This window comes from Takifugu flavidus, chromosome 6 (genome assembly GCF_003711565.1).
Source record: "Takifugu flavidus isolate HTHZ2018 chromosome 6, ASM371156v2, whole genome shotgun sequence".
Classification (NCBI taxonomy): domain Eukaryota; kingdom Metazoa; phylum Chordata; class Actinopteri; order Tetraodontiformes; family Tetraodontidae; genus Takifugu; species Takifugu flavidus.
The window spans coordinates 3,986,184-4,201,795 of record NC_079525.1 but is presented as its reverse complement, the minus strand read 5'-3'; the positions used below and the strand labels follow the sequence as shown (position 1 = coordinate 4,201,795).

At 46.0% G+C, this 215,612-nt stretch overlaps 8 protein-coding genes and 2 long non-coding RNA genes across 22 annotated transcripts; 3 read left to right on the top strand and 7 right to left on the bottom strand.

The window, feature by feature from the left end:
* Positions 1–31,434: 31,434 nt before the first annotated feature.
* On the bottom strand, positions 31,435–32,579 carry dctpp1 (dCTP pyrophosphatase 1). The gene has a single exon (XM_057036419.1). The coding sequence runs from the start codon at positions 32,468–32,470 to the stop codon at positions 31,937–31,939; it is 534 nt and encodes a 177-aa protein (XP_056892399.1). The 5' UTR covers positions 32,471–32,579; the 3' UTR covers positions 31,435–31,936.
* A 113-nt stretch (positions 32,580–32,692) lies between these two features.
* gatb (glutamyl-tRNA(Gln) amidotransferase, subunit B) lies at positions 32,693–41,805 on the top strand. Its single transcript, XM_057036415.1, has 13 exons — positions 32,693–32,867; positions 33,883–34,036; positions 34,128–34,241; positions 37,438–37,636; positions 37,720–37,842; positions 37,923–38,036; positions 38,837–38,921; positions 39,708–39,752; positions 40,074–40,266; positions 40,345–40,478; positions 41,164–41,242; positions 41,352–41,486; positions 41,565–41,805. The coding sequence occupies exons 1-13, from the start codon at positions 32,719–32,721 to the stop codon at positions 41,688–41,690; spliced, it is 1,650 nt and encodes a 549-aa protein (XP_056892395.1). The 5' UTR covers positions 32,693–32,718; the 3' UTR covers positions 41,691–41,805.
* Positions 41,806–42,471: 666 nt separating this feature from the next.
* fhip1aa (FHF complex subunit HOOK interacting protein 1Aa) lies at positions 42,472–55,502 on the bottom strand. Of its 2 annotated transcripts, none has more exons than XM_057036408.1 (13): positions 55,249–55,502; positions 51,377–51,432; positions 50,043–50,260; positions 47,550–48,230; positions 47,062–47,220; positions 46,893–46,979; positions 46,573–46,740; positions 46,047–46,126; positions 45,611–45,813; positions 44,489–45,451; positions 44,236–44,414; positions 44,038–44,158; positions 42,472–43,759 (listed from the first exon to the last, which is right to left on the bottom strand). In XM_057036408.1, the coding sequence occupies exons 3-13, from the start codon at positions 50,145–50,147 to the stop codon at positions 43,578–43,580; spliced, it is 2,928 nt and encodes a 975-aa protein (XP_056892388.1). In that variant the 5' UTR covers positions 50,148–50,260; positions 51,377–51,432; positions 55,249–55,502; the 3' UTR covers positions 42,472–43,577. The 2 variants fall into 2 exon arrangements, with proteins under 2 accessions (XP_056892388.1, XP_056892387.1); XM_057036407.1 differs by lacking the exon at positions 51,377–51,432 and adding an exon at positions 50,944–50,999 and having other exon boundaries at positions 55,249–55,500.
* A 1,128-nt stretch (positions 55,503–56,630) lies between these two features.
* sh3d19 (SH3 domain containing 19) lies at positions 56,631–65,590 on the top strand. Its single transcript, XM_057036409.1, has 17 exons — positions 56,631–56,785; positions 59,723–59,762; positions 60,725–60,851; positions 61,250–61,433; positions 61,513–62,490; positions 62,673–62,747; positions 62,840–62,909; positions 62,980–63,184; positions 63,268–63,336; positions 63,416–63,559; positions 63,631–63,679; positions 64,158–64,288; positions 64,393–64,451; positions 64,526–64,769; positions 64,862–65,036; positions 65,198–65,298; positions 65,364–65,590. The coding sequence occupies exons 1-17, from the start codon at positions 56,704–56,706 to the stop codon at positions 65,469–65,471; spliced, it is 2,841 nt and encodes a 946-aa protein (XP_056892389.1). The 5' UTR covers positions 56,631–56,703; the 3' UTR covers positions 65,472–65,590.
* Positions 65,591–65,768: 178 nt separating this feature from the next.
* rps3a (ribosomal protein S3A) lies at positions 65,769–68,434 on the bottom strand. Its single transcript, XM_057036418.1, has 6 exons — positions 68,282–68,434; positions 67,616–67,719; positions 67,210–67,397; positions 66,669–66,877; positions 66,071–66,180; positions 65,769–65,929 (listed from the first exon to the last, which is right to left on the bottom strand). The coding sequence occupies exons 1-6, from the start codon at positions 68,341–68,343 to the stop codon at positions 65,802–65,804; spliced, it is 801 nt and encodes a 266-aa protein (XP_056892398.1). The 5' UTR covers positions 68,344–68,434; the 3' UTR covers positions 65,769–65,801.
* A 493-nt stretch (positions 68,435–68,927) lies between these two features.
* On the bottom strand, positions 68,928–70,974 carry LOC130527710 (uncharacterized). 3 transcript variants are annotated; one of them, XR_008951109.1, is made up of 3 exons: positions 70,852–70,974; positions 69,772–69,956; positions 68,928–69,200 (listed from the first exon to the last, which is right to left on the bottom strand). It is a non-coding gene; the product is annotated as an uncharacterized LOC130527710 (long non-coding RNA). The 3 variants fall into 3 exon arrangements; XR_008951107.1 differs by having other exon boundaries at positions 70,806–70,900; XR_008951108.1 differs by lacking the exons at positions 69,772–69,956; positions 70,852–70,974 and adding an exon at positions 69,271–69,763.
* On the top strand, positions 70,928–197,180 carry lrba (LPS responsive beige-like anchor protein). Of its 7 annotated transcripts, none has more exons than XM_057036402.1 (57): positions 70,928–71,744; positions 82,471–82,702; positions 83,515–83,615; positions 84,334–84,429; positions 84,950–85,071; positions 85,448–85,574; positions 86,207–86,326; positions 86,783–86,929; positions 87,026–87,223; positions 87,748–87,881; positions 88,373–88,481; positions 88,663–88,815; positions 88,982–89,150; positions 89,242–89,321; positions 89,602–89,664; positions 90,092–90,189; positions 90,397–90,489; positions 91,195–91,303; positions 91,520–91,601; positions 93,299–93,422; positions 93,517–93,709; positions 98,452–99,597; positions 99,670–99,848; positions 99,960–100,113; positions 100,257–100,437; positions 101,776–101,909; positions 102,425–102,532; positions 102,644–102,782; positions 102,911–103,253; positions 107,742–107,917; positions 109,202–109,286; positions 109,516–109,649; positions 110,372–110,433; positions 118,694–118,758; positions 120,380–120,488; positions 128,101–128,267; positions 138,253–138,380; positions 138,641–138,655; positions 141,976–142,119; positions 143,485–143,621; positions 159,531–159,648; positions 159,744–159,846; positions 160,728–160,843; positions 160,945–161,057; positions 165,476–165,616; positions 166,556–166,675; positions 169,177–169,329; positions 179,052–179,219; positions 183,521–183,610; positions 185,138–185,330; positions 186,044–186,109; positions 187,633–187,788; positions 189,877–190,044; positions 192,377–192,478; positions 192,554–192,750; positions 195,692–195,843; positions 196,030–197,180. In XM_057036402.1, exons 1-57 carry the CDS (start codon positions 71,583–71,585, stop codon positions 196,118–196,120), a joined length of 8,565 nt encoding a protein of 2,854 aa, XP_056892382.1. In that variant the 5' UTR covers positions 70,928–71,582; the 3' UTR covers positions 196,121–197,180. The 7 variants fall into 7 exon arrangements, with proteins under 7 accessions (XP_056892382.1, XP_056892381.1, XP_056892383.1 ...); XM_057036401.1 differs by having other exon boundaries at positions 102,641–102,782; positions 138,256–138,380; XM_057036403.1 differs by having other exon boundaries at positions 102,641–102,782; positions 185,153–185,330.
* LOC130527709 (uncharacterized) lies at positions 87,307–93,367 on the bottom strand. Its single transcript, XR_008951106.1, has 4 exons — positions 92,285–93,367; positions 91,169–91,333; positions 87,728–87,878; positions 87,307–87,489 (listed from the first exon to the last, which is right to left on the bottom strand). It is a non-coding gene; the product is annotated as an uncharacterized LOC130527709 (long non-coding RNA).
* mab21l2 (mab-21-like 2) lies at positions 144,606–146,510 on the bottom strand. Its single transcript, XM_057036416.1, has one exon. It carries the CDS (start codon positions 146,061–146,063, stop codon positions 144,984–144,986), a length of 1,080 nt encoding a protein of 359 aa, XP_056892396.1. The 5' UTR covers positions 146,064–146,510; the 3' UTR covers positions 144,606–144,983.
* Positions 197,181–197,267: 87 nt separating the features above from the next.
* On the bottom strand, positions 197,268–215,383 carry dclk2a (doublecortin-like kinase 2a). Of its 4 annotated transcripts, XM_057036414.1 has the most exons (18): positions 214,626–215,383; positions 211,835–212,172; positions 205,208–205,337; positions 204,309–204,407; positions 204,045–204,104; positions 203,107–203,189; positions 202,558–202,639; positions 202,364–202,469; positions 202,010–202,067; positions 201,821–201,940; positions 201,595–201,741; positions 201,387–201,520; positions 201,229–201,306; positions 201,018–201,114; positions 200,731–200,811; positions 200,531–200,644; positions 199,916–200,059; positions 198,328–198,675 (listed from the first exon to the last, which is right to left on the bottom strand). In XM_057036414.1, exons 1-17 carry the CDS (start codon positions 215,023–215,025, stop codon positions 200,048–200,050), a joined length of 2,139 nt encoding a protein of 712 aa, XP_056892394.1. In that variant the 5' UTR covers positions 215,026–215,383; the 3' UTR covers positions 198,328–198,675; positions 199,916–200,047. The 4 variants fall into 4 exon arrangements, with proteins under 4 accessions (XP_056892390.1, XP_056892391.1, XP_056892392.1 ...); XM_057036410.1 differs by lacking the exon at positions 199,916–200,059 and having other exon boundaries at positions 197,268–198,675; XM_057036411.1 differs by lacking the exon at positions 199,916–200,059 and having other exon boundaries at positions 197,268–198,675; positions 205,235–205,337.
* Between the last annotated feature and the right edge of the window lie 229 nt (positions 215,384–215,612).

The following is a 215,612-nucleotide window of genomic DNA, read 5'->3' as shown; positions in this document are numbered from 1 at the left end:
GGGAAGGCCTGTGCTGCTGACTGAATCCACAAATTAGATCCTCTCTTCATGTTTCATGCATGAGAATTAATGACGAGTGCCGAGCAGCTAATACCTGCTAAAATGGCGACAGCCTGCCAAACCGCACCAACGCAAATGAATGAGCAATTAACAGGCACGGGCAGAATGTTTCAGCAGATATGTTCAGATTAAAGTCGGGAAAAGCCAAATGTGGCCAAATTAGACAGCATTCCAGACTGGGAATGACTTTTTCTTCTGTCCGTTTGAGTTTGATATTTCCGACTGAGGTGTTTAACACCATAACGCCGCGTAACGTCTTCATTATCTCTGCTCGCTGTCTTCATCACGTAACGCTCGCCATCATTAGCCTCGTCAGTCAGATCGCCATTGTGCCACAGCCCAGACACCGACAACACGGGTCACCTTTAACAAGTCAAGGTGAAATGTGTGTGAGGACAGACCAAAGATCAGCAGAACGTGCTGCAGCCTCGTCTCACCCCTTAATCCCGCGTCCCCTGGGTGAAGATGTGTGCTGCTGCCGGAGCAAAACAAGATCCAAGGGCTCTCCACCGTGGCTTCTGTTTTTCAGTTGCCGCTCTGTCGTGTTCTATTATTAGTTCCACTTTGCCCCTGCTGGCTGCAGACAGGAGAGCAGACGTCCGTGAAAACCTGGTCACAGTTCCAGGATTCCTTCACCAACACAGTTCAAGTAAAATAACAATAAAATTCCATTCTCAAATTGGAAGGGAACATATATCTGGATGCCTCACTATGAGCTTATTGTGCACATGATAGAATAATTAAAATCTGAAAACCTCAGCTGGGAATCTCATCCCCTCTATTTTGAATATACTGGACAATAGATTTATTATAGAGGGGAATAAAAAGGCCAGAAGTAGGAAGCACCGGTGTAAGAGTGGTCCCAGGATGAGCCGGTCCATGAGAGAAGAAGAAGGAATAAATGGATGAAGGTCGGCCACCGTACGCCTCTTAAATCAAATGTCTCCATCCTGATTTTCTGTGGTGTTATTTCATTTCCTTCAGGTTTTTAGATGTACATTAGTGGAAATAAATGAGATTGTGACAAAGGGAAACCTTATTATAATTATTAGATCTGCCGAGGCTGCGTCGACGCGAACAGGTTGGGAAAGACGCCTTCATCAGATTACTGTAATAAGCTCCCGTAATGAAATTCATTTATTAAATGGAGTGATATGATTTCATGTAGATTGATATCAGGGAAATGTCTTTTTTGAGCTGGCAGGAGAGGAGAACGAAGGCAGACAGAAGGAGTGAAGAGGATGTCTGGATTATTATTGGATTAAAATTCTACAAATCAGTGAGTAAATGAGAAGAATTGTCCAGAGTTTGTGCAGAAAATACTGTAAAAGCTAGAAAGACCAGCCTGTGCCTGTGTGGCACGTTTATTAGTCCTGAATCGCTGTTGTGCAGCTGGATTGACCTTGACTTTACGCGGCGCAAATGCCCACGAAGGTCTCCTCATGCGAGCGGGCGGGTGGGCGTAATCCTGGATTACAGCCTCCAAAGATGTGGGTTAATACCCCAATCTTTGCATCTAACCTCACATCATTAATTTCCTCTCTCTTGATATCAGTCAGGGGCGTAATAACGTCCTCTCCAGGCTTCTCTGTCAGCACCGTTAAAACAAGACCTCTGAATATTAAATTCTAATGAGCCTTCCTGGCGGCCCCTGAATTGCATTTGGATTGTGATTCACCTGTGCAGCTGTGAGTCAGCCATGAAGGAGCAGGAGGAGAGACAAACGACAAGACTGATGACGCCACAGGCTAGATGCCGATTAGACACACGCGGGCGCGTCTTTACCGGTGCACGATGCTGGTTCATTTATTGTATGTTGTTGAGCTCATCCTGGCATTACCGTGTGACCCCCCTGCTGGCCTGAGAACAATGACTGGAGCCAGTCCACCAACGGGGGAATAAGTAATAGCCTCACTATGGCCGCCGGCCTGTACAATCATCTGCACCATCGCCGCCAATGATTTATGGAGGGAAAACAACCGTCGGTTCCGCCAAGGGGACCGCCTGGCCGCATTCCCGATGCATCTATTGTGTTCCATTTTAGGAGGTCACACAGTTCCGCCATGGGAAGATGCCGCGGGCCCACAGAAGGACCTGTGGGGGCTAATAAAGTGGTAACAATAATGATTTTTATGACCTCCTTCCAGTCCAGCTAATTGGAATATTAATGAGGCACAGGGGGTGGGGCTTGTTAAAATTCCTGATGTGTTATTTATAACACAATTTACTAAAGGACATTCGTCCACCACACTTGTAATTCATTCAAGTTGTTTGTCAGAATTCTTTTGATTGATGGGGAAAGTTTTAATTAAAGCACATTTCATTTATTCCAGCTGATGGAGAACAGATATGGTGCTGTGGTAAATCACACAGGCGGTGAACTGGGCTGTTTTAGGGTGAAATAAATCACCTCCCGGACATATTTTGCATCTTAACGCGTTTGTTAATTTATATTTGACGCGTTTCATATCGCTTTTTCACGGGAAGCTAATTATTTCTACCTGCGCTAAAGGTTCCTTCCTCTGCATGTGCGCCTTCATCAGCTGTGTCATGGCGAGGGAAAGTGCTGCCGGGAGCATGGCTGATAAAGTAACGCCGCTTCGGGCATCTCACGGCAGTTCTGCAGCAGAAAATGAGAGTCCGCCGTACATGTGTTAAATAATGGATGTGGGAATTGTGGAAAAACAAGAACCGCTCCCGGTTGGAGCACATTTAATGACAAGACCTTGTCAACAACATGAATTCAAAAGGAGGCAAGAACATATAGAACGAGGAATTGAGTGGGTGGTGATGATATACCAGGAAATTTACATTTCAATATGTATTGAATCATCAAATCCAACAATATCCAGGTTTTACATTGTGGTTTTTAGCCCTATCTCTATGAATATGAATCCAGTCTACGCGAAAAGGAATAAAATAAAATATATTAATTGAAGGTCACTGTGAGACGTCCCCTGTCAAACCAATTTTATTAATAATAATCTTGTTTTCAGCCTTTCAGCGAGCCATCCGGTGACATTTTCATTGTTTTCTGACGCCAGGGTTGACCACTTGGTGGCGTTTTCAGGGTAAAGACACAAACACGAGGGTAGCTTAGCAAATATTCCGTGATAAGGTGTTTGGGTTGCCTAAAAGGCTCCATCCTGAACCGACTTACTGGACTGACTACACAGAGAAGTAAAGTAAAAAGAATAGTTATCCCAGGATGATGAGCTTGTAAGTTGTTTGAGGTGAATTTGGGGTAAAATGAACTAAACTGAACTCATTTAGGAGGTGTACCTTTCCCAGTCTGGTGAGCAGCGATGAGTATTTCATGTACCTCCAAAAGCGCTGGGCCCCTCTTTGCCGCTCTAAGTGAATTATTTAAGGTGTTCTGGCTCACCACACAGGTGAAGGGCTGAGAAATGGAGAGAATATCAAAAAGTTGGGTGAAGTGAGAGGGACAGTTTTCCGTCGGCTAACATATCCGGGTTATGTTCTCCATCACTGGGTTTTAGGACGGAGAGGGTTTCAGTCTACTGAGCACAGAAACCTGGCAGGAACATGCGCACACGCTGGCTTTTATCTGCCATTATCGACTCGCACCTGCCTTCCTTTCCCTGCTGCATCCCTTCTCACTTTTACGCTTCGCTTCTGACTAATTGAACTCACTGGTTCCGGTTCCGGAGTGATTCCCTACTTGACGCTTTTTTCTAATTCACTCTCCTGTCCTCATCACTCAGTTACACTGTCTTAGCGTTGACAGTGTTGCCGTTGCACGTGGATGTGTTTGTGTTTTCTGTTGCTCTCTGGGGCCGGGGAGGTGCGACCCAGACAGGCAGTTCCCGGGTTCATTAGCGGCTGAGGACTGGAGCGATCCAAGGAAAAGCCTCAGGCTTCCTCATCAACATCCTGTCACTTCTGTTTTCATACTCTCAAGCTGGTGTCGCGGCTGACCTGGCCCTCTCCCCCAGGAAAACCTGTTTTCCTCAACAACGAGTCAGCACCTGGAACAGCAGGAAAGAAGACTTTATTTTTTTTTAGCTAGCTGGGATATAAAAACGTGACACCTGCTGTCTGCTACCCGGCGGCAGGGACCTAAAAATGGATTTCTATGCAATCCGAATCCAATTGTCAGTTAGATTACATGAGGCTGAGAAGCGGAGGTCTGGACAAAACATGGAAGGTGTTCTGGTAGCAGGCAGAGGTGCCAGGACACCTTCAGAGCACAACCAAGTTACCATAGAAGTACCAAGCGCTCGGCCCTGTGATGACTTGGCGACTCCTTCATGGGTGCCCTGCCTTCACCCCTGTGCAGTGGTGGAAAGGCTCTAGCCCCCTCAACGTGATCCTAAAGGGGATAAAGCAGTGAAGAAAAAAGGAAGAAAGTGTGCAGCATTCCTCTTAGGCTGCTCCCTCCTGCAGACGTCAGGTAGGTCCTCATCGGGACATGATATATGTCAGAAACCCCTCTGTACACAAGAGCCAGGCCACCTCTTTCAGTCACTTATTACCCATTTATGTTTCTATTTGCACATTGACCTCAATCTTTGTGCGTTTGTTCATGAACCCTTTTCACCTCACATCACTGACCATCACACAATCGCTCTCAGACTCCAGACGAGAAAGAAGTTCTGCTGGGGTGATGTGAAGCTGCGAGAACTCCCAGAACTCCCATCTCATTCTCACAACCGGGATCATTCTGTTCCAACAGCCCCGGAAGGGAGAACTAATTTCTGGCGTCTAGAGGGGTATGTAATAGCCTTTAGGGTTTCGGTATTGTGGTGTCGTCCGAGTGATCGTTAAGCCGAGCTTGATATTTTGTGTTTCCTCCAAGACAATTAATTTTTGCTCTGTTTCGCTGCCCTTTCAGATTTTGCTATTTACAAGGGGCTGTCTGGAGGTACCGTGGGTAGCAAGGCCTCCTCAGGGGGTTCTGGGTTCGATTGTAAGTGGGGATTTCCGTTTTCCCCTGCACGGTCCAAAAACACAAACATTAGCTTGAACAGATTTTAAATTGCTCCTAACTGCGGGTGTGTGTCCTGTGATGGACTGGGGCCAGGGGTGTAGTCCTGCCTCTTGCCCGGTGACTGATGGGATTAGATAGTGATTTGGAATAAGTAGAGGAAAATGGATGGATGAATGAATGGATGGCTGGATTAGCATTACTGCTAATGGGGGGACGAGTGTAGGACAGAAATATCACCGTGTCGGCTCTTCTTCATCCTCTCACAGGATTCTGACTAAGTGTTTCTGCAAAAGCTTTAAAATTTAAACACGCAGAACAGTTGAACTCCAGGGATCCTTTTAAAACCACGATAACATAGAAATGTAACACCCCATTTAAGTAATAAACTGTGATTAAAGGCTATTCTAATTACTGCAGCCATCCCTTTCCCATTAACCAGCACGCTCCAATTTGCCCTTATTGTGCGCTGACTTTGTTTCAGGCTGCGATCGCGGAGAGGTTTTAAAAAGGCTTCACTTCAGAGGAAAAGTCTTTGGAAAGTTCCCCTTAGACAATTCCTCTGCAGTCTGAGTGTACTTTTCACTGTTATCTGCAGGTAGAAGAGGCAGGAGAGGCAACTCATGCAATATCATCCCGCCGTATGTTTAGCTGAGAGTGAGAAATGGCTGCACTTGTAATTGCTTTGGGACGAGCCAGGGTGGATCCTCCTTTGGTCGTGAGGCCGCCGCAGCCGATAAGGCTGGAGCCCAGACCGGAGCCAGAACGGAGGCAGGTTTTCTGATCTCCTCCGATGAATTTGACGCGTTCTTGTCCCGAAGCCGTGTTCCGGCTGACCTTTCGCCAGAGGAAAACACACGGCTGATAAAGAGGAGTTGTGATATCTGAGCGTCTCCCGCACCCCCTCCCTCTAATGGCCCTCAGAGGAAGTCCGGGCGCCTTCCCTCCTGTTTCATTAGCGCTCATCTACAAGATAAAAGCTGCAGAAACGAGCAGGACGAAGCGAAGCACCTGCAACCGCTGATGTGCTGGAACGTCTCCTGCAGCCGGGAACGCTCTGTGCATCACCTGTACTGTCAGGCCCGAGCTTGTTTACCGTCTCTGAGGTGCGCTCTTTAATTAATAGCCCTCGGCCAGCTCCCTGTGTCTGCAGAAGCAATGAGTTTATTAAAGAGGAGCCGTCTAAACTCCTGCAGCAGAGAATTATTTGATTACCTGACAGACAGTAAATGAACCGCCGACTGTTTTGATCATCGATTAAAGAGCGGCAAAGAAACACCCGCGCTGGCGCCACCTCAGGAAGCAGAATCTTCGGGCATTTTTAAAGACGTCAAAGCAACAAACCCATGACTCAGGTGTTGTGTATAAAGAGCTTCTCCCCCTCGCACATCTTGGGGAAGTGGAAATATGAATAATTGCCTTCATTTTCAAGGTTTTGCAAGCAGAAATTCAATAGCTGATACTTTGACAGTGTCTAGGCCTTTTGAGTTTATAAAGTTTAAAGATAATTCAATAAATCTTGAGTCTTTCTAGTGAGAGTACTTGTGATTTCTTACCTTTTAACTTTATTCAGTTATTAAAGTGGTGCGGTGTGAAAGAAAAGCTGGAACTTTCAAATGAATCAAGGAAATGGTGTGAATTTACAACACGTTCCATGAGTCGGGAGGAAAGTCTCCTCGGATTTTAGTGGAAGTTTATCATATTTACGGGGGGAATGTTTCAGTTTGGCCCTCCTGATGTCCTCCAGCTGTTCATCCAGAGCTCTGAATGATTTATGACGACTTTTCTGAGGAGCAGATGGCTTTACCTGTTGCTCCAGTTAATGTTAAACTGGGGCCAACTGAGCAGGGCCCAAGGTCACAGTTCCAGGCAGAGATTCCAAACCCAAAGACGTTTTGAAGGCGGAAAGGTGATGGGATGCTTCACAAATGGGTGAGTAAACCTTCTGTTTGATCATAACATCACTCTGTGTTGATGGCCCGGTGCTGCAGGGATTTGCATGTGTTTGGATTATTTCCTGCCGCAGCTTTTTACCTGAGCAGTTAATATTTACCCTATTTTTATTCAACACCGGATTTGCATTTTCCATAAAATAAGCATTAAAATGCAAATGTTGTGTTTCTCGGTTAATTGAACTGGTTCGACCGTGCATCAGAAATGAACGAAACGCCTGTTTTAACATGATAATAAGGCGTGGGGTCACTGCAGGGGATCGCCTCAGCCTGACTTTGTTTAGTCCGGTTGCTGATGTTCCATGATGATGGAAAATTTTCCACTCTCCCATCTCTCTGCCATGCTGCTCTGTTGATTTTCCCATTAAGACCCGGAACTCCTCCTGTCTCTAAACATTTCCCCTGCTGGTGCGCTTCGCTCTGGCAAATCATAACGACACATGCGCGACAACAGGATCGGGGGTAATCCCTCACTTGTGTTGCGTCTTTGTGTGGCTTCGTGTCCCCATGTGCTCGTTTTCCAGTCGAGCAGTTAATTGAACTGGGTGGTGGCTGAAATAAAGCCTGTGTTTGTGTATTTGATGCAGGATATGGTTGTTAGGAGTCAATCGATTGTGATTATCTTCACTCTGGACTCTCCTTCTGTCTGTGGTCAAGCATAAAGATCTGTTGGCCTAAACTGGTTCTGGAGCGCCCTCAACAAATGTTACTTGTTTCGTGGCACCTTAAAGAGAGCAGATCTGCGGCTGCGTTGCAGTCGGTCTACTCCTCTCCCCTGAGCACCACTTCTCATCTTTCAAACATTCATCTACTCGTTCCTCCCTTTTATTTTCACCCTGCACGTCCTCCAGTGAAGCTGCGGCGGTGGAAAAATGAAATAATGAAATCTTAAGAGCCCTAGAAGTCAGCAGGCGCGCGGCATAATGCAGCATCTGAGCCAACCTCGGCGATGACTCTCATAGTGGCTTTAAAAATAGCCCTGGCAGCCTGCCCCCCTCTCCTCACCCCTCGCAGCACGCCACCGTCAGTGTGTGTCCCACCTGCTGCGGAGGGGACGTTGCGTAACCATCCTCACTCATGCAGAAGATCACACAGAACACCAGTGACACTGCAAACGTGCGTGAGAGAGCAGGACAGGCGAAGGTCGGCAGAATATGACTGAATTTGTGAAACAGTTAGTATGAAGAGCGTGTTCCAGGAGGAGGTGCAGTGGTTAGCACGGCGGCTTCATAGCGAGGTTATTTATAAAACCTGTAATTACTTTATGCACAGACTTTATTGCTGTGCGATAACATGGAGGCCTTCCTCCTCATGCATACTAAATGACACCTGTTTGTGTTGGAGCGTCTGACACCAAAGAGAACCTCCGAGGGGATTGGTTTTCATGCTGAAAGTACAAACACGACGCACTCAGAAGCTCTGATGTGCCACTGAAGCGAGGTGGGTTTGAGGCCGTGTCAGCTCCCGGCTGTGAGCCGTGTTTGTTGCGAGGTGGAGCCACGCGGTTCTGGGCGGGGGTGCGAGCACTCGATTTCAATCACTCTTATCAGCCGCCTCCGAAGATGGCGCATGAAGAGGCGCCGCGGCCTTCAGCCATACGGGATGTCTTCACGGGCCGTGACGCTCGCGGAGGAAACCGTACGACTCTGACAGCGAAGAATAAAGATGGGAGCAAAAATCGGCTTAATCCTTTGAGCACTTTGATCGGAATTATTAGTTAAACGGTTCCATTTGATTGGTGTAATAATGAATTTTAGTGACACGATCGGAGTGGCATTGATGAATGTTGCTGGTCAGGAGCTCAGGCTGAGGGGGAGAAGGTCAGCTGCTATTAACAGGCTTTTATTCCTAATTTAATCAGTTAACTCAGCCTAATTATCCTGTTTTGACAGCAGAAGGAAACTGGAATAACTGTGAGTAAAAACCCTGCACCAACGCGGTGTGTTTTTATAGTAAAGGCTGCTAACGAACGCAGAGTCGATTTTGGTGGATTTCTGGGACCACCTGCGGCCCCGGGCCCTGCTGATGTGTGGAAAACCTTGTCCCGTGTAAACCCTCACTTAATCACAAGTGTTTCTGAGGAAACAACCACAAGGTCACTGCTCATGTCAAGGCAAACAAGATGATCCGTCTCCGCCTGACAGCTCTGGCTGTAACCTGTCATATCAGACACGCTTAGGGAAAAAATCTCCCAAAGCCGTCTCCCCATCTGCACTAATATTCCAAAAAAAGTGGAAGAAAAGGAAATATCTGACATTAGGAGCACGTAGAATCAGAACCACATCCAATCAATCTCTGTCAATTAACAAGTATTAACTCGGTGGTTTATTCCACATCCGGCCGGATCTGTTGGCGCCCGACATGATGACAGGAAACAGAAGCACGGCGTCGGAATCTTTCTGCAGAATTCCAGGAGACAGCTGCCACATTTGAGGCGATCGGATCTACAGAACGTATCTTCTAAACCAGGTTTTGAGGAAGAGAATCTTGTGGGAACACCAAAAAAAAACCGCAGAGGTATTATTAATTTTGTCTGACAGCAGCACTGAAAGGCGCCGGAAGGGATCAATAATATGATCAATTATCATAAAATGAAGAATAAGAAAACAGATCTGACTGGATTTGTGAGGTTTAATAATTATTCAGTTGATGTTGGAGTCCTGAAATAACATCGAAACGCAGGTGAGAGCATAAGATGTACGATGTTTTTCTGTCGTATTAGACGTGTTTGTTTTTATTTCTGTTTCATGCACAAGAGGACGAGGGGGAGTCTGATCATTAAGCCAAATGTTGCAACTTGATTTATAATGAGGTGAAACAGCTTCAGTGAGGATTTAGAGCCGGAGAAGCTCTTCAGGCTTGATTGCTGCCTTCCTCCCCTGGTAACGGTGCAAGCTCATGATTTAAACGTGCACCTGCAGAACACACGCACTCGTCTAGGATGCAAATCAGTTTCACGGTTGTGCTCAAGCGTCTCTCCTAACTCCACACATGCTCTTCTAGGCCTAATGTGTGGGATCTGGCGCCGCCCAGTGGCGGTGAAGTGATCTGCAGGAACTACAACACCATCACTGACCCCAGTGGCTGGATGCAGCAGTAGTTCTGTTTGTCTGCTCCTGCCACTGAGGCTGACCTACCTGAATATTTTAGAAGTATTTATATTCTAATTCAACAAATACAAAGAAAAGCATGCATGCATTATAAACACTATAAAAAAGACATTACACACTACAAAAAATGCCAACTTTCTCATGATCATGTTGCCAATCACAACGTTTCCTGTCATCAGCTGACTTCCTGTGTCCTGTTAACCTTCAGGATGTCTTATTCATTGATAAACCTCTCCAACACTGACTGAGGGATGGAGCTCATGATGGTTGACCCGTGCACTATTGGCTCCTGATCAGATCTCAATAGTCTGAACTGGGCTTTGATTGAGTGCCTGTCAATCACCACCGGGTTTGCCAGAATTAAAGGGATGAAGCGCCTTTAGAGCCCTTATGGATGCAGGTGCTGGTGCAGGAATGTTGGTCAGGGTCACCGCAGCCGAATGCTGACTCAGCAGATTCCACAATAGCTTCACAGCCGGCTCATTAAGGTTAACGGTCCATTTTTATCGTCAGGAAACCTATAATACTTGTTCATTCCAGGCCCAAATGAACATTAGCAGCGATTTTAATAAGGCAATTACATTATATAGTTAGCAGCATGTAAATAAATGACCCTGAGGAGGTGATGATATGACCTCGACGTTTCTTCAACCCAATCCTGCTCCCTCAGAAAGCCTCCATGGGCCGTCTCTTGTCTCTCGCTCTCAAACATTCCTAACGTGCAGCCAGAGGTGCAGATATTCTCCGCGACAGCTCTGGAGTGGCAGCCATCCGGGGGCACTGCCGGGAACTTCCATATCTGGGCTACAGTCAGGAAGCTGCTGCAGATAAGATCCCTTCAGCTTCTTTGAGGAACGCTCAGCACGATTATGAAGCCGTGCGTTCTTTCAGGACTCGAGGGTCTGCGAGGGAAAACATTTTCACAGGTGAACTCACTCGAACTCGAGCAGCCGCGCGTATTTCATGCTTCCTGGCGGCGGTGAGATTGTGAGGGCACGGGAACGCTCTCTGGAACTTTGACTTTGTGATCGGTAAAATAATACCTGACAGGCAATGTTAATGTTGGAGCAATGCTGGGGGACGGTCGGCTGCTTCTCCCGCTTCACACTCCACCATCTGTAATTTTGTCTGGGAAAACGATGTGCTGTTTCATTAGCTCTGTCCGACCATTATCTGGATTTAACTCGCATTTATCGGGGTAAATGGATCTTGATTAGATCGTGACTTTTTATGACCCTGTGTATTAAAATAATGAGCAGCTGGAAAATCAGCCACAATTTCTCTCAATGCCCTCTGATGTCTGACGATTAATTTTGTTAGGAGTGGATCCAGTGAATCCCCCCCACTTATGGGCTCCCCTCGCGATGATCGTGGGGGCTGTCGGGATCAGAACCAGATGGATTGGAAGCAGAACTATTGTTGGGTTGGATGACAATGAGAAGAAAAAAGATGGAGTGAAGACGAAACAGGGAAGGGGTGGAGCCAATTAGGTAAAGTGAGTTACGCAGTCTCACCTGTCAAACCCACTGATGTATTTCTGCACTGAAGCTGGCGTTTCTGCAGGTTTCTTCACGTCTCGGCTCTGATTTCATTAATCTCTTTCTGCAGGACCTACAGGTGAAAAGGTTGTTTGAATGACCTTCACCTCTGCCTGTCACACAGCGCCGCATTCGTTGAACACAGAGCGAGTGTGCTAATGCCTTACCCTCCAAAGGTCGTCCTTCTATGTACTGAAGTTGCGACACCGGAAGTGATGTCAGCAACTTTAGGACGTGCACGATTGTGCGCTCATGGTAGACGTCCGGATGTTCAAGGTAAAATGATTATTCTCTCTCTGTAGACTTGTATAAATTAGGTTGTTTGACACCAGTAAGTAATTAAGATTGTTCACTCATAAGCCTGCAAAAGAAATGTTCAGACCTCGATGTTATATTGTGGTTTCCAAGGCAACTGTGGCCAATTGATTCCTTCCTCTTCACTGAATCCAGCCTCTTCCAAACTATGATTATTTTCTTCATAGTATTAGCAAGTGATGGAGCATTTCAATGGGAAAAAACCCACCAAATGACTGGAAAAAGGAAAATAGCAGGAAATAACAAAGCACCCGGGTCTCCTGGGATCGTTTGTGACGAGAGTCCGAGCTGAGACAGAGGTACTTCTGGGTGTTTTTGTCCCGATGGTTGATGATTTGATCTACTGCTGCGTCATTTCCCTCTTGAAATCTGTTAAAATGCTCCTTCTTTTACCCTTAACTGAGGAACAAAAGGCTGCCAGTTTAGTGGAAGACGGGAGCGGCTCTCCAGGCTCTCCCGACAATGGAGCCGAACAGCAGCGGCTCACTCTGTAATATGTGGAAAATTAAAGTCACAGAGGTTATTTGACTTTTTATTTAATTTCAAACCTCTTCTGCTAATTAGCGATTTTACCAGCGCACAAAGTCTGCTCAGGCTAGCGTGCACTTTCCTGACAGGGAGTTTGGATCTCAATTCCAGGAAGTAATAAAGACCCCCCCCACCCTTTTTATATCAATCCCCTGTCTGGAGTGACGATGAGAGATTGAAGCTGTGATCACCTGCAGCTCTGTGGGGAAACTGCGATGCTCTTCTCAGCAGGAATAGGTGAGTAGTTTGGGAGAGAGAGAAGTTGTTGGGGGGTAATAAACGACGTTAAGGGTTTAAAATGAGCAATTTCTCCTGCGTCGGAGCCACTGCGACAGAGAGCCGGGCACAACATGGTGAGAAAGTTTTCTTTTTATCCGTTAATGAGATAAAGAGGGACTTTAATCCAGACACGCAGATCCCATGCAGAGATTAAGCGTGCATTATTGAAAAGGGAACAATTTAGCATCACAGACGATTCTGATCACAGAGGACCTGGAGAGATTGATGCGGAGCTACGGTCCACCGACGCTCAGCAACTTTTACCATTTCATCAGCTTCTTTGGTGAATTTGCAGCAGTTCCATTGTTTATTTCTCTCCCAACCTCTCAAATTGGACGAGCAACGTCGAAGTTTCACAGCAAAGCGGCGAGAGATCTCAACATCCTTCATTTTTTGAGAACTTTTTCTTTTTATCCCGGGTGGAAAACCTGTATCCGATCTTTCCCGAACAGACGGTAATGATGACTGTTAACGTCCATGAAAGGACGCCACATCTTTTGCAAATGTACTCCTGTGATGGCGAGAAGCACAGATCCAAAGTCGACGTGTCCTTGAAAGCATATCTGACTCTCAGGAGCTTCCCATTATGCTAGCTTCAGCTTTTTAGCATTAATCATTATATTTATGGTTAAATAATGTATAAACGACACACGGATATGTCCCATCTGAGCATGGAGGCTGTGGCACATTCAGGACGCTCTCATCATCCACGTTTGCTCATTACTGGAAAAGGAAACAGCAGCTGTGACGGGATTTTAATTAAATCCACGGCTGCATCGGCTCCTCATCCTCGAGCACACGGAATGAACGAAGACGACAAACAAGGAAGAGTAAAAGAAAAGTGTAACCAGCGACTCGACGGCCCATCCTAAAGCTCTTCTTTCCCTTGAGGACAGGGTCAAATCCTGCAGATATATTAGCTTATGTGTCTTATATGCTGAGGTGAGCTCCACAGTGAAGGTCTGTCCCAACATCCGCGCTGCCGTCGCATAAATAAGGACACCCGCACTTCCTGGAATGCTAAGAGCCTCCAGTCAACCTGCTGTTCCTGTTTTTGGACTGCAGGAGGAAATATATATATATTAAATATATATTTCCATCCACTGGGCTTGTTCTTAATGATGAGGAGATGAACTCAGGGCTGCATTTGGTCAAATATGTCATCAGGAGACGCCACTGCGAACGACATCTTGCAGGTTTTAACATTGAGGACGAGCTCGGGGGACATTTCCGTACAGTATCTCGTCCATGTGCTGCTTTGTTTGATGTACTTATGCAGTGATTCCCTCTGTCAGCTCCACATCCCTGCAAGTAATGGATGTGTAATCAGATTACAGCCCATCTGTGTTGTATCCAGACAGATTCAGACATGTCCACTGAAATGCACTGTCCCCTGGCCTGGAGCCCTCTTGGCTCACCGTCTGATGAAATTCACATCTTCAAAGGCCGAGTGTTTTCTGATCAGCGGGGAACGTCTGCTTCAAGGGAGAGAAAAGAAAGTTCTGTATTGTTCTGTCTGCCGTGAGCCTCAGTTCAACCAGACACACCCCAGTTAACCAGTGGCACCAGTTCCTCCCCTCATCCAGAGGTCCTCTGGCCAGGAGTCCAGCATCACGATGTCCATTTCACATCTTAACACATGTCTGACACTAATCAGGTCACAAAGCAGGTCACCAGCTGAGTGTTTCCAGGCCTACGAAGCAGGTCAGACCCAGAAAGATGGAGGCTGCTCTTCTCTCAGGAACCATCAATGCAGCAGAACCTGCAGCCTCCCCGTGTGCCTCGACAAACCCGTCTTTGAGTTCTGGAGGTGGTTTATGTGTGAACTTAGCTGACGTGTACAAATGGCAACACTGGCTCATTCCACAGAGCCGCGGCGACAGCGAAGGCAAAGAAGTGGTAAAGTGTATTACACACACGCGCGACTGCAAACGGGATCAAAACAATCACAGGTGGAACAAAAAAAAGAGTTATTTGTTTGCTCCACACATACAGAATTATTTGTTGATAGGATGTGGCTGCGCGGAACTGAGGATTTTCCAGCAATCACTCTTTTTGAAGCCAAGTGTGAAATGGGCTTTAAATCACTTTCAGCCCGGGCAGTCACATTATTGATGGAAGCCTGGGAATCCCATGGAAGGGAGAATCTTATCAGGTTAACACAAATGCTGCAAATTAGTCCAGTCATTATGATGGCGTTAGCTTTCTAAATGAAGCTAACGACCCCCTGAAATTAAGCTACAGAGCTGATGACGTCTGATTCCTGTGTTTGTGGTAGTTTCTATAGTAACAGAAAAAGACGAAGAGGGTTCCAAACTTGACCAAACGAGCAGCAGAATGTTGGTTATGCCTGTACTCAGATATGGAGCAGTCCTCCTGGGATGCAGCGACCTGCTCAGATCCGTCAAATCTGGAAGCTTCACTGACCTTTCGTTAATCCAGAGCGGGATACGCCAACGGAGCGTCGCCTCTGTAAATACAGATGCCGCGGCCTCGTATGGCACCTTTGTCTCTTACAGTCGGTGCTCGGCACCGGCGGCGCGGCGTTTCGCTTTGCAGCGAATGCGATTTATCTTCAGCGTGTGTGTGTCTCTGGGAGATATAAAACGACACCGTTCCCGCTTCTCATCTCATCTCATCCTCCGGAAGCTGTCTCGCCCCGTGATGAATCATTTCATCTTCTTCTCTGGGTGGTGGAGACAGGCTTTTCCGAGCCAAACGCATTGTGTGCCGGTTTTAAAAGGGCCTCAGACGGTAATTCAAAACATCCGATATTACATTTTCCCGTCGGCTGGAAGGATAATTACGGGGCCATCAGTGGCCCTGTTTGCCCGTGAGCCGCGGCCTTTGTGTTGTTTTTGCTTTCTTTTGAAAACAATCTGTAATGTAAGAAAAAGAAAAAAAGGGAGCCACGTTTTGATGACTGAATGCTGTTTGTCCAAGGAAAATGAAAGGCAGTTTCCCAAAGCTGCCGATGGCTAAACCGTTAGCATCCTTAAGATGCTGCAGCAAGACCGATGGCTGCTTGAGCTGGGGGGGATCATTAAGACTACGTCAGGACCAGGAAAAATCACCATCACTCAGCTGAATCCTGTATTTTCTGCTGCAGCAGCATTTGTTGTTGCAGGTGAGAGTGATATCTCGTAGATGGCTTGAAGCGCAGCGTTGTTATTATGGGATGAGAGCAGCCGTTCTGACTGCAGACTCTTCCACGCTCAACAGAAATTACTCCTCAATGAGGATAAACTGGGTCTACGGTGGACATCTCTTCCTCTGCGGAGGGGCCAAAGGTTTCCTGAAGAACGTAAATTGGAACTGAGAGCTGGAGTCGCCGCGTTTAGCCGATGGGATACGATATTGTGACTTGGAATCTGCTGGATTGTTCTGGACAGAGGAGGAGTGTGTGTGTGTGTGTGTGTGTGTGTGTGTGTGTGTGTGTGTGTGTGGGCCCCACAGGCAGGTGCTCAGGCACTCGGGTTCATTCTAAAGGCTTCCCCTGCTTTTAAGAGACGGTGTAAATTTGAGACGATAAAGTAAATTAATGGTGACACACCTTTACTCTGACTTTTAGAGCGCGGAGGAAACCACCACTTTACGGGCCAGTCGTCGATTTGTCACTGTCCTTAAACTTGTTACATCTTTTTCTAGCGGATCTCTGCAGCGCCGCCAAGGCTGCGCCGGCTCCGGTTGCAGTGAATCAAATTCATTCAGTTTATTGGACTGTGTTTTACAGCCCAGATGCTGAAGCTTATTTAGGAAACGATGGAGACGTCAGCGCGATACAAAGAGCGCCGCCACTGCAGGGGAACTAATGGATCCACCATTATCTGTCGCTGGTGGACAGTCGGGTTCGGTTGAGGAAAGAATCCACTAACGCGAAGACCACATCATAGCAGGAAGGTTATTGGTTCAGTTCTGAGTCTGGGGCCTTTCTGTGCATGTTCACTCTCTGTCTGTGTGGGCTGATATGCACTATCGCCATCTAGCCTGAGATTATATATTCAGGTGTTGACATAGTCAACAAAAAGCTCCAAATGTTGCTCCTGTTTCATGGTTTCACTGATGTTTCTCGTAAAGGACAAACAGATTTGACAGTGAGTAACCTGAAACTCAGTTGTGTTAAAAATGTTTATACTGGAGTTCTTCTTTACTGGTATAAATCAGCAACTCCAAATCATAAGGTGGTCCAAACGGTGTGTTTTATGATCCGTTGCATCCGCCCCCACTGTGCCCGATCGTTTTATGGAGCCGTGTTGCAACTTGCAGTTCAGCGTCTTGCTCTTTTTATCTGATTGTCAGTCGAGGCGGTAAAGTGCAGCCGAGCGGCTCCTTTCCTGTAAAGGGAGGGAACACGACCGAACAGATGCTCGCTGGATTTTAATTGAATTTTTCAGCTGCAAATGTATGAGAAATACAACCGAGAAATATTAAACATGTAGATAAGAAACAAGTGCGCAAAAGTGCCCGCCCTTTTGTCCTGCACGGTCCTGCTCAAGGTTTCACCCTGGTAAAAGAGAGATTAAGTGGCTCCGCGGCAAATGAAATACTTCAGTTCTCATTGGAAGGTTGTCATTTAGAAAAATAGCAGGCAAAGATTCCAGCAAGCGTGGAGGGGGACCTGTGTCAATATTTAAACTGTGATACAAGTATTGTTTTTGCTAATTAATTGCCAATTGTCCACCCTGGACATTTAAAGTGTCCTATTGCAGTTGGGCTTCAAACCACTGAAAAAGAAAAATGGAGACAATATAGAGAATTAAAAAACTCTTTTTATGGGTCATCCAGTAGATATAAAAGGTCCATTAATCATTTATGACTGTTTACCGAACACAGAAATAGAACAAAATCTTTTGATGAGATGGGAACTAGTTTCTCCTCAGTGGACCCACTGTGTCTCCGATGGAGAGAAATTTAAATACCAGTTTGCGACACGCTTCATATCTGGAGGGCTTTTTAAACTGGCGCACGCCCACGAGGCTGAAATTAGCCAAAGCTGCAGTGGCGGCATTATTGCACCCAGATTTCTTTCTCGTTCGCTCTGAATGGAAGAACAATCCCCATCTTGGCATCCTCTCTGTCCCTCGGCTAATGAATTGAACATGCATATGTGGTAATTCCAGCCCACTCCGGGGTCTTTGTGGCAGGCGGGCCTGGATGTCTCAGCCATGGCGTCCGTCCATGACAGTAGATTTCTCAATGCCTCCGCTGATGGGAGCCAGTGCAGAGCCAGACGAGGGGGAAATATCATCTGCTGTCAACATCCAGAGATTTAGCCATAAAAAAACCGGTACAACCTTCACAGACGGGGGTTCGTTACCGGTAATGTTTCGATGAGCCGAGTAAACAAGTAGAGAGCCTAATAATGATGTCAGGAAGTCAGTGAGGGGCTTTCGGTAACGCTGAACTATGATGTCCCTCAAAACGACAGGAGGAGGCAGAGAAACTGCCGCAGATATCCTAAAAATTGATTTAGGCTGCGACGTTTCCTCATCCAGGAAAAAAGAAACCTGAAGTGAGTCTGCGGAGACAGTCGAATACTAATAAGTGCGGCGCGATGAAGTTCAACTCCGTGGTAAAATAATGCGAAAACAAAAGGAGCCGAGCTCCCCGCACCCCCGTTCACCCACGACCACGATGATGAGGATGAAGACGCGCTTGATCACATATGCTCTCTCTCGTCAAGCGCGGCACAATCAGAGGATCCGTCTGTGGATTAACCCGGCCCTCGAGGAGGTTAAAACTCCTCAAATTAAAAGAGGAAGAAAAAACTTTGATCCTCCCTAAGAAGAGTTGTACAAAAGTGTTTCCAAGAATAATTGTGTTTGCCTAACTCCGCTCCTCCCGCCGCAGGAAAGTAAGTGCAAAACTTCTCCCACCTGTCCTCTGGGAGGAAGTTAAGAAGCGGAAGTTTGCCAAAGGTAATCTTGTTTTAGGAGACAGTGGAGATATGCATTATTCATCGCGTCTGGTCAACTTCAAAAGGCTCCATGTAAGCAACTGTAAGGTAGAAGTTCCTGGGTGTTAGCAGCAGCAGCGCAGAGACGCGCTAAGCTTGTGTTCCCCAGAGCAGATTAGCTCGACATTATTTCGCAGAGTACGCGTCGGATCAAAGCAAGAGGGAGAGAGATGACAAGGGATTTTAATATTTGTGTCTTTTATGGAGAGGTTTGGCTGCGGCTCGCTTCAGAACCTCTGGCCTTCACATCGATGGGAGCAGAAGACAAGGATCTGTTGTCCGTGATAATAATCGGGAAGGACACTGCAAGCGTGAAGATCCGCCGATTAAAGTTCGTCTTCACGCCCTGCTCATTATCCTCCAAAAACACGACCGTGACGCCGCGTGCGATCATCGTCCTAATGGGTTCGGACCGGGGCAGATACAATTTGTCCGCTGTGTGCGTCAACTTGTGCGGGAAAACAGGCCTCAGATGCTGCAGTGTTGTTCTAAAACGAGCATCTTGACCCGGAAAGGAGCAGAGATCAGAACAACAACTATCCCTGCTCCCCAATGTCAGAACCAGAAAGAACTGCAGCGGACTGCTGGTCACACTTTGTCAGACGGCCCTAATATTACTCTGGTCCGAAGCCAACAACAGCGCTCGCACCAGCAGACACCCGACCAATATCTTACAGCCGCCGCACGTCTGCAAACATCTTATGGGCAACCATAACTAAAAAAAAATCAGGAAGAAGGGGCTGTGACATTTACAGCTCTGGGGTGAGCCAGTGAACGCATCATGCAGTAAAACATACAGATGCGCTTTATCTAAAGGTGGGACGTGCTTCTTATACAGGTATAACAAAATATCACGTTAATTTAATTTCACACAAGATAAAGTCGGCCTTTACGCTGGTGTTTGGTTTCCCCGATTCTGAGATGTGCTGGAACTTTGGAGGAGAAATCTAATTCTCAACAGCTCGTTCTTCCAGATTACAGGAGCCTCTCCAGATTTGGAATGAATCATTCTCATGACTCGATGTCACGCCGCTGCCGCGCCGTCGCCTCTTACCAACACGGTTCTGATTCCACTCGGGGGCCTCTTACATGTTCTCCACCTGCTGCTCACGCCAACAGCAGCTGCTTCCCCTAACAAGAATGGATTAATGCAAAAAGTAGCACAGAAGAAAGAACTTTTTTAGTTCCTTAAAAATCTGCAGCGTAATATGTGTGCGAAAAACTCTCACTAATGAGCAAAATTATGGGGACGGGGAAGTTAAAATTAGAGTCAGCTTGAATATAATGAAAACGGACAACTCTAAGTAAAAGCAGAGTCATAAATGGCGTAAAAACCTGCACTTCAGTCTCAGCTTGATTGCTTTATTTTAAATAAATCCATGCAGCCTCGCAGAGACGAGACGAAAGAAGAAAAACTCAAGTACATCTGTGCCCTTGGTAAATGTACATCTAAGTGTCTCCGTCTCATGGTCATCACACCGTGATTAACCGCCAACGAAGTGGAGTTTAAACGGCTCTAATTTATAATTCAGACTCTTTGCGGGACGCGTGATTGATTACATGCAATGAGCAGCACAATAGGTTGCTGATGCAGGATGACTGTGGGCAACGGCGCATCCCTCATTGGCTGTGTACACAGGGATACAAATCACTCCTTCAACCGCCTCCCCACATCCGTCTTGCCTGTCTTGTTGAGTTCCACAGAGGAGGGGGGATGGGGAAAGTTTTATGAAGCAGGTGAAAGATATATCGCCACTCCAGAAACTTTAGGACTGAGAGAGAGCTGGTGAAGATGAGGTTCAGGGGGAAAATGGAGGCTCAGACCGGAGAGTTCTATTTCCAGCAGGACTTGACAGATGAAGGACAGCACATGTTCCCGGAGCCTCTGCTTCCTGTAATGAATCCGCTCTTCGCTGAGCTACGTCTGGGTTGCCGCGCTTTCATTAAGAACGGGGCTGTTAATTAAGATCTCTTCGGGAGTGACATTTGTGTTCTCCCGAAGGTTCGCCAAACATCATCTCCTCTGCTCGCCAAGGAGGCTGAAGGTGATGAGAGATGGCACACGGAAAAGGCTCGGTGGTCCTAAAGTGGGAACCAACACGTTTACCAAATATGGGGAGCTGAATATTTACATTGGGAATCCGGCTGGCTTAAAGTCTGCCTGTAGCATCAAGCATCTGCTTTATTATCTACAGAAGCTGAATCCCAAAGTCTCAGATGTCGACAATCATGGTTCAGTTAGTTCTGTGTAGTAAAAATAGCTACAAATGGATTTACTGGATATTCCTCAGTACGATAGTGGATGGATGGATGGATGGATGGATGGATGGATGGATGGATGGATGGATGGATGGATGGATGGATGGATGGATGGATGGATGGATGATGGATGGATGGATGGATGATGGATGATGGATGGATGGATGGATGGATGATGGATGGATGATGGATGGATGGATGGATGGATGATGGATGGATGATAGATGGCTGATGGATGGATGATGGATGGATGGATGGGTGCATGTATGGATGATGGATGGATGATGGATGGATGGATGATGGATGATGGACCCACTCTCCGTGTAATCTGTGTTACTGAGCAGGGAGAACGGGCAGGAGCACCAAGCTAGCTGTGATATCCAGCAGATGTCCCTCCTGGGCTGACACATTGGGAGCGCCACGTTAAATGGTCATTATCAAACAACGTTATGTGCTGAGTAGACATCTGCATTATGAAGCATGGCGGCAAGAAAGCTGTTGGACATAATGTCAGCGTTGCAGCTCAGAATTAACGGTCAGACGTAATGAGGTCTCTATCGAGGGGACAAACCAGGAGACGGCTGCCATTAGGACGAGAGGGCAGGGAGACCCGTCCTCGCTCATTTGTCCCCCACCAGAATATGGGCTGACAGGTTTATTGCTTCGTCCCTTCCTTAAACGGGTGGCAATTACCGCCGGTCAGAACATGCCAGGGGAAGTTCATCACATGCAGAAAGAAAGATTTGTAAGAATGATTGAAGGACTTTGTCCGGGATGTCTGGCCGAGTTGAAGAAATATGGTCTTTTTAAGATAATGACCACAGTTAGAATCTCAAACACACCGCGTCAGTGTGGTTTGACTACATTCATCTGCTTTGATATGTGAATATTGCAGATTAAACTCTTTAAATATTCATTTACATCGCTAAACAAAGTGGACACGGCTGAATGCAACGGAACCGGGCTGAACTGACTTTGAACTGGGGGAGAACGAGTGAAGGACGAGACGTGCAGCAAACACGGGCGTCCCTCTTATCCAGTCTGGTCACACCTTCCTGCAAATTATACTGCTTATTATCCCTGAGCGCTTGATCGCGGCCCTAAATCAGGCTGAATTATGGGCGCGCAGCCTCTGCATGTGACGCAGAAACACTTCCAGGCCGTGTGACAGCCGGGGAGGACATAATCACGCCCCGTTGTCTTTTTCATTATCTTTGTTTCTTATGTTCTCGGCGCTGCGCATCTCATTCAAAAACCTGCTCCCTCCTGCGATTCTTTCAGCCTGTACATTCAATTAATCGTAACTTTGGGCTTATCCTTTCTCTCTCCCCCTTTTTTAAAGTCAATTAACTTCAGATTACGGCGCTCAAATGTTATCTCCCCCGTCTTCTGTGGAATGAAAACTGTCAAACGCTGGAAGAATTTGCGAGTAAGTTTTCAGGTTTGGTCCAGTGAAGCAAATATCGAGCTCTTTGGATGCTAAAGGAGTCGATTATCTGTCTGCCGCCGGTGCACAACAGCAGGCCGGTGTGAGATAAGCTGTTATGAATCATGATTCAAAGCCAATGTAAAGACCCATCAGTCTAACAGAAGCAAACAACCTGTTGGCTCCTGACTCTCTGTTATGCTTCACCGGGGTGGATAAAGGTTATGGAGACAGTGGATGTCGCGCCATCTCTGAACCTGTAACAGCACTCGGTGGAGTTTTCTGTAACACAGGAGTGAGCTGGTGAGGGGGGGCTGTGGGAATGGGCTGTGGGAATTTCTCCACTTTAGCTTCACGCTAACACACGTCCAAATGTCTGCATGGCTGAAAGAGGCAGAATCCGAATCTGTAACCATCTGGACAGTTGTAGCATTACGCTGATTTAACTCATCCACAAACGGGCACAAAAAAGTCTGGAAAAGCTTTTAAATTCTCCTTTTTTGTTGTACGTCCTCTCTCCATATCAGTTCATCAAAGTGTAATTTCGCTTCTGCCCCATTTCCCCTCTCAGTCATCGGATAACGCCGCAGGAAGTCTGGCTGTAGCGAATCAGCGTCGGAGGGGTCTGTTTGAGGCCGAGCGTCGCCGTCTCACTTTAATATACGCAGATTATAGCCTCAAATTAAAGTTTTTGCCAATTAGTTAAATAAAGGCTCCTCTAAAGATGGCGTAAATGAGCGATGTGATGCGTCGTTTTTGAAAAAATACGATGGATTTCCCGAGAGGCCAAACAAACCAACAACCACTGTAACAGAGCTGTGATTTATAATATTTACAATAATTGTCGATTGTGAGTCACCTTGTATGACATATTTAAGAAAGAGCGATATCAGCAGTCTGCTCTGGCAATATGGCTGCCCTCCCGGGGAATCTGCAACAGCACATCGCAGCAACCAACCAAACTAATAATCCAGCAGACGACGTTCAACAGAGATAAAGACCCTCCGGGGTCTGAGGAGGCGGGGGCTTGTCAGCGGCGGCAGCATATGCAAGCGCAGCGCAGCACCTGCCACGCTTTGGTGACAGTGTCCCCGTCATGGAAATGTTTTTGCTCGTTAGCATAAACCCGAGGTCATGCGCAGCATTAACAGAGCGTTTCCCCATTCGAAAGTGAGGATAAACGCGGTTTTGTTTCGCGTTTATGTGAAAAACATGTCTCAACGACATGAAAGGGAAGTGGAAATAGATGGAATTAATGGCGCAGTCTCGACGGACCGCGTGCTTCCTCGCAGTTTGTGCATATTTTTGCAGCTTTGGGGAACATTTGACTTGCAGAAATGCTGCAGCGTATTACCCAGTCCCTTGAAACCTGTTACATCAGGACAAACGCATGATTAGAAGCTCGGCGCTCGGCGGAGGTCCCAAAAGATGCACTTTAATTTTTACTGATGATTTACTGATTGGATTAGCGGCGCAGCGGTGCTGCAACCTTAGTAGCCGCAACTAAATTTACCAGGCAGGTAAATTGTCGTTATTAGCAGGAGGTGGAAAACATGCAAAAGAACGTTGTTGGTAGGAGGCAACGGCGCTGCAGCAGAGTGACATCTGTCATGAAAATGATTCATTCCAAGGCAACAGGCTGGGATCCTTCAAAGGGATCGTTAGATGATCATGTTGATTGGTTCGGAGCTGCAGCGCTAAACAGAGCTGCCGCCAAAACCAATTTAACGGACACAAAACAACATAAATTCCATCTCGGTTCCATTAATGCAAGACAAATTCACCCTGAAAAGGTGTGAATTTGTTAACCTACAACAGTAGAAGAAAAGGTTTGAAAACAGAAGAGATCCTCCTGGGGCAATATGGTGATGAAAGGGTTCCCAGGACAACACGGAGGTCATAATGCAACTCGTCTCTGACCTTATTGCAGAATAATTTCTGATATTACGCTTCGGTCTGAGTAAAGGAGGTCACGGATGGATGGATACGGTGCAGCGTGGGGGGGGGCAAAGTGACAACAATGGACAAATAATGGAAGGCAGGAGGTGTGGACAAAAGAAGAAGACACGCATCCACCCTGACGCTGTTGCTCCCCCTGGCCGATTGTGCGATTTATTATCTGTTTTTCAGCTCATTACAATAAATCACTCGTGCTGATTTTTTCTCCTCGCTCCTTTCCATCACAGCCTGGAGTCGGTTTAGTACGAAACAGCAGAATAATGAAGCTCTGCGGGGCTTTAAGGATGACCGGGAAAGATCTTAGCAACTGTGAGGAAACACGTTTGTTACAAGCAAGAACGGAGGAACATCCCCGCTTAAATAATCATGAATCATCCTAAAGCTGCTACTACAACATGGAAACATGGAAGTAAACAAGAGGCGGGTGCAACTATGACACAATAGTGTCAAAATCCTTTTAATCATTTAACGAAAATCTCAACGAAGGCTCCTCTCGACACCATCTTTTAAGTCCCTGAGTGTCAGAGCTGCTGAGGTCCCAGATAATAAGAGACAGAGTTTGGCTTCAGTAAATCTTTTTAGCTCCTTTAAAACCTAAAGCAGGTTTTCAATAAGTCTATTCAGAAAACAAGGAAGCTGACTTGCTTATTTCTAACCAAATAATCTAACACAAGGACCCATGATGAAGGGCCAGAGATGAACCCAACAATTATTATCCTAAATATTGGCAGATAAGATTCAGTCTTGTCGAATCTACAATAATGAATGTAAAACTAAGATGGAGGCTGCGTTTATGAACATCCCTGCTAATAAATAAACCTCTGTGTGTGTGTGTGTGTGTGTGTGTGTGTGTGTGCGTGCGTGTGTGTGTGTGTGTGTTTACCTTCATCAGACCCAGATTTTGACTAAAATGCCATCCTATAAATAAACACAGGTAGTTAATGTCATGCACATAAACACGAGCTAAATCTGAGGAGAGACGAGTCAGATGGCTGGTAGCTGCTGGTGGGTGGTTGTGTGTGTGTGTGTGGGGGGGGGGGGGGGGTGGGGGGTGGAGGAGAGTCACAGACAGGATCAATCCCCAAATTGGTGTGCTGCATTCCAAAAAGGGTGCCTGCCATATGTGTGCCGATGGAGAAGCAGCTGCCCCGAAAAGCCTCATTTTCTGTTTATTTTAATCCTTTTTTTAATTGTTATTCTGAAACAATAAGTAAAGGGGACCTGCAATTGTTCATACTGAAGTACTAAAAACAATCTCCATATGGAGAGATTTTCTTTTCAACGTTGGGTGGTACCTGCTCACCTCGCTACCGGGCCACATCTGGGTTCTGTGGGGGAGGTTTTGGTCGACGGTCCTGGCCCACATCACTCTCTCTCCCTCTGGAGAGGTGCACGAAGGTCCAAAACGTTTAGCACAGTGATTTACGGTCAGGATGAGGGCTGATTTATCTTCACCTTTACAGATTTGGAGAAAGCGTGGCCCTGTCTGCGACGGCTGAAGGATGGTGAAGGGGGGGGGGGGCGTGGCCTGGGCAGAGCAGAAGAACCCGCAGAGATGGACGGCATGAAAGAATGTGAGGAAAATTTATTTGCAAGTGGAATAACAGCACAAGCATTCCCACGCTGCTTTCCAAAGACAAGCCCAGGAAAGAGAGTTTCAAATTAACTGCAAAGTACAGATTGAAAAGAGTAAAAAAAAAGGATGTTTGAGTCCTGTCAGTGTACATGAACGCTGCAAACATGCACAAGATATTTATTACATCTTTACTGACTTTAATGCCCACCTTTCAAAAACAGTCATGTGATAATGATAAAGATAATAATCTAATTTCGGTGCTGTCGTCATATAAAATACAGCCTGTCAGCACCTGTAATCAGGTCCCCTCTGAACACAGCAGGAGTGACGTCCCACAGCTACATAAATCACAGGCATTCATAACAACCGCAGTCTATATATTTGAAGTGTTTTGAGTATTCTGCCTCCTCGGGATCTGTGGGAGGACACGGCCTGGTACCGCATGAACCGCACATAATATATGAGCCGGCGTGCTGGAATTGAGATGTGAGCGGCTGCAGGCGTTCAGCTGCACCGATGGCCACCGCTTCGGGACAGCCGAGCTGATGTAGAATTACACAGGAGGGGGAGACGAGCTCTGCTGGGCCCAGCCAGATTAAATGTCCATTAAATATGAGCCGAGTCCACGCATTTGACATTTAAAGAGCCCACACGCTAAACGGGTGTAATCAGTTAACTAATGCAGGAGCACAACAAAATGGCGGTTTTATGTCCACACATTCACAAGAATTGTGTTGAAGTTACATTTTTACAGCGTTTTTTTATATGCAGCCAGATGCATAATAGTTGTTTTCAAATTTGGATGTGCCAGACATATAGTTTGGAGCACCACAGGGCAGGGTTCTTGGCCCTCTTAGTTTTGTGCACGTCATCTGACTTAAATTCTTCAGACGAGATTGTTTTCCATTTAAACATGCGTTGTCGATTTAATTGTCCCGATGTCCTCTCGTACCCTCCTACTTTATGAGGGGGTGATTGTGTTGGCGTGAGGTATTGGGAGTCCCTCCTGGCAGTGGTGCTGAGTGATGGCCTGCCAGCGGAGGAGCGGAACGAGAGCTGATGACCCTTGTTATGGGCCAAAGTGAAAAAAGCTCCTCGAGAGGTCCTCCGTGTGGCAGGATGAGTAACTGGGAGCTGCTGAACAATGAAGGGGAAAGCGGCTGGAAATGGAGGCGTAACTGGGAAGAGATATAAGTCTCAAAGACTGATTGAGCTGGGAGCAGAACACCCAAACTGGAAGAACACAATAGGCACCAATGGGATATGAGCTGAATTGTGGCTTTGTTTGGTAAAACACGGGGGTGGTGCTCTCACCCGTATCAGGACATCTGCTGCAGCAGAAACTCTTCAATAAAGGTAAACTCATTGTTTACCTTTATTGAAGAGCTCTAAGGGACCAGGGAGACTTTAGTCAGTAGTTTCTTGAAAGGCCAGAGCATCAGAGTCACAAGACAAATACAGCACGACATTGTTTTTTGATTCACTTTTTTTAAAGACAGGTTGGCCTTTGACTGGTTGTCGACTCTAAAGCTTGTGCAAAAAGTTTGGAAGACAGATGCGGTCGAAACTCAGCATGTCTGAGTGTGCTTGGGTAGCTCTTGGTCTCTACCCCCCCCCCCCCCCAATCCCCGCCCCAAACAAGTGAGTCGCTGCTTTATTTTTTGTGACGGGGGAGGCAGGAACCCCCGCAGGTTGGAGGAAAAGAGAGAAAGGGCTCCTCCCTGTGGCGAGGCTACATCTGTCTGCCTCAAAAACAATGTGAGGCTCCTCCATAGCAACAGACCTACATGGCAACAGTCTCTTTGAATAAAGGTAGCCTTGGACGTGCACTCAGAGAGCACCGCGTATCTTGGAAACGGAGGATACGGATGCGTAGTGTCATCCAGCACCATCACGTATCACGTTGCACATGTTTATTGATTCACTTGATTTGATGTACAGCATGGCTGCCTGCCATTATGCTCTAATAGGGATCGAATCCAAACTGTAAAACGAAAGGAAATCAGCCACTGATGTCCAATTTATGTGAGGAGGGGAGAAAGAAAATGAAGTGGGAGATCTACGCAGAGCACAAATGGGCAGCAGAGCCGCGTTGAAAGACATAAGAGCTGCATTTGAATAACACCACCTTTTCGGCACTTTCCGGCAGAATGATCTGAACCAAGAATTTGTCACTCTCCATTTGAACTTTTCCTCTGTCATTTCCACAGCCCCTATGATGAATCATTCAAAAACGGGGAGCTTGAAATGAGACCAGACGGGATGGTGGCCTGCTCCGCATTGAACATGCAGCAGTCAGTCCGAGTCCAATTTCAGCCCAACAAAGGAGGACTTTGATCAGGCTGCACGGCTGATTTAGGATGTCGCCACTAACCGTCTATCACTCCTTGGCAGCCCCTCCAGGAGCTGTCGGGCCAAGCACTCTGGGATTGGGACATGCCAGGAAGTCAGGAGGAGGAAGTGGATACCAGGAGGTTAGTGGGAGCAAAGATGTGGAGCCAGAAACATAATATAGCAATATAGTGATGGAAAATTGTAAATGCAACAGGGGAATTGACTTGTGGAGGGATTAGAGTTATCCTGCCAGGGTTAGTGATGGAGGAAGCTACAGCGGCTACATCCACAAGTTGTGGACCTATGAAGTCTCATAAGATTAGGAACGTATTTTCATACTGTGACAGATCCCAGCTGACAAGTAATGAAAGTATAAAGTTCCTGTTTAGACTGTTTGTCCACCCTGGGCTGCTGTAGGAACACAACAGAGCTACAGTGTTACACTCATGGATGGGGACCCGCACCAATGTTTCTACTGTAAGGAATTAGCAACAATTAGCATGCACAGACATATACACCAGAAGAAATACAATCAACATTATATAAATGAGTGGATTAAGTGTAGGTTCTGGTAGAAGAAATGTAAAATGTAAAAATACATAGCAATATATTAGTATAATTACAAGGCATTCAAACGATGGACTCAACAACAACAACAACAACAACAACAACAACTTAGAAACTTTTCTGTTCCACTTAATCAATGCAGATATTCCAACACAACCCTGTGGATTGTGAAGCTAGTTCTTATTGATACTTTATCACTTCATGCTTCTGATTGAGTAATAAAACATAATAAGAATCGAGTGCGACTGCCTGCGTCTCCTCTAGACTCAGGTCTCACCGACGCTCAGGTCTGATGATGTTGAGGGAGATCTGAGTGCTTTTGTCAGCTGAAATATAGTTTCCCCACCTCGGTGAGCAGCTTGGGAATTCTTGGCTGATAGAAAATGTCTGTTCTGATCTACAATAGATTTTCTTTTCAGTCTTCCCAATGTGAAGCTGCTGTTGGAAGGTGTTCTTGCCTCATAAGGTGTAGTTTGACCTCAAACTGCTTTGGGACGGGGCACTAAATGTGCACCAAAAGATGTTGAAACGTTGCATTTTTCCATCTTCGCACGAGGGATCCAAACGCACCGTTCATTCCTCGGGAACGGCACAATCTGAAGCTCTTTCAGTCCCTGTCATTGGAGGAGACCGTATCGCTCCACAGGGTGCTCATATCTGTCAGTTAAGGAAACAAAGAAGGTGGCATCGAGCACAGAAGCAATGACCTTGAGAGTTATTGAGCTACTCTGTTTGGTCCAATTCACCTGAAAACTAAAAAGAAACAAAAGCATGTTGGTTGTTACTGACTGCTGCTAATAGGCAAAGCTAAAAGCTAATGAAGCCATGTCCTTGGCATGTCCTTGAAACCCCAGCGGGGGACACGCCTCACTATTACATTAGCGTAATCGTGTGATTAGACACTTGCCTGTGAAATTTTATTGCATTTCAAACAGCAGGATAATTAAATGTTACACACAGGAATTTTAAACACGAAGCTGAACAGAGCTCAGCTAATTTCTACAGGTGATTTTTGGCCGGTATCCTCATTTATTGGCTGATATGAGAAATGAACATCTTTAAATGTTGATTGGCTTATTTCCTCTTGCTGTTGTTTGGGGTTTATCGTATTAGCTGGTGTCATTTACAGAGACCTGTGCCTGTAACAGCAGCCAACATTTTGAAGGTGAAAGTTGAAAGAAAGAAAACATTTTTTGGGTTTGTGTGTGAAATGACAGGATTTGATTTGATACCGAACCCCCGCTGCCGTGGTAACCCCACTGTGAAAGAGAGCCGACACATCTCTGCACTGTCTAAAGCTGTGTATCACAAGGTGAGAAAAACAGACTAAGAATTCCTTTGGAGAACCACAAAACAGCAACAGCAGCTGTGGTTGTACTATCGACTGGGTTAATGTTAATACCGTAGAAATGATCCCATTTCAAAACAGCAAAAGCCCAAATCTATCTTAAAAGTTTTAATTTAAATTCCTCAAGTGTTTTAGTTTAAGAAAACAAACACGCGGGGCATGAGTCTGCACTTGAAGATAACGGGTTCAATTTTGCCCACTTTTAGCAAAATGCCACAAATATAAAGGCATCCTTCACAATCAGCACTTTGCATTGCCGGGATGTGTCTTGTTTTGTTCGGAACAGGCCGAGCGGAAAGACTCTGCCTGCAAACACAGAAACCTGCAAACCATGACATTTGTTTAGCGAGTCTATTCTCAGGAGCTGAGCTTTGAGGTCTTTGTACCACTTCTGTGCCAATGGCAAACCCTGGCTGTATAAAGAGAAAATAACATTCATCAAAGAGAGAAGACCACATGGAGAGACTCCTGTCGGCAGTAAATGGGATTCAGTCTTCTCTACTTTCTGCTAGGAAAAACTAGATTACTTTAATAATTTGTTTTCAGTTCTAGTGTTCTGTAACTTATGTGCATATTTGGGGGTTAATCATGAATCTGTAAGTAAATAAATGCCATGATGGGTTGCATGCTCTATGTTGTAGATATTCCTGGGGGGGGCGGATTAGCAGTCAATCCACCATTAATTACAGTAGTTGCATGAGGACTTCTACGCCTGCTTTATTATGTGTAGTTCACTGCAGTCCTGTCACTGCTGGCGCCCCCTACAGGTACACCTGACACCTACTTTGCTAGTGTTGTATGTGTTCTTGAGTGAAGAGTTTAGGGGCTCCAGCTGCTTCCCGTGAGCACAATTTCTCAAGTTATTAATCATCTTAAATGTATAGAACTCTGATGATTGGATGAGCCTTTCTTAGTGTTAGTCTGAAAAATTCAATTGAAGCTCCAACTCTGGCGTCGCTGATTATATATCAAGAGAAACTTGTTCCAAAGGTGATTTCAAAGTACATTTTAGTGTTTCTGATACAGCTTCCAAAATGGCAGTAGAAAATTGATTCAAGCCCTCATAGTAAATTTCTAAATAAGAGAATATTATAACCTTGAAATTGGGTTTTAAGATGGGGTTGTTGCGTTATTAGACCATTAGGCCCAGTTGAGTGTGTCTAATGACCCAGTAATTGAGTCGAAATGGCTTTCTGAGACCCCATGTTCCCTTCTGTTGGTAATGTGCATGTAGAACAGATTCCACTCATTTTATGAGACAAATCACAGAAAATATGAATCAGAATTAAACACATTCGTTTACTCCAGTGGCAAAACTTGTGCCAGTAAAGCTGATCCAATCATGATGACAAAAAAAATTAAAATCAGCAACAACTTCTAAAACATTCCATGAGAATATAAATCTAACAGTCTCAAGAAGTGCAATGCACAAGTTTTTTTTTCCACCTTTAGAAAGTACAACTCCACCTCAAACAGACACTAATGATCAGAAAAGACGGGATTTAAAAATCCTCAGTTTTAAAAGAAAAAAAAAGAGCAACCAAAACCACAACAGCAGCTTCAAGGATCACGATATCTGCTTTCTGTCATGGATATTTGCATCATTAGGTCGCAGGAAAATCAGAAAAACTAAGACCTGTGACATTTTTGCAACCAACACCTCAAGCAAAAAGGTTTTCTGAACTTGTAGCAGCTTCCACAATAACCATCAGAGCGTAAGAAAATAAAATAAAGAGGACATAAGGACAAAAGTCAGCAGCTCTCGGTGGTTGTCGTCCATCTCAGTCCTTGTACTCCGTGTACTTTTTGGCCGATCCGTGCACTTTGCTGGCGGGGTATTTCAGTCGGTTCAGGGCCATTTTGCGAAGCACTGCTTGCGGAAGGTCGACGTGACACTTCTCGGCGAGCTCCACCAGGTAGATCAACACATCGCTCAGTTCGTGCGCCAGATGCTCGCGTTCTGACTCGGTCCAGCCCGGCAGGCCCTCGGCCACATCTCCCCGCCACTGGAAGAGCTCCGCCACCTCGCCCACCTCCCCGACCATAGCAAGAAGCAGGTTACGCGGTTGGTGGAACTGGTTCCAGTCCCGTTCGTCTGTGAACTGCGCTTGCATCCGCCTTATATCCTCAATGTTGGGCTCCGAGCTGAAGGTGAACCTCCCGGGCCGCTCTGCTCCTCCGTTCTGCAGCTTGGACTGTGACGAGGTCCCGTTCAACACGACCGAGTGCGCCTTACTGGGTCCGCTGCCATTTGAAGTCACTGAAGGAGCTTCACCGGCGATTCCACACTTGTCGTCTTCGTTGGTGGCCATCATATTGGACGACTTTTTACAGCGACGTCTTTAAAAGCAACTTCTTTGCGGCTGTCAACAAGCTCTACCGCAACACATGTACAACTCCCGCCAGACGCCAAAACGGAAATTATGTAGTAGGTTACGTCACAACACGGAACCTCGCTAATGCTGGGATTTGTAGTTTTATCCTAGCACTACTGCCTCAGACTAAAATATTAAATATCACTTTAAAAAACTACATCTCCCTTTGTTCAGTAGACGTGAGCAACATGGCTCCCTCCTATAGAGCAGCAGGTGAACTTCTGCACAGCATTAATAAACAAATGTCAATATTTTATCCAAAATGTTCGTTTTTGGTAAGACGAATTAATACAGCAAGCTCGCAATACGCCAGTCAGCTACAGCCCAAAATAAAACGGTGAGTACGTTAATCTGTAGCAGTGCTTTTGACCCGCCTATTGAATAATGTGAATGTAAGATGAGTAACTGTGAACGAGGAAATACTTAGCACTTTAGATAATTACCAAAATACACGAGAGATTCACTTTGCTCCTCGGATGAAAATGACAATTTGTGTGCTGAGTATGACTTATTTTGTTCACGCATCTGCAACTTCCGGTATATGACTTTATTGAACGCATCGAATGATGTAATTGACTTTGCAACTGAATTTCTGGTTGTTTTAGCCATCAACCACCTAGCAAAACTGGACACTTTTAGCTTAATATATGCACAGTTATTCATTTTAGGACTATGGCTTGAAATGCTTATGCTTTTTTTAATATGGTTAAATTGTTGGATGTATTTCAGGCTGCAGAAACTTCTACATCTACGTTAGTAAAATACCATCAATGTCCTGCCCTATCTACCCCTTGCCACAAAAATGACACAAAAATTTAAATCAATAAAGTCACAGTTGTGTCCATTGTTAAGTGGAAATACAGAGAAATTGCTAATTTGTTCAGATAACACACTCTAAAACAATCCTTCACTCTAAGCTGCTGGTCTGTTGTGGAACATGTATGTGTTGGGAAGAATATGGTTTTATTTTAACATAGTTAAATATTTTTTCTTTTTTATATGACCCACGCATTCATATTTTCCTCCATTTGCTAAATTCACCTTAAGATACACAAAACAAACACATTTCATCATTTTATGTGCAGATATTACAGATTCTTATGACATGAAGCTTGTCTTTTATTTTTCATTTTCCTTCCTGGTCTAAATTTATAAGTCCGCAGCCACTATTGAGACAACCAGCAGATAATAAAATGTATTATCACTGAGGCAGTGCTGCAGTTTGAGATGCCTGCTATTGAGACTGAAATCTGTCATTTCTTTAACTGTGTCTTATATTTATTTTTCTCTTCTTGTCCTCAGTCCACCTGTGTGCATCTGCTGATGGATGTCCTGTCTTTTCTTCTCCATAGTGATCCCCAGCGCCTGGTTGGGGTGGTGGGCTTGGAAATCCACGCACAAATTAACTCCAAGACCAAGCTGTTCTCTGGCTCCCCTGTGGGTTTCTCAGCACCTCCAAACTCCCTGGTGTCATTCTTTGATGCGTCCCTGCCTGGAACGCTACCCGTGAGTGATGTTTAATGTGGATCCAACAAAGAAAATCACTTGTTTGTGGGTTGCTTTCTTATCAGGTAAATGTCTCTGTGTTTGCCCTGAGGTGCTGAATAAGCGATGTGTGGAGGCAGCAGTCATGACAGGATTGGCTCTGAAGTGCACCATAAACAAGAAGTCATTTTTTGACAGGAAACACTACTTCTACGCCGACCTCCCGGTAAGGGGTTCTCCCATCTTTTCCTCATTTTCTGTGTCATCTAGATTTTCTTGCCTGGAAGAGCACTTGCAGGGGCATTAGTGGGAGGCCCTTACCCGACAAACGACTCGGCAGACGTGTCATTGTCCCGAACGTCCTGCTGCTTCATTGAATCTGCTTCCAACCGCTTCATCACGGCACTCCCAGTAAACTCTCCCTGCCGTGAGCTCTATTTGAAATAGTGCTTACGCCTCTCTGAAGCAGCAGCGGTGCTATTTGCCACAGACAGACAAATGACACATAAAGCTGCCGAAGAGAAGACGTAGTGTTTGTGTAGTCACCATGATTTCTTCAAAGCCTGAAATGAAGCCGGGAATCAGCACTTGTGAATGTTTGACATAATAGTAGCGTCTTGTTGTGCATTATGATCTCTTGGACAGCAGCAATTTTAACATTATGAGACAACATTATGGCATGCTGTGCATTATTGGCCCGGCCTCAAGGGAATTTGAAATGGATAAAAAGGAGTTCTGTTTTTCCTCTGCCAAGAGCGTTCTGGTCTGTCAATGTTGAGCTCCAACATTTGACAGCTAGATTTGTTCACATTATACAATTTGTGAGGTTAGCAGAGGAATAATAGCTGGATCCGAGAATATCTGCAATAAAAGAGATATTTGTTGCAATTATGTTTGTGGACTCTGACATGGGCAACTCTAAATGTTGGACCTAAATTTACAAACAGAAATGATGATGTAGCTGGATGTTCGAGTAGACTGGCCAATAATTCATCCACAAAAATAAAGCCATGTAACCTGTTCAGAAATATTTGCCAAGCTTATTTGAGCAAAGGCGTGTCAGCCTTTAATGTTTCCTTTTCCCAAGCGATGTCTGGAATGAAGTGCTCACAAAGCAAAGTTCCGCCATCTCGTGGGAGCGCCTGGGTGATTTCTTTTTACTGTCGTTATGAGTGACGTGGAAGATGGAAGCGTCATGGAAGCTCAGCAGTGAGTTGGCCCATAGAGACGTCTGCTCATAATTCCTCAAAGTGAGGAGTCGTAGAACTTAGGAAGTTTGCTAACCAGCCGCTACACAGGCAGGTATTGCGCCAACATGGCTTTGGATGAGGTGATGCAGAGGTTAATTAGGAATCAGTGATGTCTTATTTCTGTCTGGAGTGGTCTGAAGTCACAGGTCCGTCTTAAACGACCAGAGTAGAAGGAACTTTCCGTCAGATCTCCCGACTCTTTGTCTGACAGACTCGGATATCGCACCATTGCAGCAGGACGCGTTTCTAATCGCCGTGGCAGCGCTACATCATCCTGCCTTAAATCCCCCAGAAGCTGCGAGATTAGCGTTCTTTTCGCTGTTCTCGTGTGTTTACCAGAGATTGCATCACCTCTTTTGGAATATTTTCATTCCAGCAGAGGCAGAAACAGCAGTTGTGATTTCTTTAGTTCTTTCTGACACACTGACACTGGTTGAGCCCATATGTGTGGTTTTAATTAAAGATAACGAACCCACCTAAATAAAACCGTCCATGCTAATTGTTCATATTAGCATCTTCTGCTGCTACAGTGCTCTCCTCCAGTGTCGTGTGAAACAGAAAATTCGAAATCACGACACTTTGATTATGCAGACGACGCCGCGCTTTTCTCGTCCAACCTCAAGATCGACCACAATCTCTCTTCATGCACCCAAACCGGCAGCAGCACCGAGGGAGACGCCATCCCACCCCCTGCAAAACACAGTTGTAAATTGCATCGTGCATTATTGATAAGTTCTGCCAGAAATCTCTGATTGCGCTTCATAAAACAGCACAGTTGCTCATTAAACGATGACTCTGCATCTTAACGAGCGTTCGCTCCTTGAGCGAGACAATCGCTGTCGTATGGAAATTTTATTAACATGCATCGGCAGCTCCACGCCAACATACTGGGAACGTAATTATGATTTCCCTGAGACATTAAAGCGGCAGATTAACAGACTCGATTCAGCGACAGGAGGAGTGGGTTTGTCGGGTGTAACGGGATAACCGACGTGATCGTTTGGGGACTTTGACATCAGTCTGAAAGCGAGTGAGTGTGTGTTTGCGCGTCCCTGCTGGGGATTACCTGCCACTGTCAGACTTCAGCTTGGTTTTGCTGAGACAGGAGGGTTGGAGGGACTTCTCTGCGGCTGCGAGGACGTTGACAGTGATCTTGCCTTATTGTTTCCTGCGCAACAGCGGCGGTTGTTGATTTATTTAGGCCCAAATAAATAAAGTCAGTCCGTCCGCCCGTCTGTCAGTCAGTCACGTTGCACCAAACTCCATTGACTCCCCTCTTCTCTTATTCACCCACTTCACTTCCTTTAGCCTTCATCTGATTAATGGTTACATCCTCTGAGGCGGTTGCCATAGTAATGTGGGAAAATTGATACTTGGGGCTGCAGATTATTTAAGTAGGAAGTAAAATATTTATTCTCACTCTTCTGTAAGTAGAGACTTTTACAAGGACAGCCCAGCTTGTTAGCCAGCGACGTCTTTACACGTGATCACACATCTCTTAAACAAAATAGTGACTTTTCTCCTTTCCTCTACACGGATGGTTGTTACCAACAGGGTTTTTGTGTAAACATCTGGTCCCAATCGCTGCACCTCCAGATTTAATCATCTGATGTCGTAAAACAGGAGGACAAAGAACATTTGTAGACAAAGAGTTGTTGTCAGAGAGAATCTGGGCCCGTATTCACAAAGAAGCCAAAGACTGAAATCGAATATTAAGATTTTTCTTTGAATTTCTTCTTGGAATGGAATGGGATGTTGCGAGAGGAGGTCAACCACGTCTCCTCACTAGAACAAAATGTTCTTTCCGCTCCTCGCTCAGAGTTACATCGCTCTAAGATTCCTAGCTCGCAATTTTTGGACTAAGTCAGGAGCTCTGTGACGAATAGGAGGTTTCTAGTTATTTAAGAATTTGTGTCTCATCAGAGAGGTTTAGGATGCTGAAGCAGTGCTTTTAATTTGTTTGCCAGTGCAGCAAAATATTATCTTTAACGTCACAGAGTTGTTTTTCCTGTCTTCCTTCCCGTCTTCCTGGGATTAAGTGAAGTTAGCGCAGTGCTAATCCCTTCTCTGTCTATGACTGGCCGTGTGCTGCCTCAACATAATTGGCAAACATTCGTATTTTGAGGCAGCTCTGAATTTTCCCACTTTTTTCCACATTTTCTACATTTTCAGGCCGGATTCCAGATCACTCAACAGCGGCAGCCCATCGCGGTCGACGGCGCGCTGCTGTACAGCCTCCTCGGAGGAAAGAAGAGGAATCAGGTGATCCAGAAAACGGTCAGGATCAAACAGATCCAGCTTGAGCAGGACAGCGGCAAGAGCCTTCACGACGACCTCCGCAGCCAGACGTTCATCGACCTCAACAGAGCAGGTCGCGTCACAAAACAAGCTCAGGCTGGAGGAGGCCGCGGGCCTGTCGGAGACGTAATGCGTGTCCGTCTCCACCCGTGTCAGGTGTCGGTCTCATGGAGCTGGTGATGGAGCCGGACATGAGCTGCGGAGAGGAGGCGGCCGCGGCCGTCAGGGAGCTGCAGCTCATCCTGCAGGCGCTGGGCACCTGTCAGGGCAACATGTCTGGTACCGACCGTCTCCGCTGTCACTTCTGAGCCCACCCACCTCCGCCCACGCGCTCAGTCCGCCTCTCCTTTCCTCCGCAGAGGGCCAGATGAGAGTCGACGCCAACGTGTCGGTGCACGAGCCCGGCGAGCCGCTGGGCGTCAGGGCCGAGGTGAAGAACATCAACAGCATCAGATACCTGGCAAAGGCGATCGGTGAGGATCGGGAACTGGGAGGGGAGGATAAGGAGGTGGTTTAAGAGTACAGCGGGTATTTATGGAGCTACTGGGCCACAGGTGGAGCGAGGGCACCCACAGAACCACAAATGGGAGGCACCGTTCCTTTTAGACGTTATCACAGGAGCAGGTTAGCTTCAATTGAAACAACAAGCTGAGGTTTTCCAATGTTATTACCGTGTTAATAGCATCCAAATTGCTACCTCTGTATCGCGTTCATCACCAAAGCTCTTACTGTTAAAGTCTGAAGTGGAGCCACCGCTGGAAACTCGCTCTACTCTATATTATTTTCTGTTTGAGCTGATTCTAATGAAAACAAACCAGCGGAGTTGATGAGGAGACGTCCTGTCAGGAAGTTAACGTTGGCAGCCACTCGTCAGGCGGCGTTTTGCTCTGGCAGCCTGTCACGAACACTTTGCTCCGCGGTCGAAGCTGATTTAGCTCCTCTCAGCCACTCATTTAAAAATAATCAGGATTTTTCTGTCAACGCTGGTCTGAGCCGCCGTTGATTGAGGCTCGCGAAGGAGAACTGATGAAGAATTTTAAATGTTTAAAACCTCTTTGTTCCTCTGTGGCGCCTGGGATGGATGATTTATCAAATTTACGCTACCTCTGAATCGGTTTTTAAAAGTCCTGGAGAAAAACATCATTCATCACAGTTCTAACGTGGCAGCCAGCACATAACAGCGACGCTTTCAGTATTTACTGTGAAATTATGTTTGTGCGGAGCGTGTTATTGAATAAAATGTTTGTGTTCGTGCTCCCCCTCCCGTCAACAGACTTTGAGATCCAGAGACAGATCGATATCCTTCAGAGAGGAGGGGTGGTGCTGAAGGAGACCCGAGCCTACGATTCCAAATCAGGGTAGGAGGATGAAGGGTCAGGACGCACCCGTTGACCAGGGGGCTGCGTCTGGCTCATTAGTCCTGCGCTCAGAAACAAACCGTCACGCTAAATCATGATGAAGGGAGTCATTTGGATGCTACCGTTAACGTCAGGTGGGTGAGGCGCCGCTGCAGCCGCGTGATTTCACAGAATCAACCGGCTGGCACGCACACCTGAGGCCCCGCTCTTCTCCTGCTACAGTGGTTCTTTTCCCATGAGGCTTTGGAAGTCCAGAAAGTGTGTTAAATGGAGCGTGATGACCGTGACCCTTTCCTTCTCTCCCGTCTCTGAGCCTGGAGCTGCAGATTTGACCACATTGTTTACCAGACAAAAGCAAAAAAATGAAATTCACAAACCGTTCGATTTATTTTTCAGTGTTTTTTAATTAGCTGTTTTTAAAAAAGAAAAAAAAGATTTGTTCAACCCAGGTGTAATTGATTATGGATCATTCTGCATCGTTAATTGTTTTCTGTTTCTTGCAACTAGTGAGCATCGTCTTGTTGATACCATCTTTTCACAATTTCCAATTTAAAAAAATTATAGTTATTAAATTGTTTCAAACTTAATCGTTTAATTTCTGTGGACCCACAAACTGATAATTATAGTAACTAATTGACCCGACACCTGGACAAAGTTAATTTTTTCCCTACAATTCATCCAGTTTAATTGCTTGACTTCAAAATTTCCCCAGCATTTCGGATGTTGGGCCTTGTGCCTGTGCCAATTAAAATTTTGCTGATTCACGATTGCTTTTTCAATCTGCAGGGAGACCATTTCCATGAGGGACAAAGAGGGTCTTCAGGATTACAGGCGAGTGTGAGCTTCTTCATCTTCCATCCACGGCGCCGTGTTTAGCGTCCTTGGTGACACTGATGCAGTAATGATATCCGATCTCGCTCTCTGCGGTGGCTGGAGGAGCGTGAGTGGCAGCTCCACGGGGAGAAGTAAATACTCCGGGAGAGAGGGGGGCTAGATGGACAAGTTTAAAGCTGATGGAGTCAGATGATTGAGGCCAGAAGTGAAATGTGGCGAGCCTGCTGTCGAGAGGAGTGTTAGCAAAGATCAGCCTTCTCCGCTCCGAGCTTATCGCTGACAAGATCCTTCTCCCCAACCTTCAAACCCTCCATTCAGGTTCATGCCAGAGCCCAACCTGCCCCCTCTGATCGTCTACACGGATAACGCGTCGCTTCCCCCCGGAATAGACGTGCGCCAGGCGGTGGTGGTGGAAGCGATAAGGAAAAGGCTGCCGGAGCTGCCCGGCGTGAAGAGGGACAGACTGGTGAGGAGCTACGGCATCCTTCCAGAGCACAGCTTCACTCTGGTGGTAAGATTAGAAGCCAATCGCACATTCCATTCTTTATTTTTGGTATTACGCTAAAACTAACGTGCCTGTGTGCTGCAGAATGAGGACGGACTTGTGGAATACTTTGAGGAAGTGCTGAAGGCGACCGCGAAGGAGCCGAGGAAGGTGATTGGCTGGGTGACCAACGATCTCCTGGGTCACCTCAAAGAGCAGAATATACCCGTGAGCCAGAGGTGAGACGTCTTTCAGTACGGCGCTTTGAGTAAAGCAAAGAGCTCCTCCGTGTTTTTTTTTTTTTTTTTAAGAATTACGGGTAGATGGAGCGAAGCCAGCAGGCAAGGAAACCAAATGTTCATCAAATAACTGATAGTTGATGCTTAAATAGGGAAAAAAGTGAGGATAAACTCGTGTTTTTGACTATTTCTGCTCCCTGTGAAGTTAGCTAACACCTCTTTTCACCTCTGGCTTCAAACTGAATTAAATTGATTGAAGAAACAAGGAGGCGCAGGGATGGGGAAGGTCGCTCCCGGCTGCCTCTGCTGGCAGATCTGAGGCGTCGCAACAGTGACATGATGAGATTCACAAGCCTGGTCGGAGTAGGAATCATTACTGTATCCGACAAATAAACAGTCAAGATGGATACTTTTCATTTTCCTGTGTCTTTGGGGGAGGTTTAGCCGTGATGGATGGGCTGGCCGTTACTCTGAATGCAACCGCCTCTGGTTAATGTATTCCAACAGGCATTCTGATCCAGTGTCAGGTACCCCGAGGAGAAGACAAATCACACCGCTATGATGCTGATAGACTGTTGACCACTCAGGCTCCGCCCCCTCATTTTTCATCCTTCTCCTGTTTAATATCGGCTATTTTTCAGTCCGCGTGTGAAAATCCGATTACATCGGCTTCATTTAATTTCAGCCCCATCTCTCCTCCCGCCCTGGCCGAGCTGCTGGAGCTCCAGGAAACGGGCCAGATCTCCTCCTCGGTTGCCAAGCAGGTCAGTCAGCCGCACGGGCAACGCAATTATCCCCTCCTGCCTGTCACCCCGGCTCCTGCTTCTTTACGTTCCGGCTGTCACTCACACCTCTCACGTGGGTCTGACTCAGGTGTTCCAGGAGATGTGGAGGTCACCAGGTAAAGCGGCTCAGCAGCTGATTCAGGAGAAGGACCTGGGCCTCGTGGCCGACACCAATCAGCTGCACAGCATCTGCCAGAAGGTGGTCGACTCGCACCCCCATGAGGTGAGGACGGTTCACCCAGAAATGACTGCTTCTGTCCATTTTTTGGAAGAAAAAAAAAATGCTTCTCTGCCTGCACAGGTTGATGCCATCAGAAATGGAAATAAGAAGGTTCTGAACAAGCTGATGGGGCTGGTTCAGAAAGAGACCAAAGGCAGAGCTGATCCTGTCCTGGTCAGAGCAATTTTACAAGACAAGACGTCATGACGCTTCAGAATCATAAAGAACGGGTTGAATTACATTGTAAATAAGCTAATATCTATATTTGTGTACAGTATTTATGGGCGCGAAAGGAATAAAACTTTTTTTATGGAGACCCTCAGCAGCAATAAACGTCTCACTGCTTGGACAGGGAAAAATGAGCATTCTTTTCAACACAATTTAAAAACCATTGCAGAATTTAACATTCTGAATTCAACATTGTGAGTTATAAACTACTAGACTGCGTCTATCTTCATCTTTGTGTTAAGCTGGAAGTTAAATCTCCATCTGGTTTCGGGCAGGAGAAAACAGCGGGCGCCCTCTTGTGGTTATAACAGGTAATGTACCTATCGGTAACAAGCAATGTTTATTTCTGATACAAAATGATAACTTTTAAGTGAGATTTTAGTCTATACACTGCTTCCAGTTGGGAGATATTTGAGCATTAATGATTCCTTCTACTTTGCTCTCAGATCTGTTTGTTTTGCCTCTTGTGAATATTTTGTTTTTCCCACTTTAATTACTTCCCCGAGACGTCTGCTTTTTAACAAAATAACTAGTTTGCATGCAAATAGGCTCCACAGTGCAGCTCGCTGCACAGCAAAGGGCTGCTTGGGTAGAAGCGTCTCTGCGGGGGAGGCACTTCCAATGGAAATGTGTGTTAAACGAGGGTGTTGGTGTCTGCAGAACAAACAGGCAGGTCCCAGGAGGACAGACCGACTCAGGCAGAAAGAGGTTCGAAATCTTTTAAGTTGAACTTAAAGCAGGAAATGTGCACTTTAATAAGTGAGATTCACCAGAAATAGCATTTATTGAACAGGGAACTCGGACACAAACAAACACAGATATGATCGGAACCTGAAGCCGAGTAGATTACAGTTGATCACCAAGAAACAGGTTCATCTTTTTCCTTTTTAAAAACGGTACTTTAAATCTCTTCAGGGCCTTTAAAGTACACATGTGCTGTGCAGAACCGGTTCTCTCTGCAGAACACCCAGATGATTCCTGGTTCTCCCCTCTCCTAGAACATTCCCTCCCGTACCGTTTGCAGCGTCACCTGAGTGGATCATTGAATAAGAAACCGTGCACAAGGGAGCAGCTCCGAAGTGTTCGGTTCCAGGCTTTTATTCCGTAATAGTGAAGAGTAATTCACTAAAAAGAAAACAGGCACTGTGTGTTTGAGTCCTGGTCATTTTCACTTCAGCGATGTAAGAAAATATTCATCTGGTGTCGTCTTAATCCAATATCGTCTGCAAACTGCCCTCGTTAGAGGCGGCGTTCAAACCGTGAGATGATGATTTATTACAAATTCAGAAGAAAAACCCCTCAATAAAACAGCCCCCAGAAAAAACCTCACTGAAAAAGATGCAATACTAAAACCCTTCCCAGTTAAAAATATCCCATAGTACCCAGAGTGTTCAGGGTTTGCATAGCTTTCTACATTATTAAGGTATTTTGTCTGACGTTGCTGGTCAGTGAAGGCACCATTCTGGAGAATATGGAGCTCATTACTGAGAGGAACCGGAGCACTGTGGCAGAACTCTCCTGAGGTGCCGTCACATTCCCTGGGCAGGCAAAGATGTGACAGAATTCCACTTTGTGAAGTTGGGAGACCAACTGCTCTGCCCCAGATACAGAAAAGCAGCGCGGAATTCCACAGTTCCGAGGCACCGCGCGGAGGCAAGCTGCTGATTACTACCAGACCTGGTCGGAGACATTCAGAGAGGTCGTGACCCCTTCAGGCGCTTAAATAAAGGTTATTGTCTGCAGTCTTTGGTTGGCGGATCAACAACTGCCGAAGATTCCTGCTTGGAAAAATAAATAATATCTGATTTGGACTTCCCCAACACGTAAAGTCTGAAATGATGAGAGAGCGCCCAGTTCAACCGGAGCCTAACTGGGACGCAGTCCCTCTTCCGTGGGAATGTACGACAGGATGGAGTGCTCTTGCGCAATGGCTGCTAGCTCTTTGAGGAACTCGGCGAAGAGGACGGTGGCGAAGACTTCGGTCTGATCCACGGAGATGGCTTTGGGTCTGGGCTTCTGAGGCGGAGGCTTCCAGCTCCTGCTTCTGTCTGCAAACACCACCACAGTCCGTTATATTAATATACGTATGAGGAGGAAAACCGCAGGAAAGAAATTCCCGTTCGGGAGCAAAACATCCCCCCGACAACATTTCTGCCGCTGTGACTCCGCAGGGGGTCTCGATCCAACACGGCTTAACCGTGGCCGCGCCTCAAAGGCTGGAATTTATTCCGATCCCTCGACTACAGCTACAGAGCGCGGCTCCTGCTGTGACCTCTGACCTAAAGAGAGACCTAAAGGTTCTCGCGGCGTTCTCCGGCTAACGTACCCGCTTCTGGGAACGAGGTCTCCCGGGCCAGCAGCCAGTGTTGGGCGCCGGTGATGAGCTCAGGGAAGTCCGCTCTGCTGGCGGCGAGCTCTTCGATCTGCTGTTTGACGGTGGCCAGAACCTGAGGAGGAACACGGAGAAGAGAACGTTTTTACGCTCCCGACAGAAGCGGCCGAAGACCCGGAAATCTGCTCCTACCTGGAAGAGGGAGCGGACAGACGGCTGGAATACCAAGTTGGTGTTGAGCAGGAAGGAGCGCAGGAGGGGCTGCGGGAACGCCGCCAGCTGGGCCAGGATTCCCGTCAGCAGCAGGTTGACCTGGAGCGAGTTGCTCAGCATGTTCTCCATGCGGGACAGGAGCACGCTGACGAACGGACCTGCGGGCGCACAAATGGCCGTTTTGCTCTGGGTTCTGTCACTCGTGGCGGGAACGCCGAGACACCGGACTGACCTGTGAAAGGCACCGACTGGCCCCGACCCGCGGTCCCGCCGAAGAACTTCCCGAAGGACGGATGCAGCTTCTCCGGTTCCGGGGTCTCTGGAATGAAGGAGAAGTCCATCTCCTCCTCTTCCTCCTCCTCCTCTGCAGGTGTGGCGTCCTTCCTGGACCCCCCCTCGTCTCTAACGGGTTTCCCCCCCGGACCGGGGTCCAGTGCGCGGAGCAGGTCCTCATACTGAGCTAAAAGGTCGTCCCGGAGCTCTGCAGCGGCGCCGTTCTGGAGGTTGGAATTACAGCCTGTCGGACTTCTGGCCTTGGAGTCCGATCCGATGGTGTTCTGGGGAGGCGCTGGTCTCCCTTTATCCGGGGAGGCCTCGGCCGGGCCCGGCTGGGCCCCTTTGGGTGCAGACTTGTTGGACTTGGGCTCGCCGCGCTCCGAGTCCCTGCTGTCCTTCTTGGCGACGAGGTCGTACACCATGACGTCATCCTGGAAGTCGTTTTCCTCGTTGTACGAGCCTTTTACCAGCATGGTGGCCGTTTTCCTCATCTCCTGAATGTGTTTCGGGGGCTCGGCGGACGGCGCCGGCTTGCTCTCCTCGCCGCCGTCCGCCGTCTGCACCAGGCACGCGTCATAGCTGTCGTCCCACTCCAGCTCCAACGGGTTTCCGGACGCCGGTTCTTTATTCTTGCCGGGTCGAGCCTGTGCAAGTGGTTGCGGGACTTTCCTCGGCATTCCCTGAGGCGGGTGACCCTTCAGCACCGGCTCCTTGATGACGCCGGGGTGGTATTTGTCGGGGGGCGGGTCCTTCCCATCGTACGGCGCCGACCACACCCGGCAGGCCTGTAAGCAGCTGCCGATGCTGCGGCGGGCGTCGTAGAGGTAATGCAGGTAACTGACATCCAGGTAGATTTCCGAGCCGATGGTGCAGGAATGACCCGAGTCGTCGGCTCCTTCCGGGAGGCTCCTCTTCTCCTCTGTGGGAAAACCATTCCGATGTTAGCAACAGAACATTTATTCATCTCGCCGCACGAATGTTCCCCTTTAAAACTTGGATCATCTGAGCCTAGAACCGGAATCGGCACGGGAATGATGCCACCGTAATCCACGTTCCTTCCTTGCTCGGCCGCTCTTACCCCCGGTGGCGCCGCTATCGGGAGTCTCCGCACCCTTGGAGAAGACGATGGAGTCCAGCTGCCGCAGGGGAGGCGGGCTGCGATCCGGGGAGCAGCAGGACGGCGTCAGCGCCAGGATTTTGGACGCCGACACGGAGTAGCAGTCCCTCTCCCTCACCACGCACCTCTGACTCAGCATGATGTGATTACAGGGGATCAGGTACCTGAGGAGGCACACGGGAGCAGATCCTGTTAGGAAAATCCGACGGGCGGATGCGGCGGGAAAAGGTGAGCGTCAGAAAGCAAAAGCTAAAGCGATTACACGCGTCACACTGCAGAAAGAGCGTCGGGATGAGGCTCAAAGCCGGGACATTCCGGTCGCAACACCTGGTTTTGGGTTAAGGAGTCCCCACAATGATAGGAGTACCGAGGTGTGTGTGTGTGGGGGGGGGCTCACCTCAATATGAGCTGCAGCATCACGTCTTCACAGTAGAGTCCGATGAGAGTGCGGAAAAGTGCCAGGGAGACGGTGCCTAACTGAGGAGACACCGGGGAACCAGAGTGGGTGATAAACAAGCCTTTAAATCCAGATTCAAATGATCAATACGCAGATATTTCTCTTCTCTCCGAGTCCTCTTCAGTCTATCAATGTTTCCGACGTTCCAAACATTTCTTGAATCATTCCCGAATAACCTGAAGCTGCTTTTTTTCCACATTAGCCAGTCAAATTTGCCCGAAACTCAAATATTTACAGAGCAGCACCAGTTTCTTGCTATGCTAACTCACCTGTATGTGAGTTAGCATAGCGAGTGATCCGGTGCATCACTTGCTTTCTTAACAGGATCTGCAACTGGAACTGCAAGAGTCACCATGGCAACAATCTGCCAACTTCCTGCCAGCTTTCCTGCTGATGTTTCTCGCCGTTCCAGAACGCCTCTGGTGCATTTATTAAGCCCGAGTCGTGCTGCAGAGAACGTCCGTACCTGGAAGGGAGTGTTGATCCGGCTGACGAGCGTGTCCAAAATGTGCACGCCTTCGTGCTGGTGGAGCAGGACGAAGGAGAGGAGGGTCTGCAGCAGCGCCGGCTCGGTGACGCTCCTCAGAAACAGGTCGAGGTATGCGGTGGTGGTCATCACCTCCTCCAGGGTCAGCTGCACACACACACACGCGCGCACACACACGTGGCCATCGTCTAGTTAGCTTAGTTTAGCACTCAGAGCTAAAACTGCTCTGGAATCATTCTAAACTAGAACTAACTGCCTTTTAGGCCAAGCTAAAAGGGGGAACAAACAAACAAACAAACCTTGTGGAGAGCTGGTGCCAGCACGGGCACCAGGAAGCCGTTATAGATGTAGCCGAGCAGCTGCTCTCTGATATCAGGATGGGCGACCTGTGAACGGTCAACAGGTCAGACAGGCGGCGGCCCAGCAGGGCGTCTGGACGGACCCACCCCAGGGTGCTGCAGCCCCCACCTGAATGACGGCGTTGCAGAACTCCAGCGAGTTGAGGAACTGGACCAGGGACGGCATCTGGAGCCAGTCCTCCCTGTGGAGGCAGTGCCAGTCCTCGCTGGGGACGTCCAGCTTGGTGGGCAGGGAGGAGTACAGGCCGCTGAGGCCCGTGGCCAGAACCTGAGCACCAGAAACGGAGCGGCTCCGTTAGACAAACAAACAAAACAAACAACCCATAAACAATGTGGCAGCCGCCTGCACCTGCACCTCGGACCTGCTTCCAGGTTTCTCCCTCCTACACACCAGCAGATCACATCCCAGCATTCAGACCAGGGCGGGATTCAAACCTGCTCCCCGCGCTACCCAGCTAGCCTCTACTGCGTCAACATTAGCATTTTCGGGGTGTATTTTAGCGTAAGATCAGAGATCCAGAACGGGGGAACGAGATCCTAAACCCGAGACGAGCCGTGCTTTTGAACCACGCCTCCCGGACGTGCGGCGGGACTGACCGGACAGAAGTAGGTGTTCTCGGCGACGTGTTTGGCCACGCGCTCGTTCTCCGCCGACAGCGACATGATGAGCAGCAGCGCGTCCCTGGCCTGCTGGCCCACCGAGCCCTCCCGGTGGATGAAGGGGATGAGCAGGGAGAAGATGAGGAAGTTGGTGGCGCCCTGATCCTCGCTGGTGTGGAAGAACAGCTCCAGGATGGACGGGTCCTTGGCCAGGACGCAGCACAGCTGGTTGAGCAGCAGCACCAGCTCCGCCTCCACCCGCGGCGCCGCCGTCACCGAGCAGGACGAGAGCAGCATCATGAGCGGCCGCAGGACGGGCTTGTGGTGCAGCAGCGGCTGGCGGGCTTGGACCACCAGCATCTCGTACATCTTCAGCTGCTCCATCTTCATGTCGTCGGTGAACTCCCGGCGGAGGCTCCACACGAAGAGGCGCTCCATCACGTTCTCCATCACCACGAACTCCAGGATGGGCCCCATGGCGCCGGCCTGGCCGCTCTCCTCCTCCATCAGCAGGAACAGCATGTGCTCCACGTAGTTCTGGACGGCGCTGGCCTCGTCTCCCGGGACGGGGTGGAAACGGGGGCCGCCGCCGGAGCCGAGGCTCAGGTTGACCACGCTCAGGGGGTGCGGCGCGGCGTTGCCACGCAGGGGGTCGTGCTTTTCCAGGATCTTCACCACCTGCAGGAGCGGAGAGGAGGAACACAGCAGCTGAGCTCTCGGAGAAGATCGGCCTACTTAAAGGTAATGGAGGCCATTTTTAAATTTGGCCGGAAAATAACCCGGAATGTCAAGACATGCAGCCATGGAATGGATCATTTGACCTTTACCCTCACGCTATCAGACCTGGTTTATTCATCAGAGACCTTTGTCCCACACTGAGGAGCCGGTTAAATATCAACAATGGGAGCGTCAACGGGCACCAGGGCCCAGGGACCAGGTCACAGTCCCTCCTTCCTTCCTTCCCTCGCTCCTTCCTTCCTTCCCTCACTCCCTCCCTCCCTCCCTCTGCCTCCTTCCCTCGTTCCTTCCTTCCCTCACTCCCTCCCTCCCTCCTTCCCTCCCTCCCTCCCTCCCTTCCTCCCTCCCTCCCTCCCTCCCTCCCTCCCTCCTCCCTCCCTCCCTCCCTCCCTCCCTCCCTCTCCCTCCCTCCCTCCCTCTCCCTTCCTCCCAGTCCCAATAATGGATCCAGTGTCTCCAGCCTCCCACTTCTGCCCGACAATAATTGGCTCCACACAGGAGATCAGGAACACGCTGGAAACAAGAGGACGCCGTTTGTGATTCCCGTCTGGAACAGCCAGAGAGGCTGAATCGGACCGGGCCCGCCAGCTGGAGGCCGCCGGGCCCGGTCCGATTCAGCCTCTCTGGCTGTTCCAGCAGCCATGAAAAGGCACATTTAATGCTCGTGACATCATGGAATGAAAACGAGCCGTATTAGATGATCCGGCAGAATAATTCCGTGTTTCCGTGAATCAGCGGACGAATTTTACGCAATGTAGTTTTTATCAGGGTGAACTTTGACCTTTCAGGAGGCCCCATCACTCAACGGTGTTCACAAATTTACCTTTGATACACATTCAAGGAAATACGTCAGTGTAGCTCAATAAGATCCTGAATAAAACTCCAGAGAATCCTGAGAAAATGATCCCAGTCTTCATTTTACGGTAAAGAATTCGCTAACATCAACGTAAAGGGGAGATTTAGCTCAGCGTGTTCGTTTCCTATTGATCTGCTGGGCTTTTAGTTTTAATTAGCACCCAAAAAGCTCATTTTCAGGGTCCATTTTGGATCGGACAGTACTTTGGAGGACTTTTCCCTGTTGTAAAAACCAAACCGAGACTTTAGGAGCCGTCTGCGTTGAAAACCACATCTGCCTCCTCTCAAGGAAAAATAATCCAGCTTCTGTGGACGAAGTTCATCCCAGTCCAAAGGTGTCGGGTTTCTGGATCAGGGATTATAAATAGGACTGGATCTCCGGTCCGGGCTACACCCGCAGCTTTAAATCCCTACGGTGGTCAAAGGCGTGCGGAGCCACGAGGACGTTAGCTAGTGCTGCCCCTCGGACACCGGCCGGTCTCACAGTCCAGCCAGTGTGGGAGCAGAAGCCCTCGCAGGTCCCGTGAGGCTGAAACGGGACACCGGAGTCCGCTTCATGCCGCCAGGACTCCATTAGTCCACTGCAGTCGAGTGGTGGTCTGGTTAAACCGGAGAACAGGTTCCCACTGTCAGCGGTGCATTTTTTGTTTGAATGCTAATTGCTGATAAAGACCATTCAAAGGACTCCGATCCCAAAGGAACCGAAGGATCTAGTGGGAAACTACTGATACCAAAGAGAACCCGTTGACCTGAGTGTAAATCAAGCAGATTATTAATAGATGATGTCGTCAACGTGTGTTACAGTAAACTCCAGTTGCATCGCGCTGTGCTAGCCTGCCTTCTCTTGAATGCTAATTAGCATCAGCATCAGATCCAGCTGAACAGGTGGACGTTTACCTGAGCCCAGTGGTTCTTGAACACGATCATGCAGGTCTCTGGATCCACCCCCTGTAAGACCAAGGACTGCCCATCCCGGGTTCCACTGGCAACCATGGAGGTCATCGCGGTGACCGGATCAGCGGAGGGTTAAACCATGTCACAGGCAGGAGGAGGAGGCGTCTGACTGCCTGCTGGGCACAACCAGAACCGCCGGTCGGTGGATAATGACGGAGGACCTGAGGACGCAAAGAAAAGTAAATAGCCCAAAATAGCCGGCAGCGAAGCTGAACGCGGCCCATTTCTAAAGAGAACAATCCCAAAAGGAAGACGGCTGCTTTAACTTTAGCTCAGTGTTGCTGGTTGCAGCCTGGACCTCAGACGGAGCTGCCAGATGGCTTCCAGAACCTCTAAAGTGGATTCTCACTGGATCGCTGACGTCACTCACGTGACAGGCACATTTTTTTGACACGAGGGTCGCAAACGGCAACCGGGTGTGAACAAATCGGACTTGGGAAGCTGTGAAGAACCAGTGCTTTGGCAGATTAGATTGTGATCGATTACGCCTGGATGTCCTGCTATGACCGTTTTAGCCAACATTTGTAGCATAGCGCGCTAATCATTGCCGCTGAGCACGCACAGCAGAAAATGCTATCTTTGGCCCGCTTTCACAGCAGGGGGTCCACCGTGGGCCGTGCACGGCTGAGTGCCACGAGCCTCCTCCCCCTGTGTGAGCCTCCCACTTTGCCCCAGTGCCACAGAAACATCCCACCAACCGCAGAGTTCAGGCACAACAACGCAGATTCAGACTTTCCCCATCTGCTTCCAGTTAGGAGGATTCGGATTCTTCAGAAGGAATGTAACAGCAACGTGTGTGTGGGTGTGTGTGGGTGTGTGTTCGTGTGTGTGTGTGTGTTCATACCTTAGCAGCACCATCTTTAATAAGCACGGATCTGGGAAATGGAGCGCATTCTTATCCTGTTGGGAGAGACACAAATAAAAAAAAGGATAAGCCAACACGTAACGACACGCTGCAGGACGCCGGGCTCAGGGTGGGACGTGAGGCGTGGCGGGAAGTAAGAGGACATGAACGTGCTGCTCCGACGCCACTTGGATGGAGACGCAGGGAGGAGGCCACTGAGGGCGAGCGAGGGAGGAGGGAGCGTGAGAGTCGGATCGGGAAGATTTGCATTCATACGGAAGCGTTCTTTTAGCTTAGTTAGCTCCCAGAAGATCTGGGGGAAGAGGAACTGTGCTCCATCATGTGTCATGTAAACAGTCTGAAGGCGGTGTGTGTGTGTGTGTGTGGTGTGTGTGTGTGTGTGTGTGTGTGGTGTGTGTGTGTGTGTTCATACCTTAGCAGCACCATCTTTAATAAGCACGGATCTGGGAAATGGAGCGCATTCTTATCCTGTTGGGAGAGACACAAATAAAAAAAAGGGTAAGCCGACACGTAACGACACGCTGCAGGACGCCGGGCTCAGGGTGGGACGTGAGGCGTGGCGGGAAGTAAGAGGACATGAACATGCTGCTCCAACGCCACTTGGATGGAGACGCAGGGAGGAGGCCACTGAGGGCGAGCGAGGGAGGAGTGAGTGAGAGAGTCAGATCGGGAAGATTTGCATTCATACGGAAGCGTTCTTTTAGCTTAGTTAGCTCCCAGAAGATCTGGGGGAAGAGGAACCGTGCTCCATCATGTGTCATGTAAACAGTCTGAAGGCGGTGTGTGTGTGTGTGTGTGTGTGTGTGTGGGGGGGGGGGGTACTCTGGCCCACCCATGGAGGTGTGTTAATCTGTGCAGTTTTCTTGTTGTGGTTTCTACTCCGAGTTTCAGCCGCGGTTCCGTCCCCATGGAAATCATTCCTGTTTCCGCAGCCTCGGAACTGTTTCTTATTTCCCTGTTGTGATTTTTCAGTGGTGCAACCAAACAGCCAGATTAGCCTGGAGCCCCTCCAGGGGCTCATGATGGCAATCCACAAATATGTTCCGTCGGGCTACGAAACACGCGGCGCCGCCAACGATGTCACGCAGCAGGAGTTAGCAAAGGTGCGAGGAACCCTGACAAACGCGGGTCCGAGTGCAACGGGACATGAATGAAGTCCAGGCCAGCGGGACGGACAGACCACAGATTAAACTGTCCTCAGGTGCTTAAAATAACCTGAGTTGCAGGAGAAACGTGCCTGTCTGTGTCTGCGTTAGCTAGTTCAGTAGCTTATCTGGGGCTGTTGATAGTGTTCAGGCCAAATGATCTCCTTCTTTAAACGTCGGAAGCGGAATTCACCCGGAAAAACAAATGCAACACGAATAAGTAACTTAATATGTCCCAGTTACCACTTTGGTGCAACCAGCCAACATGAGAGCAGAGCTCAGAGATCATATTATATTATTATTCCAAATATTATTGCACAGGTTGGAATAATCCTGGATTTGTAGTGAACGTGGTTAAAAATAGTTCAGTACATTAGTTTAGTACAGCATAAAGTTCTCAAGCTCATCAAAACCATGTTTAATAATATAATAAATAATTGGATTGGAGATTTGGTAAACCTTAAACAACAATTAGCTCAGCATGAAGAACTTTGGGTTCCTTCTTCACCTGAACTCGGCTATCAAGTTACATGTTTGGCGTTTTTGACGATGCGGCGTCTGATAAAACCAGCTAAAGCCTGAGGCTGACAGCAGTAAACAGAGAGTAAACACAAGCAAATGTTTGCCTCTGGGGGGGGTTGACGCTTTTCTCTCATTTGTGCCTCCCCTTTGTGCCGTCCTGCAGGTTTCCGCTCACACAGGCGCGGCCTGGATAAATACCCCCGGGGCAGGACGCGCCCTGACACAAGATACGGCTCATCTTTCTGGCTAATGCAGGTTAGCTAGGCTAAAGCAGAATTCAAATTAGGTTGATCATTTAACACAGGAAAAGTGAGGAATTATACTCTGTAGTCATGGCAACGCTGCTAGCCTTTTAAATGGATAGCAGCTGCTAAAATCTACAGGTGAAGGTTTTGAGGACCCGTTTTGATGTCGCCCGTCAGCACAGACGCTGAGCAACGCCAAGCTAACAAAGGTCAACTGTGGAAGACGAGAGCGGATTCATGTCAAACTGGTTCCACAAACTAGCATGTAGCATGTTGAAACACACAGGGGCGTCCTGTCAGGGGACAAGTTGTCCAACTGTGGCCCTCAAAGGTTTAATGAGCACATTGTACGTGCACACTATGGGCTGGTGACGTCACCCCTTTAATCTGGCGTTGTTATGACCCTGGGAACACACCACAATAGGCTTCTGTTGGTGATAAGAGCATGTCTACGTGCGGGTAAATCCCATCTCTGCACCCGCCGCTTCCTCCCATTTTGCATGAGGCTCCCGTGCACGGGCCCAACCAGAGGAAGTGGCTGTGTTTGCATGTGGAGCGGAGGCAGGAGGACGCCACAAGGCGAGCATGAGATGTACATCAGGGAGCCGTGAGAAGCCTGAAACGATTCCAACATGCTAGCTGAGGGTGAAAACTCCCCGTAGTTCATTTCATTTCTGGCGTTCTTTGGTGACAGAAGCGGTCCGACCTGATTCTCCCTCTTTTGAAGTTTCTTTTTCTGTCGAGAAGCGCAGAGATCCTACATCATGGCGGAAAAAACGGCGTTTGTTAGCGCGTCATTAGCCGACGCGAGCCAAAGCTAATGAGCGCCGCATGACCCAGGTCCTGCTCAAGGTTTCTTCCTGTTAAAAACAGGTTTTTCTTTGGCGCTGGTGCACGAAACTGCTTGTTCAGCGGTCCGATTCTGGGTTTCTGCAAACAGTGTTGATTGGAACGTTGATATTTGGCCCCCCGCTGAAAAGAGATTGTTTATACTGATGGATTTTTTTCCCGCTCAAGAAGAATTCAAGGCGTGACGGCGCAGCTCAGAGCGACACCAGAGGGATGTTATATGTACCGATCTGCTTACTGGCTAATTAGCAAGCTTAGGACATGTTAGCTGAACGAATACAGCTGGTGGCTTCATGCTAAGCTAGGCTAATCGCCCCTCTGGCCTGTTGTCTCTCAGTTCATGGGGGTCAACGTGGGGACGTGAAGATAATCCTGAACAAATCCTGAACACGAGACAAAGCTGAGCTAGCTCTCTCTCTGGAAACAGGTTATTACGCCTACACACACACACACACAAACACACACACACTACTGACGACTGCAAGATCTGCCACCCTGATCCCGCATTTGAAGTCTGAGTATTTCCGAATCCTCCGGCCAGGTGAAGTAAATCTGACTCTAATCGGCTGAAATGTGGAACTTGTGACCCAAAACCTTTCGGATTAATCACATCAGCATGACTGTCGCTCACATTCCAGCCCGAGAACCTGCGCGTTGGGATCTTTGGGGCCCGACGGCTGCTGTGGCGCCCGAGGCCCCTCTGGCGAACGCCACTGATCCACTGACTCAGCCAGCTCACATTCCTCTCATTCCCCTCATTCCTCGTTAACGTCTTCCTCCTGCGAGCGAATCCGCTTTATTGCTGTTTGACAGTTTGACAGCAGCTCAGCGGAAACAGAACCGAGCCTGAAAACTTTGGAAAAGCTGCTTTTGGGCGGTGGGCGGGGCTTCTTTCTTCACTTTGGCAGGTGTGTGTGTGTGTGGGGGGGGGAACCCCCTGTGGAGGAATGGCAGCCATGAAACATTAACAAGGTCGGTTGGTTCCCTGGTTGGTAACCAAACACCAGCTGCACAACAAATCCCAGAGCAAAGGGGAGGCAGGAGAATCAGGAGCAGGTAGAGCTCACCTGCCTGGAGAAGAGCTTCATTTGACCAGTGTGTGTGCGCGTGTGTGTGTGGAGGGGGGGCTGGGGGGGTCAACAAAAGCACGTGGACGTGTTAAAGGATTGTTAAACGGTGACGCGTTTATTGGCCGACGGTGCGGACTTGAACGAAAACAGGGCGGGTCGTCACTGGGATGGATTTAGTGAAGGTTTTTTTTTAATTATTACGAGTTAAAATGAACAAAAGTAAAAGAGCCGGATGTTGATTCCCTCTGGAAATACTGTGGGCTGCCCAGACCTTTCCACCCACCCGCACATGTCAATCACAGACCCCGCAACTGTCACCGAAAACGCGCACATGCGGTCCAAAAGCAGCAGCAGCTGTGACGCCTTCAACACTGACAGAGGAGTTAAAGATCAGCCCGGGAACAACAGGAAAATGTCGCCCGTCGACTTTTCCTTCTGTCTGTCCCGTCTTACCGTCGAGGAGGATCCTTCGGCCGGACGGCGGAGCGGGGAGCGCGCAGGACGTCAGCGGGTCTCAGCCCAAACTGTGCCGGACTCTTCTGTCTCCTCTCGGGGCGAAAATAACCGAGCTAATCCCCCCGTCACAGCTCCATATTTCGGCCCACTTTCGCAACAGTGCGCGGGGATTATGTGCGTAACCGAGCTCCTGAACCTGCAGCGCAGCGCGCACGCAGAAGGTGAAACTGCTCCGCTCCCCGTCTCGGTGCTCCTCCCCTCTCCAGTAGCCGGGCCCACTGTTGACTCATGACCCCCCCCCCGAAGACTTAATTAATAATTCTAATCAAACAGGCTGCTTCGTATCCACCTTCCCCGGTGGAATCTACTTTTTATGTATGTTCAGGCTTCCCAAAAACCTTTATTGGGAGGAGATATTTGAATCTCACACACACACACACACACGCACACACACACGCACACGCGAAAATAATAGCTCGTTCATATTAAACAAACTTGCGTATTTGACATCTGACGCCACCTGTCGTCATAAATGGGTACTGTACCATATATAGCGTAAGATTGTCTTTCCTATTTAATATACATTTTCTGTCACCATTTTGTTTCGCACAGAGATTGTCAGAGTATACAGCCCCTCACCCAGGACCACCTGCTGTTGCCATGCAAGTTTCAACAAAGTTTAATAATCCTCCTCAAGGTGAAAATCCTGTTTACGGGAGCAGAGTTTCTGGTTGCGTTTCCACAGTGACCAAAGGTCTGCAGCGACCTCTGGTGGCGGAACCGGAAACTCACAATGCGACCTGATTACACAAGACACTAATGAGGATAATATTAGACTATATTGTTGATCAGCTTTATATATTTTGAGTTATAGCCCGGATTCATGCATATATTATTAACCGTTTAACGTTTTATTTGGTGTTGATTTCAACACATTAAATGCTTGTGACACCGCTGAGGCAAACAAATAAACTTAAATGAAATAAAACATTAAATCTTCACTTTATTTGCTTGTGTCTCACTTTCTTCCAACTTTACATCACAAATTTATTTTTACAAGGAATCAAATAAGGACCATTCAACAAACCTTTTTCTTGTTTGTTTTTGGATGTTTTATTTATTTATTTATTTATCTGTCTGTTTTAGAGTTTTGGTTCTTGTGAGCTGGAAAAAATGCAACAAAACATCTGCACTGGCTCCAAACCCTAATGTGTGTGTGTGTGTGTGTGTGTGTGTGTGTGTGTGTGTGTGTGTGTGTGTGTGTGTGTGTGTGTGTGTGTGTGTGTGTGTGTGTGTGGGAGAGAGAGAGCGAGAGAGAGAGAGAGACTGTGGGCCGGACCAACAGTCACCCCGGACGGGATCCTCCGTTTCATCCACCGCTTTGCAGATGGAATCCCCGCATTTGTAATCAAGGACTGTTTTTATTTGATTTCTTGGCTCCTTTGAGTCTCGATGGCCGAGGCCCGAAGCGTGGAGGAGGCGAAGGGGCGCGGAGATGTGCGGGATGTCCGGATCAGGAACCACAGAGCGGCAGGTACGTGCGGGAATTCAGCGGGCTGACCCGGAACAGCTGACGTGAGTCAGATAACGGTTTGGAGAAAAGTGACGTGGTTTGATGGTTTAACTCACAGGAATAAGTTGAAATCTGTCTGTGGAAAGTTGGATGGAAGTTTCGGCTTTTTCTCAATCAATCATTAAATATTGGCTTAATTGAAGAAATGAAAAACTTCACATTATTTGTTAGTCTAGTTGGATCAAGTTAGTTCTCCTGCATTTTCATAAACTATCCCATTAATATTTTTAAACTGCAGTCAGGTTTTAAGTGACAATGCCAGATCGTTATAAGTTTGCAGCTTTAAAACATGCTGAATATTAACAAGTAAAGAAAAGCTTCATCTTCAGTCTGGCTTTGTGGCTCAGGTTTACATTTCAAAATGATTTAAATGAGCCCATTTCTTGCACCTCACCGTGTCACCTGCTGCAGAACAGGAAACTTTTCAGCCGGTGGGTTTGTTGGATCTGTGTTACCTCTGTGGTTTTAGCTGAACTCAGTTTCACTCAGCTGTCTCTCACAGCCGGTAGCTGTGACCCAGGAAGAGCCCCTCCTCTACACAGTTGTCTTTGTCCCGTGTTTGTCCAATAGGCACCTGGTGTGCAAACACTATCTGGTACCAGTGAGTCGGGCCTCACCCCCACCAGGCCTCAACCACACCCGGACCGCAGCTGTCAGGACGGCTGACAGGCTGCATGGAGAACAAGCGGCTCAGTGCAGATTTCCCTTCAGAATGGTTGTCTGATATGAGCCTTTGCTTTGACAGTTTATTCCAGTCAAGGATTTGTGGTGATAGCCATACCTGGCAGTTTAGGATGGCTGCAACCTTTAGATTTCACGATTGTCTCGCGTCCGTTGAGGTCGCCATCCGCTCCGGCAGCTGCTGGTTCAACGCTGACCAACCTCAGCATGTGTTCAAGTCAGAGTGTGACTGCGAGGTGAAAGTTTCCTGCTGACTCAACAGCTTTTCCCGTGCGTTTGTAGGCCCTTTTCACATGTCAGTGGCCAACGGCGACCAAGAGACACACTGTGTGGGGGATTAATTTCACAGTATAAGATTGGAATGCTAATTCCAGGCTCAAATCAGAGAGTCAGGTCAAGCAGTGATTGTGAACATCAAACTACTCAGGCTTATGTAAAGGCAGTAGTCACCACATAGACATCAGTATTCAGAAAACTGGACAAATCTGAAGCTATCATTTTAGATGGGACTCTGACTTCCATTTATTTACTCTTAACTTCTGCCAAGTAGAGGTCACAAAGGGTCACACTTTATTAACTCTCACATGTTCAGATCAATTGGAAAGTTAAAGTTTCCAGTCTATCAAATATGTATGTTTGGACTAGGAGCAAACTGGGGAAACTGGAGAGAACCCGCATAGACTAAGTCTCTAAGTCCTAAAATGGAACTTTCCCCATCAATCTTTACACATTTAAACACATAGAGCACAGAAACATTATGCTCCTAGTTGGTATCATGACTTTCAATTAAAAAGAAAAGTAAATTTACATGGGTAAAAATAAAATAACCACACACAAAAATTGAGCCAAATGATGCATTGGAGCTAATTTAGCACCCAAGCAGGTGCAGCACAGAAAACAGGATACAGGTGAAACATAGAGAGGAAGCAAGAGGGGAAATACCTTCAAAATAAGAATAATTAAAATTTCAGCTAGACACGATAATACATATAAATAGATATGTATAAATAGTATAATAAATACTATAATAAATGGAGAACAGCACAGAAATCCTGGCTTAAACTACAACATAAATTTAAAAAACAATAGCAGTTTAATGTCATGCTAACACTATAGTACGGGAAATTCTCTAGAACTTGCATTACGTCACTTAAACGGTTCCACTTTAATTAAGTTCCCGGTGTTTATTTAGTAAAGCATAAAAGTATGAGCAGGTATTTGCCCCATTTATCTTGGTTAAAAACACACAAATGCGTTAAATATATAGTCTGCTGTCAATATGTATATTAACAAAGGTCGGATTTGTGTAAATATGAATGTGTAAATAGAAGTTAAGTGGAACTACATTGCAATATCTCGCGTCACGGCCCGTATTTCCTGATGGACCACATTCCAGTCGTAAACACTCGAGCTGAGGTGTCGTGGACCCTCCCATCTGCTCTGTCCTTAAAAACAGTCACTCCTGGATCAGGAGCCACTTTCCTGTTGGAATTACCCCGTCAGCCTGAGGATTTGGTGGGTTTATTTCACCCAATTCCATACAGGTAGGGGGATCATTTCTGCCTTAATGTCCGCTGAGTTACCTGCACGGTAACGTCAGGTGGGACATTTCCACAGATCACAGATTATTTTTTCCTCATTTAAATCCACCGACTGGAAAGTTTCCGCATTGATAAAGTGTAACTGAAAGCAGCTAATAGATAACAAGGAACAGGTGCGACAGGTGGTTACCTGCTGACGTCACGACTTCGTGCTGGTTTTACTAGTGTTGACTTCAAATACAGTCGTTTTAATTGACGCTGTCAAACAAATTAGTAAAAGTATTTGTTAAGTATTTTGCTTCCTCGCTGCGTTTGGCTGCTATGGAATTCATTTTACAAATGTTTGGATGGGGTCACTTCCTGTTGGTATGTGTGTGTGTGTGCGTGTCTGGGACACTTAATTTCACGTTTTCTTACACATTTTCTGCAGAGATTTGCTGTCACCCTTGTGTTCTGCGAAGCTCCTGTTGCACTTGTCATAACCTTGAATAGATTTAATCACTTGGGGGGACGATGACGATTGGGTCTGGCTTTAAACTTGCTTCAGAAACAAAGTTGGGCTGAATTGCATTACCTTAATATCATTACTATTCAAACATATCCATTCCATTTTTGTTAGATTTAAATGCTAAATTATGTCATGATGCTGAAAACCCGAATCTGCTTTACTTTCCAGATCCTCCTGAAAGTCCCAAATCAGATTATCTACCGCTGAGGTAAATTTTTCCCTTTAATTCTGGATTTAAATTACTGTGATGTCGGTACTGTGATCCACGCCTGCTGCTGGGAAAAGGCCACTGTCCCTTTAACGTCAGATCTGCTGATGTTGAGGCCACGAAAGAACCTAACAAAGCAGCGATCCGTTCACGTGCGATTGAAGGTCAACACGAGCATGAATGTGTTGTGCTATGTTTGTGATTGAGGGACACGAGGGAGAGGAAAACCTCGTTAAAACGTGTTGTAGTGGGCAGATTTTGGCCATTAAATGTGATTTACAGCTTAGCTAGTGGACCGTGTGGCATCATAGATGATGCCAGGGAGGTTCTTCTGCTGGATGACGATGCAAAAAAATCCCCACCATCACTTTGGCCTCAGAAGAAGTCAGAACTTATAAAATCAATTCAATTTCTGTCATTTTTACATTTTTAAATTCTGTTTCTTTTATCCCCATCTCCATATGTGCATCATTACTTCAGCTAAATCTTTCTAAATCTTAATTGTTTTGGAGAAGCTGAGAGCCGCTGAGCCCGTGCATGGAGCCTTCTTGACATCGTCAACTGTTGTAACTCATTAAACTTAGTAAATTTAATAATTCCTTTGATGGAAAGCAGATGCTTCGATGGAGATTATTTGTGCAGAAAGTCCATGGGCAGGAATTTCTTCTGACAATAGTCATTGCTGAAGTATGAGCTCTTGTCTGTGTGAGTTCCACGCCTAGTTCTGTTCTCTCTTCAGCCAGAGACCTCAGTCTTCTCAACAAGCTGCTGTCAAATGCAGAATGTTCCCTTGGACAATTGTTGACCTAAATAACTGAAATTAAGACAAATTAATCCAGTTTTTCTTCTTTACCAAACTGACCACACCAGAAGGTCGTGGAATAAACTTTTCCAAAGAAAAGACCTCCTGTTGTGTTTCATTTGTGTGTTGGTTCTCTAGCTCTGTCCTGTTTGTCTTTCAGACGGCCGCAGATCACCGTCATCTCGGCAGAACCTCTGGACAGGGACGTTTGGTTCTCTGGAACCACTGTGGTTTTCCCACCTTCTCCTCCTCCACTTTGGTCTGTGGACATAGAGCCCGTTCCTCAGGTAGTTCCCATCTGATGGAAGGTGTCATTAGAAACAATTACATAAAAAATCAAATGACTATAAGAGCTATGATGTATGCGTCTCTTCCTCTCCTCTTTCTGTCCTCCTCCATTACACAACCGACCATCTGCAGGAAGGTTCCCCTATATAAGTCTGGTCCTGCTCAAGGTTTCTTCCTGTTTCTTGCCACTGTTGCTCGCTTGACGTCAGGCCCTGGGATTCTATAAACAGTGTTGAATATAACAAACACTTAAATAAAGTTTAATTGAATAGAGGAAAAAAAAACATAATCCTCAGTCAAACATCTGAAGTTAAAATGTGCAAAATTCTGCCAAAAGTAATGACGGTATACGAAAATATTCAGCTGGACGATTGCATCTTTTTTTTCCACGCCTTAGCCCCCACCATCCTATGATCAGGCGGTTCAAGGAAAGACCTGGGAAGAACACGGAGAGAGGCCCACTGCAGCCCCCCGTCGGGCCTCTGGCGCCACAGCAAGTGCTACCCAGGCTAACCTGGTGAAGGGGACCACCTCCGCCAGTGTCCCAGAGGGCAGTGCTGCTCCAAAGGAAAGACCAGCTGGTGAGGGGCACGGTCAGATGAGATGTAGCGCACCCTGTGACCCGCTGTCGGTTCTAAGGTTCAGTCGTCATTTTTCCAGGTAAACCGCCGCAGAAACCCCCGAGACCGTCGCTGCCGAAGTCAGGGGTCAGAAAAGCAAGTCCTAAAAATGCTGCCCCCACGGATGAAGAGTTAGAGGCAACTCTTGCATCATCTGCAGGAACGTCCAAAAAGCCGATTGATGGCGGATTGTCTGTAAATCACCATCATCCATCAGAGTCTCCAGCGTGCACCAGATCGGTCACAGTGCACTGGAACAGTACTGAGGAGCCTTTGACTGTTGCTCCTCCACCTCCGGAACACAGTCAAGCACCTGTTCCACTTCCACGTTCCAAACAACGGAAACAGCCCCCAGCAGAGGAGAACCAGGGTCAGATTTTAGTCCAGCTCGGCGAGGATTGTGATACCCTTCGATCGGATCCAGGAGAAACCGCCTCAAATAAGTATTTAAATGAGCTGCTGGAGGTGTTTAGCCTGAGCAACGAGCGCGAGGAGAACAGCCACTCTGCAGACGGCGTAAGGGAAGGTGAGGATGCTGGTGGCGACATGAGCCACAATCATCGCAACATCCGGGACCGGATCCAGGCCTTTGAGAGCTCAGCGGAGGCCAGTGAGCCGGCTAAACCAGATCCTGAACCCAGGAAGGTTACAACCAGACCCCCAGTTGCTACTAAACCTTCGGTAGCAATCAGACCTCTGTTCAACCACAGTGTGGATGACGACAGTCAAAATGTGTCGCATGTCAACAACCCCCCTGCACCAGCCCCCAAACCCCAGCCCCCTAAGAAACCCGTGGGCCTGGCCATTAAAGGAGAACTAGAGACTTTACACAGCAAAGGCTCCATCTCGAACAGATCACATCCTCCTAAACTGACCAGATCCAGCTGCGTGTTTGATGAGGACCCTTTGCCGGTACCTCCGCTCAAGCTTGCCAAAGAACCGCTAAAACCTAACCTTAACATAAACAACCACAACTCCACCACTGTGCTCCAGAATCAGAATGAGGACAGTCCGTCAAGTGAGTCATAGAATTTTCCTCGCATGGTGTTTTATTTGGGTTGGAATTTTAGCTTTGACTGTTGACGGTTACCGGTACTAGCTATTAGATTTGTGCATGCTGCACTCACATTTATAGGTAAAGGAGGTTTGTGTTGCACCAGTGTTCTTTGCCTTGTCTAAACTCTGGACGCGTGTGTCCAGATAACGTCCCAGTCAACAGAAGCTCTTTTGCCAAACAGAGTGGAACACGGAGACCGACGACTATCCGGATCCCCAGTAAGTCCGATGCACGTTAGTGCGTCCTCTGTGACCCACTGTCTGCATCATGTGACTGTTGGTTGACTGAAGCTAGACCTCCTCTTTGTCAGACATGAGTCAGGACAACCCCCCTCCTCTTCCTGCTCGGAAACCAGTCGGGGAGTTAGTGCTGCCACCCCGGTAAGACTCTAACATTCTGGTCTGGTCCTGCTCGCTTCCTAACCTAACCCAGTGATGGTTTTCCACTCAGGAGACTGAATAAAACCAAATCCCTTCCTCCCCGCCCGCCTCCAGCCAAATCAGGCCCGGGAGGACCGCCCCCGCCCAGCATTCAGAGCACAGGGCGATCCAAATCGGCGTCATGGGACACTCCAGCAAAAAACCAGTCCCATAGGAAAGGCCCGGTCCTGCCTCCCAGGCCCAACCCGGGCCACCGTCTCTACAACAAATACACTGTGAGAACCCCCTATCCCCCCCAGCCTGTATCCCTCCATTATTGAGCAGATGTTTTTAATGGCTGCGGCTTTACTCTCACCAGCTTCAACTCCCACATGGGATCGCTGCCATCAACTACGGTGGCAGTCAGTCAGAAGAGCTGTCATTCCAGGTCTGTCAACACATTTTCTTTTTTAACACTTTTGGAAATGACCCACCACCATCTAGAACGCTCTTGTCCCCGCCAACAGAAAAACGAGGTGCTGGTGCTGATAGAGGAGATTGACCTCGACACGTACGAGTGTCAGATCGGCGACGAGAGAGGAAGAGTCCACAAGTCACACATGAAGATCATTACCCCCCTCAACTCTGTGGGGGATTCGCCACCACCACAGGTATTCAGCTTCATCTTTCAGAACACGTTTGACCTTTGGTGTTGTCCTGACCTCTGTTTTCCCCTCTGTAGTACACTGACTGTGGGCTCACTGTACAGGCTGTATATGATTTCAGTCCAGGTAAGACCTATGGAAACATAACCTGGTTATGAATTCATCCTTTTACCTGCCATCGCTGCCACGTTCAGAAGTAGAACTGGTGCAAAGTAGAAAGCTAATTTTATACCTTTCGCACATCATTGTGAGGTTCTATGGAGATATGTGGAACCTCTTCATCCCATGTTAAGAAAAACATGTTTGAGAGCAGCTGAGTTTACTCAAATTTTAAAAAAAGCAAAAGTTGGCTCTGTCTCGCTCTCTGAGTGATGTCATCGCCACACAGATGAAGCTTAAAACTATGGAGAGAACCAAACAAGCTGTTGGCTAACACGTGTACACATCACAGGACCTGAAGCAGGAGAGAAATGGTTCTGTTGCGGCAGCATCAATCAATGACGGACTTCCTCTTCTGGCAAAAACAAAATTTCCAACAAGCCCTGCAATTAATTTGGGAACTTTCGCGGTTGTGTTGCAATGAGCAGTTCATGCGTGTCCACAGAAGGTCCAGGAGAGCTGAGTCTGAGAGCAGGAGATGTTGTGACCATGGTGGAGCAGGTGGACACAGAGTGGTACACAGGAACCTGCAGAGGGACGACTGGGTTCTTCCCCATCACTTATGTCAAAATCCTGGTGAGATCCATTCATAATTTAACCACACGATTACAAAATAAACCTTTGTTTGAAAGTTAGAGTGAAACATTTCACTAAAAATGGGATTTTGATTTTAAAAACAGTCAAATTCACCCCGAACTCTTCCTGCACGGAAAACAAAGCCACCAGCAGCAACAGTCAGGTACTGGTTTGAATGGTTTGGGTTTTTGAATCAAAGAAATCAGCCTGAATTTTTAAACGTTGCATCTCCCAAAGCGGTCCCAGATGTGTGGCGAGGTTCGACTTTGAGGGGGAGCATGGGGATGAGCTGACGTTCTCTGAAGGGGACGTGATCCAGCTGAAGGCCTACGTGGGACAGGACTGGGCCCGGGGACAGTTGGGCACCTTAATCGGCATTTTCCCTCTTAACTTTGTCGAGGTCATTGAAGATCTGCCTCCACCTCCAAGCCAGCAGCATTTGCAGCCCAACAAAGCGTCCGAGGCCGCCAAACCTGCTCAGGTGTGATATTTATATAAACGGCGAGGGCGGCCGCTCCACACGTCGTGCCGGTTCTCCTGTTTGTTTTACCAGCAGCTCTGTCATGTCCGCAGGCTGGAGCCGAATGGGTGGTGGCTCTGTATGACTTTGCTGGAAATTCAGAAGGAGACCTGTCCTTTCAGCAGGGAGATCGCATTCAGATCAGCCGGCACATGGATGGTGGGTGGAGCTGCGGTCGCCTGGATGGCAGGGAGGGGATTTTCCCCACAGCCTTTGTTGAGAGCGCAGGTACGACGCTGGTGAGGTGACAAATGCCTGAAATACTGCAAATATTTGATATAAAGACACTTTTGTGTCATTTAATATTTACTCTCTGCATCATTTTAGAATGTCTCCCTTTATAACTGGATTTAGAATCCATGTTTTACGGCAGTTTGTCTTTCGATCAGGCCCCCAGCCTCCTGAAGACAGGACTGAAGCCACTGCTGCTCTAAGAGGCAGAGCTTTGTATGACTTTTCCTCAGACAGTGATGAGGAACTCTCCCTGCAGGTATGGAGGTGTTTTGGTTTTCCAGTCTAGTTTTGGGAGTGTTTTTATGATTGCCTCTCTCTCAGGTTGGGGATATAATAACCAATCTGGAGTCCATCGACGAAGAATGGTTCGTGGGCGACTTGAGAGGGAAACGGGCGCTGGTTCCCAAGAATTACATCCAAGTACTTTAAATCTCTTGACTGGAAAGCCTGAAGATGTGTCTTCAGCAGCTGATGTGGTATTTTAACAATTCATAATTATATCTGCCTATTTTCGTCCAAATAAACTTGAAGCTGTCTGATCAATTGTCCACTTGCGCCATCTAGTGGTTGAATTACTGCTGGCAGACAAGTTCTAAAGAAAAACATTTACCAAGTTATTCAACTCCCAGTTATTTACCCGGAAGTACAGTTCAGGCCGATTTCTCAATTCTGGAAAAAAACTACTGCACAATAACAAGTAGCACTTTAGTAAACACAGGCAGTCCAGTCATTTACATTTTTTATTAAATCTGTTGGTGTCTAAACTGACTCCTGGATTGGGGGCTCATAGCCATCAGCCCTCTCCACCTTGGCTCCAGTGTCATCACCAGGTGCCTTTGCAGCACTGCCTGCACCACCTTCACCGTGGAGCTCCATCAGTTTGCCCACTGCAAAAGAACAAAACTTGTTTGGGCATTTGTTCCATTTTCACATGTCACATTTCCTCGAGGGAGTTAGGTGATCAAAATGTCATCGGCTTGGACTAAAATATGCTCCCCCAAAGAGTTTCATCATTTTTGATCACTTACATTCAAACTTGGGCTTCTTGAGCATCTTGACCTTGCGGACGTAAACGTCGTGTAGGGGGTAGATGGACTGGCAGGCCTTCTCGATGTCCTTGCCAATACTGTCGGGGATCCTGAAATGCACAAATGCACCGATCAGATAAAAATCAAGTTGTTCCTTCTGAGGTCAACTTCTCAAATCTGCCCATTGGTATAGTTTATGCCAATGCAATGCTTTCATCAAATGAGGTGTGATATGAAACAGCAACAATCATCCAATGTTTATAGCAAGGCTGGACGACAGTTCCAGGAAGTGTCGCTGCAGCGCGTGTATTCCACATTAGAGACCCTACAAGCAATGTGGCACAATCTGATGCACAGGTGACATCTCATCACCAATTTACAGCCTTCTTTGAAAGTTTAACATTACACCAAATCTCATGAGTTTCAGTGAAATCTTCAGTTTGAAACCAGCAATTCAAGTTTCCTTAAATACTGGCCTCTCCTCCAGTAACTTTAAATGCTTTGAGAAACTAAAATTTCACCGTAGAAAGTCTCTGCGCAAGAGACGTTCAAGCAGAGAAGATTCTGAATAACCAACCCAGAGAAAAGGGCAACTTACAGCTTGTTGACAACTTCCTTCAAGTCATTGGTCTGAACTTCGCGGGTCATGATCTCCATCATCTTCTTGCGGATCTGGCGGACCTGCTGGTGCTGGGCGTAGGATGTTTTTCTGATCTGGTTGTTGCGCCTCTTTGTGAAGCCAACACAGAACAGACGCAGAAGGTAGCCATCGGTGGTCTTTACATCCACATGGGCTTCGATCATGGTCTGAATGAAAACAAAATCATTAGTTTTAGTCTTTTTGAGTTCCATATCTCAATGTGGACAGAATTGTTCCCCAGGAACACTCATGAGCGCATCTTTAAAATTAACTCAATCTTGACACAAAACAGCAACAGCCATCTTGAATTTTATAGCGAAACCTTCAGCGATAATGATTTGATCACTGGGTGCTTTCAATTTTATGCTTTTTGAAAATTCCAAGATGAGAAAACAACGGTGGAGACTGCACACCAGTAAGGCAGCAGATCGCTAACAGCTGAGAAGTTGAACTGTAACCCTGCATCATACCAAGCAGGTCTCTGCAGAACACGACCCACCTGCCACTTCTTCACCATGGAGCACATCTTGTCACGAGTCAGGTCCATGCCGTGGAAGTTGGTGAGACAGTTCTTGCCCTGAACATCCTCGGCGATGAGTTTGAACTTACGGAAAGCCACCTCATCGTTCTGCAGGTCAGCAAGGCTCACCTCATACACGCGCCCCTTGAGACCATCTGAGGCGATTCCTAAAAGATGGCAGAAGACGCAGAGGTCAGATGACAGCAATGATGAGTAGCCATCGCTGGACACACAAACTACACGTGTTCCATCAACACAAATTTATTTACCACACAAAACCTAACTATATCTAAATTTATTGTTGTACTGCTAGAAACAGCTTTATGAATCAAGACATGTCCAACAACTACCTGGCGTATAAGGAATTCATTTTATGTTAACTTACTGGTTCCCTGAGTCCTAGTGACCAAGGTCTTGCCCAGATTGCGGATGTTGAACATGGCTGGTGCCTTGACATCATACCAGTCCTTCTTGGAGAAAGGGTCCACACTGGAAAATGAAGAGGAGTTCATTTATCTGTACAAATTAATAGACAAGACTGGCTTGCATGAGCATTTGCTACCTTAGCATGCCGGCAAGAAACGCTTCAGCAGTGATAATACGTCTTGCACGCCAGTTTCGGTGAATTCTTTCAGATTTGCTGCGTAACTTAATTCAGAAATTTGTTCGAGAACCAGCTTCTCTGCTATATTGACAGCTAGCTAAGGTTACGCTCAGCTAAACACATGCTAGCTTATAACAGGCAGCCAAATGATAGCAGCCGTGCACATTTAACACTTGTACAAATATTCCAGCGTTCTTGCTTTGAAATAAGGTAAAATATAAGCTACAAGTAACTTTTACTATTTGTGCGAGTTCAAGACAAATTCTAACAGGAACGAAGCTCTTTAGAAACCCATCTACCGATAGAGGCCGGCGATGCGGGCATTAGCAGTGGCCTCGTAACATCTACTTAAAATCTTGTTCATCTTACACAAATAATTAAAAACAATCCCACCGATGGCAAAGACAAAGACTGTCTCATACATCGATGAGCAAATTTCATACTTACATCTTCTTTTTGGCACCTTTTTTGCCGCCTTTGGTCAGCCTCTTATTCTTGCCGACTGCCATGTTGGCTACAGGGAGTGAAAGAGGAGGAAATAGGAACTCTCGCGAGACATAAAGAGAAAAACCGGGGATTTGAGATTTGTTTAATCTCGCGAGATTATGTAGTTACATTAGTGCCCTCTGTTGGCAACTGTCTAAATAACAAAATACTATACTATACTATACTATACTATACTATACTATGCTATGCTATGCTATGCTATGCTATAACTAAAAAACGTGCATTTTAAATTCAGACTGAAATTGAAGAAAATTCATATATCACACAGTTAACAGTTAACATATATCACACAGCATTTTTAAGACAATTTTTCAATGTCACCAAAATTGACCATCATACAAATTTGGTTAATATCAGGGCTCTTTAATGTTGTCTTTCAATTCAGTACTAGAAAAAATATATAAATTTTGTTCAAATTACAATGGAAAAATATTTAAATTTGGAAAATAAAGCCTTTTTGATATATTCAAAATCCTCATGACAGAGTTTAATGAAGAAAAACATTAAATCCCTGAACAGGTAAAACCTGTATGTGTTCATTCGTTATATGGGTGTGTAGCATGTCAACAACAATAAATAGAAGCCGTAGTGTAATGTGCCCGTTTATTTATTTATTTTTATAATGAAAAATCATCTACTGAAACTTCGGTTCATCTTTGTTTTAATGTTTTGGGTTTTTCCCCCTTTTTTAATCCATAAAAAGATAAGTTGAGGTCTACTGGTTTCTTTTTCCTTGGAGATGCTGGATCTTCTGCTTGCTGGCCTCCTGTAGTTCCTGTCTGGTCTTTTCCTTCTCCTCCAGCAGCTCCTCCATCTGTTGTCATTACTGGCTTCTCTGTTGCACCCTGACCTCCCATTGCTGGGAAAAAAAAGTCATCAGTGACTCACCAACTTTAGAAACAGTTGTTTTCTTTTTATGAGAGCCCCACCTTCATCTGCTCTTCCTGTCTGAGCTTTTATTGAACCTTTCTTGCGCTGACAGCTGGAGTTTGCCTCTGTTTCCCCAACCCTCCAAACCTTTTTGCACATGCTCAGTGCTGTCTCATTTGAATTGCAGGTTTATGCCAAACAGCTGTCTCTTCCAAGTCTCTTGTGTGTGTTCCAGGATAGTTTTGTTTAGTCTCCTTCAGAGATTCCTTTGTGCTGCTCAGCAATTTGCAAAAGACAATGTGACAATGCTCTTGGGTTTCATAATGACCCCCTTAATGAGTTGGAAACATTAAATAATTGTATTTGATATTTGGGATTTATTTTTTTGTTTGCATTCTTTGAAGAAAGGCTTGATAGAAATGACATAATACTACATGGATATTAAGCTGATTGTAATAAAATACTATGTCACAGTCTCTGTGTAGAGAAAAAGAGCAATGCTCCCTATTTGATTCAAAGGTCAGTAAAAGCGTTTCAGAGCCTTAGTTTGGAAGCTCTACCTTTAGGCTGCAGTGAACAACTGATGATTTCAGGTCATTACTTCAGAGATGAGGCCTGTGTCTTGTGGGTTGTGCTGCTGGCTTCCATGACTCCCAGGTTCCCTGAGGGCACAGCTACACTTTATTGGGAGGTCATCAGTAACGGTGACGCCAGCTGCCTCTCTGGCAACAGTGCACAAGCCCTCCTACAAAACACGTGTGCTGATGAATGCATATAATCTGCTGGTGAAGACTGCATGATGTTCTCCTGTTGTAACATGAGGGAGGAACCTTCATCTATGTAAATATCTCACATGGCGTGAGTTGTTCATGCTTATTTGAAAAGGCAAGCAAAGCAGAGCTGTCACTTTGCTTTAACGTTTGGGTGCTAGAGCCGCAGGATGCAGACATCTGTCAGGGTGATGCTATACTGCAGTGAAGCAAACTTCCCAATGCATTTTAACCACCTTTCTCCAGCTTGAATTTTAATAAAAACAGGACACCTTTTAAAATGTTATTGCATATTATATTTTCTTTATGGGTTGAATGCATCATTTTGTAGATCAATGTTCATGTGGTGCACAGCTAAATGTTCGATATTTGTACTAATATTATTTAATATGTTGTATCTGAAGACAGTTTTCTGCCAGTTTAAATTCCTTTTAAAAATGGGAGATGTGTTTCACCACTGTAATACATTCTCCTGCCACAGCTCAGATTCTGTGGCTGAAACAACCAAAGTGGTGAAGAAATACCGCCACCTGATTGTTGCTTTACGTGGTTAAACACTGTCAAATGCAATAGCCGAGAGAGGTCATTATTCATGCTTTTAAGAGAGAACACAAAAGATGGCAGCAAAAGAATGCATCCATTATGATTGTTAGATTTGCATCATTGCCCAAATAAACGATTCTTAATATATGGCACACCACTCTCCTTCTTATATTATAATATATGTCATTAACCCCCCCGTCCGTTTCAAATCTCAAATGGTTAAAGACCTTATGGAAGAACACAAACACTTATTTTATTGTGAAATCCAAGTTAGTAAATACCAGAATCCCAGCACATCCTCCTGGAAAGGCCACCTGAACGCCTCACCTGCCTGCCAGCCGCGCAGACCCTGCTCTCCACGGCGCATGCGCGACGCACTCAAGGGCTCCACTGTCATGGCGCTGGCGAGCTGAAGCTACCGGGGTAAATCAGGAAGAGAATGCAGCGCAGCTGGCTCAACTGACAACGTGCGAGTCTGCTGAAGTGGCCGGCGGTCACCGAGAGGACGTCAGTCCTTCGTCGACTTTTCCCGAGGCTGGTGGCGGAGCTATCCCCCCTCCAGTTTGTGAGTTTTCGCCGCTGCCAGGCGCGCTACCTGTCAAGTGCCTGGACTCAGTAGCAACTTCCACGGCTGTGCGGAGATAACAAAGTCACAGGGTCCCAGTTTTCCATTTGACCGACTGGAGGAGAACCCAGGATACTTCCAAGTTCTCGCCTTTTCTGTCCTTTTGAGCCCCAACTACTGTCCCGGCGGCTTTTAATGGTGTTACCCCGGGCGCCTGTTATCAAGTTACGGAGCCGGGACGGAGTTCTTCGGTGACATTTCCAGACCGTCAGCGGCTACAGAATATTCTTTACCCACTTTCCAGGCTCGATCATCAAACTGCCTTGGATGGGGAGAAAGACCTTTAATTTGCGTGTCTGTAGACTGTCAACGATTCGGAAGGTGAGATAGATCCCACTTTATCCTCCGATTTGGGCTCCTCTGCGACCGTTCGTGAACAGGTGCTTTACCTGTGAACGCCACCTGCCCCGACCTTCCTGCCTTCGCCCCAGCAATGGAGGCTCCAGGAGAGGGAAAGGACGGGGGATCGGGCGCCATGGCGCTCAACCCCGGAATACCCATCAGGGGAATCAGGATGAAATTCGCCGTTCTTGCTGGTCTGGTGGAAGTTGGGGAAGTTTCCAACAGGGACATCGTGGAGACGGCGTTCAACCTGGTAAGCTGATTATGAAAGCTCGGAATAGGCCTTGGATGGATGGATGGATGGATGGATGGATGGATGGCACCGTCACGCTGCGTTACTGAATGCCAGATTAGATCTGACACACGGAGGAAGGGGACAGGCTAAACCTAAATGCTTATTAACATCCCCTCGTCCTTAATTACTTTCATTAGTTTCTTAGTCTTTGGTCCTACGTATGAAATGGATCTGCAGCTTTAAGCATTGTAATGTCTCAGTAATTTCTGTCATTTGTTTTTACTCATATTAAAAAAAAAACACCCCAAGATAATCTAGTTAAACATGTCACACTAACAAGTGGAAAGGATCATCGTGTTTGAAAAGATGTGTGTGTGTGGGGGGGGGGGAGGATTTTAGTGGTAGATCCAGGTTAAGCTGAGTGTTAATGGGTTTCTAGTTTAGTACCTGTTGGCCATTTGGAAGTCCTGATCCAGCTCTGTCTGTCTGCAGCACTGATATCTCTTCAGCCACAGCGACTTTTGAGCCGTTGCCGCCTCAATGAATCAAACTGACTGAACCAGGAAGTTGAACGTGCAAGGTGCAACCTGCAACCTGCAACCTGCAAAACAGCTTTGTCACTGTGGCAACACGGCCGAGGCTTTTGGAGACATAAGGGAGGCTCATCCTCCATGTCTGTAGTCAGAGTTCTCCAACACCAACCCCCACATTCCAGCCAAACGAAACTGGAGACACCAGCGTTTATCCTCGAGAGGCTGCAGATCTGCATAGCCCAAAGAACTCCCATCATCCACCAGTAAACCAGTCACTGGTTAATATAGTGACCCATTTTTGTCCATTTAAAATGAAATCTACACTCTTAATTTTCATGCCTCCTTGGTTACAAATGCTTTATTCTTCAGAAAGTCGTGCTAATACGATCGCCTCCTGATCAGTATTTCATTTAGAGGCGATATCAGTGCTAGTTTGGTTATGTGATGTCAGTTTCTAAGAAATCATCAAGGCAGAGCTGTGGACTGTTGGTTGTCCAGGGTGTAGTCCTGCCTCAGCGGGGATAAGATCCAACAAGCAATGTGGAAGAACCAGTCGCTGAAAATGTTGCATTGATTTAACAAAAATCTAACTTTAGAAACAGAAAAAAGACCAAAAATTGTGGGCAGAGCAAGTAAAATGCAGGCGCTGGTGGGCATGACCACAAATCCTGGCTTTGATAAGATCTTGTTGTCATGTAAATACAGTTCTTCTCCCTGGGGTGTTTGTGTTTTTCCACTTAAGATTCAGCCATCCGTGCATCCATTCGCAGTTGTTTGCGGTCACATTTCAGGTCAGAGGTATGCGAAGAATTAGAATCAGTCTGGTTAAAGTAACAAACGAAACTATTTTATCACTTAAATTCATGGGCATTTCAATGTTACGCAGCAACCCGCAGCATTTCGCTCTGACATTTCCAAGGTTAAACATTTAAATTGCAAAAGACGGACAGAAGACGGGTCAGCAGAGGTGCCAGTTCCTCGATTTATATGCATTCGCTGCTTGGTTGTGGTACCAGATGCAGAACATCAGACAAAGCGGAACGCTCCTGGCTGCATGTCGCACAGAAGTCCAACGGTCACCAGTGTTTCAGCACTAATTGGGTCCAGCAGGTCTTGAGAAACCACGCTGGGAAAATGGGCCTGGTAAATGTTTGACTTTCTTCAACAACTGCGTGTCGTCCGTGCATTTCAAAGCAAGAACGCTCAGACTGAGACTCGGTGCTGTAGGCGGAAGCGTACAGCTGCACCGGAAGTGTGTATTCAGTGCCATTCCAGCAAGGGTCCTTTGATGACGTGGTAAGGTGGGGTTGGTTTAGGGAGGGTAAAGGTCGGAGTTTATCAGCACATGACTGGAAGTGATTTATTTTAGTTGAAAACAGCGGTAACAGTAAATGAAACGATACCCTGTTATAAACCCTAATACAATTGCGCGCTCATCAATAACATACTGATAATGGGCACGGAAAGTAAAAAACCCACATTTTTATTAGCATAGAGCCGAGGTTGAGTCTGTAAACCATTGACTAATGTAAAGCTGCATTACTTCCAGATTCATGGCCGCTCCTCATTCATAGGTGACACAGGATACAGTGGAATGTGACTTTGGCTTTACTTCCAATCCCAGTCGTGCGTTTGGCTGCTAGCTTTACCAACAAATGTGTCTTTGTGGCACATTGTTGGGTTCATGTAACATTTCCCTGCAAAATATGACGTAAAGTAACGGGTGATACATTTTTAATCAGAGGAATAAAAGAATAAGCTACGCTGCAGAGTCTCATTCTAAATAATTCTACTATTTAACTTGGTTATTTATAAAACGGCAGCCTGCTTAATTATTAATATTTGCCTACTTGTGAAGGAAATGCCTTAGAAATCCTAATCAGAAATGTTTGGCAAATATGTAGTATATCAGATTGTAGCAGTAGCGTTAAAGTCACCTGATACAGGTCTGTAAATATTTAATCCTAAATGGGTTCATGTCTTTGTTTCAAGCGGCAGCTGCAGAGAAAATAGGCGTATTAGTTTGGCCTCCTCCTCTATCTGCTAGCATCTGTTTGACGACGAGTTTTCGCCCGCTACAATTTGATGGCATTGATGTCGACGCCGAGCGTCCTCCTCCGAGATCGTCCGCAGATAAAATGAATCGTTGCAAACTGCATCTTTGTTGCGATGCTTTAAATAGTCCCTTCTGTACCTCTTTCACACTCTTTTCTACACAACCCCAGGGAGGATCTTGCAGAAATGCTGTGTTTATTATATCACGCATCAGGTTTTAAAGCAGTTAAATTGATTTTACATGCTTCACTTGTGGTATTAGGAGCTGGGCGTAACATTTGCTTTCAGACTCATTAAACCTTCTGCTTCTTGCGTCAATTTTTTCTTTAATTTTTTCGGCCAAACACCTAAAAATTGCACCGTTCTTGTTTAGCAATGTTGTTCTGCTTATTACCAGCATTAAAATGGAATTTCCACGTCTTTTTTCTTGTGGCTTTAATTACAAGCGGTTGCTTTTCTACTTCAGCAGCACCTCTTAATTGCAGCTAATTACAGTTACGGTGGGAATACAACCCTGACGCAAGACTCGCACTGAGCACGCATGACGTCACACGCGAGTAGTGCACGCTGTGTTTTTCATTGTTCCTGTGTGGCTCTCTTGTCACAATGCGACGACATTTTAATTGGAAGCAAAAGGCTGAAGGCGATTCACGGTTGTATATGTAGGCTTGGTACAGAACCCTGCATCATTGCTATGCATGTAACGTGCACTCTGCTGACCATTCATGTTTGGTAGTGCAGGTTCCAATGCTTCTTGACCTCGGTGTCTTTATTTGTGGGGGTGCAGAGGTCACATCGGACGCATGACCCTAATGAGTAAGACGGCACTTCGCTGCCAGCGTCTCGAAGAGCCACAAACGGAGGAAAGAAATGGCAAAGTAACTGCCCTCAGTTGCCCACATAACAAAAGCTGCAGGGTATGAGGGCAGTCCTTGTCCATCCTCTGGGCTCTGCCCTCTGTGGCCATAACAAAGGCTCCTCTAATCTGACACATGAATGACACACTATCGCCACCCCTCAGCTATCTGGAACATCAGTTCCATCGTCACCCATTTGCTCTCTGGTTCATAACAGGTTGAAGCTTTCATGGTTGATTTTGTATTGCCAAATAATCTGGATTATTTTCAGTTGAATCTCATTTTCATTTCAAATAAAAAACGGCCTTTTTAAAAAAAAAAATAAATTGGGAGATGACAACCATCTCCTAAACGGCGTTAACAGTCAACTCTGACCGTCCTTGAGGTGGGGCGTTCAGGTTTGACTAGCTTGGATACTGCCCAAACCAGTTCCCAATAACTATATTTAACAGAACACATTAGGCGTTGTGGGATCTTCATTATTCTGCTGTCCCAATCTTACACAAACTGCGATTATATTGATTTTTTTTCCTTATTATTATATCAGAAAGAGGTGACCAACCTCCAAAATTAGACATACTGTTATAACAATTGAATAAGGCGCCTGAGGCAGCTGTAGAGTCATGCACAAATGCTTGGCTGCTCCAAAGAGGGGATGGCATGGTGTCACACAAAGTTCTGAGGGAGCTTTCTTTAGTCACTGGGATCTTTGTGACGGGTCTTTGTCTGCGAGCATCGCCAGCGTTGGCGCTGTGGGCCTGCAAATATTTACACTGTCCTGCATCGGTTCTCTCTTGTGTGTTCACTTTTGCTACCACTTCTAGTTTTTACTGTTACCACATAGTTGAACATCAGTCCTGAGAAAACCTTTTTTTAAAAGTGATTTTCTGGTTAAACTGAATCTGCTGTCTAATAAAATGTTTGCATATGGAAATCATTTCAACTGTATTTTTTTGTGAAACTATTTCAACATATCTTTAATTGACTGCCACAAAAATGTCAAACACAGGAAACGTATGACATTTTTGATTGAACATTAGGATTTCTGCTGTTTTCAGGAATTCACATGGAAAGTATATGCACCGTGTGTATAGATATATAGCCAGTGATGGCATGGAGAGCCTGAGGGGACACAGAAACACTGGGCATGCCAGTTAAACACCAACACGACTCCTTCAGCCTCGTGCGCATCACACTCCCTCTGCAACAATAGCTGCAGTGAATTCATTCTTCTTTGTCAGGAAACCGGACCGTAATGTATTCTCCGTCTTGGCCTACATCACCCCCCCTTGTTTCTTCTGTAAGCAGCGCCGCTGCCAGCGCGCTAAAGCATTTTCACACAGCAATGCTGGTTGTTTGAGGAAGTTCTGAGCAGCAACTCTTGGCCCTGGCTGCCTGCAACAACAGTGGATTTAGATCACCTTTCATTTAACCAACCACTGTTTTGTCCTTGTGATACAGTTACTGCTGTGATGTTAACTCTGACCTGGCAGATATATATAGTAATGGGGATAGGATGATTATTTCCTCTCAGCTCTGCTCTGTTTGGTGCACGTTAAGCAGCTGGTTTAAGTGCTTTTTGCGTTCTCGGCCGTCTCATTTAATCAATGAGGGAAAACTACGTGTTGCCACAGACACAAGACCGTTATTGTAAAAGTAGTGTTGAGATGGACACAATTGGGACCATTTAGCGTATCTCCTCACCCTTCCTGCCCAAAAGCCTGTGGCAGCTTCCTCTGTTTATTGTGGGGTCACATGACATAATTTAGCTTTCCAATCCCTTTAAAATGGCTTTTTAGATTCTAAAAGCTTTGGTCATCTTTATCTACTGCGCCGACGGGAATTTAGAGCCATTTTTGATCCATTGATGACAGAGCTTAGCAGAAATATAGTCTCCATTATGTCAATATAAAATCAAGTGCTAAAAACAACTGCTATTGCTGGCGACTGATTTCTTTTAGGGATATTATTTTATATCTGGATTCCGCTCAAGCCGTCTCTTGATTTTGATGTTACTTCTTTATTCCTACAATATTAATAGTCTGACAAACGGACAAGAATAAGTCCCAGATGATTCACTGCATAAATGAGCCAGTTTCCTGTCAAGGTGAGGTGACTCTTGGCAGGTGATCTCGTGATGCTTAGACATGGCGTGTTTGCAGACAAAAAATGATAAAAAGGATGATAAAAGGCATTCATATCCAATCCCTGTCTCCGTCCAAAGGTCAACCAGTTGAACACTCACCATAGCTGTCATGTGATCCCTCCAGAATGCTGTCTACCTATTTAAGCATTGGGAGGAGGAGGAGGAGGAGGAGGAGGGTTGGTGAAGATTATTGAGAGCAGAGCAGTGTGTGCAACTGAAAATGATTCAATGATTTTTTTCAAAAAACATTTCATCCGAGGCTGATGTTTTAAGATGGACGCAGTAACCTGTAAACGTTACCTGTCGCAGCATCGGGCGATGTCAACATCAGACAGGAAGCACCTGCTCACAAACCCACTGCACACAAATGTCCAAAGGTCACGTCTGTTCACATGGACACGGATATCATTTTGGCATTTTGCGTCCCGAATGTTCAGTTGAATTAAGTCATCAAGGTTCATCGGAAAAGGTTTGCTTTCCCCGGGGAGTTGTCTATTTCCATGACATCCATAAATATGACACTACGTTTCTTTCTTTTTTTTAAAAGAACACATCATTGGAACAGATGCACATTTATATAAGCGCAACTTTTCAAGAACTTAAGAGCCCATTTTTCTTTTTTTTGAAGAAATAATTTGATCTCTCAGAATAGCTCTTTAATGGGTCCACCGTGTTGAAGTGTTTCTCCTTATCATACTCTGGAACTCAATCTTCCTTAAGCTCTGTCCCTGTTTACCTTCCCGATCCAGCTATTTTTATCATTTGTCCCTGAGCCAGACTGAACCGCCGTGTCAGACGCTGAAGCGGTTTCCCTCATGATCAAACCCTCTTTCCACGACAGATATCCGGTAGCGGCCTCGCTCTAACTTTTCAAAGTCATTCTTCCACACAAACCTCGTAAATAGTCGACATTTGATTCCAGACGGAGGCGACATAAAGATTTCCTGAAGTAGAAAGTCGATGGATCGCCGTCATGCATATATTTTATTTGAATATCTTATTCCAGAAGCAGCTGATTTTGTCTGTCAACATCGTCCCAAAGCTTCCCAGAGGCCCGTTGTCTAATCAGGACCGTTTCCTGACGGGTCATTTCCTTTTGTTGACATAAGCGGCTGTGCTGGAATTTAAATTGCAATCTCTGTAAATTCCAGACAGTGTCCTAATCTCAACATTATTGTTCTAAATTCATTTCAGGAGACGTCATTAGAGGATTCATTAACCAGCCCCAAATCAACTCCTTCATAAATGAACTACTCTCATTTCTCATTAAATCCAACATAATCAGAATCCATATGCTGTTGTTTCCTGCATAATACGCCCAATAATCTGAGCTGTTACACAGACAAAAGTCAAAAATACACTCGTCACATTTAGCACGGTGTGGAAATGAATAGTGCTCTTTTCAACAAAAGGCTGGCAAATTGCCGACTTGGAGATATTCTTAGAAACCCAGTTATTAAAATATCCGTCCTGCTGCTGGTCGTCTGTCTGCACCAGTATAAAGACGGCACAAGATGCAGATGGTCCTTTTTCATATCTGAAATGCCACCAGTAGTAAATAAAAGCTCCAAATGATTTTGCAAGCCGATTTAAAAAATAACAGACGTTATCAAAATCACCGCTTCAGAGGAAATCTAATAAAATCCAATGAAACGGTGTTCTGGTTTGACAGTCCTCGGTTTTGAAGAGGGTGGATTTATGAAAGGGCCGGAGTAATTTGCATGCACGAGGGCCCAGATTAACATCATTCAATGCGATGAACTCCAGTGCCACTCCACCCACGCTGACCTCGAACAACAACCGTGGTCCATCACTGCCAGCACACACTCTGAACTTTGGACAAGCAGTGCTCATTTGCAGAGTGTTTTTACATAATTGGATGACATGTACAACTATACGGGCTGCTGAGTGAACCACTTATTTTTCATGGTCAATGAGTGTATAATTGTGGCCACTTTTGTTTCCATCCATGGTTTTCCAAGGTAGAGTAGTAACATGGGCCGATGTGCAATTGTTTTAATTGAGTGGTGTTAGAGGCTCCATGAAGAGCACATTTTGTGCAGTTTATTAGTGTGTCTCTTTCAGATTTTCTGAACTTTTGTGCTTTATTTCTGTTAGGATGGCCCCCATTTAGAATCTGTTCAAGTTGTTTTTCTCAAAGTTTCTTCCATTTTTCATACCCTGCTGTGAGTTTATTTGCTTTGGAAGTTGCTGGTCTCCCACTTCCTGCTGGATAATTGGCCAGGATGCAGACATTCCACTGGCCAAGTGTGTGTTATTTTTCTTAACACGTGAACAGATAATGGGAAATATCTTCTCGCTTACCACATATATAAGAAAACCCAAATGTATGCAGTTCTTTGGAAGGGTTTTGTAATATCTTCTGCTTTTATGTAAGCGTGAAGCAAATGTCCTGATGTAAATCATCTTGCTTCATGATTTTCTGGCATTTGAAGCCCGTAAGCGTGTGAGCTGGAGCCCTCCAGTGATTTGTGGAGGACAGATTATCTGGTTCACCTCCCCGTCTGCTGCTGCTGGCGTTCCGCAGGGCCCGGTATCAGCGGAGAGGAGTGCAGGATCATAAGAGGTTGTCATCAGTAATGGTACTGTGGCTCTCTGAGATGGGGGGGCGTTCGGCATGGTGAGGTCATGGGCGGACCAGTTGGGTGGGGGTGGGGGGGGTACAGGCGAAGTGTCATTGGTTGGCAGCAGCTGTTGAAGGTGCTGCTGCTGGATGATGACGCGAGCTCACAGCACATTTGTGGCCATTTAACGCTCGTATTTTCGGATGAACTGAAATCAAAGCCAGACGTTTACATTTCTTTCTTTTACTGTAGGACTTTATCAAGCAGCTGATTGTTTTTAATTTCATTTCTTCTTATTGATGTCCTATCGTTACATCCGATACCGGTTTTATCAGTCTTTTGATGCAGTCGACTCGACACGCGCACACATTTGTTTGTGACCTTGTTTATTGCAGGAAAACGACTTCAATATTCAATTTCACCCACTAAATGAATCGCAGTTTCATTAGGGGGAGAACATTAGGCTGAGGGACGGGGACACACACACACACACACACACGCACACACACAGCCCGCCGAGAATGTTTTTTTTAATTTTTTAATTTTATTTACTACAGTATGAGTATAAATGCCTGCTTTTGGTATTAAAGGAGTGTCCAGGTTTAATATGCCTGTTCCCTGGTAACCTGGCCTAAACTTACCATCCCCATTTCTTTCTTTCTAATCAGTAATAAGGAATAAACCTGGCCTGAAACCTATTTTTAGACAAATTAATTAACTCTGTACAAAAATGGAATTAACACATTCTTGCCCTGAAGACTGATTGAACTATTGGTCGAGCGGCATTTGAACCGAGATGCAAGCTTTGTTCGGATCTTTGAAATTCTGGTGCCGGTATTAGCGTTTGACCCTGCCATCCTTGACTGTTGTTATTCATGGAGCCCACAGAAGACTGTTTGTGCTTTGTGTTACGGCCCAGTGGCTGCTCGGCCGCTCAGCCATGATTAATTCAGGTGGGCCTCAGGGGAGAGCAGCCAGGCCGGGTTACTCCACCAGGGATCTGGTGTCTGGCTGCAATAAAGCCAGTGGAGCTGTGCCGAGCCGGGAGCCGAGGCTGGAACTGGCAACCTTTGGACACCTGTTCCAAAAATAGAACAACGCTAGCGATCGACGTTAAAGCGAAGACAGAACATATTGTTGTTTTAATTTCTTCTCCTCCCCCTGTTTACAGAATGTCAAAATATTTAGGAGGTCATTTCTTTACATATTGGCGCTACTGTCATTTCTGTGTTGGACACACATCAGTCGCTGTTCCTCGCTGTAGCCTAGCGCTCACTCCTCATCTTTGCCCCATCAGTCAGGCTGCTATGATGAATCGGCAACTCACCCAAAGTGTCAGCCTAATTAATCAAATCTTACTGGGCCAAATAGCACCTAAAGTCTATTGAGAGCATTTTGTGCTGTAGAGATGTGGATGATGACTTGACAATAGCTGGTAAACCATCCAAGGTGACTGTTTTCCAGCAGGGTCATAATTGATGCATGTGTTGGTGTTAAACACTTGGTTTCTAACACCTGCTGAGATATCTTTGATTTGTAAAAACCTATTTATAGTCTGTTGTATGAACTGGGTTTCTTTTGGTCTGTGATGCATTCGTAAATTCCCGATTAGTGGGCATCACCTCACATCAAGAGCTGTCACAGTTTTCACTTGGAAAACGCTGATATGATGTTTGCCCAGAATTCAGACATGAGGAAATGTTCTCAGCCTGAAGGCTAAACCAAATTGGTCTCATCAGTGAGGTGATTTCCACTGTTATTGTTCTGTTATTTGGCATCTCCGAGCGAAGGTTAAAGGGACAAAAGGTGATATGTGTGTTGGCGTTATCACTTTACACACCAGTAAAGGAAAGGATGTGGTCGCAGTCGCATTAGAGGACCTCATTTCCCACCCACACACATCCAGACTAAACCCAGCTCGCTCATCTTGATGGGACAGGCTCCATTCCCAGCATCAAATCAGATTGTTTTCACATCCCGTGCGGCCACGTACGACCATCTTACATTCATTAACCACACACGACAGCCTCAGCCGTGATATTAATTTGACACCAGTGTTGTTATTTTCCTTATCTTTTTCTATTAGGCAGGGTTCAATAATAAAAATGTCAGCACAACTATTAAAAAGAGACAAATTATGACATTTATGGCTCTGACAATTTATTGCCTGACACAAAAAGCATCAGTCCTGTTCTATGAGACAAGCGTCCCAGAACCCTGCTTCCTCTTTGCTGCTGTGCATCTCACATCAGTCAGTGCATCAGTGCCTCTCAGACTTTTTAATTTCCACCCCCCCATTGTGCCTCTAATCCAGCTAAAATGTGGCGAATGCAGCATCAGCCAAGTGGTACAGAGTGACGCAGAGCCGTGTTTTTTTCCTGACCTTTAATCCTCCTGGCGTGCAGTGTGTCTAATGCACGATCAAAGACGTGTTTAAGAATGAGCATCCTGCATGGTAATGAGCGCTTCTTTGTCGCGTTTTGAAATTGATAAGAAGAATTGGCTGCGGCTTTATCTTTCTAACGTGGACTGAGATTAAACTCTTCTATCTTTTCTGATGTATCTCAGCTGGTTGGAGGCCAGTTTGACCTGGAGATGAACTTCATCATCCAGGAGCCAGAGAGCATCGGGTGCATGGTGGAGCTGCTGGACAAGTGCGAGTCCACCTGTCAGGCGGAAGTCTGGAGCATCTTCACCGCCATCCTCAAGAAGAGCGTCCGCAACCTGCAGGCGTGCACCGAAGTGGGGCTCATCCAGCAAGTGCTGGACCGCATCTCCACAACTGACAGCATGATTGCAGGTGGAAATCATCACTTTTGTTTTAACCTTTGTCTTGAGTGAGGAGGCGGAGCAATGCAGACCTGAGACATCCTTTAGAAAATCAACCTCACCCCCCGTTTGGGTCCACACTGGGATGGGATGTTCATCACAGCCTCCCTCGTTTCTCAGTCTGTTGCCCATCTGCAAATTAGTGCGAATTAATCCTAATGCGTTTGGATCAGTGAACCCCCGCCAGAACACTGCTGGCCTGGAGGGTTTATGCAGGCGGGCAGGGGTGATGTCAGCCAGCAGTAACCGCTGGGCGACAAGAGTCTTTTCCTCCAAATTCCCTCATAGGTTTTAAAGAGCCACTCACGTATTCAGAGTCACCTTTTCAGACGACCTTTCCAGGCTGAAATGCTTCACAGACAGTATTACGCTCTTTTTTTTACTCCTGCAGCTTAATCCAATACATTTCTTAACTTCCAGACGTTCCCATCCCCGTTAACCGGTATTTGCGTCAGTCAGAATCAAATGGCTCGGCTTTAATATTTAAGAGGGGGAAAAAAGACCAGCTTCATGTAACTGCCACTCATCCTCCGCCTGGTAGGATTAGACCAAGGGTAATGTGTGTGTGTTCGTGTACGCACGAGTCAGTGATCTGTCATAATATGCCATCATCACCATTAGTAGGAAATACAGCAGGGGGTCTGCAGCAGGGAAGGTCTTATCTTTGATGCCTGCTCGGACGTCATAGTATCATTCTTGTGTCAATAAGGATTGTAGTAATTGGGTACTTTTGTTCCCCTGAACGATTCTGACATGTTTCTATTTTTGACTCTGATTTTACAGACCTGCTGGTGGACATGTTGGGTGTGCTGGCCAGCTACAGCATCACTGTAAAAGAGCTGAAGATCTTCTTCAGCAAGCTGCAGGGGGAGAAGGGCCAATGGGTGAGTCAGAACCCCTCCAACGGTCGTCCAGGACCAGGAATGCGTTCCACACACTTGCACCCTGCAGCCCAACAGAACAATGCTCTCGTCACGCAGACCTCATAGATCAGCGTTAAGGCTTCACTGCAGTCCCGGGCGCCGAGCTCCTCGCCATTACTGATAACAGGAACTATAATAGACAATTTGCTATATCTAAGCAGAAACAGTGGAGACACAAGGGGAGAGAGATGAGGCAAGAAGGAAAAGTCCTCATCGATCACCGACGCTAATCAAGTTGGCGGGAAATGGGTCAAGTTGATTTCACGCTCCTAACTTTCACCTCTTTCCATTTATTCTGGGCAGTTTTTAGAGCGAGGCATTCAGGAGAGGCTGGATGTGTGCGGGACTTTAAACTCTCACAAAATCATCAAATGGGACTTTTTATTTCGTTAGTAGTCGTAATATCGCCAGGATCTGAAATATGTGGACGCAGCCCTTAAACACGCTAATCAGTCCAACAGGAACAGTTCTCACTGCGCTGCTGAGCAAATAAATCTCTTTGGATGTGTGATATGTCTGAGAGGTAATTTTAGAACAAACAGAATACAGACCCTGCTCACTTTTGGAAGCCAGAACTGTGAGTTTGAAGTCGGGTTCTTGAACGTTTGCTTGTTCTGACACCAACATCAGTCGTCTAAAATCCTCCACGTGTGTTTTTTTTGTTTTTTTTTGTTCCAAGCCCCGTCACGCCGTGAAGCTGCTGTCAGTTCTGAAGTACATGGCTCACAGGACCGGCCCCGACTCCTTTTTCAGCTTCACAGGGAAAAACGCAGCCGTGAGTATACATAAAATCTATCGCTGCCCCTCCAGTATGTTTACACAGATTTTGAGCTTGCAGTCAGACGGCTCCATCAAGTTTTCACACTTTCACACTCAAAGCGCTACGGCACAATTTATAATTCATGTCTCGTTTTTGCAACCTTTTAATCCGAGGACAGTCCCAGTCGGGTGACGTGAAATGGCCTAAATGGGGACGTCTACGTAGACGGGGTTAATGTTGTGAGATTGTGGGCACCAGGGTTAATGTTGCGGTGCATTTTGGAATTTTGATATGGGTGGCTGCTTCAGAACATTAGTGTTTTTTAACCACTGGTGTCAGACCTGTGGGGGTGGCTTAAACAGATTTTCTGATTTGAAAAGGAAAAAAATGCAAATATGACATCCATTTCAAGGTCATGCCTTTTTATTCATGCGTGACCTGTTTAGAAATTTGAGGGATGGATGAGTTCTGGAGTTCTGTTGGTCGATGGTGATGGACAGAAATGTGTAAAAACCTTTTTTCATTCCCTTCTCAGGCTATAGCTTTGCCCCCCATTGCTAAATGGCCGTACCAGAATGGGTTTACATTCCACACATGGCTTCGGATGGATCCTCTCAACAATATCAACGTAGACAAAGACAAGCCTTATCTCTACTGGTAGGAAACAACAACGTTATGTTTGCTAGTACATTTAAAACCCTATATCGAGCGAATCTTGGACCTGTGTGGGGAAGATGTGCCATAAATGCATCATCAGTGAGTTAGTGTCTGGTTTAATATACACAACAAGCATCATTTTCAACACGTGTGAGGATAATGAGAGGCTGAATACGCTAGGGAATTTTAAATAAAGGCTCCTGTTCATCTCTGTGTTCTTCTGAAAAGAGATTAATTCACTAAATCGCTTGAAGGGGCCCCTGTTGAGACACAGGACTTTTTAGGAATGGTATTTAAGTTGATAAATAATCACCATTTAAGAGGCTTTTTTAGGAGAAATTGGAGACGCTATAAAAATGTGTTCCTTTCTTTCCAGCTTCCGCACCAGTAAAGGCCTGGGTTATTCTGCTCACTTCGTGGGCGGCTGTTTGATAGTGACCTCATTAAAATCGAAGGCGAAAGGATTCCAGCACTGTGTGAAGTACGACTTCAAACCCCAGAAGGTAGGAGAGGAAGAGGAAAACAGGCCGTGTAGCCCAAGCAAACGAAACATTCCTGCACTTCAGAACACAAACCGCGAAACGTCTCTGCAGCCGATCAAAGAAATCGGATCCTAACGCATCCGGATCCAGACACATGGGTGCACACAGACGTGCTCACGCGATTAATCTAGACAGATCCGTCACATCTTACCTGACTCTGGGGAAAAGCAAAGCTGGAGGGATGAGAAACGAGGGCGAGGGAGAGAAGGATTATCCGAAACGCTCCGTCCCTTCCAGGCACTGCTCATGCTGAAGACCACTGCAGTCAGAACGATGTATGACAGTGGACACTTCAGCATCATCTTCCTCCACATAAGAGCTCATGAAGCTTCACCTCTCACTTTTGTTGCTATTAACCTTAAATTTATATCAGAAGAACACATTTTTTTTACTGTGGTGATATTAACCTATATGAGTGGGTACAAGACCTGGAAAATCCAAAAATGAAGGAGGTGGGATTTTAGCTCGAGGGCTCTGAATGCTAAAATAAGCTAATCGGAATAAAGATCTGTAGGTGTTGTGTGTCTGTGTGATCAGAACTTTAGATTTCTTACACCAGATTTCCTGATTCTGTCGCTGTTTTGTTGTTGCAGTGGTACATGGTGACTCTCGTGCACGTCTACAACCGCTGGAAAAACAGTGAAATTAGCTGCTATGTAAATGGTGAACTGGCTTCTTTTGGAGACATCGCCTGGTTTGTCAACACCAGTGACGTAAGTAGCAGCACTTTAATTATATTTCGGTCCTCATTGACATGAATAAGTTAATGAAAAGAACCACTTTACCAGTAATAATACTCCAAAACACTTCCTGTTCCTGCTCTGATACATGGCAGGTTGAAACCACTATCATTAAATTTAGTGAGGCTGGAGTGGAAAATGTCTGCTTTTACACTGTTGTCTGATCCTCTGATGTATCACTGTGTGCACTCGGTCCTCAGGGTGGCTTTTTCATATGCTGAGATACCAGATTCTTTGATGTAAGAGTGAAAGAAAACTTCCCCGGAGTTGTATTTATTCCCGCTGTTCACGTCAGAAAACATGCGTCAGAATGTTTGGCCTCCTCTTGCTAAGACACGTGTTCACATGTCTTATTAATTGGACCTTTATCATTAGCTCTGTGCAGATATTTCACATCCCCCCATTTCTTGTTTTACTTGTACCCTCCAGACGTTTGACAAGTGTTTCCTGGGATCGTCGGAGACGGCGGACACCAACCGGGTGTTCTGCGGACAGATGGGGGCAGTTTACCTGTTCGGGGAGGCTCTCAGCGCCGCTCAGATCTTGGCTATCTACCAGCTGGGTCCAGGCTACCAGGTTGGAAGGCGTCAAGCCAGCAATGTCTTTGTAACAGTTGGATAAATGCAAATTTAAAACCCTGTGTCTTTCTGTGATCCGTTCTCTGCACCTCAGGGCACGTTCAAGTACAAGGCAGAGAGTGACCTGCTGTTTGCAGAGCATCACAAGACCTTACTTTACGATGGCAAACTGTCCTCCAGCATCGCCTTCACTTACAACCCTCGTGCTACAGACGCCCAGCTCTGCCTTGAGTCCTCCCCAAAGGACAACGCCTCCATTTTCGTCCACTCGCCTCATGCACTCATGCTGCAGGTAACTGTGCCCTTTGCTTTAAAGGTAGGACTTCATGGCATCTAGTAGCAGTTCCCACTGACGACAATTATATAGCCTTATTCACTGCCTGGATCTTCCACGTGCATGGCCATGTCTTTTTGCCCGTGTGGTAATTATGGCAGCTCAGTATGTGTCTTCATTTTTAATCGCCTCATTAGAGCTGAGGCGTGAATCTGTTGAGCTACACAGACTGTTTGCAGCTGCTGAAAATGGCATCACGGAGCTCCAATGATGCAATTAGCCTTCTGTTGAAAAATACATTTAAGTGAATCATTTCCCTGTTGCTTAAGAGGACAAGAGAGCCTTTTACACATTCATTCTCAGGTTTGCATCATTCTTTAAGCCATTGATATACAAAAGAAAATTGTCTTCAACCTGAAATCAAAGCTTTATACATGTTTCCAAGCACTGAAGGAATAGGTGCCACAGTTGTTCTACCTGGTCACCACAGTAATAACAACAGGCCATGTTGAATAAAGCCACCTCTGTGTGTGTTTCCGTAGGACGTGAAGGCCGTGGTGACTCACTCAGTCCAGAGCGGCATACACTCCATCGGAGGCGTGCAGGTTCTCTTTCCTCTGTTTGCACAGCTGGATTATCGCCAGCCTTCCAGTCAGGAGCTGGACACCTCTGTCTGGTAACCACACACACACACACACACACACACACACACACACACACACACACACACACACACACACACACTTGCCATGAGGATTTTGTAAAATTGTACAAACTGATTGTGCCCAGTTTATTTAGGAACATTTGCTACAGTATTAATGGAAATTGGTGATATAAAACGGGTGATAACACAGCATCTGTCAACAAAAGGCCTACGTTAGGACTGTAATAACAGGTCGTTTTGCAGTACACGACCTTTCCTGTAACGCTCAGATTGAAAGCTGAGACAGCTACCTCGCTTCCATCGTGCAGAGTCGTAATATCTTCTGCCCTCAAGGTGATCTTAACTGCAGCCTTAACACAACAGGAGCACGACACCCTCATTCAATCACATTCCATTTGGGATGTTCATGTCACAGCCAGGGCTTTGTCAGCAGCATACATAGATTATTGTCACTGTCTCTTCACTTTGCATCTCTCTGCACTTGCCGTCTGTCTGTTTGTTAGCTGCACTTTGCTCTCGTTTGTGATGGAGCTCTTGAAGAACTCGGTGGCTATGCAAGAGCAGGTCCTGGCCTGCAAAGGATTTCTGGTCATTGGCCACACTTTGGAGAAGGTGAGGCAACACCAGCTTCCTTCTACAACAGCTTCACATCATGATCACAGAAATAAAGCTCACTTTCCCCTGTTAGCATGTTATTATTGTGTTTCCTTTAGTCATGAGAGGCAACTAACATCATCTGACTCTGACATCATCACCCCTTGTTTCTAACTCTTTGTCTCTGCCTTGTTTTCAGTCTTCCAAGGTACACGTGACACGGTCTGTCCTGGACATTGTGCTGACCTTTTCCAGATACCTTAGCAACTTACAGAACGGTATCATGCTGCTCAAACAGCTGTGTGACCACATCCTGTTCAACCCTGCCATTTGGATCCATGCACCAGCCAAGGTCATTTTAGTGCACACGTTTAAACAGTGTTTGTATTTCATTGAATTAGAAAACAAATTAAAGTCTAAATACAGCCACACTTGCAGTCTTCTGACCTGGTTGGCTGAGATTTGGCTCGTCACCCAGTCATTAGTCACACAAACGTCTGGTGTGTTTTTATATCCAGGTGCAGCTGACGCTGTACACATACCTGGCAACAGAGTTCATTGGCTCAGTGACCATCTACAACACAATTCGGAGGGTGAGCACCGTCCTGCAGGTCATGCACACGCTCAAGTTCTACTACTGGGTGGTTAACCCCCAGGACCGCAGTGGAGTCCTGCCCAAAGGCCTCGGTAAGCTTCCACAGGGCCACACAAAATGCTGAACTTCGATAGCAAGTGAGCTAAATGAAGCAAAATTTCTTCTTTCTTGTGATATTTTCAGATGGTCCCAGGCCAAACCAGAAGGAGATACTTTCTTTGCGAGCATTTCTGTTGTTGTTTGTCAAACAGCTCATAATGAAGGTAATTATAGAATCATTCAGCGGAGTTGTCGTGTCCTGTACTGATGGCCTATTTTATGGGAGAAGACTCAAATTTTTATGTTTATCTGAAGTGAACCAGTGCACAAATACAGAAATATGTAAAAGGCTTCATCTACTTGTCATATATGCATTACAAGTCTCATCTTGACACAAAGAGCATCTGATTTTGTTTGAGTTCTAAGTCTGCACGGTTCTTAAATAATTTTGAAGACTCATTTGTTGAGACGTCGATGTAGTTGATCTGTGCTCTTGTATTCTAGGATCACGGTGTGAAGGATGATGAGCTACAGAGCATCCTCAACTACCTCCTAACCATGCATGAGGTAGGCCGATAGTCGCCACTAGGTGGCAGCACAACCCAACTGGACTGCAGCTCTGATATCCAGAAGAGAGCAATCTTTTGTTCAAAGAAACATCTTTTACTTGTTATTTCTCCACGTGTGCCAGTTGGCAGTACAGACAGAAGTGGTTTTTTGTTTACAGTAAAATAAGGCATAACAACTAAATCACTCAGCAATCAGTAATTCAGTGAGCCTTTTAAGCATTAAAGGTGATTACAGTATTTCCTGCCGATCATGTTATGCAGAAACATATTTTATTTTTGTTCAACGCTGTTATGCCCTATTGTTTCCTATTACAGCAGCTATAAATCACCAAGAGCAGCAGAATATGTTTGTATTTATCTGTTATTGACAAGGAAGTCTCTATTATTAAAGAATATCCTCACATTGAGCTGGTTCTGGCCCACAGGATGACAACCTCATGGATGTGCTGCAGTTGTTGGTGGCTCTGATGTCTGAACATCCTGGTTCCATGATCCAGGCTTTTGACCAGCGCAATGGGATTCGGTAAGCATGGCTGTTTAATGTCCACGCGAGTATCCGTAGTTTTCTTCTCCAGATTTTACAGTATTATTTCACAATTTAGTTATTTACACTTATGTAAAGATACAAATATACATCCCGGACAGTTTGTTCATATGTTTTTGGGGCTTAACTCTAGTAGATAAAGCTATTTATTTCCCTAATTATGCCATCTTTAATCTTTTTTCCCAGTGTAATTTTCAAGCTTTTGGCCTCAAAAAGTGAAGGAATACGAGTGCAAGCGCTGAAAGTAATGGGATATTTTCTGAAACACATGCCAGCAAAGTAAGTAAAGTCAGAAACCTCAAATCCAGAGTATTGAACTGTAGTTTGAACACATTCAGACTGTGTTAATGCTCAAATGCTGCTTATAGTGATTAATAAAACTGGAGCTGAATTGTTCACTCATCTAGTTAAGTAATAAAGCAAGTAAATTTATTCATGCGGTTGTTGAAATACTTTAAAAGGCAATGTTTAATCCATACAGTTATGTCATGATTGCAGTACAATTTACGATGCTAACGTGTGTATATATATTTAAAAAAAAAAAAAAGATTAAATGAAACTAACAAAGGACTACAAACAAGTTGACCTGGCAGTTTCTGGATCCAGATGGAAGAAGAAGAAGAAGAAGAAGAATGGCAGCGAAAGGCTCTCTGGTTCTCTGCTGAGCTACAGTGCTGAAATTGAAGTTGATCTACGATCAGAGATGAAAGAAAAGAAAACTTGTCTGGGAAGAACGCTCCCACTTTGTCAGCGGGGATTCTCTTTTTCATTTCCTGCCAGTCAAAGTCAGCTGGAGCTCAGCTGATTTACACCGTTAAACATTTCAGCCGCTGCTGTGACTCAATTCATCAGGAGCTGCTGATTTTGTACTCGTCACCTCAGCGCCCATTTGGCTTTGTGTATATTGCGTGCACTCGCTGCGTGTTGCCTGAGAGCAGCCCTGGCCAGATGTTCTCACCTTTGACCTGCCGATGTCTCGTTCAGGAGGAAATCTGAGGTCATGTTGAGTTTTGGACTCTTCTCCCTGCTGACTGAACGCCTGATGCTCCACAACAGCCAGTGCACCATGACCACATACAACGTGCTCTTCGAGGTCAGTGACCTGCACATAAACAGGGCGGTCCTATAGGATAGAAATAAAGAAACCTTATTTATTAAAGCATTTTATCTGTTTATAGCATTGTTTTTATTTATACAGCCTTTAAACTATAAACAATGTCCTAGCGACGCAGATTTTAATATTCTTCTGTTTCTCTGTTGTTGCTAAAATCATATTTATGGCTCTAATCCCGTTTCGGTCCCCTGGTAGATCCTCACGGAGCAGATCTGCACTCAAGTGATCCATAAACAGCATCCGGACCCCGACTCCACCGTGAAGATTCTCAACCCACGTGAGTACCTCCTCTGCACCTCGCGGCTCCTCTAAATCACCCTCTGCAGTACCCTCTCTGCATTCCTTCGGCTCCTCTCTGCAGGAGGGGAGGAAGAATTCCCCGTGGAGCCGGGCGATCGCTGTATTCAGTCAAACAAACGCGTGGCATAAATTTTGCAGCCAGAGGTTATTTTCATAAAAGCCAACGCCTGTTGTAAACTTGGCACGAGCAGGGTGCAAACACTCGACGTGACAGATGTACACACATCTGCTGTTTTTATTAGAAGTCTGTGTACATTTTGTCAGGTTAATTTAACTATATATGAATGATAAATGTCATGTCCTTTCTATTAATTCAAGTTTCATCTCATCTCATGTGTAAATAACAATGACTTCTTTATCTTGTCAATAATTTCTATTTTTCTTTTTCAATATTTGCACACTTTATTTTCAGTGAATTGCTTTTGCGGTGTAGCTTGACTGTAAATAATTGATAAAGCTGAATATGTTTAGATTATAAACAATCAGTTTTAGATGCATTTTCAAAAATATTGGAATATATTGTCCCAATTTTTTAAAAACCTATTAGTTTTAACAACTTAAGAAGCTTCTTTTATCCTTATTTGTCTCGGCACACTTGCAGCGCAGCTTTGATGGATTTGAAAATCCTCGCAAATACGCTATAATCACCCTTAATCTTACCTGCTGTTGTCACACTTTGGTGATCTTCAGTCTTTATTGTGTTAAAAAAAATGCTGGCGTGCAACCGTGCCAGACAGGCGGTACACATCATAAAAACCTGGTGCTGGCGCTCCTACAAGTGAGCGCGTCCTGCGGAACACAGCACGGCCGTCTGTTTCTCCTTTGCTGTACAATCTCTTGATTTAATCTGTGACAAACTTCCAAAATGGCCTCCTGATTGCAGTCTTTAGTAACGTCAGAGCCAATCAAACAAACCAAGGAAGTACCGTTTCCCCCAAATTAACCCGAAGGAAAAGAACCAGGAGTAAATGGAAAAAAGACAGGGACACGCCATCCCTGCAGCCTCGGTTGCAGAGCGCGCCGGGGTAATTTTCTGGCGGTAAAGGTTCAGCGACTCATAATTTGAGCAACTAAGGCGTAGAAACAACACGAGCGTCTACTGGAGCAAGGGGGCATCGGTTAGCGCCAAAGTCTAGAGAGACGAGTGAAATCCAAGCCCCACTGTCTCTCTACTCAGAGCAAATGGATGCCGACGTTGTCTCGATAATTCATCTGAGCAGTCAGGCTCTGTGCCTTCGCCAAAGCTGAGCCCTCCACAAAGGCCTTTGACTCTGGCGTTCTCATTTGGAACAATCCTGAAACAATTACAGTACGATAAAGATCATTGGCCCGGACTTTTCTTTTTCTTACCACATGCATAGATCTCAGGTACGTTCAGCCGAGAGTCTGCATCATAATCATCTGCACGTGTTGAGACCGACGCACGATTCAGCTGTTGATTTCTTCAAATTCTCCCATCTGCTCCAGAGATGAAGTAAAACGGCTTCAAATCCAGCCCGTTTTAACATTCTAATCCTTTAAACCCGGGGACACAAACACAAAATCCCTCAAACACAAAATCCCCCCAACAAGAGTATTTTCATATTTTCGGGTACAGTAATTTCTGCTGTACTGTCGACTCTTTTTTTTAAATTTTACTTCAGCCTTCAAACAAGATGTGTTTATTATATCCAGAAATCCTGAAGGTCATAGCTATTCTGCTGAAGAACTCCGCCCAGTCGCCAGAGACCATGGAGGTGCGCAGGGTCTTCCTGTCAGACATGATCAAACTGTTCAACAACAGCAAAGAGAACCGCAGGTAACAACTCCCAAGATTAAGATCCACGTCTCACACGAACCCGCGTGGTGTTTATGCAGTGTGTCTGTGTGTGTGTGTGTGTGTGTGCGTGCAGGAGCTTGCTGCAGTGCTCCGTGTGGCAGGAGTGGATGCTCTCTCTGTGCTTCATCAACCCACGAAACAGCGAGGAGCAGAAAATCACAGAGATGGTGTACGCCGTCTTCCGCATCCTGCTCTACCACGCTATCAAATATGAGTGGGGCGGCTGGCGCGTCTGGGTGGACACCTTGTCCATCACGCACTCCAAGGTCAGGGCGCTCATTATATCCAACCACTACACACACACTGGGCTCACCTCATCTGCTTCATTTCCTTCTTTTTTTGCATTATTACTGTTCTCCTTAGTTATCTGCTGTAAACAGACAGGCCGAATTTACATTTTTTGCTCACATCCAGCCCTGTGATTGAAACCGTTACCGTCCTCCTCCTCACATTGATTCCAGCCAAAAAGGATAGCAGGAGTCAAAGCCGTCCGCTGCGTCACCCATACGTTTAAATCTGACATAATGCAGTTCCCCAAATGAGAAATTAGTGCGCATTATCATCTGACCCTCTAACTTGCAGCCTAGCCGAGCTGGGTAATTGAATCCTGCCTCTCGGTGTCCGTCAGATTAGGCTTTGCAAGATGTATAATGATTACAATTTAAGAGCAAGTTGCAGTATAAACCAAAGGGAACGAGTCCACCTTCCCTTCCACTCTTAATTTCTGCGCAGGGTCGATTTCATTCACGCTGCACAGATAAAAATAAACTTCTGGCACTTCTTGTTTCCACAGGCAGAACTCAGAACACTGCTTTAGAAATTCACTGTTTATATCATATTACCCTGCACTGTTCCATCGCAGTGAAGTAATTGAGGTTGGTGTCAGATTGTGGTCTGGGGGGCTTTTTAAGTCTGGCAGATTGAAGGTTGAGTTAAAGAAGTGCTTGTGATATGAGACTGCAGTGTGGAGGTGCTGTGTGTGAGGGCGTCCAGTAGGGGGCAGAGGCAGACTGGCTGGCTGCTGAACAGCATGTTAGCAGTAGGGTGAGTGGGCTATATGTGTGATATCCTAAACCCCCCCAGAGCACCCCTTGGAAACCTCTAAAGACTGTGGAATTAACCTGCAGTGAATACAACAGAGGTAGATGGAAGAGAAAGAAAGTGCCTTGTGTTTTTTGTGTAAAGATAAAGCCCAGTGTGAGTTTCATTGACGCATGCCTCCATCAGATCAAGTCTTTCTCTGCTCCTGTCTTTCTTTTTTAACCATTTATCAACCAACCTCGCCTCAGTGTAGCACTTGGATAAAGGCGGGTTGAGCTTTTTGTTGTACAGTACGTTATTATTAGAGGCCATCGCATAAATTTTGTCTGTGAATCAACCAATGCAGTTTAAAGGTGTAAGAAATGTGTAAGTTGCAGAGATGCTGAGTGGGAATCTCTGAAGGTAGGGTGGGTGCTAGCCAGTCAGATCCGTGCATCTGCTATAAAAAAAGCTAAAGAAACTCAATTGCAATTTTATTGTCCCGTTTGATAGATTTCCTGCCACCTTTGTAGCAGCAAAGCTGTTTGTCACTGTTGCTCTCTCCTCCCACTGCTGCAGGGCTACGCACATGATTGCACACACACACACACACACACACACACACACACACACACACACAGAAACCTGTTTTTGTGTGAATCTGAGTTAGCAGGCACATTCTCACTGTGGCCTCTCTCCTCCTGAGCTCCAGAAGTCATTCTCTCAGAGTCCAATGAATATTCATCAGAACTGTGCAGGAACCACCAGAGAAACAAACCCCGTAAATGTAGCCGACCCACTGGGAGCTTCTTGATCAGTGCACAAATGCTTTCAGAGACATTTTTGCACAATTTCTCTACAGATTTTAGAATTGATTTCATTCGGTTCCATCCATATGTTGCGATTTGACAAGTTTACCCCCATTAACATATTACCTGAGTTTTTTTTAAGCCCCTTTAAATCTGTTTTGACTTATAGTGTTTGGCACAGGTTTGCTATTTTATTCAGCAAGATGTCAAATTTTTCCAAGAAAAAAGTTTTGTTTTTATTGGCCCACTAATATAATACAGTTATTGCTTCAGCAGATCATGCTTGGAATGTCCAAATAGTTGCATTGAACTTATAGTAAATTATTTTCATTTATTTCATTTCTGTGCCAGTCAAGCACATATTTCGCTCTCCTCGACCTGCACAGTCTTTGCTCGGTGTGTCTGCCTGTGTTTCCAGGCACAGACAGCTGTTCCTGCAGGTGGGCGCGCTGACACAACAGCCCTCACACCCTGAGCCCACGCACCTACCCAAGGTGCCCCTCGTCCATCTCTGCGCACAAATCAGATTGAAAAGTAGATCGCCAAAAGAAAAAGATTGGAGCATGAAGGTGCCTTCGTCCTTCAGCCTCCCACCGTCGGCTAACTTCATTACACCTGCCAGACATTTTACCACAGAGATAAATGCAAGAAGAAATGAGCCAACAGCTCTTTTTGTGGAAATATAATATGTGGTAAATCTAGCCTTTTTACAGTGATGCTGAAAATTGGAGCAGTTTTCAAAGAATTTTAATTGCAGCTAATTTTCTCTTTCACGCTGACATTCTCAATAGTATACCCAAACAGTTTTGTCCCCACCCCTGGGGTAATTGAGACCTTATACACTTGAGAGTGAAGCTGTGGTTCTTGGCAAACAGTGTCAGGTGGATGCATTGACAGCTGGACAAAGGAAAGAGGAAGACAAGGAAAAGCCAATGCTAGATAATAGCCAAGCATCAGGGGTTGTCTATACACGGAAACCAGTTGCCTTCAAGATCCATGTCAAGCATTTTATGCATGTCGCACTGGTTATACGGATCAAAAAACATGAAACTGTCATGAAATTAGGAGCAGTCAGCTGATAAAACACAGAAAAAAACATTTCCATGTACAGTAGAGTGAAGGATCCCCACACAGCCTTCTTTTTGTGATAGAAATTCCAGATAAGGACTCCAGCATATTATTGGGTCGGAAAGCTGCACACTAAAATATTTTCACAAGCAGCATGGAAGAAAGATAATGCAGCAGGAGTGTAACCGGCAGCAGATGACATTGATTTTAGGAGGAGGAGGAGGAGGAATTGCATTTAGTTAATCGGATTAGGGCCATGCTGCCCTCCCTGTCCCCCCCCTCCCCTTTGTTTTGTGGTTGGTCCCTATCTATTTATCTAAATGGGGGCTCCCAGGCTCCTACTGTGTGGGTCTCCCAAGATCAGCACTACTACCCTGACCTGCAACTAGTAGCACACAGCCCAAAAGCAGAAACACTGCTAGATTAGGGTTCTAGTGATGTATTTTTTATGAATAGAGTCATTTTTAGAAAAAGCCTTTGTGTAATGAAACTTAAAATATTGCAGTAAACATTATTTTTGTGCCCGCGTGGCCTCTTCCTGTCATCTGTATGATCCGGCCATGCTGTGTGCAGTTAATACCATGTTACCTGTCACATTAGTAAAACCCACCATGTTTTTGAACATTACCATAACATTTTTCCATACCCCACTGAGGCCAGGCCAAGTCATGGAGGAGAGTGAAATTAGATTAGATCAGCCCTGATGTCTTAGCCACCCAAGGCAGTTTCTATATATTGTTGCAAGGCTAAATGCTCTTTCAAAAACCACAGAGACATATACTACCTCTGTCTAGTGGTAACTGGATCCGTTGCAGAGCCCCATTTAAGGCCAACATATATCATCTTAATGTACAAACTGCATCCTGAATCTATGACGTGATGTTCTTCGGCGAGCTCCAACATCATTTCCATAGCAGCACTCTGAATGCAGCCTTTTAATTGCTAAAAATGCTAAATGTCAAATTAAGCTCAAACTAATGGGGTAGAAGGTCTTGTGGTGTGATCACTGGGAAGAAGGGGGAGGGGGGTGGACTACTGGTGCATTTAGAACAGGCTGTGCACTCAGAAAGCAGTTATAGATTACCGATCACTGCTTCCTGCTAGAGAAGATTAATGAGCACCCGTGTTGCAGGCTAATTTAGAACAATAACGCCTAATTAATTACAAATAATCAGCCTCTCCCTCCTTTCCTTTCGTCTTTTCCCCATTGCTCACTTTCTTCCCAGTCCTTCCCCACCATTTCTCATATTTCCTCCTCCCTTTTGATCTCTCGTCTGTTCTCATGCTCATTTCGCTCTTTCTCTCCTGTCCAAATAGCCCCAGGTGAAAAGGCAGCAGAGTAGGCCTCATTTCATGCCCCTCCAGCACCAGACCATCTTTGACTTTCTGTCCTCTAAGCCAAGTGATTAATGCAGGGTCTTAAATTAGGCGTGGGAGGATTTGCCAATGCTGGACATGCACTCGGCACAGCTAACAGACACACTCTAATAGTATCTACTGCTAATCTATGACTGCTTACATGGATGGGCTCTTCCTCGAATGCCACTGCAGGCCGTTGTTGCTATAGACTAGCAGTCTGCTCGACCCATATCAGATGTAAGAAGACTGATAGAGGTTAATAGGCTGTGAGCAGCTCGCACATAAGTGAATGGAAATGTTTTAAATATGGTCCAATTGACCACAAATGATCCCACAGGGCATCAGTAAACAACAGAAGAACCTTTTTAACTGTATGTCCGTGTCTCCAGATCAAATAGGAAGTGTGGGCCTTGAGCAGGAGCAAAGATACCACTATTCTACTAAAAAGAACCTGGCGCTAGTTCGGTGCAGGTGCTTAACTGGTTCCAAAATGGTGCCTCCAAAGAACCAGTTTGCTATTCCATAGGCCAAGAGCCAAGTCTGACCCACTTCATTACATCAGTGTAAAATGTGATCAACTGACTGGACACATGCTGCAACCTGCTGGTTGTAGTTTTAGAAATGGTGGTTGATAGCTTTCGGTATTCATGGTTGTGGTCTGTTACCCCCCCACCACATGGTCACATTCATATATGCATATATTCGCTGATATATACAAACAGGAAAATTTGACCCACGGTGTTTATTTGCAGGTAACCTTTGAGCAACACAAAGAGAATCTGTCCCGCATGTTCCGTCAGTACCAGCGACAGGAATCTGCAGGCTCGGTCCGAACTATTTCTGGTGCCAGCCAAAGCATGGAGACCATGGAAAGTGTAAGCAGTTCCCCGGCCGAGGAGTCGGCTCCTTCTACTGTCATTGAACTGACGGTGGACTCGCCGTCCAGTCCAACCGGCGCCTCCAGCCCAACGGAACCTTCTGATGAAGCCAAGCCTGCATCCGTCACCGTGTCCAACATCCTGGAAGGCGCGGGAGATTACGAGCAAAAGCTGGATGAGAATAATGAACCTACTGTGACCCAAGAGAAAGAGGAGCAGATTAAAGAGCCCAAGGGGTCTACTGAAGAGAGGAGAGATCATCCACAAACACCGGTTCGTGATGGGGAGGTAACGGAGGATGGCGGTGCAGTGAAAATGGCTGATGTGTCTACAATGGAGGTACCGGTTACGGACAAGAGAGATGAGAGTGAACCAAGCAATTCTGAACCGAACTCCATGAATGAAGCTGATATTGAAGCTCCTCCGAGTTCAGAACAAGAAGGGAGGTCAGAAATGTCTTCCGAGGCCACGCCGTGCCTGGAAAACAGCATGCTGGGAGGGGCCTCCGTCTTCAACGAAGACTTGGTAGATGTCTCGTCCGTTAGTGACCAGGTCCAGCCCAGTGACAATGATGATAGCCAAGAGGAGTCATCTGACGTGACCGGTCCAGCCGGAGAAGAAGAGCCAGTGAAGGAGGAGGAAGCCCAAAACGAACACGATGTAGGTGAAGAGGTGAAAGATGAAAAGGTTGGAACAGATGGAAATACCGAGGGGACGACTCCAGCTGGTGTGACGGAAACATCCAAGGATGAAGAAACACTGGAGCAATCTTGCACCACCCCGGCAACCCAGACCTCAGAAACCACCACACCCCCTGCAGTCCAGGAGGTAGAGCCAACATCAGCCTCCGACTCCGACAAACAGCCTTCAGAGGTCGCCGCTGAGGAGCCAACCACATCGGCGCATGTGGACAGTAGCACTGCCGCCTCCAGCTCTGGCAAAACCAAGGAGATCAAAATCGCCAGATTGGACGTGTCCAATGTGGCCTCAGATACGGAGAGACTTGAATTAAAGGAGACGGTACGTATCATTCATTTAGATTTGTGTACAACACTATTGATATGGAATTAAACCGCTCATCTGGCTCTGCAGGAAACTAACCAAACAGCAGGAGGTGGAGGAGGAACATCAGGTCCAAGGAGAGATGGGAGCATGTCAGGCCCTCGATCCACCATGTTTCGCATCCCAGAGTTCCGTTGGTCCCACATGCACCAGCGCCTCCTCACTGACCTGCTCTTCTCTGTCGAAACAGAAATCCAGATGTGGAGGAGGTGGGGCAACAACCTGCCTTTTACTGAAGCGTGAGCTTAGCATCACGTTACTTCTTAAACATCATAGAAAACGTTATATCTTCCCTTCCCTTTGTTTTTCACACTTTTCAGTCACTCCACAAAGACCATTCTGGACTTTGTGAACAGCAGCGAGAACGTTGTGTTTGTCCACAACAGCATACACCTCATCTCTCAGGTGGTGGATAACCTCATCATGGCCTGTGGAGGCATTTTACCCCTGCTCTCTGCTGCCACCTCTTCTACGGTGAGTGTCATGACACCCTCCGTGGGTGTTTTGGTTCCATCTGCTGCCTGCAGGCCTTTTTTAACTGACCGCATATTAACATAGCAAGAAATGATAAGATCAACACGCACATCCTTATTACTGTCCTTATTTTCATCCACCAGCATGAACTGGAGAACATCGAACCCTCTCAAGGTTTGACAGTGGAAGCCTCCGTCACCTTCTTACAGCGCCTCATCAACCTGGTGGACGTTCTCATTTTTGCCAGCTCCCTCAACTTCACGGAGATAGAAGCAGAGAAAAACATGTCGTCTGGTGGCGTCCTTCGGCAGTGTCTTCGTCTTGGTATGTTCAACCCTCATTTTCTTCAGCAAAAAACCCTGGCCAGTTAAATGCCCCAGTTCAGCTGGATTGCTGGTCCCCTTCCTCCCCTCTCTGGTTTTGCATCTTTTTCTACTGCTTTAACGGGGCGCTCCATCCTCCCGATGATTGATCTATCTCATATCAGCAGGCAGTATCCTCCAGTATTAGCTTCAGTCATGGCTCCCTGTTGCCTTTTCTTCCTCTCCAGCTGCTGAGCTTCCTCGTCTCTTGTACTCCCCTCGTATCAGCTCACTCTTATCTTGTTATTATAACCCCACTGCATGGCAATACTCTAAAAAGGCTTCTATCATGATGTAGTGACTCTCCCATAAGTGCAGCGTAGCCTCAGGCCCTTTTCTGAGGCATGTTTCAGGTTACATTACAGTTTCCTCTGACTGCGTCAGAAGCCGAGCCTCGCTCGAGATGAATAAAAGATACAAAATTCTTTCATTATTCATTTTATTTGATGCTTTTTCTTTTTCAAAGAGATATACTGTACATTGTGTGCACACATTGCTCTGCTCTGTGTGAGCAATGACCAATATGCAGGTATCAGTTTCCCCCTAAGTTGTTTATTACAGCAAAGGTGTGCCGACCAAAAAAAAGCACTTCTCCCTCATATTACGGCCCTCGCTACTGCCGGGGTTTTGATGCTAGCATAATACAGGTCCTATTTTAGAACACAGCCGTTATAGAATGAATATTTGATGAGGTATACGCTCCCCATTGCTGGCACCTAATCTGATTTTGTAAGACTGTAACAAGGTTTTAGCATCTTTACCCCTCCCTTCCCTCTCTTTTTATAAATGGCCGTATGAAAGAGTAGTCCTAATGGAAAAACCGAGCCCGTTTCCAGACGGAATAAGTCCCGCCTTAGTAATCTAAATGGCTCAGAGTTAACATTTGTCAGTTGTCAAGTGCATAGCAAAGGGGGTTGGGAGGGTCCCCGCCCGAGGAGCATTACAGAGCGTGCCAGTTTTGAACCCAACTCGAATTGTTGAACCATATTTTTTGTAATGTGACAAAAGAATGTGTCTTCCTGCCACCTCAGCACATGCCCAAGCTAGCAGTGTCATTTGTTATGGGAGCTCCACTCTGGATTTGATTCAAGAGCACACCCACACGCTGCGACCTTGGGAGGAGAGGTGGAGCAGGGAAGAGTGAACGATGCTGCCACAGCTGGTCAGGGTGCTGACCTTGCCGCAGCCTCACTTCATCCCTTTGCTTTTGTCTCTCGATTCTTCTTAAGGATGTTCCTCTGAGAATTGCTGTAGTTACATGTTACCATGCTGTGTGTCTCTCTCCCTCACCCCTCCTCAGTCTGTGCTATGGCAGTGAGAAACTGTCTGGAGTGTCAGCAAGCCCAGTTCAAGCAGGGCAAAGATGGGACAGCACACACTTGCACAGCTCTGCCCGGAAATGTACTCGGAGCATCCAAATCTGCATCCGCACAGGCGAGTCAGGCACCATCTCCATCTCCTCGTTTCAACATAAACACATTCACTTCCTGGTCTGGTTTAACTATTTGAATGAAAATATAAAGCTGAATTCCCTCGTATTCTGCTGCATAATTAATGAGACTGGTATTCCCAGACTCAGAAGGAGTCTTGTGTCTGTCCAGCGGTAGCAGCCAAGTGTTACCGCCTTAGCTCATATGTTATTGTATTACCACACTGGCTGCTATTTGTAACACCACACAAGACCTTTTGTCATTGGCCCTTTGATTTGATACAGTTGCTTCCAGTAATGGCATGCTGTTTTTCCCTGAACTGGGTGTTAAAGCTCATTTATAATGCATTCGCTCCATAGAAAAGCTATTATGTTAAGGACACGCTCCCATGAGGGATGTCTTCCCTAAGCTGTGAAACCTTACTCTCGTCCACAAAGTGCGCATGGATTAATAGGCATCCCGGTAGGTGTAAAACTAGCCCCGCACCATTTAGCTGATTGTTGATTTTCATACATGCAGAGTCCAGTTGACGCAGTGACAGGTGGAATGTCTCCAGTGAGGGATTTGGACAGGCTTCTTCAGGATATGGACATCAACCGCCTCAGGGCTGTTGTCTTCAGAGATATTGTGAGTGGAACATAAAAGTCACCCAAGAGCCGCATTCAGCAGCTTAACTCAACGCCCATAACGAAGCCATAAAGGCCCAGGTCGTTTAGTGGATTTTGTTTGTTTCAGGAGGACAGTAAGCAGGCCCAGTTTCTGGCTCTTGCTGTCGTTTACTTCATCTCTGTCCTCATGGTGTCCAAGTACCGCGACATCCTGGAGCCCCACAATGACAAGAAGCATCCTCAGCGCTCACAGTCAGCCAGGAGCACAGGTATCCCTCCGCAAATAAAAAGAGAGCATCTTCTCCGAAATATATCCCTATCGGGAATGTTTGCAATTGCTCCTATTCCATTCCCACCTTACAGAGTTGATCAACATTTTCCCTTCCCTGTATCTTAGATAGCAGCACCATTTCCGGTGAGGTAGAGAACGGCGTGTCCATCCGACGGTATGACTCTGGCATCGGCGATGATCACACCTCAACCGCCGCCAGCGAAGGAGATCTGTCATCCACCGGCGTGACTCACGGCCCAGACGCCATCTCGGAAGCCCTGTCCACTTTATCTTCTGAGGTCAGACCTTCTCTACCTGCTGACTCAAAGGGGAAGAATGTGAAGGACATCCTTCGCAGCCTCGTGAGCCCTCCGTCCGATGACGTAACGGTGGATCCGAATCTGCTGCCACCGTCTTTTCTGGGGAGTATGGGAGACAGGACCAGGGAATCCTTCCGCTCATTCGACAGGTGAGCGCTCCGGTTTTACACATGCGCCTAAAACGTGGTCTAAAATTAATTCAGTGTTGCAGACCTGCGAACCTCAACAGTGTCTCTCCAGCACATATGGTGCATATTTTCCTGTGATTCTTCAAACTTCACATTTGATCGTTTTGTTCATTTATCTCAACATATCTGCGGGGGACCTCGAACCCATCCCCGTGGTATTGTCAGAGAAGGCTTTGGTGAATTTTTGAAAAAGTCTGCAACAGAATTCCTTTTGAAATGTGGTTCATAGGTTTTTTTTCCTCCATCTTTTACGCTTTCTTGCTTCCTTTCTTCTTTCTTTAAAATACACACACACGGCCTTACAGTGAATGTCTCTCAAGGAAAACAGGAGTCCTGTCTTGGACGACGTTGACGGAAAACTGTTTCTTTTCAGCATCTCGCTGATATTCAGCGACACTCTTTTATCGTCTCCCCTGCTGCTGATCTAATGGTTGAGGCATTAGCTGCCGTCTTTTTGTCTGGCACAAAAGCTGTTTAGTCTGGAGGTGCAGGGATGAGCAGTCAGGACTAAGACCTCAAAAGCTGAGCCTTGTGCTGCAGCCACAGACGGGTGCAGGTGAGAGAAGATGGTCACAGGTCTGGTTTGCATTTAGACATGTTCACAAGTGCAGAGGGGGGCAAGGGTGGTCGAGAGTTGGGAGTTGGGAGGGGGGGTTAACCAAGTCTCCAAGGGGGTTATGTCAAGTCACGGTTTTCATGTACTGTAAAAAAACCATTTCTTTGTTTCCCTGACTCTCTGAAACACTCAACTTGCTTACCCCCAGCTGTGGGAATTCCACGGCATGTCTGTGATCGTGCGTCTTTATCTGAGGAATGCTTTGTCAGGTCTCAGGACTCTCCTCATATCAGGGGGATTAGACTGGCTCCTGTCCGCTGAGCACTCGGTATGACGAGAGGACGTCAGGAGAACTGGAGAACATAGGCTAACAGCTCCCTTGAAGCCTATGGGAGCCCAGGCGCACATGGCGGACATTAAGCTAGCTCTTTTTTAAGAGAAAATGTGTTGTAGAACTGTGCACATGTCAGCCTAAAATGATGAGCTGACAATATTCACTTTGTTGTCACTAACTTTTTATTTTGAATGTATGAACCCAGCATTGCTGCTCTAATACCAGTACGGTTTCAGCACTAGGATCCTAAAACCTTTCTGGCCATCCAGTGACTGTGCCTAAAAATATACAGTACATATAAGGTCACACATACCAGCAAATGTATTTAATGATATCACCACAGTGATCAGGAAGAAATTGCTTCTGCATGATACTCTGTACTTGATTATTCATCATATTATCATTTTTCAAGATCAGAGGCACAAGTGTATTTGTTGGATCAGTAACACGGACAATAGCTTTTCCTCCTGACCCGACTCTGAGTGCCACATGCACAGATATCATCCGGCAAACATGCATTATTTGTGAAACTTTGGAGTTCTTTCTTATTCAGCTGTTTAAAATGGAGAACAAATCCAGCCAATCATCACAGCAGAGGCTAACTCATTCATTCATATATTCACGTGGAAGAAATAGTTTTCTTTTATTCTCAGCTGCCAGTTGGATAGTGTCTTCTATATTTATTCCATTACCTCCTCCTTTTACTAGTATATCAGTCTATGTCTAATCCTTGGCTTCGCTGACTAGCTACCATGCATGCAGGCATGTTCTGTGTTTATTATTTTGTTTTAATGACCCTATCACTGCTCAACATCTCCCACGTACCAGTAAGCCTCCCAGTGACACCAGTTCAAGCCAGAGCTGACATTCTGCACTGACATCTCCTGCCAAAACATGGCAACCTTCCACTTACCAAGGGGGCTCGGATTTACGAGAGTAAATGCACGAACAAAGCCGGGATCTCCCAGATAAAAACTGCGGCGGGTTGGTCAGGGGGCAAAGTATCACCGCTGATTTATGTACTAGTAGAAACCTGCTGGATTTCTCCCATCCATTTCTCAGCCATGCCCCTGTTATGACAGCCAGTCTGCAAATATTTGCTGACACTAACCAGAACTAAACAGTGTCATTGTACAAGCCGGTGATTTAGTCTGCATGTTTAAGCAGAATATGCGTGTGTTAGACACTGGAGTATACATACTGCAGTTGTTTGCATTCCTGGCAATAGCCTGTTCACGCATGTGAGAGTTTATGTACAGATGAGTCTTGTAGATGTTGATGTGTTGCTAGTGGACTTTTTTTTGGGAATACGGTTAGTACGTGGGGCACAAACACAGCTGAGTTCTCCCTGTTTGGTTTTCTGCATCGTATTTAAAGAAAAGAAAGAATCAAATGTGTTGATCTCTAGTGATGCAAAGGAACGAGTCTAGCAAACGCCATCGTCCATTTTAAATTCCTAAAAGCTTTTATAGCTTGCTTTGAGTCCAATTTAATTAGTCTATTCAACTTTAACAGTATGAACACTGCTAAAATGATGCTGTTTGCACTAATAGTTTTACTACATGACATTTGATTACTGTGCCAACAATGTGATTCAATTACTCGTACTGTAGTAGGTGAAGTTTAAGAATTAGGAAGTTTGTCATTTCTTTCCTTTACTCTTGAGTGTAGATGGAGAGTAACTAATTATATTCTGCATTTATATTTATACCAAATCATGCCTGTATAATTCACAGACGTCGTCAGGTAAATGCCCCTCCCACACCTGCCCACAGGGTCCAGTCTGAGAACAATTCTATCACCAAGTGGATTCAAAACACATGTTTAAATACAAAATCATGATGAATTAAAGAATGATTATTCACCTGTGTGAGATTTCCGTAAAGTTAAAGGTACGATTCTAGAGAGAGGCAATTGACAATACAAATGCACACACAAACACTCTTACTTGTTCTGTTTTACCTGAAAAAGCAAAGATTACTGGAATCATAGTATTTACTGCATGCATTTGTTGGGGAGCCTTTAAATAATTCAACTACAGTAAAACACACACACACCCTGGGCTCCTCTTTGTGGCTTGAGCGGAGCCGCTGACGGCTGATTAATCGACTGGGGCGGCCCACTCATGATAAGTGTGGCTAATGACCTGCTGAATAATTCACTGGGTCTTTGCTACGGAACAGATGGAAGGCCAAACTCATACATGGATGTGTTTGCTGACAGACCTATGCACAAATGCATATATTTGTAGTCTCAGTGTGCATATATTCAAATACACGTGGACACGCGCTCCTTTGTCTCTTCTTCTCCGCCCGCTGTTGACACCTGTGGTGTGCCTTGTCAGCTCCACCCTTGTTGCTTGATACCCCCGTCTGGTCTGCTTACTGTCGGGACAGCAGAAAAGTTAGCAGAAACTCTTATCTTCTACCTCCCTGGCCGTCAGTACTGATTTCACTCATTTCTGTCAGTGCTTTTCTGCGTCACTCTGGACATTTTCAGTACTTGTTTCTATTTAAAAACCCGTCATGTCACCCGTTTCCTTATACAGCTTTGTTATTCTTGGAAATGCGGAATCGTGCTCCATTTGACACAAAAGTCAACTATTAATAGATCTGCCTTAAATCAAGCAAGGAAATTATTGGATGCTGAAGCCACGAATCTGTCTGCTTCTGCTTCGGAGCTAGGCCCGTCAGCGGGTCCCAGGCTCATTCTGGGACCATGCAGGAATGTCTGCATACTTCTGCTACTTTGTTTTTGTATTTAAATCTCCTGGATTTGGGTTTTATTCTTTACGTGTCCTGGTGAGTTTGCCCTGCTTTGTGTTTCTGAGTGGGACCAGTAGCCAGTGATTATACCCTGCTTTCCCCTGTGTCAGCACTGATAAGTGGGGGCCAGGCTCTCTTTGATATGGCCAGTGGTCTGTCAGAGCCCTGGCCTAAACTGACAGCTTATCTGCATGCTGCTCTCCTCCCATCTGGTGTTCGTCCGATGGGAATTGAACTCCTCTCAGTTCTACCACGGCAGCATGAGAAAACACTTCCTGTTACTTTGCAGGAGTCATATCTAAAGAATGGTGTTATGGTTTTATAGGTACTGTAGCTGGCTTACTTATTCCATCTGTAGGTGCGCAGGCATCATCCTGAAAGTAGCCATGATTTATGTGGACGTAAAACTTTGTTCTCAGATCTTTTGAAAAGCTGCAGAAAATAAAAATGTCTAGAATTAAACACAGTATTCTGTTTTCTTACTTCTTTCTTAGAACAATTAATCATTTTTCTGCTTTGAAATTTGGACATTCTCCTGAAATAGCATAGAGTAAATAACTATGATTGAGTTTTTATCCTTACCCATTGACCAATTTAGTTTTCAAAGCCTGAAGTGAGTTTTTGCATACTTTGTTTCTCCAATTAAAGAATAAAAGGTCTATTAGTTGTACTGTAATTGCAGCAGGCAGCTGTATGGTTTATGGTTAGGAAAAAAAAACCTTAATGAGGTTTAGCATTAAACTGGGCCAAGGTTTCAATGTTTCTGTTATCTGATTCATGCGGTCTTTCAACAGAAGCGTCATTGTTGCACCAAAGAAAAGCGCCCTCGCGCCATCCATCAGCGCCTCCCCTGCGGCCCCAGCAGCCACCGCCACCGCCGCCTCCGTGTCGAGTGGAACGCCGATGGACAGCGTGGCTGTGGTATCCTCTGGCGACGCTGCCCAGAGCACCTCAGCAGAAGCTGCAGCTGGTGAGGACACGCTTAGGTGTGACGTTAGCACCTGGTTGAACCTGCCCCCAAAAGGCTGTTTTGTTTAGAACTCAGTGTCGGCAAAAACTATTAATATTTCTATCTGCATAAATAATGCATCTGTAATTTCCATTGTTGGGTTTATAGATAAGATTAGATGACATTTTGATCGGATTATGTACATGTTAATTTTCCTTGGTGTATAAAATAACATACTAATAACTTTCTTACTGTAAATATTGGTCTGTATTCTTTATTAATCCCCCCTCTACCTTTACTGTGATGTTAGCTTAGGGATCATCCCTTGATTTGTATTCTAAGTGGGTGAATGATGTGTCGTGAATGTGTGCGTTTAGGGTGCTTTTGTCAGTGAGCTGTGCTGAGTAAATATGCTTTGTGTGCTCGTGTGTTTGAATGGGGGGCCGGAGGACTAATGGAGACGTTCATTTACTCCTCTTTGTTTGAAGGGGCTACTTCAGCTTGAGAGGGATACTCTCACCACAGGCCCACATGGTGCTGCTTAACACCTTGCACACACACATTCCAGCCTACATTACACTGTCTGTCATTCCTCAAGAGTTATCCCCGCTCAGAGACTGTCCTGCCTGAAAAAACATGTCTGCTGGAGTACCCGTGGAATCCCACTCCTCCATATTCAACTGGGCATTAGCTTATTTATGAGCCACAGGGAGGTGAATTTACTGCAAGATCAATCAAACACAGACTTTGTTGCTCCGTCTCCAGAATAGAGCCGTAAAGCACAGTTCAGCTGCACAATGAAACAGTCAGGGAAACTGTTAAAATTGGTATGTGATGATTAAATGAATGGAAACAATAAGATAAAAAGAAAGATTGGGATTTTAAGTCGGCTCCCTTGTTAGTGGCTCGTCGTCTACCAGTTATATCAAGCGCTTGATTTTGTGTTTAAGTGTTTAGCTGAAATATTTCAATCTGAAAGTCTTTCAAAGTGTGAAATATGACAGCTGACACGGAAATGTCTCTGAATTGTTGCTTGATAAGGAAGACGTATTGTGCTTGAAATACATCATCTGCTATCTAATCATAAAATTAGACTTGTAGCCTCACTATTTGTCCATAAATCCTTCTACTCCATTCATCTGAATGGATGCCACTATATTAATTCATAACAGGCACCTTTCCACGCTGGTTTATGGTGCTTCTAGTGTGTGTTTGTGTGTGTGTGCGCGCATGTGAGAGCGCATGGCATCCATTTCTTGTCGAGCATCCAGACTAATAACAGAGATCTTTGGTTTCTCCCTGCAGCAGGCTGCCAGGTTCCAGCCAGTGCGAGCCTGCCATCTGTCCCCCCACTCTCCCCTGTGACCCAGAACACAGCCCCCAATATGAGGTGATTCATCTTCTCTCCTCTCGCACACACACAAGCACGCACCCCTGTCTGCTCTTTATGCACGCAAGCACACACAGTCGACTTTAAACGCGCCTCCGAGGATTGTTGATTTGTCCGGTCTCCGCATTAAAATAAATAATATTTTACACATGTGTTTGGTTTGGATTTTGTCCGTTTCGTTTTATTTACCATTGTTTGTAAGTGTGTGTTCTTTGGATTCCATCCCCAGCATCTCGGAACGCCTGGAGCATGCTCTGGAGAAGGCAGCGCCTCTACTTAGAGAGATCTTTGTGGATTTTGCCCCCTTCCTCTCTCGTACCCTGCTGGGCAGCCATGGACAAGAGCTCCTTATTGAGGGCACCAGTAAGTGCTGAAACACAGCAACTATCAAGCGCACATACTTTCAATCAGTGCTTTTATATAGGTGGTCTGTTGGTCATTACGTAGACCTCACTAATCTAAACGCATTAACATCTATGGCCGTTAGTGGAAGAGTGTAATGATTTTTGTTTTTTCTCGTAGCTGTGCTGAATGTTTGTTGGGGGGGCAGGTCAGAGGCCAGGCCACTAATAGCAGTGTTTGGGATGTCTGCTGCCTCCAAACAAAATGGAAAGTTGATTGATAGCTGGGCTAGGGGGGGTGGGAGGCCTGCGTGTTTGTGTGCCTGTGTATGGACGCGCATGTGTCATATAAAGAAAGACCAAAGGGTGTTCTTGAACCATCTCAGCCACTGGACACTTTTAGTGCCCCTTAGCCCCTCCTGAAAGTCCTGACCGTCCCATTAGGGATCAATCGGACATATGCTGGTCTTGTCAGACCTGTAATACAAGGACCAAATGTATTAGTTTACAGTAATATCATGTTGGCTCATTAGGGCCATCAATACTATCTGCTCCCTTGCAGATGGCACAAGGTTAAATCTACTCAGAAAAAAACCAGTGATTTTTAGCAGCATGGTGCAAGAGCATAAATAAGACCTGATAACATGATGCGGAACGTAATAAAAGTCTTGAATAATGAAGCGGCTTGAATATTTAGTAAAGTTCAATAGTATCCCTCTGATGCCTTTGTCTTTGCTTCTCCAGGCCTGGTGTGTATGAAGTCCAGCAGCTCAGTGGTGGAGCTCGTCATGCTGCTGTGTTCACAGGCAAGTCTCTGCCTCCACCCGCCGCCCCTCCGCTGATCTGATTTATCAGGTTCACCTTGAGTGCAGTAAATCTGAGCGGATAGCGAGTCGGCCAACACCTTATCTCCCCAGCGCATTACCCTGTCTACGTTTCCACATTCGCTTCGTCCCGTGGAGAGCGGAGGGAAACCAGAGAGAAGGCATCTCTGGCAGCAAATATTGGTTTGAGGGTCAAGGGTGGTCGACCTGTCTGCATCACCTCTGACCCAAACGCTGGCCCTTGTGGCCTGGCCAAAACTGATGAGAAGGGATAATGTAGATTTGATGGTGCTTTGCATTGATTATCCTTCTCCTTTCTCTTGTCTTGTGGGTGTTTGTTGCCAAGTTTATTTAGCCGCTGTCGGATTCATGAATACTAATCCAGGGATCATAAGCAGGTGTGGGCAGATCAATGATCCAGCCATCAATGGATCACTGCAGGAAGTCTGATTAGGATTTACAAACAGGGAAGCTGCAGAGTTGTTTAGTGAGTGCGCTCATTCCTGCGTGTCGTCCAGTTGATTGTAGAGGGAGGTGGCTGGAGATGAGACACACAGGCTGCAGTTGTGTTGCGAAATAAATATGATGGGTTTGCAGACAAGCTCGAAAAGTGGAAAAGGGATACAATTTTGCAATATTTAGTATCAAAATTACAAAGGCAATTAAACATTGACTGCAAAAGAATGAAATTTCATTCATCACCTGTCACCATTGCATTACTCTGGGTGTGGTTTTAGAGATAAATAGTGTTGTTGGGGGTTTATTGTTGGTGTAGTGTCCTTTTAAGTGTACTGATAGTGTGTAGTATTAAATTATTTTATATAAATAGTCTCATGAGCAGTATCTCTTCCCTGTAGAAGCTCATTATCATATTGTATACTAGAAACACTTACTGTACCCTCACACACACGCACACGCAGGCATTGACAAGGACAGGAGATGATAACACCCCCCGTGTCCCCCATTTATAAAAAAAAACCCAAAGTCTTTTTGATTAATGACACACTCAACGCGGTACGCGCCTTTTTTGTTATCAGCTTTATTTCTTAAAGAAGTAGCACCTGTCGGCTGGCTTCCTGTCTTCTAACTTCTCCCTTTAACCTATTTGTAATTTACTTCCCGTTTTTCACCTCACTTCATCCCCACATAGGTAATATAGTCAGATTACACATCTGTTTGGATGTCGGTGACCATGAATGTGTGCGAGTGGGACACTTGAAGGGAAAATGTTCAAAAGGAGCGAACAGAGTGAGTGAAAAGCTAGATAGGAAAGAAATGAGGAAAGAATGACGGGCTCTAATGCACCTATTTGTCATATCTGTCAGGGTGTTGTTTAATGCTAATCTAATCAAAGGCAGGATCTCAGTGATTGCTCTGCTGCACAGCTCAAACCTCGCTTTTCCTTTTGGTTCCCAGCCCAAGATATGTCTTCCTCTCTCTATGCTCCAAGCTACGCCATGCAATCCCCACACACACACACACACATGCACACATTTTTCTCTCTCTCCGTCTGAAAGGACCAGGCATTGGCCAGCATAGTGTTGATTGCTTCAATAAATCATCCAACCAAATTCTCTCAGAGCTAATGCAAATGTAATTTTATTGTTGTGTGAAGGGAAAGAGGAAGGTGGGGTCGGGGTGGGGTGGGGTGGGGTGGGGGCTGCTGCCACCAGGGAGAAGGGGAAAACAGGGGCAGACTTTCCTCCAGGCGAAATTACAATGCATAATTATTTGTGTTTGTTCCTCTTGTGGATGGTGAGAGTGAGCCAGCGCTGTGATTGATGATGTTACTTTAAAAAAGAAAAAAGTTTGCCGGGCCCTTTGGCACAGGAACCTGCTCAGCTCTTTCACAGGAAGTGCCATTGTTTCCGCTGTGCAACTTCCTGCCTTCGAGCGCCAACCCTCAGACGGACTAGATGGAGATGATTTTGATTGATTTTGCTCACCCCTCCCCTGCGCCCCCACACCTTCGTCCAGGATGCGATGGCGTCGCTGTGAAATTTTAATTAATTTCACGAGCTTTGTGATGGAGTGGAGCCCGGGTGAAGGGTCAGGAGGCTGGGGACCACAGAGCAGTTTTTAATCAGGGATCCTATGAAAGTTGCATTGGCGGCCACAACAGCCTGGCTTTGAGGATGGGATTGTAAAACACCGTTTGATAGCGCCCAGGTTCTAATAACTACACAGGGACTCCCAATTAAAGAACCATTTTGACAAGACATTAAGTGTTAAGGTGGCGTCCTGCCTTGTTCTCTGCAGGAATATTGATCCTTGATGACTGATGATGAATATACAAAATGAGGATTAATGATCATACACTGTTGCCACAACAGATTATTTCTCTAAATAATAGAAGGAGCTGCCACATACAGTTTGTGCCACTGGCGACGTGCTCAGTTCAAGGCTGTGGTCGGTCTAAAAATTAGAAACGTTGCAGATTTTGTCAAGGGTTAATTGATCTATCAGATTGTAGCTTTGGTGATGGTATACACATTCCTAAAATCTGAAATATTATAGTTTGTGGTGCCAGATTTTTTAGATTTTTTTTTTCAAATCCCTTGTGCATAATTTCTGAAAATAGGTTTTCTTCAGTAACAAAGTCATTCACTGTTAAGAACCATTCTCCCCCAATTCCCTTGTGCCTGATGGGGTTTAACAGTTTAGGCCTGTCCTTCTCAGTCTGGTCTTTTCCTTGTTTTCACATCTAAAGCATTTATTTCTGTATTCTTTCATAGACTCTGTGGCTAAAATAGTTCTGAATGCCGTAGGTGTATAAGAGTTTTGCCTCAAACTGCTCCTCCAGTGCTTTGAGAAATCATCTCATCGGTAACTGGACAGTCTACGATGAGCAGAGGCCAATAAATCTTCTCAGTAGCTGCATTTGTGTCCTGTAGATCAGCCATTATTGTCCGGCCCCTCTGTCAGCCCATCCATCTTTCTGCCATTTATCAAAAATGCATCCGGTTCGTGGAGCAGTAGGAGAGAAGAGACTTGCGAGGCTCCATTTTCGTGATTGTCAACCTCCCACAAAAAGAAATCAGTATCTTGTAATTATAGTACAAGTAAGAAATTCATAATTCTTCTTATTTTATCACCCACCTACTGAAGACTTTTCCCCAGATCCCATTTGGAGTCACAACAACATGAGTTTTATGTGCTAATCATGAGTGATAGAAAAATATCACTTCTGAGCTCCACTTTACTAGGAGCAAATTAATCCCAACTAACCTTTTGAGTGTAGTTTTACAAATGGTTAACAGTGTTTGTGAACTATTGATACTCTGGACTGGCGGACGTTGTAGTTGTGTACTGCTACAACAGTAATGTGCATTGTTTACTCGTGTGGTTAATCTAATAGCAAACTAATAACCCTTCCGTTAATTTGTTAATCCAATAGTCACACCTTATTACAGATCCCCATCCAGTGTCTCCACAGTTAACCTGTTTAACAGATGGCTACCATCCCTCTCCCAGTTGAGGGAGAAAGACATTGACTTCCCCAAACACTTGGCTCATCCTGACCTTTGACCCTCTGACCCCCAGGTTAGAAGAAAGAGTGGCAGTTTAAACCCCTGCAGTCGTGAAGCAGGCGGGTCATGAGTGCACGGTCATCCTGTTCTGTGCAGCAGCACAATCTTGGTTAGAGATGGATTCGAAACTTGGAGACCCTGAATGTGTGAACCCACCTCTGGTGTGTCGTAACACATGCCTGGTTGTTTAGGGGCTAACAAAATTAGCTTTGTTAGACGCTTGAATGTCAAGTTGTGTTGGAAACCGTATCGGTCATTTCCCTGAAAATGCTGAATCCGTTTACACATGAATGATGCTTTGATGGCTCAAGCACAGGCTGTGTTGTATATGAACCACATGGGAAGGTGAGAGAAGCGGCGAGGAATGCACTGAAGCCGAGGGACAAAACGACTTTCCTCATCATTTTACTCACAGCCAGACACGCTCCCCACCGAGGAGTCAAACAGGCCGGCTAGGTTCAAGATCAGTGCAACTCAAAGTGTTATTCTTCCTCCCTCCCTGCTCGCCCTCGCCCCAGTATTCTGCTCCGCCGATGTGCCACGCGGCTCGTAGTTCAGAGCACTATCTCATGCTGTTTATTCTTTGAAACGGCGTTCTCCTGCGAGACGTAGAGAAAACACGCTAACACCAACTGGCACTTAATTCCGCAGGCTCCCCATCGGTGCCAACTATGCAGCTACGGAGGGGGCAACAGCAGGGTGTGTTGTGTTGGGGGACCCGGGGGTCGGGGGAAAGCTTCCGGACAGGAAGTGAAGTCTGACAGAGAGAGGGGAACAGTGAGGCTCCTTTAAGCAAAATAAGAATATTAAGTTATTCTTTAAAGCGGTTACAAATCAGATGCTTTAATTATTTAGTTGGTTGTTTATGAGCAGAGGCTAAACACATTTAAAAGTGTTTAAAAAAGGGTTTTGACAAGTCAAGCTGAGCTCCCACTGAGTGGCAATATTCATGTAACGTTTATCTAACCTGACAGGTTTCTTGTTATTAGACCGTCTAAAGTTTCTCCTTCTCTCCTGCCGACAGCGTCGAAATGACTTTTAACCTTTTGTTAAATGTTTGGCCCAAAATATAATTCAATAACCATTGATAAGATGCCACAAAGGTATATTATGTCATACATTTTATTTTTTAATTTACTGGTAACATCTCAAAGCGGGTGTTTCAAACACGAGGCCATGCTGAATTAAACTCATATTAAGAAACCAAATAATTTCTACCTATTTTATATTCCACATGGTGACAAGAAATATATTCAATGTTGCACGTGGACTGTGAAAGGAATGCCACACGCTTTCCTATATTGAATGCAAATCACAAATCAAGTAACAGTGCCCGTAGAGCTGCAGCCTGCATTAATGCTCTATATTAAGTAGAGTTTTCTCTATACAGTTGCCTTTTAGTGTGGCGAAAACTCAGTCTCATCAATCAACCCCCCCACCACCATCTGCCTGGTTATTATGCTTCTGTCGGCCTATTTCAGAAGTTCTGAGTATTCATGAAGAATTCTCTAGTCTGTGTCGAGTTTGTGTGGTCGATGCCGACTTTTTTTAAACTTTGCTGTTGGAACGAGTGTCAGGAAGCTGTTTGAGACCCCGCGGCGTAAATATTTTAACATCAGTAAGTTTCCCTGTAGTTGTGAACACGATCGCACGTGTCTGTTTTTCTTTAGCCGTATATTATCTCAACGTGCACATGTGGAGGGCAGAGAGGGAGACGCCAGTGTTAAGTTATTCACACACACGCGTTTGTCAGACACAGACCCACCATGAATAAGCAACTACCTCCTTGACTTCTACTTTAATCAGTCAAAGGAATAATGTTTCTCTTCTTACTCATCCCCACATGTGGGTTCTTCTCTTGGCCCAAAAAAAGAAGAGAAACTCACATTTGATTGAGATTTCTGCTTTTAATTGCTTGTGTCAGCAGCACCTGTTTTGTTTAGAACAGTTTTTTTTGTGTAATCAGAGGAAAAAAAGAGGTCTTGGCCCCTTTAATTTTGCTCCTTTTTACCCGAGGATTTATGTCTTAGCGGTCCCTTCTATAGCTGTTTTCCCACAGCCTTTTCAAATCAACAAATACATGTGATTATGAGTGATGCCACCAAAAAGCAAAACTGAAATATTTATTATTTCTGGAGAGTCGGGACATTCGCCCCCCCCAGTGTCAGAGAATGTTTTCCTTGTGTTGTGGCGAGCCTGACGTTTGAAAGGCCATTTTGCCGAGGAGGTCTGTGTTTTCTCACCAGCGGTAGTGGTATATTTAGATGTTGATTATGGATAATCAGCTGTAATGACGGAAGTGCATGGCATGTGTGTTTAGACTCAACGCCATCATCATTGAGCACAGACCAAACAGAGCTGTCTTATTGCCTTCAGATTGAGATGGACAGTTCCTTAAATAGGTTTAAACTTTTATTCATACATACTCCCATCACACAAAGGAGGAGGCAGCCCTACGTGGCTCCCTTTACCCTACCTCCAGACAGTGGCCAAATTTCTGATCGGGATCAGAGGGCGTCTCTCTCTCCCTCTCTCCCTCGTCCCCCTATCATCGGCGGGGAGGTCAGGTTAAAGGTGAGGGGGTCACAAATAGCTGCTTGTATCTACTCATCAGGAGTTCTGTGGTCACGGCCCCTATTGTGGCCATAAAAGCTGCTGCACTGCTGACCAGGGCAGCTAAAATCCAATATCCTATCACTGAACTGTCCTCGTTTCCTTTTTGTCACTGGGAGATGTCCCTCAGATCAGGGTCATTGCTTTTTTAATTCAACTAGAAGAGCCATTTCTTAGCCTGTAATGACACCATTAGTCTTGCTATCACCTTTGTCTGCGTCCACCAAATGCCAATGGCCTCTGCGTCGTTCGTCAAACCTACCGGACCCCCTTTCCGAGCTGCAGGTCTACGATAACCTATTCTTGCTTTAGCTCCGCACCGAATTCCTCGTCTCTGGTTTCAAAGCCCAGAGAATTTTAAAGAAATCACATAAAGAAAATTTAATGTCACCGGTTTCCCGGCTCTCCGCAGAGTGCGTCTCTATTTACGGTCCCACTTCCTGCGGTGTTTATTTGAAATCCAACTCACACAGTCTGGCCTGGTCTGGAATATCCCCACGGCCACAGACTAACACTCATGTTTAATGTCCGTCAACTACAGTCTCGGCTCAAACCAGAGGCCCCCAAGGCTACGCTCACACACTTCCTCTAAAGCGAACCTCGGCTGCAGAAGCCCTCTGCCAGCACTCGACTCCAAACCCTCTGTTTCCACTCGCGAGCCCAGACTTTTATTCCCGCTGTGCCCTCTTTTATTTGGAGCGTACTGTAAACACGGTCATTGCCAATATGCTCCTTCAGGACAGAAAGCAGTCCTGAGCTGAGGTTAAGCCTCAGTTTGTTGTCTCTGCGATGTGCAGTTGGTTATGGTGTGACGGTGTGCAGGCTGTTCGGAGATTAGTTTCTTTTGGCACGCTCGCCGCTAATGGTTTTACATTTGTTGTGTTGAAAGAAGAGAACTGCGTGATTTTTCTCAAAGGTTTGCGTTTTTAATCTATATTAGAGATTCCTGTAAATTGATCTTTTCCTTCCTCGATGGAGCGCTGATATCCTGGTCCCCGGTGGGCTCTCCAGGTTTACTGAAAGGCCAGCCTCTACATAAACACACAGTTTCCGCTATCAGCTCAAGAGACGATGACAGCAGTTTATAAAGTTCACGTTACATCTCCTCGTGTGCTGTTTGATTTCCCCGACCCTGCGCACTTTTTGCTGTTTCGGCCTCGGTAGTGAAATCCACGTGATGCGGGACGTCACGGTTTTCCGGAGTCACATTTGTACAACATTTAATCAGAAGTTAAAACGCAGAACGTCTGCGACTTTCTTTGCTCTCTGAGCTTTGTTCATGCATATTTTCTCCTCGTCCCCTGAGAGGAAGAAGGGGGCGAAATGCGGCGACGCTCCGACAGGCCCCTTGACCTTGTTGCTTTATTATTCTTTTGACGGTTGTGTTGAAGGCGTTGAAATATTGAACAGAACATGAGAGATGAGGCCCGCCGAGTTTACCTTCACTTGTTGTCCTTTTCAAAGTCGAGGATTCTGAGTCGCACGCGTCCACGGCCGGATTGTTTAGACTGACACCTGGAACCATAACCTTGGTCAAAGAGGAGGAAATTTGCGTGTTTACGTGTGATAAATGCGCTCCCCACACAGCTCTCTCAGTCCTCTCCACCAGCTTGTCGCGCGTTATGTAGGTTACGACCGTAAGGAGCAGGATGTTTGTACAGGATCAGTAAAAGAACGTTTCCTTCTGAAGTTTCCACATTTCTTCACTGTCCAGAAAAAAATTTGCCTTTCAGTTGTCTTTAGATTGTTGATTTTGAAGGATAGAATTTGGATTTGGAATCATTTTGTAGATTAAATGAATCCCTGACTATATTTCCTCTAAACACACAAGATCCTGTGGATAAATGCTTCGATAAAATCTGAAGGCTCCTTTATGGGTTTGAGATTAAGATGTGATGTTGTGTGTTCCATTTGTTGGCTCACAGCTCCGTGATGTAATCTTAGAGACAGCCACAAAGTGTTGGTATAATGTCCTATATCCACGTGGCTAATTTCTTTGGGTTTATGAATACAAATATTTAATAGGATAAAATGTACCTTCTTTATCTCTGCTATAAAGTGTCGGTCCGATCATTGATATTGTTTCTATTCACTTGCAGGAATGGCAGAACTCCATCCAGAAGAATGCAGGTCTAGCCTTTATCGAGCTGGTCAACGAAGGCAGGTGGGTGACACCACTTTGCTATCGGCCGCTTTCCAGTTTCCCCAGTCCTCCATCACTTTGCGGACGCCCTCCTTAAATTGCTCTTGTGATCGGGAGCTCTTTATGATTCTGGGCTAAAAAAGAATCAATGATTTCTGGGGGGAGGTTGAAGTGGAGCTTGGGAGCATGAGGATGGACTATCTGTGAGTTCAAGTCTCCGTTCAATATCTGCCCATCCCAATGGGATATGGGAAGAGGGGAGAGGTCAGGTAGGAGGTGAGAGGGCTTCTGATCATTGGTTCCTTTGTGACACATTGGAAATGACTCTTGATTTCCCCCATCCTTCTGTCACCGTTTGTCTTTCTGGTTCACAGAAATGGTATTAAAATATTACTTGTAGGCATCATTGCTGCTTTTTTGCCCATTTCTCCATTATCCCCACAAGCCTTTACTTTCCTACCTAATAAGATTCTCTCCTTCCCTCATCACTTTCACTTACACGCCACCCATTTCACATTATTGATCTTTAGCATTAACAATTACCAGACCCTAATCCATAGTAACTCCAATAAGGCTGGCGTTGTAGACCTCTGAGCTTCCCGGGGAGAATTGGATTTAAAATCCATTTAGCTAAGATTGTAAAAGGTCAGACTTAAACAGCTATAACTGGAGATCTGGTCACTAGTGACAGTTCAAACCTGCATGTTTACGTTTAAATGTTAACTCTAATGGCCACTGGCAAACGTGTTGAGCCAGAAATGGAGTTGGCAGCTCAGAAATGGTATTAAAATATTACTTCTTACACAATAAAATCTCTAAGGCCAAACAAGGACAGCTATTTGGGTCAGTCTGGCAGAAATTTTATTCCGTTTTATTAACACCTACTGGTGGAAAAACTGCAGTTAAAGGCAAAACTTTTTCCTAAGAGCGCTGAGCTCCATAAAGACGTGCAGTAACTTGGTTATTGATAGCAGGGCCTCGATGGGGCCGTAGAGGCTGCAGAGGCCCCAGCACCTCCGCTCCCCTGCTGCCCTGTGCTGAAACAGCGGGCTTAGGTTACAGTCACCCCTCCTCCTCCCCCCCTCCCCCTTCAACAGTCAGTCCCAGCCTGCCCCATCCCTCTTCTCTGGCCCCTGGTCTGTTGTTGTTCCACTTTGCACAGTCCTGACCTTTAGTGCTGCAGAGAGCTTTCTTCAAACTACACAGACACGCGCGCGCACACACACACTATGTTGTTTCATTAACACTGATAAGAAGAGGGAGTTAAACTACATATGTAGCAACACAGGCAGAGATCCTTCCTACTGTCAGATTCATATCATTAACAGATTAATGGTACAAGCATCCCAGTTTGGAAAGCCATCAGCATGCGCACGGTTTTGCTCCTAAATTAGATTTCCTGGCTATTTTATGCGGTGCTTCTTCAGGATTTTATGGATATTACACGGCTGTTCCACCTTCAGGTCACAGGGTTTCACACAGTCGCCCAGCTGTTTTGAATACAACGAAGCTTAAGATTTTATGATATTGCTAAACATCTGCGTGACATTTTTATCTCGAGGTGAAATGATACACACGCAGGCTTAATAAAACATTATTGTCCGCATGCACCTCTGCATTATTCCACCCGTCCTCTGCCCAGGCTGCTGAGTCACACCATGAAGGACCACCTGGTCCGTGTCGCTAATGAAGCCGAGTTCATCCTGAGTCGACAGAGGACCGAAGACATCCATAAACATGCAGAGTTTGAGGTAAGATATGGAACATAACTGCCCAATCGAATGGAAAATAAATGCGGCTGGAGTAAATTTGTTAGATTTTAGCTGATGAAAAAGGATGTTTAGATGGTTTAAAAACTAGTTCAGAAGGTAATATTGAATAATAACTGATACAATTCTACCTTTGCATAATAATATGTCAGGAACAATTATGGAAGAGTGGAATTCCATCTACCGGTAAGTTATTGGTCAGATTCTCTCCTATGCGATGACCAGGAAGTTGATGACCAGACAGCTCTTTGTAGCTGTTGGTTCATTACAGAGAGATTCTTTTAACAACTGTTTAATAGCTTTATATTTCAGTCAGTGGCAGCATAAAACAGTTGATTCAACTGCTCCCAAAGCTGCGTCAGTCAAGTTTGAGGAGCTGTCAGAACAAACCTGGTGGATAAATGTTGATTTATCAAGCAATCCAGGAAAACATACTGAAGTCGTTGAAGCAGTGTTTTTGCATTTATGACGAAACAAATATTTTTTTAGTGTTAATTTATCCTCTAAAATGGAACCCCCCCCATCCCTTCTACCAGTTCTCAGCACAGATGTTGCCATTCATATGTTGCTGACTGGTCAACTCAGTCCTGACCCACGGGCATCCTTCGTTGTCCTTTTCCCTGCCCAGCTCAGCTCGAGTCCCGTCTGATCTGTTTTCGAGATCTCATCAAATCATTTCCTGTCCTGCTGAGATGCTGTCATTATCCCCCACCGGGAATGTATTTCGCCAGTGACAGGAATATGGCATTTTCCCCTCTCCTCCCTCTCTCCCAGCCTCATTTCTCAGGAACCTGCCAGCACTAAAAGCTGCAGACAGACCTGAGAGGTGCAGACCTTAAGGCCTGGCTGTGTGTAAACCCCACACCTCCTACTCTCAGCCCCCACTCCGCAGTAAAATGTGATGCTTTTTAGGGTCAAAGAAGGTTCTTTTTTACATTTGTGTAAAGCCAACTCTCAAAGGGGTGTTAAAAGCCCTTCAGGAAGGAGGCAGGACAGTTCCAAATCAAAGTTTGCCTTTGATGTCTAAATTTCTGCCCTCCTTTCTTTACTGGTGAACAACAGAATCTGGTAGGAGCCTGGATGGGACAGTGGCGCAATGGTTAGCAGATAAGCCTCATATAAAAAAGGTTCTAGGTTACGTTTATTGGTTCTATGTTGACTCTTAGTATTCCTTCCATGCTTGGATGGATTTGTATGGGGTGTATGTCCTCTAATGGACAGGTGTCTTTTCCAGGGTCCAGCCAGGCCTATTGCTCGATGCCTTCCGTGTCCCGTCTCTAATGAGGCTGCCTCGTGAATGCCTGATCTAAAAGTGTACATGCCTTTTTAGAAGCAAGGAAATAGTGCGTCCATAGTGAGGGCTGTCCTCATCAGGGGAGCTCATGGGAAATTTCCTCTTCATATGGAGCCTGACCGACAGACAGAATGACTTGGCGGCTGATCTGCACAAGGGAGCCCTCAAATGTTCCTGTTCCACCTCAGTCTCTAGATTAATTCATTCCTGAATTAGTCTTATGTGTGTTTTGGTCCATTTGCTCTCTGCTCTACCATATTTCTGGATCTTCACTATAGATGTTACTAAAATAAATTGCTATAAAACTATTAGAATGAGTAGAGTATTAATGTTTAACAATGAAAATAAGCTTTGAAATAAGCATGGCAGGGTCAGGTTAAAAAACACGACAAATTCAGAAGTATACCTTGTTATTAGGTTCATTCTCTTGCTGTCATTATAAGCTTATCTTTGTGGTCTCTGGACCGACTTTAATCAGACTCACTGCAGCTCGTCCCCAACTATGTCTCACAATTGAATTGCCCACTTAAATGCAGTTGCTCCTCAGTGACCCCTGAGAAGAAGAAAAACCCTTGATAAGTCTCGCTCTGATATTGCCCTATTGATTTTTGCCTCTATACAAGCTCTGCCTGAGCCCGCTGGAATCGTGGGTTTCATTTTGCTCTGCCACAATAAAAATAACAGGCCAATGAAACATCCCCCTGAGGGCGTGGGTGGCGGATTTTGAAATAATTTTCAGCTCTGTTCCAGTTTTTTACGGCATTGTTCTATTGTGTTGGGTTGATGGGACTTTATAGGTTTTTGTTGTGTGGAAACCCATGAAATGATGTGTCTAGAATGACTAATTCCAGCCACGATGGACTCAAAATGAGGTTTGCTTTATTGTGCAGCACCAGTAGCTTAAACCTCCTTCACTGAAATGTTTTACAAAGCTGTAAATTAATTAAAACGTATCCATATAGTTAAAATGATCGGAAATAAAAATAGCAGATACTTGACAACAGCCACAACACAAAAAAGCAAAATTATGACCAACCTGGTCACCTGTGTTTAATGCTTTTAGTATCCTTATTTTTCCTCTAGTGGTTTTAATAATATCAGAAATGACCCAGGTGGCGATGTGTTTTCATACTTTCATAGAAGTCCAGCTCAGACTTTACACAAACAGCAAGTTAACATTTAATCAGGGCACCACTTTAGAAGGCTCCTCCATGGCTCTGTGTGAATTGAAGGAGCTGAAAACCAGTGAGTCGAATCCCGATTGCCCCCGAAATATATTACCTCCAAGCTTGTGCAGTGTAGAAAAAAAACCAAAACAAAGATTTCCAACAATCATTTGATTTCACAGTAATATTTTTCAGGTGCTTACAGACCAGTACTGATGTAATAGATCCTCCACCTTAAGCCCAGGTCCTAAAATCAGTCACAAAAGGAGTTTTGTTTAAACCTATCTTGATTTTTAGGGTCTTTTGTCTATAGTTACATATGTTTGTAACCCCGGAATCCTCTCAAAATGTGATTCTGTTGAGTAATATCAGTTTATGTAACACATCCTGCTTTTTCAGAGATCTTATCTTTGTGAAAGCATGCAGAGGATTTAGAGAGCCATTTGCCTTGGACGTGTAACACATGCTGTCTCTGTTTCTCACTCACACCAACACTTGCTCTCTGTTGGACAGAATTGAGTTATCTTTGCCTCTGAGAGTAAGTTATTACAGTGAGCTCAGGGTGAAACAGATGAAGATAACTGGGGGAAATTCAATTACCTCTTAGGGTACTCTATCTAAAAGGATCCTTAATGTAAAAGGAGATCTGCAGATCGGATACAGCTGCCCTGCCCAGCAAATGATAGACTCTGATATCTTCTAGAGGAGCAAGCGATAGAAGGGAGAAGAGAGAAATCGAACTGGCTCTTTTTATGGGCTTGTTCATTAGCGATGAAATGTGGCGGGCTGAAGGGCGCAAGGGCAGATAAGAAAGTCCAGATAGGGAAGTGTGAGCAAGACCCAGCCACTTTTCTTCTTTCTTTCTCTTCTCTCACTTTTTTTTAATGCCCAGTTGATTCAGCTTCTGCTGTCATGTGGAGTAAATGAATCAAATCCAGTGAAAGGCAGGCCGATGCTAATTAACGCTTTGCATCTTTGTGCTTCCTTGGCTGAACATGTCAGATCATCCGGTCTGTTTTGCTTCATTTTTGCATGAGATTTTTGTGAAATTTGTAAGAAACAAACAAAAAAATAATTGGCATATATATTGTGTCATTTACAATCAAGATAAGCACTTTACAGACTTCTGCTCCAGCAACGATGGCAAAGAAAAGCTCCCTTTAATAGGAAGAAACCTTGAAAAGGACCAGACTCATCTGGGGGGACTCCGATTGGGGAGCGGAGAAATGGCAGGGGGGGAGGAACAGCAGGAAAAGAACAGACACATACATCATAAATGCAAATATATTTCACATTTGTAATAATAGCGATGTGCTTTATAGTGCAGTTGGAGTGTTTGAATTCCAAGAAGTAACAAATCGTTGGTTGTGGGTAATATTTTTTTCCAAACCTTCATTATGATGGAAGACAGCAAATTTACATCTCCCATCAGTAATGTTATTTTGTTTTTTTTACTGTACGACATGGAAGGTGGCAGGAGTGGGTACACGCGCTTGTTGAAACGGTCCTCTTGGTTCTGCCGGCTTTTCCGTATAATGAAGTCCCCAGGTAGTTCCTGTGCAGCTGCCATCGTTATGTTTGACCACTTCACCTCAAAGGTCAGAGCAAGAATATTCCCTTTTGTTTTTCCCTCGAGGAGCTTTAAAGCTGGAATAAAAAGCCTGCCAAAGAACTGCAGCAGTGGGCTGTGTTATGTTATATTTAAATTCTTTCAGTTACGTTTCCCCAACACTTCACAGCACAGTTCTAATCCGGGGTGGACGTGTGCTTTTTCTATTCATCTGGTTGAGTTCGTACTTAATTTGACTATTTTTCACCAACACTCGACGGTTTAGCAGGTACGATTTTTCACTCGGCGTGACCTTGAAGCCGAGCTGTAGACACGGCCAAAAAGAATGCGGTAGACGCAGACAAGTGTGGCGAGGGGAGGGCCGTGTTTTCACAGAGGGAAGAGGTTTGTGGGTAGAGATGAAGAGGCTGCCAGCTGAGCACGCTGACCAGTCCGTTATGGACCAGCCACAGACGTGGTGATAAGTGTGGTGCCTGCGTTAACCTTGATGGTCAGTAGCCAGGCTCTGGTGCCAGCAGCAGCAGCAGGATTAATTTGGTTTCCCTCCGTGTCCCAAAAGGAGGAGGAAAAAATCAATACTTGGGAGCGCGGCATGACAGAGGGGGATCATTCCAGAATTGAAGTGGCTGTCAGGCATTGTCATTTGGTGACTTTTGTTCGCCATTGTACTTTTAAGCCCTCATTTTTCTCCCCCTCCTCTTCCCTTCACCCGTTTCTTCCCCGGCCCATTGTCTGAATTCCCCTGGTGGCGTTTTATGTTCAAATTGGAAAACTCGAGGGCAAGAGATCAAGTGTAAGAGATTCTCTGTGAAGCCATAACGGCGGACTGGTTCAGCATCTACTTTTGTTTAGCAGCCCCCCCCATCCTCCTCTCTCATTTCATCCTCTTGTCTCCCCAGACCACCATTGTGTTCCAGAAGGAATTTACTTGTAGTGAATTTGCATTCTTTGATACCAGACAAGGACAAGCCCGATGTGTCGCCTTCCTTGGGACAGTTTCTCTGCCCGTTTGTAAATGAAACCCTCTGGGAGTGCTTGTCGACGGATGTGAGAAATTGGAGATTCGTGCCGCGCGATAGCCCAGCCGCGGAGAGTGGGAAGCTCTGACGTGCCACCGGTGTCAAGACATTGCAAATGAAGGGCTTTAATAGCATCGATGCTGCTTTTTTGATTCTCTCCCATTCTTCTCCAACAGCACCCCGAGACCCTGTTTTTGTCAGCCTGCGTGCTGAAAGCTCCAGGCCCCACTGCTAGACCTCTCTGTCACTCTAATTGATAAACACGGGGCTGATATCTTCTAATGAGACTCCATTCTCCAGCCTATTACACTGGTTAACCCTCTCAACCCAGTGAGTAAGGAAGAGGGGAGCCGAGGAATCATCTGACAACAACTACAGCATTTAGATAAGGCTGACATAGCCTATCTGACTGTTCCCCCTGCTTATTATCTCTAGATTCAGCAAGGCCATTTTGTAATAAATACCTTAGTTTTAGAAAGAAAACGACATGTTTTCAGCCTCCCGGTTCCTTCCCCAAACTCCGATACACATCCATACTTATTTATTTGAACTGTTGATGAATTGCGGGTGACACGGCTCAGTGTAATTGACTCGATTAATGCCAGCCATTATCATTTCATCTTCGCCAAGCTGTCTCCTCTGGCAGAGCAGACTCTCGAGCCGAGGCCGACCCTGTCAGCCAGACCATATAATGGAAGGTGCAGCCTGTGATTACAGTGTCGCAAGTCATAACAGTCTCACTTGCGCCTCGGTGATGAGATGGTGGAAAGCTAACTTCAGAGAGTTCAGTGTCCCTTTTACCTCAGCTGCACTCGTTTAGCCGTATGAATGGAATTGTTGGTCTTTTTCTGGTGGTTTTGAATCCACTGCCATCATTCTGGATACAAATGTTAAATATTGGGAAATTTTAATAATACCCAGATAAAGTAGGCTGGAACACATGGAATTTTTTTTTTTAGCCATGAATCAAGAAAAGGTTTTACTTTTTAAAAGGCGCATGGATTGGAGTGCATTTATTTGCTTTAATACTGCACAAAAACACAGATTTTATCATACTTCTGCGAGACGTGAATACAAAATGTTGCCGACATTGAAGCATTTTGCTCTAACTACCAAATTACCATAAACTCCACAGTGATGGACTTATTTCTAGAATTACCAGTGTGTTCTTTATCTCACTGAAAACTATCCCAAGTTGGGTATTTAGTGATGCTACATTGGGGTTCAGCATTTCTGGGGTTCATGGGTGAATTTGGACTTGAGACAGGAGGAAAGCCCGTTTCATGGAGGGCTTCAATGCTGAACACACAGGTGATGAAGTGCTTGTTTATGGCTATGAGGGTAAACCCAGTGCTGCTAATTAGCCCTGCAGACTTGACGTGTCTCTCACAGGCAGATGGAAATTGACTTTCTCAAACATGCTAATTATAGATGTTAAATGGATGGACAATCATGAAATAATTCATCTGGCGAAAATGGACCTCTTGGTAGTCTGATTGATTTGATGGACCCAGCGTCTAACATCTTGGACAGTCCTCTTGCTCCTGTTCCGTGATCCAGCTCCTCTTTTTCCTCAGATCAAGATTCATGGCCGGCCAACAAACAGCACAGTCTCTGCTGGTGAATTTAATAAATTTATTGAAAAAGAAAAAGATCACTGCTATTCTTGTTTTCATGTTACTAGCCATCACACTGCGAGGTCAAGCCCCACTCTAATGCCACACAAAGAGACATAGATTGATAATTTAGGCCCAGCGGCTCACCAGAAGCCACTGTAATGTGATTTATACGTATGGATTTTCTGTCAGATGTGAAATGTTGCCGTTGAAATTGAAGAGGAGGGCCCATTATGAAGCGTTTACTGGTAACTTTTCAAAAACAGGTTGCATCTGTCCCCCTATTAGAGCGAATTCTGGCTGGTATGACTCCCGTAGCAATGGGTTTGTTTAAGGTTAATCAGATTAGGAGCGTAATATTGAACCCCGACTGCATTTATAATCAAATGAGCCCTTCTTACTGCAGCCATTTGCTAAACTAAAAACAAAGACACACAAAGACGTCCATTCCAAAGCTGTTTATCTACACAGCCCCCCCCACCCCCCACCCCCGATGTTCTCACCTTTAATAAAAATCTAAGTGAAATGGCCGTTTCAAAGAAAACTGCAGGTTTGCAGAAGAAATTGAGTCTGATATCGAGATGGAATCAAAACACTGTTTTGAATTATAGTTGTTTTTTTTGCAGGCGGCACGATACTTTTAGCATCACTGCCGAGTTCAAAGGCCCATTGTGATAACAAATTCCGACAGAGAAAAATGTCCTCGCTGTGCATTATGGGTGCGGTGTGATTTGCCGGAGGGCATTAGTGAATATGTGTCCACTGTTATTAATCAACGTGACACGAGGGCAGAAATGACCCTTTTCATTTGGTTTTACTCACAGAAGAGTTTCCATGTATGAAAACATTGCACATTTTCTCGGTTTGTAGCGGAAAGTACATTTTCTTGGCCCGGTGGCCTCATGTTTTTGTTTCTTTTTCCACGCCAGTCCGCATGTGCACAGTATACGGCGGACAAACGAGACGAGGAGAGAATGTGCGACCACCTGATCCGGGCAGCCAAGTACCGCGACCATGTGACGGCCATGCAGCTCATCCAGAAGATCGTCAACATCCTGACGGACAAACATGGCGCCTGGGGAAGCTCCCCCACAAGGTAAAAAAGAACCTGCACCTGGCATATTAAAGACAGCTGAAAATATGATGTCATTGTTTCTCTAATGCATTGTTGTCATTTCACACACTGATTTCCATTTAGTTAAGTTGGAAATAATAAACATACTACAAACATGAATAATTATGCTGTTCCATGTTTAAGTGTCGTCAAAGTATTGTAATGAAAAGCACGTTTTCTACTAATGACTCCAGTTGCTGTGATGCTCTGCTCATATTTTCTCGTTCTGACTAATGAATCTGATTGAGTGAGATTTTCAAAAGTGAAACCATCATCTGTGGGTTGAATCGTGCAGCGACTCGGGAGGGCGACCAAAGCCATTTTAACGGCTCTGCTGCCATTAGGAACAGAGGCAACCACATCCTGAGCGTTACACCAAATAGGCAGCAGAATCCGCTGTAGCTATTCCCTAATGATGGCTGTTTGTGCAGGTAGTGTGTAATGGTGAGCTGCAGACGGCCGTCGGCTCACGCTTGTTAGGCTGAACCGACTCCCCCGGGACTCGTCTGGTGAGGGTTAGTTTCTGTTGGTTCAAGAGTCTGTCTCTGCCTTTGTCTTCCTTTTCTATTTTGTCAGGATGCAGCTTTATTTGCTCTCCATATGTAATCAGACTACTCTCAGCTATTGACCAAGGAGATTATGTTCTATGAGCCCTGGCTTGAAAAGTCCCCTATTACTGGCCCTTTATGCCGTTGAGCTATTGATGGTTTTCCTAATGGCTGCCGATGGGAACAGGGAGCGATTGGCATCGGGCCTTGGAGTGCAGCGCTCTTTTAATAAATCACAATCAGTCCAGTGCCATTACATCAATATTTTTTGGTCAATTACTGCGAAGGTCAGGTGGTGCAGCTTTGCACAGGAGCCTGTGGTATGTGGGCACGGCAGAAACATCTGGCGCTGCAACGCAGGGGAGAGAAAACAAAAACAAGATGGACGCAGGGAGAAAAAAAAGCCAAGTGCACCTGAATCCCTGCAGGCATCCACTATAAGAGATGGGGTTTCTCTAATTATTTACAGGCTGTATTGTGTGATGCCTATAAGTACAAACAGGAGGGGGAGTACGGCTACACACGGTGAAACCTGCAACCTTTTGCCATCCGTGGAAATGAAATCCAGGTACACAAAGAAGATACACAGCTATGATTACAGCCTGCTTCGGTGTAAAACCCGAGCCCGCCCGGTCAGGCCATGAGAATGTATTCCCCAAGTTTCCATTCAATAAAGAGACTGAAAATGAAAATATTATTTTCTCACAAGCTGATGGGGATTGTTGTTTCCTCATGGCGGACATCTAATATCTCCTGACATGGTGTGACCCGCCTGAATGCAATTTGTGTCTTAATATCCAGCTTACAGCACCTCTGGCCTCGGGAGAACGGAGGCGTTAGGTGATTTTCTTTTTTCCATTCTCTTGCCTTGTTCCCCGGCTGCGCTTGTCTCCTTATTTGCTGCATTATTCCCCTCCCTGTGTTCTCACACTCCAATTTTTGTGTCCTTTTCTGCTTCGCTCGTGTGGCCAGATTTCCAGGGAGGATTCCCCCAGCATGCAGGGGCTGCATGCATCACTTTTGTACCCTTGTCTGTCATCTTGTGTCACGCCAGGGGACAGATCTGCAGTCACACATCTGGGTCAGCTACCTGTTCCTCCGCCCATTTCTGTCCAGGCGCCTTGAGACTCAGGTGTACCACATGCCAGCCTGCTGTCTCAAGTGTCTGGTAACAATGGCACAAATGAAACTTGTCATTTTTCTCTCCACATCTTTTCATTTTTCCTTCTCCTTTCTCTGAGCTCAGGTCCGCTGAGCATCCAGACTGTTTATTTGGGTCAGGCATCATCTTTCATGTGTACGACACCTAGACAAAGTGAATGGACGTTGAGGCGAGGCGAGGGCAGATGATTGAGAGGGCCAACTCTGTCTCGGAGGACACACACTATTCTTTATTCCCCCCTCTCATATCTTCTATTGCATTCTAATAGGCAGACTAATGTACCATGGAAATTCACTCTGGGTGTAAAAGGAAGGTGGCAGCAGCTGAGAGATGGTGGGAGCGGTGTGAAGGCACGGCGCGCTTTCCTTTTTTCATCCCGAGTTGTTGTTGACAGTCTAGCGGCTCAGCCTGTGCGAGATGAAGTGAAACATTACTCAAGATGTGGCGCTTTAGGTGTCGGCCTTGGCACCGGCCGTTCACCTACTTTGTCTTCCTCTTTGCTTTTTAAAGCTGCGCAAGCATCCTTTTTATTCTCGGTGTACTCCCACAGTCCTTTGCTACAGCTGGTCCCCTTAACCCCCCCCCCCCCCCACACACACACACACACACAAACACACACACACACACACACCTTGAGCAGAGGCTCGCCTCCCTCTGCTCCTCCTCCCTCATATAAGCAGCTCATTTTCTGCAGCACCACTGCTCTAATGGACGCCCTTAGGCTAGAGGCTTCCCAGCCAAGGGACATCCATCTTTTGCCGTGTCACACTCCCGCCCGGCAAAAAATCTTTGTGATGTGCACTCCAATTTTTCTTCAGTAAATCAAATCATCCTTCCTTCAGAAAGACGAATGCTTTAGGGTTGGAGTGTTATAGAGAAAATCAATGCGGGCAAAATTGAAACAGTATGCCCCGGTATCGATCGGCCTTGCGAGATCGAAAACTAACAGCTTTGTAACTGTTCCGCTGGACAGTTAGCTGACCTGTAATGGACAAACTATTGATATTAGCATTACTATTTTATCTTCTGCTGTGTCATTTCAAGCTAGTAGCCAACTAGAGAAAGAAATTTTCCATCATATGTTGTGAAGAAACGATAGTGAAATGAAGTCTCCACAGTGTATTTTGAGGGTTTCTGCATGTGTTTGAATGAACTGCATCTCGGTGGCCAGTCACAACTATAGAAATATAGAAAATGAATACATAACCCTCTGAGATGTGAGAGAACATATGGCATTGCTGTGTTCTAATTTAATTACTTTCATTTAATCATATCACTTTTTTCCTCATCAGTAAGGAAACAATGTGTCTTTTAGTCCCTGGATTCACAAATTGTTTTAAAATGAATAATAAATGAGTGAAATTTAAAAAAAACATGAAAGGTTAAAAGCCCAGAAATATTAAATTAGCACTGATGATAACCTAAAACGCTGTACGAAAACAATTTGTTTTAACTGTACATTTACATTAAGCTAATGACCACGAATGGAATTTGAGTTATTCATCAGGTAATTTCAGTGATGTATATGCATATATATACTGTATATATATGTGCTAAAAATAATACATAAAACAAGAATGCTCACAAAAGTTAAAGGAACGCCTTCCCTTAATTGTTTTAAGCAGTTTCTCTAATTGCAGCGATACATCTCGGTTTGTTCCTTCGGTAGCTGCAGTGTTGTTTTGCTACGTTGAGCTGCGTCTTTTAAATTGCAGCTCTATCGCCCTCTTCAGTAATCATTTAATCATAAACAATAAGTGATCGCATGAGAAACCGCCGCAGCAACATTCATCTCCACTTGTGTGCGTCCATTCCAGGCTTAAATCACAATTATGATATGTAAGGCACGTGTTAGAGCCGAGGCCTGCTCAGCGTCTGAGCGCCTCTGCGTGCATGTTTTATGGATGGAGCATACATTATGGCCGCGGCGGTATGGTGCAGGCAGAGCTGAAAAAGGAAATGGGACTCCAGCACGTCAGCGGAGATCATAACCATAGGAAACAAGAACATAACTGTTTAGAGTACACTGACTCTCGGAAATGCACAACTGGAGAGGGGCAGGAAGACTGAGAGATAGAGATGGATAGAGCAGAGATCAGAGGGAGATTTGTTGCCAAAGCGTCAAAAGTCCAGGTGGGGACAAAGGCAAGACGGGGACATTTTTCCACGTCCTTTCTCTTTGATAGCCTCTGTACCGAGCTGAAGACTAAGTGCACAGACGTGCATGTAAATGGCTGTTTTCTGGATGAAAACCTCTACATCTGCTTCCTTATCAGAGCGTCAGATCTCCTTCTGGAGCATCTAAGGACAGGATAAACACTGGAACTGGTTCTCCCGTCTCTCTTGATTTCTATTTATACAGCTGAGTTTCAAAGCGGATTCTTATCTAAATTTATCTTTATAATAATTGTATTTCTGCAACGGATATTTTGAGTGCATCTGCAGTATTTACTCTCTTATAAAATGATCCTTCCTTTACACCGAACCCTCACGTGGTGCAGCAATCACCGAGTCAGTTTTTAACTTATAATGGCTTTTGGTTTGCTTATAAATGCTGGCTGTGTAAACACAATCATGACCCGATGTACCGCGCAGTGGCAGCTGGGGCGGCCCGCAGCTCCCGACTCATCTGAGGAAAAGACAGCTGTTTCCTTTAGTCCTCCTCCGGACTTTTTCAAAACCAATTAGCCGGGGCTCGAGTCACCGTCATGGATAAACATATAGCGTAAACATTATGAGCTCAGCAACGCAAACCCCTCGGTAAATGCTCATCTCTATAAACTCGGCCCTTAGCATCACACACACGACTCAAAACCCAAAAGTCCTTAAACGGGCTTTACGTGAAACCTTCCACCTCGTTAATCATGTGCGGTGACACGTGTCTGGGGCAGAAAAGTTGCGACAGGGGCGAAAAGGATGTTCTGTAACTCTCCGGGGAGACACGCTGGCGTTCCATCAGTTACATAAAATAACGTGCCACGATGGCCCTACCGTGCAGTCGGGCTCATGGATATGAATTAGAATATAGCCTTAATGATAACATTTACCTCCACTGTATATACAGTACAGTGGCTGGGGCTGTAAGGAATAATAACAAAGTGTCATGGTGCAACATATTAACAGCTGATGATGTCCATATGTTAGCGTGGTTAAGTGTTGCACTGGAGTCTGAGACTGAACAATTTGACTCAAATTGTCATTTAAAGAAAAGGAGAAATGAAAAATCAGATTTTATTGCCTTTTGCTGCACACGTGTGCCCGCTTTCTGATCCTCTTGTTCATCCACACTCTGGGCGTAGCTCTGCCCCCACCCACCGCCTCCCACATGTGTTGGAATCCTTGTTACAAGGCAGGAGGAGAACCCCTCCATCCCAGAAACACACCAGTGACTCCGTAGCAACCCAGATTTATGAGTTTTATATACCCTTAAGAAGGTATATGGCCATGGTGGAGCAAGGTCATGATAAAAGGTGCTGATCGATATCTGAATGAAAAACCATTTGGGAAGTTTTTAAGCCCCCCCCCCCCCCCTGCATGGATGCAATATCTGCACGGTATCGATTGTCTGGGGCAGTAGTTAGTCAAAGGCTATCTCCTTTGACTAACCCCTCTGCAGCGTGTCAGCCCCCCTCTTTCCAGTGATAGATTGGTACGCTTCCAGCCACTGTAATTACACCACGGGACCAGCAGGTCATTTATTTTATAACTTTCACCATTTGCCAAAAAAATAAAAAAATAAATCGCCTTTATCTTTTGAGGCCAGCACTTTCATGGCTGTCCAGCGCACCCCCCCCCCCCCCGCCATAAAATCGCTCCGTGCCAAAACTGTGGGTCACTTTTATCCTGTTTAATCCTTCTGCTGTTGGTTTAAACCTACTTTACATTCAAATCACACCATTAGAAAATATTTTTTTTAGTGGATATGCTAAAGTCACACGTTCTACTGACAGATAATCAAACTGTATGTACACGATGTAATAAGCACCATCAAGTATATCAAGTTAAATATAAGGGACAAAGAATGAAGATCACAACATGGCAGTTATATTTGGTTTGAATTATGGTTACATGGTGCTTAACCTTTGCATTGTTGTGGTGCACAAGCGTGCACAAGCGCTGTATGATGGAGAGGAAGGAGGCAGAAGTTGGTAAATACCAGCCTGCCCTGCGTTGTCCTCCTGAGACAGAAGCCAAAAATGCAAGTGTTAAAAGTAATGTAAACGGCCACGGGCGGCCGAAACTCCTAATATTCAGAATTTTAGTTCTCTGCAGCGGGTTTTGAGACAAAAGTGTGTGTGTGTGTGTGTGGGGGGGGGCGTTCTCTCAGTCTGAGCTGACCTTGAGCTTCCTGTGTGTCATGCTTTTCTTGTATGTTGGAAACACGGCTACGAGCTCAGATTTGTCATGTTATTCAAGAGCAGCACTGAAAGCTAGAGGTCAGAAGATTATTACAATGGCCCAGTAATGGCTGAATTATGCAACTCCAGTCCAGAGGATGCCCTCATTACCTCGCAGGAGTGGTGATGAATGGCCTTAAATGCATGTTGTCAAAATCACAGGAAAAATGTGACCCTTCATCAGAAATACAGATGGTACCACTTCAACTACGTAGCACTAGCCGGTATGTGCTATTTATTACCAGGCTGATGATCATTTTAATGCGACATCTATCTCGTTGGTGTTACATTAAACAGTAAAAATCTTTCTCCGAGGTTTTCCTTCTCTAGCCGGGAGTTACAAACACTTTTCTGTTACCTCCCACAAAATCTCTGCATAATTAGTTTGTAATTGCAGGGCCTTTTGTTGGTGAATTTACACTGAGTGTAATTGCAGCTAATTGGGAGCTGCGCGCTAAGCTGGTGGCAATTAGAGCTTGATTTGCATTATTTCATTTGGCTGCACTGCATTGTGGGGAGTCTAAAGCCTTTCGCCTCCCACCCTCGGGAAATCTTTGATCCTCGCAAGCAGACGACGTTGCGGAGATTCCGTTTCGCTCCCTCCGTTTTCCGAGCCCTTTTTGAAGGCTTTGGGATAAATTGGAGTTAATTGGGAGGAGTGGAAGGTGCTCGTGCGCTGTTGTGCTTCAGTGAAAGGGGAGTTTACCGTAATGCACGTGGATTTTGTTTCAGCGAGCAAATTTTTTTGGCTTTGGCAAATTTTTTTGGCTTTGGATTTCCAACATTCTTCTGCACAGATATGATTCAGTGCTGTGTCATGCACTATGTAGCATTTATATAAATATTTAAAATGGAGAAATTAAAAGACCTGTGGGTGTGATTAATAAGAATGGTGTGGAAAATGACACGTGGAGTGTGATTTAAGAGGCTGGGATGGAAATGTTTCTGGTACTGTGACCCTAAAGTTACCTCTGGTAAATCTTGTAAACAACATTAGCTGAGGTGAATTAACATATGCAGACGGAGGTGGCGTCTCCTGTAAACCTCATTGGAATGGGAAGGATGAGCATTAATGCACATGTAGAAAATCACTCTGGCGAGACTTAATCATGCCGAACAATTTCAGCGGGAAGGTGTTTGGTCCTGTTTCATTTTAATTTGAGTCTGGAGATGGCGCCGCCGCCGCCGCCGCTGCCACCGTTTGACAAAGAGTCGGCGCTCTACCAGTCCTCAAAATGACAAGTCCTCAATCTGCGCCTGCCCTCCCAGTTCTTCTAAACACATGGTTTATGCAAATCAAAGCAAAATGATCTCGGGCAGGAGCGGCAATGTTGACTGCTGCCAATAGGAACCGGAATTAATGTCAAATAAGCTAGGAGGGAAATCTACTCTGCATACGCTGCTCTCATTGACTGTAGCCAAATTAATTTGGTGGAAAGGTTATGAATGTGTGTTTGCACCAAAGTGCAGTCACTTTTCGTGATTTATGGCAGCACGTTCGCTCTGCCTGTGCAGGTTGATACGGCTCTATTTATTATTTACAAACTGTATCAAACTCGCATGAAAATGGCCATATTTCTCATTCACCAGGGCTCAGTTCTGTCTTCACAAAAGCCACGAAATGATAACTCATTCAATCAAAACGGCCCTTTTTGATTGAATATGGTAAACAACGCGACCCATCCCAGGACGATCCTCTATGAATCTTAATGGCGTGCAGTCATTTGTCCTTGTCAGCAAATGAACGACTGTCCCGTAGAAATGGAGAGAATCTATTTACGTGTTTGAAATGACCATTGATAATGATCAGCAGTGGAGACCCTCATCAAGAACTTAGCAACCCATAACCCTAAATGATAAATGATGATTAATAGCGAAAGTGGTTAGTGATTGTTAATTTTAGGGATTTTCAATGCTAGATTGGTTTTGTATTCAGGAGATTATTTCTTTATGTCTCTCTGGGGAACTGGGCTGATGCAGCAGGAGACTAAAGTGGTCGGTATGGAAAAAAATGTATAAATAGAACATTATGTCCTGTCCTTCTGAGATGTTCCTGTCATTTTGATCACTGTATTTCTGGTTTCTCAATGCTGCACTCAACAAAATAGGAATCCCCATCTGCTGGTTCTGCTGCTTTCGTTAGCCTTTGTGAAGTCAGAAAAGAACAGCTTGTTTTTAACTTTCGATAACGTTTCAAAGGACTGATCCTTCCTGCGTCCCACCGCCTCTACCCTGCTTCAACGTCAACTCCAAGCTTAACGAGACGGCTTTCCAGGCACCTTTTGTGACCGAACTAATTGCTAATTACACAAGCGCTTTGCAGGCGCCGCGGTGCAACGCAGCTCCTTTTGTTACTTTAATTGTTATTTTGAAGAATGGCTCTTCACTAAATTGTTCCAAGGAAACCCTCGGAGGATGAATGAGTTCTGAATAATTTATCATCTTTATGGAAACACGCTCTCTGTGTGGTATTGGGGGGGGGAGCGTTGCGCCGTACATCTCATTCTTGTTTCGGAGTCTCCGTATTTGGGGATTGATGATGGGGAATCTTTCATTGTGCATTCTCCTCTTCCAGAATCCCATCATTACGATGGGCAGAGGTGCCCCCTTCACCACAAAAAATGCCTTAACTAATTACTCCAGCCAGTGGCTCCCCCCTGATGGATTAATGTGTATTGTGTAAGTGGGACAACCCCCCCCAACCTTCCCTCCCTGTGCTGTGAGATGAGAGACGAGTACATCCAGATTTGGAGCCGTGTTGCATTCACATCCTCCATAATTATTTTGCGCAGATGAATACGGCGGCGGGCAGGATGATGTAGTGGCCATTTGGGTCCAGAGACTATCACACACAAACACGGTGCACGCTCTTTGTCACTGCTGAGAAATCTGGGCCCGCCTGCCTCTTTCCAACCTCTGCACACGTTAAATATCTCAAAAGGCATTCTCACAAATGTAATTTCCTCTTGTCGCTGATATAAATACAATCTGATTGTTGGTATTTTGGATCGTCCCTTCTTCCTACAGCCAGGATAGATTTGAAAACACCACCTTGGTCTTTATTTTATTGTGTGATGTCTGGAGGTTAGCGCGATCCCGGTGACCAGAGCAGTGATCACCAGGCGATCCAGTAAAGTGTCGGTGTAGCTAATGCTAGAAACCGCCGAGGAGAAGAAAATATTCCTCATGAGCAGAGATCCAGCTGTTACTTGGCTCCAAGTTCCTTTGCTTTTTAATCGGTTGTAGTGAAAGGCAGGCAGAGGCACTCGCAGCACACACGTTACAGTGGGACAGTGACACCGCTCATTAAAAGGGAACACTTTCTCCCCTCAAGCCTTACATGATTTACTGACTCAGCCGGATTTAGGAAGTTGTAAATGGGAAAGAGAAATGGGTCCTGTAGACATTGATTAATATTGATAATGCTTTCCCGACATGTAATGGCCCCCTCCCTCTCCTGCCCACCCTGAGACCTGACTGAGGTATCCTGCTGACTTTGAAATGAGGTGAACTGAAGCACGTGGCACACAAGTGCATGGAAACTGATCAAGCTGTCATTTGCCTCCATTGTGATGTACTTGCTGACAGAAATGAAAAAAGGGGGTGGGGGGTGGGGAGCGTGGACTCCTTGTTCTGTCATATAGAACAACCGTCACTGTCAAAGAGGGGGTGCAGGCTCGGACGCCGAACGTCCGAGTTTGTATCTACGGAATTTTTAAAAAGAGTCATTATGTGGGTTAAAAGGAAACGCAAACACAAAGCTGGCTTTATGTGCGCTTGCTCGGGCCGAGTGCTAATGCTGGGCTCCTATACCATGCTGGCTGGTAATTGCTAACACATGTGCTAACTCTATCTCCCAGCAGCCGGCCGAGGGAGTTCTGGCGCCTGGACTACTGGGAAGACGATTTAAGGCGTCGACGTCGCTTCATCAGGAACCCCTTTGGATCCACTCACTCAGAGGCCACGCTCAAAGCCGCCGCAGACCACGGTCAGTCCAAACCCCCGTCAGTTGTTTTTAGTCGCCAAGACCAGGTACAAGGTCGTAAAAATCAGCAATCCCGTTGCAATAAAAGGTTTACTACACAGTAAAACAGCACCTTCATTTGAATTTCACACCAGGAATATTAAAAACGACCACCCATTCTGCACAAATGCACTAATTAGCAAGGGTCACATGCTTTACTCGCAGCTCAGGCTGAACCTTAAATGTGAACCCTTGTCCATTTTTTCCCTTTTGCTGCACAACAGTAGCTGAAATCAGCGGTGAGTACCGTGATCTTTCTTTCCTCTACGCATGCGTCAAATTATATGCAGGTCATTTAAAAATTCTGCCTTTTAAAAATGAGACTTTGTGAAGATTTGCTGTCAAAATTGGGAAAATACTGTAACGTGTTGGCAAATAAAACCCTTTATTTTATGAGATTCTGATCTCAAGGGAATTAACAAATAAAATGCTATTTTTATCAATATTACATATTGATAACCAACATGTGGTAACTGTGCTGCAGTTTTGGTTAAGATACAAATACACGTCCATTTGTACAAGGCTGCTGCTAAAGCTAACAAGACAGATTTACATGTTACGTGAATAGGTCAGATCAATATCTCATCGTTTCAGCCCACTTTCTGTTAAATACAGGTTGTGATTAAGAAAAACTGTCTCCAGAAGTCACAGCTGCAGTGTGTAAATGATGGGTGTTTACACGGACGCCAGCAGTCATAATCCTCTCCGAAAGTGCACGCAGCCCCTCGTTTCTGCAGAGATTCAGCCTGTAAGAGGCTTTGCAATAATGGCTGATCAGTAAATGAACATGTCTGGAGCACAAATGTCCCCGAGGTACCGGGAATTCCATCTAGATTTGATGTGAGTGGCGCATACTAGCAGGTTATGACAGAGTTTGATCTAAAAGCTGTGAGCGTTCAGGGTGCCAGGATTGTGGGAGATTTGCGTACAGAGACTGCAGCGCGTCGGCATCTGGAGCCCAAGAGGAGCCCCGGGTCCAGTCGGCCTCTGTTCTCCAGCAACAAGCCTCCGAACTTCACTCAGTATTTGAATACCTCTATATTTGCCCTGCGGCTCCTTCTGCAAACCGTCACTGGCTTCTGAGTTTTTGTATTTGAATTTTATTTTGGAAAACGTGACGGCTGCATATATTAATTTCTGAGGTGGGGGGGGGGCAAATTCCTCCAAACAACATTTGGTTTTAGAGTCAAGTCTGTGTAGAAATATCCAACATCCATGTGTGGCAGTGGTATGCCTCCTCAGGAGAGTCCGCAGCTTGGCTGAATAATGAAATATATCATTAAAATAACTCTCTGACATTGAAGCCTGACGGCATCCATTTTCTGATGTAACCTTTCGTCTTGTTTTAGTCGACCCGACATTTGTTACGGAAGTGCAGCTCAAGACGAGAAACGCGGGGTTGAGTTTTCAGCGGGAGCGCAAAGGTCATATCTGGCTGTAATTATATTCATCAGATGCGGGGGGAGAAAATGCAGCTTCGCTCCCTAAGAAAATATTTAGCATGAGATCAAGTCTGAATTAACCGAAATTGTCTCAGCTCCTCGTGTCAGCGCTCTCAAAATATTATGAATGGTTAGGAAATTAGAGGCACTGGGAAATAATTAGACTTGGCTGCTAACCGACCCATAGTGAAATAATTCAATCATTTTTAAAAAATGGAAATATATCAGTTTTACAAATACGGGCGTGCATGTGTGTGGCTGCCAGCGGCCTTCAGTCAGCTGTTTATGGCTGGAGAGAACCATCTTTTCTGGGGATGGATTTGGTCTGGTCCCGGGCCTGTGTACCAGAGGTGGCAGAGTAAATACCTAAAGACTAATGTCTCCGTTCTGGTAATCAATACCCGTCTCTCCACCCCACTCCTGGCTACGTTCCCGTTAAAAACAAATTTGTTAATTTTGACAATTTAATTGCAGCCACCATGCAGGCCTGCAGTTGTATAAGCAGGTAGTTGAACTTCTCAGTCGGGAAATGGCTTCTCGGAAAAAGCATAACCTGTTGGGATTTATGCACGCCGCGGCTGCCCGTGCGATGAGTGATGAGGCTGCGTCGCACTGTTTTTCATGCCCGTGCGCGCGTGTGGCACTCGTGTTTGTCACTGAGCTCTCTTTGAATTATACTTTAATGAAAACGACACTCTGGTATTAACAAGCTACTATTTACGATTTTAATTTATTATTAGTGTCATTTAAGAACGGAGTAAATCCACCTTTGGAAACAGATTGACTTATTTGAGTGTGCTTTCATGTGTGCTTCCAATATAAATAAACAGTTTGAAAATGTATTTCCTGGCATGTCGAGTGAGAAAACGCTAACTGCTTTTTGCTGAATTACACTTATCTCATGACTCGATCTTTTCTGGAGGAGCACGGTTGGAGATCAGAGCGCTCACGCATCACTCCGGGTAGATCGGGGTGAAAATTGTCGAGTGTGTTTACAGCTCAGTGAAAAAAGTTCCAAACGTCCGTGTTTTGTAAGCTCCTGATGGGTCCCTCCGTCCACTTGCTTTGGTGCGAATACATGGGCATGTGGTACGTATTAGAGGAGCTGGTAGTAATTTCAGTGCTGCTAACTAAAGAATCCTCCAGGGAGGCTTAATTACAGGAAGGCATTCTAAATATCAGTGAGCTGCATTTTTTTCCATGACAAGAGATTTTTTTTTTATCCTGGTTTCAAAGTGTGTATCCAGATGACGTGGTGGCACAGTTTTAGGAAGTGCAATTGATCTTGTCTCAGGTGACGATGAAAGAGGGGGAAAAAAACCCCTTTGGTTGTGTTTTTGGCATCCCACTGGATGAAAACTGCTGTTTGTTGCCAAAGAAGCAAATAAAAAGCTCTGTGTGTTAATAGAAACAGGAAAGATTCATCGGCCGGGCTTTGTTCTGCAGATCCTTGCAGTGCACCAGCAGGAACCTCAGGGCTCCGTAAACGTTTGCAGGTTCCCGTTCCTCTCAATAGATCCATTTGGAATTTCATGCCATGTTCACTCGTAATCAGAAAAAGGCTGTGAATCTTATTTTGATACGCGTTTCAGTCATATCTGTGCCTTGAGGGTTAACACGTGAACTCGAGCACGCTCATCTGCTGCTTGCATGTAAGACTGCGAGTGTGTTAACGCGGCATAAATCAGCGCCGCCCCTCCGTGAATAAAGGGTTTTTCTTTGGGCCAAACAAACTCTGTAAAGTATTGCTTAAAAACTCATAACTTACTTAAGCCCCAGTCAAGGTGGAATTTATGAAACGTGGTAATGAATGCACTTCTGACAGCAAAAGTGGAAAATATAGCCAGGTGATTTTGTATGTAGTTCTTAGGAAAGTCACTAATATGAATGGACAGCTTTAGTTAATAGCTCTTCTTTCTTTTTTGTGTATTAGAACTTCTAATTATCTGACTGTATTGGGCGTTTTCTTAGAAAATGTAATATATGAGAACGGTTAACTTGGGTTTGGTTGTGTTGACCTAAATGTTTAAATATATATTTCAGTTTGTCTTCATGGTGTGTGATTTTAGTACTGACGCATTAAAGGTAAAATGAAAAGCCCCTTCTTCTTCCTCCAGTGTCTGAGGAGGACATCCTCAGAGGAAAGCAGCCGATCAGGGGTCAGGCTCTGGCACATCAGAACTCCGAGAGTGAGACGTTACTGGACGGAGACGATGACACTCTGTCCTCCTTGGACGAGAAGGACCTGGACAACGTAACAGGTAAAGAAACGGTTCACCGCCTTCAGCTCCCCTTCTCCAGGTCTCCTTGTGCGGCAGCCCAGACAAAATAAAAGGAATGGAAGCCTCAGAGTCCCACAGGTGCAGATCAACTCTGTTTTTCTGTCTTTGGCTCCGTATCTCCATGACAGAAGCGCGCTGACGTTTTATTTTTATTGCAGCTTTTAATGGTTGAAACATAAGGCAGGCATCACCCGGCATTATTTACTTCCCTTTGAAACTGTTGCTTCATGAAAACACTTAAGTTTTGTTTTTTTTTACTGCCACTGGAAGCTTGCTTCACACTCACAAGCCTGCACCAAACACTTAACAAATAAAAATCCAGCAACCAAGTTTCTTCCACCACCCTGAAATAAAAGCGGTTTTAACCCAAAATAAAACTTTGTTTCAGCTTTCCATTGATTTCCCTCCTCTCTGCATTTTAACCCTTTTTGTCACGTGGGATGCAGCTGTCAATAATCCTAATCAAATTTAATATAGTCCGTTAATCGGATTGCCTGCGTAATCCGCAGTTTTATATGCAGAGACGGCCCTCACAAGGGGGCTCAGAGTGCTATTAAAATGACGCAAACGGGTGACAATAGGATTACAGCCTTGAATCCTGCCTAATAAAGTGATACATACATCGCTGGAACCTGCGCGCAGCCTGTCAGCAGCCGTTCAGATCCCTGGAAGCGGCTGTCTGCTACAGGCGTAATTGAATGTCTTTAACCGAATGGCAGCAAAAAATGTTATTTCGGTTCACGGATAACACGTCAGTACCTGCGGGAATTCAATAAAGGATCGAGGCGTGAATATCTGTTTGTTGCATCCGTTTGCATGCGCGCCAGGCGCACGGGGAAATCACGGCGGCGCGCTCAGCCTCCCCTCTCCGCGGCTCACATCTGCAAACACAAAGCGTCTTACGCGCAGAGGCGAGCGGGGCTTCCACCCACAGCTCCCCCGAGCCGGCCTTTCATTGTCATACTGGCATAAATTAAGATTGATGAGAGATTAAACACCGGCTCGAGCAGCCGGCCGAGATCAATGCGCTCTGATTGACGGTCGATTTCTGACAATAATGACAAACAATATGATGTCATTAACTTTTTCATTGGCTTCATGCTGGTTGGATATATCTTTAAATGTCGCCATGTCACAGTAAAGGATATTATATCTTACCGACACCACTGAAAAGAGTTTGAACTCTCAGTTTTGCGTTATTGTGCGCCGGGATTCACCAACAGCCGCGTCACTGATCGAAGGGGCCACGTCAATAAACACCATTGAGGGTTTTTTTAAATTAAAAAAGAGGGTATCGTCCCTGCGGCAGTTTCCATTGTGAGCGCCGTGTGTGTGTCCCTGCAGGCCCAGTCAACCTGAGCACCAACGCGCAGCTGGTGGCTCCGGCCGCGGTGCTGAAGGGAACCCTGTCCGTTACCGCCTCCGAGCTCTATTTCGAGGTGGATGAAGACGATCCGGGCTTCAAGGCCATCGATCCAAAGGTAAGAGACTCTGGTTCCATTGATCCAGCCTCTGTCACCGGTGAACCACGCATGCGGGGTTAGCGTTTCAAAAAAGCTGGCGTTAGTGGGATTTTGTTTTTTATTAATATTACTATTTTAGATGTTTTATTTTATAAACGTTTTCTCAAGGGTCAGAAGAAATATTCACGTATTTGCATTCTAATTTAGATGCGCGTAGTAACAGTAATTGGGTAAAAAAAAAAAACCTGACAGCTATTTATTAATATACTTAAACATTTTGGCTTTTTATAGTTTTAATTGAATTGTTTCAACTACCAGGTAAGTAAATTAGCTTTAACAACAGACATTGTTTAAATGTTCTGTAGCGTTTTAGATAAATAAATGAATTGTAATAAGTAACTCAGCTGTTTGGGGGTCAAATACGACGACACATGGGTCAGACCTCCTCTGCGGTACTATTAAAAATGAATAAACAAATAAAAAAATCTGATATAAAGTTATAAATGAATTGTGCTAATTTTGTAGTAAAATTATCATCACAGAAGCTGCTGAGCCACAGGTTGTTTATGAGGTCAGGGTCATTAGTCATTTCCAAAAATTTATTTAAGCGTGTTGTGTTTTTTTGTGTTTTTTTTACTATGTTCAAAGCAAAAAGTGTTTTGAAATTAATAATAAAACAATAAAAAGCTTTTCACCTTCTCTCTGACACACACAAACACACACACACACACACACAGTCAGAGTTCAGGTCTGCTGTTAAAACAGAACAGAGCTGATCTTAAACTTCTGCTGATTTACACTCATTTGAGAAACCTTCAAGTCTCTGACGCGTTTTTAATAGTAAATTAAGGCCTAAAAAGCTGCACTTTTCCTCGTTCTATTTTAAAGAAACGATTTTTTTCTTTTCTTCTTATTTTACACTCGACCACATTAGAGCAAATAATAAACGCAACATCTTTTTTTCTTATTAGCTGTCCAAACACGCCACGTCTGGAGGTCAAGTTATTGAATTTGGAACATTTTATTAACATTTCTTTTTAAGTCACATAATGAAAAACAACAGAACTTGGCACGCTACATTTTTCTTTCACTTAACGATTTTGTGCACGTATTTAAATAAAAAGTTCTTCACTTTGTGAAAACATTTAAAGAAGACAAAAGTGATGACATTTATTTGAAAATGTACCTTCAGTTTGTCTCTGGCAGTGGCCCATTTGCTCCGTTTTAAAAAGCCTCCCGTTTGCGCGATGCATTTCTGTATTTTTTTATGTTTTTCACATTGCTTGGAGAATCAGCTGAAACGTTTCTGTCCTTCCTTTATCCCAAAATGCACCTCGGCTCTGCGTCGACAATCACGTCTTATTTTCTTTTTTTTTCTTTTTATAATTTGTCCAAACTTTTGGCGTTGGTGAGGATTTCCCTCGCTAGTCTCCACGTCTGCTTAGCAGCAGCCTCCAGGGCTGAGTGAGGCTTTCCCTGAAACAAGTCCAAGTTTGGCAAGAAGTAGTGGGGGCATCTGCGGCACTGCAGGCAGGATATGAGCTGCAGCAGGATGCCGTTCAGCCGGTCTCCGAGGCACGACTCGTCCCAGTCGGTCTCCCTCGGGTGCTTCTCGCACTCGTACAGCAGCAGGGTCTTCATGTGGTAGTTGTGGAGCGGCTGGCCCGGTAGCTCCAGGTGTCGGTCCCGCAGCGTCTTGAGGACGGACAGACACTTCTTCCTGCAGCCGCCCATCAGCAGCCTGTTCTCGGCCTCGCTGAACTGTAGAACCCAGGCGTCGCTCTCTGCCGAGCTCTGTTTCCCCGTTAACGAGTAGCACTCCTTAGAGAGGAGGTTAAAGCCCTCGGCTTTCACTTCTGCTACCCGGTTCGGACCGGGCCACGGGATGTGGGGCATGGGCCACTGAGCTGCACTACGAGGCCAAATCCCAGTGCATTTGAACGCCGGGGTGATCTGCACCACGTACCTCTCCCTGATCCGCAGTTTGACCTCGCTGGTGTCCGCCACCATCTTTACCACGTCGCGGTAGCTGCATTTATCCACGGCCTGCGCCACCAGAGTCTGAAATCTGGAGCGGATCTTTCTGGCTGACAGGTAACCCGAGGCGGTGATGAACTCGACCCACAGCGACATGCTCCTTTTGCGGCCGTCACTCAGCTTCAGCACCGCGCAGCCGGGCAGGGAGCCGTCATCCACGAAGTTGAACACCCCCATTTGGTTCAGATACAAGACGACCTCGAATTCATGAGGGGAGATGACCTCCAACCCCTCGTAGCGCGCATCTATCTCACTGAGGGAGCTGATAAAGCGAGGCTCTTGCACTTCAACCTCCTTCAGGACATCCGACACCACTTTGCAAACCTCCCTTATGGTCTTCGCAATGGCCGCCTTGCGAGCTTGGCATCTCTCGTTGTAATATTTGTTGAGCTGGTAGACCAGCTTCGCCTGCGTCGCAATCATGTTCGGGCAGAGGTCCGGGCTGTACACCGGAGAGTCGCAGTAAGTTGACGGATCCAATGCTTACCGGTAAAGCCAGAGGCAAGCGCTTCCCCGTGCAGGAAATCAAAGTTGCGTGTAATCAAAGTTTAGATTTTTTTCCCCCCTTGCTTCTGAAGCGGATGGACGTCAGTGTGATGAGGAGGAAGCGGATAGGGATGCAACGTAATAGTTTTCTAAATATCACTCCAAATTACGAGCACTTCCCGCTGCTAAGTAGATTCATATTCGGGTCGTGTGTCACCGTCCGACTCCTGCAGCACACACGCCTAAGGGCTGAAAGAGCGTCTGGGAGCACTCATCTCCTCCTCCCGCTGTTATTCTCTCCTCCGCGCACCCGCTCACTTTTCGTCCACACTCAGCTGTGAGCTGGACTTGTGTACTTTATGAATGGTTCCTTTAGGAAGAGTGAAAGGGGGTCGGGCTTCTCTTGCTGCAATCATGTGCGGAGCTGTCAGCGCGGGCAGCCAATCAGAGCGGCGGAGCGTCGGTCCGCCTCGGCGGCATCTGGACGCGCGCAGCGGCGCGTCGCTCCGCCGCTCTGCGCTCCGCCGCTCTGCGCCCCGCGGCACAAACGCTGCGCGCAGCTCCGTCTGTACGGGCGCATTCTAATCTTTATTCTCTCAGCCGGCCAGAAAGCATTATTATTTACTGGAAAGCGTCGCCCTTTGCTCAGAAAATCACGTTTTTTTCTCTTTTAACCGGTGGGATTATGGGCGCATTTATACTCTGAATCTTCTGTTCGTTTACATTTGAATTTAAGTTTGCGCATTTATTTACCCAAATTTAGGCGGATGACTCGGTAAACTGAAGCGCAAATGTCCATGGCTAAGTCTTAATTTTAAGCCAAGGCTTGCCTTGATCCCTGGGGTGACGTCTGTTTGACGACAAAGGTGTGATTGTTTTCTTTTCCGTCCGATTTTGACCTCATACGGGAGCCACGGTCGGTCTGTCGGTCATTGTATTTAATTTAATCAAAATAGCAGTATAAAGCCTTCACCCCATAAATTTTAAACTTTATTATGGTGGCATAAATCTTTTCACAATTGCGTTTTTGCCGCGTTCTTGTGTAAACGCATCTTTTTAGGGACTGATTTTGGGGCGCAGACACGACAGTTTAGGCTTAAGATTGGGTATGAACTGAATTTCACTAAAGATGAAATGAATGAATCCGATCAAGGTTTTTAATAAATTATCGATTGCAAAAATATTCGATATTCTGTAACACGCACACACGTTCATTTACCCAGGGGTCTGCCGTTAACCTGCGTGTTTAATAATTCAGTAGCTCTTCTAGGATGTATTTGAAGTTGCCTTCGTGAAGATGTGCACTTCTGAATGCAAAGTACTGTTTTGTGGTGTGTGTGTGTGTGTGTGTGTGTGTGTGTGTGTGTGTGTGTTAAAGTTAAAATAAAATAAACCATCTTTTGGGCTCTGTGCCGTCCTGCACGTTACTGAGGTCATTGTTATCAGAGCATGCAGTTGAATAAAGTTACTCTTAATATGTCATTTGGTTATGCTAAATCCTTTTTATGCATTAATATTTTTTACGATGGCCATTCTGATCCAAGTATTCTCAATTTTTTATTTTCTACCTATGTTTGCCTCACTGTATCGTATCTTCAGATGTTAATTTAAAAAATAGGGCTGCAGTTAAAGTACCTATTTGATTTCCACATGATGAGCTTATTTATGCCTTCGAAACTTCAGGATTCTGTTTTCTCATCTCTCTTCCAAATGGCATCCTACCACCAACTGTTTCTGTTCCTGCTTACATGAAATGCTCAAATGTTTAGTTTAACTTACATCTTTATTACGTATTGCACATCACGACTCAACTTTGATTTCCAGAAAACCAATTACATACTGATATGAAGACGCCAACTATGCAGGGATTCTGAAACAAACCACAAACAGTTCAGGAACGGAAGATTGAGCAGCTCTTCCTAGTTCTCGCCACATCCTCTGTACTTCATCACGTAGCCTTTTTGGAAGAGCCGATGACACTTTAGGGAGGGTAAAGGCAACCTGTTTGTGATTAAAATGAAAAAGCTGATTTCGTTAGGGAATATTTGCGCAATGTGACAACTACGTTGTTGTTCCGAATGCGCCAGTTTAGACGGGATCTAGTTTGTTTTATGCGTGGCAAAGGCCAAAACTCGTCAAACAAACTATAGACAGTAAATACACGACTCGAATTACCCTGTTTGTGTGAATAGATCATAGTTCTCAGCTGGGACTAAGCGGGGCTCATCTTCTCACTTAAAACAGTTAAATTAGCTTCGGTCTCTGTGGAAATATTTACTTTAAATCCCAACCTTCTTCAAATAATAACTCTTTGAATTTGACTTTTCCAGCATAGACAAAAAAAACCACTACTCAAAATGTGCTGCCGTGTCATGACATTTACATTTGATGCACAAGTGGCCAAACAAACACGCAACATCGGTTGGGATATTTTTTTCCCCCCAATGAACCCCCCCCCCCCCCCCCTAACGTTTCAGGCGTGGGTCGACGTGATTTATAGTGAAATGTAAAAGAAATGTCATCCTGAAACTTGACATTCCTTCCCTCGGCATCACGCTGAAGGAAGGCAGTCGTTATCCAAATGTTTGGAATTAAGAGAGATAAAAAACGGAGACGCATAAATGAGGGGAAAAACCGTCTGGCCGTTTGATTTTTAAGGATGGCTGTTTATTATCAAGCTCGTAGCGCCGAGGAGATTAATCGACACCACTTGGAGAGCAAGTGTCCAAATATTATGAAAGGCATGCGAACTGAAGCCCGGTGAAATATGACATTTTCTAAAAAAGAAAATATCTTTTTCAGCTTTTGGAGTCTATTTATTTATTTTTCCTGCTATCTACTGTAGTGGGTTGTGCAACTTTTGTTTACATCTAGGGCGCTCCTCTGTGCACGCACTCTTCATCCTCTCATGCATTTTTTTGGAGCTCCCTTTATCTCTTGAAGACATGCAGAATTATCTGTGCTTCCTAAAGAGTTTCCTCCTGCTTTATATTGGCGGGGGGAAAGATCAGGGCTCTGTCAGAGAGCTCTTTGATCTGCGCCTGTGTGACGACTTCACAGCGATCCTCTTACACGCAGAAAAACAGTGTCCATGCCTGTGCACATCTCCTCTGCTTCCCCTTTCTTCTCGTCTTCCATTTGTCCCAGCTGTGCTTCGGTTTTATTCCCCTCTACCTGATCAGGATGGGAACCCCCACCTACACAAGCTGTTGTCACAAACTGCTTGAATTCTGAATGATTAAGTCCGAGGTCAAGCTTTGCTGCATCCACTGGTGCTCGTGAAAGTGCCCTTCTCCCAACCAGGAACACAGCGAGCGCTGTTTTTACCCTCTTGTTCACACGTTCTTTCCCTCCCTCCAAACCCGGATGGACCCAGCTGCTCTCCTCACAGGGGGCTCAAAGAAAGTTATCACAGGCAGCTAATTGGCTGGCAGAGCTGTTGCATCTGTTCATAAGAGAGCAGAGCTGATGAAGTCACGGAGCAGATGTTTGCTGCGTGCACGTGCGTGTGCGCGCGGGTTAATACCGTGTCTTTAGATGGAAGCATCAATATTGAATGTACAGTTATTGTTGCAGAGCCGCTCCCGGAGACCGTTGCATATTGCATGAATGAGGAAGTGAAATTCACTGAACTGCAACCTCATTGGTCAACGGAAGCACAGCAGAAATCTGATTGGAGGGTCTGTCTCTCAAATCCTGATTGCAATTTCAATGTGGTATTGAATGGAAATTACTAATGGTTTCTACTTTTATTCCAGCATCTAGTCCAGCTATAATAATCAATGCTTAAATGAAGAAAGTAATCTTAGTTTTATTTGGTAAGTTTAACTACTTTTAAAATTGTGCTAATAATATTAATGTAGATTTTGGCAGTCTAGAGCCACCATAGATTAATACCAACTACACTGTAAATATTTTGAACTTGGAAAAAAGTGAAAGTTATGTTTTTTATTTCATACAGTTTGTGCATGAATAGTTAGGAATAATACATTTAATAAAAATAATATAACTGCAATTTAGCAAGAGAAGTTTCTCCTGTGTTGCTTATTCTTAACATTTTTATATTGGACTGTCAAAGCATGTAAAGTATAATTAAGACTTTAACCTGCTTAAAACCAAATGTTATAGTACATTCTTTTTCGTTCATGTTATTTTAACCTTCCCTTTATTTCCAAAGTATTAAAAACCTAAATTAACTGTATTTAGTTTTGTTAAACACCTACAATTTTAATTTTTGTGGCGTTTCCAAAAACTCTAGCAGTATATATTTTTGGAAGGAATACCACACTAAATTTTTCCAAAAGGTCAGTGTTGAACCTCAGACTACACAATCATAAAAACTCCCATTCAGGAGGCAGTGGTAGCTCTAATTAGCGGGGTGGTGACGGCTCCTCGGGGTTAGCGTGAGCGGTTGAATGGATGGTCACTCAGTCAGGGAAAACCACCCTGGCGTTATGTAGCAGCCAGTCCCATATCGTTAAGCTCTCCCTAAAGTGTCAAACTACAGGGACCGGGCCCCCTCCCCCCCCCACCGCCGCGCTCATTCCCCCAACTCTCATGCTCGTCGGGGTCGACCTTCGACTGCAGCTGCCAATCACAGGGAGCCATGGCAGCGCGGGGTCTCCGAGAGAGGAGCCTATTGATTTTCCAGTTAGAGCCTAAGTAGTGTGTGCTATAGGACTAACGGACAGCTCAAGCAGGTATGTCATTATCAATGAGGCCAAGGAAACGGATCCCCTCACTCTCGGTCATTCATATTGGCCTGCGTCAGTCTCTTCCTCTGCCTCCCTCATGCTGTCGCACCTCCTCGTCCCCTCTGACAGAGCGGTTCCTGAGCTGGTCGATAAATCGCTCAACTGCGCCGCAACAACAACTCGTGGAGTGATGTTGGGATGACCTTCTTTTTCATTCTCTCTCCGTTCCCTCGCTCTTTCCCCTCATCCTGTTTTCCAGTAAGGCCATTCCTTTATTAGACAGGGAAGACGTGTTCCTTTAATTTTTCTAACAACTTTTTTTTTAACAAATTACTTTTTTGCCTGCAGGATCTGGTTCCAGTCATGGCCAGTAGCTGCCGTTGACGTTACATCACTGTATATTACAACCAGGCATTAATGACGCCTGAAAAATGTGTCATTCCTCCTAAATGTTTCATCTTATCTGTTCAGTTTTAACTCAAAACATCATCCCTTAGCAACGGCTGGATAATCCATTCACGAGGAAACTCAATTATTATCTCATTATCTCGCTGATGTCAAAGCGCTGTCCAACATAAAGACACAAGCCATAAAAAAATGAGCCAAAAAAGGCCAAATAAAGATCCATGGAGTGAATGTTCTTTCCCCAGTAGAGCAATAACGGTTGTCATATTTTTTTGCGTCGTCTCCTGTACACGTCACCTTAACTTACTCGCCTTATTGTGTCCGAAACCACGTTGAGGGCTGTGATATAGTCCCTCATCGTTCACTCCATTTGTTTGAGGGAGGTTATCCATCAACAATGATGAACTCATTCTGTGCAGATGAGGTCAGTGCTTCCCTGGCCAGATGTGGACGGGTAAAGAGTGATGGGAAAATACTTGTTAATGATGAACTTAGAGGTGATACCAGCTTCTCCTTAAGATTATTATGGATCATATCTTCTGCGTATTCCTGTATAATGAGGTCAGTGCACAAGAGACGGGCTTCTCTTGCTGTTGCCGTGACGATTTTGCAGCTCTAAAAAACTAGTTGACTTATATTATCCGCTAATTATTGGTCTTGTTTGGTTCATACCTCACCAGCTGATCTGAGCCATGAAATACTTGACAGCAACAATCATTTCCCTCTTGCATTTCAAGTTAATGGTCACCAGGTGGTTAAAGATAATCAGGAAAATATCAGAATATTTGTTGAATTGAATTAAAATTCACTCTTGCAACAGCGTCATAATTAAAGTTTGTGATGGTCCAACTAATCCCACTGTTACTTTTGATGGAAAATGTTAAGTTAATGATGTAATTTCTTCTTTAGAGTGATAAAATAACCCCCGATCCCTTTGATTTTGGTTGGGTTCTTTCAGCGTACACCTGCAACATTAAATATTCTGGACAGCTTCGTCTGTATTTGTATTGGTGCCAGACATGAGCTGATTTGCTTTCTCATAGCGAGCATCATATTTTAGCCTTTAGCTCAACGTACCACCGTGAATTGATTACTATCTCTCTGATCTTTGTGACAATTGATTTTATATCCCGGATTTCTTTTTTTTTTCTTTTTTGATGTTAGGTCTAAGGTGAAATTCTTGCAAAGCAGCCTCCTAAATCTCTTTAGCGGGTGGTAACCAGGTAGGACAGGTCGAGAAAAGAAAATGGCCACATTGGCAATCACATAAAGAACCATTAGGCGCAGTGACATCTCGCCACCTAATGATGACTAATGTCTCCATTCCAACTGCTCGCTACTCACAAACAAACACAAATACAACCCCCCCTTTGTGCTGATAAGCACTCCTGGCCTGTCTCTCGACCCGACTTTGGACCTCAACAAAACTACAGTCTGCTCTGGCTCAGACCAGAGTCGCACTTATACGAGCACCTCAAGACAAAGAAGCACCGTCCCCATTGTGCACCTGAGCCTAGCCCCTCCATCATGTTCCATCTCTGGGCTTGACTGGACCAGTCAGGGGCCTGGCGCCTCCCCTCCCTCCGTTTGATTGATCCCCTCTCTCCATCATTTATTCCCTTCGCTTGCCTCTGACACATGTGTCAACGGCAACACAGCAGCCTGATGGATAGGCCTGTTTATGGATGCCAGTCTGCCTGGTAGGCTACTGATATTACAATCAGCACCTGTGTACCTGCTGTTCACACAGGCTTCTGCTATTCATCCGAGGTCAGAAAGACACCTGACTCCAATTGAAAGATCGATGTCTGGCCCAGACTATTGGAAATTGGAATTTTAAATGTGATCTTCTTTTGTCGGGAACGCCTGGGCTGCATTTTAGATGTTAAAATTGCATCCATGTGTTGTAGAACTTGTAGGTTTGAGCTTTTTTCTACCCTTCATCAAGACATGATTAGCTCTTAATAAAGGAAATCCTGATCTGTTCAAGCCACATGCACTTGATAAGGACTACTGACAGCACTGGTGTGCAGATGTTCTATGTGCTGCAGGGCAGGATGTTACACTGCTGAATTCTGGTGCCTTTATGGCCATTATGGTTAATGAGCCATGGTTGAAACGGCAAATCCATTGGGCCATTGTGACTTCCTCATCCGCAAATTCTTTCTAGCAGTTTGCGCTCTGTAATGCTGTGGAGCAAGATGAAGTTTGAATATTATACTCGGTTGGTTACCGTTCTATTAATTTGTATTTCATGATTAACGTACCGTTTGTTGCAGGTGAAACTCAGGATAAACCTGTAGCTCCAATTGAGTCACCTACAAATTCTCAACAGTCCTTTTCTTTGAAAGAGTCCCATTCTCTCCATCCTCCATTGCTTCCAACAGGCTAACCCCAAATTCCCCAAGAGGGGGTGTACTTTTCACCCCACGCCCACTTAAGCTGGTGACAATAGCTGGATTTGAGAAGAATTTACTCCAGCGAAGCCCCCCCCTCCCCAGAAAAAAGCCTATCCATCTCTAAATGGAAGAAATGAGAGATTGAAGAAAAGCGTTGAGAATGTGATAGGAGCCGGTCAGCGATCTTAACCTGTCTGATGTTTTCTGTGGCAGCTTAGAGGAGAACCGGGAGGGGGCGAGAGCGTGAGCTCAAAGCACTCCTGTTCTGGATTGTCTCCTTGATTTTCAGAATATGGTTGAAGGCCACAAACCTTCCTAACTCCTGTGTAGCTGCCGCTGGCTGTGCATGTTATTCAGAACCGTGGACTTGGAATAACGATGCCTGCAGAGCAGAGACCTTCTCCGCCTGTGGACGTCCACTACATTTCACGGCCTCTTCCCCTTCATTTACGCAGCCTTAGGCGTCATTTGTTCCCTACCAACCTTTGTGCTGCTTGTCTAAGCTAGAACTGGACAAAAAAAGCAACTTTTTCCAAAACCAGTTGAGGACCTTCAATATGGTTTCATTTGTTCCTCAAAAGCTGGTTGGTTCTGAAGAAGCGCCACAAAATGAACTTTTTTCTTATTTACACACGACTTGATTTATTTGCAATTCTTTCCTCTTTCATCATCTTGTCCACCGTTGCTCTGTGGCATTGCTCCTGTCATGGGCTCTTCTCTTGCTTTCCTTTTTCTGCCCGAAGGCTGAATGTTAATGAGTTGTATCACACTGAAGTCTTTACATCCCTCCCAATTAACCCCGAAACCATCGCAGCATTTCCTTAAATCCACACAAGACCTTTTTTTTTGTTCCCACTTCAAAAAGGCTAAGCAGCCAAGAAAAGGAAAAGAGAAAAGGCTAACCTGTTGGCAAACAGTAGAATGGGCTGAAAAAGGGGCTTTAATCCTTATTAGACTAAATTCAGACTAAGTGGCCCCAGAGATCCTTTCAAAGGGGACTTTATTCAGGGAGTGCAAACTCTTACTGAGTGACGTTTGGGACTGAAAGCTTTGAGCCTTTAGGCTTCATAAACTTACACTTGCCGCAAGCTGGGCTTGTTTATTTTGTTTTAATTCTCTCACAGCGCAGCTTCTTAGTTGTGTTTATTTTTTTGGACCTTGTAGTTTGTTTTACTCCCCTCAAGGCAACTAGAGCTTTATGTGTGACCTGTGAATACGCGCTGAAACTGCTACACGATGGTTGAACAATCGGACCCATCAGTCATCCGTCACTCCACGAACCCCCAAACAATAGAAATTAGTAAATAATAATTCTATAATTTTTTAATTAATTAATTTATTTTAAATTATACGAGTTATGATGACAAAGATTGCAGTGCGCAGATTTGATGACGTCTTTGGGTGCATCCAACAATGTATATATAATAGATTTGGCTATTGGATTTGGCTAATGCTAGTTTTATATATATATATATATATATATATATATATATATATATATATATTATATATATATATATAAATAAATACTTTTTTTAATAGCAATATCAACGGTATGTGAAGTTCGGAAAACATCTAATCATGTCCGGCCCATGAACTTTTTGTTTCTGTCCTAATACTTTTTTTTTTTTACATAGATGTTAATGACTACTGACCCTTTTCTTTTGAGGGAAATGGGAGTAAAAACACAAGTGGTGCGTTTATGTTTCTGACGCACTCTGACAGTTGGGGAAATGCGGATATTTGCTGGCCAAGAGTTAGATGAGAGGACTGATACTAATGTCATATCAGCCTGTTGGAAATGAGGCTGTGGCCGGCAGCCGGTTGGCTTTAGCTCAACATTCAGACTGGAAACGGGGAACAGAGCTGCTTAAAAGTGACACAATACAGCAACTATCCTCTTGTTGTTCACATATCAAAGATGGTGTGTCAAAATAGGGGTTCGGGATAGAGCGCAGGGTGTTCCAGGAAAGATATAATGTCCATTTTCCTCATTAATAAGTACAGTCTGAATGGCTTATTTACACTTTATATGTCAATATTTCATTGATTTACTATTCTCACTGAGCTCAAGACCAGAAATAACTGGAATCCATCCTGCTGAGGGACAAAGGTTATAGCATAACTATTCAGCTGTGAAAGCAGAGTCATGTGGCTTTGCTGTCCTGAGGTCACATGATTCCACATTCTTCTGTCTTGGAAGCAGCATTGTTTTCATTTTTTGATGCTTCTTTACCTTTTGCTTCCAGTACTGTCCCGCTTTCTTCCTCCAACATTTTTTTCCCAGACTATCAGTCAATCTCATAACCAAAATCTGTCTTAATTGGCTCCAGAGGGCTCAGAGAGGCTTTGTGTCAATGGTGATGAGGCTCCTGATTGGTCCAGAGGCACAGGCAGCCAACAGACCCTTGTTAGCGTGTCGGGGTCTTTGCTTGCTCGTTAGTCTGATGAACTCATTTGCTGATGGGGGTTGACAAGGCCTCATTTACCAGGCAGGACCAGAAGGATGGTGGGGCAGAAGATGACTGGAGCAGGTTAAAAAAAAAATTATAAAAGGAGAGCAAAATTCTAAGAGCTGTTGTCGTCTTGGTTTTTTGATGAGTTCAGGTTCAAAAGTTGTGTTACCACCGGGGGTGGAGTTTGGACTAATGTTTGGAATGGTATGTGACCAGTCCACAATGCTATAGATCCGTCCCCTCTGTGCAGTAACGTCCCTCTTTTTGATATGGTATCGATTACAGTCGGGAGCATCAACACTGTCTCGGGGTATCACACCAGCCGCGTTTCACGCAAAACACCAGGCTAACATGTGGCGTGCATGGTCAAGGTAGTGCAGGCCTCCCTCATAACGCTTTTATTGGCCAGCTAAGCGGTGCCTTATCACTATGATGGCATTCTTCAGAGCTGAGGCAACTAAAGTTCCTTTTAGAGCTCCTAATATTTTAGCTAATATTTTTCTGCGCTACCTTTCTTATTTGCTTTAGCTCAAATCGGATGCTATCTTTGGCAAAATTTCTCAAAATTCCCAACAGTAACACTGGGATGAGATACATTAAGCGTCCCTTGTAGGTTAGTGTGTGAGGGGTGGGGAGGTAAACATTCGTTTTAGAAAATGAAAGACATCAAATACACACTGATAAGTCCACAGGTTTTTTTTGTTTAATGAATTCTATCAAGTTCCCCCAATGCGGCTTGTCCCTCGTCTCCGTTTTGATGTTGATGGATCACCCCTCTTCTGCCCGCTCATTAATTTCATCACCTTATCTCCCACACCACTTCATTTGACCAAAAGGTAATAATAAATCCCTCATCCATTATCCTTTAACTGAGGCAGCCATGCGGAAGTACTTAATAACAGGCAACAAATTGAACTTCAATCACCCCCATTTTCTTTCAGTAATACTACACAGAGCATTTTGCCCAAGCAAATATGCCCCTATGCAACTCTGAGCACAATTTTATGCTGTATTTTATGACAAATATCAATTTTGCTTGAGTAGAAAGGGCACAAGCTCCTGTCCTCTTCAACTCATGGGTCTCTTATCAGCCCAAACACACACACACGTACACGCTCTCTCTCTCGGGCTGTTGAGAGGCTCATCTATCTTAAACCGCGCGGGTGATAGTTGGTCTGTTGCTCCCCTTTACGCTCCTCCAATTCAGTGCAGTTTCAATTAAATTTCATCTGTGTCACCATGTTGCTCCACTCGACTTTACCAGTGTTTCTAAAGAGGCAGCGGTGGGTAAAGGAAACCAGTGGATAGGGTGATGGAGAGGGATCACTGGCGAGGAGTGTCTGCAGGGTTCTGCAGTGAAGGCGTGTGTGTGTGTGTGTGTGTGTGTGTGTGCGTGGTTCCACTCCACAGCCACCCAGCCCCTCTTCATCTGTCCCTCTTCATTCCATAGTCTTTTGGGCATCTGACAAAGACAAACGACAGTGCTTCAAAAATGAGCAGCCGCCTGGCGCACAAACAGGTTGAAAGAGGAGGAGGAGGGAGGGATGGAGAGAGTATTGCAATCATCTAGTTCCTTTGTTTTCTGTTTTCTCCTCTGTGGGGCTTTGAAATTGATCTCAGAATGCAGCAGACCTGAATCCTGGGATAAAACCAACGCCATAATGAACTAATCCCATGAACATCCTCATTATTATTCAGGTAGTCTCCCCAACTCCAGTCTGTTTTATTTTGGTGTTTATTTTTTGTTTTATAACAGAATAATTGAGCACTGTGATGCTTTGGTGGGATTTAAAATGAAATCCTCCTTTGTCTATGTACCATTATCATCCCCCCCAGTGTGACTGATTCTGTTGGGCCATTATTATTTATCACGGCGAAGGCTATGGCAGACATAATTCCAGTCTGGACAATAACCTTCACACCATCGCCATTTGTCCAGATGTGGTCAGAACGTGTGGAGCATTACTGCAGCGCATAGTTTGTCACGCTTCTTGTCACCCGCTTGGCTTTTTCATCTGCAAAGGAAAGGCTGCTGCCGACATGGACGATGATCTCAGAACTCGGAGAGCTATTTACTGTGCCTTCGTGGAGATTCATCCGTCCAGGGAAAAATGATCCCTCGCCGCCTCCTCTGGTGTCATATCTATCTGTGGAATCAGACCCTGCAACTATATCACACAGCCCTGCTCGTTTTCTTGACACCCTTTTGGAGGGTTATGACGATACTCTTGGGGATGAAATGAGTCAAGCACCACTGGTTAGAGGTGAAAGGTTACTCCCTACGCGTTCACTCGCTATCTTAAAACATGAATTTCATCTGGATCCTCTCCTGAACTATCGCTATATAACCAGACGGACAAGAAAATCACTTCCTGATCTCATTTCAGTACTGATTACCAGGGGTGCTTTTAGTAACTAAAACCCAATAAAGCTCCTAAAATGCTGCACACTTTCTACAGATTTATATTTTTCTTGTGGATAAAGGGTCTTGGGCTGTGTTGTTTATCCTCGGGGGTGCTGCACACGTGCTGTGGTTAGCTACAGGCCAGTGGCGACTGGTATAGTCATCTTGAGCCCCTGTTATGGAAGCTTCTCCAAGCCACTAATCCAAATTTAATTGAACTCCAGAGACTTTCAAGTGAGTCTGTCCGGGTCTTATTCCTCATCGTGACAGCAACGGAGAGGTTGTCCTCAGCTGGTTAGCCAGGGCCTCAGCTGCTCCCTTCTTCTGTCCTCCATCTTAATGAGCCTCTCTAACTTAAATCTGGCCAGCTAGCTAGCTCACATTTGAATTTTTTGCTGATTAATAACACAGCCTGTGAACCATGGGGTAAAAACCTAAGGTGCCTCTTTTATCTTTCTGCCATATTTCTGTATAGCAGCACAGATTTACTCTTTTAGGAAGAATAATTAAAAGCAGGTCAGAGACGTCGTTGGCAAAAGAGAGCTAAGCATTTTAGCGGCGACTCTACATGCTGAACTAGCAGGAGTGCATCTCAAGACAGGAATGTCACCTCATCTACCCATTTAAAAAAAACTGCAGTTATCCAACAATGCACCCTTGTTGGGTTGCTCCAACCCATTCATGTCACAGTGAGCGTTATATTTAACTACTATTTCATTTTCTTGTGCGGTGTCTTGTGCAGTTCTGGCATCCCAAGCCACCTGTGTGCTGTAATATGGATTGTGTTTTAGTGAAGTGAACATTACCCTCACTTCCCCCTGCTGAAGCACCCATTCTCTCGCTAAAAGAATCTCTTTTTCATCGAGGCTGATCAATATAACACATTAATCCTGCTGTACCGGTGTTGATGTCATCACAGTGAAAAATGGTCCCACCCAGCGCTGTGTCTGCTTCCCCCCTTTCCTGTCCGGAATTGTGTCCCACTGTGGCCTCGTTCTTGTCCCTTCTTGAACCAAATGTAACCGTTTTTCTGTTTGCTCTCCCAGATTCTTGCTTATACAGAAGGTCTCCATGGAAAATGGCTGTTCACAGAGATCCGTGCCATCTTTTCCAGACGATACCTGCTGCAGAACACTGCTGTGGAAATCTTCATGGCCAACAGAAGTGAGAAGACACTTGATCGTAGAGATGTGCAGGATTTCTATAGTTTTGCCTGTATGTAGGTAGATCATGTGACCTTCCTCTGCGTCTCTCCACAGTGGCAGTCATGTTTAACTTCCCAGATGCAGCCACAGTCAAGAAAGTGGTCCACAGTCTTCCACGAGTTGGGGTGGGGACGAATTTTGGTCTTCCGCAGACGAGGTGAGACACAGCTGACGTGGGACAGCAGGGCTGAGGCGGAACCGTCCTCTCTCTGGCTACAAACAGAACTTGGGTCATTCCTTTATTTCCATTGGAGCAACATTAAAGTTGTTGGAGGTGGTTTTCACTGGCTAAAGAATAATCTAGATATAAATAATAAAACTTTGTACATGTACTCTAGGCTCATTAATCAAGTAAGTCAGGACATCTCGACCTTTGACCTACGGACAGCTGTGCAAGACCACACACCAGCACACACACACACACACACACACACACACACACACACACAGTTTGAGTCATGCTAAACCCAGTACAACAAATATTTACAATTATTACAAACCCAAACTTCCTGTTTGTTTTAATATTGACGCACATTTTTAAACGTCTCTAAATTATCCCCTTCTGTCTTTTCCAATAAATAAAATTTCCCATTTTTATAGAAACACCTGGGTTCATTATGCATTTGTATTTGCAAAGTTGTATTTCACCTTTGAGAAGCCTAATGGCTATAATCTTACTCCCTGACAGTGATTAATTCCATAATTTTCTTTAGTTTTAATTGGATCGTGGGTCATTTGTTTTTGTCCTACAGCACGCACTACATCAGGCACTAGCTTCTGTGCGCACACATGCATGGGAAGATGCATATTGAACCCAATTTATTGCCCATTTTTCTTTTTAATTTGCCAGACTGAAGTTCAATGGATTACTCATTCCATGGCATCTGTATTAAAGCGACATAATGAAGCTCACGGCTTCTTCTCTTTCTTTTATATTCCACGCGTGCTCTTCCTTTGATGCGCAGACTGACTTTGATTCTTATCAGAGAGAACACGGATACCTACAATTGATGTAATCTGGTTTTCCGTCTTTGTTAGACGAATCTCTCTGGCTACACCAAAGCAGCTTTTCAAGGCCGCGAACATGACCCAGCGCTGGCAGCGGAGAGAGATAACTAACTTTGAATACCTCATCTTTGTCAACACTATCGCTGGTAAGTGTGTCCTGCACATGTATGAGGTCACAAAGGTCACACTGTTGATCGCACAAACACCACTGATTTTACTTATATTGTCATTTTTTTCCCCCCACCAGGTCGGACCTACAATGACCTGAACCAGTACCCGGTCTTCCCCTGGGTCATCACGAACTATGACTCAGAGGAACTTGACCTCACTCTACCCAGCAACTTCCGAGATCTGTCAAAGGTCAGACAGTCATTTCCTCAACAGGAGTATTTTGTATAGGGGGAGAATCAGGTTTGATGAAATTAAAAATGTGTGTGAGTGTATGTGTGTGTGTGTGTGTGTGTGTGTGTGTGTGTGTGTGTAAGAGACAGCAAAGGCTGTGTAATTGCCATTGATCATAACTAAATCAGTCACTGGCAGTTACTGATTATTATCAAGTTGACACTTGCCCCCAAATGCACCCTTTGAAAAGATCACGCAATGATTTTCTTCCACTGACAGACGGAACAAAAAGTAATCCTTATTTTGCCAGCTCTTAAGAGGGAACCTCATTTCCATGTGATCTTGTCCAGCAGGGGGAGGACAGAAGATTACTTAAAGAGGGAAATGATTGAGCAGATGTCTAGATGCTGGAAGCAAAGTGGCTGAATAAATCAACCACGGAAAGAAAAAGGCATGCAGTAATGGACACGGGATGTGTTGGAGGACACACATTTCAGAGTAGCTGTACACTTGAACATGTTCGTTCTGGTCCTGGGAGCATCTCCTCTTCCTACGAGGTGAAGAAGAGGAGGGAGGACTTGGCGACTGAGACGGGATGGAAACTTTTACACTCATAAGCATGAAATGAGTCGTGTTGGTGGGGGCGGATCGCTGTTGATCACTTAGTTGGAAGCTTTATTCATTGTCATTCAGTTATGGTTTTATTTTTCAAGTCGGCGTACAGATGCATAAATCACGTTTGACTATGTTTATGAAATTAAACTTGGGTTGTGTTTTTACTGGCCAGCAGTCAAGTACGCTTAAGCCCATTACCACATTTGTTGGGCTGCACTTTGGCACGTTCAGCAATTTTGATAGTGTTAGCTAAAAACGCATCAGTCTGAGTTAGGTCTAAGAAAGGCACCAACGTGTGTTTGTTCCATAGCTCAAAGAAATGGGTATTAGAAAATGTATTTCAATACAGTACCCCTGCAGAGAGCTTCAAACACTGAGGCATCCACACTCACTCTCATTCTTTCACACCCCCTGTCACACACATTCACTCAGTCAGCACCATGTTGCTGAAGGTTCTCCCCAGTCCTCCTTTCACTTCTGCTCCTCTGTGCCCCTGCCTTTTATCCCTCCCAGTGTAGCCGTACGAAGCCGAGTAATTCCTTTGTTTATCTGCCTTCATGTTGCCCAGTAGGCTGCAGTGTTGACAGTTGTAGTTGCTCTACAAAAGCACACAGGCTCTCACAGCCGCGCAGCCCTCAGCCTCCAGTTTATTATCGTGTGCCTGCCTCCTGCTCCTCTCCTCTGCACCGCCTTTGGAGTTTGGACAGATCAGCCTCTGTGCTCAGTGATGCCTCACAGCCCTGGGGAGCAGGCGAACGAAGGGGGCGATAGGTGGAAGGAGGAGCAGCAGAATGAGAGTCGAAGAACCAGAGAGATCATTTGCTGCCCCTGTGTGTCTTTTCTCTTTGGAGCTGAGTATCAGCGGCAAGATGGAGGTGGGGGGGCTGCAGCCAGCCTTGATTACATCTGTTTTATTCATGTTGTTGACTCACATGTGATATTGGTGCGTCTCCACTGGAGCATGGCAAACTGCTGTCTGGGAAAAGGGCACGCAGCGCTGCAGAGCCGCCCCCACCCTCCTCTGCATCCGCGGACGGTTCTTCTTTTCTGCGGATGTTAATATTTCCTGACCTTCACGTTTTTATACCATAGATGTGCCTCTGAATCGTTCCCCTCCTCTTTCCATCTTTTTTCGCCTTTCACTCCCTCTCACCATCCGCATCTCTTTTATGTCACGTTATGGCCGTCTCGTACAGAAACGGGTCAACCGAGAACCGTCCGGTGACATTGAGGAGCCAAATTGCCTCGAATGCGCACGTGTCTCGCACACTGTCATCATCCGCGGCACACAGCAGAGGCCACACGGAATTTATGTCCCCCACTGCCAGAGCCACTGTGACCCCAGGGACTCTCTTATCATAAACTCTAACCTCAACCTGACATCAAACGCCGACCCCCGAGATAACATTGTAGTCGCGATAAGCACGCAGAAGAGCCCGCTACATATGTCGGAGCGCTCTTGTTTTCCTTCTGCCTCTCCGCTCCCAAGCTCTCCGTCACACCTTTCCTCCATAACGGGCACCCCTGCTGTCTGTCGAACGTCATCAGTTTTTTCTTTGGAAAGAACGCCGTCTTGTCTCCAGCTTTTAATGGAGTGTGGCAAACAGTTAAAGGATTTGTTAACCCAAAGATCAGGTCTACATTTACATAGCAGCAGAACTGGTGAGGATTTATTGAGCGTTCCTTCTACCTTTGCGCTATAACCTACTACTCACAGCTACATCAGCTAATGGCATATTGATTTCACCATACGTGCCCCATATGTTTATCCCCCAGGCCCTCTACACCATTTTCACTGTTTAAATAGGACATTATACATAAACACTTCTTTCAAAAGGCTCCTTTGATTTATGATTCAAAGCCCAAGTGATGTTCAAGTTGTTGGAAAGCCATTATGCGTCATCACCAGCGAGCTATTATGCTTTTAAAAGCAGAGCAACACAGGATTATGTTTTATTTTAATAGTTCTGAGTCATCTTATTATTGCCGGGTGTGCAATAATTTAGTAAATGTTTAGCTTGATATTTTTGAGGAGGATGGCGTTTGTGGAGGGTGATAGCCTCGGCGGTCTGTTTAATATCTCCACGTTGCTCCAGACTCGCCGTTGCTGCATAAATGACATTTCTCCTGTTCCTAGTGTGTTTCGCTCTGGTTCCTGGCATTTTAAAACAATATTCTTTGCTCTTATCTTGAGTAGCAAATGCAGATTTGTTTCAGTATTCCTTTTACCTTTAATTAAAACCTTTCTCCACTGTTGAAGAACCGATTAAAAGTAATCCAAGATTAAGTCCTCCATGTTTACCTCTACAAAGCCCCTGTGCGACCTTGTTCTGCAGCTCCATTCTTGTCTAATTAAAACTACAAGACTGGATCGTTTGTCTGAATTCTCCTCCAATTGATATTCTTTGCCACAATATATTAAGCCATTCTGGGCGGCAGCAGGCGCTCCATCAGCTCGGTGCTGTCCTCTGATGTACGGCGCCGTCATTGCCGCTCCGTTGTAGCTACTGTAAGCTGAGAGCACTCGCCCCACAGTAATTTACAGCAGTAAACAATGTCAGGCTCGTGCAAACCAACAGCCCCCACATGCACTCACACACAATTCTCCCTCTTGCTCTCTGTCACTGTGGCACTTTCAGTCTTTTTTTTATTTTATATGCCTCCTCTCCCTTTTCTTTTTTTAATGAGCCCACTGTTATTAGGGCTATAAATCAGAACAATGGGCTTGATGTATAATTCACTGTGTGTACTCACCCACCCCCAGCGGCCCTGAGGAAGCCCTCAGTGTATCACTGTCAAAGCAGAGCAGCACAGCGTGCTAGCATGAGGAGTTTTGCTGTCTAAAATCCTGGGGTTTGCAGAACACACGCTCTCAATGAATTAAAACAGCAACAACACACAAACGCTGTGAGCGTCACACCCAGTACACAGAAGTACATGTACACAAACACCCCCCATTACATCCGCATGAAACAGTAGCCACAGCACAGATCGATATCAATGCCTGGCCCTGGATGAGTCTCGCTGTGACAGCCCCCCCTTTAATATGAAAAAGATCCAATTGATCCACTCGCTACCAGCCCTTCATCCTCAAAAGGCCATCATTCCATTACCATTGATCTGCTGTATGCCTGTGTGTGTGTGTGGGTGTCTGTGTGTGGTGTGTGTGGGTGTGTGTGTGTGTGTGTGTGTGTGTGTGTGTGTGTGTGTGTTTATGAGAGATTAAGGGGGGTTTGAGGGTAGGAGCCAAATAGTAATAAAAATTGAACCAGCCTGAAAGTGATTTCTATAAATGAGTATTTAAATAATAGCTGAGCAGCTCGGGGTTATTGGTTTTGGAGAGCGATGTAATATTAATGCAACTTAACCTTTTTTTTCTTGACTAGTGACCAGTATATTAGATACGTATTAATAACAGCGGGAATTAAAGGAGCCCACAGCCAGGCTATTGATATTCCTAGTTGGTCCTCTTTCATTGGAGCACATTAGTTTTCTCTGACAGACTACAGCTGCAGGGGCTCCGTATCTCAGCCTCTAAAAAGCACTCTGCGGGAAAGGATTGATTTCTGTCTGAAGGGAAACATCATCTAATATTCATGTGAGATTGCACAAAGGCTACCGGTTTAATTTGCCTTGCAACTTTTATTTTGCAAAGACAGATCTCAGATTGTAGTCGGAGCAAAATTAAATCAAGTTGCATTTATCAGCTGTGCCTGTGCATTTATGCCAAATTTCAGAAACAAATGGCATTTTTTATACTTTATACTCGTTGTATAAAAATAAAATGTCTTTCTGCATATCCCCCCCCTTTCCCTAAACAGCCCATCGGTGCTCTGAATCCAAAGAGAGCAGCTTTCTTTTCGGACAGATTTGAGTCTTGGGAGGATGATCAGGTGCCGAAGTTCCACTATGGGACCCACTATTCCACCTCCAGCTTCACCCTCATGTGGCTGCTGCGCATGGTAAGTCTATTTAAACTAAATAATGTGCACTTTTTACTGGGACGGGTAAAATGATACAGAAAAAAAGATGATTCCATCGTGTCCAGGTCATTTCAGGTAATTCTTTCACTGTTTCATGCTAAATCACGCTAACCCTTTAGCCTTTTTGTACTTGGACACAGTAACGCTTTAGAAACAACAATAAGGCTTTTTAAAACACCCTGCATGTTTTTTGTACCTTTGAAAAGAAGCCATCAATCTTTCCATATTGCACTCGAGGGAGGAAGGAAGGTTACTAAGTTTCTCCCACGTGCACTTTTTTTCTGTTATTGTCACAGTAGCTCACTGTCTCAGCGACTCCCAGTAGAGTCACTTCATTGATCCCTGCACATCATTAGTGGGCTTATTTTAAAGCCACTTTACCAGAAACCTCCCACTTAAAGATCAAACCTCCCATCACAAAGTAATCAAACACTGTTTGTGTCAATTTTGTGCATTTTCTAGCACTTAATCCTGCTGTATTGTGTTGATTGCCTTAGGAGAGAGAAGCTGTTTAAAGTCCCTTTTAACCATCCGAGGCTTACGTCATTTTAAGCTCAATTTAATTAGCTATCTACTGTATTAGTTTTAGCCGTGGCTCAGCATATTGTTTTCATGTCACTCGGGGGCTTTTATGCCAGATGAATCCGTCCTAACCAGATTATACATGATTAGAAATGCATCAGCTGCACAAGTGCATTGGCTCTTCTTGGATTACTGTTATTTTGTTTGCTCATTTTTGGACCCCAGGTTCTTAGAGAGCATGTAAAAGGGGCTAGAGTTTCTAAGCTGTTGACATGGGGCTGTATTAAGTCAGATGCTGGAACACCTCCTTGCATTATATTCATGTTGGATGGATCTATTTCATCATAGCTGCTGCCAATTACCAACAAAGCCTTTTTTCCCCCTCCTGATCTGCAGGAACCCTTTACCACATTTTTCCTGAACTTCCAAGGAGGAAAGTTTGACCACGCCGACCGCGCCTTCTCCTCGGTGTCCCGGGCCTGGAGAAACTGCCAGAGAGACACGTCTGATGTCAAGGTACTCTACGCAGGTTCAGAAAGTTAAACCCTTTGATTTTTAAGACAGTTGGAGCTTAGAAAAGAGATAAAGAGCTGCACACTATTAAGAGTAAGCGCCTTTGTGCAGATGGGAGGAAAGGATTCTCTAAAGGAATGTCCAGTCATTACCAATTCATGTTCCAAAGCAATGAAAGCTTCCTGGTCCTCTGATCAAAGTGTGATTCTAATCCTCATCTGTCCCGGCTGTCTGTCTCCCATTCAGCCAGCTATAACCTGGACTTGAATCTTTGCCCACTGGGCCCCAAATTCTGCCGGGCTGTGGGAGCTGTCCTGCAACGGCACAGGTCATTCCCTGGAACCCCCTAGTATACAATTTAACTGCCCCCCTCAAACATTTACGACTACAGTCAGACATTCTGTGTGAAGGCTGGGGATTGCTCGGTCTGCTGGCACTGGGTCACTAGATGGAAGAGCAGCGGTGGTGCTGGGGGGGCGTTGACGCTTGGATGAGTTTACCGCCTCCCCCCCCAAAAAACCCTGACGATAAAACATATGGATTGTGTTACGACGTCGCTGGCCAATGCTTGATTGCAAAAGCTCAACAAGAGCCCTCGTTTGCTCTCTCAGTCTAGACCTGTCAGTGTGGATCAAACTGTGAGAGCTCAGCCTCAGATCAAAATAAAGGGGGATCTGGACCACGTTCCATTGTTCCAGTCTGTTCAGGGTTGTTTTTTTTTTTTGCATATTTCGATTGAAAGTCAGTCGACTTTATCCACTTGGACGCACATATTCTTGTTCTAGGCAAAAGAGGAATTAGCGGAGAGATGTATCAATTTAGTATGCTAAGTACGCCATTTAGCTTTTGCATTAGAAGCATTCATAGCAAACCCCTGTCCCCTGCCTGAGGGCAGAAAGTCCCAGTGTTTTCATAGACCACTAGAAAAGAATGGGTGATAATAGGTTACAACACCCAGATTCAATGTGTCTCTAGCCTGGGTGACGCTAGTGTGACCTCTGGTTCCCAATCCCTTGACCTCCAGCTTAAGCCCAAAGGCATCGGTGCAGGAGAGAGAGCAGCAGAGGGGTTAGAAGTAGCGACTGTGGAAGTGTAGCAGAGAAGCCCAGAGGCCAGAGCCCCATCCAGTGACCCATGACAGGACAGGATTGGGGATCAGAGGGGCTGGCCTCTGACCAGGCCAGAGCAAAGGGGCCATTGCACATAATAGTCCATGCAAAGAGGTTTGAGTGTTGGGTGAGCAAAGCCCTCCAGGTTTGTGTGTGTGTGTGTGTGTGTGTGTGTGTGTTGTGTGTGTGTGTGTGTGTGTGTGTGTGTTGTGTGTGTGTGTGTGTGTGTGTGTGGTGTGTGTGTGTGTGTGTGTGTGTGTGTGTGTGTGTGTGTGTGTGTGTAAACCCTGCCACCTCCAGCTCAAATTTACACCAGGCTGCAGTCGTTGAACCTGGGTGAGCTGGTGGATTCGTTAAGAGTTTGACCTTTCAGTTTCAGGTCAGGTTTTGTGGGGTGAAGACATTTCAGAAGTGAGGAAGTGCTCTGTTGTTTTAAGCCCGTGTGTTTGCTTGCTTATTTGATTGGATGTGTTCCCTCCCAGAAGAGAGATGGATGTATCATATAGCTAGTTTTTAGGAAATAAAAATAGTGGGTCGTGCAATCTTTTCAGTACATTTTCCTTTGGAGAGCTTGTTTTTGATTAAGACTTTGTAAACCAGTGTTTAAGAAGGCGGTCAGGCCTGTGGTCCAGAGTATTTGCATGCTGTCGTCGTCACCTGACAGGTTGTCAGCTTGATACTGGTAGTGTTCTACTCATCTCGAATGTCAGACTGTCAACATGTTTTTATCTTTCTGTCCTTCTCAAATGGAACAGTCAGCACTTGCAGTCACACAACAGGCTGTCAGGCAGCCGGGTCACCAACCGCTTCCTTGGCTAGCTAGCTAGCATCGTTTGCGTTTATACACAGGGAACAGACACAAATGGAGCTCTGCACCATTAGAAGAAATGGAGCCATTTTGACATACACATCTGTGCATTTAAAAATGAGATGCATCCTCATGTTTTACAGTCAGCAACATAAAAGTGTAGTCCTGTAGCGTGGCCTATACGCTTTTGAGATCAGACTCTGTCTCAGCGTTTGTGCTTATTGTGGCAAGTTCTGCTTCGTTAAGAGTAACAAATAGCTAAACATATGAGATTACATCCCCTGTCATAACTGTACTTCTATTCCCTATCTGCCAATTTGAAAATGCTTTGTGTTGTATGGGACAGTCAAATAAAATCATCATAGTTAGGGATGAAATTGGCTGCCTGAGACTTTTTTTTCCTCTGGAAGAGGAGATAGAAAACTCCCTTTCTGCTGTTTAAATACAAACAACACAAATGAGTTCATTTGGATCGCAGCAAAACTGCAGCCAAGTCAACCCTCTGAGGGTTTTTTTTTTTTTTTTTTTTAAAACATGTTTTGAAGTTACTGAACACAATTTAAAATGTGTGTGTCGTCCCCCTGCAGGAGCTGATTCCAGAGTTCTACTACCTCCCCGAGATGTTTGTCAACGCCAACAGTTACAGCCTGGGCGTGATGGAGGATGGCACAGTGGTGTCTGATGTGGAGCTGCCCCCCTGGGCCAAGAGCCCGGAGGAGTTTGTGCGCATAAATCGCCTGGTGAGAAGTTCTCATATGTAAACAAGTTTGCTCTTTGCTTCAATGTAAATCCCCTTGATTATTACTGTACTCATCAGTATTTTACACTGTGAACCTACACAGTTCTGGGTCTGCCTCCCGTGTTATTTCACCCAACAGTCATGCAAAGTCTCGCCCGGATTTTTGCCACCCCCTCTCCGCTTTGCCTGGAAATGCTAATTCAAAGAGACAGTGTTATTTCCTGACCGTCTCGTAGTCCTTCCTGTTATTTGAGCCTCCCGCTCCTTCAACATGCCCCAACTCTCGGGTTGCTGTGTTGGAAAAGTGATTCAACATCACCTCGCCTTCCGTCCTTATCCACCTCGCCATCTCTCTTTCTGCTCTCGCGCTGCACGCAAACACATGTGGCGTGCGCCAGCGCATGCATTGGTGTTTGTGTGCAGAGAAATGATGCAGTATCCTGTTTCTGATCTCTCCTTCCTGCCTGCAGAAATATATTCTGTGTATATGAATGTCGGATATCAGAGCAGCTTTCATAGTTTTATTGTTGATGATCTCCCCTCTCTCTCTCTCACACACACACACACACACACACACACACACAGCTGGAAAATGAAGGTTACTCTTTGGATCAGAGTGAATTCTGCCAAGGTCAAAAAATATCTGTGCTGCAGTGATTTATCTTAGGAACTTTTGTTCCTGTAGCTTTGAAAGTTCGTTTACTTTGATAATAGCATGATGAATTCTTCGTGGGCAGCGCTCGCCTTCAGGCAGATGTTTGGGTTAGAAGCAGACGCAGCTTCCTGCGTGATGTGTGCCCACAGTAGTAATGGGTGCTGATGGGGCTGGGTGTGCTCAGTGACCTGCGCAGTCTGGTGGTTGGGTCTGCTAACCACCCCGCTGATACGACCAGGCCCCTTTCATTAATCACACGTCCCCGTGTTTGGCTGTCAGCTCCGTCTGGGCCAGGGTGGATGCTTCAGGGGAAGCTTGTGCAGTTAAATTTGTAGGAGTGCACTTATAATTTGAAGCTGATAGTATTTTGGCAGTGTTGTTTTTGGATCTTAGAAGGCCTTAATTTATAATGAGTCGATGTTTCCTCTTGTTCTCCAGAGTATTGTTTTACATGGAGGCGTAGAACATATCTTCTAAAATATTCATAATCTAGATGGCATCATTGTGGCTACAAAAAAAATCAGCAAAAACAATAACATTGAAAAAGCCAACTTGTTAACATCTGTGTGCTAATGTGCTTTGTGCTCCTGCAAGCACAAAGCAGCTTTTTGTTGCCTGTTTAAGTGCTCCGCTCTCATCCACCTCCACTCCCTGAATTTACTCCTTCCCTTTGTGTCCAATTTGGTGCAGCGGGGGCCATTTGGCTTTATCCAAATGGCTCGCGCTCGTGCACAGAGCCACCTGCCCATATAACGCTCGCAGGCTAATCAAATTTCAGTTCACGGCCTCTTTATTTGCCGTGTGCAGAGTGAGGTATTGATCAAGCTCACAGCTAAGTCCTGCAGGCAGATGTGGGTCTACACAAATATAACCAGCCCTGCTGGAGGCTGGTTAAGTTCTGTAATGTCGTGTAAGAAGAAAGAACAGTCGAGGACGCGATAGACGGAGGGTTGTGTGGGTGGACAGTTCTCTGGTCATGACAGATAGCTGGCATTAGAAGGTGTCAGCTGGCAACTGTGGTTGGGCGGCGAGAGGGATGAGCACGGCGAGGACCAGAGAGGAAGCCCGAAAGAGTTAATGGGCTGTTTGGCTCTCGTTAGCTTGTCTGCCGCTAATGGGCTCGCAACACGCGGAGAGAACACGCAGACACACACAAATGCACGCTAGTTTTCAGATACACACACTCCTGCTGTCTCCACTCCGGCTATGAGTCGTAGATGATGAACAGCTAATTAGGGCTCAATCTGGAAACGCCATTAAAATCCTCTCACAGTAAAGGATTGTGTCTCTGTGCAAAAAGGGCATTAAAAAATGAATCAAGAAAATGTGCACATGGCAAACTTTAGCCTGATTTATGTGTTTTTTTTATTGCTTATAGATAAACTGCAACATGCATTATCTTATATTAAACATTTAGATGCAAGCTAGTGAAGGCACACACCCTTTTTTTTGGGTCACCCTGCTCTCACACATGCATGCACATGCACAGATTTTGAGGCGACATGCCAGATAGATCAGGGGTCTCCTTGTTGTTTTTACCAGAAGGTCAAACAAGAGGTTAAGAACTTCATCCCTCCTCTGCCAGATAAATCCTCGTCTCTGGGTGATATCAACCACTGTGACATTCCGCTGTATATGGCCACAGCTCACGTCTCGGGTCTGCTTACCATTAGCGTGATAGCAGGTGATCGCGTGCGTATGCTTGTGGAAGGTTACGTGTGTTTACCTGTGCTGTCATGCGTCCAGCCTTCAGTGGATCCACTGACATGGAACAGCCTAAACCACCGCGTGTAATACTAGCTACCTCCTACTGGCCCTGATTTAGTGACCATTTGTTTAAACTTTATTAACATGCACACCAGTTGTATTTATTTATTTCACAACCAGATTTACTGTCACCACCCTCCAACTCTAAAACCACACCGCTTCAATTAGGATTTACCTGTGAAGAAAGCTCTTTGCACATCAGAATATGGAGCTCTTTGACGGATCCATGCCCTCGTGCTACAACCAGGCACATTTTTCTCATTCAAAACCGCTGCCTGATTGCAAATCCCAAAATCTGAACGCGTTTCTCTGTTTAGACATTAAAGATTGGCCACTTCCTTCCCTTCCAATCACCCTGAATTTGCCCATTTGCTGCTCTGTAGTTCAGACGTCAGTTCCTCGCAGTCATCTCCACATTTGCGGGGTCGATGACAGACCTGTGAAGCACACATGGGAGGGACGGGCAGCTTTGGCCCATTCTTTAGCATCTACTCAGTAAGAACATTGACAGAGGCATCTTGTGAAACCCTCTCGCACAAAGACTTTTCCAGTTAAATTGGCAGAACCAACTGAGTGATGGCTCACGTGTTTGGATGTTGTGATGTGCCTTTCTGCAGTCATGATGTGATCTGGTGGAACATCAGGTGAGAATACAAATGTTAACCAAGTGATTTATTCCAGAGTGAGGTTCGGTCACCATCGCTCTGCCAAATAGAGGATGTTGGCCTAACATGAAGGCAGGGGGTGTGTAAAGGACTAAACACTGCCTGTGACTAATCAAACACCCACAATGGAGCCCCCCCCCCCCCCACACCCCCGCTGCAGGACAGATGCAGTTTCTTAGGCTATTGTTTGTCAGATTTGATTCTATTTCAGGCGTCTTGTTGAAATTCCGACCACTTGAGATGAGATGTCTCGTTGAATAAACAGTGACATTTTGAGCTGTTATCGCTACAGATCCTATTGATTAAAAGCCAACAATATCAGTCTGATTTGAATCCAAGTATTCATCAGATCACCTCTGCCCTGAAGATGTTAAATCATGCATTTGTTGGCAGCGGCTTCTTGCGAAAATAGCAACCCTGCGTGCTGCTTTCCAAATGCTTAACAATGTGAATTAAAGACGTTACTGCCATTTGAGCAACCAGAGAAATAAGCAGTGAGTATCTCAACCCAGCATGCTCTTTGAACTCCGATGGTGATCCGTTTCATGGATCCCCCAGCTGTTCGTGTGAGGTGAACATCTACATGGCTGCTCGGCGCCAACAGACAAATGTCTTTTTAATTTGAGTCGAATCACCTTTACCCCCCTCCCAGACTCCGCAGAGGACTCTGAAAGCCTGAAGTGTGTCATTTTTATATGCTGACAGCCTTTCGCACCTTCAGAAAACCGTGCCATCATCAAGTCCATTATCCTACCAGTCAGTGATCAAATAAGGGTGCCCGGGGGGGCGTTGGGTGTTGTGTTTTCTCACTATCCCAACTGAGTATTCTTAGAATACTTTAAAATACTCAAGTATGTTGAAATATGAGGAAGGCCGGGGTGGCCAAGACAAAAGCACGTCCCATTTCTTTTTTTTCCCACAAGACATGGAAGCTCCCAAGCTCGATCCCAAGTCCCACAGAGTCAAAGATCACGGCTGTTTACATTCACCTCTCATCCACACAGCACTTTCTGATCAGGCTGCTGCTGGGATGCACAAACCGCTGTTCCCACCACCCACCTCCATGTTATATCCTCACAGAACGCCGCCCGCCCCCAGGAATTCATGTGTGAGCTGAGGTAAACCACCTCGAGGACCAGTCACTAACCACGAACATACTCTTAGGCACTGATGAATGACTGATTGGGTGAAAATCTTAACATCGTCTACACAGGCTTGAGCAACAGAGCGGGTTGCCGTGATAGCTCAGCGCTAATCTATTTCCCTGGTGTCCGCCAAAAGCTGTGTTGTTGGATGGGAACTAGCACGTGGGACAGCAGTGGGGGGGTTATCTGGTTAATGTCAGGCAGCGTTCACTGTAGGGGTATTGTCATGCACGAGGGCAGACATGTTTACTGTGTGCTCGGTGTTTTACGAGCTGTCCCCCTCTTTCCCTGCTCCCCCTCGTCCTCCTCTTCAGTGATGTAATGGAGGAGGCCGATGAGAGCCTGAGAAATGGGATGATATACTGCTGCTGACAAACTCACTCACTAATGTTGTCCTTCTCCCTTTTTCCTGCACTCCTCCACACTCTTATTTTACTTCTGCCAAAGTCCACCGAGATACTCTTTTGCAGCATTTGCCTGTTTTCAGCCTCCCGCTGCCCCTCAGACAGCTGTGTTGCCATCTTTGTTCCATTTGAACAGATGTCTTTGCCCTCTGTCCTCAGCAATGATCGATTATTTCAAACAGAGCGACCAGATGCCGGCATGTACAGAACTGAGAAAACTGGACGTCTGACTGATGCAGTCTCGTCAAGATTTAAGTCAATCGGGAATCGAGTGTTTAATTGTTATTCTTTGTTGTGTTATAACGAGATTGGTTGTGTTTGATAATCACTATATGACTGCATTTGTAATATGTAGCGTAAAAATATAACAATATTATAAGGATAAGACCCCCACATGAGAACCTCTTCTCTTAAGCTAATCACAGGAGTCATTGATCCTCATCACATGAGCATGAGGTTCAGGGAGCTTCAGAGATCATCTGCAGAGACAGGAGCGATCTTCTCAATTATCCAAATTGTCTCTCATTCTGCAGGCTATGCTCTTCTCTGTGGCATCACCTTAAATCAGCTCCTCTGTTGATTTAGCCTCTACGCGCCTGCTCACGCTGTGATGTATCTGCTAGCTTGTTAGCGGTCCAGCATGGAAGCAGACAGATGGGGAAGTTCTCTGCAGGTGCTTGTTAGCTGCTGTTCAGATTGTAGTATAGACAGGAAATGACCAGTTCCTTTAAATACGTGTTTTTTTTCATCTTTTAGCTGAAATTTTCGCAGGTATTTATGACAAAGCATATTCCAACTATATTTGTTCATGTTAGTTGAAAACCAAGCATCTAAATTTGACACTTCATCCTGTTCTTTTAAGCAGGATTGTTTACTTCGCTTTAACTTGCGCTACTTTCTGCACTGCCGTCCTGAAGTACATAAATCCACCATGAAATGGTGTTTTTGGGACGATCCTTTCACAATCACAGCTCATTCTTCTTCTTTTCTCAGCATAACTCGTTATTCCTGCACCTTTTTTAGCGGGAGCTTTGGGACGAGTAAGTCTGGGCTGGAGTTTCAGATCTCCCTTGCCAGCATGAGCGCCTCTGTTGAACCGCGTCCAGAACTCTCACAGTTGTGACCTGTCTAATTAGGAGAACAGGAAGGTGGAAGGGCTGAAGGAACACATACAGCCTATCTGGAGGGGTTTTTTTGGTGCGTGAATATGAGGATAAAGGAAACGCTCGTGTTTTACGTCATCCATTGCCCCCCCTTCTCTCTTCCACGTTGGTGGGGCAGCTCTCCCCCGGCTGGCAGCAGGCCTCCGACTTCAAAATGACAATCGGCTTCTCATTTACAGCAAGCTAATAAGCCCTTTAATCAGAGCGCTTGTCAACCTCAGGGCAAGGAGAAGTTGATCCAAAGGATCAGATGACTGGAAGAAAGGCAGGAGGAAGAGAGGGAGCAGCACCAACAGTGAGAGGATAAGTAGAGGGGAAAATCAAAGGGATCTGCTGAACTTGGACCAAGAAAAAACAAACTGAAGCTGTGTTTAAATGTGGCTTCTTCTAATGTGATGATGTTCAGTCAACTTGGAAACACGCGGGCTTGATTTAATAAAGCGCGAATTAGGGATTCAGCATGATTACACCAAATTTGAAGGGACTGCAGCACTAATTCCAATGTTTAGCTGTGTAATTTTTTCTCAAATGAAAATGCAATATGTTTCACCGTCACAGATGTTGAATGTGGTTTCCAGGATGTTTTGATCAGCTCATTCCGAGGCAGTCGTTTCGGAGTATACAGACCTGACAAGTGTTTGCTTTATCCATCCGTAATCGATACAAGAGAAAACAGTCTCCTGCTGACAACAATCTCCTCACAACATGTGCGTTCAATTACAGCCCGCGCCGCCCTCGTGCACGCGCAGTCGCCCGGATCACCGATGGCATGCAAATGAGGGCATTGATTTAAGTGACATTTTAACATCCTCCCACACCCTCTCAGCACGGCTTTAAAAGGTTGTTTTTAAGGGCCGATCGGGGGAAAAGAGGAGAGCATTCACGCTCACCTCGTTAAAGCTCGGTCCCGACCGTAAAGCTAACCACAAGCCGCAAAGGCCGTCAGGAAAACCTCCCGCAGGCCCCTAACAGATACTTTTACTTTTGAGCTCAGGATGATAATCACCAAAGGACGACCACAGTCGGATAAAAGCCGAGGTAGAAAAAGAGCACACCCGCTTCTAAGTAGAAAAAGCATTCCATGATGGTGCTCTGCCGACCAGCCACTGCTTTGACGTCGGGCGTTCTCGATTTTTCTGCTCTGGACTTCGCTGCGTAATCCTGGTCTAATGTCCACCAGCTGCTTAATCGCAATCAGTCGCTGTCTGGAATCAGAATCACATGGCTGAGTCAGGAGTAGGCCCGTCTCGCGCTAAAGAGTAACGTCTTTGATGGACACGGAGTTAAATTGTCGTTGTGTTTATGTGGATTTCCTCAGGCTACGATTTCACAGTACGATCTGCAGATGTTTCTGGAAAAGAAAAACCCCCAAAAAAGGGAAAAAAAGAGTTGTTTATTAATGCAGTTTCGGTAGAATTCCTTCGGGTATTAACGTTTCAAAAATGAATCCCGAATTGCTGCTGCCACTGGAAGCGGATCTCGGGCAACAACAAAGGAGATCCGGTGCGATTCGGAGATGAATTTTGTCAAATCCTCAACAATAGAGGAGTGGGATTCCACCGCCTTCTACCCCCTATCAGCATTTACATAACGGAATGCTAAATTATTCATTAATTATCAGAGCGTCCCCCGTGGATGAGGATGACACACACACTAGCTGCTAATTGCCACATCAATAATCCTGCCCGGTTCCTCCGTAGAAGCAGCAGATCCCACCTCAGGAATCTGCTATCGGCCTCAGCCTTCTGCCGCCGTGTGGAACAACAGAAGGAGACACCACACCTGCTCACCTGGCCGGTTGTTAATGACTTATGGGTACATGCCCGACTCCTGTTCCTCACAAATTACAGAGAAAAAAAGAGAAATCGCCAGTAAACGATCATTTGAATGCTTTCCGTCTGACTCAGATCTCCCGGTGGGCCATGTTGTCTGTACCCGACTGCAAAGAAACGGTCGGATCGTTTGGTTTTACTCCCAAATGTGGGGAAAATGTTCTTTGTATCTCTTGAAGGCAGCTCTGCTGAGCTCCGTGTGAGAGGAGTGGCAGAACAAACAAATGCAATAATGCAGTTATACACACACATGCTTTCTCTTCACTGCCCCCCCCCCCCCAAAATGCTACATACAAGTGATTTCCATAAAGGCAGACCTCTGCGGAGGGAGCTGCAATAACACGGCTGCTCTTTGTTTCCCCCGTCCTGATTGACAGTAGATTGCAGTGCGCATTAGATGCCCATCAGGCCCAGCTCTAGTTTTGGAAACAGAGGAACGAGGAACGTCAAAGGTCAATACGCAGGCATAATGAACTGATCCCTCTCGTTCCCACCCCCTCCACCCCACCCACCAGAGTGAGTGCAGCTATGCTCGGCTTACACGCTAACCTTCCTAAAAGGCATTAATGTATGACACGAGCCTTTAAACACACTTAACGCCATGAAAACAACTGCTGCCGGGGGGGGAGACATGAGGTCTAGACTCTTTCTGCTCCAGCGTAGGTGTTCTTTTCATCCGAGTACCAAACCGTTGTGCACTTTTGTTCTGTACTTTTCCTTAGTTCAGCTTGTGCCTGATAAATATGCCAAATGACTCACCGGAGGAGGAAAGAAAACATCCATTTTGCCAACTTTGCAAATGTACATTAATGAGTCCCGAACCAGCTCTTCCAAAACTCAACACAAGGCCTGATGAAGAATCCATGTTGTGCTGTTAAACCCATAAAACTGCAAAAAAAATAACAAACAAAAAAACAAGTCTAGATGTCTGATGTCGATTTGGGGGTATTTTCTTTAATCTCTTTGATCTGGTGACCTGTTTGTCCAGAAATGTGTGATTTTCTTATTTCCTCTGCTACATTATAACCTCTCTGGCTGATTTAGAACTGGACATAATGTGGGGAAAAAAGCAACAGTGGAACACGTTCCTCTATAAATATTTGTGGTGAACCATCACAAGAGAAAACACATTAAGAAATATAATAATGTGGTTAAAGAAAAAATGAATGGTATAAACAAATACGCATACAACTACATCCCTTTATATTTCCAAATACACATTCCAGTAACAAAAATATTCTGCTGTGAATTATTTAAACGACGTTGTTAAGGTGAAGCTGAAACCACTTCTAATCAGTTCAAATTATGATCCAGCAAGAATTCGGTCTATAATGAAATCACATTCATTATGGGGCAAAACATAAAAAGCAGTAGAAACATGATCATACCGTAAGCTTTTTCCATATCCTCCTCATGCCTGCGTTTGCCTCCCTGATTTAAAGTTGTAATTAAGAGAGCGGGGAGGAATTAGATGCAGAATGAGCTGTCAGAAAGTCACATTTAAATGAGGGATGCGTTCATCTCTGCAGTAAAAATTTAAATGATATAAATTGCCATTTAAGTGTAGCACCAGGCTAATGTTTTGTCACAAATTAATGTGACACAAGGCAGCAATGACAATCAAGGGCTGTCTCATTCTAATTTGGGCATGTTTAGAGGGCTTTTGTGAGCCGACAGCTTTACACAAATTAAGACAATTGCCTGTTTTTATGAGGAAACCATAAATGTGTTTTTCCCTCTTTTGCCGGCTAATGAGGAGGGAAAACGGCTTGTATCTCAGCCCCATGATGAGGCATTTGCAGAAGAGCAACACGGTGCTCTTATCCGCCCGCAACCAGCAGAGAGGACAAAGAGTTGGACTCAAACGGCTCCCCGATGAACGACAAGAGTTTTCTAATGTTCCGACGCTCCCTTATGATCAGATATGGATTCAGGAACAATTTTTGCTGCCTCCGAGGGTTCATCTTGGAGGGGAAATTAGCGATAACTGCTGTGCAGTAATGGGATGAAGGACGGTTGGTTAAAGAGCGGCGCGGGTTCGGGGAACGCTTCTGTTGACATTTACGCTGCTCTGCCTCTGCTCTGTTTTCAGGCTCTGGAGAGCGAGTTTGTGTCCTGCCAGCTGCATCAATGGATCGACCTGATATTTGGCTACAAGCAGCAGGGTCCCGAAGCCGCTAGAGCCCTCAACGTTTTCTATTATCTGACATACGAAGGCGCCGTCAACCTCAGCTCCATCGGGGACCCCATGCTCAGAGAAGTATGTTAAGAATCATGCAGCAGCAGTATGTGTGCACGTACTATTTACTTCATGTATATCCTGCATAGATAAGCCTAGCTGCTGAGTAAGATGAAAAAGTAGGTGCACTGGAGCACTAGCACTTTGAGATCCACACTTAATCTGAAAATAGTCTGGTGTAAAAGCGGCTGTCCATCATCATGTGTATTCCAGCGATGTTTTGATGCCATTAACCACATGAGAAGGGTTGGAGAATAATACCGGAGTGCTAAGCTAACAATGTACTGTCGGGGTATTGCTGAGCAAAGGCTTTTCTGAAAGCACTCTACCAGTGTTCCACTTTAGCGCCTCACAGCCTCCTCCTCGGCTTTCATTCATTATTCATCCCCCTCACTTTGAACTGCCGTGCGCACAAGCTGCAGTCGGCACTGCCTAACAGGAACCACGCAACACCCAGAGTTGAAAAGAATAGTTAGCATGCCCGCAGCTAAACACAATTCTGACAACTTCACCAATCTGTAGTACTGAAAAGTAATGTGCTATTTGACTTGCATCCAACCATTCTGATGTCCTATTTTTAGTCCAGTCTGCATCCAATAACAAAGATTTGAAGCGTTCCCCGGAGGAATAATCTCGGCTTATTGCAGTCTGTTTTGGGACATGATTTTATTTGCTATGGAAACGCTTTATTTATTCTAGTAATAATAAAAACCACAAGAGGGGTCAGAATATGATCTTAGCCACCCAAAAAAAGGAGTAACCATTGGTTTGTTTAAAAGCTTCTTATAATAAAGCCCAGCACTGCGGCTTAACTGTACTTTTGCTGTGTTGTTATGCGGCAGTGGTGAACGCTGTTACCAGTAAGAAATGATCGATGACAGAATCCGTACAACACCCAATTTGTAATAAACCAGAATGAAGCCAAGATCGCCGTCACATTAGAGTCTAAATGGTGATGAGTGCAGACGACATCAAACGCCGAGCCTCCTCCGTTCTGCTGCCCTTCATGCTCAGTGACTGGAGCATCATGGGCACTTGGACTAGATCACTGATTTATCACCCCATTCACCCTAATTCCCGTCCAGATGTGCTTTGGCCTTTAGCCAACCGCGCACGCAATTTCACAAACACACAGAGCCACACAGTAGTGGATCACTATAAAACAAGATCAAAACTTTCCTGCCACTTTCTAGAGATCACACACATTAGTTCGCTGCATGTAAAAGATTTAAAGAAAGAAAATCTGTTTGATTCACTCCCTAAAATTAAAAAAAAATTCTGCTGCTATTACTCCTCTGATGATACATCTGATTTCCACTGTTCAACAACGCCCCCTGTGTGTGTGTGTGTGTTTGTGTTCAAATTAGTTAAACAAACCATGCTAGTGTTCCTGCCAGTCCCTCCTATCCTTAAACCGTGCGTGTGTGGAAGGAGACTCGCCCCGTCTGAGCTGAAGGTGACCCGGTTCCAGACCTGGGCCTCATGGCGGCTGAATCCTGAGGTTGTCTGAGGGCTGCGGGAGCTTTGGGTCTGAAAATGTCCCCAGAGTCCACCATTACTGAGTGACAACTGTTTCAGCCTGGGCTGGGGCCTGGGCCAAGCCAGGCTGCATCAGGACGGGCCCCGAGGCTGTTCATTGTCAGGGGGAGGGGCCACAGACAGAGTGCAGGATCCTGTAATTCCTGCCACGCTGTTTTGGCACTGGCTAACTCCTCAGAACCCAGATCCAAACTCTCTAACACATTCTGGGAAGATTTGGATGGATCTTAGCTCCACATGTTTGTACGTTCACATGCGTATGTATACACACGTCCATGGGGGTGCCCATACCTTTGTATATTTATGCGTGCTCATCAGGATAAATGCGTAGGGTTGTGTGTTTATATGTGTGTCTGTTCTGGGAGAGTTTGGAATAGCTCAGCACGGATTAGGGAATGCTGTGGAGACCGCTGCTGTGTTTTGCAAAACCATGATTACTTCCTGTCCTGCATCCGCTGCGAGTCCAACCCCCCCCCCCCCCCCCCCCTCTCTAAGAGGGCTATGTGTAGGTGTGCGCCTGCAGATCTGTGTTGCCTCCCTCCACATGGGGAGAAAGGCATCCTGCATTTGTTTTTTCATACTTGTAAAGGGCTTCCCCTCTTTCACTCGGGATTGTGGAAAATCCCGGAGCCCCTGACAGCAGCGACACTACACAGACACTTTGAAATTGAACAGCGTTTGCGTAATTCGGCAGAAGATGGGGGCAGGTACACACACATTTGGGGAGATTATTTGACAGTTGGTGACCGCCGCCCGCTGGTTTATTTTATCGTGCTTCCCTGTTTTATTCACCTAAAACTATGAATATTTATCCTGGAGTCGGCTCATTTTGCATGAATCTATTGTGTTTTACACGGGGATCCATCTTGTCGAGTGGCTGAGTAAATCAAAGGGCATGCTGGGACATCTGAGGCGAGGGCGCCTCAGCCATTTAAATGTATAGAATATAGAAAACCTTCATCAGACACGGGCCAGTGCTTCCGAAAGAGATTGGCTCCCTCATATAATCACCTGAGCATCGCATTGGCATCCAGGCACGGGACACGCTGACCTAGACGCCGCCACTTTCCTACATTACACAGCCTCGTAAATGTCAGGGCTCAGCTTAATGAAGATGGGTTGAGTGACTTTGAGGAGTGTCTTCCTCACATTAGTTTAAGCAAAACGCTGGGCTCCGTGGGCAGAGGAGACGCCGCGTGCTTTGACCTTGAATCACGCAGCGGCGTCCTCACGTTAGCGTCTGTGAACCAGTGAGAGATGTTAACGTCGTGCTCAGTCAGTAATGAGGTCATGTGCAAGGCTGTGATCTGTGTGATCACGCTAGCAAACAGCTTTTTTTATGTTTTGGTCTGTCGGACACCGGGAAGCAGATCCCTGATGCATATTTGTCCGGAATAGCAGGCTCATGCACAAGAACTCAGTTTTGACTCAAACCACCAACACTCACGCTAACAAGGAGAGTGATTTAAACTCTCCTCTGCATGTTTCCAAACCGCACCAACAGCCGGTTCTCCCTTTGTGGTCTTCGCAACAGATCGAACAATGAAACCCAAAAATCAAGGGCAAATTTCTCTTTTATTGTTTTTTTTTTTTAAAATCAGTCTCAAACCTGAGCTCTTTCAGTTTTAGCAGTTTAAAAATAATAGTCAGGGACAAAGATTTACAGGGAGGAAAAAGTACACGCAGGAGGTGCGGCTGCAGCTTGTAAATACTGTATTTATATTCTAAAATCTTTAAGGATATATTTAGACCGGAGTTTAGATGCGTAATTCCTTAATTCCAGAGCCGTTTTAACTTTTAAAAAGGCTGCCGCTCTGGTTAATTTCAGACTATGAGTATGAGTACGAGCCGACCGGCTTCCCGGTCTTTTTCTCATGGAAATACCATATGGAGGCCTCAACCATGAGCTCATTCTTAAACGCCTCGCCAAGTCAGACTCAAACGTCTCGGCCTGCACACAAGGGCTGTCACTCCCACACACTAGTCACTGTGCACACCGACGTACTGACGGGGCTGTCATCATTCCGTGCTTTTTTTTTTTCCCCCTTGTCCCTTTTTCAAAATATCCGTCAAATGCTCGGCCGCATTAGCGCAGATCATTCAGAGCATTTCTGCTTCTTCGGCCGCACGCACGATTTCCCAATTTAGTGCTACGCAGCAGAACCTGTTAAACTTAATAGTCGCACAAGCTTGTGGAGGTGTAGCATAAACCGACGGGCGCCTGTGCATCTCCACGCGTCTGCAGCGGCGTTCCGTCTCCGGCTGCAGTTGATCTGACAGTGAGCCGCGTGATGATGTCCAGAAGCTGAGTCCACATGACATTTATGGTCCATACCTCTTCATTAACACCACCTAAACAGCCTGCAAAACCCGCCTGCCCCTGCGCACGCACGTGTGTGTGTGTCTGTGTGTGCGTGTGTGTGTAAGATAAATCGAGGTGCGTGTCTGTGTGCAGAAAAGCACATATGGCGTGCATCTAGGACCACATTTTTTCCCCCTCTTCTTTTTGGTAGCTTTTGTCTTCAGCTTTCATATTGTAAAGCATTTGAGCCTTTTGATATAATGCAACTTGAGGTGAAGCTGTGCGTAATAGAATTCGATCAGTCAGATTTTTATTGTCTAGTTTCCGTGGTAACCGCAGCTTTAGCATCTCTGCAGGAGTTTTAGATCAGCGAGATTGAGGCCTCATTGTTTCAGTGTGCGCCACATTGTTGCCCTGCAGATTTTGAGCCACAACGGTAACATTTCTCTTCTTTTATCACCCCCCTCTTGTCTCATCTCAGGCGGTGGAGTCTCAAATCAGGAGCTTCGGACAGACCCCCTGCCAGCTGCTCATCGAGCCACACCCACCTCGCAGCTCCGCCATGCAAGTGGTGAGTGAGGGACGCACGGACGTGCGGACCAGACACACACACAACCCACTGTGGCAGTAATCTTTTAGTCTGCAAATACGATGACATAATGTGGGTCAGTAGCCAGCAGAGCTGTGCTATTAACCGTTCCTCTGCTGGATGAAAGCAGGCCGTGCCCAGATGTCCGCTCTCTGCTTTGCTTCACGTCTCATCTTTGGAAATTCGCTACTCGCCCTTTTTGTCTTTCATCTATCTCCCGGTTCTTCCCTCGCCCCCTGAAACTGTGGGAAAGTACAGTTTGGGGGTTGAAAGCATCTCCTTTCTCATCATTAGGGAGGTGTGTGTGAAAGGGAAAGGTCACCAGCATTTGTGTACACGTGTGTCAAGCAGAAGGCGGCAGGGAAAGGAGCAGCTCTGTGCTGGAAATCTGGGCCCGGGCCAGATTTCCCTACCTGAGCTGCAGCCCTGGAGATCAGCCACGGAGAGCAATGAACAGCAGCCCTGAAGTGACAGCTTTTTAAGGGCCAGGGAGTGCCTGATGGTGATGGGCCCGGGCCCCTCGAGTCCCTATTAGTGTGGTGTCCCTGTGGCGCTGACAGCTGGCCGTAGACCACCACCCAGCACAGTCATGCACACACAGGCACAGGCCAGGAGTGGGCCTTCGGATAACTGTGGGGTGCATTCATCTCTGTGTTTTTGTTTTTTATTCCACATGCAATTCTCCTGCGTTATATTGCGACATTATTCAGACACTTTCCGAAGCCTCTCCACCCCTCCGGGCTGCCTCAGCACGCCCTGTTCTCTCTGCTGTTCCGTGTTCCTGCGCTTTTTTCTTTCCCTCCAATCCTCCCTCATACCAGCACGCTGTCAGTGTGTCGGAATCTGCCCGTGCTGGCGGTAATGATACTGTCAGTGCGTCTGGTTAGCTGTCAGGCGCCCCGGATTCACTCGGGTCTCCTCCTGATGTTAACACTGATGTTCCTCTACTTTACACGCAAAGAGGAAAAAACGGCGCCGCGTTAGCGCTGCTTAGCACAAACACGCCATGTGAGGCCGTGTCTCAGCAGACCCGCTTTGACGACTTTGTTCTCAACAATTTTACATATTTGAGTCTTCTAACGCAGTCGGGCAAACAGTCGGGAACCTGGGTTAAAGGCACACAAGCGCCATTGATTGATAATGGATTACTCATGTGATGTGGAGGTAGTGAGCTCTCAGATTTAAATGAGTAAATGAGCTGTGTTTGTGGATGAGAAGGTTCCATATTACACCTCTTTAGGTTGACTGTCAAGCACAGGTAGCAGAGTAGCTGAGACAGGTCTGTCCTTTTCCAGACTTTATCTTTACTGCAGTACGAACTTTCTTCTGTCCTACTTAAACCTTCTAACTTTCTGTCCGTCTTCTCCCTCTTCTTCTCTTTTTGTCCCCACTAACACCGACCGCTGCTTCCCCGCTCTTCTTCTTCTTCCTCCCTCTCTGCCGCGGTTCCTCGCCTCTTCCTTCCCGCCCATTCGCCTCTGTCCTCTCCCCTCCCGCGGGCCTGAACAGTATCTTCTCCTGCAGACGCCGCTGATGTTCACAGAGCAGATGCAGCAGGACGTCATAATGGTACTGAAGTTCCCGTCCAACTCTCCCGTGACTCATATTGCCGCCAACACCCAGCCGGGCTTAACGGTGCCCGCCATCATCACCGTTACCGCCAACCGCCTTTTCGCCGTCAACAAGTGGCACGGCTTAGCAGGTCAGTCCGTGGTCGGTTCCTGGTCCACCTTAATTCCAAAGGTCTTTGCATCTCAAAGTCGCCACATCAGGTTGATTTCAAGTAAATATTTAGCAGCTAACGTCAAAATCCTAATTAATTCCATACTCCTCTCGTCCTCGGGGTTTAATTTTCCCATGTCAACCTCAGACCCCCTCCGGGATGGACGTTGATTTGGGAGACAGTTGACTGCGTCTACTGGATAGCAGTATCAAATGTGACGCGTGCAGCAGCCGGCATTAGGTCTCACGTCCACCTCTATACATCAGACGCTCGCTTCACAACCTTATTTACCCAACATCCACATCCCGGCAGCGCGAGAAACATTAAATTTGATATCTTCAGCTTCATCAGGATGACGAGCAATTCAAAGTCATCCATGCGCACCACAGACCAAAGTGAAGCAAGTCAGGGTTTAAAATAAACAGCATGATTAATTAATGCCCTTTAAAATAAGGCTTTAGCTTTGAAATCCTTGGATTTATATTTTCCCCATCTCTAACCCTTTTAAACTGTTTAATTTGTATCATTATTTGCCTTCCTGTGGAGAACACGAGACAATAATGTGGGTACGGTAACTCTCTGACCAGTGCAAGGCCACTGTCATGTTAATGTTAATTTTGAGCACATTATAATCCAACTTCACAAGGCCACACGATTCCAGCATTAATCCAATCTGTCTTCTTCTCTGTCAGGTCATCAGAGCTCAGTGGCCCAAGACCAGCAGTACCAGCTTCCTGTTGAAATCGACCCTCTCATAGGTTTGATGTCATTTCCTTACTATAAAGGAGATCACTTGTTAAATCCAGACGGATTTTTTAGGGGTTTTCTTGTGGATCCGGCTGCCACATTGGTGACGTGCTGCAGCGTGCAGCAGCGCGTCCCTGGACGCTAGATTAGAGTTGTTTCTCAGCCTCTGCCCCGATTCACTCTTCATGATATAGGCCCTGCTCTCGCGTGGAACCATTTGCATGCAAATTGGAATGCAATGAGCTGTGGCCTAGGCCGGCATTTCATCATCAACTGCAACCCCCACCCACCACCCCACACCGACCCTTTCCTCCCTCCCTCTCTGCATCCTCTTTGGTTTAATTTGAGCGGAGGGAAAGGACGCGTGTCAGTGGAAATGAATATGAATGTGGTAATAATGTGTGATTGAGAATGCGGCGCGGACGGCTGTCAGGACAATATGGGCGCCTCTCATCCTTCACGACTTGTTGATGAGCAGGGGAAGAGTGCCGAGGCCGGTGATGTATGGGATCCACTGGACGGAGCGGGGAGAGAAGAGCCCCCTCCGCCTCTCGCTTCCGTCGCTTCCCTGCAGCCTCTCGCAGTCTCACGCACATCTGCAAGGGGCTGTTTTTTCTCTGGCGTCGTGGTCACTCTGTCTCCCCAGACACATTTTATTCCACACGTTTTATTTTTTCATTAGACCGCTGAAGAGAACCAGGGCTCAGGGGCGTGTTTGCAGTACAGGATTGCGCTTTTATAAGCAAGTGAGGGAAGCGAGTGTGATATCAGTGACAGAAAGTACACTTTTAATGCAAATCTTACTATTAAATCTTTAATCTTTTTAGTTTATGCTCCCGACTACCATTGTTGTTTTTTCCTCCATCTCCCATTTTGTCACCCTAAATCAGAACTAGTGTTCTCAGTGATATACATTTGTGGGTGTGCCCGTGTGTGTCACTGATATATTTGCACTGTTTGCATTCCCCGAGAGGTCTGCAGTAAACACAGTAAATTCAGGAGGAGCGTTGAGCCAACTGGAGCTTTGGGGGAATGCTAAAAATGGGATGAAATATTGGCCCGAGTTGGTATGCTGGACCGTCTCAGGTTTCCTAGCTAAACGGTCTCCTCCGACACCTGTTTTTCCATTATTTGTCACACCAAATGTGAAATATTTCACATCGTACGCATCTCTCTGCAAAAGGAACAAAAAAAATACCACTTTTTTGCAATAGAGATCATCAGTAAATTAGCTTCCTGGCCGATCCTTGGTGGAATAGAATGTGCAGCGTGCGTAGCAGCTTGAATAGTCTGCATATTTTTTCCAAGACTGCAATTACTCAGAATAGACTCTTAGACTCTCACGAAAAATGTGAAGTACTGTAAACTTAACCTCCAGGATGTTTTATGTACTCCCTCACAAATCATCTCTGCCCTGAGCTGCGAAGGTTGAGCCGAGGTGCGAGGAAGTCTGAGCTCTTTGAAAGGAGCTGATCTATGTGAACCGTCTCTGCGCGCATCTGTTGATTTCAAACCTGCTCTCTTTCCTCTGCAGCCAATAACGTGGGCAACCATCGGCGTCAGATCTCCGACCTGCTGGATCAGAGCATTCAGATCAGCTCGCAGTGTTTCGTCGTTACAGCCGATAACCGCTTCATCCTCCTGTGTGGCTTTTGGGACAAGAGCTTCCGGGTTTACTCCACCGACTCGGGTATTAGCATAGCACACACACACACACACACACACACTCACACACACACACACAGCACTTGGGTGAACGGCAAAAATCGACTATATATGGTGAACTTTAGCATTACAGGCTGTGAATTTGTTGCCTCAAATGTAACTTTCAAAATAGCGCGTCCACTTTTTAAAAATCCATATATCACTTCACAATTTGGGTAAATCATATTTGGCATCTCAACATGCACATTTTCTCTCGCCGTCAGATCTTCGCTTTGATGTTTTTACGACTTTCAACAACAAACAGAAAACTACCCGCGATCGTCGAACACTTGTACTTTAAATTCAGTCCGCTTTCGCGCATATGGCCGGCAAATGCACACCTGTTTCTGGTTGTAACCGAATCAATTGTTATGTATTTTGTAGTCTCTGAGTCTCTGACCCACTTCCAAGTCTGTCAGATGAAACATAACGGTACCGACCCAACCAGCCACATCAGGGGGTGCTTTTGTTAGTGTACCGGTAATTAGCACTTTAACAATGAAGCTAGTCAGCTCATTGTCATTCAGGCATTTGAATATAAGTTTTTTCTGACCTCCTAATTACTGGTGTTTAATAAAGACGTGAGCAGATTTAGCAGAAAATGGTGTTAAAGAGCTCCTAAAGTTAATGAGTGCCGTGGCCTCTCCTCTAGCACCATCCTCAGGTCACTTTCTTCATTTTAATAGAGAAACAGTTTAACCTACACATGCACACGCACGGTGGAGTTTGATCACCGCTGTTAATATTTCTGAGCTGTTCAAAAACCCACTAAGATCCCCCCCCATTCTACCTTCCTTAGTTAGTTTGGATTTTATTTTAAGTATATTTATATTTGAGTAGATCATTTATTTTTCAAACAGTTTTGTGTTCCGCATGATCTTTATATAGATGAAAAATGAGGGGAATTAAAAATCAAATTAAAGATTTTTTTAATTGAATTATTTCAAACTTTTACACCATTAAAAGAATTTTAAGAAATAATTAAAGTTAGATGAAAAAAAAAAAATCCAAGGACACCGTAGTAAAAACCATTACTTCCTCCTCGTACCTGTATGTGTACAGCACACGCACACGCACGTGCACACGCACCAGGTCAGGGGTCCTAAATGAGACTGTCTCCAGCCCCCGTCTCAGCTCCTCTCAGCAGCCTCATCAGAATCAGCAGTCCAGCGCGCTCTGATTCAATTTGTGCAGGCTGGGGCCTCCGTGTGTGTAATGTTGGAGGAAGGGAAGGAGGGCCTGGAGGACGGAGACGGCTCTATTGTGCTGCTGCCACCGGGCTGTGCGACTGGAACGCGGAGCACACTTCAATCGCATATGCTGAACAGCTGCCACCAGCGTCCCCGAAGCCCCCAGGTCGAAGAACGGCCGGGGATTTTATCAATTACAAGGCTCGATTGGTGCACCGAAGAGACGGCCTCGTACGCCTGCGTGCACACACATCCAGCGTAATTCGCCCGTTGCGCGCAAGCGTCTCCGAGCAGATGAGTGTGTATAAATATGAGCTGCATGGTAGCCATTATTGCTGCAGCCATCACAAGTTATTTTCACTGTTTATAAAGACGTCAAACATTGGACTTCTTTGATGTGTGCGCACTTTGGGAGCCCCCATCTTTCCTGCGATACAGCTCAATTATGGCCGCGACAGTGATTCTGACACGGTGGATATGTCACGAGCGCCAAACACTGTTTGACTGCAGGGGTCACACCATGAATGTAATTAATATTAGACAGCTGACGGAGGAGCTGTGGTCTGGAAATCTGACAGCAATTAGCCTCTTTTTTATATACAATCGCAGCTCACACACACACACACCACACACACACACACACGCACACACACAGGGAACTGAAACATATTTATTGTCGTCAAGGAATTATTAGACATGTGAGCTGAGGTGAAAGTAAATAAGATAAGCAGCCAAATGGACCGATGAACAACAAACACATGGCAGGACTGGAGGACTACAAATAACAACTTCTTGTTGAGTTTTCTCCACCAGCATTATGAGATTATGCATTATAACCACATGTTTTTGCCTTTTTCCGAAACAAATCTGTGTGCTGCTTGCAGGCAAACTGACCCAGATTGTGTTCGGGCACCGTGACGTGGTGTCGTGCCTGGCCCGCTCCGAGTCGTACATCGGGGGAGACTGCTACATCCTGTCGGGCTCCAGGGACGCCACCCTCCTGCTGTGGTACTGGAACGGGAAGCACAATAGCATCGGCGAGAGTCCGGGCAGTAAGTACACCAGCCTGGCACGTGGGTGCCCTCCCAGCGTGCACTCTCCCACGCAGTTGTGTGATTTACACCCCCCCACCCCCACCCTAGAGTAACAACAGGCTCCGTGTGATGAGCCAGATTGGATTTTGCAGCACTGTCTCACCAGAATCGCTCTCAGAAAGAGAGAACCTGTCTTTAATGTGAGTGAAAGTTAGGACCACTTACAGACGTTAAATGTGATGTTGGGGGTCATTGGCCTGCACATGAAAGTTCACCGCCATCTGAGGGCCACGGGGTCGCCCCAGTCGATAAAAGTGAAAAATGTCACAGGCCTCCCCGGCGTGGCCATAACATATGGCTTCAGCCATGATCAAAGCTTCACACACACACACACACACACACACACACACACACAGACCTCTGGCCTGCTTCTCAGTGCTAATTTGGTCAGCTCACGTTGGCATACATGTTGTGAAGCGACCCGGAACAAATGGGATGAAATTTATGACAAACCGTAATTGGTTTAATAAGTCACATCAGGTTTTCACTCGAAAAATCTGAAACTAGGTTCTACAAAACGTCTTATTTCTCTAACCGGTTCATTCTCGGCATCCACGTATCCACGAGACGCTGCTCTTTCTGATTTTACGTCATGCGCTTCAACGGTTTATTTCCATATTTAAGAAAAGGCTGTTGATTGCAAGTAGTTTGTGGTTGTAATCAATGCTGCGACGCCTGAGCTGCACACATGCGAGCACTATAACGCAGGGTTCCGTGCTGTAGCAGACAAAGCTCCCGTCATCCCCTTTCCGCCACAGTGTGATGCTCCATTGCCTGAGACCGCAGGAGCCTTCTTGAAGCTCAGAGAAAAGGCAGACACAGTTGCCTTTATTGCTCTTCCAGAAATCAAACCCACTTTCCGTCCCTAAATGCATGCCAGTGAGTTCAGATCCATGCACGTGCACATTCCTCCTGATGCCTAACACCCTGTGAACATCCTTGCCTCTCATCTCTCATGAGTACGTGCACACGCTGACCTGGGGAGTACTTGATGCCTGCTGCTAGCAAATGTAGAAATTCCTCGGGCAACACTGCCACCTTCTGGCCAGAGAGGGAAACTTTTCAAGGCAGTGTTGGTTAGTTGTACTTTGTATGTTATTTTGAGTGTGTTCACAGCTTTATTTCAGTCCTCTTTTAAGTGTGTTTGGCCTTTACCCTTTGCGCTAAATGGGTAAAATTTGAATATCACATTCAGAATATCAAAATATTCTACCATTTTAAAGCAGGTAACTACAGTTAACAACACAATCAGAATTTAGAGTCTCTTTTTCTACATGTACAAACACTGGTTTGGTTATTTTTAGCTGTCAGATGTGATGCTAATTCAAACCAAATGGCCGATTGAGGCTTTGAGCCTTGACCATTGCACTATTGTCCGAGCATCCTGCTTTAAGCCACACTTTTTGCACTGGTTTAAGAGTAGATCTTCAGGATATGTGACCAGACTTCAGAGGAACAGCCAGCTTAAAGGACCAACTGGTCTGTTATTATACCAGCAGTTAGGATTTGCCTCCTAAATTGTGTAGTTCGACACAAAAACTGGGCTTTCTGTATTTTATAATAAGATCTAACAGAATCAGTTAATTAGTCTTTAACTATGCTTACACAGCTTTTAATTAGGACTTCGGTTGACCTTGTTGGGGTAATAAATGGACTTTCTCCATAATGTTGCTTTTTTTTTTTTTACCCTCTAACAGCAAAGATCTGTTTAAAACAGGAACTCTGCTCTTAAAGAATTCGCCAGTTCTCTTGTGAATAAGCACACATGCTACACAATTGCTGTCATCCATCCAACACTTTTACACCGGGACAAAATGTTTGGAAACAGCGTTTGCCTGCAATCAATCTGTCGACGTTTGTTAAATCGCATTTGATAAAACAACAAGAGTCTGCACTGCAGGCGGACGTTGAGGGAGAAATGGGAGGCGATTTTTTTGTTTTGTCACTCACCCTGACAGCTGAAATCAAAACAGTCTTACAATGAGTTGGCCCGTACTTCACTGCCGTTCCTTCCCTCCGAGGGCTCCGTTGCACAAAACCATCTGGATCCAGTGAAAGCAGTCAGGGTGAAATCACAGAGATGGGGAGAGGCAGAGGGTGACAAGTGCTAGAAAGGGAGAGTGAGTGAGGATCAAAAATGTGCAAAAAGACCTAAAATAAATATTGGGTCATCTGAAACCATTAAAATCATGTTGATATGGTTGAATGAAGTTACGCTCTCGTCCCATGTATTACTCCCTCTAGTGGCCACGGCGTGTAATTGCGTTTAACAAACAAACGTGTCTTCCAGGAGAGTTCACCACACCGCGCGCCATCCTGACTGGTCACGACTGCGAGGTAACCTGTGCAAGCGTGTGTGCGGAGCTGGGCCTCGTCCTCAGCGGCTGCAAAGGTCAGACACGTCCATTGATAGCCAGTCCTAAAGCTAGTGGGTTGTTTCGCCTCACCAACCTTTTTGTTTCTTCAGAGGGTCCTTGTCTGATCCACTCCATGAACGGGGACCTGCTGCGGACCCTGGAGGCCCCCGAAGACTGCCTGCGTCCTCGTCTCATTCAGTCCTCCACTGAAGGAAACTGCATCATCTACTATGACAAGGGACACTTTTGTCTCTTCAGTGTCAACGGCAAATTGCTGGGACACGTGGAGGTGGAGGACAGCATCAAGGTGAGGGAGCCGTGCATGCGCGCGCACACACACACACACACACACACACACACACACACACACACACACACACACCACACACACACACACACACACACACACACACACACACGCGCCTGTTCAAAGGTGCAGCGAAACATTATGTCTGCACCAGTGCTGAGTCGCTGATTAAAGGCTTTCTGAGCTGGGGGTCACCGTGTCCGTGGGGAGGAAGCGGGCTGTGACTTCACGTCCGTTTTGTTCTGTCTCACGTGCAAACAACAGAGGAAACGGGACCTTTTGATCTGCAGCGCTGCCGTCGGATCCGATTGCCTTGCTCGCGTTGGCAGAGAACATTCCAGAGGGGCGGTCATCTCTGGACTCCAGCGCCATTAACCATCCGCCAGCACAGGACAACATATTCCCCATTTCCCACGTTTCCTCCCTTGTGGTCGGAGTGACACAAGATAGCAGCTACTGCCTTCACTTTCCTGACCCTTTGTTTCCGGTTTGGCCTGGGAAATGTAAGCTAGCTCTGACAGACAGCCGCAGGCCTGTTTCCTATTAAGAAACGTCTCGGCCGGGCTTCTAACCTGCCCACCGGCCCGTTTCCGCTCGGAGCCTGGAGTCCAACCCCTGCGAGACATGATGGACGAGCACGAGCGGACAACCGCTGATTGGGAAAGTGGCTGGTGTGCTTTAGACACATTCCCAGCATTCCGTCTTAGTGTTTGGAACTGGGAACGCCGTGTGCCGCCTCTTCTTCTGTTGTAAATTCAGCCGTGTGGCTGAAACCCTAACATCCCTGAGCCAGCTTGGGAGAGTCTTAACCCCCTCCTCGCCCTCGTCACCCGGGGCTCCACGCCGCGGCGCTCAGCCTCCAGCTGTATTTATACCAGAATCAATCTTCTCAGCCTTCAGTCTCAGCGCGCTACGACTCCAAGATAAATAAGTGTCCGTCCCGGCCTGCAACGTCCACGCTGAGAGAGAGAGACGGAATGTCGGCATCTTATTCTAATAGCCGGGGCTGAGCAACAGAAGCCATCCTGAATGGATTACAGTCTTTTAGTACTGGTATAACTCATGCCGAGTAACAATTCCAGCCGTTTTTTTTCACTGCCGCCTTCCCGTGTAACAGGGGGATTAACGGCACCATAAATAAACTTTTTACCTTCCCCAGTCTTGAAATCCACCCCGCGCTCCCCTGAAAGAAGTAGGAAAATCTGGGCATTAAAAGAGCACGTGTTTCTGCTGGAGTCATTTTTTAAGTCATCTGAGCTCATATAGCCATCTCAGCTCCCACAGAGCCGCCGGCCATCTTGTGTGAGCGGCCAGTGGCAGAGGGCTGATTTATAAGGTCTGTCTGCAGGCTCCTACCTGGCCCCGCTGACATGTCTGCCAGCTCCCCAGCCCCCCTGCTGGGCTCCAGTAAGGTCACGGACTCCATGAGTGAATATTCGGCTGCATTAATGCAACAAAACTGACTGGAAAAAGCTGCGAAATCCCATTTCGTGGGTGTTGTTATAAAGTCGAGTGGTGGGTTTGTACTTACATTTGTATCTGTATTTACATTTGTGACCTTGAGCACCAGATTATGTTTTAGACCCGTCCGCACGACACAAAAGGCCCAGTTTTATTTAATAGGCTTTGCCAGATTCATGGGCCGAAGTTGAGGTGACTCAATAGTTCATCGTCATGGCGACACCTACAGACAACAGCCTGACACATTTGCAGTCACACCTGTTTGTTTGTTGGACGGAGGGGGGGGGGGGGGTCCAGCTGTGCTGTAGTTTCATCACTAGTAAACCACAGTGTTGCTATGACGACCTGCTGTCACTCAGCAGATATTACAGAAACGGCTCCGTCCTGTCAGGACTCTTCTGTCAGTGGGTTTAATGTTGTTGCCCCCCCCCCCCCCCCCCCCACACACACACACACGTTGCTTTTTTTTGGCTCGCAGCCTCACGCGTTCTCTTAATCGCCGCTGTCAGATTGACTCTGAATGTTGACACACAACCCAATTAGCAAACGCACGGAGCCGAACCCGCGGCACACTAATCAAACCAGCGTCACGCTCCATTCCCGGTGATCCGACCCCCCCGCTCACCCAGGGTGGCGTCGGGAGGCCTCGTGCCAGCATGTCACCCATCGCGCCTTCGCCTGTTGAGAGCTGTTGCCTCCCTCTTCCTGCTGTTGGTGCTGAGAATGAGAACCAGAACTCATTTGATCCCCAGCGTGGTGGGAAATTCCCCAAAAGGCTTCTTTTTTTTAATATAAAAAACATTTGCCTAATTTAGGCGGCGCTGGTTGGGCGTCCGTCGGCTGTGTACGGCCGGGGAAGGCTTCTTCATGTTTGCTTTACCAAGCGGAGTTCCATTTCTCGCCCTCACATGAGCCTGATTGAACACACATGCTGCTGGAGATGGCGGCGTCTCTGAGGCCGCGGCGTCATGAAACCGCAAACAAGCTAGGCTCCAAATTAGCGTCATTTGCCGCTTTTAGAACTCACATTCGGCCTCCTCACTTCACCGGCTACAGTTACTCGCTGATTGATGCTCCGGGCCGCTCCAGCTTCGGCCTCCACTGAGCCCCGCGTCCGTAATAGACTCCAAACACGAGCTGATTTGTGCACGTGCGCCTCCTCAGAGACTCGTCCAGATGTTACGGTTGGCTGGAAAAGCAGATGAGACCAGTAAATCACCGGGCCTCACAGTGGGGAGCCGTCTCTGTAGCCAGGCAGGGTCAGTGTCCAGAGACCCGTAAGGATTCTGGTGCCGACCCAGGATCAAACACACATCACACTGCAGGTTGACGTTGACAGAAGAGTTTACAGCTTGTTCCAGGTTGCACAACTTCCTGTGTTTTGATTTTTAGGTTTCAGTGTTTTATTTTTTCTGTCTTATTTGAGCACCTTTTTTTTTGTTGCCGCTGAGACTGAGCAGCTTTTTCTCCTCGTCTCCAGGCCATGTTTCTCAGCCGTGACGGTCAGTACCTGCTCATGGGCGGAGACGGAGGCGTCGTTTCCGTCTGGCAGGTCCATGACCTCAAACAGCTCTTCACTTACCCCGGCTGCGACGCAGGGATCCGCTCCATGGCCATGTCACATGACCAAAGGTAGGCACCGCAGCACTTCAGCCCCGGATGATCGAAATGAGCTTTATTGACAAATAGAAAAGAACTCCATCTTGTTGCTATGTCTTCTTGATTTGGATCAGAATTTCTGCACAGCTGCCTTAGTTAAGTGAGGTTTTGTGTCAAGTTTAGAAGCTCACATGGCTAAAGCGTCGTTAACCCCCTCAGGTGCATCATTACCGGCATGGCCTCTGGAAGCATCGTCCTCTTCTACAACGACTTCAACAGATGGCACCACGAGTACCAGACCAGGTACTGAGCTGGTTCTGGACCACAAGCCTGACTGACAGAACTGGATCCTGAACAGGTCCAGAAAGAGTTTGCATTTCGGACCTTTATCAAAAGCACTATTCTGTCTGTATCTTGAATGTATCTCTGATAAAAGATGAAGAGAAAAAAAAATCAAATCTGTCCAGTTAAAGTAGAAACTATTTTTTAAAAAGGGCATTGCTATATTTTGTAGATTAGATAGAAAATTTTCATATGAATCACAGGGTGGGGGTTGTGTTACTGTACCGCTAAACAGATCTATTTTTAGCTCTGGGAATCTATTTTCATCTCTGACAAGAAAGGTGGGGTCAGAGAGCTAATGGCTTTTCTCTTGACTTAAAAATCCAAATATTTGTGTACTTTAGCGTGAGTGGGTGTTTTTCTTTCTGTAGACGTGTGTGAGAGAGAACTTGTGAAAGAGTTTTTTGATATTTTGACACCAGAGGCTGGTGAATATGAAACTCTTCAATAATAAATGAAGACAGAGATATACAAAGAGGGAATCTCCACATATAAATATCTATATATGCTGTTTAAATGTCGTCCTCCATATTTAATTCCCTCTGTAAATCTTTGCTTGCTGAGAAGTCAGTTCTGTCCATGGTTGAAAAGACACTTTGCTTTGAGATTAAAACAAGCTTTAAATAAGGAGGATGTTGGAAAAACCATGTCAGATTTGACCTTTACATTCTTTTTTTCCCTCTTAAATCTGACCTGGTTAATCATTTGTCTAAATGATCTGCGCTAAAAGTCCAAATGTATAACCTGACTTCTGTCTCCAAAGCAGCTAATGACATGTCGCAGTGTGTAGTTTAGTGAAGGAACTTATTTTATATCATTAAGTACTAAAATTAAATCAATTTCTTCACTAAACCAATTCTATTATTTGATTTAAAAAAAAAAAAAACATTCCTTCAGCAATTGCGCTTTGATGTGGTTTGAATATCCAGTTATGACAACCGTTAAATATCAACCTTTTTTTTCCCCCAATCATTTGAGTGTTTTGTGTTCAAACTTCTGACAATAAAAACTGAATTTTATAACTTGAACCGACCGGTTTTGGTTTTTAAAGGTTTAAAAGTGACTCCACAGTCCCCTCTAGTGGCCAACCTGCAGCATCACACAAATGACAGTCATTGGAAACTTGTGCATTTTTATTTTTCTTTGCCGTTTTTAAAACAGGACATTACAGGCCTCTATTTCTAATGAAAACTGGTCCATCTGAAATGATGAAAAGATTTAGATAAGCCTCTTCAGTACAGTAAGCAGCTAAATGACTGTTCCAGAAGTAGGGGGTGGGACATGCGCAGGGAAAGGCCTGAAGAGGTCAACAGTGATGGTAAACCACTTTAAAAATCATGTGGAGTTTAACAGGTGCTAAACAAAAGAAAGTGGTTTTGGAATCACAATTTTCCAGCAAATGTGGGGTTTCTACCAGAATACAGCTTATATATTCCATTGTCTGCGTCCAGAGGGCATAAGATCAACAACTGCTCACACACATCAGGAAGGACGACACTTCAGTTTTCAGCTGAATTAGATGGCTCATTTGCTTAAAATTAGGAATGAAAAAATTGTTTTCTTTGACCATGAAATGACTCAGTGTACAGCAGTTATTTATAGCAGTTGGGGAGGGTTTAACTGCAGTGTTTTCATGGGGATGAGTTAGAATTCCGCACTCATCTTTGGTTTTAGTGGCTAAATCTTTTGTTTCTGCGTCCTAGCTAGCATTATTGGGTGTTTATGTCCATCCCTGTGCATTCACAGTTGGGTTAGTTTAAAGACAAATGCTGAAATGCTTGTAGAGGTAAACTCAAACCAGCAGGAAACACGCAAATACGCCAAATAAAGTCTCAAAGAAGTCAGTTCAGTCCTGTCCCTTCACCACATCCATCAATAAATATAAACATCAAGACTCAAACTCACAGAAAAGCGCGCTTTGACCTGTAGGGGGCGTTAAATCACCTCCATGAGCTCTTCCACAGGTAAAGGGCTGGAACAGGGGGGTGTCTGGGATGTGGGAGGAGTGGAAGGAGGAGAGGGGAACAGGGTGGGATGGATGGGGGGAGGTTCCCGTCCGGTCGGGGGGGTTGGAGGGAAGAACACAAGTGGTTGGATGGGGGAGACTGGGGAGGGGGAGCATGGTTTTGAAGCTGGTTTACTGAGGGAATTGGGAGGAATGGGCCTCTGGTCTCGTTTGGATGGGGATGATGGAGGGGATGTTCCGTCGCTGAACACAGCGGGGAAGTCTGGGGGCGTGGGGGTCTCCAGAGACACACAGGGTGCAGCGGGGGGAGTTTTTATTCTAGGATGGGATGTTGAGCTGGCAGGAGCAGACGGCAACAAACCAACACTGTTGGGTGGCGAAGCTGAGGAGGTGGCGGCGGCGGACGCTGCGGCGGACGCTGCGGCAGGTTTGTGTTCTTTGGTTGGAGACTTTGTTGGCGAGGCTGCGGGGGCAGGTGGAGCTGCCCGTCCAGCGGACCCCATCTGTGGCCGCTGACGGGTGGTCAGCTGGAGGGTCTCCTTATCTAGAGCTGTGCTCTGTCAGAGTGAAAAAGAAACCACAATCAGATCGTTCCGAGAACAATAATCGCTCAGATAGTTCCTCACGTCTGAAATGATCAAATGCTCATCAACTTTTAATGAACACACGATGAAGGAACATAAATGAAGAAAAAAAACAAAGGATGTTTCAGACAGCGCACACCCCAAAATAAAACAAGTCAGATGATCAGCGCTACTCTATGTGCAGCAAAGGGCCAATAAGGAACAAGCAAGCTTTGTTTTATGAAACAAAAGGATATATTCTGTTCTTATTTGCCCCTGCGCTGCATAAAAGATGAATGTCAGTACATACCATCACCTTGGAGCTATGTTGGGAGGGGGGGTAATGCAGGGACAGGGGAGAAGCAAAGAGGGACAGAGACTAGTCTTACTCACAGCATCACCAAATCAAGTCAGCACAAGCAACATCGTGACAGCCAGTGAACCGTTGTTCCGGCTCACTCCTGATTCAGAATCAGTTCAGCATTTGAAATTCAGAAGAATGAACCGGAACAAAGTTAAAGAAGCAAGGCTGCAGGCTGGTGTGATTCTCTAACAAGCTTATTGGCAGTAATGCAAAATTTAAGGGCTGAAATTCAGGAACGAGATTGAAGCCAGATCAATCATTTGTATTGATTGTTTTCCTTTTTTTAGTGGATACTGCAGACAATAGGAACATAGAGAATAACCCCAGCCTTGCATTTTTTAACTGAAGGGAATCTACAGGCAGTAAAGCCATTAAAGGTTCTGCGTCCAGCTCTGCGGAAGCTGCGCCGTCCACATCTCCCCACCAGGTGGCAGCAGAGTACAGTAGAACCAACAATACAGCGGAGGATATATTTAATTGAATTAATTGAGCCGTTTTGAAATTATCAGTGGCAGAAATGGAGGCAAACTTGTTTCAGGAAACGTGCAAAAATATATTAATACTGAAATATCACTGAAAATTTCCCAAAGGTTTGTGGTGGATGAAAGAAACATGCAGAAACAAGAGGAGGAAACGGACAGAATGTGTTGGCGAGGACCCTGTTAGTTTGTTATTGATGGCGGTTACTGGATCTGGCGGGGGGAGAAACAGAGGAGGCCTGAGCAAAACAGGAAGGAAGGAAGGGAGCGGGGGAGGAGGGGGGGTCTAGATTTGTTGTAGTTAAAAGGGAAGACAACGGAGGGAAGGGCGATGGCTGGAAAGGAAAGAAGGGAGCCGGCAGGGGTTGGTGCGGGGTGTGAAGACGTGTACCCGGCTCTCGGCTTCAGGCGTCCCCTGTGGTCCTGGGTCGGGGGTGAGGGAGGGGGTGAAGAGGAAGAATGGAGAAGGAGGATGAAGAGGAGGAGTAGGAGGAGGAGGAGGAACCGAGGTCGAGGTCCAGGCTTACACCTCAAACTGTCAAATGAGATTTACAACAAAGAAATGAAGCCGCGTGGATCAAATATCACTTGTCATGAGACAACGCCCCCCCTCCCCGGTTCAGACAGACAGACTGAAGAGTGCAATGGCGGATGGGACACGAGCAGCAGTGGAAGTCAAACTGTACAACAGGAAGTGGTGCGAGCGAAGGAAGACAGGACGACTACAGCCATGATGTCGCCCGCTCTAAATTCCCATCTGGCACGTTGACAAGGTTTCCGTGACGATGATTGAGGCCAGATATTCATATAAAGTCCTTAATGAGGAGCTCAGTCTTCAGTATTTGGGTCAAATATTCATTTCAAGCCGTAAATGTTTGGAAATCTGCCTCATATTTATGATTAAACCAGTCACAAACCTCAAATTGGAGGAAAATCTACAAACATTAAACCACAGTGAGGTTTACAGATGTTCAGGGTTTCTTCTGTGGACGTTCTTGGTGCTCACCATGATGACCGACACTCCGGCCGTGGTGTCACTGGGCTTGGGCTCAGTGTTAAAGTGCATCTTCAGTTTACCTGACACCTCCGTCTTCATGTTGTTCTCAAAGAGCACGTCCTCCTGAAAGGAGACCAGAGGGAGCCGCTGAGCCGACGCTGAACCGCCTCTGATGCACGTGCGCGGGCAGAAGAGCAGCTGTGACGTACCGTGACCCAGGGGTGGGAGAGGACGTCTTGAGCCGTGTGTCGCGCCTCCACGTTCACCTGCAGCATCTTTCCGATCAGCTCCTGCAGGAGGATGAAGGCAGACGATGAAGACCGGTCTTTTTTGATGGGATGCTGACATTTACAAGCGGGTCCGAAATATTCTGAGAAACCAAAAGGATTGTCTGGGTGGTTGCACAAGTGTGTGTGTGTGTGTGTGTGGTGTGTGTGTGTGTGGTGTGTGTGTGTGTGTGTGGTGTGTGTGTGTGTGTGTGTGTGTGTGTTCCAACCTTGGCCGAGTCAGTGACATTGTCCCAGTAAGGACTTGGAAAGTCCACCTGCCCCCGCAGAATCTGATCAAACAGGTCCTCCTGCTGGTTACTCTCGCTGCAGACCAAAGCAGACGAACACAGATCAGACAGGACTATCTGAGATCAGACCAGCCGCTCGCTCGTCTGGTTGAGAGAGGAGCTCGGCTGGATGAGGACGAAGAGACCGCACCTTCGAAAAGGGGGGAACCCGCACAGGAGGATGTAGGTGATGATGCCTGCAGCCCAAATGTCCACTTTCAGACCATACCTGAGGAGCCCAGAGCAGACCGTTAAACAGATATTCTAATTCCTTCTAATTCCAAACGGTGACCGAAGGCTAGAGCTCACCCAGCCTCTGCGATGATTTCGGGAGCCACATAAGTCGGAGTTCCGCACACGGTGAACAGAGGCCCCTCCACCACAGTGGCCAGGCCAAAGTCGCCCAGTTTCAGCGACTTGGTGCCGTCCGGATACTCAAACACCTGAAAAGAAAACGAGCGCTGGGTTAAAGCCTGCAGCTGAATCCAGAGACGACGTGGCGCCGGCGTGGACGCACCAGCAGGTTCTCCGGTTTGACGTCTCTGTGGACGACGCTGATGCCGTGCAGGTACCTCAGAGCAGCCGCCAGATTGGACACCATGACCGAGGCGTCCTTCTCCGTGTATCTGGCCGAGGACGTGATGGCGTCAAACAAGTCGCCCCCCTGTGGCCACGCCCATAAAAGGACGAGTTACATCGGGTCACGCGGACAAACTCGCGCAGTTTTGGGATGTTTAAGGTACCTTGATGAGCTCCATCACCAGGTAGAGTTCAGAGGACGTGTCCACCTCCTCCATCAGCATGATGATGTTGGGGTGTTTGACCTTCCGCAGCACCGCCACCTCGTTCTCGATGAGGTGCTCCTGCACACGCACGTGCACACTCTCAGAACATTTGTCTCTTTAGCAGTGACGTCCCAGAACCAAGTTTACCTTTCCAGCACACTTGACCTTGTCGATGATCTTCAAGGCGAACTCTTTTCCCGTGGACCTGAAGAAAAGGTTAAAGTTCATTGGAGCCCCACAGATCCAGAACTTCAGTCAGAACGTGAGAGTTTTGTTGCATCCATCAGCGTCACCATGGATGGGGGGGGGGGGGGTCACCCGCCTCCTTCCTGGTTAGTGTGGCATTGTGGGGATTAGAAGCTAACGAAGGCAGCTCCCCGCTGGGTTTAATCCAGGGTTATTTCTGTCCGCGTGTGCCCGCCTGTCAGCAGTACTTTACCATTAAAGCATTTACCGCCGCCGGCGTCCTGCCGTGTGGTCACGTGACCCGAGTTCACCTACCGCTCCACGCACGCTCTGACCACGGCGAAGTTGCCGTCTCCGATGACGTTTCCAACTTTGTAACGGTCCAAGATGGCGGAAGCAGGCTGGTAAATGTTACCGTTCACTGCGGGGGGAGAGGCAGAGGTCAGAGGTCAGAGGTCAGGGGAAGCAAAGGGACTACAGGGAAAATCAAACCTGAGGTCTGAGGTTACCTTCTGGGCTCAGCTGATTAGTTGATTCTTCCTGGTGATTGTCCAGGGATCCATTTGATGAGGAGTTGTGATGCGGAGGGATCTGGACACACAAAAACACCCCAAAAATAGAAATGCTGTACTTTGATACCTTTAAGTTAAGTGAAACAGCAGATTTCCTATATGCTTTTCTGGATTATCTGACTGTCTTTTTTAAAACATCTTTTGTTTTTGCTGCATTTTATGGACGCGAATAATAAAACTAACATTCTGTCATTAATGATTCATCTTGATTGGGATTATTAAACTGGCTGGACTGGGATATCTGACAGATAAATGGATCAATAAATCCCATCAGAACCTTAAGCATTTCCACCCGTGAACACAAATGTGTCATACGTGATGTAATCGCTTCAATATTGAGGTAAATATGGTCCAAATGTCCAGCCAAAACTATCTAAATTTATTTATTTATGAATCTGAGCTCTCTAGACTATCGAAGAACCCTCTGGAGTTCAGCACCCACGCGATCACTCCTGAATATCACAAAGAGTCGCGGTGTAGTTTTACCTTTAAACTGGCGACGGGTCGGAGGCTGTCGAGGGACTTGGCGGAGCGGGGAGCTGAGACCTGGCCGCTCGACACACCGTTAACTGAGCGGAAAAGAGAACATAGAGAACATGAGAACGTTTCATTTCACCGAAAACAGTTCTGCAAGTTAAATACATTTATAAATCTGTATTTATAGGGTGCGTCCTTTCCACAAGAGGGCGCTCTGCGGGCCGCAAACAGTCGCTCTATTCTGCTGATGTTCTGCTGTAATAAATGCAAATCCTTCAGCTGCTGATTCTGTTTGTGCAGCTTCTGTCATTTAGTCATCATCATCTCATTCCAGAAACACCACGAACAGCCCTGGCTGCTGCTCATTTCTCAGTAATTACAGAAAGAACCGAACGCTCCAATCAGAAAACGCTGCACATGCCCATTATTACACTTGATTTCTGCCGTTCTCCGTGCCCAGTGTGTCATAAACATGCTTCCTGTTATAGGATTTTAAAATAAAACACGAAGGGGGAGAAAGTTTCAATTGTCGGAGTGAGTCATCCAGTCGAGGACGGATTAATTCTCCCTCCCGCCGTTCTCGTTTCTGGCACAGAAACTGACATAATGCGCCCAAGTTAAACTCTTTATCTTCTAAACTCGTCTGAGGAAAGGTGGGGAAGGGGGGGGGTTCTTATGTCAGTGTCTGGTTCTATTCAAGTCCAACACTCAGTCATTCCTGAGTTGAGCCGAGTTCGACCTCCAGGAAGATTTTCAAGTGAATCCATCTGCTGCCTGTTGCGTAAGGACAGCGGCTTCGCTTGTGCATTGTTAGCGAGAGCCGCGTTTCCTCAGCAGGTCGAGCAGCAAAGGCTGCTGCAGCCGAGCGCTGAGGCGTCAGAGGCAGCTCGCTCGCCAATAAATACAACAAAGAGGAGAAAGGCAAGATGAAGTGGCACCATTCTCACCTGGAGATTTGACTGGAGAGTGACTGGTGGAGTACTGGGCAGCATGTTTCGCTGCACCGACTGAAAAAGAAGAAAACAGAGCAGTAAAGTATAACGCCACTGGTGCTCAACTGTTGAAAAGTGAAAATCAGGCTGTCAAGGTCAACTGGTTCCCTGCAGGCATCTTCTCATCACTGGGAATCTGATTTCACACATGTAATGTTGGGAAAACCTGACATCAGTGGACGGAACTTTGCGCCGCATGTGTGAATGACCACATCTTACTTGCACCGGGAGACTTGCAGCGGCGCGATGCTCCGCAGCTCTTAAAGGACCGGTTCAGACTGACGGCTCGTCCGTGAGACGACTTCAGCGCTCTGCATTCTGCAGAAAACATCATGCTAACGTCACTCCACTGTGTCTTTACTGTCATCTCCCAAGTCCAAGAATGCACAGACAGAGCATATTTGTGTGGGGCAGGTCTGCTGATTACGTTTAAGTTCACGGGTATCTGCAGAAAATTAAGGTTTGTTCAAAAAGAACATGAGAACTTTTGCAAAATGATTGTTAGCATCTGGCAAAGGCCACATTTTACTACCTTCTTAGTGAAAAAGAGCAGCTTTTGGAGCTTTAGCAGAGCAGAGTGTCTTTTGTGTCCCCATTTAATTCTTAAAAGTGGAGCGCAGGAGAGTTAACTGGGACAAAGCTGCAAATTCTCAGAGTATGAGCGACCCACAGTCGCCCCTCCTCAGAAATAGAGGATGTCAGGATACCCCCCCCCCCCCCCCCCAATCCGACAGGACGTTAATAATAGACTGTTGGTAGTCCTTTGTTTTTTCATTTTTTTGCCATTTAACCTCAATCCAAATGGAATGTGAGGATTTGCAGATGCTGGTCTGACTCAAACTCAGCGCTTTAACATTCAAAATTAATTTAATCAAACAAAGCCAATGTAACTCAGAGGGATCCTGTAGGAACATCGCTGGGGGGGGTGGATTTCTGCACCCACGAGCTCCTGCCGTCCACTTCCTGGAGGAAGTGAGCACTGCATGCACATGCAGAGGGAAGAATAGCAAGGAAGGACCCAGGCACATGCACACACACACACACACACACACACACGCGCACAACCACACACACACACACACACACACGGATGTTAAGTTAGTCTAATTCAGGCCTACCGGTCTTCACCGCTGGGGAAGTCTTACCGCTCTGATCCAAAACAAAGTCGTCCTGGGCATAACGGTACTTCTCTGGCCCACACGCTATGAACACGTCATCGTCCCCGAAGAAATCCTGCAGGCAGGTGATCTGGGAGGACGACAGGGAACGATGCTCAGAGAATATCAGAGATTATCTCCTGCCGCAGGAGGAAAACAACAACTTTAGATCGGGAGCCAGACATTTAAGGCTCCTGGAACGATGACGCAATCACGCACGCTTGGTTTTACCTTCACTTACATTGGATTTAAACCACCTTTCTATAAATTGGAACCGAGTCACCTCTCGGCCATTAAAATGGCAAATTTGTTCTTACACTATTTATTTTTCGATCAGACCAATTTCAACTGCTATTTAGGAAATTTTGTTCAATCAAATTAGATCTACTACACTGTAAATCAAATAATGGGTTAAACATTAAAACCAGCGGGCAGCAGCGCGCCACCTCACACAGAACCGTGTCAGCTCCACTTTCACGTCCTAGTTGTCACGGTGAATTTATTCGTCTGAGAAACACAGAGCACAACATGGTGACGGAGGTCAGGACGCCGCAAAGTCCCAGATCCTGCAGTCATGAGACGGACAATCCTGCCTCACAGCAGAAGCGTCATTTTCTCTGCTGATGCCTGTGATTTACACCCCCCCCCCCCCCACACACACACACACAGACACGCACACACACACACACACACACACAGAAAAGATCGCCTCTGCAGCTGTAGGTGGACAGGTATCGTAGGAGGACAAATCTGCTAACGATTCCCTCAGACGCCAGCACCCACACACGGGCAGACATGCAGAAATGCACCACATAGATGATTTCAGCTGAAAATCAGACATAAATATAGATGTAGGTGATGAGCACTGACATCTGTGGGTCAAACTGTCTCTGCTCAGCGTTAAAGCGGCTCCAGCTGAGACTGAACGGCAGAACGGAAGTCAAATGTCTCCGAAACCACAGCAGGAAGTAGATGGACATAAAAAAAATAACTGCTTGAAACCTCAAAGGTCAGAGTCACGCACATCCGAGATGGTGATGGACTGAAGGAAATGGGGGTGGGGGGAAGGTTGAAGATGCGTCAAAATGAGAGAGTTAGGAGGAGGAGAAGAAAGAAAAAGTCAAGAAGAAAAAAAAAGACAAAAACAGGAAAAGGAAACGGAGCCAAGCTGGGAGAGGAGAGCTGGACGTAGAAAAAAGAACTGCTGGCTCTGCTTCCTCCCTCAGTATAACATATTTAGCATATTTTCACTGATTGAATGTTGAATATGCATCCAACTGTAAAACACCCACATCAGGTGTGTGTGCGTGTGTGACCTCTGACCTCTCCATTACAGGCTACCGTAGGTGTGACAACAGATGAGCTACCAGGGCTCCACAAACTGCTTCCCTTCCTACTTAGATTGCATAACTCACAGCTCCGTGTTTAAGAGAAGTAACAGCAGAAAATAACCGTATCATCCCAAATCAGATGCTGGTCGTCTGAATTCTGCCCCACATCCACTTATGAAGTTGTCTTGGCACAGGACAGATCTGAGGCTAAAGAGAGGGGCTAGAACACATCTGTCTTTGTTAGAAAGGTTAGCAACGCTGCTGTGGCCTGTGACAAAGTGCTTTTCAGCAAACCTGTGATGCCCTGGAGAGGGCAGACAAATGGAGAGCAATGGTTCCTGCATGGGCTGAAAGAAAGAAGAGTCAAAGAGGACAAAATGGGTTCTATTCATGAACTGAAGGATAAAAAAATCTGATGTTAAACGCCTTCAATTAAGATTATTATTCAATAATATAAAAAGTAACGTGAGGGTGAAAAATGCGACACCATGAAAATGTCCCATCTAAATGACCTGGTCGCTCATAATACATGTTGGAATGTTGGAGGGGCAGGAACGGTGCCCTAATCTCACTTTAATCTCACACATTAAGTAAATTTTAACTTGACTGAGGCATCCCATGAGCTAATCCGGTAAGGAAAACAAAGGATCTAAATAAATCTGCAGCCTTTTAGCCTCTTAGCGTAAGTCCTGCAGAAATCCTGCAGGAAAACCTAAATCACATTAAGATGCAAGTCTCAACGTTGCACCTGGAGCGGGACGCCACAACATCCTTCTGGAGCCTCATCGGCAAGAATTTCCCCCTCATAAACCCATTATTGGCCTCTGAAAATGCATCGGTTCTGCATGTCTCCGCCAGAGAGGACGACCTCTCTTTTTTCCAGGGTCGTGTTTCTGCCGGGCGATGCGTCTGGAGGGTGAACTGAAGTTTCCCTCTCCTATCTGACCTTGTTTTGCTCTTGTTCTCCGACTGCGTCCTTCACGCCGCCTGTGCTTTCTGCCCTGCTTTGCGTGGCAACAGAGGAAATGTGGGCCAGGAGCAGCGAGGGGTCATTTAGGTTCGAATGAATCAGTGAATTCAAAAAGTCAGAGCAGCAAATTTGAACTTCCGGGCTTCTCTTTTAGTCTCAAACTTCGTGGATCCTCCAGACGGGTGATAAGGGGGGACTCTCCAGATGCCTTGATGCCAATTAAGTCTGTCAGGGTGACAGTTAATCTAAATCCGGTCGGATTATCAACTCCGTTTGAACTCTCGCTCACACACAGAGGCTGCTTCCTGATACAGTCTAATTCCTGGATTAGAGCAGGTAAATCTCCCATGCGTGAGACAGCCAAGGTGGGGAGGAGGGGACACGCAAAGGGAGGGGAAGTGGGAGCTCCCCAAGGTCAGCGCTGTGCATCCACTGCAGCTTTACTGACAAATGTCATTTAAAACGGAAGGTGCTGCTGGGATATGATGGCTTCACTCCTGTCAGATGTGCGACTCCCCCATCAACGCCAGGGAGGTGCCAGGGATGTCAGGATGCAGAGCTCCAAATCTCCCTCTCAGGAAAATCCGTTAAGGCAACACTCATCCCGCTGGCGTGACGGAAGCCCCGCAGACGAACGCCAGCGCGTGGGCTGAAGTTTGAACCCCAGCACTCGTGTGGGCAGAATAAAGAATGGACCGAGGCCAGGCCAGCACAAAGGAAGCAAAACAACACTTGAGATCACACCGCACACAATGGACGCCCTCCTCGGGGGGGGGGGGGGGGGGGGGGGGGGGGCGACAGCGGCCGACAGCCCCGTTCACCCCATGATGCCCCCCCAACCGCTCGTGACGGCTGCGGGCTCTTTGTTTTCCTGCTGGTGGGTGCAGGGACTGAGGGCGTCACACCAGAGCGGAGCGAAGTACGAACGCGTCGCCAACCACAGGCAGCAGTCATGACGCATGTGTGCATGTGTGGGTGCGTGCACGCCATCTGCCAGGCTGTGGGGGGGTGGGGGGGCTGACAGGGCTGACTGGGTCTGCGATACGCCAATTCTTCTCTCGCTCTGAGCTTTACACATGAGTGATCGCTTTACAAACCAGATCGACAAGTATTAAACTGGCATCAATAATCAAGATGGGATGAGAACCTATAGCGAAGAACATTTCGGGGGGGGGGGTGTGCTCCCACTGAGGTCATTTTGTGCACGAATTGCATTGAACAATAGAGAATAAGCAAGTTTAAATTCAGTTGACCTGAATATTGACAGCAAATCCAGACTTGGCCTGAGAACAGCTCATGTCAGATGGAGCCACTGTGCGGCTTCGCTGGAGGCCGGTCTGACGATGCCAGGCTGAAAACTCCAACCAGAGACTGCAGAGTCATCAGCTGTCTGCCAGAGACTGAAATGATGCTCGGCCATCAACCCTGCTTTCTCTTAATGACGCAGTGCATCATTTACACGCAGGGAAAGTGTTTTGGCTAATTGCTTTCGTTATTTCTGGACCATCCGTTGCCTGTGGTGTCATAACTTTGCGCTCTGATAAGCTGCTGCAGTGGGCAGACCCGAGAGTGACCTTTGTCTGCTGTCGGGGGTGCACACCGCTGATGGCTTTAGCTACGCAGCAGAGAGTACCTGACCGCTGCGGAAACAAACATCCAAACAGGCGGCCTCTTGCTATAGCTGATTATGGAAAAGACCTTCAGATAGGCAAACACGTCCTCCCAGCTCAACTTCAGATGATGACGGACGCAAAATGTTACCAAATCGGATCAGCTGCTTTTAAAGTTATACTGACGTTAGCGAGCGGTGAGAGTTAGCACAGCGCTAATGCCAATGCTAAACAGACAAAAACGGAACTATTGACTCTGAAATGTCCGTCTGTCCTCTCTCCTCCTGACATTTGTGAATGCCAGATCAAATGTTCCTCATCGTGTTCTCCGAGGATCAATAATGATATGATCGATTAAAAGCAGTGCGCGCATGACAAACACACACAAACACACACACAAACTTCTGCTTCCACGGCTCTGGGATGTGAACTGACATTTTTTCCCCTTTAAAGCTGAACTTGCTGGCACAAATATCCCAAATCTAGAATTAACATTCAGGCTGAAGAAGAGCAGCTTTGAATGAAGGAAGGAGGGTGGACAGAGATGTATTGAGAAAGCCACACACACACACACACACACCACACACACACCACACACACACACACACACACACACCACACACACCACACACACACACACACACACACACCACACACACACCACACACACACCACACACACACACCTGCACTTTCACCATGAAAGTCTAATTATCTGGTGGTGACAGGGCCCCAGACGAATGGGTCTGTGGGAGGAGCAGATGGCAGGATGCTTCTGGGAGGCATTTGGAGCACGTGCATGTTTGTGGGTGCGTCCTCAGTCTTTCGGATTTCAGCATTTTACTTTTAATGAAGCGAACTGCTCTGAGATCATTTGTGTGAGCAGTTTTAAATATCTTAAGGTTTTGTTTGAGATGTTCTATTCTTTTAGGGGCGAGAGGGCTTCATTGGTAGTAAAACTTCTGAACTTTTGCGTGTGACATTGGCGCCCAGAACTCAGACTTTTAGGCCCCAAACCTGATCTACATGGAATCTGTTGCGATGACAGACGCACCGCTGTCACTTACACTGCGCTGGATTCATCGCTCTGACAGGACCGAAGGGCAAAAACTTGACACACGCGCAAAAGAACCTGGTCAGCAGGAGCGCTGGCAGCCTTAAAGGTTCAAGCTCATCATCTTCATCATCGACGCCGTTGTCATGCCGCAGAGTCAGACGTTACGCAATGGTAACAGGTCACATGAATCCACCGACCAGTGCAGTGCGGCGCCTCCGGCAGCTCTCAGACGTGCACGTCAGCATATTTTCATACGATTAGAAGAATAAATAGTCTGGTAAACTCGCACCGGCTGTTTTATGACTAAGCAAAGTATTTGGTCAGACGATGACACGGCAACACTCGCAGCACCTACACAAGCTTTACGGGCCAAGACGTTTGCGTGGAATCACTCCAATCCGCCATCCTCTCAGCAGCAACCAGGGCGTTGCAGTAATCCAGATTTTTATAATCCTGAGCAACAAACACGGCTGGCATCACCTGATGAGTCAGTAAACCTCTGATTGGACTACATGGTTCTGAATAAGACGCCACAAGAGAAATGTCCCTGGTAATTTCGCTTTAGACGGGAGATTTAGGGTTAAAGCTGCCAGAGACTGCTGTAATCTGGATCTACAGAACTCTGATTTGATCAGGGGTGCTGAAATCCAGCCTGGTTTTCTGACCTGCCAGGAAGAAAATGGTTCTTCCAAGGAAAGGGGGATCCCAGGTGAAAGAGTTTCTACCTGGTAGGACAGAAATGGGACCTTCGAGGACCAGTTTGGGGGCTGGCGCCAGACATGAGGTTCAGGAAATTCTGTCCTGCAGCACCGCAGGAGTGATCGTAGGGATATAAGACCCAGCTATCAACATTGATTTATGGATATCTGATAACTGACTGGTTTATTGTGAGCCCAGCACATAAATCTAACTCCTGTAAACCATGCATTCCCCGCCCCCCCGCACACACATACACACACTTTGTGGGAGCATTTTTCATTTTTTATGGGCTCAGACAGAAGAACTGGGCTCCGCACAGCCTCCGAGAACTCCGACCATCTGCCCCAACACACGCGGAGCGAAGGAGCAAATACGCAGTAAGTGAGCAGATATCAAAGGAGAGGAAGGTCAGGATTGAGACGTTATGTCAAATACACTTCACATTATAATATAGTTATAGTCTGAGACCTCTTCCAGATGGGACAATGTCACATAAATCCGCCCAATTGGGGCACCATGTGCTGAAACTCACCCCCCTTACAACAATAGGGAGCAACAATAAGATGTATGTGTATGTGTGTGTGTGCACATGTGGGCACGGGTCTGGGGGGATATTATTTTAGTGGTCCCATGTGGCTTCTTGGAAAATAAACAGATGAATCTGGGTTTTCATTAGCGTCTTTTGGAAATAATTCTGCCGTGTAATTACTTGCTGACGGTTAAACAGGATGTAATCGCCTAAACTGCTGACTCAGCTGAAGACCACAGATCGCAGCAGTTTTCTGGAGATAAAACCTCCAGCTCAAGTGCTCAGCTCAGAGCCATAATCTGGGGTTCCTCTTCAACTCCCCCGGCCTCACCCCTCCAAAAATGGTATCATTTAAGGGGCGTGTTCACACATGTTGGCGAGGCTGGGACCCACCTGCTTGCCGTCCAGAGCGTAGAGCCTCCTCACGGCTCCGGAGTCCAGCTTGATGGCCTCTGTGATGTCGGTCAGCACCTGCTCAAAGGAGTGCGCCGTCTTCTTATTGAGCAGCACTCGCACCGCTTTGCGGGGCTTGACGCCGCTGCGGATGACCGTGACCAGCTTAGGTTTAATGAAGTCTTTGGACTCGCGCTGGAGCTCGCTTTTCAGCGGGAGGAGGGAGGGGAGGGAGCGCGACGTGGCGGACCTGCTGCCCACCAACCAGTTAGGGTTGACGTTCTTGGTGTAGTCCACCCGCCGGAAGGGCTCGTTTGAGGCGCACACATAACTCTCACCTGGAGGGAGGAAAAAGGAGGCGGAAGTTGAGGAATTTAGTCAGAATATTGTGTCGTCTTTACAAAACTAGCCCGACGGCCAAGAGTTAAAACTCCTCAGCTGAGACAAAAAGGCGTTTTCAGAGCCCGGCTGACATTGTCCTCTCCCTTTCAGCTGTCTGAGCTGCTTCGCTGGCCTTCCTCCAAAGCTGAGCACATTTTCTTATCCGCCAACATTCCATTTGAAGAGTTAACGTGCAAATGTTTCCCTCCCAAGAACAAAGTGGTGAACATGCACATGGGCGTGACTGGAAAATCAAAACTATGGCAAGAATGCAGGCGCTTGCTTACAAATAAAAGAGGAAAAGCTGCCTTTTACGCCCGTGTTTATGGTTCAAGAGAAACCCCGGAAGGCTTTATGGGGGAAATTGCAGCATAATCCACTAACTTCCTGTGATGATACCGACTGAGAAATTAAAACAATCATCTGATCTGTGCCAGAAAACTGGGCTACAGCGAAAGAAGGTCAAAGACGACCACGTGGCCCACTATACCAGGGTTTATGAGGCCCGTAATTATCTAAAGGCTAATTAAAAGACTCGGCCACAGCTGATGGGACGTACCCAATGTGAAAAATAACAAAAGAGAACTGGGGCCGTCATTCACCGGGAGGCACCGTCAGAACGCTGAAACACCGTCAGATGGTGACTGCTGACTGGTTTATTCCCCGTGTGGCAGAGATCGCAGGTGTGGGGGGGGGCAGATGCCCACCATCAGGCGACAGCTGAGGTCAGCCTTCACAGAGACGTTTAGGCAATTACCTGCGAGGGCCAGTGACTGAACAATAACGCTGGGTCACTTTTACCACCCAGACGGTGGAGGGACGACTCAAATGGTGATGGTGATACAAAGAAAAACAGCTACAGAGCTCTAAAATGATCTAAAACTGTGGCCATCTGAGTGGAAACATCACACAGCAAGATAAATACACTTCCTGTTCACTAGCAGAATGTGAGCTAAGCTAATTAGCACGAGACATCCAAGTCACTAGTGGAAGAAGAGAAATAACAAAAAGAACCCAATGAGCGGGTGTTTAGGGGATCCAGATCATCAGGATGCATTGTGGGAAATGCAGAGATTGTTAAGACTGACCCAGCGGAGTTCAATCCAGCATCACCTTTCTTAAAATATTCACCAGAAAAGTCGCACAAATATGACACTCAGGTTTTACAACACATCCCGCATCGATGTTGACGTCACATCACGTGTGAATTAAAAGACACATTGCTGCTGCGCTCATGCATTTGTCCTCTTAAGTCCGTCTAAAACCCGTCTTTGTATGGAAAGAAACAGCCTCGGTAAGCTGCTGTGCTCACAGGACCCAGCAGGTCTGCAGAAAAAGCCTACAGTTGACAGTTTGGGTCAGTAATCCCGTCCAGCCGCGAGCGACACATGTGAACGCTGCTTATTAGGTTTGCAGACAAAAGAGGCCCCTCGGCAGCCTCAGTCTATGGAGGCAGACTGCTGATCTGTGCACTCCTGTTCTCCACCGTTCCCCTCCGCCCATGAGGGAAGGAGGATAAAACTCTGACCACAACTCAGGAGGACCCACAACAACAGCAAAACCAAAAAGGCAACGCACCTTTTCTTTAAAGGATCTCAAACTAAGCCCGTCTTCTTGTGACTGGCTGGATTTGCAACTGATTTTAAATTGGGTAATTTGGTATAAAACCTTCCCCCAAATTGTAAAGTTTCCACTTTGACCTTTGGGCAAGACCGAGTCAAAAAGAACAAACACAGTTACAAGTCAGAGCAGCCATGATGATGGCGTGTGTGCATGTGTGTGTGTGTGTGTGTGTGTGTGAGGATTGCAGTCAGGTCACAGACACACGCCCGGGCGGAACATGAAGATTACCTCATTAGTGAGAGGCGGCTGTCGCTGCGGGGTGAGTAAATCTGCAGGAGTGCAGTGACAGTGTGACAGTGTGGCCCATTTAGCGGCGCCGTGCTCCACTTCCACTGACACACGTTTGACATTCCAGCAAAAGCTCCAACTGCAGTAATCATCTAAACATGCTCTCTTTAAGATGGGCCCACTCTACTGGAATGGGACTTTGAGTTTGGGTTTATGATCGGGTGCTTTCAATTCCAAACTTTTAAGGTTCTGCTTAACCGCTTCCTCGGTTCTGGGAAACCCATGAGAGGTGTCAGGGTGATGGGAACGCTTCTGGGAAGGCTTTTGTCTCATCATAATGCCCCGCAGAGTTCAGAGTTTGCATAAATGGACCCTTCAGAGTGAAACTGAGCGTTTGAAGCGCTCAATGACAGCGACATTAACATGTTCTGAGAGACCTTTTGAACTTCCGTCCTGCCCGAGGCGGCGCTGCCGTTCACGCACCATTAACCTCAAACCTCCACCGCGTCCTGGTCAATAAGCATTATCTGTCTATCAATGCTGGTGTTTCCATGTTTACCTTCGACCAGCTCCTCCAGGCTGGTGATCTTCCTGCCTCCGTCCAGCGCGTACAGCGTCCGGACCCCCTGGGGAAGGTTGACGTTGTCCGAGAGGGACCGCGTGAGCTCCATGAGGAGAGCGTCCAGGGACCTGAAGCGGTCGCTGGACACGGCATACACCAAACCCTTGAAGTATTTGTCTCCATTGCGGTAAAATCGCACTTTGCGGGCTTTCTTCTCCGTTGTGAGGGACTGCAGAGTGCGTGTGCGGTAGAAACTACAATGCGCGCTGTGCGCAGGGCTGGGGACCACTCCGTTGCCTTTGGAGCCCGACTGCGACCCGGAGTTGGTCCTCGGCGTCCGGTGGGGCTTTTCCCTCTCTTCGAAATGTTCAAACTCGATACTTCTGCTGAGCGACATGTTGCGGGACTACTTTATGTCCCAGCTTAAAGCGAAATCAAGCGCAGAGACGCAACTTTTATCCAGAGTTGTGGAGCGGGTGCGTTCGGGAGGCAGGGGGACACGTGTGAGCATCCAGCCTCCTCTCCAGTCCACAGCTGATCCGCCGGCTGCTTTTCAGTCCTGACACACACAAAAGAAAGATTCGGGAGATTCTGTGCAACTACAAAAGAGTGGGGTGAGAATTAATCCAAGCGCAGGTTCTCGGTGATCCTGACGAGCAGCTGTGGGCGAGAATCATCGCCGTGGATCTGGAGTTGGCGTCTTCGGCGTCAAACTCTTCCCAGTTCAGGTCCAGTCTGTGACTGGTCGGCCGCTCAAGCTGTCACGTTAATGAGAGAGGGAGGAGCAGCTCCCGCCCCAGGGTCCTAATGGCCCCAGCGTGTAAATGCCACTACAATAATAAATAAGGCTTTTATTTGGCCACAAATCCGCCAACTCTGAAAATGAAAGATCAGGATATTCAGAGTGCTTGAACGTGGATGGCAGTAAAGACATGCATGTGTGTAGCCCTCTGTCCTTAGCAGAGCCTCGAAATTCAAAAACAC

What these genes read in the sequence shown, in the direction of transcription:
- mab21l2 (XM_057036416.1), bottom strand. Translation starts at nt 146,063, where the DNA reads ATGATTGCGACGCAGGCGAAGCTGGTCTACCAGCTCAACAAATATTAC.
- gatb (XM_057036415.1), top strand. Translation starts at nt 32,719, where the DNA reads ATGGCTCCCTCCTATAGAGCAGCAGGTGAACTTCTGCACAGCATTAAT. An exon ending in CTACAGCCCAAAATAAAACG is followed by an intron (nt 32,868 to 33,882) that starts GTGAGTACGTTA and finishes TCTTCTCCATAG; the next exon opens with TGATCCCCAGCGCCTGGTTG. An exon ending in AGCACAGCTTCACTCTGGTG is followed by an intron (nt 40,267 to 40,344) that starts GTAAGATTAGAA and finishes TGTGTGCTGCAG; the next exon opens with AATGAGGACGGACTTGTGGA.
- sh3d19 (XM_057036409.1), top strand. Translation starts at nt 56,704, where the DNA reads ATGGCCGAGGCCCGAAGCGTGGAGGAGGCGAAGGGGCGCGGAGATGTG. An exon ending in TGTATATGATTTCAGTCCAG is followed by an intron (nt 63,680 to 64,157) that starts GTAAGACCTATG and finishes GCGTGTCCACAG; the next exon opens with AAGGTCCAGGAGAGCTGAGT. An exon ending in AGGCCGCCAAACCTGCTCAG is followed by an intron (nt 64,770 to 64,861) that starts GTGTGATATTTA and finishes TCATGTCCGCAG; the next exon opens with GCTGGAGCCGAATGGGTGGT.
- lrba (XM_057036400.1), top strand. Translation starts at nt 71,583, where the DNA reads ATGGAGGCTCCAGGAGAGGGAAAGGACGGGGGATCGGGCGCCATGGCG. An exon ending in GAGCTGGACACCTCTGTCTG is followed by an intron (nt 87,882 to 88,372) that starts GTAACCACACAC and finishes TCTGTTTGTTAG; the next exon opens with CTGCACTTTGCTCTCGTTTG. An exon ending in CTGCTGCCACCTCTTCTACG is followed by an intron (nt 100,114 to 100,256) that starts GTGAGTGTCATG and finishes TTCATCCACCAG; the next exon opens with CATGAACTGGAGAACATCGA.
- dctpp1 (XM_057036419.1), bottom strand. Translation starts at nt 32,470, where the DNA reads ATGATGGCCACCAACGAAGACGACAAGTGTGGAATCGCCGGTGAAGCT.
- dclk2a (XM_057036410.1), bottom strand. Translation starts at nt 215,025, where the DNA reads ATGTCGCTCAGCAGAAGTATCGAGTTTGAACATTTCGAAGAGAGGGAA. An exon ending in CCTGGAGGAGCTGGTCGAAG is followed by an intron (nt 212,173 to 214,625) that starts GTAAACATGGAA and finishes TCCTCCCTCCAG; the next exon opens with GTGAGAGTTATGTGTGCGCC. An exon ending in TCTCCCACCCCTGGGTCACG is followed by an intron (nt 200,645 to 200,730) that starts GTACGTCACAGC and finishes GTCTCCTTTCAG; the next exon opens with GAGGACGTGCTCTTTGAGAA.
- fhip1aa (XM_057036408.1), bottom strand. Translation starts at nt 50,147, where the DNA reads ATGACCTCCATGGTTGCCAGTGGAACCCGGGATGGGCAGTCCTTGGTC. An exon ending in TGGCACCAGCTCTCCACAAG is followed by an intron (nt 46,741 to 46,892) that starts GTTTGTTTGTTT and finishes GTGTGTGTGCAG; the next exon opens with CTGACCCTGGAGGAGGTGAT. An exon ending in ATGCTGCAGCTCATATTGAG is followed by an intron (nt 45,814 to 46,046) that starts GTGAGCCCCCCC and finishes GTGCCTCCTCAG; the next exon opens with GTACCTGATCCCCTGTAATC.
- rps3a (XM_057036418.1), bottom strand. Translation starts at nt 68,343, where the DNA reads ATGGCAGTCGGCAAGAATAAGAGGCTGACCAAAGGCGGCAAAAAAGGT. An exon ending in AAAGGTGCCAAAAAGAAGAT is followed by an intron (nt 67,720 to 68,281) that starts GTAAGTATGAAA and finishes TTCATTTTCCAG; the next exon opens with TGTGGACCCTTTCTCCAAGA. An exon ending in AAGGAAGTTGTCAACAAGCT is followed by an intron (nt 66,181 to 66,668) that starts GTAAGTTGCCCT and finishes TGTGCATTTCAG; the next exon opens with GATCCCCGACAGTATTGGCA.